The sequence below is a fragment of the Lissotriton vulgaris genome, chromosome 4_1, assembly GCF_964263255.1.
Source record: "Lissotriton vulgaris chromosome 4_1, aLisVul1.2, whole genome shotgun sequence".
NCBI classification, from domain to species: Eukaryota; Metazoa; Chordata; class Amphibia; order Caudata; family Salamandridae; genus Lissotriton; species Lissotriton vulgaris.
The window spans coordinates 113263876-113552233 of record NC_141691.1 but is presented as its reverse complement, the minus strand read 5'-3'; the positions used below and the strand labels follow the sequence as shown (position 1 = coordinate 113552233).

At 46.4% G+C, this 288358-nt stretch overlaps 1 protein-coding gene across 2 annotated transcripts; it reads right to left on the bottom strand.

The window, feature by feature from the left end:
• Positions 1-53589: 53589 nt before the first annotated feature.
• On the bottom strand, positions 53590-210036 carry LOC147718438 (V-set and immunoglobulin domain-containing protein 4-like). 2 transcript variants are annotated; one of them, XM_086918352.1, is made up of 8 exons: positions 209862-210036; positions 176782-177129; positions 122221-122505; positions 119284-119415; positions 117020-117145; positions 94219-94341; positions 57881-57902; positions 53590-55432 (listed from the first exon to the last, which is right to left on the bottom strand). In XM_086918352.1, the coding sequence occupies exons 1-8, from the start codon at positions 209914-209916 to the stop codon at positions 55189-55191; spliced, it is 1335 nt and encodes a 444-aa protein (XP_086774478.1). In that variant the 5' UTR covers positions 209917-210036; the 3' UTR covers positions 53590-55188. The 2 variants fall into 2 exon arrangements, with proteins under 2 accessions (XP_086774478.1, XP_086774479.1); XM_086918353.1 differs by lacking the exon at positions 117020-117145.
• Between the last annotated feature and the right edge of the window lie 78322 nt (positions 210037-288358).

The following is a 288358-nucleotide window of genomic DNA, read 5'->3' as shown; positions in this document are numbered from 1 at the left end:
TGATATCAGTAGAGACACGAACTGACCATCTGGAAAAAGATGTTACGTATCTGCAAAAACAAGAAAAAAGACAAGAAGGCATTATACAGGACCTGATGATAAAAGCGGAGGAACAGGAAAATAGAGCCAGGCGGAATAATCTGCGATTCCTGGGGCTCCCAGAAGGTGTTGAAAACAACGACCCAAGGGGGTACATAATTAAACTTCTTAAATCATCTATGCCCGAATTGCAAACCTGGGAACTAGAGAGAGAAGTTCAAAGAGCCCATCGTTTTCCTCTTACTCAATCTAAATTTCCAAGGGCAATGCTGGTGTTTTTTGGAATTTTTTTACTTCGGGACTCCATATATGATTTAGCTCGCCCCACAAGTAAGAAAGAGTACAATGGTAGTACATATTTTGTTAGACCAGATTTTGCCCACGCGCCCGTGGAAAGGAGATGGAGGCGGAGACAGCTATTTAACCCTTTTGAACAGATTGGTGCTAAAGTGTATTTACAAAACCCGGCAAGACTGAAAATAATATTCAGAAGATCAACTCGGGTCTTCACTAGTGAAATACAGGCTGAAAACTATCTCAAAGAAATTTCTGAGACTGTGAAAAAATAGACCGGAGATACGTGCAAGAACTCATTTCTTTTCTATGTGAAACAAAAAATAAGTGTCATATTAAGAATCTCTCGCTGGTGAAAAATAACGGGAGAACAATATTAAGTGCTATTCACATATGAAATAATATACAAAAAACTTTACTAGAGGAGCAAAATAAAAGAACCCTTGATTGTAAAAACCTTTTGTTTTTTGTATGGAAATGATACAGTCACGCAAGGTTGGGGGGGGCACTGAGGTGCACTGACCAACGAGCGCCCACACCTGGATCCGGCTGGACCCAGGATGCCTCAAGGGGAGGAAAGGGGAGGAGGGGGGTGGCGGGCCTTTGGGGGAGTAAAGGGAGGGGGAATCATCATCAGATAAGTAAAGGTGTCATAATAAAGGGGGAGAATGGAAGGGGGGAAAGGAAAAGAAGAAAAAAGAAAAATGATACGCATAGTCACAATTAATGTATGTGGATTAAATGATGCAAGAAAAAGAAGGGAATTGAAAGAATATTTTAAAACACTGCAAGCTGATTTAATTTGTGTTCAGGAGACACATATAGAGATTTCTCAGAAAACTTTACTTGAACAATTGGGGTATAAAGTACTGACATGTACGACTCAGGGTACGAGAACACGGGGGGTTGCAATATTAGCTCGGGGAAATAGAACTGCAGTAAAAAAACAACAGGTAGATAGACACGGGCGGTGGGTCTTAACGGAGTGCCAAATTTAAAGTTTTAATTTTACTTTATGTTCTATTTATGCATCAACAGATGACGACCCAGAAACTCTAATCCATATAAATTCTCAACTATCCAACTGGCCTCTCCCCCTTATACTATGTGGCGATTTAAATATAAATGGCCTTAATGGGTTGTGGAAAGATGATCCTGCAAGGTTTACTGGTAAAAAGAAAAAAACTCATAGAGCTCTGATTCAACTCATGCAGGACAATGGGTTGATCGATATTTGGGAACATACAAATGGAGGGGGAGGCAGCACATACTATTCTGCCCCCCATAAAACTTTAGCTCGGTTAGATTACTTCTTGATCTCCCCCTTGTTGATACCGATGGTGAAAGTTAAAAAAATGCCCAGATTGATGTCGCATCATAATCCGCTCTCTATGGAGATCTCTATACCATATTTTCAGAAAAATATAACTAGCTGGACTTTTGAGAGAGAATTGTTACAGGATACAAATTATATTACCTACATGGAAACTTGGTTAAAAGAATTCCTGGAAAACAATAGAGGTACAGCGTCACCCCAAATAGTATGGGATGCTATGAAGGCAGGTATTAAGGGGGAAAAAGGCTAAGCTACTCTCTTAGACGGAATAAGCAGGAAAAAGAAGTTCTTTAGAAGAAGATAAGCTTTGTAGCAGAGTTAGAGGAAGAATTGATAAGAAATGTAAGAGAGAAAGAGGAGGTGACAAAAGTAATGCAAAAATTGGCAATGACTAAAGCTAGAGTGGGGGAAGCATATGCCGCAAAATCAGCTGGTAAATATCTAGCGAGGAGGGAAGAGCAACATGAATACAGCGAACAGGTAGGACGAATCCTAGCGATCAGAACTCGGCAGGCGGCTACTCAGGGGCAGATAACAGAAATGGCTACGGAGGCAGGGGTGATAGTAAAAACACCAAAAGAAATTTGCTCTGTATTCCAGAAGTTTTATAAAAAATTATATAGTCAGGATAATGGGGAAGCAGATACAGCAGAAATTGAGCAATATTTAGAGTCTGCCTCACTAGATAAGCTAACAAAAGAGGACAACGAATCCCTTGAGAATAACTTTACCTTAGAAGAAGTACAAAGAGCCTTTAAAGATCTTCCATCAGGGAAAGCAGTTGGACCTGATTTAATACCGCTAGAGTTTTACAAGAAGTTCTTTCTGATCTTAGAAGCAGACATTAATAGACTTATGGTTCTTATACAAAACGGTGCTGCCCTTCCGGGGTCTTGGGGAGAAGCTTCAATGGTGGTGTTTCTGAAAAAGAATAAAAGCTCTACGGATCCCGGGTCATACAGACCAATCAGCTTAATGAATAGTGATTGTAAAGCCTATTCTAAAATTTTGTCAAATAGGCTGAGCTTGATAATTGGGAAGATAGTTTCACCCTGGCAACACGGGTTTATACCGGGGAGGAGTACCGCTGATCATATTAGAAGGGTGTTTGCGCTGCTGGATGGTACAACTGCCTCACGAGACCCTATGTCTTTAATATTGCTGGACGCCGAAAAGGCTTTTGATAGGGTCTCGTGGGGTTTCCTGTGGGCAACAATGATTAAGTGCAATTTCGGGAAAAAATGCATAGGAGCATTACAGGCCCTTTATAAAAATCCGAGTATCAGACTGAGAGTAGGGGGAGAACTGAGCGAGGTAATAAAAATCGAACGTGGGACCAGGCAAGGATGCCCTTGCTCCCCTCTATTCTTCGCCTGTTATATTGATTCATTTATTAGATATATAGAAAAAAATAAAAATATCAGCCCAATTATGCTGAATGGATACGAGACCAAAATATTGGGATACGCGGACGATTTAGCAATCACATCATCAACACCAATAATAGCAATTAGAGAGATCGAGGATGAAGCTAAAAAATATCGTCTTCTATCAGGGTATAAATTGAACCAAGGGAAAACGCAAATAGTTGTAAATTAATTTGTTAATATTCAGGATGAAAAAGTTATAGAGTCTGCGGTTTATTTGGGCGTTAATATAACATCCGACTTATCAAAGGTTGTGGAGAAAAATCTGACCCCAGTAATTGAAAAGGCAAAATTAGACCTAGGCAGGATGGACAATTTACATTTAACGATTATAGGTCGCTGTAATGTTATAAAAATGCTGTTCCTGCCCAAAATTTTATATTTATTCCGCACGATTCCTTTATTATTTACGAACAAGTGGTTTAAAGAAATAGAGGGGATTTGTAATCGCTTTATATGGGCAAAGGGTATAACCCGAAGATCCATTAAGATGCTGGCACTATCTAAAGAACGGGGGGGCCTTGCAGTACCGGACTTTAAGACATATTATTTTGCTTCAGTACTTCAGTATTGTAAAGGACTTCTCTGTGGAAATACGAAAGATATTTGGAGGGGTAATGGTGGCATTCCGGATATATATGAACTGCTGGTTTTGGATTCTAATAGGGGACTTCTTACTTTCAGGGAGCTAAACTATTATAAAAGAACGAAGTTCAAGGTGTTGGGTGCGGCTATCTCAGATTGGTCAATTATCCGGAAGAAAATTAAATTAGGGAGAATGACTTTTCATACTCCTTTATATATGAATGAACTTCTCCCAGATGTATTCCATGATCAAGTGATGAGGCGGTGGGATAATCTTGGGGTTAGCATAATTGGAGACATCACAGATCAACAGCTATACAATTTGGTTAGGAGAGACTTTTTCAAATACTTACAGATAAGGTCAGTCCTGCAGAGAAAACAAGCAGGCAATTGTAAATTTATTAGGGTAGACTTGGTGGAATTTGTTCGAGATGAGGATGGATGCACAATCTCTCAACTATATGGTGAATTATGCCAGTATAATGAGGATGACAGAGGAAAGGTATTTGATAAATGGAGAAATAAATTAAATCTATCGGAAAATGAGGCTGAAAAATCGCTCAGGTAAGGAAACACTACTTTAAAGGTTGCAAATCCGCAGGTTCAATATTTTAAGACTCTATACGAATTATATTATACACCGCATAGAATAGCCAGTTGGGGGGGCACGAGTGGGATCTTCTGCCCAAGATGTCAGAGTATGGAGGCTGACACAATACATATGTTTGCAGCTTGTCCTAAACTAGATCCCTTTAAAGAAGCTATGGAGGAATTCTTTAAAGAGGAATTGGAAATCTCAATTAAATTAACTAATGAGATTATGGTTCTTGGGGTGGCAAAGGAGGGGCAGGAGGTACCCCATCAAGAATTTTTATTTATTGCAATGACGCTGAGCCGGCTTTGTATTGCAACGGTATGGAAAGACTCTAATCCTCCTTCTTTTCAACAATGGCTTTCAAAATTATTAGCTATCTATACTCTAGAGAAAGCTTTATATGAAAAAAAAGGCGTGAAGGCAAAGCAGCTTGGGAAGAAGATGTGGGCCCCAGTTGAAAAATTGAAAATTAAATTAGACGGTTAACTAAAAGAGGGATAGACTCATGCTTATTCTTACAAGATTATAGTCGGTGGGGTCAAAAACTGCTTAGCCCTCTTTGTAATTTTTCTTTTTTTTTTTTCATTTTTTTTTTTGCTTTCATTTAAACTTTGCCTTTTAAGAATATGTTGTGCATTTCGTTTAGTTCTTTAGGTGACTAAGCACTAATTGAGTGATTTCTGTCATAACTGATATATATGTCAAAATAATCAATTGTTTACACTTTGTTTTTCTGATGATGAAATAAAAAAATAAAATAAAAAAAAAGAAGTGCAATATTAATACACAAAACAAAGTTGATTACAACATTAGTGATTATTTGAGGTTCATGAGTCCAGCAAGTCGCATAACGTGCGAATCCTTGCTCTATCAATTTGATGTTCTCTCCAGTTGGAACTTGGGATGATATCAGACAATTGCAGGAAGAAGCTAATGGGAAGAGAAAGAACTTTGGATCAAATCAGGTCACACAAAGAGGCCTGAAGATGAAATATGGGTGTATACAGATGACAGAGTAGTGATACTAGATTGTTTACTCTCACAGATGGCTAGGGCTTACCACGAATTACACATGTAGGGAGAGATGCTATGATTAGACTCTTCAAACAGTCTTGGTATAACCCCAAGTTTAGGGTCATTTTAGAGAGTCTGTGCCAGAGATGCATAACATGCCAGGAGCAGAATCCAGGGAGGAAAACAGTTGTTGGTTGGGGCAGAAATGGAAAGGCGGCTGAACCTTTTACAAGGTTGCAAGTCAACTTCACTGGGCTCCCTCCTTGTAATGGACTAAAATATGTGTGTTGGTTGTTGTCTGTCTGTTTTCTTGTTGTTATTATTATTATTATTATTATTAATAATGCGTTTTTATATAGCGCAGACTTTACCTGTAGGTGTCAGAGCGCTTCACAAAAGGAACAGTAATGATACATGAGGAGAAAATTACAAGTGGAAGTCTACCAAAATATGTCTCCTGACTGTCCTATGAAGTCCTACCAAAGAAGAAAGTGAAAATCACGAAAACGTGAAGGATACCCTCATTTCAATGTGATTTGGAAAGAATACCCATCAGTCTCCACACGGAACCGCCCTTCATCATTTGGGATTCCTTAGAAATCAACCTCTTGGGGAACTATCAGTGACTGAGGAAGCCTTGGTCAAATCACTTTCAAACACCAGGTATTTGCCAAAATGGTCTAAGTATAGATGGTAAAAACTTACAAGTGGATATGGGACTGATTGGCAGTGCATGTGACAGAAAGTGTGAGTAGTGGTGAAAATAAAATTGGGTGAGGGAGCAATGTGAAGTTTTATTCTGGTTCAGCTCACTCCTCTGATGTTAAAAAAGCAGCAAAAGCAGTTTTAACAAATAAATGCCTGGGTGAATAAAATGGTCGACATGTTTCAGCAAATATGTTGGACACCTGTGTCCATTGCCTTCATCAGGACCTAGATATAACTTATGCTACTGCAGGGTGAAAGTGCAAAAATGAATAAACAAGATAAAGTGACTGAAAATATATCTCTTACCATGACAAGGAAAAAGATCACCTGAGATCCTAGGTGTCTTCTTGGCCTATTACGGTTGAGTCTGCATGTCACCAAGTCATAGGAGTTGAGGACCTCACCCCGCCTGGCAGCGGCTCAGGCAATGAGGGAAGCACCACTCTTTCCGTCGGTACTTCTCTGTCGGCTCGGTGCCCGCGGTTTCAACAGGATGCGGTGTGCCCTTTGGATTTCCGCTGGCCACTTCCATTCTGATAATACTGGGAAGGCCCCTTTGAAGAGGTCGATTACATATCGTCTGGGGTTGGCCCCTTTAAGACCTTCTTGTACTCCGAGTACACGAAGGTTATTACGTCTCTGCCTCTTTTCTGAATCTTCGAGATTCCACTGGATGTCCCTGATTTGTGCCGAATGTTCCTCTGCCATGGATGTAGCCTTGGATGCGTCTGCCTCAGTCCCGACAATCCTCTCCTCCAAGTTTGTAATCCTCTAATTCCTCAGGATTGGGTAACTACGAACACCCCCTTGACGCACAGGACAGTACCACAACAGAGAGCAGACTTGTATGGTTATGATAACCGGCTTTAATATTGCATTGTGCTGCCAGATGGAAAACAGCACACAGAACGATACAGTGAATGGTCACCACGTGTAGGATCAGGGATGTTAGGTCCAACCGTCCTCTGCACGAATGCCGGTCCCGGCATTCACCAACAGAGGACACTGTGATAAGCAGTGGCCGAAAATGCCACTCGAATAATGAGCAAGGTATGGTTGTACTCCTCAGTTCGTCCTCCGCATTGGTGTTGGTCCCGACACTCTCCAACGGAGGGCAACACACAGGATGAATGGCTGTTCCTGATTAGCCCTTGTTCTGTGGTTCTACGAACCCGCGTTCATATTTCTTAGTCCCTCTCACTCGATAACCCTTGAGCGGGGACTGGCAAAGTACAACGAGGATCTGTGTCCCTCTTGATTGATAACCCTCGAGCGGGGACAGGCAATTGTACAATGAGGGTTTGTGTCCCTCTCGGTCGATAACCCTCGAGCGGGGACAGGCAAATGTACAAGGAGGGTCTGTGTCCCTCTCGCTTGATAACCCTCGAGCGGGGACAGGCAAAGGTACAAAGAGGGTCGGTGTCCCTCTCGCTCGATAACCCTCGAGCAGGGACAGGCAAATGTACAAAGAGGGTCGGTGTCCCTCACGCTCGATAACCCTCGAGCGGGGACAGGCAAATGCACGAAGAGGGTTTGTGTCCCTCTCGCTCGATAACCCTCGAGCGGGGACAGGCAAATGAACACCAAGGGTCAGCTTCCCTCACGCTCGATAACCCTCGAGCGGGGACTGCGGCTCTTATCAGCAGAGACACAACAAACCGATAGCGGAACCATTCTTGCGGGCTCTGACGCTGTCTCAGTAACGCAGCCCTCGGCTGCAAAATCCCAGACCGGAATCAAAGGCTCACCTTCCTTGAAGCCTCAACGGAGTGTTCAGGGCGGGGTTTGTTCTGGGTGTTGTAGTTCCATGAGCGGAACGATCCTGTTAGCTTGTTGCGGATGCTCTGGTTGTGTCCTAACAGTACATTCCCCCTCCATCAGGGGCCCACAGCAGGACCGGGCTTATCCGGATGCCTCTTGTGGAATGCGACACCAACAGCGGCGCACAGATCCCGGAGACAGGCTCCCACGACTGTTCCTCCGGCCCATAGCCTTTCAATGCAACAAGGTACCACAGCCTGCCCCTTCTCCACTTAGAATCCCTAATGCCCTCAACCTCGTAGTCGCAGTCATTGTTCACCAACACAGGCATAGGGACAGAAGGTTTGGTCACACACGAGGGTTTGAGTAGAGAGACGTGGAACACCGGGTGGATGCGCATGCTGCCCGGCAACTCCAGCCGCATGTTCACAGGGCTGACGCATTCCTTGATGCGATAAGGTCCGATGAACCGAGGGTGGAAAACACTGTGTTTACGAAACCTCAGGTTCTTTGAGGACACCCACACATAATCCCCTGCCTTGTACAGCGGGCCCGGCCTCCGTCGTCTGTCTGCATAATCCTTGTAGACCTTCTTGGCCTCCTCCAAACACCTCCTAGTACTCACAACCGTTTCCCTGATGTGAGCCACTCGTCTGGTGGTTTCAGGAATGCTCTTCGTTGTTGTGGGGTGCAACATAGGGAGGAACCTGGTATGATGCCCGTAGTTACTGTAGAACGGAGACACCTTTGTGGAGGTATGCGTGGCGTTGTTGTACGCGATCTCGGCAAGCCACAACTTATCCACCCATTCCTCCTTGGCCTGGTCAATGAAACAGCGGAGGTATTGCCTCAGCGTCTGGCTGAGATGCTCTGTTTGGCCGTCCGTTTGGGGGTGATAGCTGGTGAACAACGCGGAGGTAACATGCAGCGCCAAACACCAGGTTTTCCAGAAACGCGCCGTGAACTGTGATCCCCGGTTCGATACGATCACACTGGGTAGGCCATGGACCCTCACCACCTCCTTCAGGAGTGTGATAGCCAGTTGTCCGGCCATTGGCACTCCTTTGCAGGCGATGAAATGACCCATCTTGGTCAAGTAGTCGATTACCACGAGGATGGCGGTACACCCCTGGTCCATGGGCAATCCCACTACGAATGCCAGGGAGATGTTGTCCCACGGTCTCGCAGGAGTTGGAAGCGGTTGCAGGAGTCCCTGAGGGCGGCTATGATCCAAATTCATGGCGGAGCAGATTGTGCATGAGGCTATCCATCTCCGAATGTCAGCCCTCACGGATGGCCACCAGAATTGGCGCAAGACATAGTCGACCGTCTTCTCCAGACCAAAATGTCCAGCACATAGCGACTCGTGACACCACCTGAAGGCCTGTTTCCTCAGTCGTACTGTAGGCACTAAGACACAACGCCCCTTCACCGGGATACCATCCCAAACCTGCCATTCCTCATGCCTACGAAGCCAAGTCTTCCATCCAAAGATGTTGATGCCTCTCTATATCCCTTGGAGGAAGGCCCCGGGCTGTATCGCTCCCACAACTGCACCCGGGCGTATTATGGACTTGATGGTCGGTAAGGGACGCTCCGACTGCGTGGACTGCCTCGAAAGAGCGTCAGCCTTCCTGTTTTCTGTGCCCGGCCTATATGTGATGGTGAAGTGGAAACCGGAGAAGAACAGCATCCATCTCAGCTGACGGGGAGACAGCTGTCTGGCTGCCGTCATGAACTGGAGGTTCCTATGATCGGTAAACACCAATACCACGTGTTTGGCCCCCATCAGTAGATGTCTCCATTCGGTAAAGGCGTCCTTGATGGCCAGGAGCTCCTTTTCGGTGACGTGATAGTTACGTTCCGCCACATTCAGCTTCCTGGACATGTAGGCAACGGGATGTAGCAAACCCGTCGAAAAGTTCCTCTGTGATAGGATAGCCCCCACCGCCATATCCGAGGCGTCTGCTTCCACGATATACTGTTGTTCCGGGTCAGGATGGGCAAGAACAGGAGCTGACACAAAGGCATGCTTCAAAGCACGGAACGCTCCTTCAGCCTCGGTAGACCACAGAAACGCAGCTGATTTTCTCAGAAGATGTATGATGGGAGCCACTAGTCCCGAAAACCCCTCGATGAATCTTCGATAAAAGTTGGCAAAACCGAGAAAGCTCTGCACCTCCTTTATGTTCTTAGGGGCCGGCCATTCTACCACGGCTTTCACCTTCCTCTCCGCCATCGTTCGTCCTTCGGGACTCAGCATGACCCCCAGGAATTCCACTGTTGTTACGTGGAAGTCGCATTTACTGAGCTTGCAGTAGAGCGAGTTCTCCCGCAGGATCCGTAAAACAGATGATACGTGCTTCACATGGTCCTCCGTGTTGTCCGAGTAGATCAAGATGTCGTCGATGTAGACGACGACGTACATATCCAGGATGTCTCGCAGAACGTCGTTCAGGAAGAACTGAAACGCTGCAGGGGCGTTGCAAAGCCCGAATGGCATCACTCTGTATTCGAATAGTCCGAACCGCGTCTTGAAGGCCGTTTTCCATTCGTCCCCGCAGCGCATGCGGACTAGGTGGTACGCCCCCTTTAGATCAAGTTTGGTGTACACACGGGCCTTCTTGACTTGTTCCAGGAGCACGTTGATGAGTGGTAGGGGGTACCGATTCTTTACCGTGATGGCGTTGAGCACCCTAAAGTCCACACAGGCGCGGAGTTCCCCATTGGCCTTAGGGATAAAAAACAGAGGTGATGCCGCCGGCGATCTTGATGGCCTTATGAACCCTAGGCTTAACGTCTTGTCCAAATAGGAACAGAGGTGGGTGTTTTCTGGCTCTGACAAAGCGTACAGCCTCCCTCCAGGTATGATAGCACCAGGGACCAGATCAATCTGACAGTCAAAGACCCTATGGGGTGGGAGTGTTTCCGCTTGCTTGTCATCGAACACGTCCCCGTATGCTAGGTATGCCACAGGGAGGACCACCTCCTTCTCCGCTGCTGTGGCCACTTCCCACCCCGTAATCGCTGTGGTTGTGGGAGACCCCGAAGACCACCCGCAGGACCGGGAACAAAAATGGGAGTCCATCGGCAGAACTTGGGTTTCCCAGTTGATCGAAGGGTTGTGTTTTTTCAGCCATGGTAACCCAAGTATGATACCGTACTGTGGAGCACAGATGATGTTAAAGTCGAGGACCTCCTTGTGTTGTTTTCCGTACCCCACCTCGATGTCACCGGTATGGTGGCTGATGGGCCCTGAAACCAGCCTGCGCCCGTCTACAGCAAAGACTTCTTCTGGGACTGCACACGGTATTAATGCAACCCCAATGCGGTGTGCCTCTTTCTCATCCATAAACAGCCCAGTGGCCCCTGAGTCGACCATTGCTGAGACCGAAACCCAATCGTTCCGCACCTTTAACTGTAGTGGAATAAACATGTGTCTGTTACTAGTCGATGCTTGCAGCTGCGCTGAAGGGATAAATCCATGACTCCGGGAATCCCCTTCGTTGTTCCGGGAGCCCGTTAGTTTTCCGCCCCCTTGTCCGCCGTCGCAGTCGACACGTGGCTGGGGCGAGAACATCCTATTCTTGGTTTTGCCGGACATTTGCGGACGTAGTGTCCCTTCTTGCCGCAGTACAAACAAAGGCCTTGTTTTCCACGGGACTCCTTCTCGGTTGCCGTAAGGCTGGCTCTGACTGCTCCTATGTCCATGGATTGGGTACGATGTGCGGGAGTGGCCTCTGTGGTAACCGGATGGCCCGAAGCGAGAGGTGCCTTGTCCTTCTTATGACCACCCCCCACGATGTTCGCTTAAACGGTGCTCTAGGCGAAGGGTCAGACTGATCAAGTCCTCGCAATGCACTGGCTGTGGGTTGATTTGTGCAATCACGTCCTTCAGCTCCTCACTCAATCCTTGGTGGAAGAGCGCGGTTTGTTTTGCGGGTGGCCATTTGGTTTCTGCGACGAGGCACCTGAACACGTTCAGATACTGGACAAGCCCTGAGGTACCCTGTTTCAGCTCAAGCAATTCTCTATCAGCGGTGTAGGAGTCTGCTCTCCGGTCAAACACCTTCACAAATTCTTCCTGAAACAGTTCCCAGTCGTACAAAAGCGGGTCGTCCCTGCTCACCAAAGGCACAGCCCATTGCGACGCGTTCCCTGCCAAATAAGAGATCATAAAGGCGACTCTCGCCTGGTTTGTGGGAAAGGACTTCGGCTTGCAGGAGAAGTGGAGGGCCACTTGCGTTATGAAGACCTGGACTGTGGTGGGGTCCCCGCTGTATTTCTCCGGGGTGGAAAGCGGTACCGCCACTGGCATTTCTACCACCACCGCAGCAGGCGTTCCTGTATTAGGAGCCCCTGCGTTGAACGGATTCCTCTGCTGGTTGTCCATCCTAGCTTGTAGGTCCGCCGTTTCTTGGCGAGATGCAGCTAGTTCGTTCTGGACATCTAGTAATGCTGCCAGCACGTCTTCCATCGAGGCCATGGTACCATACCCAACCGGGAGGATGATTAGTGTTAGTTTGTAAGGTCAGATATTATGTAATCCTCTATTTCCTCAGGATTGGGTAACTACTAACACCCCCTTGACGCATCGGACGGTACCACAACAGAGAACAGACTTGTATGGTTATGATAACCGGCTTTAATATTGCACTGTGCTGCCAGATGGAAAACAACACACAGATCGATACAGTGAATAGTCACCACATGTAGGATCAAGGATGTTAGGTCCAACCGTCCTCTGCACGAATGCCGGTCCCGGCATTCACCAACAGAGGACACCGTGCTAAGCAGTGGCCGACAATGCCCCTCGAATAATGAGCAAGGTATGGTTGTACTCCTCAGTTCGTCCTCCACATTGGTGTCAGTCCCGACACTCTCCAACGGAGGACAACACACGGGATGAATGGCTGTTCCTGATTAGCCCTTGTTCTGTGGTTCTACGAACCCGCGTTGATGTTTCTTAGTCCCTCTCGCTCGATAACCCACGAGCGGGGACTGGCAAAGTACAATGAGGGTCTGTGTCCCTCTTGCTCGATAACCCTCGAGCGGGGACAGGCAATTGTACAATGAGGGTTTGTGTCCCTCTCGCTCGATAACCCTCGAGCGGGGACAGGCAAATGTACAAGGAGGGTCTGTGTCCCTCTCGCTCGATAACCCTCGAGCGGGGACAGGCAAAGGTACCAAGAGGGTCGGTGTCCCTCTTGCTCGATAACCCTCGAGCGGGGACAGGCAAATGCACAAAGAGGGTTTGTGTCCCTCTCGCTCGATAACCCTCGAGCGGGGACAGGGAAATGTACACCAAGGGTCAGCTTCCCTCACGCTCGATAACCCTCGAGCGGGGACTGCGGCTCCTATCAGCAGAGACACAACAAACCGATAGCGGAACCCTTCCTGCGGGTTCTGACGCTGTCTCGGTAACGTGGCCCTCAGCTGCAAAATCCCAGACCGGAATCAAAGGCTCACCTTCCTTGAAGCCTCAACGGAGTGTTCACACGACTGGAACACGGAATATCCGACGCCGTCCACTGCCTCCGGGGTCCGTTTTAAGTCGGCGCGATATGCGCATGCTCCTTGCGTTGCCCTCTGGGAAACGTAGTTCTGAGCGGGGTTTGTTCTGGGTGTTGAAGTTCCATGAGCGGAACGATCCTGTTAGCTTGTTGCGGATGCTCCGGTTTGTGTCCCAACAAAGTTAGAAACCTTTGATTTCGGCACGGGGTGATGGAGCAGTTGTCCGGAGCTGAGTCCATTTTTCCCCTAGACCGTCCTCTTCTATTCTGTGTGCTTTTAAATACGGATTTAATGGCTGTTTGGGGCATTTCATCTTCGTCTCCTGAGTCTTCGCCATTTGCATCTGGACTGCTCGCCCCTAGTGAAGTGCTTTCTCTATTGTCTGACCACTCTGCACCTTCAGAGAGTGACTAAAAACAGTCACTGGGCTCCTTCTCCGCTTTTTCCCAATCCTGCCCCTTCTGCTCCGATTCCGCCCACCCCTTTCTTTTCTTCTTTTGTACAACTCTTTGATAGCCTAATTTAGATGGCTGGGCCTGAGAGGGTTTGGGAGAAGAGTTTATCACTGTATCTGGTACTTCCTCATGAGGGGTAGCCTGTGGAGGTGTATCTGATTTGCCACTGCCCCCTCACCAATCTCCAGACTGTCTGTAACTGGCCCCTCTCTTAAGGCCGAGATAATGTCAGAGTGCGCAGGACTTCCAGCCTCCTCATTTGCCTTTGCATTTATCATAGACCAAAATCCGGACCCTGTTGTGGTTGTTGTTAGGGTTGCTGGAAGTACTGGAAGTACTGGAGTGGGGGGGATGGGTGTGGTGGTGGGAGCGGTGAGTGGAGCACCCTCTTCGTCCTCGACTCCCTTTGTATCAGCCAAGCTTGCCTCATCGCCTAGGGGGGTGCCCTCCTTGCTTTCTGCACCAGTGTCCTTGCCCGAATCCGTCTCATTGACGGTCTCCTTAGGTGTCCTCATCCTCTGCAGAAGATCAACTACAGAAGGCCCTGCCACACGATCCTTGGGAGGAGGGGCGCCCTTCCCTCTTCTTGGAGGTAGTGGAGTCAGGCGGTCTTGATCAGGATTAGGGGAAAGCAGCTTGCTCTAACCCGGTGATCGGGGTGGGGGGGTTCCAAACATCGCTACCCCAGCTGCTATCTCCACCGCCTCAGCAGCCTCTGTGGCCCCCTCCACACGGGCCTTACGGGCTGCTGCAGCTGCCCTTGCAGCGGCAGCTGCAGCCGCCGTTGCTGCAGCCGCTGAGAGTGCTTTTGGAGGCATTGTCACATTCAGGATACCCCCGCTGCCCCCGATGGTCCTGTGATTAGATGATGCGATAGAGTAATTAATCAGCCTCTGTAGATGTTTCCAAACTTGCTCACGCAGTGTCCGTGCCACTACCGCAGCAATGCAGGCTTTCCAGAGCCTTTGCTTCCTTTGCTGCCTTTGCCTCTGGTGATGCACCTGACTCACTCCTAAGAACATCGGCAGAGGGAGTGTAGAACACAGAGCAAGATAGCAAGACAGGTAAGGCAGCAATGAGGAATGAAGACGGGAAGAGCGAGGATGCACAAGGATTTGCTTCTCCTGATGACTCGCTAACGTGACGGCCAGGTGAGCAGGGCGGGATGCAGGATTTCAAACAGAGAGACCTGGGGGAATGGAGCGAGAGCGAGAGGCGCTGTATGTGGAGCGAAGTGAAGTGATGTAGAGCGATGCGCTGTGTGCGAAGCGACGTGCAGTTTGGGGAAGCGGCTGAATGCTAAACACTAATGCAGTTAGATGCACAGTACAGTAGAGCAAAGTGTGTCGGCAGTAAGGGATCGGTTATGTTATGTCGATAATGCCCGCGCTTGAGCTCCGTCTTTACCTTGCTCCGGGAGGTATCAGGAAATAACGGGAGGTGCAGTGATGCTGAGCAGAGCAGATCAGAGCAGAGGTCGTCAGTTACCGGCTCTCAGGTCTCAGCTCTCAGCTCACAGCTTCGTAGTTCGTAGTTCATATTCCGTCATAGGCTGCTGGGCTGCTTGTAGTTGGGTGCTAGCTGGCTGCGATATCGATTTCATATGGAATCATAGAAATCCTTTCTTTCCCGTGGCCCCCAGTATGAGCATCTGGTTTCCAACAGTGCACAGCTACAGCAGACACTGAAGCACACAGGAACACAGGTCACATAGCGCTACTGAACCTGGACGCCACTGCTACTATCCCGACAGTCGGCTGACTAAGCAGCGGCCGCCATCTTGCCCCCTACTATGTTATTCAAGATGTATGGACGAAAAGGAGCCTAATAATCCTGGATATACATATTTTTCCTGTCCTGCTAAAAAGTTTTCTAAACTAGATTATTTTCTTGTTTCTGCTCTGGTTCCAAATAGGGTGGAAATTAAGGAAGCACCCAAGGTAATCTCTGACCATAACCCATTGAATTTCCAATACCACATCGATACCCTGACTAGACCATCATCGAGGTGGACTTTTGAAAGAAAGTTACTAGCTGATAGTAAATTTGTCGTCCACCTAAAGAACTGGGCCCAAAGCTACTTCGATATCAATCGCTATAGCACATCTCGTAATACGGTTTGGGACTCATTTAAAGCGGCTTTAAGAGGGGAGGTAATTAGCTTTTCTGCCAGGCTTAGGACGGAAATCAAGGCCCATAATGAGAACATTCTGACTCAGCTAGCAGATGTAGAAGAACTATTGGTAAGAGCGATAGCCAGGGGCACGATATCATAGAAACACAACAGAAAGTTATGTTTAATAAGGCAGAAATAAATCAGTTAATATCCCAAAGAGCGGCTGATCAATATCAAATAGATAGGGGCTCATAGTACGAAACCGGTGAGCAGGCGGGTAAACTATTATCTCTTAGAATTAAACAAAAGAGTAGCCAAAATATCATTAAAAACATTTGTGCGGGAACCCAGAATTATTCCGAGCCGGAAGAGATCAGAGAAATCTTTAAAATTGACTATCAGGCACTGTATAAGGAAGAGATAAGGTCGGACTTCTCTAATACAAGCTGGGATGATCTGGGCCCAAAATTGACAGAACAACATAAACTCGGCTGGAAGAAGAGATATCAAGTAAGGAAGTAATCAAGGCTATAAGGGACCGAGCAATAGGGAAAGCTGTAGGATCAAACGGCATCCCGCTGGAAGTGTATAAATGTCTACAAGATACTATAGTTCCTTTACTAATGGATCTATTTAATGGTCAGTCAGTCAGTCAAAAAACTTTATTCGGTTAATTAAAACCATAAAAGCAGTGCATGATACATAGAAACAGATTTAAAAAATATAATTAAACAGATGAAGAGAATTGATTGCTACTCCTTCTAAGTACATAATAAACACATTCATTTAAAGGGGTTGATAGATAAGGGGAACACCTATGTCAGCATGTTGAAAACATTCTCGCCAAAGTTTATACAGGAAGTCAGATTTGATGATTAAGTGGTGCGGCAGCTCTTAATTTATTCTGTCTGGCGGCTGCTACTAAAAAACAAGCTACACCATATGCAACCGGCACCGAGTTCAACATCTGGAGATATAATAGTGCTGGCCGAACCTGGACGAAATTCAAAGGTTTCAAGATCGGAACAAGAAATCTTTTCCGCGGCGCCATATAATGCTCACAGAACATGACCAGGTGCAGAGTGTCCTGTGTTGAAAAACAGTCACATGTACAGGGGGGAAGGTTTTCTGGAGTACCCCATTCTGTGTACGAGCCAAGGATAAGGTGGATCAAATTAAATCTGAACCTTATGAGCAGAAAGCGATGGTAAGGCTTTGTGACATATTTTAAATAGGGTTCCATAGCTGTAGTTGTGGAAAGTTGGAAGAGTGATCTCACCGTAGGTTTACTGAGTTCAACCGATTCTCTTTCGCATTCCAACAAAGTCCGAAAGTGCTGCTTCACCCATTTTACATCCTCTTTTTTAAGATTTTGCGGTAGCGAGTACATTTCCGGTCGCCCTAGCCTCGCACATGCCGCTCTAACATATGCCAGCCATGGTATAGTGTGAGCTTTGTCCAGAGATATACAATCTTTAAGGATGCAATGATTTAAGCTGATTTCCTCATTTGTCCAGGTTTTAATCCAGCAAAGTACTGGGGACATTTTTAGAAGATCAGAGACATATCCCATGCCTATTTCATTATGGGTTGAATGTGTGGGAGAAGATTTCGGGAGTGTCAGCAGGGCCCGTATAAAGTTGTTTTCAGCGATTTGTATGCCTGGAGTTGGGACGTAGCCCCAAATGTCTGCCCCATAGGATGCGATTGCCACACATTTGGCTCTATAGATCCTGGTCATGGCTTCCATAGGTTTCGAGCCCAATTTTTTGGAGAAGCTCAGAAGTGCCGTGATGGATCTAATGACTCCGTTTTCCTTAAGTTTCATTTGTGGTTTCCAAGTTCCTCTCTCGTCAAAAGTGACGCCCAGGTAGCAGAAGGAGGGCACCCTCAAAATTGGTGAGTTGTTAGAGCTAAAGGATCTAATCTTCATATTTTTCTTTCGAGAACCTACGACCATAACATGGGATTTGGCAGTGTTAATTTTTAGGTCGAGGGCTTCCATGAAGAGGCCAAAATGGTCCAAAAGTCTTTGCAGACCTATACCAGTCCGCGCTATAAGAACAGCGTCATCCGCGTATAGGAGGACCGGGATAGGTAGCCCCCCCATACGCGGAATGTCCAGGGTGGCTGGGTTCAAAAATTTCCCCAAGGCATTGATGTACAGTGTGAAGAGGAGAGGGGCCAGGATGCACCCTTGTCTGACCCCTCTCCCTGATCTAAACTTTGCTGTGCACCTTCCATCCCTCGATGCTCTAACAGACGCAAACAAATTCAAATGAAGGTCGTGCAGAAAACTAACCAAGGTAGTGTCCAAACCCATATTTCGTAAGATGGACCATAGTTTTGAGCGATTGACCAAATCAAAAGCGGAAGATAAATCCATAAACCCCAAATAAAGAAGCCCCCCCTTCACCACAGTGTATTTGCTAATAATTAGATGAAGGTTCAAGCATTGGTCGATTGTCCCTCTATGTGCCCTGAAGCCGTACTGCAGGTCTGAAAGGATCCCGCTCTCCTCCAGCCAATCCCCCATTCTGTGCAAGATGACTCTGCCTAAGATCTTGACGGCAGAGTCCAACAGGGAGATTGGTCTATAACAGGCCGGGTCCGCCCTATTCCCTTTCTTAAATATAGGCACAATTATAGAGGTGGACCAAGAGGGTGGGAAGCCAGCTGTGGGAATCGCGTTAAAAACGTTGGTCAAAATCTTTGACCAGAATTGTGGGTACTGTATATAGAGATCAGCGGGTACCCCATCGGGTCCTGGGGCCTTGTGTTTACTAGTATCTCTGATCGCCCTTTCGACTTCCATAGTGTTGAAATCCATAACCAAGTTGGCGTGGTCATGGGTATTGACAGGTGAGGCAGGGACTGTAGATTCATAGATTTTGCCAAAATGGGCTAGCCATCTGTTGTCCTCTATGACACAGTCTAAGTCCGATGACCCATTATCTGAAAAAAAGGGCTGATTTAAAATGGCCCAAAACTTCTTGCTATCTCTTAGCACATCCACAGATAAAAGGCTATTCCAAGCTTCCTCCTTGATTTGGGTTTTACGCTTATCGATTACGTTTTTATATTCCTTCCTTAACTTGGCCACTATTGACCTGTCTCTCGGTTTTTGTTTAATGGCTTTCAAAAGAGCACTATGTATCCTCGAACATTCCTTGTTGAACCATTTATGAGTCTTTATTTTCGCTTGCCCAACTGACCTTCTTTCCAAGTTTTTACTGATCCTTGAACAGATCTCCTCATATGCGACCAAAACCTTGGGGCCCTCGGCAGATGGGTCCAAGCACACTGCCATATTGGCCTCGGACTCTTGGGCGAGTGAATGAAAGAATTCTTCTGGGACAATCATCTCCCATTTTAAGCGCCTTCCCTGATCTTTAGACTTCAAATCCTTTGGAGCTGCCACGTTCAGCGGACTGCCGGTACGGAAGCAGTCTAGGTCCAAGGTCAGGAGGACAGGATAATGATCGCGTGAGATAAGATCAATCACACTATACTCACGTGCCTTTGCCAGGGCCCCATTTGAGACAAAAATATAGTCTATGACAGTATTGGCATCTCTCCCGACAAAAGTTGGGGCTCTAGGCTCGCTAATGCCTTGGTCCAATTCGTAGAGGTTTAGATTAGCTAGAAGGAACTCTAGGAACTCGCCTTCGGATGTATGCTCGAAATGAGGAATGGCTTCAGCTGATATACCCCCATATCTATCGTTAAAACAACTTCCCTCACAGGGGTGAATGTTAAAATCCCCCAGAATAACCAGTTCTGGGAGGGTAGTGCAATCACGCCTATAGGCTGACAAAAAGTTTAACAAAGAAATCAAATGTTCGTTTGCAGTAACTGACTCCATTGAGTTATAAAAATTAATCAAGAGAAAAGTCTTTGAATTAGGGAGGGTCCACTCCACCGCAAGCATATTTGTTGATGCAGTATCTAATTTTTTGAAAACCCCTACTAGATCTAGGGAGCACAATATGAGTAAACCACTCTTTGCTCTCCCTCTTACACCTGGAACTGCCGGAGTGGAAAAGCTACAGAAACCGTCCAGGGAGAAACTATGTGTTGTATCCCACGTTTCTTGAAGTCCTAAAATGTGATGTTGTTTAATAAATCTTTGCCATGTTGGATCTAAAGCCTTTGCGTTTAATCCTGCCACATTCCAGGTAAGGACTTTACAGAGTACTAAGTCTGTGTTAGGGGCAGTCGATGTACCCACGCCCCGAATCTCTCTCATCCTCGGGGTAGTTCCGAGTGTGGGGGATGAATTAACTGTAGTCAGGTCCGCTATGGCGGCATCCTTGCGGGGACGGGTTGGATTAGCACAGGCGCTCCTTTCCCCTGGCGAGCCCTGAGTATGTCAGTCCACCCAATCTGTTGTTGATAGACAATCAAAGCGATTTGCTATGGGGAAATGCAAGGGGTTAGAAGGACCATTTAGTGGCTGCTGGTAGTAAAAGGGATGGGTGAGATGGGGACCATGAAAGGGGCCACCTTGGCGTGGTCTACCTCCTCTCGTCCCCACCAAATTCCATCCCCCATCCCATCCATCCTCACTGACAGGGGGTTGTATGTCCCAAGGGAAGTTAAGCCTCTGTCTAGGGATGCGCTCGTGTGAACCTTTAAGCCAGCTCCAGCGGTTATCCGCTTGATTGTGTGGAAGATAGAAATACGAAAGAGGTCTGGCAGTCACCTTGCTCGCCTGGTATCTTGGGGCCCTGCTATTACAGATAAAATCTACTACCTCCGGATTCTCAAAAGTAACCACCACGCAGTCCCCTTTCAAATTTTTTCTATTGCCTCCTACCCAGGGAGCCCTCTCTATCATTAAAATGTTGGTAGGTATGTTTGGTGGGAGGGGATAATTGTTCGCTAGCCAGTGGCAGACTTTGTTTTTAAGAGCCTGATATGATTCTTCTTCTGGCGCGCGAATTTCAGTGACTCCAGTAAGGATGACCACATAGGGCGCGGCATCCGGTGGGAGGTGAATATTTCTACGCGCCATATCCTTAGCCTTATCCTGTATGTCAGGTTTAGGGGCCTGAGATAGACCATCACTGGGTGTGAGCTGGGAGGTTACATTGTTTTTGGAAGAGGTCAGTGTAGTATCAGTTTTCTTAGTTTGCTCTACAACAGGGGGTTTAGGTTTGGAGCCTGCCTGATTTAAGGTGTTACTGGATTTCTTAACCGTCATTTTATTAGTCTCCAACACTTTGTTAGGAACCACTGGGGTCTTTGCGGGTTTGGGTAGATTAGTAACCTGGGTGGGTTTATTATTTAAAGTGAAACTGGGGGCACTTATGTCCTTATGTATATTTCTTAGTACCGTTTCCAAGCAGCGTAATCTTACCTCTATGGGTTCTAATAATGCTTTTAGCATATTAAGGATTACTGTGTTATTCATGCTTGAGCCGGTCTCCTCCTGTGGTGGTGTTATTATTGGGTTATCTGTAGGTCCACTAAGTTGCAGAATTTCTTCCAGACTTTGGTCAATTATAGTATCGTCTGGGAGACTCAACAGTAAACCTGGGTTATTAAGAAGTGAGCCCTCTCTGGGGGTAGGTAGACTGACTGAGGGTTTTTCAATGTTAGGAAGTTTGGGTAAAGTAATGGCCTTCTTCCCTTTCGCAACAGTTGCGGTATTATTTTTACGTTTTTGCTTAGGGATTGCCCCTTCTGTCCGGGCCCTTTCTTTTATGTTGGCTGTAGAGATACTAATGTTTGTCTCACTACATTGCGTTCCACTCTCAGACAAAATATTGAGATTGGGTGAAGCCTCCAGGTCCTGGACAATATTTGAGGCATCCAAGTCCCCGTTAGTTCCAGGTTGATGTACTAAGACCTGTACTTCTGGTCGGGAGTCAGTTTTTGGTGTCTCAGCCTGGGCAATGAGGCCAAGGGAAGACCGCTTGGCCATGGCCCGGTCTTGGGAGACTCTTCTGTCCATAAGTATGATCCCTTCATCAATAAGTGCGTGTGTGCGAGTAATGAAGTCGTCCAGAGTCCCTGTAAGCTTTTTAGCTCCTGCAGCGGCCATACTTCTCGTTTCACGACAGGACATAACCCGTATATTCAAGAAGAATAAGAGAAGGATTGAGTGCTATATATGGCCAACCAAGATTTCTGGCCCAGTCCAGTCTCCTCGGGCCTCTGAGGGCCACAGAGGGCCCGCCCTTTGCCCGGGCTTAGCCCCGGGCGCTCCCGCGCAGCGGGGTGCACCGCTTCTTATAGACGTCAGTAAAAGGGCGGGGCGGTCAGGGAGAGCGGGCCAGGTGACTTGGCCTCGGGGTAGCCGGGACTCCTGGGAAAGCGAGTCTCGGTCCCAGCGCTCGCAGCCCTGTCACTCACACACTCACCCAGCAGGGGCCAACAATTGGATGGGCAGCCTCGGCGAAGCGGGACCCGCGGAGCGGGTTCCGCAAGCTGCTGGTAAGTCCTTCCCTTCGACGGTGGCAAATCCTTCCTTTCACAACAGGGCAGAAGTCAGTGTGGCGTCCCGGTTTGCTAATCAGACAGAGTCCTTTTCAGCTGTTCTGCTGGGCGGGGCGGTCAGGGAGAGCGGGCCAGGTGACTTGGCCTCGGGGTAGCCGGGACTCCTGGGAAAGCGAGTCCCGGTCCCAGCGCTCGCACCCCTGTCACTCACACACTCACCCAGCAGGGGCCAACAATTGGATGGGCAGCCTCGGCGAAGCGGGACCCGCGGAGCGGGTTCCGCAAGCTGCTGGTAAGTCCTTCCCTTCGACGGTGGCAAATCCTTCCTTTCACAACAGGGCAGAAGTCAGTGTGGCGTCCCGGTTTGCTAATCAGGCAGAGTCCTTTTCAGCTGTTCTGCTGGGCGGGGCGGTCAGGGAGAGCGGGCCAGGTGACTTGGCCTTGGGGTAGCCGGGACTCCTGGGAAAGCGAGTCCCGGTCCCAGCGCTCGCAGCCCTGTCACTCACACACTCACCCAGCAGGGGCCAACAATTGGATGGGCAGCCTCGGCGAAGCGGGACCCGCGGAGCGGGTTCCGCAAGCTGCTGGTAAGTCCTTCCCTTCGACGGTGGCAAATCCTTCCTTTCACAACAGGGCAGAAGTCAACCATGGATATCCCTAGTTCATGGAAGGGAACCAACATCGTGGTATTCCATAAAAAGGGTAAACCTAAGGATGAACCCGGAGCTTATCGACCGATATCCCTCAGAAATTCAGACACAAAGATCTACACCAAAGTCCTGGCTAATAGACTAGGAAGGGTCATCGCCGTTCTGGTGTCCCCTTGGCAGCATGGGTTTATTCCTTGTCGGGGAACAATGGACCATGTGAGACAGGTAATTACTCTATTCGATATACATGCTGCTCGGGGGGATCGGATCGCGATATTCCTCCTCGATGCTGAGAAAGCGTTTGATCGTGTCACCTGGCGGTTTTTATGGGGGATATTGGTGCAAAGGGGTTTTGGTCCCAAAATAATCAGTGCAATCAAAGCGCTGTATCGTGACCCCAGGGCCCGGATCCAGATGATGGGGGGAAGTTTGGAAGAGATTTTAATATCTCGCGGGACACGACAGGGGTGCCCATGCTCCCCAATACTGTTTGCCATATATTTAGACCCCAATCCAGTAGTCTGTAGGGGCTATGAGACAAACAATTTGGAATACGCCGATGATTTGGCTGTCATAACTCCTACAGCTCTTACAGACATGGCTAGGGATTTTGGTAATTACTCTGGATATCGTTTTAACGAAAACAAGACTCAAGTAATATGCACTAACCAGACCCTCCAGCATTTCGCGATTTCGCGATTCACGAAAAAATCGCGAAATCGGCAGATTAGCGCGATGGCCGCGATATTTGCTGATTTGGCCGCTAAAAAGGGGTGTCTCCCTGAAGAAAGGAAATAATTAAGGCTTCTTATTGGGTGCACGCGGCACACACGTCACTAGGTGTCGCCGTGCAGTCATAAAAGAGTTGCTTCCTGGCTGCCAAACTCTGCAAAACTCGGTGTAAAGCGATTCTTGTGGAATATGGTGTGAATTAATTTCACTACTGGGGGTCTCATTACAGCGACTGATTACCTCTCTTTTGGAATCTCCATTTTTATCGAACGCTTCATTTCCGCAGCGGCCGTCATTCAGGTCTCGGCGGCATCCACCCTTGCAACCTTCCGCTCCTCCTTGAAATGTTATCTTTGGTCTGCTGCTCAGGTTGACAGTTCGATCCACACCGTGGTGCTGAACACAAATCTCGCAACCCCTCAAAATAATCTAACTAAAAGTTAAGTGTAACAGCGAAGAAGGGAAAACAGAAATCTGATAGGATGTCACCATGAGTGCAGAGTGCTGACCTGACAAACCCTGCTCAGAGGCCACTGCGGTTTAAATCCAGGCTAAGTGAGGGAAACAATGAGCTTTGCTATATTTCAGCAATCAGCAGACGCTATTTATAATTCTTCTTCGTGTTCTTCTGCATTCGAAGGTGCAAAGCTAATAACTATCTGTTGCCACGGCTAACATACAGGGAAGTGACATGGCTGCATTTCTGAGCTGTTGATACTAGGCTCCGGTCAACTGTGATTCCAACAATAAGTAAGTGAAGGGCTTATAAAACGCACGAATGCCGAGGCGTTTAACAGTAAAGGGCATCATCAGGTAAGCTAAAGTAAGGCCCTCGATTGTGAAATAAAAATATCTGCAAACTAAGATCAGACAAAAGTTCAACTTCACAGCTTCCAGTGGGTCCTGAAGATAACAATGTCAATTTGAATGCAGATTTTTTAAAGCAGTGAGGAATACTCAAATTGGAAAAAACAAACAAAAAACTAATTTACAGGCCAACTGGCAGTTTCTTTTTCTGGAAATTAGCTTCTGGTGTACAACCCTTGTAAAAGTCTATTCCTCCGCGCTAGATGCATGCCCCCATTCTAAGTTATAAGTGTCTGCAGGAGTGTGTTTTGTTATGATTGTCTAGGAAATTTTTGGTTGGCCACTCAATACTTACAAAACTTGAGTCACCTAAGGTTCCTTAGCTCATTTTAAGCAGACTGTAAACAAGACTGTTTTATATCTTCATGCCCACCTAAGAACCTTCAGTCAGATCTGTAAATAAGTCACCATCACGGTGGGATTTTCTGTTTTGCTCTACCGTTTTAAGTATGGGTGTACGTGTTCTAGCGCGCAGAGGGATGTAGGTTAATGACGAAAAACACAGGGCTTGCTAACCCAGCACATGGGAAAAGCAAACTGAGGTGCACCAATATCTACATATTTCAATAATTCTCTGCATATTTCTGTTGATTTTGGAGAAAATAAATTCATGTATTGTGGGCTCAAAGCCTTGCTTTCTGTTCTAAGTTTTGTTTATGTAGGCCAACATGGGCATGGCTAGCTTTGGTGTAAAAGGTGCTGTGGCACTGGGCCCCAAAGCTCTGAGGACCCACTGAGTCTCGACAATGCTGCACGTTACTACTCAAACAGCAGTCAAAGGAGCCATTGCCTTTGCTTGCATCAGGACCCATGGCCCCCTTGCAACACAATTGTATGCAAGCAAGGATGGATATGTGCGTTCTACCAAATATTTTTTATTAAAAGAGTTCCTTGACCTATACAACCACACAACGACCCTGCGCCCTAGGGTGCCTGGGGAAGAGGTGTCCTGCCTCACAAATCCGGGAGGCAGCGATGCCCCGGCAGGGGTGCACACATGGGCACTAGAACATCCCAGAGAGAAATCTAGCTCCCTCCCATGAGGTTAGGACTGGAGCTGTACTTCCGTAGAGCTGCAGAAACTTTAAACATGCCTATTGCAAAGTGGAATATTCTGCTGAAACAGTTTCCATTGATTTCAGACTGAAAATGAATGACTATGAGTCAAATAAATTGCCGCAAAAATGCCGCTAAATTTCCATATTTATGCCGCTAAATTTCCATATTTTTGCCGCTAAATTTGCTAATCCATGCCGCTATATCCTGGGGGGTCTGACTAACAATATGGTAAGACAGGATACTAGGTGGGTCGACTCGGAGGTCTATCTAGGGATCAGGATAACCCCGGCAGTTAATTCCATAATTGAAGATAATTTCGCTCCATTGGTTGCCTCCATTACGCAGGAATTAAAAAGAATAGATACTATTCATCTTTCCTTAATTGGGCGAGTAAATGTTCTAAAGATGACTATGCTACCAAAAATTCTTTATCTCTTCTGCTCAATTCCACTTCTGGTTGGTGAGGGATGGATTTAAAGTATAGAAGCAGTATTCTCCAATTTTTTGTTGGTCCTATAGCAAAATCAGAAGGTCCCTAACATATCTATAACTTCTGCAAGAGAGGGGTGGCTTGGCAGCACCTAATATCAGATTCTACCAATGGGCATGCCTTATGAGTCACATGACTATATTATTGGATACCTCTCCTAACAACACTCAACCATTAGAGCCTCCCTCTATTTTCGAACTACTAGTGGGTGATGATGCTCAAGCGTTACTGTTACGTCGAACAGAAAGAGGGTATTATAATAGAACAAAATACAAAATTATGGATGGTATATGGAAAATGTGGAAAGCTATCCAGAAAACATTACTAATTCCTAAAAAAATTATTATACCCCACTATGGGATTCTAAAATCTTCCCTCAATTAAGCAATGATAGGATGGGGCTATTTGGGAACAACAAAGAATCAGAAGAATGGGGGACATTTTTGATAAGGGCACAGGGAAACTACTCGCTCTTACTGATATTCAAACTAAATTTGGCATCCCCTCTACCCACACTTTTAAGTATCTTCAGATTCACCAAATAATGCATGGGACGAGGCCCCGTATTCATCCAGGAGGGGAAATTAAAATAATTGAGCATATGCTCGGAGGCGTAGCTCGGATTAAAATTATATACAAATCCCTAACCGACTCAATACTAGACGATATGGATAAAGTAGAAACATCGTGGATGACGAAATTAGGGGACCCGAATTTTGACCTAGATAACGCTCTCCAGCTCGCGAATAAAGGGTTTCGCTCTATTAACCTAAGGGAACAACAATATAAAGTACTCTTTAATCTATATTTTACCCCGGCCAAGCTTTTTAAATGAGGTAAAAGGGAGGACAATAAGTGTCCAAGATGCCAGGAGGGTCCTGCCGACCTAATCCACATGTTCTCGCAATGTAAAGAAATGTGGGGAATCTGTGCAGAGATTGAGAAGTTTCTGGGGCTAACTCATCTTTTATCTTTTATCCTTTATCTCTTATCTTCTAACCCTATCTTTTATCCTCATGCTAATTCTAACTACTTGAGAACTGTATATTTTGTTTTCTACGATTTGTAAGCTATCTCACTGTTTGTTTTCCTTTGATAAATTTACGGATTTAATGTATTGTACCAGGTAAAATGAAATTAATTGTTTTTTAAAAAAAGGAATTGATGTGGGAGATTAAATTGAGTTTTTTGTCGAGTATGACACCAAGGGATTTTGCGCTGTCCACAATGATGGGTTTATTGTTAAGTAGATTCATCTGATCCATCCATGATTGAACCGGGGGAGAAGAGAGCGAGGAGGAGAGGAGGAAGAATTCAGTTTTGGAGGGCTTCAGAATCAGTTGATGAGTTGACATCTAGTTTTGAATGGAGTCGAGAGTAGAGCTTAGGATGGAGAGATCATGAGTGGAGGCAACCTTGAGGTAGATTTGAGTGTCATCTGCATAGAGATGATAGTGGATCCCGGATTTACTAAGGAGATTTTCCAGAGGTTCCAAATAGAGATTGAACAATGTGGGTGCAAGTATAGAGCCTTGAGGAACACCTTGACGTACCACCAAAGAAGGTGAAAGACTGTTTGCTATTTTGATCATTTGGGATCTATTGGAGAGGAAAGAAGCATACCATTTAAGCACAGTGCCCTCCATGCCTATTTTCTGTTGGAGAGTGTTGAGGAGGGTGTTGTGATTGACAGTGTCAAAGGCTGCAGAAAGGTCAAGGAGAATTAGAAGACAAACCGCCCCCCCGAATCGAGTATTCGCAGCGCGTCATCAATCACTTGCAGCAGAGCTGTTTCAGTGCTGCAGTTTTGGATGAAGCCAGACTGAAAATTATCAAGAAGATCATTGTCCTTGATATGACGAGAAAATTGTTTCCCTACGCATCTTTCGGTGATCTTCGCAAGAAAGGGTAGGTTAGTGATGGGGCGGAAGTTGTTGAGGTTATTCACATCCGCAGTGGGTTTCTTAAGCAGAGGGGTGACCTGCCCAGTTTGGAAGGAGACAGGAAGGGAGCCTTGACTGAGGGAGAGGTTGACCAGAGTGGTCCAATAGGAAAGAGAACGGGTATAGAAGTCAAAGGCAATGGCACTAGGGATGGGGTCCAAGGAATGGTTGGAGGGCTTTGTTTCGCAGATGCAATGGAGGGGGGCATCTTCAGAGATGGGGTCAAAGTTCTGCCAAATTCTTAAGGATTTGCGCTCCTCTGGAGGGGTAGGATGAGCGACCTGATCCACCAGTGATTTCACTTTTTCGTCAAAGAATATAGAAAAATCTCCTGCTTTCTTTGTAGAATCGTCCAGCTTGTAGGTAGGGGGAGAGCAGTTAGGATTCTTAATGAGATCGAATAGTTTTTAGGGTCTATTTTTAGCTGAGTCAAGGAAGGTTCTGAAGTGCAACGCTTTCCCAAGGAAGATGTGCGTGTGGTACTTGGATCTTGCTGAACGAAGCGTGGCCAAGTTATCGATGGAGGGTGCATGCATCCATTGTTTTTCCAGGAATCTAAGGTGCTTCCTTTCTTCATAGAGGGATTTGTTGAACCAAGGTGCTGAGGGAGTGGGTCTTTTCTTTTTGCTTTGGAAAGGAGCAACGTTATTGATTTCGACTGTGAGGCATTGGGAGGTGAGTTCGTCCACATCTAGGTTCGGGTCTAGCCTTGGAAGTGATAGCAAAGCTGATTCCCGGAAGGAACCAATGTCAATTTTTTGGGTGAGACTGAACCAGGAGGTAGCGCTCTTAGGTTGGCCAAGAGTTATAGAGTGTGATAGGTGAAGAGAGAATGGGATGAGGAGGTGGTCAGACCAGTCTACATGAATAGGGGTAGCGGTAGAGAGCATGCCTGCTTTAGAAATCACAAGGTCCAGGATTGATCCCTTGGAGTGTGTTGATTCTGTGCAGTGTTGGATAAGGTCAATTGTAGAGAGGAAGGTGGCCAGCAAAGTTGCAGAAGAGTCTTGCGGTAAGCCCCAGTGGAGATTGAAGTCACCAACGAAGGTCTGATTGTCTCTTTGCGAATATTGGTCGCTGATGAAGTCAGTGAGTACCTCCATAAACAATGGGCCACTGCACGGCGGGCGGTAAATGGCATGGAATCTGAAGGGTGAGCGGTGGTTTAATTGAAGCTCAAGAGATGGGCATTCAAAAGTGCGGAAGGAGCTGATAGGAAAAGCCTTAAGTTGAAGGGAGTTTCTAAAGATGACTGCAACACCTCCCCCAACTTTTTTAATTCTGTCATTCCTAAGTAGAGAATAGCCTGTGGGTAGTAGGAGATCAAACATAGAGTGAGAGGTATTTTTGAACCAGGTCTCTGTGAGGAAGAGCATGTCTATGTTGTGAAGGGTGATGGTGTCGGAGATTTCAAGTTTGTGTTTGATTGCAGATCTGCAGTTGTGGAGCAGACAGTGCAGCTCTGTCAAGACTGTTTTGGTGACGGGGGCACTTGGGCTATAAGGGGTGATAGGGATAATGTTCTTATATGTGGATGCTCGAGGGGGTTTAGGTGGATGCTTGGTTCTGACAGAGGAGATGGTCGGAATATTATAGATTATAGGGTTATGTAGCGGCTTGAGTAGAAAAGGGCAAGATACTAGTTTTCATGATCACTGGGTTTATTTTTGAATACAGGAAGTAAGTATAGGTCTTTCGAAAGGAGGCCCTCTGGGGTGACCGGCTCCGCTCTCTTCGTCTCCTCCTCCTGCCGCTTTCTTCCTCCCTCTGGGTACGTCCGGGACTTCTCCGGGGGTTAGGCTTGTCCTGTTCTGCGGTGCTGTCGGGTAGCCTCGAGCCATATGGGAGAAAGGCAAGAGAGGATACGTATAAGTCCTTGTGGGTGTATTATACAAGCGTGCAAGGGAAGGGAGTGAGGGTTTTTCACTCGTGCAAAGGCTACCACGTCGTGTGAGGGGGGAGTGTACAGGAAAAAGAGAGTACCAGGGACACATAGGGGTATGAGGTCACATCACGGACCCACCCTTTCTCACAACCCAGCCCGCTGTACGGCTCCGTACCTCAGTGAGCCACACACCTCCTGGCATGCGGCTGGGCAGCTCGTGTTGCCGATGGCCTCCTGGCTCCCGCACCGCCAACGGGTCTTCCCTTGTCCTTTTCTCCTCCATAGATGGTGTTCTGGGTCTTCCACGCTCTTCTGCCACTCCGTCCTCTGCTTCCTCCGCCAACTCCTCACTCGACTCTGCTCCACTCTCTCCTCCCAAGCCTCCGGTGAACAAGCACACCTGTTTGTCTTCTCCTGCGGCTCTTGAGGACGGTGTAGGCTCCGCCCATTCTCCTAGAGCCTGCCAGTTAAAGGGACCACTGTCGTCTTCTTCCTCATCTCGTTGATACCGCTGTTCCTCGGAGTACATCCAGCTGTCATGCTGTGAAGACAAGAGGGGGGGTCATGGCATGAATCCCCAGAAGGGGCTGCGGAGTCACTGCTTCGTTGGGGCGGCAGTCTCCCCACGTTACAGGTTACTAGGAGATGCAGGTTGGAGGGGGGTGGCGTTCACGGGGTTGTGTGAGTTGACGATGTTTGTAGATGACAGGTTATGCTTGGTAGAAGCATATCCAACAAGAAGGAATGATAGCTTAATTGTTGCTAAACTACTTCTGAGAGAGATAGATTATTCCTATATTTGGTTTTCCAGTCTCTTTAGAAGCAGATAGAGGTACTCATTTTAATAATGAAATAATTTGGATGATTTCTGCAGCAGTACAAATTGAACAAAATCTGCATTGTGCCTATCGACTAGAAGCATCAGGTGTGGGCGAGGAAATTAATGGCACTATTAAATCTAGACTGTCCAAAGTATGTGCTTCCACAACACAGAAATGGCCAGATGCTTTACCCTTTGGTGTTGATGTGTTTAAGAAGCATTCCTGATAAAAAAGACTGCATTATCCCCACACGAAATAATCATGGGAAGAGCAATGAGACAGCCGATTGTACCAGCAACTCAACTAATGAATATTACTGATGATCTAGTGTTTGATTATTGCAAAGCATTAGCTGATGTGGTGCGTTCTGTGTCTCATCAGGTTGGAAAAATCCCAACCACAACACAACAGGAGCAGGCACATGATTTAGGTCCAGGTGAGTGGATCCTGGTGAAGAAACATGTGAGAAAGTCGTGTTTGGAACCTAGATGGCAAGGGCCTTACCAGATCATACTGGTAACAACGACAGCAGTGAAGTGTTATGGCTTTCCGAATTGGATACACGCTAATCATACAAGATGAGTCCCAAGTCCACTTGAAAGACCAGAAGAAGAACGGCGACTGGTGGCGTGACAAGAAGAGCTAAAAGCTGTAGAATGTGAAACAACAGAGTCTGAACCTGCAGATTCCGAAAATGTGGAACACATGCTTGAATAGGAAAAAAGTCGGATAAAGTGGGCACCAGCTACTGGGCCTTGTAAGACTGCTATTAAAAGTGACAATGGAGAAGTGTTGAATGAAAATCAAGAGCAAGTACAACAGTAAGAAAAAGAACTGAATAAGAGAACTTGAGATCTTGACAACGGAGCAGAGAAGTAGTACAGGCTAAAAGAGCGAGAAAAGGTGATGTGTGGCCAAAAGGAGTGAAGAGACTGAAATACACTCTGAAACAGAAATCACTAGAGACAAAGGCAGAAGTCTCAGATAAGGTTGAACAAAGAAGAAGTTGGCACAAAGCAAAGTGAAGGAGACAGTTTTGAACCACCTTAAAAGAACTGTGTAAAATTAAGGTGCAAAGGAAAGCTGAAAATGAAAACTTCTTTAAAAAGATTGAAAAGAAATCTAAAAAACAAAAAGACCAAAGAAAAAAAGAAAAGAAAAAAGAGGGGGTGAAGAAGAAAGTCATAAAGTGTAAAGATACACTGGATACACTACTTCGGAAAGATCTTACAAAAGTTCTGAATTCGATTTTTATAGATTGGATGTTTAAATTTTTTCCTGACTTCTATATTTTATTTTTATATTAGAAATTGCAGAAAAAGTAGAGACTGGACATCAAAATTGTAGTTTTAAATGTAGATGTAATAATGCTTGCTTATTTAGTATTCTATTATTAATGGTGTTATGGTTAATACTAATTGTTATTGTACCTGTCTTACTGGTAAGTAACCATCAGAATTACACTAATATTAATGGTGTGATGAGTGAAAAAGTAGCTTTTAAATTCTTAAAGAAATTCCAAAGACTAATATAGTGATGGAAGATGACAGTATCTATCATCATGATAAATCAATTAATGATTTTTCATTGAATGTATTCACAAAATTGTTGTATGAGTATCTGGATACAATGGATACGAGAGATTCTTATGTGTGCATGCAATTACAGACGTCTGTATCAGAGGTGGTCACTTACCATCACCTACCTTTAAAGTATGGTGTGTCCTGTGGTGTACTAACATGTCTCTTCTACGAGACAGTGAGATTGCAATATTTTTATTCAAATGTTGACTTAGTGTTATCAGAAGTTCCTATTAGAAAGAACATGAATAAAATAAATAGTGCTAGAAATGCAGAATACATTGGATAATTTTTTCATACTACACAGACACTGGACACATTATATGCACATAGATACAATCTCACATGTAGCTTACGGTTCGAAGAGATAGAATTTATTTACTTGGTAGAAGATAGAAGACAGGAATTTCAGAGAAAAGCTGCTGAGCAAAAGTCTCATGTACCTCCATGAGCTTTTAGAGAAGGAAATTGCAAGTAAGGCAAGACTTCCGCTGCACTGTCTCTAGATTGGTATCATAGAAGGAAGCTTTGCTTGCTTAGACAAAAAACTGATTGTAATAATTATTTCATTGGTTCCTATGAATGTGATCATACTTTCCTAATCAGGGGAGGATGGGGAATAAAAGGAGGAACTGATCTTTTTTTTCGAGGAATTTATTATGTGTGTGGTAAGAATGCCTATTATAGGCTGCCTGCACATTGGCATGGATGTTGTTATCGTGGTATAGTGTTTCTGAAGATATACCATGTGGATAATAATAATTGAATCAATGGAGTAAAGAATGGACTAATTAGCAATATGAGAGTGAGTTTTTTAGAAATAGTAGGAGATATTTTTGGAGCACTGATACCTTCAGTTGGAGTTATTCTGCATTCACACAGGATTCAAAATTTGTCCACAGTTGATGATCGGTTATCAACAGACACTGCTGGAGGATTCTTAATGGTTGATACTTAAATGGTTGCAATTAGGTCTATGGTTTTGCAAAATCGACTTGCCCTTGATGTAATATCGGCTAAAGAGGGTGGGGTCTCCAATATGTTGAAAATACAACAATGTTGCACTTATATCCCTGATAAGAGTAGAAGTCTTGAGGGGTTTATTAAGAATATTACAAATCTTCATCAAGCTTTGTCTGAATTGAAGGTTGATGGTGCTTGGGAAAAACTTGGTAAGAGTTTTGCTCAGTGGATAATTGGCTTTCTACTTTTGGTAATAGTGTTCTAGGGAAAATAATAGAGCAAAAAAAATATTGTTGCAGCGGCTGTAGCAATACTAATGATTTTCTTGATTTATAAATATTGTAGATGCAAAAGAGATACTTCAGATAATAAACGTAGAACAAGAAAAAGCAGGAGAGAAGAAATAGAATTGGAAGATATGAGAGGGAATTATTATGAAGTCATGAAGGATTTAGATTGGATAAGGATTAAACACGAGAGAACATCTGACTTTTAAAGAAATAATAATCTTTATTGGGGCGTATTTTGGTGATGGCTTAAAACACCATCAAAGAGGGGATTGATGGAGCAGGGTTTTGAAATGGAAATGTGAGCAAGAGGGAAAGATGAACTTGACTTGTCCTTCGAACCCTGAGTGCCTGCCAAGTTACGAATGAAAAGAACAATGTTATGAACGTGAAAGGAAGCCTCCTTTGCAGAGACGATTCAGAAAAGGGGGTGGTGATGAACAGAGTGTCTGAATTAAGCAGACCACTCTTGCAAAGTCCAAAGATCAGGGCTTGATCCATCACCGTTATTTATCTCACTGCACCATCCCAGCTCAGAACCTGGCTATATGCAAATCAGTCTGTCCCTGGCCCAGTGCATCATGGGAACAGGGCAGACTAAACTACCAAGCCAATTCTTCACCAGAAAGGAGACAAGCTACCGGGGACCGGTTTCTGGCATTTCAGCCGTCTTCGGCGCGGCTTGCTTGAATCCTGACGGTGCAGTGAGAAAGGGACTCATGTCTGAGTATACCCTGCCACACCTATAGTGGCCAAAAACAATTCAGAAAAGGGGGTGGTGATGAACAGAGTGTCTGAATTAAGCAGACCACTCTTACACAGTCCAAAGATCAGGGCTTGATCCATCACCGTTATTTATCTCACTGCACCATCCCAGCTCAGAACCTGGCTATATGCAAATCAGTCTGTCCCTGGCCCAGTGCATCATGGGAACAGGGCAGACTAAACTACCAAGCCAATTCTTCACCAGAAAGGAGACAAGCTACCGGGGACCGGTTTCTGGCATTTCAGCCGTCTTCGGCCCGGCTTGCTTGAATCCTGATGGTGCAGTGAGAAAGGGACTCATGTCTGAGTATACCCTGCCACACCTATAGTGGCCAAAAACGATTCAGAAAAGGGGGTGGTGATGAACAGAGTGTCTGAATTAAGCAGACCACTCTTACACAGTCCAAAGATCAGGGCTTGATCCATCACCGTTATTTATCTCACTGCACCATCCCAGCTCAGAACCTGGCTATATGCAAATCAGTCTGTCCCTGGCCCAGTGCATCATGGGAACAGGGCAGACTAAACTACCAAGCCAATTCTTCACCAGAAAGGAGACAAGCTACCGGGGACCGGTTTCTGGCATTTCAGCCGTCTTCGGCCCGGCTTGCTTGAATCCTGATGGTGCAGTGAGAAAGGGACTCAGGTCTGAGTATACCCTGCCACACCTATAGTGGCCAAAAACGATTCAGAAAAGGGGGTGGTGATGAACAGAGTGCCTGAATTAAGCAGACCACTCTTACACAGTCCAAAGTTCAGGGCTTGATCCATCACTGTTATTAATCTCACTGCACCATCCCAGCTCAGAACCTGGCTATATGCAAATCAGTCTGTCCCTGGCCCAGTGCATCATGGGAACAGGGCAGACTAAACTACCAAGCCAATTCTTCACCCGAAAGGAGACAAGCTACCGGGGACCGGTTTCTGGCATTTCAGCCGTCTTCGGCCCGGCTTGCTTGAATCCTGATGGTGCAGTGAGAAAGGGACTCATGTCTGAGTATACCCTGCCACACCTATAGTGGCCAAAAACGATTCAGAAAAGGGGGTGGTGATGAACAGAGTGTCTGAATTAAGCAGACCACTCTTACACAGTCCAAAGATCAGGGCTTGATCCATCACCGTTATTTATCTCACTGCACCATCCCAGCTCAGAACCTGGCTATATGCAAATCAGTCTGTCCCTGGCCCAGTGCATCATGGGAACAGGGCAGACTAAACTACCAAGCCAATTCTTCACCAGAAAGGAGACAAGCTACCGGGGACCGGTTTCTGGCATTTCAGCCGTCTTCGGCCCGGCTTGCTTGAATCCTGATGGTGCAGTGGGAAAGGGACTCATGTCTGAGTATACCCTGCCACACCTATAGTGGCCAAAAACGATTCAGAAAAGGGGGTGGTGATGAACAGAGTGTCTGAATTAAGCAGACCACTCTTACACAGTCCAAAGATCAGGGCTTGATCCATCACCGTTATTTATCTCACTGCACCATCCCAGCTCAGAACCTGGCTATATGCAAATCAGTCTGTCCCTGGCCCAGTGCATCATGGGAACAGGGCAGACTAAACTACCAAGCCAATTCTTCACCAGAAAGGAGACAAGCTACCGGGGACCGGTTTCTGGCATTTCAGCCGTCTTCGGCCCGGCTTGCTTGCTAATTTGCATATAGCCAGGTTCTGAGCTGGGATGGTGCAGTGAGCTAAAAAACGGTGTTGGATCTAGCCCTGATCACTTGACTGGGTGAGAGTATTCTGCTTAATTCAGAAACTCTGTCCATCACCACCCCTTGTTGTTAAATATTTTGTCTACCATAAGCGTGGAAGGGTATACTCAGATGTGAGTCCCTTGCTCATTGCACCATCAGGATTCAAGCAAGCCGGGCCGAAGACGGCTGTAATGCCAGAAACCGGTCCCCGGAAGCTTGTTTCCTTCCCAGTGTAAGAATTGGCTTGGTAGTTTGGTTTGCCCTGTTCCCATCATGCACTGGGACAGGAACAGACTAATTTGCATATAGCCAGGTTCTGAGCTGGGATGGTGCAGTGAGCTAAAAAACGGTGTTGGATCTAGCCCTGATCTCTTGACTGGGTGAGAGTATTCTGCTTAATTCAGAAACTCTGTCCATCACCACCCCTTGTTGTTAAATCCTTTGCAGAGAGGCGCTCAGCGAGAAAAATAATACAATGTAAGCGATGACTGCCAGAGAAGAGGAACCAAGCCATAGAGACGTGAACTTTATTTCCTGAGGAGAAAGTTGATGTGATTATGGATGACTAAAACAAAGAAGTCTTTAAAACCTATGTTTGCGTAGAGAGTGGTGTGACAGTACACCCCCTTCCTAATCCAATCAAATGTGAGGCATGACCTAAGTTAGATACTTCTGTTAGTTGGGTTTTAGGGTATAATTTAAGTATGGGCGAAATTTGCGAATTCGCGGTCCGCGAATTCGTGCAAAATGGCAAAAAAAGTCTGCAAGTTTGTGAATTTTCCCACGAACTCGAGGATTTTTGAGTCATTTGCACAAATATGTGACCACGTGTGCCTGTACCTTTGCCAGCGCACCAAAAGGCGCCGAGGTCCCTTGAGTGAGCTGGTCATTATAGTGGGGATTGGCGGGAAGACGTTTCATACCGCTAGTGTGTGGTGGACGGGGCCAAACGGGCGGGGCTTCTTTGCGAGTTCACATGCATCTTGTTTATAAAGGGTCAGAGACTGAGCAGAGCAGCAGATGAGGAGAAAGCAGCCTCCTGGTCACAGGAGCTACACGGGGATGGCGCTCGGAAAACTCATGGATGCAAAAATATGTTTGGCACAGGACCCCAGAATCCTTCAGATGTCCAAGATAGCTCTGCTGCGCGTGTTGGTACAAAGCCATTCTGATCCTGCTCAGTGGGTTCAGGCGCCTGCAGCTGCTGCTGCTGGACAATGTCCCATCTCATACTAAACTGCCCCGTACAGGCATATGCTGGCGCTGGGCAGTAGGGTGCAGTGGCATGCGGGTGCTCCACGCCTGGTACATGCGCATACCGGTGCCAGGGGGGGACACGTGTTTATTGGTGCTGTGAAGCAAGTTATGACTTTACATTTTGACTGCACCAGACGGTGGTACCACCTACACGGATCAGAAGCATCCAGGCACCAGACTTCATGGTGCAAGAGCATAATGGTGCTGTGCGGTACGGGTATATATGTACTGGGGGCAGGGGGGCACTTAGCACAATGTGTGCTCACACCCAGAGGGCTCCCAGGCAATTGAGCACAAATGATTTTCACACTGACAGGGCTCCGGGGCAGTTCAGCAGCACGGGGGTTCACACCCACTGGTGTAAAAGGTGAGCACATACTAGTATCGATGCCCAGGCTGCTGGCGCAAGACGCCTCTTAGTTTCCATTCTGAATAATTACCAAATAAAGAGACGGGCGCTGGAAGCAGGAATCAAGAACAGAGTTTATTTCTCATGAGGAGAGCCTGTCATTTCGGACACGAAACACAGTGTCTTTCAGGAGGTGCTCTAACAAGTGAGCTGAGACGTCTTCTTTTATACCTTACAAAACACTTGGCATTACAATCAGGACATTGTGACGCAAAAGAAAGGACATCCCTATAATCCTCGTGTCAATCCTACCCCACATATGTTCACAATAGGGACCCTTGACCTGCTGATAAGAGGGGAGGCAATGACGCAGCTGAGTGTTCCGCTGATTATTAGGAGATGTGCGCCTGATCGTAGCCCAGGGGGTGGGGAAGCTAGGATCAATAGTGGGTTCTTTGAAGAGGAGTGACTTCATATAATAAGGGGCAGTAAATGGTATCTCCTGGCTTAGGCGATGGCCTCAGACATGCGTGGTCAGTCGGACTCGGGGGAAGGGGTCATCAAAGGAGTGGTATTCATGCCGCGTGGACAATCGAGCGCGGAGGGAAGGCTTGTCAACAGAGGGGCATTCATGGAAGGAAAGGAGGTGTTGGTCAGGCGCAGCCGTGACTCCCAAGGACAGGGTCTTGCAGAAGAGGAAGGTTTATGACTTGTCCATGTGAGGGAGGAGGGGGGAGCCAGGGTGCGCACAGGGACAGAGTCGCACAGAGAGAAAGGTCTTGTGATCTGTACATGAGAGAACAGGGGCAGTCAGATACAGCTGGGGGGGGTTGGCGTGGGTCAAGCAGGAGGGTTGCCTTTCATAGCAGGGTCATAGCAGGGTCATGCAGAGGGAGAGGGTGTCATGGCCTGTGCATGTGAGAGGGGGTTTAAGATACACGCAGGAGGGAAGCCGGGGATTCCAATGGGTAAAAGGCCATGGTGCCTAGAATGGCTGTCATGTACATGTGGGTACGGGTTTTCACTGGCAGAGCGATGCGGTCAATAATGTACGGTATTTATGGCGCTTACAGGGAGAGGAGTGGAAAACGGGAAATAAACGCTGTTTATGTACATCAATTTCTTCAATTTCCACAGTCGCCCCTTTTTACATTACAGCGTTCATTTTTGTAATTGAGGCGTTACAGATAGACAGGCATCATTGAAGAATCAGCATTTGTCGATACTAACATTCGGCATATAATCATGGACAGTTGATGTGATGGGCAGAATGTAGCACATAGGAAATTGTATTCGTCGAGTTCCTATCATTTCAAAGGCACTACATAGCATAAATGTTTCTGACTTAAAAAATGTGACCAATGAACAGTTTGACCAAGTAGTTGAGGGCAGAATTCAGTTCAATACACAAGATCTCTTCGTCACAGTGTCTTTTTGGCAGTGAGCCATCACTGGTAGGCTCTAGTCCGAGTCCTTTCGTTGGCGCTGTTGAGCACCGGCGGTGGAGCTATAGGTCCGGCTCGGGTCCATCCTTACGCGTTGCAGGGTGCGGTCAGTCCTCTGCTGTTAGACCACAGTCTTGTTCCCTAAACAATCCTTTTAGTGGCGCCTTTATGCTCGGCACCCATATTCCTGCGGCGCACCCCAATTCCACCTGGATGCTGTTCTTCCTTTCGGCAAGAAGTCACGTGGAAAAGAGGGTGTGTTGTCTCGATAGTCGATGGGAGTGAGAGGGCGGAGTGGGGGCAGATTTTCCTGGGACACACCAAAGGGACCAAGGGAGCAAATGATAACAAGCAAGCAAGCCCATCAACCGGGCTTGAAGAGGGGGACGGAAGCTCCAGGCACGTGTGGGTAGGCAGACAAAAGGCTTCAGGACAGCCCTTCATCCTTTCGTTTTACCACATTGGAGAGTGCTGTCTCGTCCCGTATTCCTGTCGTGCTGGGGCTCCACCTTTGGTCGATGTCGCATGTGTCCCATGATCTGCGGCCAGGCTGTGTGTCACGTCCGACCCTTCTCCTCCGGTGATCGTATATCTTTGAAATAGGTACAAAACAAGTTTTTAGAGAACTGGTCAGGGGAAGACATTTTATGCACGTGAATTCCTCTCTCAATCCTTCGCACTTGGGAGGTACGCCCATTGGTCACTGTCAGAAGTTCATTTACCAAGCAGTGCATATGTCAGTATTCCTACTGAATTCATGCCAAGTTTTATTCATCATCTATATATGCCACATATAAAGAAAAGTCAGACTCTTATCAACTGTGCATTTCATCAAACTCAACACTTCGGGACCTCCAGGGAGACTTGTCTTTCTAACCTTAGCCTTAACAGTCTAACATTTCTCTTCAAGGCTGGCTCATCTTTTCAAAACAGGGCGGGGGCGCTATCATCGAGAGTCAGGGTAAAACAGGTTTCTCTCGAGGGACGACAGTTACTCATGGTCATCATGTTTATATCCGGGACAGCAGCTGGGGTCAATCAAGTGGGGCGGGGATACTTCGGGCATTCGCGTTTGGGTGCAAAGGGGATGGGGCAATCGGGACGTCGGGGGTCAATCTAGGCGTTGGCGTTTGTCTCTAGTGCACCGACAAATAAGGTGCCATTGACATTCAGTTCCCCCATAAAAGGCCAGATTGGGGGACTTTAGTCGTCTTACCTGTCCTTTCTTTTTTTAGCCAATTCGAGTTCATTCATTTTGCAGAAAGGAGAGGTAGTAATATGGCGAGATACAATCATTTTAGTTTCGGACAATTTCGCTGAACACCTTCGTATTCAATAAGTATCCAATCAGACTGGTGTCAGCAAGGCACCATTTTACCATAAAAAGGAAGAGGAAATAGGGAGACTCTCATAGAGAGTGAGAGTCGTGCGCAATCTAAACGAGCTATTCAGTACACATATGACATGTAGAGAGAGAGAGAGAGAGAGAGATAGAGGGAGAGAGAGAGAAAGACGTGTACGGTAATAGGTCATTTAGTGCGCTCACAACGCGGAACGACAGGGGTCAGGTAACACGCAAACACAGACAGAGGGAAGACATAAATCTGTACATTACATACACACAAACTCAGACAAGGGAAGACAGTACATGTGTTACATACAAAAGCGTTCACGACAAAACACAAAACAGTTGTTGGCCAAACAAAAATCTTCATGCGCATTCTGCGCATTTTTTAACATCCTATTTATTCATGGGCTGAGTTCTTTTTACCTTTCCTCCTTCTCTTCTCGTTGGCTATTTTTGCGAACGCTTCCAATGGCCAATACTTACACCTCGGTCAGCCGGTCAGAAATTAACCTGGTCGGGCTATTGCCCATAGGTGGATCTTAAGCCATTTTTGATTTTCTTCCTTTGGTTGGACGTTCTCCAGGCTGAGGCAACAGAGGGTATTGGTCAGGAGAACAGTCAGGCAGCTTGGTTATATCTATAGGAGGGTGAGAAGGAGGTGGTACATTTCGAACATCAACAAAATTTTCTAACTTCCCAGACGGGTGGTGCCTGGGTACCCTTACCTCAGGACTTTTCCTAATCTTTTCCCTTATCTAATTAAACGTCATAACCGCGTTATCTAGCGTGCTAATGTCGAGTCAATGTGCTAATGTCGAGTCAATTTCCGTCATTACAGTACCCGTCAAGTTTCTATGTCAGTCCATCCTCCCAGTCGTTACGTTCTAAGGAGGAACAGTCATGTTTAAGTCTATGTTTTTAGAAAAACTTATCGTCATAAGGACTATGCACTTATTCCCTCCTTCCTTTGTCGTCGGTGATTCGATCATCGTTCTCCCATACTTCAGCCGACGTTCTGACGTGACCTACAGAAGGGAGGAGATAGAAGGGATGGGGGGCAGCATTCAAAGCACATCAGCATGCAGTAGTCCGAAAATGTTTTTACCTACCACATACTCGACCTATCTCCACGTACTGCATTTCTTTATCATCTCGGCGTTTAAGCCCAGAGGGACCAGTAATGTCGGATAGATAATCATTGACGATCTGCGTATCTACATGAGTTACTTGGTCGCAACCCCTTTTGTTGGGTGCAAGGGTGGCGGTCAGGTGGCATTTCTGTGGTGTCGTTTTAAGGGCGTCTAAAACACTTTTCCGGCTGCCTGTGACACATAATGTAGCTGCTAAATATCTGGTCCTTTTTAACCTTCAGCTTTCATCATACTTATTCTTCGCTCACAGTAGCAAAACATCCAAAACTCATTAATGCAACCGCTACAACTATGCTTTCTTTTTCAAAATACTTTTAATAAAAAGTGTCGATGTAGAAATACAGGCCTACAACCCAGTGGACCGGCCATGGAGCAGATTGGAACTGTACATAAGAAGAACGAAGTTGGTGGCAGTTCATTGCATAAAGTGCAGCAGTGCAATAAAATCGTATCAAAGTTTCCTACAGAGCAAGCATGATGCATGTCAAGAATTCAGTTTTTCAATTAATTCATTAATTCATTATCCAAATGCTCATTCACTGTCTAAATTACACCAATTCATTTTCCAAATCATAATTAGTACCCACCCTAAGTCAGTTCATTGTCCAAACATATGATCAATATCTGTATTGCTTTCTTCTCTAAGCACATAATCACTATCCATCTTATCAATTTTCATTGTCCAAAAATGCACACGTATCTCAGAGCATCAAGATTCGAGCAATCCGGGTGAACAGGGAGTTTGAAAGTTTTGTTTCATGTATCGGCGCCATTTTGGGCCGGGTCAGGCAGGTTCCAGCATAGTCAGAATGTCTCCAATGACTCGTGGTTGGAGCAGAACCTTCCGTTGGTAGTTCAAAAAGTCTTGCGCAATGTGGTAACAGTCTAACAATATGGATCATCAGTCAAAAAGTGGGGAGGGCGGCAACAATTTTTCCTACCGGGTCATTCTGGTGTTCCACCGGAACTGAACAAGTCTGTACCTTGGCTGTATTTTAGCCATTTCCAAACTGAGGCTGGCGCCGGCAGGAGTGCGTCGATGTCGCAGATCCCAGTGAGGGGGACGGGGGCGCCCATGCGGAGGGGTCGGGGGGCCCCCCGGCTCTCATAGAATCTTCAAAGTTGAGGAGAGAAGGCATGGGGCGTGCACTCGTCCCAGGGCAAAAGACTGCTTTTCGATGTGGACCCTCTTTAAGCAAGAGTATTGGGGTGTCGCTGGAAGCCTCCACCTGGAGGGAGGTGGGGGAGGGTCGTTCGCGCCGCCTTCCCCTTCCAGCGACCCCGCGCCGTTCTTCGGCTCCAGTGCTTCGGTATTGGCCGTGCCAGCCATTGAAGATGGGGGGGGGGTCGGTGGCTGAGGCAAGACATCCCCCCCCTTTTTGACATGTGGCGGGACTACCTGTAATTGTCCAGGCGCTGACATGTGGCGGGACTACCTACAATTGTCCAGGCGTCGACATGTGGCGGGACTACCTACAATTGTCCAGGCGTCGACATGTGGCGGGACTTCCTGTAAGCGCCGCCGTCCTTGCTTCAGCTTCGGCCTTCTTTGCGGGCCGAATCAGGCGAGAGTGAGAGGGAGGGGGTGGTCGGTGGCTGAGGCAAGACAGCCCCCTCCCCGTGGCCTGCAGGGCAGCAGAAGAGGAGAGAAGGAGAGGCCATCACGGTTTTCTGGGCCGTCCGCTCCACAGCCTCTCCTTCCAACTGCGGCCAGGCGAGCCCCGCATGCCTCGAGGTCTCGCCTTCCGGATGGGCGTAACCGCGGACCTGTTGCACTTCGGGAGCTTCCGGAATGGGGGTAGGTACCTATTGAATTGTTTCTATTTCATGTGACCGTTATTTGGGCGTGGTGGGCAATGAGGCAGACATGTCGGGAGCAGGAATAGGCAGTGGAGCCTAGCTACCTGTGGCTATTTTTTGCTGTCAAACTTTTTGCCATTTTATATTTCTTATTACGAACTGTTTCTAATGTTTCTTATTTTTAGTGAAGTCGAAAGCTCATCAGGGAGTTACTGACTTAGCCCGATTACTTTTTATTTTTCCTTCTTTTCCTTAGCGTGTTTCGAGCTAAAGTTTTCTGTTAGTAGGGTACGGTGATCACTTCATTTTTATATGTCCTTTCACTGGGGGGTACTCCTGGACGGACCAGGTGAGTTACCTCCAATAAATGGTCCGGGTGGAACTAGATTATCGATCAAAAGGGGAACATATATTCCTTCATTAGGGTATCATCCTGGACAGACCAAAGGATGTACTTCCACTTACTAGGGTAGCCTCCTGGACGGACCAGATGATCTACTTCTACTAAATGGCCCGTGAGTGGGGAGCATATGTCCTCCATAAGGGTAGTCTCCTGGACGGACCATGCGAGCTACCCCCCAAATAAACAATCAGTGGGGAGTGGGTAGGACTGACGAATTCACAAAGGGACATAACCTACCCTTTACTACTTGCAAAGACTAGATAGAATATTTCTACTCCACGTTGTTTGCAGGTAGAAAATACCTCAAACGAAACAAGTCCTGGAACAACAATGTCCAGGCAACCAATCAATCAGTGGGGAGAAAAACAGGCATGACGGATTACAACGGGGACAAATGTCTGCATTACCTGCCCTTCGCTATCTGCAAAGGGAAACAGAATATTCCTATTCGTCTCTGTTTGCGGACAGGGAAGATCTCAAAGAGCAACAATCGATTATTAATCGATTCCAAACAATCAGTGGGGAGAAAGGTAGGCATGACGGATTACAACGGGGACAAAAGTCTGCATTACCTACCCTTCTCTATCTGCAAAGAGGGACGAACGTTCCTACTCACCGCCGTTTGCAAACAGAGAATGTCTCGTTCTCAAGAAGAGAACCAATATTTCAAGTAGCATCCAAAGCTAAATGAACCAATACCAACAATATCAGTATACAAATACCGATTCCAATACAATCAATCAATCAATCAGGTGGATAGAACCACCCTACCAATCAGGCGTAAAAACACCCTACTTAATCTTACCCGGACCGGACCATACGGATAGTTCTTCGTGTTCCTCCTCCAGCGCCCGATCGTTCTCTTACTCCGTGTAGCATTCCTGTGGGATTCCAGTCAGGACAATAGGTCACTCGAGAGAGGTCCGTTCAGAATTGGTGAAGTTCTTTCGATCAGCAGCCGGGCGAGGGCCCTCTCAAGGCAGGTATACTCCGATCATTTTAGATGTTCACTTCTTCGTCTGGATCTCTCTTACCGGACCTTTTTTCACTGATGGACCCCGCGTTGGGACGCCAATTGTAAAAGGTGAGCACATACTAGTATCGATGCCCAGGCTGCTGGCGCAAGACGCCTCTTAGTTTCCATTCTGAATAATTACCAAATAAAGAGACGGGCGCTGGAAGCAGGAATCAAGAACAGAGTTTATTTCTCATGAGGAGAGCCTGTCATTTCGGACACGAAACACAGTGTCTTTCAGGAGGTGCTCTAACAAGTGAGCTGAGACGTCTTCTTTTATACCTTACAAAACACTTGGCATTACAATCAGGACATTGTGACGCAAAAGAAAGGACATCCCTATAATCCTTGTGTCAATCCTACCCCACATATGTTCACAATAGGGACCCTTGACCTGCTGATAAGAGGGGAGGCAATGACGCAGCTGAGTGTTCCGCTGATTATTAGGAGATGTGCGCCTGATCGTAGCCCAGGGGGTGGGGAAGCTAGGATCAATAGTGGGTTCTTTGAAGAGGAGTGACTTCATATAATAAGGGGCAGTAAATGGTATCTCCTGGCTTAGGCGATGGCCTCAGACATGCGTGGTCAGTCGGACTCGGGGGAAGGGGTCATCAAAGGAGTGGTATTCATGCCGCGTGGACAATCGAGCGCGGAGGGAAGGCTTGTCAACAGAGGGGCATTCATGGAAGGAAAGGAGGTGTTGGTCAGGCGCAGCCGTGACTCCCAAGGACAGGGTCTTGCAGAAGAGGAAGGTTTATGACTTGTCCATGTGAGGGAGGAGGGGGGAGCCAGGGTGCGCACAGGGACAGAGTCGCACAGAGAGAAAGGTCTTGTGATCTGTACATGAGAGAACAGGGGCAGTCAGATACAGCTGGGGGGGGTTGGCGTGGGTCAAGCAGGAGGGTTGCCTTTCATAGCAGGGTCATGCAGAGGGAGAGGGTGTCATGGCCTGTGCATGTGAGAGGGGGTTTAAGATACGCGCAGGAGGGAAGCCGGGGATTCCAATGGGTAAAAGGCCATGGTGCCTAGAATGGCTGTCATGTACATGTGGGTACGGGTTTTCACTGGCAGAGCGATGCGGTCAATAATGTACGGTATTTATGGCGCTTACAGGGAGAGGAGTGGAAAACGGGAAATAAACGCTGTTTATGTACATCAATTTCTTCAATTTCCACACTGGGCCCCGAGGCAGTTCAGTAGCGCATGGGTTCAAAACCCCTGGGCAGCTCAGCAGCACGATGGCTCATACCCACAGGGCTCCCGGGCAGTTTAGCAGCGTCACCCTCTGGTTCATCACTGCCACCCCCTGGTTCACCGCTGCCACCCTCTGGTTCATCACTGCCACCCTATGGTTCACCACTGCCACCCTCTGGTTCATCACTGCCACCCTATGGTTCATCACTGCCACCCTCTGGTTCATCCCTGCCACCCTCTGGTTCGCCACTGGCACACTCTGGATCATCACTGCTACCCTCTTGTCCATCACTGCCACCCTCTGAATCGCCACTGCCACCCTCTGGATCATCACTGTCACCCTCTGGTTCATCACTGCCACCCTCTGGTTCATCACAGCACCCTCTAGTTCACCAGTGTCACCCTCTGGTTCATCACTGTCACCCTCTGGTTCACCACTGCCACCCTCTGGATCATCACTGTCACCCTCTGGTTCATCACTGCCACTCTCTTGTTCACCACTGCCACCCTCTGGTTCATCACTGCCAACCTCTGGTTCATAACAGCACCCTCTGGTTCACCCCTGCCACCCTCTGGTTCATCACTGCCACCCTCTAGTTCATCACTGCCACCCTCTGATTCACCACTGCCACCCTCTGATTCATCACAGCACCCTCTGGGTCACCACTGCCACCCTCTGGTTCACCACTGCCACCCTTCAGTTCACACCTGCCACCATCTGGCTTCATCACAGCACCCTCTGGTTCACCACTGTCACCCTCTGGTTCATCACTGCCACCCTCTGGTTCATCACTGCCACCCTCTTGTTCATCACTGCCACTCTCTGGTTCACCACTGCCACCCTCTGGTTCATCACTGCCACCCTATGGTTCACCATTGCCACTCTCTGGTTCATCACTGCCACCCTCTGGTTCATCACTGCCACCCTCTGGTTCACCACTGTCACCCTCTGGTTCACCACTGCCACCCTCTGGTTCATCACAGCACCCTCTGGTTCACCACTGCCACCCTCCGGTTCACCCCTGCCACCAACTGGTTCATCACTGCCACCCTCTGGTTCATCACTGCCAACCTCTGGTTCACCACTGCCACCCTCTGTTTCATCACTGTCACCCTCTGGTTCACCACTGCCACCCTCTGGTTCATCACTGCAACCCTCTGGTTCACCCCTGCCACCCTCTGGTTCATCCATGTCAACCTCTGGTTCATCAATGCCACCCTCTGGTTCATCAGTGCCACCCTCTGGTTCACCACTGCCACCCTCTGGATCATCACTGCCACCCACTGGTTCATCACTGCCACCCTCTGGTTCGCCACTGCCACCCTCTGGATCATCACTGTCACCCTCTGGTTCATCACTGCCACCATCTGATTCATCACAGCACCCTCTAGTTCACCAGTGCAACCCCATGGCTCATCACTGCCACTCTCTGGTTCATCACTACCACCCTCTGGTTCACCACTGCCACCCTCTGGTTCACCAGAGCCACCATCTGGTTCATCACAGCACCCTCTGGTTCACCAATGTCACCCTCTGGTTCACGACTGTCACCCTCTGGTTCATCACTGACACCCTCTGGTTCATTACTGCCACCCTCTGGTTCACCACTGCCACCATCTGGTTCACCACTGACACCCTCTGGTTCACCCCTGCCACCCTCTGGTTCATCACTGCCACCCTCTGGCTCATCACTGCCACCCTCTGGTTCATCACTGCCACCTCAGGTTCATCACTGCCACCCTCTGGTTTATCACTGCCACCCTCTAGTTCATCACTGCCACCCTCTGATTCACCACTGCCACCCTCTGATTCATCACAGCACCCTCTGGGTCACCACTGCCACCCTCTGGTTCACCACTGCCACCCTTCAGTTCACACCTGCCACCATCTGGCTTCATCACAGCACCCTCTGGTTCACCACTGTCACCCTCTGGTTCATCACTGCCACCCTCTGGTTCATCACTGCCACCCTCTTGTTCATCACTGCCACTCTCTGGTTCACCACTGCCACCCTCTGGTTCATCACTGCCACCCTATGGTTCACCATTGCCACTCTCTGGTTCATCACTGCCACCCTCTGGTTCATCACTGCCACCCTCTGGTTCACCACTGTCACCCTCTGGTTCACCACTGCCACCCTCTGGTTCATCACAGCACCCTCTGGTTCACCACTGCCACCCTCCGGTTCACCCCTGCCACCAACTGGTTCATCACTGCCACCCTCTGGTTCATCACTGCCAACCTCTGGTTCACCACTGCCACCCTCTGTTTCATCACTGTCACCCTCTGGTTCACCACTGCCACCCTCTGGTTCATCACTGCAACCCTCTGGTTCACCACTGCCACCCTCTGGTTCATCCATGTCAACCTCTGGTTCATCAATGCCACCCTCTGGTTCATCAGTGCCACCCTCTGGTTCACCACTGCCACCCTCTGGATCATCACTGCCACCCACTGGTTCATCACTGCCACCCTCTGGTTCGCCACTGCCACCCTCTGGATCATCACTGTCACCCTCTGGTTCATCACTGCCACCATCTGATTCATCACAGCACCCTCTAGTTCACCAGTGCAACCCCCTGGCTCATCACTGCCACTCTCTGGTTCATCACTACCACCCTCTGGTTCATCACTACCACCCTCTGGTTCACCACTGCCACCCTCTGGTTCACCAGAGCCACCATCTGGTTCATCACAGCACCCTCTGGTTCACCAATGTCACCCTCTGGTTCACGACTGTCACCCTCTGGTTCATCACTGACACCCTCTGGTTCATTACTGCCACCCTCTGGTTCACCACTGCCACCATCTGGTTCACCACTGACACCCTCTGGTTCACCCCTGCCACCCTCTGGTTCATCACTGCCACCCTCTGGCTCATCACTGCCACCCTCTGGTTCATCACTGCCACCTCAGGTTCATCACTGCCACCCTCTGGTTTATCACTGCCACCCTCTGGTCCATCACTGCCACCCTCTGGTTCACCACTGCCACCCTCTGGTTCATCACTGCACCCTCTGGTTCACCACTGCCACCCTCTGGTTCACCACTGCCACCATCTGGTTCATCACTGCCACCCTCTGGTTCATCACTGCCACCCTCTGGTTCTCCACTGCCACCCTCTGGTTCACCACTGCCACCCTCTGGTTCATCACAGCCACCCTCTGGTTCACCACTGTAGATTATGGGGAGAAAGCACACCTGCCCAGCCTCAACTGGGGGCTAGTTAATGTGTTACTGAATTTGAGCTTCAAGCCCGGCACCTGCTTCCTTATCTGTAAGTGCTTCCTGCTGTGGTTTAATTTTTGTGACAGCCTGGAGCATTGTGCCATACTTGTAACTATTCTCTGACCCTGATTCGAGAGTCAGAGCAGGGTCAGAGAATAGTTGCAAGTAGGCAACAACTCTGGAGGCGCCACTCAGGAAGCACTTACAGGGTTACAGCAGGCGCCCAAGTTGAAGTTAATTTCTTTGTAACCGTTTTGTAAATGGTTACACTGAAATTTGCTTCAACTTGGGCACCTGCTGTAACCCTGTAAGTGCTTCATGTACTTCAGTTTTTGAAAATCTGCCCCGCACGCGATTTCGCAGATTTTTCTGCAATTTCACAAGATTCGCAGACCGCGAAATTGTAGAAAATCTGCAAATTCCGAGAACGGAACGGATTTTACGCCCATGCTTAGTATAATTGAGTTGATCGGAGGGAGGGGTTTTGGACAGTTTGCTATTTCTTCTGTGTTTCCTGACTTAGTCTTTGCCTCTTCAAATCTTCTTGAAAGGCCTTTGCTGTTACCTTGGCCAGATGATGGTATTTTCCTATTTGGGTAAGTATAGTCTGATATATGAATTTGCATATCTTTTGCAAATGTATTTTATTTCTGAAACTTTTGTCTCTTCTGCTATCCACTCCTCAATGTATTATCATTGATTGTGAATTTGTCATTTTCTCTTCTGATGTTGTTTGCTTTGTGACGGTCCATGATTGGTGCTGAATTTATGTACTTTAGGAGCATTGTTTTACATTTATTTAGATAAATATTATAGATATACAAATAAGTCTGTTTTTATTAGAATATTTTTATTACGAGTACTAATTTGTCTACATGATTAACAACACAAAGATTACATCGCCATATTTAGTAAATCCGGAAGAGCATAATAATGGAGATTGTTCAGTTTGTATAGTCTTTAGAAACACACTGATTCATTCACCAGTGCAAAGGAGCTTTGTTGGGTAATGGAAATTGGGGCTTGTCTTTAGAAAAATTATAAGGTCCTGAGCGCTGGATCAATGCCTTTGACATCTACCAACAGAAATCTTAACATAAATACTGAATACATTTTGCTTCCATTTGTCAAGGGACGCCAACGTTATTAGCAAATGAACCCTGTGTACCTCTTTCCCCTTTAAACATGCCCCTTAATGCGTCTGCATGAAAGTCAGTATATCAAAAGTATTTTAAACATGCACTCTGTCTGGCAAATTTCATACAGATTTATAAAACTGCACTACAGCTATTCAGTGGCGTAGCAAGGAGAGGATGAGCGGGAGAGTGGTCCGCCCTGGGCTACATGAGTTTTGGGGGCGGGAGGTAACACCTCTTCCTGAAGCAGGCTTCCATTGCTCCTGAGCCTCGAAGTATTCACCCCCCAACCGCACGTTGTTACCATCGGCGTTGCGGGAATTGCTAGTACCCCCCCCCCCGCATTCTTTCATACATCCGCCGCGAGGCGGTGAACCCAGGGGCCGCCACGGCTACTGCAGGTATTAGCAAGTCTAAGTTCTTTTGCCACCTTTTTACCTTTGTCTCCCCTTAACAAATATCTCTATACTTGGCTTAACCTGGTAACAGCCTTCGAAATGCACTTAGAGGCATTAAACAGAGCCTTGTTACCAGCAATTGTTTTTTTTTACTCCTCTAAAACTGTGCGTACCCTTTGACAGATCTGCAAGAAACTCAAAATACTAGCAACAAATGCATGATAAATATCGGTCATCTGTCATGCATATCTGTAAAACTGTATCAATGTGATTTGCAAATAAAAATGTTCACAACCCCTCACTTTAACTCTGGACTCTTTCCCCTGTTGCTGAATCTGCATGAAATGTGGATTTCAGCACAGACCTTAACTTGCTAATAGCCTGTCAAATTTTCTGCAGATTAGTTAAACAAAACCAAAATTCTTAGCACATGGAAATGAATTACCCGACTTTAACTTTGCTGTCCCCTTGCTTGATCTGTATGCGATTTGTTGGACCCACAGAAGCATTATCTTGCTAATTACTGCTCAAATTCAATGCAAATTTGACAAACAAATGTCGGCGTTATTAGAGTTATTAGCAAAAAAAGGGGCATATTTACAAGCCACTGGAATGTCACTTTTTTCTACGTTCCTGTGGTAATAGGGATCTTGCCTTAATTATTTACAAGGCAGCATTACCTTTACTTAACGCTGCCTTGTTAATAAGGCCCCCTTTCACGCTATGCTTAGCGTGAAAGGGTGGGGCAATGGGTGTAGTGGTGGGCGTTCCACCGCAACACCCATTGATTCTGACGCTGCCCCCTATCTACAAGGGAGGCATGTCATAACTAAGACCAGGGAAAACCTGGTCTTAACCCTGGCGCAACGAAGAGAAATGTGTAGTTTCTCCTCATTTTTGCTGTTTTCATGTATACTGCGTTTTGCAGCACACATGAAAACAGCAAATGGCCAATGATTGTTTATGTTCAGGAATGTCCCCCTTCCTGCACAGAAAAAATAAATTTTTTTTAAATGCCATTTTGGAACTTCTATGTGAGCTGCGTTAAGCAGCACACATAGAAGTTACAAAACTAAGCGTGAGCGCAAAATCTGTTACGCTCGCGGATTTTCGGTAAATCCGCGAACTCCCGCAAATTTACCGAAAATCCGCGAATCCGCGAGCGGCGGATAAAGGGGGCAAAAGTTCAAGCCTTCAAGCTTGAAGTTGTTGTAACTATTTTCGGATGGCGCCGGTAAGCTGCCAGTGCCATCCTAAAATAGTTACTAAATTAGCTTCAACAGGAAGCACTAATAGATAAAATAAAGCAGGTGCTCGAGCACCTGCTTTATTTTATCTATTAGTGCTTCCTGATGAAGCTAATTTAGTAACTATTTTCGAATGGCGCTGGCAGCTTGCCGGCGCCATCCGAAAATAGTTACAGGATGATGGATGGACAGCTCACTCCAGGGACCCCTGCGCGCATCGGTGTGCATAGTAACACACACATGGCCGCTGGAACTAGTTGAAGCTCAAATTCAGTGACTCATTCATCAGCCCAAAAACAATTGTGAGCGTCGTCGAGGCTGGGCAGGTGTGCCTTCTTCCCAAATCTACCGTTGAAAATCAGCTGTGATGCTGGATAGAGGCCTTTGTATCCTTGACTTTCACGAGCGCAATCCTCGTGCTGTTCCTGTGACCAGGAGCTTCTTTCTCTTCATCTGCTGCTCTGATCGGTCTCTGACCATTCATACGCACAAGAGGCACTTGAACTTGCACAGAAGACCCCCCATTTAAAAAGCCCGCAAAATCCGCGAATCCGCAAATTTGCGGATCCGCAAATCCGCGGATCCTGGATCCGCGAAATCCGCCCATGCTTGGCATTTAAAGATTGTTTATGTGCAGGAAGGGACACCTTCCTGTACATAAACAATCTTCCCCTGTATGCAGGCACCCTTACATTATAGTGCAAGGGTGCCTGCGTTGACGCTAGGCTTCTAAGTGTAGTGTCAGCACGGGGGGACATGCAGGGCTGCACCATATTATTGTCAAATGGTGCAGCCCTGCGTTTCTGAGATGGTGGAGTGAGGTGTTAAGTCAGGAAGGCTAACACTTCACCCCACCACTTCCCTTGTTGATCTGCCCTGATCTTCTTTGACTCCCCATTTAACTGTGCTCCCATGTCAGATCTCCACAAATTTTAGAGAGTGAGGACTGCTGATGATGAAGCGTGACACCTGGTGGTGTGTGAGGACAGTCTAAACATTGGGCTCGATTCACAGAACTAACTTAAGGCAAAATCCTAAACTTACTACTTTTGGTATTCACAGAAGTTAGGATTTTGTCTTAAGACAGACTTAAGACAGACTTGTTTTGAGATGCCCAACACCACACAGAAAATGGCGTAGTGCGCCTTTGTTTTCGTTAAGAATCAGACACTCCTTCAGGGTAGCTTCTTGTTGTGTGTACCTATGCTACTCGAAGGCCAGCCTACCCTGACTACCCTGTAGCCCCTTATTCCCTCCCCTAGTGAACATTAGCGATACTGTGTGTATATATCGACATGAAGCTTGCCATGCCAAACCTAAACTAGATACATTTTTGGGAAAAGAATGGTACCAAAGAAATTACCAAAACAAAAAGCAGCTTTTCGTTGGAAATGCTGACCAAACCATAACTAGAGTCACTATCAGATATATTGAGCTTACCAAAAACTACAATCAGAAAGTGTGAATGTTTGCCAGACTCCTCATGCAACCGATGTAATATTCTAATTTGTTCTGACACTTTTCTGTAAACTGCTCTTACATCAATTGGATATGGAAAAAGTAATAAATAAACAAAATACACATGGCCTGCTTTAATTCTTTTATAGAAAATATTAGTTGTTTACAGTCGAGATGCTTTACTTTTAATGGGACATTGCCAGATACAATTTTGATCAATATCTGTTTTATAATCAGAACAGTATGCCAACACTTCTTAGAATTCAGCAGTGCATTTAATGAAAGAGTCATTTCCAACAGGAAGTAGATATATTTATACTAAGTGCAACATTTAAGACTTAGAGCTGGGGCACCTATGAGATTTCCAACAGCGGGGACTCAGCTAGTTATACTTTCAGAAACCTAAGGCCCATCTGCCACATGGCCACCACATTATGATTGGTCACCCCATGGATATTATTCCTGCCAAGGCACATCTTGCAAGGCATGGTGGCAATAAAAGGATAATATCTTCGTTATTATCATTTTATTTTTCTTTGCTATGGTGCTGGGATAGGGCGGGGCGAAGCTGTTGTCGGAGCCTGGGAGGAGTGGTTTATGCACACTCTAAGTGTGCATGACGGTTTGGTCGGCTGTCTAGACCCAGCCAGACAGTCATGCGCAGTTTGCAAGTTCCCCACCAGGCTGCAACACTCAGCCTGGCGGGGAACATGCACAGGCTTCCTGTCCCCGTCTGAGCACTGAACCACAGTGGCCAGATCAGTCACAACGCTGCATTGCAGTGGTGTGATTGGCTTAGGGGAGCCTGTGTGCTTCTGGGACTCATTAGCAATGACAGAGGAGAGGCGGAGACAGCGGCAAGAAGCGAAGTACTTTTTATAAAATGTTTATTTCCCCCATCACTCCCATGCTTCCCGACCCCCGTTCCCTGCCAGCCGCCACTGCAAGGTGGACAAACCTGAAACAAATTATAGATAAGCCTACCTGCAAGGAGAACACTCCCTGCTTAGGAAGACCATTGATTGTTCTGTGTCACAGAAACCGCTTTTGGGGGCTGTTTCTAACAGACTAAAGCACCCAGCTGCAAGGACCTGGTGGTGCACGTGGCAATGAATTTTTGTCAAAAGTGATGCAGTTGCAAGAGCACACCTGTGGATAGGCAAGGTTGGTCGGCACTCTTCTGCCCAACCAGGCTCCTGGACCTTGCGCTGTGGTATAAGTATCATGATCACTAGTGCTTGTTCTTCAACCCTGTAGAGACAAAGCACCCCCTCTCTACCAGAGGCCTTTCGAAACATGCATGGATCAGATGTTCTAAAACAATTATGTGCGCCCTCTTTTTTGTTTGTTCGGAATTGTTGAAAAGTACATTCGAGGGTCCATGGCTGTGTTTATACAGAGAAGGAAAGCTGAAGAAGTTTCTGGCCACAGGGAAAGAGGATTTCTTACATCTCTCCACCTCAGCCAAGCATGGCTGGAACACTTTGCTTAGACTTTCCTGAGTGCTGGATGCAGACGACATTCAATATTAAATCCCATTAACCCGAAGTCTTGGCTGCAAAGGACCTATGAAAACCCTGATGCGTTTCACCTGAACTGCAGAGTCATTTGAGTGAATTGCATCAGCTCTTTGAAAAGGCAAAACGTCTTTCTAGCTGGGCCCAAAAGGTGATTTGCACATTGGAGGATTAAGGTGGGCTTTTCATCGGCCTTCTTTGCCTGCAGTCTTCATCTTTCACTCAGCAGCTTCTCGTATTCATTTTCCCAGTGAGCCTGGGCTCCCTGACAGTCACTTGTGGGCATCTGGTCATCTCTGGTCACCACCGGTTGGTAATCGTTCTGCTTCCTGGGTGTGGGCATGTCACTGCTCGGGCAGCTGCTGTTCCCAAAGTCATTGATCGGGTTGATGTTCATCTGGCAGACGTTCACTATTGGGGCATTTTGGTTGGCGCGGGCATTTAGCTCGCTCATGCTGGAATGAAATGGAGAGAGGGTCAGTAGGGTTTGGCATGGATTGTTTTATATCTACATTTTAAATTTAGCACATTTAGAAAACATGATGTCGCAAACAAAACTGCTATCACAACATTCTGCCCAAGGAAGAGCTTCTAAAATATATGAGACAAAAAGTACACTTTTATTTATGTGGAGGCTTGATATGCACCAAAGTGAAATCGGTTATATCAACTTCATGTGCTTCTCAGAATCAGTGCTCAAGAAAAGAGGCTGCAGAAACATTAGGAAAGGATAGGTCATGCCTGAGTTAACAACTCACACAACTGGATGACTCTGGATTATATATATTCCTCAGAGGATATTGAGGATCTGCCTTCCGTACAATGCACTGTTTTGCAGGAGGTGCTCGTTGCGTGCCTGCCTTTGGACAGCCCGTGTTACCCAAGTGGATGCCCAAATTGTATCTTTCGATGGAAGAAAGGATGGGGTAGGCATCCGTGTCAAATCTGAGTCCAGGGTGAGTGACAGTGCCTGCAGTCAGATAACCGGTGTGCTTCTGCAGGGGAGGGCCTGTGGTATGTAAGGAAGAAGGGCTCTGGAAAGGTCTGGGGACGGTATTTAGACTGCCCTCTGAACCTTGACCCTGTCACTATGATATAGGGTACCAGAGAGAAAGAAGACCTCACACATGGAGGACCAGAGGCCAAGGGTCCCTTCTGGAGATCCGACAAGACCACTGGGGACTCGAGGTATGGATGATCCGGTGCTGTGTCACATATGAAAGAGGGGGAGCAGATTAGCCCCAAACCACCCATCAGTAGACATCTCCTTTCATGGTTCAGTGATGTGAGCTGGTGAAAGAGCACTTCCCTGCTTGTGACTCAGGCCATTGTTCAGGGGGATTTCAAATGGGAAATGAGGATGAGACATTCTTGCTGATTCAATATTTTATCCTACATGGGGTAGTAAACACCCACATGGTTAGACAGCTGTAAACACCCGCACTTTGCTGGAAGGAGTGCAGTTACAAGAAATGGCAGCTTCCAACAGTGATATGTGATTTATAGATGCAGACATGGTGTAGGAAATATGCCACGCTGGCCTAAATGTAATGTGCTCTTTAATTTTAAGTGTTGATTGGCAAATGTGCTCCAAATGTGGAGACCGGCATGTGGCCCCAGGGTTTGCTGAAGGCCCACCTCCACACCTCACCTCACAATATCTCCCATTTAGCAATTCTTGCCAATTTATTAAAAATTCATCTGCCAGTATGGCAGATGTAGTTTCCTCAAAAGTAAGAGCTGAGCATGTCGCCATGTGGTCGTGACCCGCTTGGCGTTCTTTTGCATTTTCGGAAACGAACTCTTGTGAGCTTGTTTCTGAACAGCAACATAACAATGGGCTTGATGTGCAAATGCGCAGGGTGCTTTCTCTTTGTACTTGGGGAGCATTGCCTGTTTTCCCTGCTCAGGCTCACGTTCACCGTGGTCCACCATTCTTGTAAAATATGCCTGACCTAATGGACCAGATTATCCAATGATTTTAAAGGGGATAGCCCCCTGACCTTGTTTGCAGTGGCAGGCGATAATTAGAGCAAAGAGGCCACACACACCCATTCATATCATGCCATCACAAATACAGATACATTCATACACATATGCATGCACCAAATATGAAATACAAACATTACATTCTGAAGTGTCTTGTCTCTGGTGGGAAGCCTCTGAGGTTCCAGGAAGGTTGGGACTGCTGCCTCCTAAGGTCAGCCAATGAGAGGAGGCGTCAGATCCTAACTCGTCACAAAGCGGGATGGGCCACGTCAGAGTCGCGGACCCCACCCCACTCTGAAACAACGTGTCAGTGAAAAACACTCGGTCACTGGCCACTTCAGGGCTTAAACTTGAAGCCCCCATGTCTAAGGCCATCAATGAAGCTACCTTTTGTCACAGGGGTGAGGGCCTTGAGTTGCTTTTCCAGGATGAAGAGGTCATGGCCACAGGAGCTGTGAAATCTTCAGCTCAGGCAGATAGGCGTCTGTACATTTAGCGCATGTCTAGCACCCAATGGACTGACCTGAATATAAAGAGTGTATGTCAGGCTGACTTTTCCTCTCAGCCTGATGGACACTCTTTATGCCAAGAAAAAGGGGGTTGGTATGACCCTTCACCCTTAAGTACAGGACACTGCTGCTTGTGTGACCGCCTGAATCTATGGCTGGGGCTCAACTAGCACGCCGTCAGTAACTGGCTAACTTCGTAATGGGGCAGGGAACCTCGATTTTGAAAAAAGTAAGGTGGGGTATTTGTATTCGTATTCGGACTGCAATTCCTCCAACCAAATGAGTGTAAAAGTGTCTTTTTATGAAATGCCTCATTCAGTACTGTTGATAACGCATAATATAATTTATATTCGAGAAGAAAATATCCTTAATAGCCATAGGTGAAATCATCTGTGTATCACTTACGTTGGAATTTCATAGATGCCAACTGCAAAAAAAGCAAAAGAGTAAAATTGTTAAGAAGTAAACTGCAAAATAAAGTGAATAGTATACAGAGACTGAACATTACAGCATTTAGAGAATCCTTCAATTAGGAGCAGGTGCTCAAAGGTCTACTGAGGTGCTGCTCTATGCATCTGTACTGTTAACACCTGCTATGCTTTTTGACTTTCAAACTCACTGTGGTCCCTTCCGCACACCAAGCCCTTTTCAAATTTGATACTACTCTTTAGGTATTCCTTAATTTGAGGTGGTTGGTGTTGAAATCCGAATTTTTGCAGATCTCAGGCTCACCAAATACCATTATTTAAGAGTACTTGTGGAGCAGCAAATTTGTTGGAAGGGTTGGTGGACGTTTGTGTGAACCAAATATACAACCCTTAAGGTTATTCAGGAGAAAAGATTGATATGCTAGAGTACAGATGGTTTACATTTAAATTCAGAGGTAGAAGTGTATGTGCAAAATTGTATGTAGCCAAGAAAGATCCACCAGTTGGGCTGACCAAGGTAAATTGTGTATCATTTTGGATCCCAACAGGAGCAACCAAGTTAAAGTTGAGGATGAGGGAGTGAATGTAGACAAATCTTTGTTGCAACAACTTCCAAATGTGTTCAGTGCCACTTTAGGAAACCTGAAAATGTTTCAAACAATTAATTGTTCACAAAGACAATGCTGAACATGAAGTAAATAAAGTTAGGTACATCCCTATCATGCTAAGAGAGGAGGTATCAGCTGCATTGAATAAGATAGTTTCTATTGGGGTTATCAAGCCTATCAAATGTCTGAATGGATTTCTCCATTAGCTGTGGCACATTGCGACAACAGTAAGATCAACCTGTGTGTGGATTTATGCCATCTCAACAATAATATCGTTATTGACCGCTTTCCATTACCAAAGAAGAATGAGATGGTGTGTAGTTTAAAGGTTGCTAAATTATTTTCCACTATTTATTTGTCGGCTGCCTACCACGTGATATCCCTAAAACCTGATTCAATTAAATATATTGCTTTCATCACACCAATTGAGTGTTTCCAATTTAGAAGGATGTCTTTCGGTTTGGCATTTGTGGCCGCTGTCTTTTAGAGCCTAATGTTCAATGGGCCTTATTTATGAAGGCCTTGCGCCTCCGGTGTGTCACTTTTAACATGGGAAAAAGTGACGCACCGGTGGCGCAAGGTTTTCATAAATGAGGCCCAATGTCTTTAGCAAAGAACCTGGAATTTGATTTTTCTAGTATGATAGTCTTGTATTTAGAGAAGACAACTGTTCACAGTGCCAGGTTAAGGAAAATCATGGACATTCTAAGTAACTATTGTCTCATTGTAGAACTTACAAAATGTAAATTTGCTGAACAGAAGGTGTCCTATTTGAGCCATGAGAACACGGTGTAAGATGTTAAACCTAAGGCTTCTTTAGTCAGTGTTATCAAAGATGCTCCAGCTCTGAGTTGTAAGAATGAGTTAAGTTCCTTTTTCGTTTAAAGTTTATTCCACATTTCGCAGCAAGGAGTTTTCACATGAGGCAATTATTAGAAAATAGAAATAAACTGAAATTTGAGTAGTCTTACCATTTGCAAAGAGGACTTCCAGCTGATCAATTCGACCATCGACAAGGTGCAAGCTTTGGAGTGTTTTGAACATAATTTAGACAGCTGTTTCACTAATGATGCCAGTGGGAAGGGCATTGGAGCTGTTTTTATCTCAGAGAGACAGGATGGAAAGGAGTTGGTTATTTCTTTCGCCTCCCAGGCATTGACCCCAATAGAGGAAAAATACCCAGCAAATGAGAGGGAAGCATTTGCATTTGTGTGGGCTTTAGACCATGTTAGAGCTTTTGTATGGGGCAAACCTGTCACGATAATGTACGATCATAAACCTTTATTTAAACCTCTTACTACAGAATGAACTGTTGGTGCATCTGCAAGAATTGCCAGGTTGTCCATGCGCATGCAAGATTACATCCATAAAGTAGTGTACTTACCTGGCAAGGACAATGTTTTAACTGATTGTCTATCCAGGTTGCCTACAAAACTGGAGGAGTGTGAAGATGATGCATGGAAAAATGTTCAAGTTGCATTTGTGCATGGTAAGGGTGATTATGCTGTGAGCATCGAGGAATGGTTAGCGGAGTGTGGAAGGGATGAAGTACTTAAACAAGTCAAGGAGTGCATTCAGTTTAATTCGACTAACAAAATAAATAATTGATTTTGCACTCACTTTTTTGGGAGGTCAGGTCGCAGCTGACCGTGGACAATGATACTATCTTAAGAGGGGAAATGGTTGTATCTCCTTTTGGTTTATGTAAATATATCATCCAATTATATCACGAGGGGCATTTTGGAATTGTAAGGACAAAGACTATGGTGAGAGATTTGTTTTGGTGGCCAGGGGTGGATGCTGAGATTGAGGGGTTCGTGAGAAATTGTAAGGGTTGTGCTGTTGCTGATAAAACCCTACAAACATTGCCACCACCAAATTCGGAGGGTTGCCTCCTTAAATATCCATGGGATTCTGTCACCATTGACCTGTTTGGTCCAGTTGCTCTGGCTCAAAGGCACGTTATAGTGCTTCTGGATCTGTTTTCAAGGTGGCTGTAGTAAAAAGCTAGTTGAGAAAATTGACACATCCTAGATGTTGGAATTTATGGATGAGGTTTTTTTTCAGAAGGTTTGCCTAATTATGTGTTTAGTGACAACAGGGTACAATTCCAATCAAATGCAGCCAAGAATTATTTCAAGAAGACGGGAGTAGTACGTAGAACCACTTCCTTGTAGAATACCAGTATAAATGGTGCTGTTGAGAGCTTCAACCGAGTTGTCAAAGGAGTCATCCAATCTGCTTGTGTCAGGACTGGGGGCCTGGGTATGCCCCTCACCAGGCTGTGCATTGCAGCCTGGTTAAGAACATGCACAGTGCAAATGACAGTTTGCCCGCCCCAGACAGCTGGTAAAGCAGTTATGTGCACTTGATGAGTGCCTACCACTCCTCCCCTGCTCTTTAGGGAACGCATCCCAGTCCCGCCTGCCCCTGGAGATCTGCTAGAGAAAAATAAAATGATAATAACCTGGCGTTATTATAATTTTGCCTTTCTTGTGGGATGATGCTCCTCCGCCTTAGCGGAGGAGCTGGCACGGTTAATAGAATGGATTTAGATGTGCAATTGCATAAGGCTGTTTGGGCATACAGAGTACCAAAATATTATGCTACCCGATTATCTCCTTTTTTGATCATGAGAGGGCGCAATCCCAGGTCAAAATATAATCCAGGTTGGTTTCATGATACTGAAGTCCAATTTTGGAGTCAGTTCGATGTTGGTGGAAAAGCAGTCTAAAATAAAAGAGTGTTATGATGAGAAACACGGAGTGAAGCTGGTCAGCATTGCTGTAGGTGACTGGATCAATGTAAAGAAGCTGTACAAGGTCAAGAAGGGAGATAGTCAATATTATGAGCCATGGGTGGTAGTGGAGGTTCTCCGTAATGTTGTTAGGGTAAGGAGTGAAAAAGTTTGGAATTAAAGACAAGTTGCACTAGGTTCCAGTGAGTCATTGAAAGAGTTTCCTACGTCTAGTTTTGTGGAGGATTTTCAGTGGTTGGAATCAGATTTTAGTCTGGATGGAAAGGGGAGATGATAGCACTATTGTGGATAGTACTGAGCTGGAAGTTGTGATGGAAGTGAGGAAGCTGTGGATGATCAGAGCAATTAGGAGGTTTCTGTGGACGGAAGTGAGGAAGTATTGGATGGTCAAAATAGTCAGGAAGTTTCTATGGATGAATGTGGAGACGATGTGAGGAGTGAAATACTGAGAACAAGGTGGCCTCCTAAATGGCTGGAAGATTATGTGTGTAAAGGTGTAGATGCTCATGGTTCTAAATGATTATTTACAATTATATATTGTTTCTGGTAGTTTTTTGTTATCAGAAACCCTTGTGTATATCTTTTGTTTTCTTAAGTTTCCTTTTACCTTGTTATTCTAATGAAAAGAGGGGGATGTGTTATGTTTCTTCTGTGTTGTGGGGCTGCTAGGCAATGGTATAAGCGTGATGTTCTAGCTCTAGAATGTGGTTATTAAGGGTCGGAAGATTACAGCCGGACATCGTGTTGTGTAGACGTGATTACTGGTGGGTCCAGAAAATAAACCTGTGTACTTGGATCGGTCTCCTGTTGTATGTATACAATACACCCATTCATAGCAAATATTTGTGATTTAGGCCCACTGTTTTTCAGTGCAGAACCCTTAGGGCCTAATTTACAACAATTTGATGCAGAGGGTGTTGAAGCAACTGGCGGTGATGGTGTTGAGTTTGGTGGTTTTCAAACTGCCAATTCAACTTGGCAAAATAAACCTTTTGCCATGCCTAAACCTTCCTTTAATACATATAGGTCACCTCTAGGGAAAGCACTAAACAGCACATTAGTATATCTGTATGTATGTATGTATGTATAAAATATTTTATTACGCGCTCTGCTACTACAGAGTATCCTGGCGCGATATGTGAGCTTAAACAGGGCCAAACCAGAAGGAGAAAGAAAAAGAAGCAACTAGATACTGAGATTAAAAAGATGGGTTTTTAACCCCTTCTTAAATTCTGTCAGTGTGGCTGAAGCTCGCAGAGAGAGCGGCAGGGCATTCCACGACCGAGCTGCTTGGACAGAAATAGACTGACCACCCAATCTCGCATATCTGACTTTAGGCGTAGACATCAGAAGGAGATTAGCTGATCGGAGTGCACGGCGAGGAATATAGAAAGTGAACCTCTTGTGCAAGTATTGTGGTCCTTGTTGGTGCAAGGCACGAAAGGCCAGGACCAGTGATTTAAACACAATACGATGGGCCACTGGAAGCCAGTGGAGCTTTCGAAGATGGGCAGATGCGCTAGTTCTTCTCGGGAGGTGAAATAAAAGTCGAACCGCAGCGTTCTGAATGATCTGCATTCGATTGATAAGATATTTAGGGAGACCGCTAAAGAGGGCGTTGGCGTAATCTAGCCTTGATAAGATCAGAGCACGCAGAACCGTCTCTTTTGCTTCCCTATGAAGCAGTGGGAGGAACCTTTTTAGTGACTTAAGGGTCAGGAAACAGGTCGCCGTAAGTTTTTTTAGATGCACTTCAAACCTAAGATCCTGTCCAAACCAGACCCCCAAGTTTTTGGCCAGGCCTCTGAGAGAGCTGGGACAGGCAAAATCAGGCGGCCAAATAAGATCCTTAAAATTGGCCGGGAAGTTGCCATAAAACAGCAGCTCTGTCTTGTCCTCGTTACATTTGAGTTGGGCTGAAAGGAGCCACCGAAAGACATTGGATAGACAAGAGCAGACGACACTGGCATCTAAACAATTCTTAGGCCAGGTAAACAGCAGCTGTGTGTCGTCGGCATACGCCATTATTTTGGCTCCCCACTGCTCAGCCAGATGGATCAACGGAGTCATATAAACGTTGAATAACAGAGGGCTCAACGTCGACCCCTGAGGGACCCCTGTGCTGAGCTTCTTGGGAGACGAGGCGTAAGGAGGTATCCATACTTGCTGCGTCCGCTCCGACAGAAATGAGGACAGCCAGGCCAGAACCGCGCCTGACAGTCCCACCTCTGCTAGCCGATTCAGCAGCAGAGCATGGGGTACCGTATCAAAGGCGGCAGATAGGTCCAGCAAAACCAGGACCGCTCTGCCGCCTCCGTCAAGGCACTCCCTAATAGCCTCTGAGACTTCCACCAGGGCCGTCTCAGTGCTAAAAGCCGCCCTGAAACCCGATTGAGCCGGGTGAAGGGCTTTAGAGGACTCAATAAAATTATTCAGTTGTCTGAAGACAACCTTTTCACAGACCTTCGCCAATGCCGGGAGCAGTGATATCGGACGATAACTGGATGTGGCTAGAGGGTCCAAGCCAGGTTTCTTTAGCAGGGGAAGTAATTTCGCCTGTTTCCAACAGATGGGCACAGAGGCAGAGGCCAGAGACAGATTAACAACCTGAGTGGCCTCCTGATATACCAAGCTCGCCGCTCCTCCCAGAACCCTGGCGGGGCACGGATCAGAGGGTGAACCCGACTTTAAAGACTCCAGGATGGCCAACACGTCCGCTTGCAGAGCTGGCTCGAAGATGGAAAATTGACTGATGGGTTGCTTCCCACCAAAGCTGGCAAAGGGTGACAAGGGCTGAAGAAGACCACAGGAATTTTGGAGCTCTTCTTGGATTTTAGCGATTTTATTGTCGAAAAAACAAGACAGTTCCTCGCACCAGAGATCAGAAGCCGGAAGAACTGGGGAGGCAGCACTGGGAGAGAGGAAACTCTGAACAATGGCAAAGACTTCTTTGCCATTGTTGTCCGCCTTCTCTATCCTTTCTGAGAAGTACCTACTTTTAGCAGCCTTAATTTCGGCATAGTAAACCTTCTGCGCCCTCCGCAGATCGCTCTTCAGGTCAGGGCGGAATTCAAGGCGCCAGGCTCGCTCCAGTTTTTTACAGCCGGATTTGAGTTCCCTGAGAGTGTGGGAGAACCAGGGTTTAGAGGGCGAAGACCTGACCCGTTTACTACCACCTCTATTGGTGGGCACGACGGCGCTTTGTTTAACCCAGGCATTGAATAAATCCACAGCAGACTCTAGGTTAGACGGCAAAATTGGCCGATTAGCCAAAAGAGACTCTGAAAAAGTGGTTACATTTATTCGCTGGGCGTGAGCTTGTGGGGCAGGCAGATCACTCGGCCCTTTAGAACTTAAGGGCCATGTGAACAGAAGCAAGGCATGGTCCGACCAGGTAACCCTCATAGGGGGTAACATAGTGATCTCGAAGTTAGAGCAAACCAGATCCAACCAGTGACCAGCCTTATGGGTGGGGAAGTTCACCCATTGTGTCAGGTATCTAAAATGTTGGTCATGTACTTTTAAGTTTTACCTTTCTGGGAAGTAAAAAACTCTTAAATTAATTTTCACAAATGCAATTCCTATCTCTTACAGGATAATATTGGGTTACCTTATTACATTTAATAAGTGATAACTTTTGATTAGGAGCAGATGGGAATATCAAGTTTGGTCTCTTAGGAATTGCAATTTGAAACCCTATGTAAAGGTAAAGTAAGATTTTAAGTCACAATTCTGAAAATTGCACTTTCAGAAAGGTGATTCACTAATAGAAAATCTCACTTTTCTTGACACTCATTGACCGACTCATACCATTCAGTCAATATAGCTTCTAATATGAAGGTTAGACATTTCTTGCCAATTGGTATGCATATGTTATCAATAAACAACAATGGTTTAATAGTAATATATACATGCCAATTGGCAAGAAAGGTCTATGCTTCATATTGGAATCTATATTAAATGGATGGTATGAGTCAGTAAATGAGTGTCAAGAAAAGGGAGGTTTTCTATTAGTGAATCCACTCCGGAATCTTCTCCCACTTCAAAAAGGGGCACGGGTATAAAAATAGAACCTTCAGACCGACTCTTCAGTTCACTTCTGGACCTGTGCAAGGGCTCTCAGAAGACTGCCCTGCTGTCTGTGGTCTGCTTTGCCAAGAGGACTGCACTGTGCTGCTTCCTGAAACCTACCTTGTGCCCTCACAAGACTGCCCTGATGCTTGAGACCTGCTATTCTACTGGCACCTAGGACTACCAGAGTTACTCCAAGAGCTAGTTGGCTGGCCTTTTGATCAAAGCCTCAGAAACATAAAAGGCTCCAGCCATCTTGAACCTGCACATGGACCCAGTCTGAGTGAGTCCTGGTCCTCCAAGTGGTGCCCCTCCTGTCTTGGACTCTTGGAAGTGGAGTTAAAGGTGCTGTCACAATCTAACTGAAGGTTCCACCAAATCTCACACAAAGCATCACAAAACAATGCTGCGTAGCTGCAAATAAAGGGCACAAGGTAAAATATTCAGCATGCCAAACTTGGTCATGTGCCTGGTCTGTGATCCATCACGTTCGGTCAAAACTTGTGACCTTGTCCCAGTTTAACATGTTATGTTATGTTATGATATATAGTATTTGTAAAGTGCAACTTTCACTCCGAGGAGCATCATGGTGCTGAGCAAGTTGCAAGCAGACAGGATGGCTGAGACTAGGAAAAGACATTTTAGATAAGTGCTTTACATAGCGCACCAGGTGTGGTAAAAATCCACATTTTCAGAGCTTTCTTAAAGAGGGTTTCTGTTTGGATGAAACATAGGTGGTTAAGCAGGTGGTTCCAGGCTTCTGTACCTAGAACTGCAATTGATTTCCCCCTTTTGAGATGTATCTGAAAACAGGGGGTTTTAGTAGATTAGCATACGAAGATCTGAGGGTTCGGCATGGCAGATAGCATGTAAACCTAGGCGGTAGATAGTGTGGGCCTGAGGAATGAAAGATTCGGAAGGTAATTATGAGGATCTTGAACAGGATTCTTTTATGAATAGGTAGCCAATGCAAAGCCTTTAGTGCAGCGGGTGCTGATGAGTGTTTGGGCCATTATAAGACTAGTCGGGCTGCAGCGTGCTGTAGCTTGTGAAGGACCAACTTATTGGCTCCTGCATGAAGGCCGCTGCAATAGTCCAATCTGGAAGCAAGTAAGGCAACTGCCACTGCCTCTCTTGCCATACAAGGAAGTAAGTCAAAGAACTTTTTAAGTGACTTTATTAGATGGATCCAGCTACTGCTAGGGATTGATGGTGAAAGGATAGTGCTGAGTCAAATTTGTTCTGGCTACTGTTACTGTATTAGGGGGAGGTGGCCTATCATTAGGCAGAGGTGGCCTATCAGAAGCTAGGGGAAAAGATGTTCTCTTTCCCTAGTGGCATAATGTCTGTTTTTTCGGAGTTGAATTTTAAGTGGTTAGTTTTCATCCAGAGGAAGACAGCTGTAAGACATTGTCAGAGATTTTCTTCCGCCAGAGTGATATTTTTATCTAAAACTAAGATTAGCTGTGTTTCGTCCATATAGGAGATAGTCACGATGTTAAAAGATGATATCAAACTAATCAGAGGGGATATATAGACATTAACGAGTGCAGAACTGAGGATAGACCCTTGTGGTACCCTGGAAAGCAGAAAAGAGGTTTTTCTGCTGACTGATAGTTTCCAAGAGTGATAACTTGTCTTCTGTTTTGTAGAAGTGATTTAAACGAGGTCAGGGCAAGATGAGAAATACCACATGACACGAGACGGTCCAGGAGGATGACATGAGAAACTGTGTCAATAGTGGCTGATCGATCTAATAAGACCAGCACTGCATTTTCCCCTGGTCTAAGGCGGCTTGCAGGAATTAAGTGGTGTTCAAGAGGGCAGATTCTATGAAGTGTTGAGGCCTGAAACCCACTTGATTTGGGTGTAGGATGTTGGCTCCTTCCAGATAGGTCATTGGCCACCGCACACTACGAACATGCCTCCACGACGCCGGGATCCAAGAGAAGGCCCTGGACTGGACCACCTCCTTCCTCTCCGGCAGAACAGAAAGCGGCCACCACCCCCCCTTCCGCCCTGAAGCGACCAGATCATCTGAGGCGTACCCCAGGGCTCCTCCCTCAGCCCAACGCTGTTCAACATCTACATGGAACCGCTCGCCCATGTTGCCCAACTGCACAACTGCACAACCTCAACATCATCTCCTACGCCAATGACACCCAGCTGATCCTCTCACGCACCAAAGATCCCCTGACTGCCAAAACCAACCTCCATGAAGAAATGAAGGCCATCGCCGAATGGATGAGAAACAGCCGACTGAAGCTGAACTCAGACAAGACGGAGGTCCTCATCATCGGATCCACACCCTCGGCCTAGGACGACTCCTGGTGGCCGACCGCACTAGGAACTGCTCCAACGCCCACCGACCACGCATGCAACCTAGGGGTCATCCTCGACTCGACCCTCTCCATGACGAAGCAGGTCAACCCGGTCTCTTCCTCCTGCTTCAACACCCTCCACATGCTCCGCTGGATCTACAAGTGGATCCCCACCAAAACGAGACGGATGGTCACCAAGGACCTCTTCAGCAGCAGACTGGACTACGTAAACGCCCTCTACGCAGGAGCCTCGACCCAACTCCTGAAACGGGTCAAACGTATCCAGAACGCCTCTACACGCCTGATCCTGGACGTCCTTCACCACAGCCACATCACATGCCACCTGAGAGACCTGCACTGGCTCCCCGTCAACAAGAGGATAACCTTCAAGCTCCTCACCCACGCACACAAGGCACTCCACAATACCAGTCCAGCATACCTCAACAGCCGACTCAGCTTCTACACCCCCACCCGCCAGCTCTGCTCCGCTGACCACGCCCTTGCCACTGTCACCCGTATCCGAAAAGTGACCGCCGGCGGCAGATCATTCTTCCACCTCACCGCCAAGACATGGAACACCCTCCCCATCCACCTACGGCAGACCCAAGACCTACTGAACTTCAGAAGACTCCTCAAGACCTGGCTTTTTGAACAGTAGCAGCATTCCCCCTCCCCTCAGCGCCTTGAGATCCTCACGGGTAAGTAGTGCGCTTTACAAATGATTGATTGATTGATTGATTAGTTGAGAGTTTACTAGTTTTTCGGTAATCTTATGGAAGTAGAGAGATGGGTCTGAGATTGGTAAGGGCGGAGGGATCTGCAAGAAGTTTCTTTTGGAGGGGCTTGATGGCGGCAAGTTTCCATTCGTTGGGAACTTCAGCTCATAGTAGAGAGGCATTTATTATATTATTAATAACTGGGTTGACAGTAGCCATAATGGCGTGTAAAATTAAAGGGGGACAGGGGTCAACAGGAGAGCCTGATTTCACTGAGAGAATAGCCTGACGGGATTGTTAAACACCAATAACTTGGAAAGCTCTAAGTGATGGTCTATTAATATCTATATCTGGTTCAGTGGGTGGAGTAACATGCGGAACAGAGGGAGCACGAAAATCTTGTTGTAGTGACTGAACCTATTGATCAAAGTAGTCAGCTATGTGATCGCAAAGGGATTGTGATGGGGACATTTCTTGTTTCAGGGATGTGGGATTGGTAAAAGAGTTAACTATCTTAAAGATAGTTTTTTGATATGCCTTGGCCAGTTTAAGCATTTCAGTGAAATAAGATTTCTTAGCAACATTAATTTGTTGATGGTTGGGTTTAAGGGCAGTTTTAAATCTGATTAGGTCTTCCTGTTTATATTTTAGTCGCCATCTGTGTTCCAAGGTCCTGCAGTGACTGTGTAATTCTTGCAGGTTATGGGTGTACCATCGGGCGGAAGGTTTTTAGACAATCGGTTGTTTGTTGGGGCAGGAGGGGCTTAATGGTCCCTCAAGGTGGTCATCCATTGAGTGAAGCGTTGGTTGTCTACAGCTGGCTCTCCTGACAGCACAGGCTTACAAATTGTGGCTTCAAGTTACCGTAAATAATTGCTAGCTCTCTTCCTCTTTCTTCCGGCCTTTCCTGTGTCTGAATGAGCTAGACAGGGGGTTGTGCACAGACGATGTCTGGGTTGCACCAAGCTTTAATCTAGGTTTCTGCTATAAAGAGGCATCTAGGCTATAATCTAGAATGAATGAATGAATTCTCAGATGCTTTGGACATTTTTACATAATGAGCAGGCATTTATGAGGCCTCCTCGTAAGTGGGTGGCATTAGGGTTATTTCCCAAACGTGTATTTTGTGGAGTACTAAAAACTATTTCGTAATTTTTACAACAGATGGGGCCCTTCCATTTGGTAACATCAAGGAGGTTTTTATAAGTGTGGGGATTGCTGTTAAAAGCCAGAAGAGCATCTTTAGAGAAACATCTGCCTAAAGAAAATTGGCAAGTATTTCTCTAGATCGCATTCCAGACGAGGACGGGTGCAGACAGGCTTGCCTTTGGCGTGCCAGTGGCGCGCCCGCTGCTTGCATCTACTACGCGTTGGTGCATCCTCCCCTTAAGTTGGTGGAGGCAGAGGGACTCGGGGGAAGACTATAGCGTGTCCCATTTAAAAATGGCCACTGTGAAAAGGCAAACCAGAAGTGGGAAAGGTCAAAGGACATTCCTCCCTCTATTCAATCAGCCTGGTAGCTGAGGTGGACCGGGGAGAGAAGCAGGAGGAAGACAGAGAAAACCGGGACTGGGCGAGTGAAAAAGAAGGCAGCAAGTGGTAGGTGTATAAAATCCTACAGATAAAAACAATTTATGCAAAAGAGACGATAGTTAAAATTGTTAAAATAACAGGATAAATAGCAGCCTAAACTGAAATTAACACTGAGTGCTGGCAGAGATTCCCTCCAAAGCAGTCTGGCGCTGAGTACCTGTATGCAACAATTAGCCTAACCACATACTCTCAGTTGACACTTAGCGCCTTTTGGTGCTAATTTATCTAAATATTTAAAATTACATATATCCATTTCTACTGATTGGACTTTTGTTGTTTTGGTGTCAAATTATTAATTACATTTTATACATTTTTCTTAAATAGTATTGTATTTTCCTTGTGTTGTGTTGTATAGTATTGTCTCATACGTTACTCAAGTCACTCAACACTTAGGAGGAAAAAGTATGTCAAAATGCACTCACCTACAAAAGGATCAGGCTCGTGTGAAACCATGTCATGCTGGTAATTCATTAATGCTTTGTACATAAGAGCATATCCTGCATAGCATTCTCCCCTGAGTGACTTAACATGTGCCAAATAATGGCACTTCCAATTAGACTTGCGTACAAAAGCATTGTGTAAGTACCAATGACCAAGCAAAAGCTTGACAGAATATTTTTCATAGCTTTCGTGAGACATATGGGAACGGGGTAGAGGGAAGACCCCTGGGCAGATTTGTACATGACGTGTCATGATCTGGATAAAAAAGAAGGAAGAAGCACAGACTGGTTTCGCTCAGTAAAAAATAAACAAACCAGACCAGGGTCAGACCCATAGGCCGACTAATGATGTATTAAGTCAGTATGATAGACTGTGTTGAAGGCCGCGAAAAGATCTAGCAAGATTAGGACCACAGGGTGCCCTACACCTAGACACATTCTGGGGATTATCTAAAACTGAGACCAATGCAGCCTCAGCATCCATCCCAGGCTGAAAGATGCACTGTCCAGCAAGTTTTGTCCCACGAGATGATCAGTAAGTCAAAAGAACAAGCACCTTTTTCCAATCTCAGTACAAGCAGAAAGGAAGGAAGTTGGTCTATAATTAGTCTCTATGTTGATATCCAGGGAGGGGTTCCTTAATATCTTAATAACCCCTTCCTTCCACCTTTGGGGCACAGTCACAGCATTTGATTTGATTTGATTTGATTTGTAGTTTTGTAAAGCGCTCGTATGCCCTTGGGCGTCTTAGCGCTGGGGAAAGAGACCTTGTCCTGATGACGCGGGAGCTGGATTTAGCGGAGGTTGAAGAGCCATGTCTTTACTGATTTTCTAAATGACATCAGGGAGGTACTATTTTTGATAGCAAGGGGAAGACGATTCCAGTCTTTAGCAGCATGCAGTATAAAACTTCTGCCTCCCCATCTTGCCTGTTTGAACCTGGGATCTTGTATCAGCTTAGCCTAGCTTGATCTTAGTTCTCTTGAGGGGTTATATGGCTTTAGGTGGATTCTGAGGAACAAGGGTCCCTTGTCCTGGAGTGCCTTATATGTTAAATGTAGAAAGGGGGTCCCCGCAAGGAGAACGTGTTTTAAAAGAAAACACAGTAACACAATTATAAGATAATTAAGGATAAGTACAGACAAAAATTCAGAATTATTCTTGTATGATTGTTGTCATTTATTTAACAACACTACTTATGACTCAGTGAAGCATTTTACAATCACTTTCGAAAAATTAAGAAGCCCCAAGGGGGGGAGAGGGAAAGGGAAGGAAGTCGTGCTCAAAAGCGGTGAAAAAGTTAAGAAAAATACACAGAATCAAACAAACAGTAAATATTTACAAACTTCCAGACAGGAATAGGAATTATTCCGAAAACCAAAAGCCTACACAAATTGTGGCAAATATTGAAAATAAAGTTCAAGTGGGGACATTCTACGGTCACGTCTATGGTTTAGTATAATCCAGGGGATGTGCCGGAAGTCCAATTGGGAAATTCGTCGACGTTTCGACCCCTATATGTAGGCTAAGTTAAGTCCTTTGCCGGGGTCTTCATCAGGACAATTGCAGTAAGGGAGGGGCGAGGTGGGGCCGTTCTATCTGTAAGATTAAAAAACCAGTATCACAAAGTTGAAAATAACTGGATGAGCAGTCAAAGTCCTGCAAACCATAATGGTAGATTACTCAAGGCTAAGTCAACCATGGAAACCGGGCCGCTAGGGCCTCAGGTCTTGCGGAAAAAGAAGTGGAGTACGCAATTAATCATACTCTAGCTCGATGGAGTGGATCATGATAAGCGAGGACAAACAATAACCAACAAGGAGTTTAAAAACACATGAGGTGGTATATACTCTATAAGGTGGAAACTCACATTAGGGTAGAGAAGAATCACCGCAGGGGGGAGTCCAAATGTGGTCCTGGTGGAACTAAATTCTCCAAGAGACTGTCAACTATGAATTGAACCACAATTGTTCATTACTGCAAGATTATAGAAGCACGTAAGATTAAGTTTAGTGATGAAACGTTAGCCCAAAAGTCATACCATTAATCATGCAATCCTTGTGTCATAGGGATATATCAACGAGGTCTATCACGTATGTGGGCACTGTAGTGATCTACTTCCCGGTCTGGCTGGCTATTGCGAGGTATCGCCAACTCTAAATGAAAAGAGTACATCAGAGTTCGAGATCCGCTATCAGGACATAGAGACAATCAGAGTTCAGATGTCAAATATCATAGCATTTCTAATAAGCCCATGCGTCATACCTCAAATGGTGCCGACCTGGTGTATATGTCCGCTGGGTTTAGGTGAAGTTAGTTTAGAACAGGTCACGTGTGTGGACGCTGTAACATAATGAACGATATTTTAGAGGTGACCAAATCAAGAGAGGGAGACCGTTCTCTGACGCATGCAACTCGTGCACATACCTCATTAAATGCGTCCACGCAAGAATGGTGGAGGGGAGACAAATCACGGCGGCTCAAAATGATACTGCCTGGCTGTCACAAGTGAATCCTGGCGGGGGAAACAGATCGTGTTAAGAAATCGTGTTCCCGTTCTAACAAGGACCAATTAAATGCTGAATGGTGAAAAAGGTTCTAAGAAGCATGCAACTCGCACAAATACCTTATTAAATACATCCACGCAGGTATGGTGGAAGGGAGACAAATCCCGGCGGCTTAAAGCGATACTGACCAGCCGTCATGAGTGAATCCTGGCAGGGGAAACAGATCGTAATAAGAAGTCGTGTTCCCGTTTTAACAAAGGCCAATTGAGTGGGGAATTGCACAAGGAAAATGCACTTACGTGCAGCGTGTAGAGCGAGGCTTGTTATATGTTAGACATAGAGATTTGAACCTTATTCGTTTTGCCAGGGGGAGCCAATGTAATGTATCTAGATGGTGTGATATGTGTTCTGTTCTAGGGATGTCTAGGATTAGGCGTGCTGCCGAGTTCTGCAGGCGTTGTAGTTTGTTTAAGTACTGTGCCTGCATCCCAGCGTATAATGCGTTCCCGTAGTCGAGTCTTGACAAGGCTAAGGTGGTCATTACGGTTTTGCGGGAATCCAGAGGAATGTACGGCATTAGTTTCCTAATCATTTTTAGGATGAACCACATTGTAGATCCAGTTTGTTGGTTTGAGCATCAAAGGTAAGCCTGTTATCTAGCATGATGCCTAAGTTTTTGACTTTCGTTACGGGTGACGGACAGTTTCCCAAATCCGCCGGCCACCAATCTGGTGACCAAATTTCTGCATTTGTTCCTAGCAGCATGACCTCACTCTTGTCCCCATTCAGTTTCAAGCAATTCTGCTCCATCCACTGGCTGACCTGTGTCATGCAGCTTTGAAACTTGTCTGCGGTATTAGAGCTGTCATTTTTGATTGACACAACAATTTGTGTGTCGTCCGCGTATGACACTGGTAGGAATCCTGCTGCCCTAATAATTCCAGCCAATGGTGCTACATATAGATTAAAAAGCGTAGGGCTTAATGATGATCCCTGTGGAACCCCACAGGGTGAATTGAAGGGTTTAGATCTTATACCTCCAAGTTCTACCGTGATGGTTCTACTGTCTAGGAAAGATGCCAGTAAATTTAGTGCATCCTTGTGTGCTCCTGCTGATGCTAGTCGGTACAGGAGCGTGCTGTGGTTAAGCGTGTCGAAGGCCGCCGAGAGATCTAATAAAATCAAGGCAGCCTTCCCCCCGGCGTCCAGCACGCCCCTGAGTTCTTCCACCGCCATCAGCAGGGCTGTCTCAGTACCATGCCCCTCACGGAAACCGTACTGGGACGGGTCTAGGATGTCTGCCTCGGTGATAAACTGGGCAAGTTGTTTGTTCAAGAGTTTTTCGACTACCTTGGCACAAAAGGGAATCCTGACTATTGGCCTGTAGTTTCCCGGTTCTTCTGGGTCTAGGTTAGTTTTTTTTAACAGCGGTAAGACTGATGTTAATTTCCAGAGGTCGGGGTAGGTACCTGAGTTCACTATGTGTCCCAGAAGTTCTATCAATTTCTCGCTGAGCAGTTCAGGGAAGAGGTGGAAAATTTTTGGTGGACAAGAATCTGAACATGCCCCGGAATTAGTACTCAATTACTTGATGGACCTGTTCTCTCTCAGGAATGTAGAACTTGAATGGTGGAGGTTTAGGTGTTTTTGTGGGGATCGAGTTTTCGTTTTGGTTTATTTTGTCTAGGGCGGGGGTCTGCGGATTAGTTGCATTAAAGGATTCATAGACCCTAGTCACTTTGTCGACAAAGAACTGGCCCAGCGTATTGCAGAACTCCATACTGGCTGGCAGGTTCTTCTTTACGTTTATTTTGGATAATTTTTTTACCGTGGAGAATAGTTCTCGGATAGAGTATTTTGCCTCCTCTATTTTTACGGTGAAATACTGACTTTTAGCTGTAAATATCATTTTTTTATAGATGTTCAGGGCGATTTTATATTCAGTTTTACTATCTGGATCATAGCTTAATCTCCATGTCCTTTCTAGTTTTCTGCAAACTCGTTTCTGGGTCCTTAGAGTTTCTGAGAACCAGGGTTGGGACGGTTGTTTTTTTCTGAATGTAGCTTTTTTCAGTGGTGCAGCTATTTTTACTGCTGCTGATATCCATTCTGATATTTGATCAGTTGCTTTGTTACTATCTAGGTCCAAAGTAGGAACGTGAGTTACAAGATGTCCTCGTAGTTTGGAAGTATCTAATTTTGACCAATCCAAGTAAGAGGTAGGTTTATGATTTTGGGAGGTCTTTGTTTCCTCTATATGATCCAAAATTATAGAGAAAATTATGACTTTGTGGTCTAACCATGGGACGGGGAGACAGTCTATGACTTTAATGTCTTTGTTAGATGAGAATATGCCGTCTAGGGTATGACCTGCTTTGTGCGTGTCTTGATGCACTAGTTGTACGAGGGCCATATTGTTCATTGCTTCGGTCAGCTTTGCTGTCCCTGGATCGTCATTCTTTTCCAGGTGGAAATTAAAATCCCCCAAAACCGTGAAGTCAGGATATTGTACACTGGTTTCTAAAAAGGGGTTTAGTGTGGCCGGCAAATTGGTTTTAGCTTTTGGTTGTCTATAAATTAATAGGCCGTTGTAGTTATGCGTTAATTTGATATTGAAGAACAATGTTTCGCAGTCAGGTGTGCTACCTAATTCGCAGCCCTTCATCTGAAGTTCATTTCTAGCAATGATCGCTAGTCCCCCCCTCGTTTCTTTTTTCTCTCTGCTCTGGTTATTGTATACCCTTCCGGGATTTCTAATAGCAGGTCTATGTCCGAAGCTTTGTCAGCCCAGGTCTCAGTAATAAAAATTACACCCAGCATTTTATCCTCAATGAGGTCTGCTGTTTCTGAGTTGTGTTTCACAAGTGATCGGGCGTTGATAAGTCCTGCCCTGAAGGATTTTATTTCAGGAGTGTTAATATGGATACTTGGCGTCATGCTTCTACAGCATGTGAATTCAAACTTAAGTTGACAGTTTGCGCATTCTTTAGTTTCTGCTAGCGGAGATATAGGGCTACAGCAGAATTTAGGTCTTAGAAGGAGTAGCTCATCCGCAGAGTAGATTGTTCTCCTTCTATGGGGGTTAATTTTGCCAGGGGTTGTGGCCTTGGCCCGGAACCGGCGTGGACGGGCGCAGACGGGCTTGCCTTTGGCGCCCCGCCGGTGCGCTCGCTGCGCGGTCTTGCTATGCACATAATATATAGTGAGACACGATGTCAGGGGGTGTGTCTCGCTCAGCCCGGTCCGCCCTCCACTCAAACAGCCTCAGCTGCGGTGGACCGGGGTCGGAGGGGAGGCGTGCGGCGCAGGTAAGGGTAGTGTGGCTATTAATCAGCTCACCAGTAAAGTGCAGCAGTCTAAAAACAATTTATTACACAAGCGTTTTAAAATCCAGTTAAAACACGAACACCACAGGGTACAGCTCGCACCAGCGCGGACTTCCGTCTATTTCTCTCGCGCCTGGGGGAGTTACTGGCCTTAAGTAGTGGTTTTCGAGGCTTGTCAGGGGGTGTGTCTCGCTCAGCCCGGTCCTCCCTCCACTCAAACAGCCTCAGCTGCGGTGGACCGGGGTCGGAGGGGAGGCGTGCGGCGTGCGGCGCAGGTAAGGGTAGTGTGGCTATTAATCAGCTCACCAGTAAAGTGCAGCAGTCTAAAAACAATTTATTACACAGGCGTTTTAAAATCCAGTTAAAACACGAACACCACAGGGTACAGCTCGCACCAGCGCGGACTTCCGTCTATTTCAGCTGGCACCTTGAATTCAGGTTCCATAACAAAGGCTGAGCCCTTTGATTCCAGATGAGAGGGAAATACCCTTCTCAAACTTCATGTTTAGTTACCAGAATAATCTCACTATCTGATTCAATGTGACAAGATTAGATTCTAATACTATTTGTTGGAAAGTGGTTTAGTAGTAGTGATAAGTAGGGACCTACCACTAGTAATAAGGCCACACACACAGTAAAAGTTCCAGTTAAGGTCGCTATAAATATATTCATTTCTCAACCTTTGGTAGCTGGCAATGAGCAGGCAGGCTTAACATAGGAGACAGGAGTGAAAAGCACAATAACACACAATAAAGTTCCAACACCAATTTATCAAAATAGGAAATATTTGTATCTTTAAAATGATGCCAAAAATATCCAATGTAGGGAACAGGAGATATGAATTTTTAAAGAATAAACACTTTCCAGTGTTTCAAAACTAAAAGCACCAACTTGAGACATCTGTCTTGCTTGACCGGGACAAAGTCAAAGTTTAAGGCTGACCAAAAGAGAGCAAAGGTTGGATACACTAAGCGAGAGGCCTCAGTCAAATTTTAATCTTTGTACTTAGACATTTTTCTGGAATATTTTCCCACAACATTTAGCAAGGCTCCTCATCAGACTGTCAGTCAGTCAGTGAGGCTTTATTTTGATAAGACATATCTTTAAAAGCATTACATAGTACATCAACTTAAAAACCACAACATATAAAATGCTTCAGCAGATCAGTTTAAAAAAATATATGTATCATTAAAAATACATTAGGAAGGTCTAAATAAAATGACCATAATTAAACAATTTCATTAAGCCTTTTGGATCTGATTGACCATGCCCATCTTAAAAATTTTGATAAGCCACACACGTACAAGGGCCGAGGGTCGGACATCAAAATTCGCAATGCGACAATATGATGTCTGGTGCATACGTCCCTACATACTGGTTTTAACCACCTAGTTCTCGGGGATTTATATTCCGGGCATTCAAATAAAAGGTGGGCAACGGACTCTACCCTAGGCGTACAAAATAAACAGAAGGGTGAGGTTTGAGACGGAATTTTCCAGCGTGCAGTCAATTCACCCACTGGAAGCATGCCTACCTTAAACTTAAAATACAGAGCCCGATCTGTGGGTTTTGAAATCATATCAAGATAGGGTTCCCGCAAAGGCACGTCCTTGACCCTAAAAAACTCAGTGGTTGCTCTACTTTGTTTGGGGTCTGAACTTTTTATACTGGATACCCAACTCCAATAGATGTTCTTAAGGACAGCTTTAGGGGGAGCAGATCTAGATGCCCAAGCATCCCCGAGCCCCAATTCGCCAAGTAAGAATTTAACGTCTTTAAGCCACCTAATTTTGGACCATCCAGGCGTTGACAATACTTCCAACAACCCATCCGCATAGTTGGCTAGTTCGGGGACTCTCCATAGGCGGGACCAAAGTAGTAAAGGGCGGAGTTGTGCCTGATCTTTGATTGAACAGCACCCCGTATCAAGTAGCAAAGGTAGCGTCGGGGTACTCTGAGGGAGGGCCATCAAATCCTTCAAAAATGTATTCGCGGATCTGGATAGCTGATCAATATTAAGGGTTCCCCAGAGTTCTGCCCCATAGAGGGCTGCGCTAACTCCTCTTGCATAATATATATCTAACACAGGGGCAATAGGTTTGAATGAGGAAGAGCGCTGCTCCTTAAGTAATACCCCACTACCCTTTTGTGGCTTAACAGCATCTTCTGGAGGTGAGGGTTCCACTGCATGGTGTCAGATAAGCGGATACCTAGGTAATCATATTCCGCAACTCTTTCCAGAGGCACAAGATTCAGGACAGGTGGGCGTCCAGGTTTTTTGGGGGGGTTCATCACCAGATATTTTGTTTTGTCAGTATTAATTATAAGCCCCCTACAGGTGCAGAATGACTGGAAACTATCCAGAAGAAAGATACATATCACCAGTAAACCCACAGGGGACTTAGAGATGAGGAGGGTATCATCCGCCAATAGGAGAGTTGGTATTCGCATGCCCGCCAGGGAGGGTGCGTCAGCTGGATTTTTCAAAAGATGCTCCACCACTCCGTTCAGATAAAGTGAAAACAGAGTGGGGGCAAGGACGCATCCCTGGCGGACGCTCCTATTCACTGGAATTCTAGCTGTCTTCTGTCCCTGGGTACCCCACCTCACCTGAGCAAAGTTTCCAGTATGGAGCCTCACCAATAAAGACAAGATATATGCGGGCATCCCCATTTCGGATAAAAACCCCCCACAGATGATCCCGGGGCACCAGGTCAAAGGCAGTCTTTAGGTCAATAAAAGTGAGATAAAGACTGCCTTTGCCACATACAACCACCTTCCAATATATGAGCAGTAATCTGAAAGCCTGCTCGATGGTCCCTGTACCCTTCCTAAATCCTGCTTGGTAATCCAAAAGGATTTATTATCATCAACCCACTGCAGCACTCTCCCAAGAACCACCTTTCCTGCAACCTTCTGTGTAGAATCAATTAGGCTTATAGGACGGTAGTTGGCGGGGTCGTCCCGACACCCCTTTTTGAAGATCGGGACAACCTCTACCCCCTTCCATGAGTCTGGAATTGCTGCACCGTTATGGATAGCATTGAGTAAGGATGAAATAAGCCTCCCCCATTCACTGCAATTGAGGCAGAGTAGATCCCCCGGTATCCCATCAGGGCCTGCTGCTTTGTTCGGCACTAATGATTTTATCACGTTTTCCATTTCCTTGACTGTAAAGGGATGAACATCGCTCTCCCCAGTGGGGCCCATTGGAGATGCTATAGACTGCCCCTGCCTGTCATATAGATGGAAGGTATAAAGAAGAGAAAAATTATCAAACCACGTTTGACCAATAATATTACACGTTATGAGGGTGCTGTCAGGCCTATTCCTAGCCCTTACTAGGTTCCAGAAACCACTAGAATCCCCCCCGCACTAGCTACCTTTAGGTCGCACCAGAACTGGTCCTCCCAATCTTTCCTGGCTTCGCTAATGGAGAGCTTATAATCCTTCCTAGCAACCCGGATCAGCTCAGGGCCCTTGAGTTTAACTGCTTTCAAGAGTGCAGATTTCGTCTGCCGGCATTTTTTGGAATACCAACCCGGATTACCCTTGGGTCTCTGGCGCTCCCTTGCAGTGGGACCCCTACTATGTGTTATAAATAGGTTGCCCAGGGCATTAATAGTATCACAAAAAAGTATGGATACTTCTGGGGGGTCCAAGATGGTACTGTCCATTTTGGACAGGGCCGCACCCATAAGTGCCCCAATATTCTGGACCTTCCCCTCCTCCAGGACAACCTTACACCATTTAAGGTGCCTCCCACAGTTGGATGGACAAACTTCTAAGGTTGACCGTAATACAGATGGTTCCTGCAGACCATTTGTAAGCGACCACAGAGAGTGCAAAATCAGGGATAGCGGATTATGGTCGCTGTCTGCAGTGGGCAAAACTTCCATGTCACGCATTAAGCTCCAGAGCTTAAGGTCAAGTAGGATGTAATCGATCCTTGAGGAATGGTCTACTCTGTTGAACGTATGGGCTCCAGAAGGGTCCGATGGTGATCTACCGTCCACTGCCCTTAGACCAAATTCCAAGGTTAAGGTGTTAAGCTGGATGGCCTGTTGGGACTACCTCTTTATGGGCGAGATTGTTAAAGATGGAATACCCCTCCTGTCATCCTCATCGGAGATACCCAAAATATCCTCTGCCGCAAGTGGTTCAAAAGTACAATTGAAGTCCCCTGCGATCAGGACATACATGCTATCACTACACTGACTGAGTTCATTTTCAATCTCAGTAACGGTCGGAGATGGGAAACCACCTGTAGTGCCCCTAGCATAAATATTAAATATCTCCAGAGTGCTCTCTGGGGCCCCCTAACTGAGATTCTTAAAATGTCTGGAGAATTAGATTCTCTGCGCCTGATTTGACAACCCAGAGAAATGCTAACCCATATAAGAAGTCCTCCTGAGGGGCGACCTCTCCCTGTAGGGGATGGATTGGCTGGTACAAAATACGTGGTGTAACCAACCTTATAGCGAGGCTCCACACTCCAGGTCTCTTGAAAGATACATATCACAAAAGACTCTATAAAGGAATTCCAATCCGGGAGTTCTAATTTTCTGTAAATACCCGCTATATTCCAGCTGAGGATCCTCAAGTCACTATTCACTACAACTTGCTCAAATGGAGACTGTGTAGCTGGCATACTGGACTTCGAATCTCCAGCTGTGTGCCCTCCAGCTCGACAGGCCTGCAACTGTTCTCTGATTGGAGAAAATCAGAAGCAGGCTTATTCGTGGGGGTAAAAGTATTAAGAGACGAAAAGCGCTCAGGAGAGTGTGGGGGCCCATATGGAGCACCGTGCTTGGTCGCCTCTCTACACCCAAACGTAGCAGCTATAACTGTTAGCCTCTTGTTGAGAGAATGAGCGCCATGTCAGCAGCCACAACCCATCCTATAGACTCCTAGGCATTTTGTAGGCTTATTGTTTCAGTTTCAGTTCTTTTTCTTTTTCTTATTTTTCTACTGTGTTGTGTTATTTTTATTCTGAGCTGCAGGTGGAAAGCGCCGGGACACTCTTTTTGAGTAGCTGTGCGCTATACAAGAGCGCTATAACATAACATAACAACATAGGCAAGCGGTTGACACATTGGTCATATTGGTGTAATAGTCATAGGGGTGGAACCCTCTTTCCATCCCACCCCAGGACTGATAGCTAGGATTCAGAGGAAGTGCAGGTTGATGTTGGAAATAGCCAAGATCGTGAGTGCCAATTCCTGAACTTCCTTGACCAGAATGTTGGTTGCAGATATACCTTGCAACCCTAACATCCCTAAAGTTAACCAAAATGCAATCTCCTGCTGTGTCCTTTGTTCTGCTTCCGACCCAACTGACCCTTCTAACATGAAGAACCTGACCGTCAAATGAACTGGGAAGAGGTCTGTTCTCATTTAACCAAAACATAGTTTTGTTTTTAAGTTCATCATACGATTCTTGTTTGCCAGCCCTACGCTGCGGGACACCGGTAAGCACAACTACGTAGGGCTGGCATTCTGGCGGTAGGTTAATATGGGGAGGGTTAGTGTCTCCCTTCTCAACCGGGAAGGGCATATGTATTGGAGCAGGTGAGTTACGGTTTTGGTTCCCTCTTCTTCCCAAGGTGATGTTAATGCCCTTGCTCTGCGTAGAGAAACTTTGGCGGGGACCTTTATGCCCTTTGTCTGTATTCAAATTGCAGATGGAACTAGTTTGATCGTTAGTATGAATAGGCCCATCTTGTACAACAATGTTCGCATCCACTTTAGACCCAAGAGCTTCCTCTGGCACTGTTGAAACCCTCGTCTCTGTAGATGTAAGATCCACCCTCCCTGTTTTTCGAATGTAACTTACTTAGAGCCTTAAGTGAGAAAAAATTGTCGAGAGTGGCTTGTTCAAATCTATCCAGCCTCTCCGTCACAACTTTCACCCTCTCAAGTACAGGGAGTATCAGGGATTTCATCATTTTCTCTATCTGGGCGATGGGGGGTATCTGAGGTAAACTGTCTGAAGTGGAGATGGGCCTAGAGCTTACATTCTCCAACTCTCTTGGGGTGCATAACGGCTGACCACAAGTCAAGGGGCTTCCTCGTACACTAGCACTCATCTGATTCTCAACCCCCCTAGCCCCATGGGTTTCGCACTACCCTTTGAGCAAGTTCCCCTGGGCTTCTTTGAGGGTTTAAAGGGTCCACCCCTTTGGTAGCTTATGGCTCTTTTCCTTTTAATGGGTGCTGCTCTAGCTCCTTTAACAGCCACTGCCTCTAGTTGCACAGGGGGTCCCTCAGAAGTTATGGAATTGCTGATGGGGGCATGGTTCTCTATAGGTGAGGCAGGCCCCAATGCTGACAGAGTAACCGATTGCCTGTGGGATTCTAATGCATTAAGCCTCTCCAGGCTGGCCCTTATAGCGCCTGATCTTGGCAGATCTATACCAGATGCAACTTCATCAATGACCTCAACTGTCTGTATAGGAGAGATCGCCAGAGCCAGGGGCCCTAGGGAAGAGCGCTTATGATTAAGGGACTCTCGTGAGAGGCGACGCACTGTGATGGCAATTTCTTTCTCGAGAACCGAGAAAGCCCGGGTGATGAACTGGTCCATTGTGCCGCTAACACTGCCTCCCCCCACCCGCTTACCCCTTCCAGATCGAGTAGACATTGGCATGGGCAAACACACTTTCTTTTAACATTCGCAAAACAACAAGTCTGTGGAATAGTGCCAGATACAATAATAGTGACTAAATACCTATTAAAGTCCAGGAGTTAGAGGGATGGCCCAGCCCAGCCTTAGCCAGCCCTGGACGGCCACAGACGGCCCGCCCTTTGCCCGAGCTTGGCCCGGCGCCCCCCGCGCGCGTCCCGCATAGCAGTCAGAAAGATTATCTAAATAAAAGCAGGGGGAGGAGTTGGGAAGCCTCAGGTGTTCCAGGCACAGAGGTGAGCGCTGGGCTGATGGGACACGTAGTCCCGAAGATCCTTGAAGCAGGGGCGGAGGCGGGGAGGCGGGGAGCAAGCTGGTGTTCTCCCTCACAGCAACCCCCAAACAAAGTTCACCTCACTCGCCCAGATGTCCGTTCCTCTTAGCAACACCAGCGTCCCTCACAGAGATCCTCCTGCGATACAGCACCCGCGGCAGCGGGTGCTGCGAGCTGTTAAATGCGGCAAAATCAACAAGCCCCAGGTGTTCCAGGCGCAGAGGTGAGCACTGGGCTGATGGGACACATAGTCCCAAAGATACTTGAAGCAGGGGGGGAGGCGGGGAGCAAGCTGGCGGTCTCCCTCACAGCAACCCCCAAACAAATTTCACCTCACTCGCCCAGATATCCGTTCCTCTTAGCAATACCAGTGTCCCTCACAGAGATCCTCCTGCGATGCAGCACCCGCGGCAGCGGGTGCTGCCAGCTGTTAAATGCAGCAGAATCAACAAGGCCCAGGTGTTACAGGCGCAGAGGTGAGCGCTGGGCTGATGGGACACGTAGTCCCGAAGATCCTTGAAGCAGGGGGGGGAGGCGGGGAGGCGGGGAGCAAGCTGGCGTTCTCCCTCACAGCAACCCCCAAACAAAGTTCACCTCACTCGCCCAGATGTCCGTTCCTCTTAGCAACACCAGCGTCCTTCACAGAGAGACTCCTGCGATGCAGCACCCGTGGCAGCGGGTGCTGCGAGCTGTTAAATGCGGCAGAATCAACAAGCCCCAGGAGTTCCAGGCGCAGAGGTGAGCGCTGGGCTGATGGGACACGTAGTCCCGAAGATCCTTGAAGCAGGGGGGGAGGCGGGGAGGCGGGGAGCAAGCTGGCGTTCTCCCTCACAGCAACCCCCAAACAAAGTTCACCTCACTCGCCCAGATGTCCGTTCCTCTTAGCAACACCAGCGTCCCTCACAGAGATCCTCCTGCGATGCAGCACTCATCAGACTGGGTTTTAAGTCAACCACAGTGGTTGGCTCAGCGGGAGGCCTCAGTGAAATCCCGAGAACCTTGAGTTCCAGAGCTGTCAGCGGGACAAACTTAAAATCCAGGCTGTTTCATGGTTCAACGTCGGCGGCTTGACTTTCACCAACAGATCATCGACATTTTGACAAAAATGTTCCAATTCCAAAATGTTCCAAACTTCTGGATCTCCTTCCAGAAGGTCCTTTTGGGATTCCAACGTGTTCACAACAAAAATCCGAGGGTCTAGAAGCTCTGAGAAGGTCCTTGCAATCCTTCTTCTCCTTGCAGTTTCAGGCAGGGATCGGAGGTGCTGCACAATAGTCAAGAAGGGGGGCACCCCTGACCAATGGGATGCAGGGTGCCAGCCATGTGTATGACCCCTTCCTCCAAAGTGTAGCATTTTCTAGACCCAGAACGCACTATTCTTCCTATTGGAAATGGCCCTTTTTGCAGGGATATCCCCAAACTTTTTGCTTCTTCCTCCTTTGTTTTTCCTGACATGTGGATGTTAGCTATCGGACTCTGGGCATATGCTCTCTGTGTAAAATGTTATTGTGATTGGTTATCCATGATTGGCTTATTTGTTTTAGCAGTAGGCCCCTAATAAAGTGCACTGAGTGTGCCAGGGCTGGTAATTCAAATGCTACTTGTGGGCTTGCAGCGCTGATTGTGCCACTCACATGAGCAGCGCTGAAAAGAGGGCTCAGGCCTGCCACTGCAGTGCCTGTGTATAGTTTGCTAACTGCCATGTAGACCTGGCCAGTGCACCCACTTGCCAGGCCTTACCCTTCCCTCTTTTTTACACCTAGGATACCCCTATGGTAGGCCCAAGGTACCCTCTGGGCAGGGTGCAGTGTATGTAAAAGGTAGAACTTGTACTAGTGTGGGTAACATGTCCTGATAGCGAAATACTTCCAATTTAGTTTTTCACTATTGAAAGGCTATCTTGCCTATAGGACAGAATAGGGAATGCTGTGTAACATATTTACCTGCATATCTTCCCATAGAACCAAGATAAATAATTGAAATCGGGTACCCCTGAACTCAGAATTTAATAACACATCTTTTAGGAAGGATGATTTTTAAAATCAGTGTTTGAAAGTAACACTTTTAGAAAGTGGCTATTTTCTTGTTCAACCTTTCTGTGGGCCTCTGCCTGTTTGTGGATCAACTGTCTGGTTTGAAAGTGACAGGGGCTGGGGTGGCTCTAGGAGTCTGGGTGAGTCAGCACTAGGCTGAAAAGCCCTATTTGCTTGTAGAGTGGTGGGAGGAGTAGCACCTGGGCCTGAATAGGGCTGTGCCTGCCTTCCGCAATGCTGGCTCCATCTCCTGTGGTGTGTCTGATGACCCTGGCCACAATAACAAAGGAAGAAGTTGTGCACTGGCAGAGTGCACCCAGAAGTGGTTTTGACTGGGTCCAGGACCCCTCACACACAGAGAACAAAGACCTTTGGTGTATAAATATGAGAGCTGAAACCCCTGAGAGTTAGACTACTTTTGGAATCAAGGAGGAACCTTTGCTGAGGTTAAACACTGAATAGCTGTAGGAGAAGTACTGCCCTTGCTGTGTGTCTGGGGTTGGCCTGCAGTTGTTATTTCTGCCAAAGGAAGGAGTAGGACTTTGCTGTGTGCTGTGTCCCCTGCTTGAAGAAAGGACCGTGTTGTGTGCTTTGACCTGAAAGGAACGTCTCCAAGGGCCTGAGAAGAGCAGGCCTCCTGTGATGGAAACACAGGGATAAAAAAGTTTCCAAGACTACTTCTACAATCAAGAGGAATCTCTGCCAAACAATATCAGCTGAAGAGAATGAGAAGGTAGATTGCCCTTACTGTGTGTTCTTAGGCTGACCTGCAGTTTGCTGTTTTTACTGAGTAAGAGAACAAAGGGACTTTGCTGTGTGCTGTGTCCCCCCACCTGCTTGAAGAAGGGACTTTGCTTTGTGCTGTGTCCAAAAGTCTCCAAGGGCCTGAGGAGAGCTGGCGTCCTGTTGCGGAAACACAGGGAGATAGAAGTTTCCAGGACCATCTACTGAAGATGTGCGTGTGTCTGCACGTCGCTAAGAAATCTTCATGAAATCTGCAGTATTCGAGAAGTGCTTTGTCCCACGACAACGCTGTGTGTGCGGGTTGGGAGTGAACAGTTGTACGGTGGGGGGGATTGTGCAATAATTCTTTAAAGACCTCTATGGCCCGATCCGGTGCACAGGAGAGCCGCGGTATCGGAGCCCGTCCTTTTTAGTCATATTTGCAAACCTCGCACTGATAAGGAACTATCTTGACCGAGTGAACTGTGAGAATTAAGGGATAATGTAAAGCTAAGCTTACTTTTTAACCATTAACAAGAAACATTATTAAAAGATATTTCGAAGAGGAACGTTAACCGTGTATGTGCATTTCTGTCATTTTGGTTTTGCCTAATCGGATAAAGATGTTTATATTTTTAAAAATAACTTGTGTGGTGTCCATTTCTGGTGTTTCACTGTGTTACTGTGAGTATTGGAACAAATACTTTACACATTGCCTTGGGGATAAGCCTGTCTGCTTGTGCCAAGCTACCAAGTGAATGAGATGGGTTTTCTAAAGTGTCTATCCCCCTTACCCTGACTAGAAGCAAGGGTCTCTTTCTGGACAAAGGTACCTACCTCTGCCATCTAGAGACCCTCATTTCTATCATTGGTGGTCAACGGTGAGGATTTAAACTTGTATTTTTACTTGACCCACAGTGATTGGTGTACATCCCTAGTTTAGAGCAGACCACTACACAGCCATATACTGTGTTTTGTTTTGATCTGACCCTTGAGTCATTCAAGCATCATGTCTCAGAATGGTAAAGCAGCAAGTGAGAAAGCAGAATTGGAGTTTTGCATTGAGGATTTGTATTCCTACAAAGTAGATCAACTCAAGCAATTTTGCAAGGATTTGGGATGTCCCATGAGGAGTAGCACTAAGAAGGATGAGCTACAGAAGGCCTTAAAAACCTGGCGGGAGGCCAAAGAAGCTGAGGAGATAGCTGATGCAGAAGTGGATGAGGATGCACAAGGGGATGAGTTCAGGTCACAGGATTTTCCTGTGTCAAGAGCAGCCTCAAGGACTGGCAGCATCCATTCTGACAGAAGTCTTTACCCAGAGGAGCGGGAAGAGAACTAAAGAGTCAGAGGGCATAAGCTGGAGGTCATGAGGCTCCAGGCCATGGCAGAGGATAGCCAGAGTGCTTGTGCCCTGGAAGAAAAGAGATTGCGTTTAGAGAGCGAAAGGAGGGCAGAGGAGCACAGGAGATTGTTTGCCTTGGAAGAAAAGAAATTGATCTTGGCATGTTAGCTGAGAAAGAGAGAGCTCGATAAGGAGCTTGAGAGGCTGGAGGCGATGAGTGTCTCAGCCCAGCAAAAAGAGATGGTTGTAGCTCAGGAAGTGAGCTTTGCTGAGTTGGAGGTGGAGTCCAGTTTAGATGGTGGCAGCAAGATTGTGTTATCTAGTGCTGAGGGAGAAGTGCAAACACCCAGGGATGTGGCGTATGACTTGATGGAGGGGGTTGACATACACCAGTGGAATCAAGTTTCTGAGGTAACTCCAGTCGTGTGCAGTGTCCCTGAAGTAGATTGAGGAACTGACACAGGGGATCACATTCCTAGTGGTCGGAGGGACACACTACTGACTCTAGATGAGAGGGTCATGGAGAGGGGTTCCCCCATGGTAGAAGTCCTGGTGTGTGTGTGTGGAGACCGCCCAGAAGAGTGTGGGTTTAGTGACAGACACAATCAGACACTGTCTTGCCAATCTAAGGAGAGTGGTGTGGGGTGCTTGTGTGAGGCACTGGAAGGTTGGGCAAAGGGTAGCTTGGTTAACATCTGTGAGGGACTGCGTGATTCATTTGTTGGAGAGCATATTTTAAGTCCCTGTTTTCCAGAGCTATGCCGACACTCAGTGGAGTGTGAGTTCTCTGATTCCAGGGAGCTTGCGTTGGAGGCAGACCTTTTGGTGGATTCCAAAAGGTCTGAAGAGGCATTGGGTAGTGATCCTAAAAGGAGTGCCTCAGGTATCTTTCACTCCTGTGTGGTGGAAGAGGATCAGGGTAGCCTATCTAGGTCCCAGTGTAGTGGGATGGGTGTAGGGGCTCACGTCCTGTCTCAGTGGAGAAGGAGTGAGTGTTGGCTGTGTCCCAAGATGCCCAAAACCCAGTTTCAGGGCCTGGAGGGTTCCCTACCGGAACACCAGGTTGGGGGCCTAGGCTGTCCTAGTAGGCCATTTGAGGGGGATCTCCTAGTGGCAGGAAAACCTGGAGCGTCTGTAAATTGAGCTCCAGTGGTTCTGGTGTCTGGCGGTGCCGCTCCAGTTGGGAGGATGCAGCAGTCCTGATTGAGGGGTGAGAGGGGGATGTGTTCACCAGTGGTTGAACCAGTGGGTCAGGGACCAGCCAGAAGGCCTGAGTCTCCTAGGAGTGACCATGGTGACACCACTACTGTCCTGGGGGATATTAGCGCACTGTCAGATGGACAGAGGTCGGGAGATCTGCGCCAGGCAGACGTCACACGACACATGAGTCCTGTGTTACCCTCAGGGATACGGTGTGAGTCCCCAGAAGTCCTGGCGTGCGAAGAAAGTGCACAGGTGCGGGGTTCAACCCCAAGGTTGGGAGGCGAGGTTCAGGATCTGCCTGACCTGGAGGGAAGGACATCTGTAACCAGTGCCCTGACCGGTTTGGCTTCCAGGGGTACCACTCCAGTTGGGAGGGTGCAGTACTCTGGAAGGGGGTGCAGAGGGAGGGAGTCCTCGCCTCTGACCCCTGCTCAACCTGAGGGTTTAGATCCTAGGTTGGGAGACCAGTCGCAGGGGAGAGATCCTGAACAGGTGGGAAAATTGTGTTCTGATGGTGCCTCTCCTGGAAGGAGAGTGTGGGACCCCAGAAGGAGAGGTAGTGGGAGAATAGCCTCGCCTGTGACGTCTGGTCAGCCTGAGGGTACAGACCCTGGGCTGGAGGGCCAGTGTCAGGATGCCACACCTGACTTGGCAGGAGGGAGCATGGAGAAAAGGTGCCAGGCACCAGGGGCTACCGCCCCCCACTTTCTGACACCACGGAGGTTAAAGAGGCCTGAAAGGCCTGAGGCCTGTCTCTCTTCACTGACAGCTGTCAGTGGCCACTGTGGCTGGTTGTCTTAGTGGGCAGAGTTGCCCCTAGGAGGTGGGCAGGAATCACCCCCTGGGGTAGACTGGGCCACACCACTGTGTTGGCCAGGTGGGTACTGTCTACCAGTCCGGGGACATCTGTGAGCAAAGTAAGATTAGGCGCTGCACAGATGGGGTCCCCAGGTGAGGAGGAGGGTCCCCGATGATCTACCCTAGTGGGCCCTGAGAGTATATATAGAGGAATCCAACTGGGTTCATAAAGACAGAACAAGAATAGTCCCCTGCTGTTCGGCCAGGTTCCATGTTCTGTTGCTCCAAGCAGGGAAGCCCATCAAGGTATTGATTGGTCTACCCTGGCTTTAGGCTGGAAGGGGGTTATGATGGAAATGGCCCTTTTTGCAGGCTTATCCCCAAACTTTTCTGACCTGTGGTTGTTGGCAATAGGACTCTGGGCACTTTACCATTGCTGATCAGTGCTAAAGTGGATATGCTCTCTGTGTAAATTGTTATTGTGATTGGTTATCCATGATTGGCTTATTTGTTTTACCAGTAGGCCTCTAGTAAAGTGCACAGGGTGTTCCAGGGCTGGTCTGGTAATTCAAATGCTACTAGTGGGCTGCAACACTTATCGTGCCACCCACATGATTAGCACTGAAAAGAGGTGTCAGGCCTGCCACTGCAGTGCCTGTGCGCAGTTTGCTAACTGCCATGTCGACCTGGCCAGTGCACCCACTTGTAGGCCTTACCCTTCCCTTTCTTTTCTTACACCTAGGACACCCCTATGGTAGACCCAAGGTACCCCTGGGCAGTGTGCAGTGTATAGTGTATGTAAAAAGAAGGACATGCACTAGTGTGGGTAACATGTCCTGATAGTGAAATACTGCCAATATCATTTTTCACTATTGAAAGGCTATCTTGCCCATAGGACAGAATGGGGAATGCTGTGTAATATGTTTACCTGCATATCTTCCCATAAAAGCAAGATAGGAAATTTAAATCTGGTACCCCTGAACTCAGAATTTAATAACACATCGTTTAGGAAGGATGGTTTTTAAATTCAGTGTTTGAAAATAGCACTTTTAGAAAGTGGCTATTTTCTTGCTCAACCTTTCTGTGTGCCTCTGCCCGTTTGTGGACTGACTGTCTGGTTTGAGAGTGACAGGAGCTGGGGTGGCTCCAGGAGTCTGGTTGAGTCAGCACTAGGCTGAATAGACCTATCTGCTTGTAGAGTGGTGGGAGGAGTAGCGACTGTGCCTGAATAGGGCTGTGCCTGCCTTCCACAATGCTGGCTCCACCTCCTGTGGTTCATCTGATGACCCTGGCCCACACTGACAAAGGAAGAAGTTGTGCACTGGCAGAGTGCACCCAGAACTGGTTTGGACTGGGTCCAGGACCCTTCACACATAGAGAACAAAGACTTTTGGGGTATAAATATGAGAGCTTAAACCCCTGAAAGTTAGACTACTTTTCGAATCAAGGAGGAACATTTGCTGAGGACAAAACGCTGAATAGCTGAAGAAGTACTGCCCTTGCTGGGGGTCAGGGGTTGGCCTGCAGTTTCTATTTCTGCCAAAGGGAGGAGAAGGACTTTGCTGTGTGCTGTGTCCCCTGCTTGAAGAACGGACTGTGCTGTGTGCTTTGTCCTGAAAAGAAAGCCTCCAAGGGCCTGAGAAGAGCTGGCCTCCTGTTGTGGAATCACAGGGATATAAAGGTTTCCAAGACTACTTCTACAATCAAGAGGAATATCTGTCAAAGAAGGTCAGCTGAAGAGACTGAGAAGGAAGATTGCCCTTGCTGTGTGTTCTGGTGCTGACCTGCAGTTTGCTGTTTCCACTGAGGAATAGGACAAAGGGACTTTGCTGTGTGCTATGTCCCCCCACCTGCTTGAAGAAGGGACTTTGCTGTGTGCTGTGTCCAAATGTCTCCAAGGGTGTGAGGAGAGCTGGCGTCCTGTTGCGGAAACACAGGGAGATACAAGTTTCTAGGACCATCTACTGAGGCTGTGTGCGTGTGTCTGCGTGCCGCTAATGTAAATGTATGTAAATGTATAGGCATTTATATAGCGCACTACTTACCCGGAGGGTCCCAAGGCGCTTCGACCGCTGCGAAACCCTTCCTGGCTTCCCTGAGAGATGGTCCCTTAATGGGTATCTCCAGGGTGAGACCAGGCATCCCCGGCGGTCTGGTGGGGCCGTTAGTGAAGATGAGGCAAGCTAATGCCCAGAGTTGCCGAGTGTGATCGCTGATCAGAGTGGGCACCGAGGCGAGAGAATTATCGAGTCCGCTGACCCTGGTCCAGAAACCTGCCGCGCCGGGAATCGAACCCTGGTCCCGGGCCGTCCTCTGCTCTCGAGAAGTGCTTCATCCCACGACAGCACTGTTGTGTAGTCTCACTTGGCTTTGATTTAATACTTCCTCACCACTGTTGTGTCCCACAGTGACAGATACACATTAATGTATAAGCACCTGGTGCAGCCAAACCTTGCTCATGTGTTCCACCTACTTAAGGCAATAATTGGTGGCAGAATTATAAGATTGCATTTTATGTTTTCCACAGGTTTTTATTAAGTGTCCGTAAGTATACCGACACCTAGGCACAGCACCAAACATCTTAGCGCGTGTGTTGGATATCATATTCACGTGGCGTGATTTTTTGCCACTCACATGGTCCTGAAGAAAACCCCGACAACCCTGTTTTTGATGGGCTGAAACATGTAGACCAGAACTTGACAACATGGAGCCAATCCCTCCACTTGTTGCCACGCTTGTTTTCAACAATATCCTGAGCCGTCATTAATAAAATTCGTAGATAAGGATACCCAGAGATATTTTTTAACTGGCACCTATCACAGAATACACGACACCCGCTCCGCTGTAATCAGGCGTCGTAGCACAACCGGGCGGCATTCAGCCACCCGGTTGGGACCCAAAGGATGAGGCATGAAACCAAGTAGGTTGGTGTGTGAGTGGTCTTTTAAAAACCAAATGGGTCTCAGAGACAGCTAACCACAACAGTGAGGTTGTGTAAAGTCTCTTCTAGTGGGTTCGTCCACATTGTTTAGTAAATTAAACCAAATCACCATAAACCTTTTAATCAGAGCACAGACCCTGGGTCTGGTTAGCAGAACCCAGGGCACAGTCAAAGTCAGAAAAACAACATGTATTAGTCCAAATGGGAGAAAAAAGTAGGGGGACACTAAAAACAGATTCCGGTTTTTCACACTAATCAACATCAGTTGAATCTTACAGGAAAGAAAGAGGCAAACCTCTTGAAAAGCTCTGCAGAAGGATGAGTCAAAATTGTGATACAACTAGGGTTGGCAGGTTCTCTGAGGGATGCAAACATACCCCAGAGCAACTAGATACAAAGGTCAATAAAAACCCTAGCATGGTACCCCAGGAGACCGCTCTTTCTCATCGTGGACAGGCGCAGATGAGCGTATCTGCTGCGTGACACTCAATTCTTATATTTAAATAGATGGAGAGAGGAGCAGTTGCTCTGCTTGAAGAAGCAGACAGAAGGAAGTGGGTATTCATGGTATACTTATAGAGCATGAAACACTATTGGGGAAGATACCTTTAAGGAGAAGGTTGATGAGTATTATGATCAAGGGACTTTCCACTCAGATATAATTTCTCTTTTTGAATCAGTGTGAAAGACGTAGAAGGTGGTCACATGATTCATTCTGCGGACGTAGCTGCATAGGCTTTCATGTGGTTTTTATGATGTGTTGTTGGTGGTAAACAACATTTACAATGAAACTTTTATAATGCACTACCATTACGACGCAACTTTTACAACGCAAACCATTACAACGCATTGCGCTGGGGGGCGCTCTAGGATAGGGAATAGGTTTAATGTACTATCCAACACCTTCCCTACTATCCACGGGGACTGGAGTTGGAATAGTAAATTAAACTATTCACTATACAGTGCCCCAAAGCACTATGCGTTGTAAAGGCATGCGTTGTAAAAACCGCGTTGTAAAGGCATGCGTTGTAAAAGCATGCGTTGTAATGTTATACATCCGTTGTTGGTTTGAGCTGGAAGAACATTCGGACTGAATAGCTGTTAAGTTACATTTTCGGAGCCTGGAGTCAATGATCCTTAAATTCCTTGGGGTATTGTTGGAAAAATCAAGCAGCATCAGAAGTATGGACTGAAAGGGTAGTTTACAGACTCTCTGAGGAAATATAAAACAGCAATTCTCATTGAACAGATTTTACGATGCTCAAAAATAATACATGTTATCACATGAACTGTATTGGACTCGTGAAAATGAGGCTGATAGATTTTAGGACTTCAAGTACCACAATCCTTCTGGGACTTACATAAAAGGCACCCATGCAAGAGATTGTTTCTCATGGACTAGGATGTTTGAGACTTCCCATTACAATGAGTGGGCTGTTAAATGTTCAGAAGAGCTATGACAACACACTTCTGTGAGGTATTTTAAATTGTTGAAATATTAAGCGACTTGATCTGAAAGAGTAATTTAAAAATTACCTGGAGAGCTCTGGAACAGTAGAACCTATGCTTACGTGATACTTGAAAGTTAAAATGTTACTATTCTTCACATCTGTTTGACACCTGGAAAATGAATTGGACTCCAAATACCAGAATGAAGCTGAGCTATCCATATGGTGCTCACCTTCCAGAAATTGTGGGAGACACATAAGATATTTGAGATGATGCCTCCTACCCCCTTAGATGTTATCATGTACAAGAACATTCTTTCCTTCATATAAAGTACTTGACCTTGACAAGTCCACCCACCAAAACCATCACTTTATATTTGTTTTTACTGTTGCAGACATCAAGTCACTTTGAAAGCCAAATCGAAAGTACATAGAACATGTATGACTTCCCCAACCATTATAAAAACAAAGGGGTGTCCCTCTTGTCTTTTGACAGCATAGATTTTGATTAGCCAGATCCACTCACCAGCTCCCTTTCGCCTTTTACACCTTGTTACAAAAAGAGCAACCAGGATGACAAGCAGTGCGAGGCTGACGACAATGACCATGATGATCAGGAGCAGCGTGGAGCCAGAGGACGCACCTGGAGCTACAGCAAGAGAAGACAGAGTTTCCAATTAATAGGATGAGGGACATGAATTGGACACTGCTTTGCACACAGGTCTGCTAGTGGAGTTCAGTCAGTGAGTGGCTGAGCAAGTGAGGGAGTGACAAGGTAGATGACTAAGTGAGTGAATGCCAGAATGAGTATTTGAGTGGAAGATTGAGGGTTCTCTGGTGGACTACAAAAGTGTTCTATATATCTTGCAAATATTAAGATACATGAAGTACATAGATGTAAATCATAAAATGTGTATCTGACAGACCCATCCATTAGCCTTCAAAAATGGATAACAACTGCAATTGAAAGGCCAATAACAGCCAGGTCCCAATCCGATTAATTAGCTGTGAACATCTGCCATTAACAGGAAAGTACAAGGATAACAGAAAAATAAATTTTATGTACGCAATATATATGGCAATCTTCTTCCTTGTAATATGACATGACCATCCTCTTTGTGTCTTACTTCATCTCACGATTTACTCAAATCAGGGTGTACCAGAGCTAACACTTGAATTAAAATAGATACATTATTTTTGAATGAAATAAAATAGAGAAACCAGCCAAAGAGCAAGCAAACTCCAGCATAAAATATTTACATTTCATTGCAGGTGATCTTAGATTTACTCTGGGATAAGGACATTTCACACAATGAACTAACCCATTATTTGCAGATGTGGTAGGTTGCTCATATGCCCCCCTTTAAAAGAATCTTAGGCACACTCAACATGTTTACCTCTATTGTTTACATTTACTAAGTTCTAGGACTCACAGGATGTTACAGACCATAGCCGCAGTGCGTCCATTGGGGCGTAGGGGCGTAGCCCGACTAAGCCTGCCCTGGACGCACCGAGGCAAGTGAAGTTGCAATAAACATTCTCAATTCTCAATTATAGCGCCGCAGTGGCAGTGCGGGATTACGGTGCAGTCTGGAGTGCGCAGGGGGTGGGGGCGGGGCTACTGGTCTGCTGCTGTTAGTGACAGACAGTCTCTGCAGCAGTCCAGGACTGTGCGCATGAGAAATACTGGGCGGTGACTTGCCCGAGCATGCGCATATGTGCTGACAAACAGTGAGGCATGGGAGAGGGTCAAAAGGGGCTGGGGTGCTGTTTGAGCGAGGCCCCGGGTTTTACAAGGGCCGCCAGGGCGAGTACACAATGTGCCCCCCTAGCCAATCCTAGTGCTGCATGCAGCGCCAGGATTGGCTGGTCCACCACGCAACATCCATTATTGGATGACGCGCGTGGGTGGGGGCAGAGTGGCATACACTGCTCAGCACTGTGGATCATCTGGCCAATCACTGTGTGACTTCAGCATGAAGCTAGCAGTGACTGGCCATTCATTCGGGAAGCGGGCGACGTTGTAGGTACTGTTTCTGTTTCTATTCTAACAGAACAGAACTACTGCGTCGCCGCCACGTGCAGAGTGACTGACTGTGACTATTAGTAGTAGAGCCACTGAGCCAGCAGCCGCCTGAGCCCAGCAGCAGACATTCGACCAGCGGTTCACACCCCCGGTCACCACACAGCAGAGAGTCACATCATCGAGCGACTCGTCAGACTCCTCAGTTGAATGAATCAATCACACAGGTGGGTGCGTGCTGCTCCGCTTGACACCATATTTCATCATCCGCCCGTCTTTTGTCGTCTGCATTCCAATTCCACACTGTAAATTATCAGGCTCCTGCCCCCCCACAATGCTGCACTTTGTAGTTGAAGTTCCACAATAGCTCTTCGAAGCCGAAGGGGAACAGGCAGTTCCCCTAGCGGGAGTCGAGGCGCTGCGCCGGGGAGTTGGCCCCCATCTCCCGCAGGTCTAGCAACGCTGGGGGGAGTTGCCGCCGCCGGTGGCGGATGGTGCACCCCCAGTAGTGCTGCGTGACCTCCCCCAAGCGCCTGTTTGCTCTTGAAGCTCTCCACCTCTGGGTGCGGGATGTGCAGTGTGGGGACCAGCAGGAGACGCTCAGGCTTACGGGGCTCCCCTTCAGGATGAAGGTCCGGTCGTAGCAGCGGATAGCGCCTTCATTCACAATACTACGGAAATTGTCCAGTGTGGTGACATGTCTCAGCGAGGTGACGGGGAAGCGGGGGGCTTCCAAGTCCGAGCACAGCTTCTTCAAGCTGAGGAAGCCGCGATGCGAGCCTTGGCTTCCTGCGGACACGGTCTCTCCCAAGGCCTCTCGCACTTCATCATTTTGTAAAAACTCTCCTTCACAGAAATCTGAGATCGTACTCCACTTCCCGGGGTACAGTGCTGAGGCCCAGGCATTAAAGACTTCATCCCAGTAATAATCTGAACGTGCCCTGACCTTATCTGGGAGTGCAGGGTTCACAGCCCCCCACTGCCCACCCCCCCCAGCACAAACGCTGCCCCCTAGGTTGCCTGAGAGCCCGGGCTCCCTTTCTACAGCGCTGTGAACTAGCAGAGGCTGGTAGGGGGGAGGCAGTGGGCAGGGACCTAGCTTAGCCAGCACTAACATCGAGGGGGGGGGGGTCACCTCCGACGAGAACGTGGGAGATGTGGCAAGAGCCCAGAAGAAAGGAGCCATCCTGCAAAGTGCACACTAGCCCCGCACTCCTTCACCTACCTTTTAATGTGCATGGTCTAGGGGCATAAAGCACACATGGGGAAGTCAGGAGGAGTATTCAGGATAACTGAAAAACTTTTAGGAATTTTGCTGTCAAGCCCTCCAGCATGCCATCCTTTCTTACAAGGACTAGCCTCTTTGCCGTCGCCTTGTACAAATGTAGCGCTGTGTTAACCAGTCATCATGCAAGTATTCAGTACATTGTGTTTGTGGACACTGCACGAGTAGACTATTTCTATTTTTTTGTACATAATGTCTCCATGAAATAGTCGAAGACATGGCATATGATGACATGATGTTGTGCAAGAAATGTATCTTGTACCTGATGCAGATCACAACATGTGCATGATGTAAATCGGTCAGTGAGTCACTGCTTTTGTCAGAGAGATCCTTTTGTTACTTGCCGTTTCTATTTTTATGTACATATGTCTCCATGAAATAGTCGAAGACATGGCTTATGATGACATGATGTTGTGCAAGAAATTTACACATTATGCTAGACAGGCTGCAGAAAGATAGAGAAAATGACATTATTCAGCATGGTAGAGGTGATGTCTGTGTAAAATGCAACACTTATTGTCCCTCACAGATAAAAGGTTCTTGTTCCTCTGAACATCTCTTAAACCTTTAAATCTTTAATCTCACCTTTAAATCTTATCTTGTACCTGATGCAGATCACAACATGTGCATGATGTAACTTCTTCAACTCTTAGAGCTGAGATTTTCATGAAAGTCTTATAGTCTGAATTCAGCACCTGAGCGTAATAGGACGGAATGTATGAAGCTCTGTGGTTATACTGAATAAGCAGCTACCTATATTATGCCATCTATTAATGTAATAACTGCACTTTCACAATTGCTTCATTAACCTTCCCGCTTTCTCAAATTTGCTTGAAAATGCACGATTTTTCTTCTCTTTTTTAAAAATAGAACCCGCTATCTACACCAGGAATGAACCCCTCAGGTGTCTCTTTCAGTACCCCTGACTGAATAATAAACACACATACAAAAACACCTGGATTGGAACGATTTAAGTGTCACCTTAAAAGAGTGTGTTACACTGTTGAATTTAAAAATATTTCCAACCACAGTTTAATTGAAGCATTGGGCACATGAAGTTGAATGTAAACAAATACAGAGCTTGCTCAGAAATAACGTTTTCCATTTGTAAAAATCACAACTTTGTGTGTTTTTGCTTGGTAGAGAACCTGCTAACAAGCAACTACACTTTGGATCATTGTGTCTTTCCAATGGATAAAGAACAGACAGAACTGCAACAAGACAAGAACGATGATGGTAACAATATATCTAAACTTACACTAAATTAGATGGCCAAGTAAGGAAAGCTATTTAGGCCTTCATTAAGTAAAGGACCGGCGGAACCTGCAGATGTTGAGCATGGCCACCACCAGGCTGAAACCACCACCCAATTCCTCAAAGTGCACTATTGATATGCAGAGGTTCTCAATGGTCCTCCTCCCCTTCACCTCTGGCTACAAATGCTACATAGCTAAGGTGAAAAGGAAAACTGCACCTTGGGTTAGTCCACCATTTTGGTGATCTAATTCTGATCACTGATCCCAGTGGGTGTCTCAGGTGGCATGTGGGTTGGGTGCAGGAAAGAACAGCTACTGCCAAGGGAAATGGTATAGAGTTCTGCTCATCAGGAGGAATAGATAGCAGTATTCCAACAACAAGTCCTGGTTGCAAAAACTAAGGCTCACAATTTGCCTAATAAGGATGCTATGGGCCGCAATGAACTTATACTGTGCTATGACGCCAACTTTGGCAAGCCTTGTGAGATTCATGCCCACTTCTGGGCATGTTGTTCTTCTTGTCTTTATTTAGGACTTTCAGGAAACGTGCCCTTCAAAGATGCAAGGATTCAATCCAATCAATGCCCAGTACTTCCACATCCTTCCTTTGTCCCACACTCGTGGAACGTGTGGAACCAGTGCTCAATTGGAAGTAAATCCAACGCTGCATCCTGAGGGACGGATTGCCAATATGCATCCTTAGTGCATAACTTTTCCAAAAAGAATCCTTTCAGTAAGTTCTCCAATTAGTCAAAATATAACACAAGCAAAGTTATTAGTCTGCAATGTCCTCAGGAACAGTTGGAACCAGGACTTAAATTTACAGTTTATGCTGTAAAATGCTTCCTATATCTTGTGGAAACTGAGAAATAATAAGTCGTTCTCACAGTGCAGTACTTCGAAATAAAAAAAATAATATCAAATGTGAATGTTCCCTTCCCCTCCCCTACTTGTAAATATTTAATTTTCCTCTGCCCAGATTTGAAGGCAGTTAAGCAGCATTTATTCAAACAGTTTCAAGTGCTCTTTGAATGAGATGTAAGTGATCGTTTTCGAGGTGGTGTAACTCCCTTCTTTTGAAAGGGGATAATATCAACCTCCCCTGCTCATGACTTTTTGCTTACTTTTAAATTAGAATAAGACTTTCTAGTAAAAACAAATATCCACATCATATCTAAAAAGATCTATTGGTACTCTGCAGTAGTCGAAGTGTGTTAAAAAAGTGTAGGAACTATGATGCTGCGCACAATGAGGGCAGGGTAAGTGAGTTAAGGGACGTGGTCAAAGGTGTGGCTAAAAAATTGAAGGGCCTCATTTATGAAAAGTGACGCATTGCTGCGTGAAAACAGCAATGCGTCACTTTTCAATGCACCCTCCTTGCAATACCAATGATGCGTCATATTTACAGTATGATGTATCATTGCGCATGGAGTTACCGGTACGTCAGTATTTCTGACGTACTTGTATGGCGCAAAAGTGATGCATTGCTGGAGTGTTAGAAAATTTAATAGGGGTTCTGCCCAAATCACCCTCCCATACCTGAGCAAGGGACATCAAACGATGAAAAAGTAGAAGAAAATGGTACTGAGGGATCAATCAATCATTTAATTGCGAACAAGACCTAATTAATTATCCTGTTGATTATCAATATTTAAAGACATTCATATTCAAAAGTTCATATAAACATATACGCGAGTCAACAAAAAGAGTGGCGCCAAAAACAAACATATAAGAGAAGAGATTATATAACATTACAACATACACAATATATACAAATCCCAATTACAAACTGTACATAACAAATACTACAATCTATCTATACATAAGTGTACCCTAGGAGAATATACAAAGCTAAACACGGTATCCACTCCTAACTTCGAGTGAAATACATCCTAACAAGGAAGTCCCACAATGAGCGCCGGAGTTATCACTTCTCTATACAAATTATATTTATCAGGGCGCAAAAAAACGAAACTTAGACTAAGTTGTACATTTGTGGGGACTCTTTTAGAACAAGGTGTTGACGCAGTCGCGGTCGCGTTTCAGCCAGATGTCTTTAAGGCTTCATCAGGACATGGGTACTTTCGCACGCCAAAAGGACCAGCAGAAGAATAGGGGGAATCCGAACTCACAAGGGGTTGAGTGGCTACTTCGTCCACTAAGGGCTAAACGTATCTCTAAAGGGGGAATGAAAACGCCCAAAAGTGACGTCCAGTCATGTGGTCTCATACAATAATCCACTGGAAAAATTCTAAACAATCTCCTGCCCGCTCCGGACAACAACTCAGTGTGGGGTCAGGACACGCCAAACTCTGTATTGGGACATTCAAAGCGGCCACCGGCAACAATCCGTTTAGTCGAGCCAAATATCCACATCATATCTAAAAAGATCTTTTGGTACTCTGCAGTACCAAAAGTCGAAGTGTGTTAAAAAAGTGTAGGAACTATGATGCTGCGCACAATGAGGGCAGGGTAAGTGAGTTAAGGGACGTGGTCAAAGGTGTGGCTAAAAAACGAAGGGCCTCATTTATGAAAAGTGACGCATCGCTGCGTGAAAACAGCAATGCGTCACTTTTCAATGCACCCTCCTTGCGATACCAATGATGCATCATATTTACAGTATGATGCTTCATTGCGCAAGGAGTTACCGGTACGTCAGTATTTATGACGTATCTGTATGGCGCAAACGTGACGCATTGCTGGAGTGTGTCACAAAAGTGACGCAACTCCAGCAATGCATCCTTTCACATGGGGCAAGCCTCATGTGAAAGGCCCTGCGTCAGTCTTAGGCCTGATGAGAGGCAGGCATAAGATATTGACGCATTTGCATCCTAGAAGTGGCGCAGTGAAATCTTATAGATTTCACTGTGTCACTTCTACTACCCTTTCTGGCGTTAATACGCCCCCACCCTGCATACATTATACCTGGCACAGGTATAATGTGGCCCAGGGGTTTACAAAGTGATGCATCTACCTAGATGTGCCACTTTGTAAATATGGCGCAACAAGGCACATTTTTATGCCACTGGTGCGTCACAAAAAGTGATGCACCGGCGGCGTAAAAGTGGCACACAGCCTCATAAATGAGGCCCGAAGTACTTTGTAACTTTTATCTGTCTTTAACCTTCACGTAACTACATATAACATAACACAGCTTAAATTAAAATTACATGCAAGTTATGTCATTTAGTGAACAATACACTCTCATACATTATAAAACCTCTATTAGTTAATGCACTGCACCAGAGAGCCACAGAAGTGAATCCTGGTTGGTGCAGTGGAGAAGAGTGACTTCTTTATGTTTGGTGCTATGAGGTCCCTGTCTGTGACAGAAAGCCCTGTGAACATGTACGTCATTATTTTAAACTTGCAGTACACATAGTGTTAGAAATGGGGGTCTCTAGTTATCAGAGGTAGGTACCTTTGTCCAAATATGGACCTTTGCTTCTAGTCAGGGTAAGGGGGATACACACATTAAATAACCCCCTGCTCACCCGAGCAGACCAGCTTATCCCAAAGGCAATGTGTAAAGTATTTGTACCAACACTCACAGAAACACAGTGAAAACACCACAAAAGGACACCACACCAGTTTAGAAAAATAAAATATCTTTATCTAAACAAAACAAGACCAAAACAGGTAAAAATATGACTTTCAAAAGGTTTCAAGAACTTGTACCATAGAAAACTATGGATGTGTGATTTTTCACCAAAGTACCTGTAGATGTATAAAAATTCCAAAGCCAAACAGCCGCAGAGTTGGAAAACAAAGGGGTGCAACACTCCTGAGACCTTGGGGAGGCAATGCAACAGTTCTATGACACACCGAGGACGAGTTGCGTCGAGTCCGGTCTGTATGGGGTGTGATGCGTCGCTTCTTCGTGACGGTTCCAGTCTGCAGATGATGTGTTGGGAAAGTGTGGCGCACAGGTAAGATGCGTGGAAATCCAGGATTCAGCGGCTAACAATGCGGCGGCATCGAGTGGTCCTGCGCCGGTCCTCTTTCGCAGCGATCCCTTGATGCGTCGATTCTTGCAGCAACGATAGGCGCTGCAACGGTTTTCGCAGCGGTGCGGCGTTGCATGGAAATTCTTCTCACGCTGCAAAGATGCGTTGGAAAAACAGCCGAAAGAAGAGCGATGTGTCAATTTCTGTAGTTCATTGGGTTTCTTCTCTCTTCCAGCTTCCAAACAGCAGCAACAACCTCCAGAACCCAAAACTGGCCCAAGCACCTCTTTGCAGGCTAGAACTCACAGCAGCAGAGTTCAGGGGACCTGGGGGTGAAGTCTTTGTGTCCCTGAGACTTCTGAACAAGAGGCCAGCTCACTTCAGGCCCTTGGAGATCCTCCTTCAATCAGGGGACATAACACACAGCAAGGTCCTTCCCATTTCCTTGGCAGAAACACCAACTGTAAGCCAACCTCAGACACACAGCAAGGGCAGTACTTATCCAAAGTCTCTCCAGCTTTTCTCCTTGGCAAAGGTACCTCTTGAATTCCAGGGATAATCTAAAGTCTGGGATTTTGGGTCTGATACTTATACCCCATAATGTCTTTGTTTTCTGTGTGCAAGGGGCTCTGAGCCCAGTTCTGAGGGGCACTCTGCAAGTGCACAACAACATCCATTGTCAGTGTGAGCTTTGGCTACAGACACACCACAGGTGGGCAGAGCCAGCATTGTGGAAGGCAGACACAGCCCTATTCAGGTACAAGTGCCACCACTCCAAATGTAGATCAGGCCTATTCAGCAGTAGTGCTGACTCATCAAGACTCCTGGAGCCACTGCACCTCCCCAGCGCCTGTTGCTCCAAAGCCAGATAGTCAATCCCCAAACTGGCAGAAGCACACAGGATGGTTGAACAAGAAAATAGCCACATTCAAAAAGTGGTAGTTTCAAACACACAATTTAAAAACCATCTTTACTAAAAGATGTGTTATTAAATCCTGAGTTAAGGGATACCAAACTCATTTTTTCCATCTTATCCCTATGGGAAGGTATGCTTGAAAATTTTACAAAGCATTCCTCATTCTGTCCTTTGGGGCAAGATAGCCTTTCAATAGTGAAAAACGAAATTAGCAGTATTTCACTACCAGTAAATGTTACGCACACCTGTACATGTCCTACATTTCACATACACTGCACATTTGCCCAGGGGGGTACCTTGGGGCTACCATAGGGGTGTCCAATATGTAAGAGAATTGAAGGGTGGGCCTGGCAAGTGCCAAGTCGACATGGCAATTAACAAACTGTGCACAGGCACCGCAGTGGCAGGCCTGAGACATCTTTTCAGGGCTACACATGTGGATGGCACAATCATTTGATTTACCTGCCCTGGCACACTCAGTGCACTGTACTAGGGACCTACTGGTAAAACAAATATGCCAATCAGGGAGAACCAATCACAATAACAATTTACACAGGGAGCACTTGCACTTTGACACTGATCAGCAGTGGCAAAGTGCCCAAAGCATTTAAGCCAGCAAAACTGAAATCCAGCACAGCATCAAAAACACAGGAGGTAGAGGCAAAAAGTAAGGGAAAACCACACCAAGGATGCCAGGTCTAAAAAACAGTATAAGATAGTCTGCAACAAAATCCGCAAAAAGGTTCAAGATAAAAAAGTGCTTTCAATATATAGACTTTAGTAATACCCAGACGGTCCATAGTGCAATGTTTTTTATAACTGACTTTTAAAAGCACACATTTCACAGATTAGCTGGTAGCTCCCTTACAATACCTCTCAAAAAGAATAAATATGTGCCATTGTGAAGCTTCAAGTGATTCCGCCAATTAAAACCAATACTGGTTTCCAAGAAACCTTTACATCTGCAAATTGGTCAGTTGCGCAATTTACATTTCTTTCAGAGATGCAGGCACCCTGGCAAGAAGGCTTGTTTAGCTGATTGTGCCACCCTTGGTTTCATATCACAGGAGACTCCCTGCCTTACACTTCTGCTGAAGCATTTCTGCGCTCAGAATTAACCATCTGTGGTGGAAAGAGTAAAATGTAAAGCCCTTGCCCTGGCTCACTCAGCCCTGTACGACTTGGCCTTATGTACCTTAGGAAATGCTTCAAGTTCTATGTCCCTGCGAGACAGCTGCTCTCAGCTTTGCAGCTTCTGGCTGTCATTCCTCGCTTTCGCCTCAAGAGAATTGATGGTAGTTCCCTGGCATACAAGGCAGCATTGGCCTGGAATTTGCTATCTCTGGACCTTCGCAGTATCCAGGACCCTAAGCTCTTTAGGAGAAAGCTGAAAACTCTGCTGTTCATGTAATGATCCGCTCACATCCGCCCCTATTTGGCTCGCGCCGGGACACTCATCGAGTACCTGTGCGCGTTATAAGTGTTAATAACATAACATCCCATGATAGTCATTTTTTCATAAAAATTAGGGAAACTGTTTTTTAAAACTAAAAATGTATGGGTACGTCATGTCCCTCAGATCCCCCCAATTTAACTACTGGTACCTGATCTCCAAGGGCATTCACAAGGTTTTTTTTCCTTTCTTTCATTATTCTTTCTAGTTATTTATCGATTTATTCATTCACATAATTCATACTTGTGTATTTATTTTTATATATTATTCAATAGCGCCAAAGTGCAATTAGTATTAGGGCGCTTTATAAAGAACATTTGAAAATGTACCAGTATGCACAGAGTAAATCATTATGGAGGGGAAAGAAGAGAGGTCATATAGCTTATGAGATACAGGGGATGCAAATACCACTAAATCAGGTAGGGACAATGTAGAAGGCCCTCTGTATTAATGTCAGCACTGTCTTAGACGACATTAAATACACAAATGGCTGGATATCAAATCAATGTATTTGCTGAAGATACAAATTGTCTCTATGTAGAAAACTATGGAAATGTACTGCATTTGAGAACCATACTGCAGACCTTGAGGTATGGTCATCCTAGAGATTACTTTTTTTATGGTGGGTCTTGACATGATCTCAAGAGATGCAGTCAGCTGAAACGGAATGGCATCCTAGATCGTTGCTTCAGATCCTGGGAAAGGTTGCCTTAAAGCTAGTGTCATTCAGAATTGTTATGCTTCTAGTGGGAGGGTGTTTCTGCTCTTGGATTCCCTTGAACCTCCTGCAGTCTTCACCATATATGTTAGGTAACTCGAGGGGCATATTACCAAGCAATAGCGATAATTATCGCTATTGCTTGGTTAGAGACAAAAATTTAGTGCTGAGCTGCAGCGATTTTTATCGCAAATAAACCTTGGTATTACCAAGGTTTCTCGCAAATGCGATAAAAATCGGCCGCAATGCATGAATATCGCTGAAAAGTCAGCGATATTCATGCATTACCGAGCTAATGCTCTTAGCCATGTGTAGCGACCTCTTCATCAATAATATGACATCCAGGAATTGGTATAACGTATTTATTAGACTCGTAGTTCAGGAGGTAAAAGTGCATGCAGCAGATCATACAGGTAACAGTAAATTGAATCATGACATTCTACAATCCCAGAACACCCTTCAACAAAGTTCTATTACATAGTATAATTCCATTGCTCATTAAAGAAACATGCAACCACTACACATCCCCCTTCTTTATAAAACTAAACATAAGCAAATAAATAAATATTCACAAACGCTGAACTGCCTGGGTATGTCACTCCAGAATAGCGTATCTCATCTGCAGAAGGAACCTGGATAATTTGATCTGCAAGGATTTCTAAAACATGCGTGGAAGTAAAAGAAGAGATAGATGGGCAAGACTAATTGCTACACCCTGCACATCCCCTTCCTTAAAATTTGCAAACAAAAAAAAACAGTTAAATATTATACTCTCTACCACTATCTACCACGTCTTCTGAATCAAAATTAGCCTCTGGTTATACAACTAAGCTAAGAAAAGTGTTCACTATAACTTTTGCGATGCCTAGGCTTTAGTACTGCTATGAATATATACATTTTTTTTATACTTCTTCCAGGGGTGGTGTAAAGCAATGAATTCTACCTGAACTAGTTGCAAGATTCTACAACACATCTGCTTCAAAATGGAACACCACTGTTAAGGCAGCCTAATACGAAAGTAACAGTGGATTCCATTTTTTTTTTAACATACTTACTTGTCAAACTATGCTCATATCAATATGTTTTAATACCTCTATCGGTCCAAAAGATTTCTGGAACATTTTAATTTTGGAACTTAGTTCAACATTTTAACCCCAGAAGATAATCTCTATGTCATCTTCTTTTAATACCACCCCAGGAAATTTGCTAGAAACTGTACACAACATATAATATTTGCAAAAAAAGAAGGTTAAACAGGCATAATATCTTAAAATACCGCATCAATACACTACATATGCTTTGGGTCCTGGGTAAATCCCTAAAGCAGCATAGAATGCCTACTGATAAGCAAGGAACACACTGTATATTATGAACGAAAACTTGTAGACTTGTAGACATCTTATTTATTCTAGCTGAAGATCAGGATAAAACTTCCCCTATTTAGTATTATAATTAGGTGAGCTACTTCCAGCAACCAAAACAACGAGAAAAGGACGAAACTTCCCGCAAAGGGATTATAATGCTGAATGTATCCATACTCATAACCAGAATACCCATAACCAGGATATATGAAGAAAAGGAGAAAAGTGGCCACAAAGGTTTGACCCTAATCTCTGAGAACTTTCAGCAGCTGATGTTCAATAACTTTAGGTCCCTCCACCCTAATACCGGTGGACCATTTCTTGTAACATACAGTTTTCCCATAGCATGCCTTCCTTTAAAACGAAACACAAGGGTCCTAAACCCTAGAATATCAACTCTTCCTCCTGTAAAACTTTCGGCAATAACATCATCAGTTTCTAACCACCCTCCTATTTTATCCACAAGGTGACTTTTCCACATCTCTTGCGGCACCACAGTGAATGGTGAACTCGAATCTACCACCAATCGTAATATAATTCCACTCACAGAAATATCGCAAAAAGGATTAAATGATGAGACATTAGAAGCTCCTGAATCCACTTTGTCCCACCTTGATGCAGAACAATCACCCTTATGTCGAGCATGCACCTTTTTTTTGTTCTTTCTGTTACATCTTCGCGAAAAATGTCCACTCATTCCACACTCCCAGCACAAGGTAGAACTAGCAGGAAATTTTTCAACGTGAGCCACATGTGAATAACCACCACCTCCAACACAATTTACGTTGGTACACTTCTCTATCCCACTACTCCTAAATCTTCTTCTAACATGGAAACCCGTTTTCCCTTCCTCAAACATATCGGTTTCAAGATTCTTATACCTTGTTCCCTCTTCTACCACTTTTCCTACCGTTTCTACTGACGTCTTGTTACCTTGCGATAACATCGCTTTAGAACGAGGATTAGACCATCCTGCCTTTCCAACAAAGGCAATAGTATCTGTAAGACAGTTAACCCCTAACTTGTCCTGTAAAGACCTGTTCCTGGTATGCCCAACTACCCGGTCAGAAGTTAATTCCTTGTAACATAGAGCAAATTCACAATCCTTCACTAACGCCAAAGGAGGATTTAAAGTCTTCTGGGTTTTGTTTGCACTTTCACAATTGAAACATTCACGAACTTTTCTCTCTATATCAACCTCAAACTTAGGCCTCCAATACAAGACCTTTATGTTTCTCTTGGTGCGAGAGATTTCTGGGAGCCCTGCATGGCCTATATCCATAATCTTGTCTTTAATACCTGAATGAGGAACAATCCTTCCTCCCCTGCAAACAAAATCCATTTCCATACTCAATTCATCACGCACCTTCCAAAATGGCCTCAATTTTGGATCACCCTTAGCTTTGGTTGACCAACCATTAACGATTTTGTCCTTGACTGCATGCAAAATTGTGTCATCCTGGTATTCCTTCAGCCACACTTGTTCAGAAAGGCTAGGAACACTATCAAACACACCAGCTACATTATAACCTTTCCATGGAACCCTGTCTAACTCTGAATTTTTGTTCCTGGTGGTAACCGTTTTTGATCCATTTGCTGTCAGAGACATTATTGATCGTTTTACAGAAAACGAAAACCTGAAAGAAAAGTGGTTAGTTATTAGAAATGACTTTTTCGCAACTGATGTCTAACACAATATCTAGACAATTATTTGAAATACCATTTCATGCGCGATATCTTCGTGAAACAACAATTGAAATTCGAAAAAACACTTAGTTAATAATGTGTTCATATAAATTTGAATAAACCACTTCGTGAATAATATTGTCAAATAACTTTGAATAAATCACTACGTGAATAATGGTTCCAATTAAATTCGAACAAACCACTTCGTGAATAATATTTTCATATAAAGGAAAGCAGCAGATACCAAACAATTCTTGTATTCGTTGAAAAATGAAAGCAACCACTAACTGAAAAATGTCTTCATGTAAAAAGGGATACTAATTATATCTTCATGAAAAAAAAAAAAACTTCTTTCAGACACGAGTTACAAAGTGGCCTAATATCAGACTGATGCTTCAAGAAATTACTGTTACAAGTAAAAATGACTTGTTCCCGTCAGTGCTTCTGCCTTTCCTGAAATTTCCACAACGCAAGTAGTGGAACATATAACTCTTTTAAGTACAACCTGCAAAACAAATTGGGTTAGTAATACATACATACACGGTGGTCCAATATTAAACTGATGCTTCACGAAATTTCTGTTACACGTAAAAATGACTTGTTTCCATCAGTGCTTCTGCCTTTCTTGATATTTCCACAACGTGAGTAGTGGAACATATAACCCTTCAAAGTAAGACCTGCAGAATTTATTCTTTTTTTTTTTTTTAAGATGGTCAACAACTGTAGATTTAATCGTGATGATGCTATCGCGTTGGATAGCGAGATGTGAGATGATGTTGTCCGGCTAGCTGACGTGTATTCTACGTGTTGTAATTCCAAACTTGAAATCGAGACAAGTAGTTCATTGGTGTAATCATGAGAATTGTCAGATTAAGAAGTAAAAGCTGTGTGCATCAGCGTGCACAATATTACTCCAAGAAAATTGTATGAATATTCTTGTAGATAGTTGTCAGCGTCGAGTTCATTAAACTGTAAGTTCAGTAACTTGAAGATTGTCAAGATTAATGTTACTGAAAGCGTAAAAAGTATGTCAAGAAATATTTGCTGACAAGCTGAAAATACACACAATTGTCCTCAAGAATGCAAAAATAAAATAAAAGAATGGAGTATTTGTGGAAGTACTGGAAATATAATTGTTCTCTTTTAATCTGAAAAGCGAACGAAAAGAATGGACTTCAAGAATAAATTTCACGCTGCATGCACTTTTTAAACTTAATGATATGCTTCATGAAAAATGTGCTATCCAATTTGATTGCTGTGGAAAGCGCTTGAAAATTGAATAAAAGATAGTCATGAATACCCACTTGAAGACTGGAGAAAGCGCTCTTCGTTTCCGTGGTTGTGTTGTCCTAGTAACCACAAGATGGCGGTGGAGAGCGTGATGACGCTTGCGACGTTGAAGAAACACACGTAGGCGCGCTTTGATGCGATGGATGTATGCGCGAGTAGGATTCAATTGTCCAAAATGACGTTGCTGCGCGCATGAAGTTGTGAAGAGCGAGGGTGAGAACGCGGCACTCGGTAAGCGTTAAATGTTTTTTTTAAAAAACGCACAACGCTAATAAACCGAATCGCACGCTGGAAAGTAAAGCCAGGAAATATTTCCCCAAAATGATGAGGCTTTCATCAAAGTATGCTGTAGTTCTTCCACCTCTCCTCTTTCAAAACAGTTAATTGTAGAAATACACGCGAGGGCTTCAAATTGAGTTCAGAAGATCAAAACGATAACGTTGGAGCTACAACATTGTAATTATCCACAAACGAATTAGGAAAATAAAGTCTCAAAGGTCAAGGGTGCTTCAAAATTCACAATTCCTTGAATTACTCACGATTAGAGTTGAGAGTCAAAACGTAGATGAAACGGTGAATTTTCAAAATAGAAGAAATCGTAGTGGAGGTTGATTACAAGTTGTGCCCATCTCGTTGCCAATCTGTAGCGACCTCTTCATCAATAATATGACATCCAGGAATTGGTATAACGTATTTATTAGACTCGTAGTTCAGGAGGTAAAAGTGCATGCAGCAGATCATACAGGTAACAGTAAATTGAATCATGACATTCTACAATCCCAGAACACCCTTCAACAAAGTTCTATTACATAGTATAATTCCATTGCTCATTAAAGAAACATGCAACCACTACACCATGTTATCCACCTCCCATTGGATAACATGGCTAAGAACTGCTCAGGGCAGGTGTTAGCTTTTGGAGATATTTGCGCTTAGCACAAATATCTCCAAAAGTTGGTAATAGGAGATAGCGATGTTAGCGACTGTTTCCAGTCGCTAACATCTTGGCACGCCCACTTTGCATGTCATTAGTGATAAATATCACTGACATGCAAAGTGGGGCCCAAGATGGTCGCTATCTCCTACTAGCTATCGCTAACTGGTGTTAGCGACAGCTAGGTAATAGGGAGATAATTTTATCTCCGCTTTCTTGGCTTTTAAAGCCAAAAAAGCGGAGATAAACCCCCTTGATAATATGCCCCTCAGTTTAGCTATATCTAGTGCTTTGAAGGTGAAGCAAATGAGTTGAAATGTAATCCTAGGCTACAACCGAAGCCTAAGGGGGTAGCTCTGAACTGGGATGATGACATCAAATTTACATTTTTTCTGAAACCCATGAGCAGTAGAATGGAGATTAATTTTAATAGATGTCAGCACATTTGCTCGAAGACTAATCGAAATGCCAATGCCAAAATACATCTTGGGAATAATTAATGCATAAACCAGTTTGCTCTTTGCCAAGAGGATATTTTATTCTTTCTAGTTGGTGTAAGTGTGCTGATTGAGCCAATTTGCTGATATGTGGTAGCATCAACAATGTGGCATGTATGAATTATCCAAGTTATTTCACTGTTGTAGACAGTGTCAGTGAGAAGCCTTTCACTGTTAGCTCTGAGAACAGGTTTACATAAATGTTTTGTATTGTATTTATTAAAATATTAACATGTATTCTGATTTGAGGATTTCATTTCAGATAGTTGGATGTCATCCAGTTGTGCAATTCCTTCAGTCCACTTTACAAGGTGACAATGCCTTTTATTGATGATAGTTTTAGGAAACGTTTTGTATCATCTGCATATTGGTGTAATTGAATGCCAGCCTTTCAGTCTTACAGGTTCTTAGTACAGGTTGAATAGTGCAGGTGGCAGAGTAGATCCCTGTAGAACAGTGCACGTTACCTGTACTGTCGACAGTACATTTCCTATTTTAATTGCCTAAGAGTGACCATATAGGAATGATCTAAACCACACAGTACAGTATCCCTTAAGTTAATTCAGCAGTTTAGGTTTTTCAGTAGAATGTTTCTCAACTTTTTTGTTTGTTGCTGAGACGTCTATTGGCAGCAGTAGGCATGCCTTACCTTCATCCAGGATTCACTTACTATCTTTTTTTATATTTTGTATTTTTATTATTTTTTCTCAAATAAGCAGTACATACAATAATCCAGAGAACAGAAGATATCTAACAAATATTCATATACATACTACATAACGGGCCACATATCTATTGTTCCATAAGGGGATTCCAAACTTGGATGCCCCTTTCCTTCGCCATCCGGCCCCTGCATTGATACAGACCCATCTCAAAGTTAAATACATAAAACAATCTGGCATACCAGGCTTTACATGTTGGGGAATCCACATCCTTCCATTTTGATGCAATCAGTATACGAATTATTGAAGTTACCATGAAACAAAAATCGATTTGTGTTGATTCCAACTGTAGAGTCTCATCACCACCAGATAGCATCATGGTCGGAGAAAGCGATATCACCCATGATAAAGTTTTATAAAGAAATGTTTCAATCCCCTGTTTTAATTCATTACGTTTAATACATTCAGAGAACGCATGAACCATGTCCGCGGACCCCTGTGCACACCCTGGGCAGTGATCATTTTCCCTTTTCCCCCAGGCAAATAATTTGGCCGGTGTAAAATATAGACTAAAAACTGTTTTAAAGTGTTGGGCTTTTAAGTTGGCAGATGAGAACGCCTTCTTAGACAATAATAATGATCTACTTAAATCAACATCTGGGTTCCCTAGTTTATCTGCCCGGACAGTTTAGATTCTAGGAATATGATCCATGCTGGCCCCAGTCAAAATGGAATATAAATCTTTGATACACAGCTGTTTATACACCATACACCAGAGGTCTTCAAACTTCTGTAGGATGAGCCCCCCCAGCTCAATTTTTTTGAGCTCTTGGGCCCCCCACCACCTGACAGAAATTTCTGGAATCTGGTACACTACATAATTGACCGCCGCCCACATATCCAGCAAATAATGTTCAACACAATAAAAGCGTTTAGTAAAGTGCAGGTTTGTGAGTGGGTGTGCTGAAATGATAGGTTATTATACAGCTCAAACAACCATTTTCCTAGATAAAATGTGCACAAATTGTTTTTACTAGGATGCTTTGTTTTACGGATCTATGACAGAATATCGACTACAAAAATATCGACCTACAAGAATATCGAGTCAACAATATCGAGGGCAAAAATATCGACATCCTATCTACAACATGGTAAGTACAAAAATATCGAAGAAATAATATCGTTGTAAAAAATATCGATGTTAAAAATATCGATTTTTTTTTTAATATATATAAATGTAAAAGTAAGTATATAACACTAATAAATAAAATATACATATTTAAAAGTATCTAATAATGTTTAAAATTAATAAATAAAACATATATATTAATAATACATTAATTAAATATATACAGTAAAGATATAATATATATGTACTGAACAATAAGTATTAATAATTAATTTACTAATTTCTAAATTAATGAAATATATTCTAATTTACTAATACATGTACAAACATAAAACAATAACATACATAAAATGTAAGTAATATAAAAAATAAAATAAACATGTGATATTTTAACAATTAATTATATAAAGTGTTTGATAGCATAGGGATAAAATTACTATTCCCACTCCAGAGAGTGCAACAGTCGAGAAAACTGACCCTGAACCCAAAAACCACCCCTTTACCCACGAACTGAAAACTGACCCTGAACCCTAAAAATACCCCTTTACCCAAAAACTGAAAACTGACCCTGAACCCTAAATATACCCCTTTACCCAAGAACTGAAAACTGACCCTGAACCCTAAAAATACCCCTTTACCCAAAAACTGAAAAGTGACCCTGAACCCTAAAAATACCCCTTTACCCAAAAACTGAAAACTGACCCTGAACCCTAAAAATACCCCTTTACCCAAGAACTGAAAACTGACCCTGAACCCTAAAAATACCCCTTTACCCAAAAACTGAAAACTGACCCTGAACCCTAAAAATACCCCTTTACCCAAGAACTGAAAACTGACCCTGAACCCTAAAAATACCCCTTTCCCCATGAACTGAAAACTGACCCTGAACCCTAAAAATACCCCTTTACCCATGAACTGAAAACTGACCCTGAACCCTAAAAATACCCCTTTCCCCATGAACTGAAAACTGACCCTGAACCCTAAAAATACCCCTTTACCCATGAACTGAAAACTGACCCTGAACCCTAAAAATACCCCTTAACCCAAAAACTGAAAACTGCCCCTAAACACTCAAAATACCCCTTTACCCAAAAACCCAAAAATGACCCTGAACCCTAAAAATACTCCTTAACCCAAAGTTAAATAATATAATTTAATTAGCAATTAATAATTAATTACCAATAAGAATAAAGTAAATATATTAGCACATAAGCTGTAACTAATATAATTTAATAATTAATATCATTTTTCCCCAATTAATTAATTAACATTAACTAAAATTTTTATATATAAATAAATTACTCTAATAATGTAATTAACTAACTAATATTATTTAATTACCAATTAATTACTAATTTAAAATATGTACCAAATTATATTAATTAATTAACTAATTAACTAATTAATATTAATTATTTGCCAATTAATTAGTTATAAATATTTAAAAACATATATTAATTAATTAATTATTATTAAATTACTCCCCACCCTATTCCCCTATAAACCCACATCCCGCTACAGAAAATATATATCAATTAATCAATTAATTATTTCCCAATTAATCAATATTAATTAGCAAATAATTATAATTAATTAATTAATCCTACTAATTATTAATCAACTTACCATAATTAAATTACTTCCCACCCTATTCCCCTATAAACCCACAACCCGCTCCGGTACTAAAACATCAAATTTCCTTATAAATTTCTATATTATTATAGAAAATGTAAACACATATAATAGTAATTATTTTAAATACTTAAATTAAACATATAACACATACACAATAAAAAACTATAAAATAATACAAATATCGATATTAGTGTCATCGAAATTATTAACATCGATATATATGCTATCGATATTACTAACTTCGATATTACTTACATCGATATTAAGTATTTCGATATTACTTACCTTGGGTCGATATTCTGTCCTACGATATTCTTGCCTTCGATATTATGCTCCTTCGATATTTCAGACTCGATATTATGGTAGGTCGATATTTCCAACTCGATATTTTGACTGTCTACCTTGTTTTACACATGACATTGATTGATAACACCACCAACATAAATGTGACGGGTGTGACTGTTTTTCGCCACAGATGGTCAATCTGTGGATGGATTTTTGCTACTGCCTTCCTCAGGTTGTGCTCCACATCCAGGGGCAGATCTACAAGGATGTGCCGCAGCGTGGCACCGCAAGCCCTTTGGCTGCAGCACTTCCGAAGCACAGGGATGCAACCCTTTTACAAGAATATGACGCATATCTGTGCTTCCCCCTGCGCTGGCGCACAAACTACAGCCATGCGCTTGTGTAGATATCTTTGCACCATGTTGCAAGGATGTCTGCATCATGGGGAGATTGTTTTTGTGCAGGATCGGGCACCTTCCTGCACATAAACAATCACTACAATCAATCAATCAGTGACACTTATAAAGCGCGCTACATACCCGTAGGGTCTCAAGGCGCTGGGGGGGGGGAGCCGCTACTGCTCGAACAGCCAGGTCTTCAGCTTCTTCCTGAAGGAGAGGTGGTCTTGGGTCAGGCGCAGGTCGGTCGGGAGGGAGTTCCAGGTCTTGGCGGCCAGGTAGGAGAAGGACCTTCCTCCTGTAGTCGCTCTTCGGATGCGGGGGACGGCGGCGAGGGCGTGGTTGGCTGATCGGAGGGGGCGTTTGGGAGCGTAGAAGTTGACTCGGCTGTTGAGGTAGCTCGGGCCTTGGTCGTGTAGGGCTTTGTGTGCGTGGGTGAGGAGGCGGAAGGTGATTCTTTTGTTGACGGGGAGCCAGTGAAGGTCTCTCAGATGTCCGGAGATGTGGCTGGTTCGTGGGATGTCGAGGATGAGTCTGGCTGAGGCGTTCTGGATCCGCTGGAGTCTCTTCTGGAGCTTGGCGGTGGTACCGGCGTAGAGGGTGTTGCCGTAGTCCAGTCGGCTGGTGACTAGGGCCTGGGTGACGGTCTTCCTGGTCTCGGTGGGGATCCACCAGAAGATCTTCCGTAGCATGCGTAGGATGTTGAAGCATGCCGAGGAGACGTTGTTGACTAGCCTGGTCATGGAGAGGGAGGAGTCCAGGATGAAGCCCAGGTTGCGTGCATGGTCTGTCGGTTTGGGTGCGGTGCCCAGGGCGGGAGGCCACCAGGAGTCGTCCCAGGCGGAGGGAGAGGAGCCCAGGATGAGGACCTCCGTCTTGTCCGAGTTCAGTTTCAGGCGGCTGGTCGTCATCCACTCGGCTACCTCTTTCATCCCTTCGTGCAGGTTGGCTCTGGCGGCGGCGGGGTCGTTGGTCAGGGAGAGGATCAGCTGGGTGTCGTCGGCGTAGGAGATTATGCTGAGGTTGTGTTTGCGTACGATGGCCGCGAGGGGGCTCATGTAGACGTTGAAGAGGGTGGGGCTCAGAGATGATCCTTGGGGGACGCCGCAGATGACTTCGGTGGCCTCTGACTTGTACGGTGGTAGGCGGACTCTCTGTGTTCTCCCGTCGAGGAAGGAGATGATCCATTCCAGCGCCTTGTCCTGGATTCCGACTACAGGCATTTCCCTCTTTTGCTGTAGAATGCAGCACGCATTAAAAGAGGGAAAAACGAGGAGAAATGAAATCACTTATCCTCGTTGCCCCTCGCTAAGCCACCTCTAGGGTGGCGTAGCATTCAGACGCATTTCCAGATCTACGATTCCTCATAATTGTACTCTGCATACAAATCTGCACAGGGGGAGTAGGCAGCCGTAAAGAAATGTAATTACAGATGCAACATCACTCCTGGAAATCTGTGCCTGGAATGACTTTCCAGACACATCATTACACATATTTTGTGAATTGCAAAATATGCAATAGTACCTTCAGATGGAGTCATATGACTACGCCCCGACTTTTCCAGTTTGTCATGGAAAGTGAGACCAATGTGTATAATCTGTAAGTTGGAACCTAGCAGACTTAGCTGGATGAGTTGGAAATTAGGCAACTTACCCCTTTCCCACCTGCCTGGAGAATGAAGAATATTTTTTCTGTTTTTTCTCTCTTCCCGGGAATTAGCTCCTGGCCACACATTGAGGTCCTGCCTGGGTGAGTGGTAAACTAAGTGATACTGCCAGAGTTATACCTCCCAAATGTTTCTGACAAAGTGATTTCACTCCATATTTACCTTCATGAGAAGTTATTCTCTTACCAGCAGATGTGTGCCTTTCTGTAGTGTCTGTAGTCTGTGCCCATTCTGTTTTGCCAGCTGTTTTGGTGGTAGTGATCATTATTTTTGGAACCTCAGTACTATGGCTTGTTTGTCTGCCACTTTTATCTGATGAAAGAATATAAACGTTTGGTGTGTGTTAAATCTTTCAACAATGATTGAAGTTTTGCGACATGTGAAACATCTGTGTTAGAAATGCCTGTCCATTGTGACAAACCAGATACATCTCACAAAGCTGATGTTTATCTCTCAGTGTCACAATATAATGCACCTCACAAAATGTTGGAAACCCCCCCCCATTAAGTTCAGTGATTAAAATGCATTAAAGCCACTAGTATCCTCTGGCTCTAGTACCCTCTATTGATACAAAGTAAAATTGTAAAACACTATTAAAAGAAATTAGGGCTGATCTTCGAGTTTCTAAAAAGCAGATATTAGTTCTGAAGTTGCATAAGCTGATGTACATGCAAAGACATAAGCTAATCTATATGCCTTACAAAATGGCCTTAAAAGTACTTAGGAGCTCATTCATGGGCAAGTTATGCAGTGCAACGCAGCAAGTCACCTTGGGAAGGGCAGGAATGCACTGTTTTTAAAAGAATATGGTTCATTCCTGTCCTTTCCCGTGTGCTGGCGCCTTATTGGCAGCCTATCACGAATGCAGGCACCCTTGCATCATGGTGCCAGGGTGCCTGTGTTGCATGCAGGATTGTTTTTGTGCAGGAAGGCATATTCTGGCATATCCTGGGAGGCATATTCCTCCCTCTATGTGTGCTGCAGAAAGCAGCGCACATAGAAGGGGAAGAAACAAGGAGAAATTGAGATATTTCTCCTTGTTGAACCAGCCCAGGGAAGGTGGTAGATTTTGGCACGTTCCCAGGTGTACAAGATCTTGTAAATCTGGGGTTATGTCAAAATCTACTGGAGTTGTGTGGGAACACCCATACAAAACCCATGAAACACCTATCCAGGGCAGAGTAACTCAAAGCAGTGATTTGCTCTGCGTTGTGTAACTCCAGATTTTTAAAGCCACTCGGAGCCACGCAAAGTGCTTTAAAAAACTCTGACTTAGAAGTTTACCTCCTGCTGCATTGTCCTTCTGGTGGAAGTCCTTGGAAATTAGGGCTCAGTGAAATTTAAATTTTGCTAGCATAATTCACATACATTTTTAGAAATTGACATTACACTTGTGACATAAAATCCCCAAAAAGGATGCCCTTATGCGAGTGGTACCATTCAGGGTCAACATTTACTATGGAAGCACAAGAGAAACAGAAGGGAGAAGATGTTGTTTGCTGTGCTTTTGAATAAATGTGTCCTGACTTCAAAATTTCAGCGGTTCATACTAAGATATTCTGTGAAATGAGGGAGTTGCATTTTGCACAATTACACATGATTTTGCATAATTTTATGTAATTGTGCAAAAGCAAATTACGCATATTTTGTAAACCCCTATTACTAATCCAAACCTCCGAAATGAACTTGTTCTCTTAGAGAGCCTTATGGTCTAAGGATTTGACCATGTCCTTTGTCCTTTTGTTAAGGAGAGCATTTTAGAACTTTCTTAAAGGAGACTTTTGCAGGGCATTTTATTGTACGTGGGGGAGAAGCTTATGGGCAATGGGTGACCTTGTTTGTATCAACATCCTGTGAGATTGGATTCGCATTCCTGAGTTGGTGCAATAGCAAAGTTTCATTTTACCATGTTTGCACAATTTGCTAAAAGTATGCAATAGATTAGTGGGTCAATGAAAGGGTAATACTATTTGAGAGATAGCGGTTTGAGTCCTGTTTAGCTCCCTTAAGAATGGTAAATTCATCTTCAACCAAAACCTGCCCATTACTATCACCATTAAGAGAACTACCTTATTCGACACTATAAACGTTTTCAAAGCAAATTTTCACACCGACCTATGCCTTTTTTGACCCTGACAGAAGAGTGATAAGTGGGTGTGAAAACCTCTGGGGATGTTGACGAATGCTGAAGGTCTCCCAAATGTTATAAGTGGCTTTGTGTGGGGTAAATATCTCCACTCCCTGAGACTGTGATTTAGGATCTAAAATTAGACAAATCAATGCTACTTTTTGAACCCCCTTATGTGAACATAGGTTTGTGAATCTGGTCCTCAAAACAGACAAACAAAGCAATGCCTGGCTATGCCTGGCTCGGCCATTGCTAAACATGTATCTGCAAAAAAATATCAAATCCTTAAAGCGCTAAGGTAGTACATGAATAAAAATTGTACCTTTTGTTGCTGAAGGAGCATTGGTGGAGCGAGGTTCACGCTCTCTTGTACTTTGAGAATTCTCTGTAGTGGTCATTCGTTCTGTGCTGCCTATTCCTATCTGTGGATTGGTTGTTGTTGAAACAGCAGCATCTGGATATAAAAGAGGGCGCAATCATGAATCACAATATTTTTTAATGAAAGCCGTGAATATTATGATGGATTGTCATTGGGTGATGTTGTCAAATTGAAAAAAGGTCAGAACGGTATAGCATGTCTTGTAGGCAGTCTTGGTAAATATGACTACACTTCTGACACCAGTCAGTAACAGCATGACTTACTTCCTTCCTTCTGAAGGACGAGGCCATGAAGTCAATGGATGGTGGACCATTAAAAAATGATTGACCTCATCAGCATTTGCGGCTCACTCAAATGGAGGATTCCAGATCGCCATTCTTCCTGCTACCTGTGTGGTTGCCCAGTATTCCACACATGTACCCATACTGTAAAATCTTTACATAATTTGGAAATCACTCAGGACACCAGGTTCCATGAACACATTGGTGACATGAAGTTCGACCTCATAGAGCCATTGGGATATGACATAGCTTACCTATGATACTGACTGAGAGAGACATGATCTAATTTTGGATGCCTGGTGTCCACTTCAAAGTACAACCATTAGAGCTACAACCTCAATAAGAAAAATAACATTCAATCTTGGCTGACTGTCATGAATCCTGGGGGCTTTTCATCCATCCTCAGCCAGTGCATCCAATTGAGTAACCTTCTTGTTTTCTCTGGCATCTAATTTAAGGACCCTGTTATCACAAGCCTGATACCAGCTGAGACACCTCTGGGAGCTAAATCTACTGCCTTCCAGAAACATTTGCTACTATGAACAAACGCTTTGCATTTCCACATTGATAGAGAGAATGAGATGCTGAGTCGTTTACCAGAATCAAAATTCGCCCCTTTAAAGCAGCCTTCAAGGACGTAGCCCCACCCTAACAGATCTGGAGTGGCTATCAGACAAGCAAGCATTGAGCTGTGTAGTTCACAAGGACTTTCATGCTATTAAACCTGACTTCCTTGCCAACAACTAAGACTCATTGGTGACCAGAGATTAACTCTTACTCATAAGAGCCAATACGAAAACTATAAGAGAAAGCAAATATTCTGATACTACAATGTGTGCATAAGGTTTGAAATTATCTGCCTTTACAAACAAGAATGTGAACATACATCTTCCTATTAAAAAAGGTATTACTGTTCCTGAAAACTCTGCAGCCCTGCAAATGCTAAGGAGTTCTGGTGACACACCTTGATAATTTGTTGTAATCTCCAATCAATAGAGCATGCCATCACGAATGACATCAAAATACACACACATATCTGTATCCCTCCTTGTTGTGCATCTTATGATACATTGTAAGACTTCAGAAGGGTGTGCAATCCTCTTTAACATGGTATTAAATGCAGAGGAGAGCCAGAGCGTTATGTTTTTGGACCCAGATTATGGAATCGTGTCCAATTTGCCCATCACTCAATTTTCCTCCCCACTGTATTTGAAATGCTCTACTCAAGCATATGTTTATGCAGCGTCTAATCCTCCTTCTGGCTTGGCTATATTATCTACAAAAATAGCACTGTCTACAGATTATTTAGCTTCAGCAACACTCTGTATAAATGTAGACATACACTGATTCTCTATTTTGTTTTAGAAGTCAATGTGTAGTCCTCACATGTACTCATATATCCTGAATTAGGCTGTAGGTGGCAACTGCCCATTTGATAGAGCTTTTTATCTCTACCAAGGCATGAGCGAGGAATCTGCCATACACAGGGCATCATTAGGATGGTGGGCGGATCCTGACGGAAAACGGGACCGCCCGCCATATGTGCGGCGGTCCCATGGAGGAGATTAGGATGCGCCTGCCACACTGGCGGGCGCATCACGCATTCTTAAATTTGCGGCGGGCGTTGCTTTCAGCAGCACCCGCCGCAATGGTAAAAATGCATGTTGTGCATTTACATCACAAAGTGGCAGGCCCCGCGTGGTGCCTGACGCATTGTGCATGCAAATGCAGCGGGGTACCATAGGTACCCCCCATGTGCACCCCCCACCTTCCTGGAGGACCGCAATGGGCCCCAATTGTGAACTCCACATGGTCGTTGCCTGCATACTAAATGGATGGTGGTGTCTAGCAGACACCGCCATCCATATTAAACCCTTTTTTCTCGTCTGCTGCAGTACCCCCACCATACTGCTATGGCGGGGTTTAATTGGCATGCGGGCAGTGTAGTATGGCGGGAGGATCGCCACCGCTGTTTGAGCGGTGGCGATCCGCCCGCTATACTAATAGACCCCTTAGTGTTTTCTGATAGAAGGGTGTGCTTTCTCCAATGGGAATAGCTACTTTTCGGAGGCATATATCTAGTGGGAAGTCTAACACTAACCATTACTGCAAGTGGAATTTACACCATGAAATGTTACCACTTCAAAAATAACCTCCAAATTGGTGGTACATTTTTAGCCTCCATCTGTGGTACTTCTCAGAATGTAAAGGACAGAAGGTGTACCCTTTTGTGTAAGCCTACTACCAATTTTAGGCACACCTTTACCGAAGTAACTTCAAAAGACATCCGGATACAGTGGTGGGGCAGTAACCCTTGATTGGCAGAAGATCCACCACCATGTCATACAGAGCTACATCGAACCGAAGTGGAGTAAAAGAATTAGCCGGAGGAATCTCTACCAAGGCAGGTGTGCCAACATGGGTACACTAAATATGGCGGTTATACAGTCAAATATGCGGGCAAAGAATCTGTTATTCTTTGCAAATTTTCTGACACCACTGTTCTCTTAATCAGTCTAGAAATTGCATACAATGTTCAGTGTTCTTAAACTTGTCCCTTTGCTCGAGGGCTCTGGTGCTGTGTAATTGCACTTCTAACCTGTGATACTGAGCTGGAACACTTGACTTTGCTGGGTTGTCTTTGCCGGGATCCTGTTCTCCACTTCGCAGTAGTAGTCCCCAGAATGAGAAGTCTGAGCGCTTTCAATAATGAAGGAAGATCCACCTGTCATGAGGAGGTCACTGGTTCCTTCCGCCCCACGCGTATACCATCTGTATGTAATCGGAGGTGATCCTTCTGCGGAACATGTAAACCTCAACGTACTTCCTTGAGAAACTTCAAATGAGGATCCTGCCGGCTGGACAACAGGTTTAGTCACAGCAACTGCAATGTCAAAACAGAAGAAAAGGTTAATTAAGATATCAAGACAACTGAAAACAAGACTTTTTTTATGATTGTAACCTGTATCCACTCCCTCCAAATTAGTCATTACAAATATGGTATTTTTCTTACTTTAAATAATTGCATGAAAAACTGTAATATTGAGAAGTCTCCAGATATTTTAATAGTAGCTCTAGAGTCAGTGTCTCGGTTATAGCACCACGCTGGCTTTGCACAGTGCCCACACGCTATTGGGCATTGTCGTGTCTCTGTGCATTGCGCAGCGCCACGGACGCTGCGCATAAATTAAGGACCCGGGACACGCTCTTGCTCTCCGCGTGGTCCGGACTAGTTCCGTTACCACGCCTTCTTTTATTTATATCTTGCGCGGCCGTGACGTATCACGGTCGCGCTAGCGCACTGCTACGTGCGCAACAACTAGACCGCACGTATGCGGCCTTCAAACATTACAGGCATAATTTGTGTAATTTGCTGTAGCGTAATGACATGAAATCACAGTAAAAATAACTAAGATTACATAGAGTTAATTGTGGAGCATTTAGCTCTATTTTCTTGGGGCAAAATGGACCTTTGAGTCCATAATGGACCCGAGGATGCGTTTTGAGCTACGAAAATTAGGTCTGTGCTCTTGCAGTAGGCGTATTTTCCCCAAATTACTTTGAATAACATAAGAGGACACAATTGTGTAATTTTTCATCATTTTGCGTCACAGGAGTACCACAAAATTCTCAAAATGACTTTAATTACTCCAGTATAATTAGAATTTCGTCCAGGGCCAGTCTACATAATAACAGCCTGATTTTTAAGGATACGATGAATGTACTGTTACAGCACCAGGGAGTCATTCACACAATTTCCCAGAACTCAGTAGCAGGACCGGAAGGGGAAACCAAAAGCAGCCCTGGCAAAAATGGCAAAACCAGCCCTGCTCCTTTTGCCTGCTCGTGCTCTCATTAATATTCATAAGCCACACTGTAGGTGGGGGAGCGAAGGCCTTTAGCCACTCCCACTCACCTTGCAACTCTCAATTTGCAGATTGCAGGTCACAATGATCATGGTGAACCGTAGTGCATTTTTGCATATCGTTACGTCACGATGCATTTGCAGAGGCATTGTGCAGCAACGCCTATACAAGTGCAAAACGACACCAGCGCATGCGACTCTTAGTTGCTCAGACAAGTGTAGGTGGTCCAGTTGATCACGCATTACTCTTGCATGGTTTTATGCATCACATTTCCTGCATGTTCCATCTGCATCCAGCAAATGTTTAATTCACGGAGCTTTGGCGACTGGATGATTGGATTTTCTGAATAATGGGTCAACGAGTTGCAGTTGTTTCTGACTGAAGTCATACGGGAGGAGACAAGGTGTAACTTCTGCACAGTAGCACATGCACCTGATAGTTCTTAGAGCCTTTTACTTTCTGCTGAGAATGAAACACCAGAAGGAGCATGTACAATGTGGTGATGAAGAATCCAGACATGTTGCTGCTCCAAGCATTTACAAATTAGCGGGTAATCGCTGGGACCTATTATGGTAAGGTACACCTTGCTGCACCTGCCGCTAAATACCATCAACATTTTAAACAGCTAAAGACTGCAGGAGTAATACTTGCTAGCAGACAGGCAATAACAATGTCACTGCCAGTTTTACAGGCATTTTATTAATACTAATAATTATTATTTGAGTATATAAAATAATTAGTAGTAGTAATTATGGTAATTATCATATCATATTTATTAAAGCAGATTGATATTAAATATACTACTACTAATAATAATGATAATAATTCATTATTATTAATAATAATTGTTAGTTCTGGCACCCTTGGTGTGGTGTTACCCCTACATTTTTCCCTTCACCATCCTGTTTTGCTGACTTCGTTTTTGCAGACTCTAGGACTCTGCTCACTTTACCACTGCTAACTAGTGTTAAAGTTCTTGTGCTCTTTCCTTAAAACATGGGAAAATCGGCTTATAACCAATAGGAATTTTTAATTTACTTTTAAGTCCCTAGTAAAGTGGCAATACCTGTGCCCAGGGCCAGTAATTAAATGCTGCTAGTGGGCCTGCACCACTGATTGTGCCACCCACTTAAGTTGCACTTTAAACATGTCTCAAGTCCAGCATTGTAGACTGTGTGTTCTGTTTAAACACTGCCATTTCAACCTGGGAAAACAAACCTCTTGCCCTCCCCAAACTCTCCTTTTTAATACATATAAGTCATCTGTCAAGGATAGCCCAGAGTGCTGGGTTCAGTGGGCCCGATTCAAAGAATGAACATAAGACTAAATCCTAAACTTACTACTATTTGGTATTCACAGAATGCACTTACTACTTTCGGGATTCACAGAGTGAACTTACTACTTTCGGGATTCACAGAATGAACTTACTACTTTCGGTATTCACAGAATAGATTTAAGACTACTAACTTTACGTCCGCACTCGGGCCGGAAATGCTGGCCCGGAGGCGGAGTTTCCGTCCCAGGGGCGGAGTTTCCGGCCCGGGGTGGAGCTTCTGGCTTGGGGGCGGAGCTTCTGGCCCGGAGGTGGAGCTTCTGGCCCAGAGGCGGAGCTTGCGGCTCAGAGGTGGAGATTTCAGCCATGGCTAAATCCCCACCTCCAAGACTGAAGCTCCACCTCCAAGCCGCAAGCTCCGCCTCCGGGCCGGAAGCTCTGATTCCAGGCCGGAATCTCCACCTCCAGGCCGGAATTTCCAGCCCGAGTGCGGACGTAAAGTTAGTAGTCTTAAATCTATTCTGTGAATACCAAAAGTAGTAAGTTTATTCTGTGAATCCGGAAAGTAGTAAATTCACTCTGTGAATCCCGAAAGTAGTAAGTGCATTCTGTGAATACCAAATAGTAGTAAGATAAGTTTAGGATTTAGTCTTAAATTCATTCTGTGAATCGGGCCCAGTGTATTTAAAATGTTGGACATAAATTTTTTTGTTTTACATATACTGGTAGAGAAAAACTCTTACATTCGTTTTTAACTACTGCAAGACTATCCTATATGATTACATTGGAGTTACCTTATTACATTTAATAAGGGATAATTTCATAATAGGAGCAGGTAACCAGTTCATGTTGGTGTTATTCAAATTGTAATGAAAAATCCTCTCCCATGGTGAAGTCGGATTTCAAATTACAATTTTGTAAATTATATTTTTAGAAAATTGGCTTTTTCCTGCTTTTGACTTTTAGTGCCTGCAGCCTGTGATCCCTAAGGTAGACCCTGGATAGCCGCATGGGCAAGGTGCAGTGTAGTTAGAAAGTTGGACATATACTTTTGAGTTTTACATATCCTGGTGGTGAAAAACTCTTAAATTTGTTTTTCACTACCGCCAGGCCTACCTCTCCCATAGGATAACAGTGGAGTTACCTTATTACATTTTATATGTGTCATTTTCAAATGGGAACAGGCGACCATTTCATATTTGGTGTCTCTAGAATTGGAATTTAAAATCCTAACCTTTGGTGAAGGCGGAATTTAAATTACAGTTTTGAAAAATTCCACTTTTAGAAAGTTGTCATTTTCTTGCCTTAGCAATATGGTGCCTGTAATCTTTCTCTGGGTCACATGACTGGGTCTAGCTGACAATTGGGCTTTGTGCATTCCTCCTAGAAAGCTCCACACAATAGGGAGCTTAGGTGTGCCTGGATGGGCCATCACTGGCCGGGTGGGAGAGCGGAGGTGTGCACTGCCCTACTCACACCCGAATAGGCTGTGTGCTGCCTTCACACAAAGGGCTGCATACTCCCTGTAGTTAGTTTGGAACCAGGACAGGGAACACAAGAAGCCTGTGGACTTCAAAGGGAAACCTCTAGAGGCTTCTCTCATTTCAAACGAAAGCCCAAGTATAAATATTGGACCTCAAACACCAACTCTTCAGTACACTGCTGGAACTATGGAAATTCTGCCAGAAAGAAGGAATGCTGTGCTGCTCAAAGGACTGCCACTCTGCTGGACAGTTGCCCTGCTGGACTACTGACTTGCTAGACTTCTGCCTTGCTGGATTGCTGCCTTACTGCCCTCCTCAGTCAGAGGGATTTGGACCTGTACCTGAACCCAGAACTCCAAGAGTCAATTCAAGGGCTAGTTTCCTGCCACAAGTGGATAACTACTCACAGCCACTTGAACCAGCACCCAGATGCAGCTGAAGCCACCTCCAACCCCCAAGTGGTGCCCCTCAGGTCATTGGCCCTTGGTGGGACCTCAGATATGCTGAATTGAAGTTATTGGGCTCTTTCTGACCGTGAATGAGCCTGTTGGTACCAAACCCCTGTCACTTGCAGAGTCCACCAACGTAAAGTTATGTCTACCCAACTCTTCATGCTACAGCATCAAACATTTGCAGAGAGTGCCACCCAAAGCTCCGACACGCCTGGTTGTGATGAGAACAGGATCTTTGCGCTACAGTAAGAACTCTCGGTAACAACAGGCCTTCTCTTCGCTCTACATCGACAACTGTCTGTGGCGCTTCTCTGCTCCTCATGGCCTCCTCCACTGCGAAAGGACTCTTTGCACTGGACTGAGAAGGTAACATTTCAGCGGGACTACCCTGGTCTCTGTACCAGACCCATGGTCCATAGCATTCAGCTTGAACTTGTGACTTTCTCCCAGTATTGCATAACAAGTTAGCGGATATTGGCAGTGTTGGCTTTTTGATAGTATTTTCACTTACATTTTCAAAACTGCATATTTACGGCTCTACTGATTTAATTTTTGTCATTTTGGTCTTGAATTATTTATAACATTCTAGTCTATTTTTCTTAATAGGTGTAGGATTTTTCTTTTGTGATATTTTTACTTTATCACTGTTTGAAGTGCTGCATAAATACTTTATGAAATTAACAAAGGAGTGTATTTGCAAAAAAGGAAACAGAAGAGTAAGCATGTATCAACATTCCCAGTATAAGTTTCCTGTCAGAGAAACCTACTTAAGGTTATTCAGAAGGCCCTCACTCACCAACCTAGCTGGTGACATGCTCCATCATCGGGCCCCACCAGGAGTGGCCGAATGCCACCCTAGTGTGCTACAATGCCAGTTCACTGCGGAGCTGGTTAAGTGATTAGTGAAGGGTGAGTTTAGTGAGTTAAAAATGTCCAGATTGTGTCAAAAAAATGTATTTTATTAGTTTTGCCTATTGGACACGAATAAGAACAAAAGTGTAGGATAAAGAACTAGATTAAAAATCCAACTTTATCCCAGAGGTGTGGTCAACATGTTTCTGCCTATGTGTGAGCATTTAGTCAGGCTTTCATCAGGACCAATGGAGTGTAGTGACCAATGGAGTGTAGTGTTGAACCCCATTGGTATGGGCGTGCTAAGGCCCACCCTGGCCAAGGGTTACTAATGTTAAAAAAGGTATTAAAAACACTATGGGCCTCATTGGGATGGAGGATTATCCGCATCCTCCGGGCCGGCGGAAGCCACCGCCGGCCTGGAGGATGCGGAAAATCCTCTGCGGACCCACCATGACCCACCGCCACATTAGGATGGCTGGTGGGTCCTGGTTTCCGTCCTCAGCTTTTCCTCTGCGGTTGGCTTACAACCACGGCGGAAAAGCACTAATATGGTGACGGTGTCTCTCAGACACCGTCAGCCAGATTAGGATGTGCATGGAAAGATGCTTTTCAGCGGCAGCTTTTCCGCTGTGGAAAAGCATGTGTAACTTCACTGCGGGGGCCCGTTGTGGGCCCCCTAGGTGAAGGGGGGGTTGGGGGTGCACATGGGGGGTACCTATGGTACCCCCCTGCATTTGTATGCAGTAAGCAGCAGGCACCACGCGGTGCCTGCCACTTTCTACATACAAATGCAATGCGTGTGTTTTTGACATTGCTGCGGGTGCAGCTTGAAGCTCCACCCGCCGCAATGTTAAAAATAGAGGATGTGACCGCAAACCTTGCGGTCACATCCTAATTGCACAGGAGGGAGCTCCGTATGCCATGCGGAGGTTCCCTCCTGCTCTGGGGTCGCGGACGGACTTGCGTCCGTCCGCGATCCTAATGACCCCCTATGTGTAGATTCCTTCAAATGTTGAGAGGAACCGAGTTTATTAGGAGGTACAAACAATCAGTGCACCATGGGTCACGGGAGGGGGGTGGTAGCGATTCGGCAGACCGCCCTTTACGCTAGGCACCCCTTTGGAACCTGCGTGATCCCTCTCTTTTCCAGACCCGGATGATCATCGCAAGCATGTATCAACATTCATAGTATAAATTTCCTGTGAGAGAAACCAACTTAAGGTTATTCCAGACTTTTAATCTAGTCCTTTATCCTACACTTTTGTTTTTATTCATGTCCAATTGGCAAAACTAATAAAATACTTTTTGACACAATCTGGACATTTTAACTCACTGAACTCACCCTTAACTAATCACTTAACCAGCTCTGCAGTGAACTGGCGTTGTAGCACACTAGGGTGGCATTCGGCCACTCCTGTGGGGCCCGATGATGAAGCATGTCACCAACTAGGTTGGTGAGTGAGGGCCTTCTGAATAACCTTAAGTTGGTTTCTCTCACAGGAAACTTATACTGTGAATGTTGATACATGCTTGCTCTTCTGTTTCGTTTTTTTTCAAATACACTCCTTAGTAGATTTCATGATTTCTCTCGAGGGGAGTAGGAGTGTTTATTTCGTTCCTTTCCTCTCTTGTTGATACAAGCATAAATACGTTAGCCTGACTGCTCTGTGCCAAGCTACCAGGGGGTTAAACAGAGGTTAATTTGGGGTTTTTCTTGTGCCTCACCCTGACAAGGATTGTAGTTGCTGCTTGAGTAGGGTTTCACCCCATCAACCTGCTATATCCAATTTCTCACAATAATATCATTATTATTAGTAGAAATAGTAGTAGTAGCAGTAGTATATTTTTTATATTGGGATTAACACTGTTGTTTTTCTCTCTCCAAATGCTGCCATTAACAGGTGGCATTATCCCAGTGGTAATTGTTGCTGGTGATGCTAACACCACTGCAGCCATTACCACCAGGGCCCGCTTCGAAGCTCAAGCCTCAGGAGGCTATGCATCCATTGATGAATTCACTGTGTTGTCTGAGGATCACCTGATTAAACCTTGGCAGAAGATTTAAATATTAATAGTCCTTTTACTGCAGTTGAACCATTTATAAGAGCTGTAAATGGCAGGATGTACTATTACCTAAGCTAATGGTATATACATTTTCAAACTTAGAAGGCTTAGAATTGGAGTTTGCCCTACTTGATCTGAATTCAAGGCAGGAGGGTCCTACACAGGTGCCAAATATGAGCAATGATGTATTTGAGACACCTTTCTACATAATTTTGTGCTTTTCATAACAGAGTTTTTGTCACCCACCTCATTACTATATGTTTTATTAACTTAAGAAGGATGAAAGAACAAGCCATCCATGACTAGACTCAAATCTATTATATGCATGCATGATTGTGAAATGTGTGTAGCAGAAACCTAGCCAAAAGGTAAAGGAGTACTCTACAGGCTCAAAGGCAACGAAGAAGTCAACAAGTGATTGAGGGGTAACTGGGTTCTGGTGGCAGAAAGAGACCGCTTCTGTGTCAAGATGTAGTGTTCTTAAAGAGTTCTACAGTCACAAGGATGGCTATTTTTGATATTTGATCATTGCGTGACATCCCTACTGTCAGGCGCTCCCTGTCATGTCTGGTATGTTGGCACCCTCATGGGTCCCTGCTGGCTCACGTTTATGTCCACTAAGTTGTTTTGTTTTTTTCCTTTTCTTGCCACTGTCAATGTTTGTTTCTTTTTTTATGTTTGTTGGTGCCAGTGCTTGTTTTTCCAATACTTGTTTGGATGCTACCAACAGTGTCACAATATTGGACATGTGCACCTGCCATGCTTATGGGTGTGGCTGAGGCACCTGGCATGCTTATGGGAGTGGCTAGCCATGTATGGTTAACTGCCACTAAACTGCCAGTAAAAGCCCAAGCCTTGCACCTGTCAGTGCTTGGCTTAATCTCCTGGTTCCCGCTTCAGCTGGAGACTGCTTCTGTCACCTCTTCAGGATTTCCTCCTTCACCATTGTACAGAAGCACGTGCCGGTCCAGGACTGCAGCAAGTATCGGACAGCTAAGTGCAGCGCGCTTTAAGGCTGCGTGTGAAGTGAAAGGCTGTGTGACTTTGACATTTTCTGTTGGTATCGGAAGGCTCGTCCTTGCATATTTGCCATGTGAATTGGCCATCTGGTGTTTGGCACAAGTGACTTTTGATTCAAGACTATGGCATTTATCTATTTGTTTCGCGATTAGCACTTCGAGTCATTTTATGTTTGAACTCATTTCATATTTGTATTACGCTAAACGCTTGGAGTCATTTTTTGTTTGAACTCATTTCATATTTGTATTCAGCCAAGCGCTTGGGGTCATTTTATGTTTGAACTCATTTCCAAATTCTGAGAGTTTCGTTTCTACACTATTTGCATGGAACTTTGATATTAAGACGAATATTGTAAACTTGATGTCACGCCTTGAGCCTGGAAGCATCCTGTTCCCCCTCTGATCATCACATTGTATGGACACAGGCTTATGTAGACCTTTGGGCCTGTTCCTAGTTGGGAATATTTGTTTACGGGTATTTTATGCAAACAAAACGATGTGTCTAGGTGCCATTTGTTACCTGGCTGCAGATGACACATAATCATAGCCTGTGACTCCTTTTTGGCAGCATTGTTCTTAGAGAACTACTATTTGGATTGTATTCTCCTGCAACCTACAGGTAAATTCTAAGAGAGTATCTCAGCTCCTCTTGAGAACCAGGTGATTAACAAAACTCGCTTATAATGAATGTTCTGTGTTGAGTGCGCCTTGGTGCCCCAGAAGTGTCTCTCTACTCATCTGTTGCATTTCTTATTATATAGAGAGACGCAAGTCCTCAAAAAGGGTGACCTTACTCTTAAAACGGATCCTCTCAAGGATGCTGGGCTGGATTAGGCTGTGTGGAGCAGCAGTGTTCTCTCTTTTTCTCGTCCTATTCCCCTTCCCTTTTGGGGCACCTGCTGGGACTCCTGTAGCGAGTTCAGTAGTGCCGAGAGGTGCTCTAGGCGGAGAGATCATCGCTCCTGCAGACAACCTGAACTTCAGTCTTACACCTACTTAAGGTGCTCATTTTTCCTGTCCTGTGGAAGATCTGGTGATATATTTAGATTTAGGGGTCCAAAGGTTGACAATCATAATGGTTTTGGACAGTTACAAACTCTATAATTATGTGGAACCGCAATAATTGATGAAGCTTTTGCTCGACTAGATGGATAATTTAAATTTAGCTTATCTTTCTTTTGCTGTGCAATTTTCCACTGTGGTAAATTATCACCTGTTTGTGCTAGTTTCTTCACGTGGAGTACTTTAGCTGCATCTTTTTGTTTAAAATGAAGCTTATGGACTATGCTTTCAATGGGTATGTATTGATGGTATATAAATGGATATGCACCATATACTCTCTTTTCCACATGCACTTGCATTGTCCCTTATTTACAAACAAGTTTCCTAAGTTATTCAGAAGGAACAATTGTTTTGGTCAATATTACATATCGAGATTCTTGAGGAATACTGGGTGTGCCCCTTTTTACCTTAATGATTAAGGAATTGGCTAGATTTTAGACAATATGTTTTATCTTCTACGGAAGGAAGATTTCAAAGCATTATCAAACGGAATAAAGTTAAAGTAGTTAGTACTGTCAAAATGTGTACAGCATCTTTCTACGTTATGAAGTTAGGGGCAGATTTATTAGTTTTGCATTGCTCTTGCGCCATGCAAGACGACGTAGGGCGACACCAAACCTAAAATCAGATTTACCAAGCCGCGCAAAGCCAACCGTCGTGGCCCTGCGTGGGTTGGTAAATCTGGTGTAACAGAAAGCAGCACAAGTCGCTGCCTGTGTTACACTGTGTGGTGGAGGTGTTACATGGGTAGAGTATGGGTGTTGCCATGCATCTGCCTATGCATTCTGGGGCATTCCCAGATTTGACAACACCGGTAGAACTGGGAATGCATCAGAATTGTATGCCTTCCTACCAGAGGTGCAATGAGGAGAACTACCTTTATTTCTCCTCATCGTTTCCTCTTTCTAAGGGCCTATTTGTGAGTGGCTTGTTAAATTCCATCCTGTGCCCATAACCCTGTTTACGCAAGGCGGGGAATTACAAGTGTGGTTTTATTTAACGTATCCAATAATTATCAAATGCCTTAAAGAACCCAACACTCATAAAATTTTGGCACGTCAAACCTGACAAAATTTAACAGGTGAAATCATATGGTATTTACTGTTTCATGTGGATATTGGTCCGTTAAACACCACAATCAGCATGTTATTCCCCATAAACTCATAATAGGTGTTATTTATCAGGAGCTATAAATAACACCTCAACTCGTAATCAGACCCTAAGTGTACTGCAGCACACTTAGAAAGAGTGAAATGCCTTTAAGGATTGTTTTTGTGCAGGAAAGTGTAACTTTCTGCAACAAACAGTACCGCCTGCAAAACAGGCACCCTTGCAGTATGACACAAGGTTGCCTGCATTGGAGCTAAGCTGCACTGAGAGGTATTATTGGTTGGAATTAACGAAACAGTTAATTTTGGATAAATTCCCAACACATAATAATTTTTATCTGTGTCCTAGTGATCTACAAATAAAGTATATTTTTTGATACACTTAAGACACTTATATTATTATACTTTCACTGCACGCCTTTACACAAAAACCCGCTCCGCAGTAGATCTGGCGTTGCAGCACACTAAAGAGGCACTCAGCCTCTTTAGTGGGGCCCAATGATGAAGCATGTCACCGACCAGGTCGGTGAGTGAGGGCTTTCTTAACTGACCTAAGTCAGGCCAGTTTTCATGCTTCCTCCATATTGTGGTTATTTGCATACCACTGACCTCTCTTTTTTTGTTTGACTACCTTAATCGGGGATTAAGAGGGTGTCTTGAATCTCCCTACCTCTCTTCTTGTTGTCATATATGTTGTTTAAGTTGCTGCATCAGGAGATACGGGCAAAAGAAGGATCAAAGGAGGAGGAGTACGAGCTATCATGTAGGCCCAGGGTGCCTGTTAACAACGAAAATTGTACAGCGGATTTTCTCATATGTGCAAGCTATATTGTGAGAAACATCAAGAATGGTGCATTGTCCTGTTCATATATTTGGACGTAGTGCGGAAGGCGCAGATGACTTTTGGAGGGTGGGTGTGGGTGTGTTATGATGAAGAATTTCGGGCATAACTAGCAGACAAGGAGGATGGGTGTGGGGGCAAATGGATTACGAGTTGTTCTTGCAAACTATGACAATGGAGAGGCCAGCGCCATCAACTTATATGGCAAGTGGTTGGCCGGTTATCTACAGGTCCTTACAAGGGCATCCCACCCAGGCATGGGTGGGTATGGTGAGTCGGGGACAGTCAGGATTGGCTGGAGCATGCTAGGCATATAATAGGAGACAGTGTTTGCAGGAATATTGTAAATACCACCACAAGTGTTCAAAATCTGGTTCAAGCACATACTTACCTAGTGTGGCATCCAGGGAGGGTTTGTGGGGTCGCAAGGGGGCGTTGGGAGACAGTGGACTGGTTACAGTGACCGGGGACCGGGCAGGGGTGGTCAGGGTTCCATGGGAAAAGGCATGTAGACCAGTTAAGTTGGACTGCTTGGACAGATGGCTGGTCATCCTGGAGTCTGAACGGGAGAGGGAATTGTTGTTTACAGCTTTCCAGTTTGGTTTTCGTTTGTGTTATGAGGGTCCCAGTGGGCGGAGAATTTGAGATCAGTCAGGGGCCACGAGGTGCTGGTTTGGAGAAAGTTAGTGAGGGAGTTGTCGGAGGGCAGAATGGAAGGGCCGTTTTCAAACTGGCGCCTGGTCAATTTGAGGATTTCACCTATTGGGGTGGTGACCAAGAAGGAGGCAGGTGAGTATCACCTCATTCATCACCTTTCTTGGCCTGCGGGATTTTCGGTTAATGATTTCATTCCTGAATGGTGTAGTAAGAAGCAATACTCCTTAGTTGACACAGCGGTTCAGTTGGTCTACAAGGTTGGGAGGGGTGCCCTTATGGCAAAATGTGACATCAAATCAGCCTTTCGCTTGTTCCTGGTTCACCCCACGGACCATGGGTTGTTGGTCATTCAGTTTGGTGGGCTGTTTTTTGTGGACAAGGCTTTGCAGATGGGATATTCAGTTTCTCGTTCTCTGTTCGGGGCTTTTAGCTCATTTTTGCAAAAAACATTTTGTCCACATGTCTGGAAAAGAAGTGATGACTCATTATTTGGATGATTTTTTCATGGTTGGGGCTCCACATTCTGCGGATTGTCAGGAGAGTTTGTGGTTGTCTAATGCAGGGCTTTTGTCTAATGCAGGACTTGGGGGTCCATTTAGCTCCCGAAAAGACGGTGAGGCCTGTTCAGGTGATTACCTTCTTGGGCGTGGGGCTGGATTCGTGGGACGAGAGGGAGAATTTTCAGCCTGAGGAGAAGAAGAGGCATTGTTGGGAGCTTTTGGATGCAGTGTTTGCTAAGTCAAAAGTCCTGGTCAAGGATGTGCAGATCGTGTTAGGGCACCTGAATTTTGATTGTCATGCGGTCAGGTCTGGAAGGACATTTTGTATGAGATTGGGCTGGGCACTGTCTGGGACCTCAATGCTGCATCACAGGCTGACCATCATGGCCGGGGTCAGGGAGGATTTGAGGATTTGACGTATTTTTCTGAAAGAGTGCAATGACATTCCTATGCCTGGGCTTGGGGAGCAGATGGAGTGGTTGGTGGAGATGTTTTCAGACACAGCTGGAGGACACGATTTTGGCCTTTCTGGCAGGTGAAGTGGTGTGCCGAGGAGTGGGCGGAGGCATGGAAGCGGGGATGGCGTAGCATTGCGTTATTGGCATTTTTTCCCCCCTGTAGTGGCTGTGTGCCTGTGGGGGCGCTACTTGGCAAACAAGACAGTCCTTTTTAATGTGGATAACATGGCTGTTGTGGATATGGTTAATTGGCAGTCTGCGAAGGAGCCAAAAGTGTGGCAGTTGTTGAGAGTGTTTTGTTACAATGTTTGTGGCACAACAGGACTTTCAAGGTGAGACAAATTTCTGGTACACAAAATGAAATTGCTGATGCTCTCTCTCGATTTGAGTGGATGAGGTTCTGTGGGTTGGCTCCAGGGGAGGACGACAGGAAGACTGTGATGCTGGACCACTTGTGGGACGTAGGCGAACGTGCGTGAATCAAATGATCCTGGGTTTGCTATCGGGCTCGATGCAGAAGGCTTCTGGGCTAGTGTGGGAGGAGTTTCTGCAGTCTGGGGTGGTCCCCCAAGGAATTTCGGATGGAGGTTAAGACCAACGGATGATGTAGTAAATTTTAACATGTCCTTGATTGACAAGGGTTTGTCGGCAGTCACAATAGTGGGTAAGTTGGCGGGCATAGCCTTTTTGGAAAACTGCGGTGGGGATACGAGCCCTCAGCGGGTGACATGGGGAAGCCCATCATGGACGCGAGGTCCATATGCGTGGTGGGGGCAGTGTAGGTTTGTATTCCCAAGTCCAGGACGGATCAGTCAGGGAGTACCCTGATACCTGTCAATTTGCCCATGTGCTTGGTGGAAAAGGTTGAGGGAGCAGGGGGGGTAGGCAGCAAGAGAATGGAGAGTATTTTTCGTCTTCGCAGGTGTTGGGAGCCCTGAGGAAAACTTTGGGATTGTTGGGCTATGTAGCAAAGGATTTCGGGACGCATTCCTTCCAGATTGGGATGATGACGGAAGCCGAGGGCAAAGGTTGGTCAGCGGGGGAGATTCAGCAAGTGGGGCCTTAGCAATCTAGCTGATAACTACACTATGTGCGTTTGCGGTGGCGGTAGCACGATGACCAATAACATGAGTTAATTTTCTCCTAGGTTGCATTGTGGTCTCACTTCGGGCCTTGTATAAGTTTAGATCTGCGGGCATTCTTTTGTGAAGTGGGCAGCGAGGCTTGCTGAGCGGCGAGGAGGAAGTCAGCTGAGTCTGCCTGATATGGTAGTACAGTTGAAATGGTTAGGGAAAGAGGCATGTGGTTACAGGAGCTTTTGTCCAAATTGAGGGACTTGGTAAAAGGATCCCATTGCCTGGACATTTTATTGGCGCACCTAGGAGAGAATGACCTTGTCAAAATGAAGGTCTGGCTTTAGTAAAAACTGTAAAGCAGGACTTGCTAGAAATTAAAGCAGCATGGGCGGGAACAACAGTGATTTTCACTGAGCTGGTGCCAAGATGAATATGGAGGGGGGCAAACAGGCCAGGGGCCATTGATAAAGTGAGGTGCGGACGTTTTGCAAGGCGCATGTCGTAATTTGACGGTGATCGAGTTAGCGTTAAGCTTTGCTACACGTATTTTCCCCTTATCTTGACTATAGTTGTTAGACGCCATTTTGTATGTATCGGCGGCCATTTTAGTTGAATGCGTTGCCTCGTGGTCAGCATGTCCTTTGTCCTTCCTCTGTACCACTGACCATTCGAGTTTGCCCAGCAACAGGCTATTTTTGGTAGTGGTCAAGCTCACACATGCGCAGTTTAGATTGACCAGTCATCACTTAGGAATGTTCCGCCAAACTGACCAGTGGTGTTATAGCTCCTCCCATGAGTTGGCTGTGTTCCAAAAATGACCATATATGTACCTAAAACTCTGTAACTGTGTACCGCCTACCCTTTTATTACTGTAAAACTGTATAAAAGAAGGACGTGCACCGATGTTCGGTGTGATACTTCTTGCATTACCGAAGGGTGCTGTAGGAATGTACAACCACCCCATAGGGTCTTAATAAACTTGTCTTTTGCATTTTCTAGTTTCCGTGCCAACAGTTCTTATGGTGTAGAGGGTATTCTGCGGAGTATGTAGGCCTGGAGAACCCAATACCACAAATTGGCGACCACGAAGGGACTCATCGGCGACTCGGATGCCCGAAGGAGAGGTCGTGACGAAGGATTGGAAACTCGCCATGGACGCGTACGCTGCCACTGAGTGACCCGAGTCTTGGCACCCACGGTGTTTTCTTCCTTTCCTTCTGATCTGACCTTCCAGGTGGCGCCGGTCCTCGACTGAGATCCTGCTCGTTCGAGTTGTCGTACAGTGCCGATTTGGCTGATTTGATTACAGACCTTGGCAGTTGGAACCTGGATATCTGAGATTTTGGTAAGCTTGTGATTGGTAAGGTAGTCTACGGACGCTTACTATGGTTCTATGAATATGTTTTGAGTTAGCTAACGTTTGATCCTATGATTTGAACTATATGTGCAGTGCACTTCACATAGGCAGGCATGTAGAGATATTTCTCTAAAATTGTTTGTGTTTGAACGGCACCTTTGTGTGAGGTATAGTAAGTGCCATTTTTGTGGTATCACGTTTCCGTGATACTTTTTGAACATACCTGTTTTAAGCACACTTCGAGGAATGTGCTGTCTTGGAAATGGAACCACTTATCGATTAAATGAATCTCAGCCGGCTCCCCCAGAGGGGACTCCCAATCGAGAGATGTACATAAAATTCGGCCTTCCCCCTATATTATACAGTAAATTATGGAATAAGTACACCAGATCTGATCCCGAGTTGCAATAGCCACTACATGGGTCGTTTGATTTACGAAAGGTTCAGTTTGTGGAGCAATGTTTGTTTCAGCGCAGGTCTAGACAAGATATGTTTGATTGTGTACGAATGTGGGAGAAAGCAGTGCGTGAACGAATGAAGCGTGAAATAGCCTTGGCGGAAAAAAAACAGCGTAAGGCTGCTCGAGATCAGGCTTTACAGCTGGAGGAGAAGGAGTTGCAGGAAAAGAAAGAGAGGGAGGCACGGGAACGTAATTTGCAAACGAGTGGTCAATTTCCTATTCAGCGTCCGCTTTATCCTGTCCTTACTAATGAAGTTGATGATTTTTCATTACTAGATCGGTGCCCGCCTCCGTACGTTTCGCCTACGGCCCCGGACGAGGACTCGGACAATCAGGAGTATGGGAGTAAGAGTATGAGGTTAAGTGCTGGTGAAGCTGCAGAATTGCGCAGTTTTGTTCGCAAACTTAATTTGAATAAAATAACTATGTCAGAGATTAAAAATGAAATGAGTCAGTGGTCAGAGCGAGAACAGTTGTATTTTCTAAGCGCTCTCGGAGATGAAGTTGTAGAACGATTTAGGAAATATTCGACTGATTTAGAGCCTAAGGATATATCAGTTCATCGTGAGAATATGAGTAAAGGTTTATTTGTTATTACAGATACGGATTAATTTTTTCCGAAGGTTGGTCTACCTACGGGATGGGGCGTCCAGATTGCGAGAAGCACGAAAAGCAGCAGACGTGCCTTCGCCGGGGTCGACGGAGTTATCCAAAGAGTGTTCTATCTTTGGAGCAGATAAGCGTTCTACAGTTCATGTTATGCCTATGCGTGAAGCCGCACCTTTGAATGTTCCCCCCCAAAGGGCAAGGTACAAGTGATGATAAATCGTCCGGGGATGCAAAAGGGTATTTTATATATAATTGGGTGTACACGCTTTGGAACAGGGCAGATGTCATGGCATTGAAAAATACTTTACCCGATCCCCATAAAAATCCGGCAGCTTTCTATGAAGGAGTGGAGGGGGCTATTTCTTCATGTGTTATGACGTTAGTTGATATCGACCTTTTCTTTGGGTTAATACTGCCCCCTGATATGTGGAGAGCGATTCGTAAGTTTGATGACCAAGCGATTTTAGGAGCAGATTGGAAAGCTATAGCCCAAGCTGATTTGGATAGAGAGCCTGCATGTAAGCCTTGCCAATTAATTCTAGACCTCCCGACAGCTATTTTGAATAAATTAAAAACGCTTGTTCCCCCTAAAAAGATTGATTGGACTATGTTAGCCTCTTGCAAACAGAAACAGGACGAGTCAGTATCTGACTTCTTTTCACGTTTCGAAGAAGCGTTTCATGATTACAGCGGGCAATTATTAATGGATGATACGGGTAGGCATTTGTTTGTTGATAAGTATGTGGCTAATCTCCTGCCGGAGATTGCAAAACGATTGAAGACTAGTGAAAGTTCCTGGACCACGGTGACCCCTGCGTCCTTGTTAACAATGGCTCAATATTACGAGCGCAGGAATTAGAGGCTAAAGAAAGTACTGATAAGAAGGAGAAGGAGTTAAAGATGAAGGTGATGTTGGCTCAGGTTCGTGCTACGCAGCCAAGAGGGAACGATAGAGGCAGGCGAGGAGGGTATGGTGCGTCTTATGGTCGTACTGACATTGCTGAGGATCAATGTGCATACTGTAAAGAGTTTGGGCATTGGGCCCAAGATTGTCCGGTGCTTCGTGAGCAACGTAATCAGCGTGGTCGAGGAGGTGGAAGGACACGGAATAGTTATTCGGGAGCGAGAGGTGGAGCAAGTGATCGTGGTAGGGGCGAGGCGAGGGGTCGTGGTCAGGATGATCGTAATACTTTTGATCGACGGAATCAGTACCAGATATCTGAGGGTGAGAATGTGGAGTCTCAGGATTATGTGCACGCATAGGATTGCGTAGGATGGGGTGTGGAATCGGTTGAAGTGCCAGTAGATCAAAGAGGTCCATATGTATCAGTGGGCGTTTTGGGTTCTACTGATCAGTTTCTGGTTGATACAGGAGCTACTCGTAGTGCTCTGTCTAAAAACTTCCAAGGGCTCCCCTGTCTGGCGAAACGATTACATGCATAGGGTTCGATGGAACACCCTCTCCAAGCCCACTGTCACAACCTCTTACATTTTACATTGACAGATTCTTTGGCCCGTGCCCATTCTTATTGTCGCCAAATACCCCAGACAATATTATGGGCATAGATTTGCTTAAATATTTTCGAGCAACAATACGCTGCGCTCCTGAAGGAGTGCGGGTTATCTTGAATGATAACTATCCGAATGTAGGAAGACTATGTACTATGCAAGAAATTGAAGCATTAGCCTCTCTCCCACACACGTTATGGGCTACATCAGACACGGATGTGGGACAGATGCTCATTCCGCCTATTCAAATAACTGTTAAGGAGGGAGTGTCTTTGCCACGTGTACCCCAGTATAAAATATCTAGGGAAGGTGAAATTGCCCTGACGAACATTGTTCAGGATTTGATTATTGCAGGAGTAGTGGAGGAATTTCCCTACAATGTTTGTAACAGCCCGATTCTTCCGATCCTCAAGAAAGACACTGATGACAAAATCTATCGATTTATTATTGATTTGAGGGAAATAAACAAAATTGTAGTGCCCCAGTACCCGGTGGTGTCTGATATCACCACCCTACTTACTTTGGTCCCCCCCACTGCTACCACGTTTTCTGTAATTGACCTTAAAAATGCTTTCTTTTCCATTCCCATCCATCCCGATAGCAGATATCTATTTGGCTTCACGTTAAATAATAAATCATATAGATTTTGTCGAGTTCCTCAAGGCTATACAGAAAGTCCTAGCATCTATAGCCAGGCTTTAAAAAGACAGCTTGATTCTTTTGATTTGCAGTCTGGAGTAGCTCTTATCCAGTACGTTGATGATCTTTTACTGGCTGCAGACACATATGCGCAGTGTGAGGAGAGTACTCTTGCTTTGCTCTCCTTTCTTGCTCAGAACAATCACAAGGTGTCTAGGAAAAAATTACAATATTGTAGACCAAAGGTGACCTACCTCGGTCATCTTTTGTCTAAGGAGGGACGTGCATTAACATCTGATCGAATTCAAGCAATATTAGATACACCAGTCCCCCGCACTCAGAGAGATGTGCGTGCCTTTATAGGTTTGACGTCCTTTTGTAGACAGTGGATAATGGAAAGGGGCGACCACTCGGTCCCCCTGAACGTATGCTTGGGTGCCCCGATACCCCCGGGAAGCCATTTTGGGTGGGGGCGTGGCTCGGCTGGTATGCCCGAAGCGGCGCAGCCGGGGCGCGCCTTTTCCCGCCCAAGAGGGGTTGTCCTAGACACCTACACCGAAGACCACGCCCAGTAGGCGTACCGGAGGAGGGTACCCGCCCTCCCGCAGAAGAATAAATAGAGCGGGAATCCGAAGAAGCGTCCTCTTGTTCCTGTGCTCTGAAGGCTGCACCCACTCGTTGCTCGTGAGCCCTCGACGGAACAAGCAGCAATTTTGAGAACTTGTAATCTTGTTGTTTCTCTTTCAGTTACTTGGAGTTCGAATAGTCAGGAACCTCGTCGATCGGCCAGGAGCAGAATACTCAACATCATGGCTGGCAAGAAAGCGGGAAAGGGTTCCGAGACGGACAAGGTGTTACGCCTATTGTCGAACCGGATGGCTTGCATGGACCGAAAACTCGGACAAGTCCAATCGATCGGTAGAGGTTTGACGGAGGTCAAAAAACAGCTGGCTGCACTGAGCAACCCGGGTCTCCCTAAGAAGGTAATAGGCCCGGCCTTGCCGGGAGTCGTCCCTGAGGGTAGAGGGAAACGGGTCAAGAAGAGGGCGGTTTCGGGGGAGGTCCCGGTTCCAGAGGTACCCTCAGTCGCCCCCCTCATGCCGGTAGACAACCCGGTACCAAATCCAGATATGGGGCAGCCGATCCCGGTTGTGATTACTCCCGATAATGATGAGGAGATGCCTCCCGAATTGGCCATCCAGTTGGCCGCATGGCTCAAGAAAAAAGCAGGGGGATCAGTGGCCCCTGGAGACCCGGCCGAGGAGGCCAGACTACTAATCGAGCAATTGCGGCAGTCGAGAGATGTCGCAAAGGCGAATGTTCCTCTTGTTTCCCCACAGGTGGCACCGGTAGGACCTGCAGTTGGTCACGAGAAGACGGCGGGAACAACGGCCGAACCGGGTAAGCTCGCATTGCCAATGGCGGGGGAGGGTTCATTACCCTCGAGGCGGGAGAAGGTGGCACAGCACATCCCTTTGGCCACGAAAGAGTTAATATGGGGAGACAAATATGTTAACATGTTTTCATTATTAACTGACCATCGCGAGATGGGATATGCTAAAACCCAGAAGGATTTGTGGCACCAGAGCGTCTGGCGCGCCAAGATGGCGGAATTCAGGGTGGATGAGACAGTAACAAACTGAGTTAAGGCCTTTTCTATAATTACTGCAGTTATGGGGGAACGCAAACCCGAGCTGATGACTGAGTTAACTTGTTATCAAAATCGTATTATGGATTTTTATTCAATGTATTAGGGGGAGGAATGGAAAGGTTATGACATGAAATTCCGGAAAGCAAAAGAATACGATGCTACTTTGACTTGGGATTGCCTGGACTCGGTGTCATGGCACAAACAGCTCCTGACAGGGGCGGCAGGTACGTCCTCGCCAGGTGGGAGTGGGTCAGGGGTCGTCCGACAAAAGCCCGCGGTGCCCTTTCGAGCGGGCGCCGGTGGGGATTACCAGTCTAAGACCCGCGGGAATGGCGGCAAGCGTGGGGTTTGTTGGAGCTTCAATCGAGGCAACTGTAACAGACCACAGGGAACATGTAGGTTCAAGCATGTGTGTGCGGGCTGTGGGAATTCCTCACACCCGGAGAGTACATGTAGATCTAAAAATAGCGGGACGGGAGGAAAAGGAGGGTCTAAGCAGGAGTGAGGTGGAACGTTGTGACCGATTGCCTACACCCGTTGATATCATGGCTATGACTCCTTGGTTGAACAAATACCCTGATCATGTATCCGCCGGGGTGTTGAGGAAGGGATTCTTACATGGCTTCCACATCCCGGCGGGGGATTTTCGGGGGGACTCCTTTTGTAAAAACCAGTTATCGATACAGCACAACCCAAGCGTGGCAGAGAAGAAAATTGCAAAAGAAGTCAGCTTAGGGCGAGTGGCAGGGCCTTTTCATCGCCCGCCGGTGGCGGAGTTCATCTGTTCCCCGTTGGGGGTTGTCCCGAAGAAGGACCCAGGGGAGTTTAGACTTATTCATAACCTGTCTGCTCCAAGGGGTTCCTCGGTGAACAAAGCCATTGACCCAGAAGTTTGTTCAGTGCGGTACGCATCGTTCGATGATGCCATGACCATGTTAAATCGCCTGGGCCCCGGGGCGCTGATGGCGAAATCAGATATCGAATTGGCGTTCCGGTTGCTCCCGGTACACCCACAGGATCAGCGCTTGCTAGGCTTCGCATTTCAGGGGAGTTATTACATGGATAAATGCATGCCTATGGGTTGCTCCATTTCTTGTGCCTATTTTGAAATGTTCAGTTGTTTTTTAGAGTGGGCATTCACCGAGGCCACAGGGCATAGGCATGTTATGCACTATCTTGATGACTTCCTTTTCTTGGGCGCAGCCGGCGATACGAAATGTGCGCAGGCGCTGCACGACTTCTGCATCCTCATGAGGGAGTTTGGGGTCCCATTGGCACCAGGTAAGACGGTTGGACCATCTACTTCACTAGAGTTTCTGGGAATTGAGCTTGATTCTGTGGAGGGATGTTTCCGTTTACCGATAGAAAAGGTGGCCAAGTTCAGGGCTTCCTTGACGCAATGCCTGGGAAGGGAGAAAGTGACCCTGTACCAGTTACAACAAACAGTGGGTCAGCTTAACTTTGCTTTGAGGGTGATACCAATGGCGCTCTATTGCGCAAGCTATGGTTGGTCTGAAAGAGGGGCACCACCGAACGAGACTGTCAGCAGAGGTTCGCCAGGATATGCGCATTTGGTTGGCATTTCTGGCGGACTTCAACGGTCGAGTAGTGTGGAACAAGCCGCCAGCGTCTTCAGGCGAACTAGGTCTGTGGACTGACTCAGCGGGGAGCGTGGGTTTTGGCGCCATCTTAGGTAATCGATGGTCGGCGCAAACATGGCCGGTGTGGTGGCACTCCAGCGGTCTCACAGGTAACATTGGGTTCTTGGAGTTGTTCCCCATTTGGGTTGCTCTGATGGCATGGCCTGACGACTTCAGGGACCGCTCAGTGGTGTTTTGGTCTGATATTATGACTGATGTCGAATGCATTAACCAACAGGCAGCACGCTGCAAATGGATCTTGAGATTGTTGAAAGAAGTTGTGCTGCTTTGCATGAGACTGAATGTACAGTTCAGGGCGAAACATGTGCCAGGCGTACTGAATCATGCAGCTGATGCACTCTCTCGTTCACATATGCAGGCGTTCAGAGGTTATCTGCCTACAGCGGACCTAGTGGCGGCACCATTCCCCAAAGCACTATGGCTGATCGGTGCCCCGGATTACAAGACCTCGTGGCAGCAAGCTTAGCCCCCAGGACAAGGAAGGCATACGAAGGAGCGTTTCGTTCCTATTGCACATTTTTGGGTCCAACAGGGAGTCAGAGCTGGGGTCAGGAGGAATCCTTCCTGGGGTTCCTGGTAGCGCTGCACAGAGAAGGCCGATCAGCGGCGACGGCCAATAGGCATAGGGCGGCCATTTCATTCATGGCGCAGGTGCATGGCATAAAAGACCCAACGGGTTCCTTTTTTGGTTAAGAAGGCCCTTCGCGGCTGGCAGCGCCTCGAGGGTCGCAAGCAAGATGCGAGGCGCCCGATTGGCTTGGACAGGTTGTCTCTACTGGTAGCGAAGCTAGACAAGACATGCGCCTCCCATTTCGAAGCAGTTCTGTTCTGGGCAGCTTTCGCATTAGCATTCCATGGGGCTATGCGGGTGGGCGAACTGGTCGCAAGGAATAAGAAAGACGTGGAGGGAGGCTTGTGCAGGGATCACGTCCAAATTAGGGGTGATTCGATGGTGGTCTCGATAGCCAGGTCCAAGACTGACCAGGGGGCTATGGGAACTAGTGTTGTTGTGCAGCGCGCGCGAGGGTCCCCCACGTGCCCGATAAAGTGTATAGAGGAATACTTGGCACTAAGGGCGGCTACATGGGGGGGGAGTTTGCTAAGGCACAAGGATGGCACCCCACTGACGAAGTTTCAGTTCCAGAGGGTGCTAGCACTGACAATCGCTGCTGCGGGCATGGACCCGTGCGATTTTGGGACCCACTCCTTTAGGATAGGGGCTGCTACTGAGGCTACAGCCAGGGGTCAGAGTGCGGAGGAAGTGAAACAGTTGGGACGATAGTCCTCGAATTGCTTCAAAAGGTATGTGCGATTGCACATGTTGTAAAGATCATTTGACATGCGCTCACGCTTCTTGTCTTTTGTTTGAATTACAGTTTCGCGAGCCTGTCACGCGGGGCGGAATTTGCAGTCGACCCAGCACCAGGAGACCAGCGGTCAAGGACCACCATCTGGAGAGAGAGTGGTATGGGTCGTGGGCCACTCATATGTGAGGCGCGCCGGGGACGTATTCAAAGCAGGTGACACGACTCACACAGCTGGGTAATACGGGTACAGAGTGGCCTTCCATGGGAAGGGCGGGCTCTGTTTTGACCAATTCGAGTCATTTTGTGAGGGTCTCTTAGGGCGGCAAAGGTCACCGCCATCTGTAGTCATAGTACACCTGGGGGGCAATGACTTGGTGACACTGGGTAGACCAGTGTTGTTTGAACAAATTTTGTCTGCTGTTAGCTGGTTGGCTAAAAGAATCCCGGGGTGCACGATTGCCTGGTCCCACATGATTCCCAGGAAGGTATGGCGGGGGGGCCTTTTGGTGTCAGCACTGAACCATTCGGTGAAAAGGGTTAATAATAAAATTGGTAAATTGTTTCGCTCTTCGCAGTTGCATAGCATTCCTCACGGGTGTATTCGGGGTGATCACATGTATCTGAATGACGGGGTTCACCTGTCCAGGGAGGGGAATGATTTACTCATAGGAGACTTCATAGCATGGCTAAGGAGTTTGAGGAAGCATGACCTTTAGGAGGAGTAGGGGGGCCGGATAGTCGGTCAACTATCCGGCCTGTGGCGGTAAGGTCATGATCGGTGAGCAGTAATTTCAAGGTCCCTAGAGGGGGGCGCCACTCAGAATGGATGGGAGCGCCCGGGGGGAGGCGGCCATTGGCCCCTCCCACGGGGAGGTGGCACCCACTAAGGATGGGTCGCCTAGGGGGAGACGGCCATAGGCCCCTCCCAGGGGGGGAGGCGGCTAGATGCCCCTCCTACTAATTTCCCGGGGGCCGGATATCCGCGACGGCGGATAGAGAGTGTGGGGATGGGGGGGGAGTCCACGCTGTCCTTCCTACAGATACCTCACACGGGAACTCGGACGACCTTTAAGATGGCGTCGAGTGGAAAGGGGGCCCCCACCACGACAAGGGAAGTTACAGTTGGCAACGAGGGTAGAGTCCTCTGCGCATGCGCCACTCACACCGTGACGGCAAGAGTTTTGGTAGTAGGGATCTGACACCGGTTAAGACCTTACCGTTGGCCCTTAATGCTAGGATGTACAATTTTAATTTAGAATGTATGCATTTGCAGGATGTTAGACTCGGCTAGGAAACCTTTGTATTAGAGATTTGTTAATGTTAGCCAAAGAACATGTCTTCATCGAAATGTAATAAATGTAAAATTGTACATGATTATGAAACTTTTATTTATTGTTTTAAATTTTGTTTCATATTTTAATAAATACGGCCGGGAGGGTGACTCCCTCCCGCCTTCCAAAAGTTCAAACCTGTGTCCGACTTCTCCCATCCTTGGGGATTGTGTTGAGAGGGGGTGGCGGGCATCCCGGCCATATGGAAAGGGGCGACCACTCGGTCCCCCCGAACGTATGGTTGGGTGCCCCGATCCCCCCGGGAAGCCATTTTGGGCGGGGGGCGTGGCTCGGCTGGTATGCCCGAAGCGGCGCAGCCAGGGCACGCCTTTTCCCACCCAAGAGGGGTTGTCCTAGACACCTACACCGAAGACCACGCCCAGTAGGCGTATCGGAGGAGGGTACACGCCCTCCCACAGAAGAATAAATAGAGCGGGAATCCGAAGAAGCGTCCTCTTGTTCCTGTGCTCTGAAGGCTGCACCCACTCGTTGCTCGTGAGCCCTCGACGGAACAAGCAGCAATTTTGACCCACCCACCAGCCCCTTATGACAATGTTTGTTTTAAATAAAGTTTTGCTGAGATAGGCCTTTTTTCCTTTGTAGAAAAGTAAAGGAATGTTTAAAATAAGGATGTGACTTCTGCCTGTAGGATAATGTTTTTTCTTGGTAGGAGTGAGCAGTCGATGACACATCGAGGAAATGTCAGAATTTTTTCCTACTTTAGTAGGTAAACAACTGTCGTATTTATTTTGGTCGGGCGGTAAGGTCATGATCGGTGAGCAGTAATTTCAAGGTCCCTAGAGGGGGGCGCCACCCAGAATGGATGGGAGCGCCCGGGGGGAGGCGGCCATTGGCCCCTCCCATGAGGAGACGGCACCCACTAAGGATGGGTCGCCTAGGGGGAGACGGCCATAGGCCCCTCCCAGAGGGGGAGGCGGCTAGATGCCCCTCCTACTAATTTCCCGGGGGCCGTATATCCGCGACGGCGGATAGAGAGTATGGGGATGGGGGGGAGTCCACGCTGTCCTTCCTACAGATACCTCACACTGGAACTCGGACGACCTTTAAGATGGCGTTGAGTGGAAAGGGGGCCCCCACCACGACAAGGGAAGTTACAGTTGGCAACGAGGGTAGAGTCCTCTGCGCATGCGCCACTCACACCGTGACGGCGAGAGTTTTGGTAGTAGGGATCTGACACCGGTTAAGACCTTGCCGTTGGCCCTTAATGCTAGGATGTACAATTTTAATTTAGAATGTATGCATTTGCAGGATGTTAGACTCGGCTAGGAAACCTTTGTATTAGAGATTTGTTAAGGTTAGCCAAAGAACATGTCTTCATCGAAATGTAATAAATGTAAAATTGTACATGATTATGAAACTTTTATTTAATGTTTTAAATTTTGTTTCATATTTTAATAAATACGGCCGGGAGGGTGACTCCCTCCCGCCTTCCAAAAGTTCAAGCCTGTGTCCGACTTCTCCCATCCTTGGGGATTGTGTTGAGAGGGGGTGGCGGGCATCCCGGCCATATGGGGTTTTCACACATCATAAAACCTTTGTTAGCATTATTGTCCAAAACTACACCAATGCCTCTTGAATGGACAGATGAATGTCAGACTGCTTTTGAACAATTGAGACAAGCTCTTTGTTCTGCACCAGTGTTAGGTACACCAGATTACACAAAGATTTTCACGTTGTACGTACACGAGAAAGATGGGTGTGCATTGTCGGTGTTAGTGCAGACACACGGGGATAAGCAGAGGCCCTGTGCATACTTTTCGGCAATACTTGATCCTGTGGCACGAGGATTACCTGGGTGTTTCCGAGCAGTTGCAGCAACAGCAGTGGCTATACGGCAGAGTGAGGGAATAGTTTTGTCACACAAATTGTTGGTGTTAGTTCCCCATGCGGTAGATGCTCTGTTAAATCAAATGAAGACCCAGTATCTCACGAGTGCACGTTTAACAGGATATGAGCTCACACTGTTGGCGCCACATATAACACTAAAGAGATGTGCTACCCTGAACCCTGCCACTTTATTGCCGTATCCGGTTGCTGAGGGCCAGGAGGAAGAACACCATGATTGTGTTTTCCTGACCGAAGAACAAACAAAGGGTCGTGTCGACTTACAGGATACGCCACTTCCAGATGTGGATGGGGATCTGTGGGTTGATGAATCGTGTTTAAGGCTGCCAGATGGCACAACTTCTGCAGCATATGCGATCATGACACTTAAGACAGTGGTAGAAACAGCACGAATACCATAGAAATCGGCCCAAGCAGCGGAGCTAATAGCCTTGACAAGAGCCTGCGAATTGAGTGCTGGCCTATGTGTGAACATCTACACAGACAGCAGGTACGCCTTCGGAGTAGCGCATGATTTTGGCCTACTCTGGAGAGAGCGTGGGTTTTTGACTTCGCATGGAGTACACATTATGCACGGAGAACTAGTGCGTGATCTTTTGAATGCGTTACTTTGTCCAAAGAAAGTGGCGATAATCAAATGCAGTGCACATAAAAAGGTCACTGACAAAGTGGGACAAGGTAACGCTTTTGCAGACAGTATAGCAAGACAAACGGCTATGTTACGAAATGACTCACCAATGTATGTGGTGAAATCACAGGCTGAGCAATGGTATGATGCTAGAGAGGAGATACTAGACATTCAGAAATCAGCGTCTGAAGCAGAACTTGCAACCTGGGCAGCAGAGGGAGTGCTGGATGATGAGGGTTGTTGGCGAAGTAAAGATATGGAAAGATGGAAATTGCCTGCAGCTTACTTGCAAGCGATGGTCCAAATGGCACATGGATTGGCACATGTTGGAGCTCTTGCAATTACTCGATTGCTAACGCGAGTTTGGGAGCATCCTGAGATTGCCAATACGGCCAAGAGAGTAGTGCAGACCTGTCTGATATGCTTACAGCACAATTCTGCAAAAGGGACGCATACTCCGAAAGGAGGGTTTGTTCCACCTACTGCACCGTTTGAAGTACTGCAAATGGATTACATCCAGCTTGAGTGTTGTAATAACCTTAAGTATGTCTTAGTGGTGGTGTGTGCTTTCAGTAAATGGATTGAGGCCTTCCCCACGAAGGATAATACAGCGTTGACAACAGCTAAGGTTTTGCTCAAAGAGTACTTCCCTCGATAAGGCGTTTGTAAATTTTTGTGGAGCGACAATGGTCCTCTTTTTGTTGGGAACATTGTGGAATACGTGATGAAGGGATTGGGAATTCAGCAGAAATTTCATGCTGTGTTTCATCCTCAGTCAGCAGGTCTCGTTGAACGGTATAACGCTACTCTGAAATTGCAGCTAGCAAAGATTGTGGCATCCACGTCTTTGAAATGGCCGGATGCCCTGCCATTGGCATTACTATCTATCAGATCAGTGCCCCATTCCCGAACTGGCCTCACACCTTATGAAGTGGTGTTCGGAAGGCCTATGAATAGATGGGGAGTTCCTAAACCTCGATTGTTACATGATGTGCCTTGTATAATGATGAACGATTATTTGGCACGATTAACAAATGATTTACTTTCCATTCATCAACAGGTTCGAGAAGCGCTCCCCGACAATTCCATTGGAGAGGCTCACAATCTTCGTCCTGGGGATCATGTTATGATCCGCTCCTTCGAGAGGACAAGCAGCTTGGAACCGAGGTGGCGTGGCCCCGAGCAGGTATTGCTCGCAACTCGAACGGCTGTGCGAGTTACCAACAGGAAGCGGTGGGTGCACTCTACTCACTGCCGCCGTGTTTCTCCGGATCTGGTGAGCCCAACTGTGCTGTCTGATTATCGAGACATCTTGGACGAGGAGAAGAGCCCAGCTGTGAGGTCTGCTGAATCGGAGAGAGCCTTCCCGGACCACACTGTTTCTGGAAGAGAGAGATACAACTTACGACCACGATAAGCAGTTTTTTTTTTGTGCGAGACTGGTTGAGTTAAAGCTCCAGGTTTGTGAAACGGAAGCCGGGAATATCAAGGGGGGGGATCTGTTCTGCCAAGTGTAGCAACACCCGTCTTGAATCTCGGAGAAGAAACCAACGGCTACCTCGGAGCTCAGCACTCATATTTTTATTTTTTAGTTGGTTTTTTGAGACATTTTGAACTTTGAACTATGGCATCTTCTACAGTGCGAGACAAGAGAATTCTTGGTGCAGTATTATTTGTACTGACAAATGTTGTGATATCTGTGATAGCCTGGGTAGTAGAACTTGTGGTACCGGTACGAGAACATTTGTTGCCAACTACCCCGATTCCATCTGAACATTTCCATTTTACTCTGCCTTATCATGAAGATCCATCAGGATTCAAGCAAGCCGGGCCGAAGACGGCTGAAATGCCAGAAACCGGTCCCCGGTAGCTTGTCTCCTTTCTGGTGAAGAATTGGCTTGGTAGTTTAGTCTGCCCTGTTCCCATGATGCACTGGGCCAGGGACAGACTGATTTGCATATAGCCAGGTTCTGAGCTGGGATGGGGCAGTGAGATAAATAACGGTGATGGATCAAGCCCTGATCTTTGGACTGGGTAAGAGTGGTCTGCTCAATTCAGACACTCTGTTCATCACCACCCCTTTTTCTGAATCGTTTTTGGCCACTATAGGTGTGGCAGGGTATACTCAGACATGAGTCCCTTTCTCACTGCTCCATCAGGATTCAAGCAAGCCGGGCCGAAGACGGCTGAAATGCCAGAAACCGGTCCCCGGTAGCTTGTCTCCTTTCTGGTGAAGAATTGGCTTGGTAGTTTAGTCTGCCCTGTTCCCATGATGCACTGGGCCAGGGACAGACTGATTTGCATATAGCCATGTTCTGAGCTGGGATGGGGCAGTGAGATAAATAACGGTGATGGATCAAGCCCTGATCTTTGGACTGGGTAAGAGTGGTCTGCTCAATTCAGACACTCTGTTCATCACCACCCCTTTTTCTGAATCGTTTTTGGCCACTATAGGTGTGGCAGGGTATACTCAGACATGAGTCCCTTTCTCACTGCTCCATCAGGATTCAAGCAAGCCGGGCCGAAGACGGCTGAAATGCCAGAAACCGGTCCCCGGTAGCTTGTCTCCTTTCTGGTGAAGAATTGGCTTGGTAGTTTAGTCTGCCCTGTTCCCATGATGCACTGGGCCAGGGACAGACTGATTTGCATATAGCCAGGTTCTGAGCTGGGATGGGGCAGTGAGATAAATAACGGTGATGGATCAAGCCCTGATCTTTGGACTGGGTAAGAGTGGTCTGCTCAATTCAGACACTCTGTTCATCACCACCCCTTTTTCTGAATCGTTTTTGGCCACTATAGGTGTGGCAGGGTATACTCAGACATGAGTCCCTTTCTCACTGCTCCATCAGGATTCAAGCAAGCCGGGCCGAAGACGGCTGAAATGCCAGAAACCGGTCCCCGGTAGCTTGTCTCCTTTCTGGTGAAGAATTGGCTTGGTAGTTTAGTCTGCCCTGTTCCCATGATGCACTGGGCCAGGGACAGACTGATTTGCATATAGCCAGGTTCTGAGCTGGGATGGGGCAGTGAGATAAATAACGGTGATGGATCAAGCCCTGATCTTTGGACTGGGTAAGAGTGGTCTGCTCAATTCAGACACTCTGTTCATCACCACCCCTTTTTCTGAATCGTTTTTGGCCACTATAGGTGTGGCAGGGTATACTCAGACATGAGTCCCTTTCTCACTGCTCCATCAGGATTCAAGCAAGCCGGGCCGAAGACGGCTGAAATGCCAGAAACCGGTCCCCGGTAGCTTGTCTCCTTTCTGGTGAAGAATTGGCTTGGTAGTTTAGTCTGCCCTGTTCCCATGATGCACTGGGCCAGGGACAGACTGATTTGCATATAGCCAGGTTCTGAGCTGGGATGGGGCAGTGAGATAAATAACGGTGATGGATCAAGCCCTGATCTTTGGACTGGGTAAGAGTGGTCTGCTCAATTCAGACACTCTGTTCATCACCACCCCTTTTTCTGAATCGTTTTTGGCCACTATAGGTGTGGCAGGGTATACTCAGACATGAGTCCCTTTCTCACTGCTCCATCAGGATTCAAGCAAGCCGGGCCGAAGACGGCTGAAATGCCAGAAACCGGTCCCCGGTAGCTTGTCTCCTTTCTGGTGAAGAATTGGCTTGGTAGTTTAGTCTGCCCTGTTCCCATGATGCACTGGGCCAGGGACAGACTGATTTGCATATAGCCAGGTTCTGAGCTGGGATGGGGCAGTGAGATAAATAACGGTGATGGATCAAGCCCTGATCTTTGGACTGGGTAAGAGTGGTCTGCTCAATTCAGACACTCTGTTCATCACCACCCCTTTTTCTGAATCGTTTTTGGCCACTATAGGTGTGGCAGGGTATACTCAGACATGAGTCCCTTTCTCACTGCTCCATCAGGATTCAAGCAAGCCGGGCCGAAGACGGCTGAAATGCCAGAAACCGGTCCCCGGTAGCTTGTCTCCTTTCTGGTGAAGAATTGGCTTGGTAGTTTAGTCTGCCCTGTTCCCATGATGCACTGGGCCAGGAACAGACTGATTTGCATATAGCCAGGTTCTGAGCTGGGATGGGGCAGTGAGATAAATAACGGTGATGGATCAAGCCCTGATCTTTGGACTGGGTAAGAGTGGTCTGCTCAATTCAGACACTCTGTTCATCACCACCCCTTTTTCTGAATCGTTTTTGGCCACTATAGGTGTGGCAGGGTATACTCAGACATGAGTCCCTTTCTCACTGCTCCATCAGGATTCAAGCAAGCCGGGCCGAAGACGGCTGAAATGCCAGAAACCGGTCCCCGGTAGCTTGTCTCCTTTCTGGTGAAGAATTGGCTTGGTAGTTTAGTCTGCCCTGTTCCCATGATGCACTGGGCCAGGGACAGACTGATTTGCATATAGCCAGGTTCTGAGCTGGGATGGGGCAGTGAGATAAATAACGGTGATGGATCAAGCCCTGATCTTTGGACTGGGTAAGAGTGGTCTGCTCAATTCAGACACTCTGTTCATCACCACCCCTTTTTCTGAATCGTTTTTGGCCACTATAGGTGTGGCAGGGTATACTCAGACATGAGTCCCTTTCTCACTGCTCCATCAGGATTCAAGCAAGCCGGGCCGAAGACGGCTGAAATGCCAGAAACCGGTCCCCGGTAGCTTGTCTCCTTTCTGGTGAAGAATTGGCTTGGTAGTTTAGTCTGCCCTGTTCCCATGATGCACTGGGCCAGGGACAGACTGATTTGCATATAGCCAGGTTCTGAGCTGGGATGGGGCAGTGAGATAAATAACGGTGATGGATCAAGCCCTGATCTTCGGACTGGGTAAGAGTGGTCTGCTCAATTCAGACACTCTGTTCATCACCACCCCTTTTTCTGAATCGTTTTTGGCCACTATAGGTGTGGCAGGGTATACTCAGACATGAGTCCCTTTCTCACTGCTCCATCAGGATTCAAGCAAGCCGGGCCGAAGACGGCTGAAATGCCAGAAACCGGTCCCCGGTAGCTTGTCTCCTTTCTGGTGAAGAATTGGCTTGGTAGTTTAGTCTGCCCTGTTCCCATGATGCACTGGGCCAGGGACAGACTGATTTGCATATAGCCAGGTTCTGAGCTGGGATGGGGCAGTGAGATAAATAACGGTGATGGATCAAGCCCTGATCTTTGGACTGGGTAAGAGTGGTCTGCTCAATTCAGACACTCTGTTCATCACCACCCCTTTTTCTGAATCGTTTTTGGCCACTATAGGTGTGGCAGGGTATACTCAGACATGAGTCCCTTTCTCACTGCTCCATCAGGATTCAAGCAAGCCGGGCCGAAGACGGCTGAAATGCCGGAAACCGGTCCCCGGTAGCTTGTCTCCTTTCTGGTGAAGAATTGGCTTGGTAGTTTAGTCTGCCCTGTTCCCATGATGCACTGGGCCAGGGACAGACTGATTTGCATATAGCCAGGTTCTGAGCTGGGATGGGGCAGTGAGATAAATAACGGTGATGGATCAAGCCCTGATCTTTGGACTGGGTAAGAGTGGTCTGCTCAATTCAGACACTCTGTTCATCACCACCCCTTTTTCTGAATCGTTTTTGGCCACTATAGGTGTGGCAGGGTATACTCAGACATGAGTCCCTTTCTCACTGCTCCATCAGGATTCAAGCAAGCCGGGCCGAAGACGGCTGAAATGCCAGAAACCGGTCCCCGGTAGCTTGTCTCCTTTCTGGTGAAGAATTGGCTTGGTAGTTTAGTCTGCCCTGTTCCCATGATGCACTGGGCCAGGGACAGACTGATTTGCATATAGCCAGGTTCTGAGCTGGGATGGGGCAGTGAGATAAATAACGGTGATGGATCAAGCCCTGATCTTTGGACTGGGTAAGAGTGGTCTGCTCATTTCAGACACTCTGTTCATCACCACCCCTTTTTCTGAATCGTTTTTGGCCACTATAGGTGTGGCAGGGTATACTCAGACATGAGTCCCTTTCTCACTGCTCCATCAGGATTCAAGCAAGCCGGGCCGAAGACGGCTGAAATGCCAGAAACCGGTCCCCGGTAGCTTGTCTCCTTTCTGGTGAAGAATTGGCTTGGTAGTTTAGTCTGCCCTGTTCCCATGATGCACTGGGCCAGGGACAGACTGATTTGCATATAGCCAGGTTCTGAGCTGGGATGGGGCAGTGAGAGAAATAACGGTGATGGATCAAGCCCTGATCTTTGGACTGGGTAAGAGTGGTCTGCTCAATTCAGACACTCTGTTCATCACCACCCCTTTTTCTGAATCGTTTTTGGCCACTATAGGTGTGGCAGGGTATACTCAGACATGAGTCCCTTTCTCACTGCTCCATCAGGATTCAAGCAAGCCGGGCCGAAGACGGCTGAAATGCCAGAAACCGGTCCCCGGTAGCTTGTCTCCTTTCTGGTGAAGAATTGGCTTGGTAGTTTAGTCTGCCCTGTTCCCATGATGCACTGGGCCAGGGACAGACTGATTTGCATATAGCCAGGTTCTGAGCTGGGATGGGGCAGTGAGATAAATAACGGTGATGGATCAAGCCCTGATCTTTGGACTGGGTAAGAGTGGTCTGCTCAATTCAGACACTCTGTTCATCACCACCCCTTTTTCTGAATTATCATGAAGAGCGGCACCGACAAACTTATTTGAACAACAGTTTTATTCAGATTCTGCATCACACCCATAATATGACTAACACTTCGAACTGCTGGGTATGTGGGATGTTGCCTGGACATCAAAAGAAAGGGGGTACACCACTTATCCCACTCCCGTTTTCCCATAATGGCTCTTGCAATGCCTGGTACACACTCCTATTCACTTTGCGCTGGCCAACGAAAGGGGGGCTGCTTTTTCGACTCAACAAAATATGCTACAATGATCGAGATGGTTATCCGCAAGCTGAAGGAACTAAGTTTGAATGGGAGGAGTACCGCCCTGACAATGTGTCAGCACCACGAGTTTATAATAACCAAAGACTTGTAAATATGTCCAGTTTGCATGTAATTATTGTTATCGATACCAAAGCTGATCTTTGTGTTCGTAATAAAGGTACAATCCCAGTTGGCAGAAGTGAATGTAACACCACTCTTACCTTTGATACTCCAGATGGCATTACATTTGTGGCCTCCCGAAACACGTACTTTATATGTGGAAATAAAGGCTATCATCGTCTCACTATAGGATGGTTAGGAACATGTTATATATCTTTTGTATTACCCCCTGTGTTTATTGCCCCACCTATGTATCATAACAATTACATCCTTTATCATGACTTCATATTGAATAGGGCAAAGAGAGCGTTAGTCCTTGAAGATATCGACCAAACTGATACTGCGTTGCAACAATATGTCGATTTTAATTTGGGTCTTTTTTCATTTGTTGGAGCCGCTCTGAATAGTCGAAAAATAAGACGGTTAACTCGTGTTGTAGAAGCTGTTGCTAATGACACCGCTTTTGCCTTAGGAAACTTAACGGAGGAACTTCAGATTACCAGAATTGTAACACTTCAGAACAGGATGGTATTAGATGTAGTATTAGCTGATCGTGGAGGAGCATGCCGCATTATCGGAAGTAGTTGTTGTGTATATGTGCCAGATAATTCACCTTCTGTGTATGACGCAATATCCAAATTACATAAAATTGCTGCTGAGATACATCCTGATAATGGTACATGGACATTTTCGGGGTGGTTTTGGTCAATACTTAGTACCTGGGGTTGGAAGTTGCTGACGATCCTATGTGTAATAATTGGGACATTATTCTTTTTATGCCTTTGTATCCAGTGTGGCCCTGTATTATGCTCCATGTGCCTTTCCGCTTGTATTCCATCCAAACGAGCCTTCGCTAAACATGAACAAATGATTCATAAAGAAGTAGCACAAATCATGTCTATTGATATTGAAGATGAGTACCCCGATTATGTCCACTATGAGGTAGCTTCAGCTGAACGCTAAAAGGGTCGTCTGTCGTAATTTGACGGTGATCGAGTTAGCGTTAAGCTTTGCTACACGTATTTTCTCCTTATCTTGACTATAGTTGTTAGACGCCATTTTGTATGTATCGGTGGCCATTTTAGTTGAATGTGTTGCCTCGTGGTCAGCATGTCCTTCGTCCTTCCTCTGTACCACTGACCATTCGAGTTTGCCCAGCAACAGGCTATTTTTAGTAGTGGTCAAGCTCACACATGCGCAGTTTAGATTGACCAGTCATCACTTAGGAGTGTTCCGCCAAACTGACCAATGGTGTTATAGCTCCTCCCATGAGTTGGCTGTGTTCCAAAAATGACCATATATGTACCTAAAACTCTGTAACTGTGTACCGCCTACCTTTTTATTACTGTAAAACTGTATAAAAGAAGGACTTGCACCGATGTTCGGTGTGATACTTCTTGCATTACCGAAGGGTGCTGTAGGAATGTACCACCACCCCATGGGGTCTTAATAAACCTGTCTTTTGCATTTTCTAGTTTCCGTGGCAACAGTTCTTATGGTGTAGAGGGTATTTTGCGGAGTATGTAGGCCTGGAGAACCCAATACCACAGCGCATGGATTTGTCTTTTTGGAGCACAACGATATCCCATATGAGGCATCTGAGTTTTTTTTCGATATGACGGGGTGCATCTGTCTGTTTATGGGGTGGAAGTGTATTTGATGGGGTATGTTGGCTGGGATGCTTCATTTGCCAACAGGAATATAAGTTTGTTTCTACGCGAGGGACAAAAAAACTCTGGGGGGGTTTCCTGGTGGCAGGTTTTTTCCATCAGTTTAAAAGGTTTGGAAAAGAAAGCATGGGTCAATGTTCAGACCCAGTTCAATTTGGGGGTGAGGGGAAGGGGATTTGTGGAATAAGATGACAGCAGTGGTGGATGCAAGACGGATGGATGTGGGGAGTTATGAGTGATTGGTGTGAGTTGACTTTGTTTGGTTTTGTTTTAAAAGGGGATTTTGATTAGGGGAGGGGTTTTGGTTAGTTAATGAACTGTACAGTGAGGCCAAGGCAATGAGTAGTCTGGATGGCGTAGAGCCAGGTTAATGGGGTTTTGCTGTCGTTTGGTGCACCTGTTTCATTAAAGTGGCCTTTTTCACACCATGAAAATAGTCTGTAGTTATTGGAGACGCCATTCTACCGGTGAGCATGTGCGAAGGGCCCTCACTGTATTCACATTGTGTGCACAGCAACTGCACAGTAAGCTCACCAGCAACATGCCTAAGGCAAACAAGCCCTTCTGTGCTCGTCTTTTCCCAGCCACCGCTCTAAATTATTGTTGTCGGTGGCCAGTTTTTTTTTTTTTTTTTTTTTTTTTGCGTAAGACCTTTATGAACATAAAGCAAATTACACAGCATGAGCCTACAACCCTGAGGCCGGCTCGCCACGTGACGATGTTTATCCAATAAGCAATAAGTTAACCATGAAAAGCAGTGTAAAAACTTCAGGCTGAGCCGCCTTGCATACCCTCCGTAGGACTCTTAGCAAACAATCGATATGAGTCTTACATTTTGTCATTTTTAGAAAAAGGAAAGTTCAACATACCCCAACTTAAGACCTTACATTGCCCTCATACACGACCTATACAGTGAGTGGAACAGGATTCCGGCATTTCCCTAGTGCAACCTCCATCCGACTCCAACTCGCACACCAAACATCACACACGACAGTATAGCCAGAGGACGAGCTAGTCCTCCTCATCTTCCTGCAATGAGTTTAGGTAGTCTGATAAGAAACACCATACGTCCTTCGGTCTCGATTTCGCTGGTAAGTTCTCCTCATATGTTTGCAGTTTATCCCGGCAGATGGACATGTCATGCAGCCACACTTTTGTAGTCGGTACCCTACGGCTGTGCCAACATTGCGCCACCTGTCTCTTTGCTAATAACAGGGCGATTGCACAGAATTTGCGTTTCAGTGCTCTGAATTGGGGTATAATACCTAGCAAACAGACCTGTGGCGTGCACTGCACCTCATCCTCTAACATGACCGTGAGTGTGGCAGTAACCTCTTCCCAGTAACCCGCCACCCTCGCGCAAGTCCAGGCCAGATGCACAAAGTCCGCACCTTCCCTGCCACAGCGCTTGCATTTGTCTTCCTCTTGCAACCCAAATTTACGCAGTTTCGTCGGTGTGTAGTAGGCCTGGTGAATGAACTTGAAATGAATAATTCTCAGATTTCCGTTTGGTGTCAGTATTTGCGTTAGCGCGCAGGAGCTGTGCCATTCCTCATCTGTTAGTGGAGTATCTAGTAGCGCATCCCACCGCCCCTTAGCCTTAAGTGTGTGGCCCGCTATTTCTGATTGTGCAGCAGTGTACAGTCTGGACACTAAGTGTGATAGATCCTTTGTAGTGATCAGCATTTGCAGAGGTGCTAGGCTTTCCGGTTCCGCAGGGAAGGACGGGTAATGTTCCCTCAATGCCCTTGTTAACCTATAGTATGTGAATCGAAACATAGGAGTCTGGTTTTGGATATAACTCAGTTGGTCGATCTCCCTAAATGTGCCTCCCTGAAACACGTCACCCATCTTGTCGATCCCAGCTCTAGTCAGCAAAGACATCCCCACTTTTTCGTTAGTGACTGACAGCGCCTGATGATACTGCAATGGCATGTCCGGTGCATATAACGGGGTTTTGCGAGCTAACTGTCCTAGCTTGTTCCATGCTTTAATCGTGGTGTCTACAGTGTTGATATCCTTTGCATGTAGTTGTGGTCTGGTGTGCGACAATATCGCAGACAGGGGGACAGGATGGGCATCTCCCTCCTCAATGGCCGTGTGAGTGAGATAGGGGACCTCATGGTACCAGTATGCTGCATACTGTGCCTGGGCACAGAGGTAATATAGGAGAAAATCAGGCACCCCGAAGCCGCCCTGCGCAATCGGGAGTGTCAGTGTCTGCAGATCAATACGAGCTTGTTTACCCGCCCATATCAGGGTTAGTACCAGGGACTTTATACGGCGGAAGACCTCTTGTGTTGGCGTGATGGGTATGTTATTAAAGAGATATAGTAACTTGGGCAAAATTTTCATTTTGACGATCGCTATTCGATCAGCCAGTGATAGAGGTAAGTAGATCCAACGACGGATCTTTTCGTCCAGTTTGGAGAGTACCACCCCATAGTTTGCTCGCATGACTTCGTCCGGATCTCTGTGAAACATGACCCCTAGGTAGCGAATCGGATCTTGCTGCCACTCTAGCGGGTAATCAACCTCAAAGGGATTTGTGGCGTCGGTGAGAGGTATGAGTGAGGATTTGGACCAATTAATTGCTAACCCCGAGTGTCCCCCAAATCGGATGTACTCCCTAAGTAGCGGGTTTATATGAACCTCTGGATCGCGAACGTATAGCAGCATATCGTCTGCGTAGAGCGATATGTGCAGTGGCCTAGCCACAAATTGTAACGCCGATTCCTTGTAATTTTGTCGCACTATGCATGCTAGTGGCTCCAACGCCAGCGCAAAGAGCAGGGGTGACAGGGGGCAGCCCTGCCTCGTGCCCCGCCCAATGTCAAACGGAGCTGAAACATAGCCATTGATCCGGACCCTTGCACATGGTTGAGTATATAGCAAGGAAATCCACTGGACAAACCTTTTAGGGAAACCCATCCTATTGTGGACTGTTAGCATATAACGCCATTCAATAGAATCGAATGCTTTCGCGGCGTCTAGCATGACAGCCACCGCTTTAACCGAGGGCTTCAGGTAGTGTGCTAGTGCAAACAGGGATCTGGTATTATGCGAGGTGGATCTGGTGGGAACAAACCCCGCTTGGTCCGGAAGGACCAGGCGAGTCATCAAAGGGGACAGCCTAACAGCTAGCAATTTAGCGAGTATCTTCGAGTCTACGTTTAACAGGGACAGGGGTCTGTAGGAATCGCAGTGCTCCGGATCCTTGGATGGTTTTAGGAGTGCAATGACCATTGCTTCTCGCAGTGTGGGGGGGAGCAACGATTTCTCAAAGGAGGTCCCATACATGTCCACCAGATAGGGGGCGATGATATCTACAAACTTCTTATAAAATTCGGATGTGTACCCGTCAGGGCCCGGCGCCTTTCCATTTGGGAGTGAAGCGATCACCTCAGTGACCTCCTCCACCGTGATTGGCCGAGCCAAATATTCCCTATGGGCGTCCGATAGCCAGCCAATCGCCACATCATGTAAGTAATCATATGTTTCTTCCGCTGTCGCTGTTGGTTGAGATTGATATAGTGTGCTGTAGGAGTCCACAAAGCATTTCAATATGTCAGTGGAATGTGTTTGTAATACCCCCTCCCCAGATTTGACTCGGAGTATCGCTGATTGTCCCCGTCCCTCACATATTTTCCGCGCCAGTACTCTCCCTGGTCTACCCCCCTCTCCAAAGGCCCTGGCCACATGTTTGCGATCTAAGTATTTAATTTCTGATGTTAAAAAATCAGCATGTTCGGTGTGTAAGTCGCGCAACTTGGGTAACAACAATACGTCCTGCGTCGTTTCATACTGCAGTTCCAAGTTCCTCATTTGACTTTCGCAGCGGCGAATCTGGCCCCTGATGTCCTTGAGTACTCCTATGGTAGTGCCAATGCAGACACCTCTGATCGTGGCCTTAAAGGCTTCCCAGAGGAGACATGGGTCCTCAGTAGTCTGAGAATTATAAGCGAAGTAGTCTTTGATCGCCTTCGTCAAGGTGTCAACATATATTGGGTCTGTGAGGGCCTGGGAGTTAAATCGCCATTGGAATGGGGGGGGGTGCGTAATGTGGAATGTCCATCTGCAACAGGACCGGGTTTTGGTCCGATAATGTGCGTGGCAATACTTGTAGCTTACGAACCCACAGAGCCACGTCTTTGGAACCCAACCAGTAGTCCAGTCTGGACCAACTGTTGTGAGATGCGGTGATGTGAGTGGCGCCTGGCGCGTCAGTGTGTTGTAGTCTCCAGAGATCTGCTAAGGCCAGATCCCCCATCATGTGACCCACCATCAGTCTTGACTGCTTGTGTTGTTCTACTGACTGTGAGGAGCGATCCAGACCATCCTGTAATGTCACGTTCCAGTCCCCCCCACATAACATGTGTGTGTTAGCATGTTTCTGCATGTGTCCCCAAATTTCCCGATAAAATTCCGGCGCGTCAGTATTCGGGCCATATACATTAAGGAGTGTCATATGTTGGCCTCTTAGTGTACCTGTCACCAGCACATATCTGCCAGCAGGGTCCTGTGTCACATGCTTCGCCTCAAAGTTGATCCCTTTCTTAATCAATATAAGCACCCCCGGGAGTAAGATGAGTATGATGCCCTGTATGACGCCCCCGCCCATCTCGACCCCAATGTAGCGTGATTGTGCGGTGCGAGGTGTGATTCCTGCAGCAATGCTATATCAATGTTCCACCTGGTAAGGCTAGCAAATACCTGTCTAATTTTCTGAGGGCGTGAGAACCCCCGTATGTTCCAAGTAAGAACGTTCAGGCCAATTCTGCTTTCACTTCTAGAACCTGGTGTCCGTAAATAATGCAATACAACTCATCCCCGCACACTCAGGTGTCATGCCTGGAGCCCGTCCACACACAGAACACTGTTCATAAGTTGCAATGACAATCTCTCTCCGTGGAGAATCTAATAATGTGTACATTTGCAATGCCTTCGGTCTTTGTAAACAGTCAAACATCCCCCCTCCCCAAGTCCCACCCACTCCAGCATCCCCAACCTGCCGAAGCCATATCCCTTCAGAGCACAAATCCCTCAACCACATAACCATCAACTCAGTGCTCATATTAAGAACTTGTGTTGGGTATTACCCTCATGGAGGACTGCCAGGAGCACAACCCTTCACCCGGTGGACGGGTGCAGGCGATACTAGAAAACTTGAACATATTTGCAAAATACGTGTCCATTAATTCACAGTCCCCACTTCCCCAATACCACCCCTCATATGGGTGCAAGTAGTGGCGCAGTCATAGAGGAAATGTGGCTTCACCCCACTTCGAAGACGCATATGGTAGGAACTAGGCCCAGATTAGCCAGTCCTCAGCCTGTCCCGCACACAGCCACTACCTGATCACACGCAGTTAGGTAAACAGCGGCGGGCAGGGACGATCTCACCTCTGTTAGTCTATACAGCGCAACGTGATATGTATCGCAGTGGTCTGCCGCCTCCTTCTCTACCCCACTCCAGACCAGAGGGTCTACGAGCATATTTACGTAAAAGGTCCTGACCCACCGCCCACAGTAGCAGCAATAGGTACAGTCTAACGTGGCTGCGCGACTAGTTATCCAGTGGGGAGAGCTCGGCAGCAAGGGCTAGTCATGGGTATCGGTTGCAGTTCAGGACAGGAGTGTGTTACAGCCCTTGTCATCCCAACGGTTCCCCACCTTTTCAATGTCCAGCGTCGAATTAAAGCGCCAACATCTCACCTCTAGGAGTCTCGTAGCGGTCGGCGCTGCTCAGTACAGCTGAGGATGGCCATGCAGCAGTCCATTGTAGCCATCTGCGCAGCAACACTCACCGTTGTTCAATGATGAATATCACCAGTTGCATCATTCCGAATCTCTGTTCTGATCGTTCTGGGACTCTGACCTCGCCTCCCGCTGTATTTTCTTAACAAAGTCAAGGGCCGCTTTGGGTGTCGCCAGCACGGTCGTCTGCTCCTTCCACACCACTCGAAGTCGGGCAGGATATAACATAGAATAGCCAATGTTCAACTCTCGTAACTTAGCCTTCACTGTGGTGTATTCCTTACGTGCCTGTTGAACAGCGACCGTGTGATCAGGGTAAAACTCCAGAGAGTTGCCTTGATGGGTGATTTTGCCCTTCTCCCTTGCGAGCCTGAGGATCGTGTCCCTGTCCTGGTAATTGAGGATCCGCGCCACAATCGGCCTAGGCGTAGCACCGGGCGGTGGTTTGGGGCCTAATGACCTTTGGGCTCTTTCCACAATGAAGATCTGCGACAGGGCCTCCACACCAAAGATATCCTTACATAGACCCTCGACGTAATGCTCCATTCGTCCTGTTTTGGTCGATTCTGGCAGGCCCGCGATTCGCACGTTATTGCGCCTCGAGCGCGCTTCCAAATCCTCCTCCTTCGCTTTTATCACCTCCAGAATTCGTTCCATTCCTGCGCATTTAGTGGTGGACGTTCGCGCTTCATCTTCAACGGCCGCGATTCTCGTTTCCGCTTCATCCAAACGTTCGCCATGCTTTTCTTGACGAGCAGCCATGCCATCCATCCTGCACGTCAGATTGTCCAGCTTACCATTTATATCTTGCAGATTCGATTAAATTGCCGTCAGGATCTTCTCTATGTTGTTAGTTGGCGGTGATTCTGAAGATCCGCCAGCCTCCGCCATATCTTCTGCAGGCTTCGTCGCCTTCCTGTTGTCAAAGGAGAGTTTTGGTTGCTGCTTATCTGGCTTCCCCATTGTGGTGGCCGGTGAACGCACTTTCCGCAATGTGGGTCCAGATGCCCTCGTTACTCTGACCGTCGTCGCCGTTTTTCCTCGGCAATGGTAGCCAGCAGCTGCACGTGGTGGTAACTCCGCATCTGATAAGGCCACCGCCAGTAGTCTCTCGCCAGGGTGTGTGGGTTATGGGTGGGATGTGGTCAGATTATGCCAGCAGCATCTTGATGTAAGGCGGAGGGACACGCCCGTGTCTGCAGGGGGGCCCCACCGCAACAAGCCAGGCAAATGGAATGCTATCTCTTTCGTGTGATTTCCGGCTTCTGATGTCTCTCGGCAGTGCAGGAATTCTCTCCCCGGTTAGCCAGTTCAGGTGGCACCAAGTCGCCGGCGGCAGGCCGTCCCCAGACACACATGCCACACAATGGTATTTCTAGCCGCCTCTCACGTCGATCCGCCGGCCAGTGGGCACAGCACAGCCGATTTCGAGTTCACCGGCGCAAGTCTGAAGTGCCCGCCACCCCAGCCATAGGCGCCGCCATATTGTCAGGCACTCGGACGGGACGTTGACGGACTCAGTCGGTACTGCACGGGGGCGAGAACAGCGCAATTCAGTCACTCTGGGCCTGGCAGCAGGAGCTTACCCCCGGGCTGTGTGTGCTGGGTTATCCGGGCAGTCCTCCGCCGAATCCGCTGTGCTCGCGCAAGGTCCACTATCTGCCGCCGGCCATCTTGTCAGGCAGTCCGATTCTCGCCGCGATTATCACGGCATTTCTCTGCAAGGCGGGGGTAGAGACCGCATCTGACCAGGTCCGCTTATGCCCCTCATCTTCCCCCACCTGTAGATGGTCGCGAAATGTGGGTTGGTGGGGTTTCAGCGACAATGGATCACATCGTGTGTGATCGCCCGGCGGAGCTGCAGTTCAGGCAGCCATTCCGCTGTGCGCCCCCTAGCGCCTCCGTCGGTGGCCAGTTCCTTTGAGCAATTAACTTCTTGTTATAATGCTGACATTTAACTTTCTGAAAAATGACTTTTCTAAAAACTGCAAGTCTTTACCAACTTCATTTCCCCATTTTGCCTCGCATTTGGCTGATTTCCAGTGTTCTCCAATTTTAGGGTCAAGCAGCTAAGAGTGTTTTTCAATAAATACACGTTCTGTGATTAAACAAACAGCAGAAATTTGGACAATATGTTGGGTTATATGTTTAATCATGTTTTCCTTACAGGAATCTGGCACTCTGCCGAAACCAGTTTCAGGTTTGTCCCCCTTCATGTGTAAATTGCAAACAAATCGGTGCAGACAGAAGTGGGCGCTGTGCCTATGGGGTTGCCTTTATTAACAGGTTCAATGTTAACACTAATCTGTCTCCCTGTCCAGATAATTTGCACCAAATCTTTTTTCCTTCCATCCTTTAGTACAGCTGTCTTCGAAATGGAGCATGTGCGGCTGCTCATCACACTGGCAACTTTATGAACCTTATATCGGCCTCAGGAAAATGTCACGATTCCTCTGTTATGGTCTCATTGATTCCCAGTTACTCTTGTAGCTCCTTTCAATCAATCGATCAATCAATCAGGGGTTCGTTAAGCGCACTACTCACCCGTTAGGGTCTCAAGGTGCTGGGGTTTGTGGGGTGTGCTGCTCCATTGGGATCAATCGAAGAGCGAGGTCTTGAGGTCTTTCCTGAATTGGTGCAGTGTCGGGCTTCACCGGAGGTGAAGGGGGAGCTTGTTCCAGGTCTCAGCTGCAAGGTAGAAGGACTTTCCACCCACTCTGTTTCTGTAGAAGAGTGAGACGGTGGACGGTGGCTAGGGAGAGGTCAGCTGAGTGGAGGTTCTCTTTGTGGCGTGGAAGGAGAGGCGGTTGTTGAGGTATTGTGGTCCGATGCTGTGAAGGGCCTTGTAGACGTGTGTGAGCAGCTTGAAAGTTATTCTTCTTTCGACGGGGAGCCAGTGGACATCGCAGAGCTGTCGGTTGATGTGGATGTGCTTTGGGATATTGAGGATTAGTCTGGCTGCTGTGTTTTTGACGGTCTGGAGTTTGCAGAGGAATTTTTGTTGATTCCGGCTTAGGGGGCGTTGCCATAGTCCAGTCTGCTGGTGATGAGGCTGTGAGTAACCATTTTCCTGGAGTCAGAAGGTATCCATTTTAATGTTTTATGTAGTATGCAGAGGGTGTTGAAGCATGCCGAGGAGACGGCGTTCATCTGGCGATTCAAATTGAGTGATGAGTCCAGTATGAGGCCGAGGTTACGTGCATGGTCTATGGGGGTGGGATTCCAAAGGCGGGGAGCCACCAGGTGTTGTCCCATTTGTAGTGGGTGAAGCCGAGGATGAGGACTTCATTTTTCTCTGAGTTGAGTTTCAGGCAGCTGTTTTTCATCCAGGTTGCAACGGCTTTCATCCCTTCTTGGAAGTTGTGCCCGGTGATATCAGCTTCCTAGGTGAGAGAGAGGATGAGTTGGGTATCATCGGCATAGGAGACGATGTTGAGTCCATGGTTTCTGACAATGGTTTATGAGGAGGGGCCATGTAGACGTTGAAGAGTAAGGGGCTGAGGGAGGATCCTTGGGGTACTCCACTTCTGGTTTCTGTCAGTTCTGAGAGGAAGGGTGGGAGTCTTATTCTCTGTGTTCTGCCACAGAGGAATGAGCGTATCCAATTTAGGGCCTTTCCTTGGATGCTGGTGTCATGGAGTCTGGCGGCTAGTATGCGGTGAGAGACGTGTCAAAGGCTGCTAATAGGCCCAAGAGGATGAGAACTGCCATTTGAATTTGGTCGAAGAGGGTGCAGATGTCGCCTGTGGTGGTGAGGTGGGCGGTCTCGGTGCTGAGGAATCCGGATTGGTTATCATTTATCATTAGATCATCATAGTCCCGCTTGATCTACGTCACACACTGCAGTTACTACATCTAAGGTCAATCAGGTGCCATCCCAAATCTTTGATCACTTCTTTCAGTGCAAACTGACATGCTCAGTCTACATTGTAAACTAATTTTCAAGCATATTTGGTTAGAATCGAGATGGCATTTAACTGTGGCTACTTACTTGCCTCCCATGCAGCTAATGCTCTGCTGTTGTACTCAACACCTTTCCAGCTTCTTAAAGGAAGCATATGGCACCTGGCCAAAGTGAGCAGAGCCCGGAGATGTTGTGCTTTTTTTTGCCTTCTGAACAGTCCTGTTCCCATTTTCTCCACATTGGCACACATTACAAAGGGACACCAACCTACTCCCCAGTCTCTGGCCATCCAGGCAGATTTATCAAACTTTATTCATGATTCATTTTTAGAGTCCCTGACTCCACAGTCCCATTAATCTGATTTTTATCCCTTTGTATCCTGGATGTACTTCTCACCTTTTGGATACTTCACCCTGACTCTGCAGACGAGGATTCTTTGTCCCTAGTGAGACAGAATAGCACAGTTTTCTCCGATCCGATTCTGGGGTGATTCCCTCTGCCCACGCATATGATTCAATGGAATTTTTGGGATCTCTTGCAAGCAGCCAAAGTCCTCTGCTATCATAAGTGCAAAAGAAATGTCTATTACCAGATGATCTACATGTCACTATGAAGTAAAGGCACAGGTTAGTTTGGAGTCTGTTTATTATTTGTGGATTTTGTACTTGAAAATCACACGACAAATACATTAGAATCCACGTGCCGCACTAATAAGTGCCTAGTTAAGACTCAGGGGCATAATTACAAGGGGTTGCGCCAGCAGAATATCACTCGATGCCCTGCATCGTATTTACAAAGTGCCGTTAACCCACTTTGCATGGCCGACCGCTATTTTGTAAATATGGTACCCTTTCACTTTTCTGCGTGACTGGGGTGTGCAATGGGTGTTGCTGTGGACATTCCACCACAACACCCATTACTTTTTGACTATGCCCTGGATTTACAAGTGTCTGTAAATCTGAGGCAATGCCAAAAACTAAGGCCATACAAAAGCAGGTGTTAGATTGGCCAACAAGGAGAAAGACTTTTATTTATATTCGTTTTTGCTTTTTCTGCGTTGTGCATTATGCAGCACGCATAGAAAGAGCAAAATGTCTTTAATGATTATTTATGTGCAAGAAAGTACACCTTCCTGCACAAAAATCAATAATTCCCTGCAATGCGGGCACCCTTGCACTATGGTGCGAGAATGTCTGTGTTGGTGCTAGGCAGCTATTTTAAGCGCCAGTGCGAGGGAAAACACAGGGTGCGCCGTATAGTTGTAATTATGGTGCATCCCTATGTTTTTTAAATGGCGCAGTGCTGCACAATTTGCTGCAGTGCTGCGCTGTTTCCTTGTAGATATGCCCCTCAGGGACCATGTTACACCAATAGATCTTGAGAATTTGTCTCGTTCCAAAAAAGATGAATGTTCAGGGAGCAGCTGTGAGCCTCCACAAGGGGGCTGGGAAGATTGATTCATTTTCTGTTAACTCAATAATGCACCATTTGGAAAGGGAAAGAGATGACACGTGCCAGCCGGGTTAGGAGTTGTGAAAATGCTCTTGGTCAGGAAGGTTGGATAACGTCTAGAGGAAGAAGAAGGTTGGAGATGTGGAAAACATGAGTTCAGACTTTTCTCTTTCTCCTCTGCCTCTCCTTTGCAGGTTGAATGTGTGGAGAATTGCTGCATGTCCTGTTGCTCATGGATTCCATGTATATGGATTTTTTTGGGAAGTGGTTAAGAGTGCTAGGGCTTGGCTTAAAAATCTTTTGCTTCCCAAAATGGCGGTTAGGTTTAGAGTGTTTTTCCTTGTGGTAATTGTAATTTTTTTTTGCATTCTGACCCTTCTTATAATTGTATTTAAACACTCTGACCCTCAACCTGACATGCAGACTTGCTGCAGTTGTCTAGTGTCATCTTGGTATTCTTCTTTAGTGCATTTTTTGTGTATCTTGCATGCTTTCATTTTAAATGTAGTAAAAATGTTTTAGAGCCATAGGTGTTCTGTCAATCCATTTCAAATGTCTATTATATTACGATGACCGCCAATGGGTCCCGGGGGGACTTGGCATGAGCCAATGTCCGCCTGGGTTTATTCGTACAATGCGACCTCCCACGGGAGGTGATTGGTCGGTTGGGTTGTGGGAGGGGCTTAGCCGCGCTCGGGGTTGAAGCAGGAATACGTCGTCACTCGCTGCGAGTGAGGAGGGCGGCGTTGTCGTTTTGCGTCAGCTGGCGGACTCCTGTCAGAATATGACTGGAATCAGCTGTGGCGTAGTAAACGTATGGCGGAAGTTTGTAGGTCGGCTGAAGTGAACTTTCTGTAAGCGTGTATTTACATTCTGACGCCTTTGACGAACGAAGAGTTTTGTGTGGAGCAGTTGGAGGATGTCGGCGGACGACATTGCCAAGGAGGCAATACGAGATTTGGTGGCGGTTGGGCGCACCGATTTGTTACACCCAGGAGCTCTCGCTGAAGGCATTTTTCCTGAGAAGGGACCGCGATGGTTGGCGGCTGAAGGTGTGAGTCGTGCGGTGGCGGCATGCATGATAGGGGTGAGTCACCCCTCAGACACTGATTTTGAGGCTGGTGTGTTCCCATTTAGACCCCGCCATGCGCGCTCTGCAGGCAGGAATTCTAGGGGGAAGAGGGCGACCCTTCGCTCTTCCTCAGCCCCGGTTTTTGTGAGGCAAAATCAGTTGGTTTCTGAGCCACAGGGCAGGAAGAGAGCAGGAAAGCGAGGTGGAAGGGCCAGCATTCCATTGCCAAATAGGCAGCAGCATGTGGCATTGTTGGAGGATACCATGAGTGGCGAATTTTGCTCAGAAGACAGTGTTGCTGCACAGGAGTCAGGCGTTACTTTAATGCATGAAGCGGTTTGCCCTGAAAGAATGACCACAGCGACATACTCTGTGGGCACTATTGACAGTCAAGTGGATATTGAGCCTGAGGTCTGGGTGGGGGAGCCGGCCACTGCGCTGGTGGACTACTCCAGTGACAGTGATGAGGAAAGTTGTCATGAGGTTCCGTTGGGGGCTGCAGATGCTGGGGTGGGTGAGACAACGCCACCTGCACGCAGCTTTCAGACACAGGAGAGTTCAGGATTTCAAAGGGCGTTGCTGCCTCAGGCTAGAGGGCCTCCAAAGGCAATCAGGGGCATGGAGCCCTGGCAGGAGGAGGATATTGTGGACTCACAACAATATGATGATCAGCATGTTGGATGGGGCCTGAAGGGTAGTAGGGTTGGGGACGGTTCTCATTGGGGGGAGGGGCTGAGTGAGAAGGTTGCTGTGCTCAAGGACAGTGATGTGGTGGTGGTGTATCCGGAGTCCAGGTCACCCCCGCGTCGCCCTCAGGTTCAGTTTGATTCCGATAGGGGTCCTCATCAAGGGCAATGGGTGTGGGTCAAACACGTTGTCTTGCACTGGAAGGTTTTATCCAGAGACCATGGGTCCCAGGTACATGGTAAGTTAAGGGCTGTTCCTCGCTGGAGCGGCGGGAACTTGTCAGCGGACTCTGATCAGAGGTCTGCTGGTCAGGGTTCGGTTACTTTGTTTGCGAAGCACAGTGCGGCTTTGGATACTGTACAGCAGATCCGTGGCAAATCTGGTGCGGATTTTGGGGCATCATCGGCCGGGCGCTCACGACAGAGGCCTGTGTCCAATTGGGTAAGTTATGACGGCGGCATTGGCGATGGCGCAATGCCCAGCACAAGTGGTGATTTCAATATGGTTCAGGATGATTACATTGGTGAATATGAGGAAATTGACAAGGAAAATGTGGATAATTCCAGGGAATGGAGGTCGGGGCGGCTCCTGACTGGGGCGGGCATGAATTGGGAGTCAGGGGGGGGGGGGTCATCTCACATCTTCTAGTGTGTTTCAGAGAACTGGTGCGGTTTTCTCTGCTGATCGGGTCGACGTGGCGGTCATCATTAGCGTGATGGTCTGAAGGAGTTTCAGCAAAGGGCTTCACAGCTGCCGGTAGGTAAGGAAGACTGGTGGTCTGCGTGGACGCGGCCTTTGGTGGGCGGCTCAAGTGTGGAGCCAAGGGAGGGTGGGCCTGAAAGGAGGGCAAAGGTACAAGGCGCTGTGGGCACAGCCTCACAGGAAACATCACAGTGCAATACAGGGGGTTCTGGGGGTCAGTTGGAACGGGTTGGTGGTGCAAGTCCTGCTTCGTCCATAGGTACCTCTGTGTCACGTGAGGTTCAAGGGTGTGGTCGCACCAAGCTACCTTATATGGGGGTGGCCATGCCTTTGGGCATGCACTTGTTGCAGAGGACAAGACGGAGAATTTGGAGTCACGATTACATAGACGTTTTCCGTCTATTACATAGGGACTTGCAGGCTAGGGAGGGATCGAAGGAGGAGGAAATAGAGTTGTCTCGCTGCCCCAAAGTGCCGAAGACCATTGAAAATTGGACGGCCGCTTTTATCATCTATGCAAGTGTTTATTGTGAGCGGTATCCAGAGCGGGCGGTGGCACTATTTAAGTACATTGATATCATCAGGAGGGCACATTTGCAGGCAGGAGGCTATGCCTGGTTGAACTACGATGAAGAGTTCAGGGCCAGAGTGAGTTTATTCAACGATAAACCATGGGGTGAGGTGGACCAGGAGCTCTGGCTCCAATGGTTGTTGGGCATCAGGTCTCGGCTACAATGCATAAAGCTAGTGGTCTGCCCATTCAATATCGGCCCTTTCTCCAGCATCCCGCTCCATTGGGTGCGGGTGGGTCGGGACGGGGACAGTTGCCTGCCACAGGAACGTGTTAAGGATTTAACAGGGGTACCTGTGTCCGTCAGTATTGCAAATTCAAACACGAGTGCGCCCAGTGTGGGGGTCGTCATGCCATATTCCAGTGTTTTCCAAACCACCACCAGGGGGATCAAGAGAGAGGGCAGAGAGGCAGGGGGGCCCTTCCACCTCTTATACCAAAAGGCGCGCACTTCAGTTAAGCTTCAGGCTATGAGGGATTGCTTGGAGGAATACCCGATAGGCCAGCAGCAGTTAAATTACTTTGGGGCTTTCGGGTGGGTTTCCGGATTGGATACCAAGGTCCTCGGGTGCAGTGTTGAGCCGATAATCTAAAATTTGCAAAAGAATTACCTCAGGTAGTTAGAACTAAGTTGGTTAAGGAGTTGGAGCTGGGTAGAATAGCAGGTCCCTTTAGTAGCTGTCCATTGTCCAATCTGATGGTCTCCCCTTTGGGAGTCATCCCAAAGAAAGCCCAGGGTGAGTTCCGTCTCATTCACCATCTCTCCTGGCCTGAAGGACATTCAGTAAATGATTTCATCTCCACGGATGACACAGCGGTGTCATATGCTTCAGTAGATGAGGCCTTGCGTCTGGTATGTTTGGCTGGTGTGGGTGCCCAACTTGCCAAGTGTGACATTCAGGCGGCTTTTAGGTTGTTGCCCATCCACCCGTTGGACTTCGAGATGCTTGGCATGTATTTTGAGGAGAAGTTTTATGTGGATCGCGTATTGCCCATGGGATGTTCCATCTCTTGTTCTCTTTTTGAGACGTTTAGCACCTTTCTGGAATGGTGTGTGAGACACAAGTCTGGGCATGAAGCTATTTGCCACTACCAGGATGATTTTTTGTTTATTGGTCAAGCTGGGAGTGGGCAATGCGCTAGAGAGTTGGCATGTTTTCAGGAAATGACAGGTGATTTTGGTGTGCCGTTGGTCCCAGACAAAACGGAAGGCCCCGTGTCACAGTTAGTCTTTTTAGGCATTGAGATTGATACGGAGGCGATGGTGGCTCGGCTGCCTTTGGCTAAGGTGCAGGAGATCAGGTTGTTTTAGAGAGAAGTTCTGGGTGAAAAGAAGTTGCAGCTCATACAGGTTCAGCGGCTTTTGGGGTACCTCAATTTTGCCTGTAGAGTGGTGAGAGCGACAAGAACCTTTTGCAAACGTCTTGGTCTTGCTATGTCGGGGGCTTCCTTGCCACATCACCACGTAAGATTGTCCAACAAGGTGAAAGAGGATTTGATGATTTGGCTGAGGTTCTTAGACGAATTCAATGGTGTGTCGATTAATTGTGTGGAAGACGACACTGTGTGGCAGGTCCCGATTTTTTCGGACGCGGCAGGGGCTCAAGGCTTTGGGCTATTTTGGGAAGGGCGCTGGTAAGCTGAGAGTTGGCCACAACATTGGTTGGAACAAGGACGCAGTATCGCCTTCCTGGAATTCTTTCCGTTACTAGTGGCGTTGCAGGTGTGGGGAGAGGAATTCAAGGACCGTTGCGTGTTGTTTCACATCGACAACATGGCAGTGGTAAGTTTGGTCAATGGGCAGAAAGCAAGAGATGTGAGAGTGCTTCAATTACTGAGAGCTTTTATGTTGCAAATCCTCAAGCTGAATATTGTTTTTAAGCCAGGCATATCCCTGGGGTGAACAACTCAATCGCTGATGCTCTGTCTCGTTGCAATTGGCAGAAGTTCCGGTCTTTGGCGCCAAAAGCAGACAGAAGCAAGACGGTGATTCCACCGACCATCTGGGACCTGGGGGAGTGAGGATTTTGGCACTGGTGGAGCAGTCTATTGCTAAGTCCACGCGCAGGAGTGACCAGCAAGCGTGGTCGGAATTTTTCAATTATGCTTTGGCACACGATCAGGATGGCTCAGCAGTGTAAAATGAACAGTTTCTGTTAAAATTTGCATTGCATTTGTTCGATAAAGGTTTGTCGCCTACCACGATTTTCGGCAAGTTGGCTGGAATTTCTTTTTATAGTCAATTATTGCTGGGTAAGGAAGTTCAGGTTGGGTTTTTGTTGAGGAGGATGCTGAAGGGGTTTGGGCGTACCAGGGTTGCTGTTAATTCTTTGCGAGAACCCATTACTATTGATTTGTTATGAAGGATCTTAAGTGTTTTGACTAGCTGCTGCTATAATGAATGGGAACTAGCTAGGTTCAAGTTGTAGATGATCTGGATGTTCTTCGGGGCTTTCCGGATTTCGGAAATGTTGGGTTTACGGAATCAACTTGGGATTCAGACATCGGACATTCGGGTAGGGAATGGGGAAGTTTTTACAGATCAGGTTGAGACAGTCAAAGACAGACCAAAGAGGTGTGGGAACCTGGATTAATTTGAAAGCAAGTGGGGTGGCGGGTTGTTGCCCTTTGGGGGAGTGGGATTCCTTTTCTAAGTCTGGAGTTTTCCGTGCTGGGGTAATCTTTTGCCATGAACAAGAGGGACAGTTGTCTGGTTTTCAGTTTTTATCAGTACTAAGAAAAGGGGTTTCATTGGTGGGGGTAAATCCTCAACTTTTTGGGACACATTCTTTCAGGATAGGTGCGGCTACGGAGGCGGCCAGATTGGGCTGGGGGAGAGAGGAGATACAGCGCATTGGGAGGTGGAAGTCCAATTGTTGTTACAGATATGTTCATTTATGACATGCAGTTATGTCTCATATTTTAGTTAATTGTGGGTTTTTTCATCATAGGTCAAGTTTTGGAATTCCCGAGGAAAAAACGGACATGGATTGTGGGCCATTCATTGATTAAATGGGCATCAGTTTTTGCAGAACAGCAAATCTGTGGAAGGGGTTTGGGTTTGTATGGAAAAGAGCACGAAGATTTGTGGAAGGGTGTGGGTGGTATGAGGTGGAAAGGCCTTTTCCCTTTTTCTGTCAAAACTGGCTGCTGAGTGGGGAATTCCAGATCTTCTCATTATACACCTGGGAGAGAACGATTTGGTGGAATTGTCAGGCCTCACCTTGATAAAACAAATGAAGTTGGATCTGGCAGTGCTGAAACAAAATTGGGTTGGAACAAGGGTTGCGTGGACTAGTTTTGTTTACAGGCACCAATGGAGAGGGGCGAGGCTACACTCAGCGGTGGAAAAAGCCTGCTGAAAATTGAACAGAGCAATGTCAGTTTTTTGCAAGGCAATGGGTATCACGGTATTGGTGCACGAGCATTTTTCGAGCAAGATGCTCCCTTTATTCAGGTGCGATGGGGTACACCTGTTGCAGATGGGACAAAGTTATTACCTAATGGAACTGCGGGATGTGCTGGCAAAACTGTGAGGGGTTGATCTGTGGTGTTCTCACAAAGAAGTTTAAAAAAAAAATGTTGTTGTTTATAATTGCGGGTTTTGGTTGGGGCAGGAAAACACTGGAGGTTTTCCTGGGTGGCGTGTTTTGGGGGATAGGATAGTCTAGAGCAGACATATCCTTTCTCTCTGGGGGGGTGGAGGGAGGGTAGGTGGATAAGGGAAAAGAAAAGTTGGAAGAAAAACTTTGTTTGGGATATAAACAGTTTTGGAGTTTTTGGAAAAATTATGAAATCATTGGGGAATGGTGATGAAAAACAGTTGGGGAAAAGGTTTTGGAAAAAGGTACAAATGTTGGTGTTTTAATAAATAAATGTAAGGTGCGGAGTCTGTCTTTGGCTGTCCTAGTAATAAAGTGACCTTTTATGCTATGAACAGAAATGTGTGGAGTGTCTTTATTGTGCGATGGGTCCCGGGGGGACTTGGCATGAGCCAATGTCCCCCTGGGTTTATTCGCACAATGCGACCTCCCACGGGAGGTGATTGGTCGGTTGGGTTGTGGGAGGGGCTTAGCTGCGCTCGGGGTGGGAGCGGGAATACGTCGTCACTCGCTGCGAGTGAGGAGGGCGGCGTTGTCGTTTTGCCCACCCACCCGCCCTATGTTGGTAGGTTGGTCGGGTATGTTTCTTTGTATATCTGTCAGTTTTTGTGTTTTTCTCTAAAAAAAAATTATAATACAAGGATATGTCACTTTAGGGCAGCAAGGATAGCGCTCCTGTTATCTTATGTGTTTGTTAGGCAGGTTTTGGGGGATAGGATAGTCTAGAGCAGACATATCCTTTCTCTCTGGGGGTGGGGGGAGGGTAGGTGGATAAGGGAAAAGAAAAGTTGGAAGAAAAACTTTGGTTGGGATATAAACAGTTTTGGAGTTTTTGGAAAAATGATGAAATCATTGGGGAATGGTGATGAAAAACAGTTGGGGAAAAGGTCTTGAAAAAAGGTACAAAGGTTGGTGTTTTAATAAATAAATGTAAGGTGCGGAGTCTTTCTTTGGCTGTCCTAGTAATAAAGTGACCTTTTATGCTATGAACAGAAATGTGTGGAGTGTCTTTATTGTGCGAATAACATTAGAAGGTGGAGCACATGGCGTTTGCTTACCTTTTATCACCTGTAATTGTGTGCGGGCTTCCTTGGTGATTAGGCTGCTGGTGCCTGATGACCTCAAGGACACTTGGCAGGTGTACACTCCCCCGTCATCAATCTCGAGTTTCACGATGGTGAGGGATACATTGCTCCCTTGGCTGTCCTGGGGGAGGCTCACCCGGTCTCTGTACCTAGTCACGAAGACATGGTCGCCCTCGTCATCTCTTGCAAAAAGTCTCCGACCTTCGAAAAGCCAAATCACCCTCTGCGGCGTGCGATCCTCTGCTGAATAGGCACATGGAAGAGTGACGGAATGCCTCCACGTCCCAGTGACGTCATGCGGGGCAATCACGGCAAAATCAGCTGGAAATGAAGATAGAAAAAACATAATAGGCATAGTGGTTTACAGGAATTGTAATGTAAATACAAATTATTGGTTCCCAATCTAGTAGGTATAAGCGGTAAACTTAGGCCTGCCACGCAGAGACAATGGGTAGGGTGCCATCTTTCTTCGGGAATACACAGCCACCTCGCCTCATTGCACAGGGGGGGGTTTTCAAAGAGGCAACACCACTCCAGCCTTAAACCTGTCCCTCCCTACTTCTAGCCGTTGTCCTCCTACCATTCAACTACCTCTGCCCTAAAAATGACACCTGTCTCCTCCTTGACTCCTCCTCTTTGCCTCACATGCTTGCCTGGTGACATTGTGTGTTTTCCACACAGGGGGCCCGATTCACAGAATTAACTTAAGACAAAATCCTAAACTTACTACTTTTGATTTTCACAGAATGCACTTACTACTTTTGGTATTCACAGAATGGATTTACGACTACTAGCTTTATGTCCGCACTCGGGCCGGAGATTCCGTCCCGGAGGCGGAGCTTCCGGCCCGGATGCGGAGCTTCCGGCTTGGAGGCAGAGCTTCCGGCTTGGAGGCGGCGTCCCGGCCCGGAGGCAGAGCTTCCGGCCTGGAGGTGAAGATTTCAGCCATGGCTGAATCTCCACCACCGGCAGGAATCCCCACCTCTGGGCCGGAAGCTTCGCCTCCAAGCCAGAAGCTCCGCCTCCGGGACGGAATCTCCGACCCGAGTGCGGCCGTAAAGTTAGTAGTCGTAAATCCGTCCTGTGAATACCAAAAGTAGTAAGTGCATTCTGTGAATATCAAAAGTAGTAAGTTTAGGATTTTGTCGTAAGTTAATTCTGTGAATCGGGCCCTGCGAGTTCCTGGGAAGACGTACACTGCTACAGAGGGGCAGCCTGGCCTGGCCTTCATTGTGTGTTGGTACCCTTTCATTGAGTGCTAGGAGGTGGAATTTGGAAGGGGGGTCGGGGTGAGGAAGGAAGGGTGGAATTGTAGAAGGACATCAAGTCTCTCACAGACATGGTAAACAAGCATTTGCAATGCAATAGGTCTTGCATTTACGGGAGTTTAAGCTATTGGTATTGTAAACGACAATGCCTTTTATTTATGTTTTAAAAACAAAAAAACTAAATAAAAGGCATTGTTATTTGCAATGTCAATAGTTTAAACCCTCATAAATGCTAGACCTATTGCATTGTAAATGCTTGTTTTAAATGAGCACTGGTCACCACGTGTCACAGTAAGTTAGAAACATTGTCCGGTGAGGTAAAGGCTCAGTGCTGACATCTGCGAAGAGCTGCATGTCATTAGTTCGTATCCTAGCTACGTCCACCCATCCCTTCCTCTCATAAATTAGTGTAAATTATGTACAGTTAAATATAGTAAACAAAACCTGGTATTTACAGTGCTAAGAAACAGCAGAGGTGGTATAACATAAATTACAAATATAGTTATAATTTATGTGGAACTGCATTCATACTACATTTACTTCAGAAATCCATGTGTCTGCGATTCCTGGCAGCTAAGCCCGGCATGGCTCTCGATGACAGTTGTGCAATCCATCGCACCTTCCATAAACACATATTTATTCCCTAGTAGTTTGGTTTTCTCATAAGAGACATTACAGTGGCATTATTTGTCTAAATGCATAAGGCATTTCACTTCTCCCGGGTCATGGGTCGTGTGAATGTAGCGGACGGCCTAGTAAATAACTCCGAAACACTCCGATGCGCAAATAGTCTACAAAGATATCCAAAAAACTGAAAACGTAAAGGAAACAAGAATTGGTGCTACTGGCGTTGTAAATGGAAACGAGGAAAACAAAGTAACGCCGTTTGTGCCCAGTGTGCTGCAGATGGGTCTTCTTTAAATACTGTTCTGCAGGTGACCATTTGGTGGCAGAGGAGTGCTATTCATCAGCAGATACAAGCCCTTAGGCATGTCTCCCTTGTCCCCGCTACTACACCCCTAACCAGATGCTGCCGGATGCTGTCTCTGTCTTTCTGAACACATGTTCACCGCACAGTATTTTCTTTTTAAACCGAAACTAACAGGAAGGATTGCTCTTTTGCTTTTTAAGTACACATGAAAATGATTCGTAGAAATGCATTCCAATGCGATACATGGAATGCACTTTTAGAAGCTTTTTCAATTGTACGTAAAAGGCGAAACCACGATCCTTCTCCGATAGTTTATTGTAAAAATACTCCTGTTGGGTGACCGAGTTGTGTTCTAAAAGCTCGTTGAATGCTGTTTTAACAAGAATATTTATAAAGTGCCTGCCCTCCTATGTCCACAGAGACAGCACGTTTTGGACACAGTGTGTGTTTAATGCATTGTTAAGCTGTCTCTGCGGGCTATTAACAAAATAAACAAATGAAATAAAAAGAATTCCAAAAGACACTGCCTGGTGCCAATAAAATGTATAGACGGAATGTGTGCGGAGCCTAATGCCCCTATCCTGAATACAGCATGTCTCGAAGAGACAGCGCAAGCGCTGCCTAGGCGAACCTAAAAACAATGGTAAGCAGCCACACGCTTTAATACCTCTCGATAAGTAGTTGGTAAGTCCACAATAGGTCATTTGCAAACAGACAGCTTGAGCTGACTGATAGTCGAAACTAATAAATAGCACAATAGTCAACTACCAAGAGTTACTCGGTTGTTAATGTCCTTCGTCCCAAGTTTTGAGCCTGAGAAATAGGCAAGGGCTTATCTAGAAGGAGACAGCCTCTACCAACTGTTATTGTCACAGGCAGAAAGTCTATAATGCCCCCAATGAGGGTAGAACAGTTTAAATTAAACAAGGGGCAACAAGAAGGAAATCTTTGGAGTGTTGCAGCAGAATGTCAATGCCTCCATTATTGTCCCTGAGCCACGTCATTGGCTGTATTGGAAGGTTAGTGGATCATACAGTCTTGGTGGGTGTGTAGCGCATTGGTAGGGTGTTAGAGTGGCCTTGAGAAATACAGTGAGCCAATTTGAATACAGTTAATAACTTGTAGATGGCTCTAATGGGGTTGAAGTATTGGTTACACTCACTGTGTCAGTGGTGTTGAAAATACTAAATAAACTTATGTAACAACAATCATATTTTTAAATAGGATGCGCTACATATTTATTATGACACAAATGCAAAAACGCAATAAGTAAAAAAGTAAAACCTTTACTACTTAAACTTGACTTCCCAGCAAAGTACAGCGATGATGGTACTGTACACCTTTGACGTCATGTCTGACTTCACAGCAAAAAGTCCCAGAGGGGATTTTTCTGATGCATCGTTCTACCAAAAGCAGAATCTGTTACTCTCTAAAGAACCGTCAGAAGCCACTTCTGCAAACAAGTGCCGGAAGTGGATATGAATGTGTGTGTGTGTGTGTGTTTGAGACAGAATTTAGAGAATCCTTCTGCAATATCTTGAACCCTGACTTTCACCCTCTGAAATCTGCTGTACGTTAGGGTAACTAGTTGTGCGCTGAGGTTTCCATGCCCTGGGAGCAGCATGTTTAGGCTGAATAAGTTTACTTAAAGGATGCAGTAAGGAGTCCTCAGTTTCTTTGGCTGTTTGCAGCATCCAGTCAGTGGTAAATCTTGTCCAATGCCTCCACCGTGAGCCCATGTCATGTTATATCCACTTCCACTGTCCGTCTCATCCTCTGTCTTAGGCGTGTCTACCTGTCCCTTGGTGTGTCTTGGCCTTTGTCTCTAGCTAACCACTGTGTTAATGTTGTATAGTGCTTAGCCTTTCTTCTATGTTAATCTTCTGGATTGTCTGTGGGTTCTGCCTATGATGCCTCTGTGTGTTCTATGGAGTGGCAGTTAGAGCTTTGGCCAGATGGGTGACAGACCTGCTTATTTCTGTGCTGCAATAAATCTACTATATGCCAACTAACAACGTGTCAGATCATATATTCTACTTACATCATTTGGCGACTTGGTTTGTGCATGTTTCTGGCCATCGTTTGAGATTTGGGAACTGCAGCGGCGTCAAATTTAACAGAAGAACAGTGTTCTATTCCCCCCGCGAATCCAGCGTGACAGGCATTTACAGTGAGAGACTTCCTGCTGCTTTTGCTGTCGAGCGGCACCCAAGGAAAGAAGGCGGAGCTGAATTTTGACCATTTGTTTCCTTCTCGGTGTTGCCGTTGGCTCAGGGAGGTGACGTCAGCCACGGAGCGGCTCTGTAGCGGTGAGTTTGTTGACTCTTTCATCTCCTGGGCAATGGAGGAGGTCTTACAGATGACGCACTATTCCTAACGGAGGAGGTCTTACAGATGACGCACTATTCCTGGAATCCTTCGAGTTGCCTAGCTACCAGACAAGCAGATTTCTAGTGCGTGTGGAGGCGTCGCAGGCGTGAGGTCAGACGTGTGACCTGAGTGACGTCTGACGCTGACGGCCATTTTGCGGAAAGCATATCGGCTTTCAGTGGTCACGTTCAAAACGACCATCAGTCTGAGCTCTGTCAAACTCGAATTTTAAACGTGACAACAAGTAAGCGTGTGTTTTATTTTGCGCTATTTATAGAAAATTGACCTGTTAATGCAAGGCGAAAAGTTACTACTTTGGCATTAGCGCTTTGGTGAAACTTGCTACCCTGACATTAGCTCTTTATTGAAACCAGCTTGTACTTTACTACTAGCGCATATCTTGGGTTTTCTACTTAGTTGTTGAAGAGCTGTTCAGGCGTGATAAACGTGTCATTCAGTTTTAGACTACACAATTGTGTTTCTTCACTTGGACATTGGTTCTTAGTTGAATTATAACCATGGCACAGCCGGTCAATGTGGCTCTTCCTCCACAATTTCTAAGTGAACCTGGGAATCCATCCACTGCCTGGGAGGATTGGATTGTGATGTTCAAAAACTATATAGAAGCTTTAGATGGAGAAGATTTTTCGCCAAAAAGGAAAAAGGCTCTTCTAATGACAACTTTGGGGAAGGAAGGACAACGTTTATTTAAATTTTTAGCGCAAGTTTTACCCTCTGGTTCACAGTCTCCTCTGGATGAGTTTAAGGAGGCGGTTACAAGACTTGAGACTAGATTTGGGAAAGAAGAAAAGCTGGTTCTGCAAAGATTCAAATTCTATAATAACAAACAACTTGAGGATGAGAGTATTGACGATTTTGTTGCGCGTTTGCGTGAGTTATCTGTGAAGTGTAACTTTGGGCAAATGACAGATGAACTCATTAGAGATCAACTTATTGTACAGGCTAACAATCGCAAAATACAAGAACGTTTGTGGGCGGCTAAAAACCCCACTTTAAAGGTGGTGATTGAATTAGCCAAAGTACTTGAGGAGAGAGAGAAGTGTATGAAAGAACTACAAAAGAGTGGTTTAGATCCAAAAGTTGCAGAGGTCTCACACAAAGTTTTTAATAGTGATAATAGTGATACTGAAGCGGCTGCTATTGTTATTGTGAGAAAAAAAGGTTATGTTCTTCAAAAGAAAAATATCTCTCAACAGCCCTTTAGCAAGTCACAATCAAAAATGTGTTCCAGATGTGGCAGCTATTCGCATGCGTCTGACGCAAAGTTTTGTTTTGCGAATAACAAAGAGTGCTTATGCCAGAGGTCTTCAATCTGTGGGGCGCGACCCCCAGGGGGGTCGTGGAGTCCTGGTAAGGGGGTCGCAGGTCCTGCCAGAGTGCAGTTCCTGGCGTCAGGCTGATCGAGGGTGCTCAAGGCGGAGGCCGCCTAATTCACACCGAGGTGTGAAAAACATCAAAGCCTCGTTAACAAGTAAAGGTCTTTTAAAGACCTTTGATAGTACTCTGGTGTGCCTTTGTGTGCGTCCAAGCTGTTTAAGCCAGGCTGACATACAGGAGCTGGGGGGGGGGGGGGGGGGGGGGAAGGCTGTAGCCCTTTGAGTTCAATAGACTTAGCTGTGGGTTTATTTTTACTTTTAACGTTTTATACAGCGCTAGTTTAACCCGTAGGTATCGGAGCGCCTAAAAAAAAAAAAAAAAAAAAAATGAAGCTTACCTTAGCGCCCATCTGGGGAAGAATCATAAACAGCTCCTTACAAAGCGGTGTGGTCCCCGATTGTCTAAAAATTGGACAAGTCACTCCTCTTCTGAAAAAACCCGGTCTCGACTCAACTGACTTGAACAATTTCAGACCGATATCCAACCTCCCTCTACTCGCGAAGACACTTGAACGTTGTGTACTCCTGCAACTGACGCAACATCTGGACAACATCAACCTCCTGGACTCCCTCCAATCTGGCTTCAGACAAGGCCGCAGCACTGAAACCGCGATGCTGAATATCATAGACGACATCCATGGATCTCTTGACGCTGACAAGTGCTGCCTCCTCATACTCCTTGATCTCTCAGCAGCGTTCGACACGGTGGACCACAAGCTCCTCATCAGGACTCTTCAAGAAAGAGCCGGCCTTGGCGAAGTAGTTCTCAAGTGGTTTTCCTCCTTTTTACATAACCGTTCGCAATTAATAAAAATCAAGAACTTCACCTCCGATACCCAGCAAGTCAACAAGAGTGTCCCTCAAGGATCAGTGCTCTCCCCCCAGCTCTTTAACATCTACATGGAACCGCTCGCCAAGCTACTCAGGAACGCCAACATCCACTTCCACCTCTACGCGGATGACACGCAGATTTACCTGGAAACCTCCTCTCTCAAAGACATCCACAGACTCAATGATGTCCTAAATGAAGTTCAAGACTGGCTGACAAAGAATCACCTGAAACTCAACCCCGACAAGACAGAAACACTCCTCATCTCAAACAAAGAAGATAACCCTCAAATCACCGAGTGGCTAAAGTCGATCGATGCTCTCAAAGGTAACCTCACGCTAGCCGACTCTGTTAAATCCCTGGGCTTCACCCTAGACCCCAAACCAACCCTGACAAACCACATCAAGAACTCAGCAAAAAGCGCATTCTTCAACCTCAGACTTTTGAACAAAATTAAACCTTACATTCCCAACAAGGACCTCAAACTAGCCACGCAATCTCTAGTTTTATCAAGACTGGACTATGGGAACTCAATCCTGACAGGCATCCCCAAATCGCACCTGGCACCACTAAAAACAACACTACACGCGGCAGCAAGAATGATCACAGGCTGCAAAAAATATGACCACATCTCCCCGGCACTCAAAGAACTCGAATGGCTCCCTGCGGAAATGCGAAGTACCTTCAGAACGGCCTGCCTAACCCACAAGGCCCTCCACACCGGCAAACCGGAATACCTGGCTAACAAGCTCAAAAAAGCAGGCCAAGCCAGAAATCTGGGAAGCTCTAACTCCCTGCTGCTCATCCTACCAAAAACCAGAAGAAAGAGAACTGCGGACTGCTCTTTCTCAGGAAATGCCCCCAAAATATGGAACGCCATCCCCCCGCACATCACAACTCTACCGTCCTATGCAGAATTCAAGAGCCAACTTAAATCCTTGTGCCTTATCCGCTCCCTTGGTTGTGGATAACTTGGAGCTGCAAACACCCCAGAATCCTTGTGGTACTGTTGAATCCAGCACCAAGAAGCCCTGCTGTCCGAACTTTTCTTCTTCCCAAATTGTCTCTCGCCGATTGCTATTATTGGGTTTGTCTCATGCTGTTCTCTTTTTCTTGTCCTCTACTGTGAAGCGCTCTGATACCTTCGGGTCTTGTTAGCGCTATAGAAAACTTCTAAATAAATAAATAATAAATAAATAAATACAAATACACAGTAAATAGCAGAAGGACAGCAGAAGGACATTACAATTATATCATTGGTTCAAGTCCCACGAGCCCTCATACCTGGCGCCTGTGCAGGAGAAATGTGGCTGAGAGTCGGTTCTTCATGGTGAGATGTTTTCACAGCCAGCTGCCACCTCCCCCACCCCCCCTCCAAGCAGGGAGGCACAGAGATGCCCTCCCATGAGATAGGAAGACGAAGCAGAGAGATACTGACCCCCCATGAGAGAGGCACAGACAAGGTGGGTGAATGAATGATGGGTGGATGGATGTGTGAAAAGGTGGGTGAATGAATGATGAGTGGATGGATGTAAAGATGAAAGGGTGGATGGATGGATGAAGGATGGATGTGTGAAAAGGTGGGTGGATGGAGGATGGATGGATGAAAGGGTGGATGGAAGGATGAAAGGGTAGATGGATGAGGGATGGATGTATGGATGGATAAAAGGTTGCATGGATGAATGATGGATGGATTTGTGAAAAGGTGGGTGGATGAGTGATGGGTGAATGGATGGATGTAAGGGTGGATGGATGAAGGAAGGATGGATGGAAGGATGGAAGTATGAAATTGTGGATGGATGGATGAAGGATGGATGTATGGATGGATAAAAGGTTGCATGGATGAATGATGAATGATGGATGCATGGGTGGATGTGTGAAAAGGTGGGGGATGATTGATGGATGGGTGGGTGGATGGATGGATGAAAGGGTGGGTGGATGAAGGATGGATGTATAGATGAAAGGGTGGATGGATATATGGATGGAATAATGAAAGGGTGGATGGATTAATGAAAGGTTGGATGGATGAATGATGGATGTATGGATGGAAGGATGAAAGGGTGGATGGATGAAGGATGGATGTATGGAAGGATGGATGGATAAAAGGTTGCATGGATGAATGATGGATGGGTGTGTGAAAAGGTGGGTGGAAGAATGATGGGTGGATGGATGGACCGGTGGATAGGTAAAGGATGGATGTATGGATGGAAGGATGGAAAGGTGGATGGATGAAGGATGTATGGATGGATAAAAGGTTGCATGGATGAATGATGGATGGATGGATGTGTGAAAAGGTGGGGGATGAATGATGGATGGGTGGATGGATGGATGAAAGGGTGGGTGGATAAAGGATGGATGAAAGGGTGGGTGGATAAAGGATGGATGTATGGATGAGAGGGTGGATGGATATATGGATGGAATAATGAAAGGGTGGATGGATGAAGGATGGATGTATGGATGAAAGGGTGGATGGATGAAGGATGGATATATGGATGGATGGATGGATAAAAGGTTGCATGGATGAATGATGGATGGATGTGTGAAAAGGTGGGTGGAAGAATGATGGGTGGATGGATGGACGGGTGGATAGGTAAAGGATGGATGTATGGATGGAAGGATGAAAGGGTGGATGGATAATGGATGTATGGATGGATACAAGGTTGCATGGATGAATGATGGATGAATGGATGTGTGAAAAGGTGGGGGATGAATGATGGATGGGTGGGTGGATGGATGGATGAAAGGGTGGGTGGATGAAGGATGGATGTATGGATGAAAGGGTGGATGGATATATGGATGGAATAATGAAAGGGAGGATGGATGTATGGATGGAAGGATGAAAGGGTGGATGGATGAAGGATGGATGTATGGGTGGATGGATAAAAGGTTGCATGGATGAATGATGGATGGATGTGTGAAAAGGTGGGTGGAAGAATGATGGATGGATGGACGGGTGGATAGGTAAAGGATGGATGTGTGGATGGAAGGATGAAAGGGTGGATGGATGGTGGATGTATGGATGGATAAAAGGTTGCATGGATGAATGATGGATGGATGGATGGATGTGTGAAAAGGTGGGTGTGTGGATGGACGGGTGGATAGGTAAAGGATGGATGTATGGATGGAAGGATGAAAGGGTGGATGGATGAAGGATGGATGGATGTGTGGAAGTGTGGGTGGATGAATTATGGATGGATGGATGTGATGAGGTCTAACAGGCGCATTTATGGTTGTCGATAGTTGTTTATGATGAGGAGTACCAGTTTCTAGAATCTTTTGTCAGAAGGGGGTCCTTACGCCTGAAAAGGTTTCACAAGGGGGTCTCGGCATCAAAAAGTTTGAAGTCCTCTGGCTTACGCTGTGGCAAATTAGGTCATTTTGCAAAGATGTGCAAAAACAAGTCTAACCCAAGAGTAACTGTTGTGAATGAGTTTGGTGAGCTAAAACGAGATGTGAATAAAATTCTTGTTTTGTGGGATTCAGTATGTTCTTGTCTTGAGAAAAGAGAGCGGATTCCTAAAGCTGAGTTTGTGATTGATGACAAGTGTATCAATTTGATGGTTGACACTGGGTCAAAATGGACCATCATTCCTGCATCTTTGTTGAAGGATGTGTGGGGTGATAGGTGTCACGAGGTCTGTGACATTTTTCCCTCTGGTTACCAGGGTGAAAAAATGTACCTTCTTGGATACTTTGAAGGGAAAATTGTCTTTAAGAACAGATCCACTTGGGGTAAAGTATATGTGTCCTCCACACATCCGTACCCAAACCAATCTGATCGCTTTCCGAAAACAACTCAAAACCCATCTCTTCTCTGTCATCTAATTCCCTGTTGGTCCCCCCCCTCCCCTCAGGTACTGGTTAGGTTAGCGCCGGGACGCTCCGTTGCTGGGGCAGCTGTTTGCGCTTAACAAATAAATAACATAACATAACATAGATGGCCCTGCCATTTTGGGACGTTCGCATCAATATGATCTGCACATTGTCGTAAATCCAAGAGCGGAGGAACCTGTTTTGGTTATGGACAATTTCACTGTGGATGATATACTTGCTAGCTATAATCATGATTTTAGAGAACAGTTAGGTGAATTGCAGGGGTATTCACATAGAATTGTGTTGAAAGAGGGCAGTATTCCCATTCAGCACAAGGCTAGGAGGGTGCCTTTTGCTTTGCGTAAAGAAGTAAAATCTGTTCTGGAAGAAATGCTGCAAGGGGGTAATATAGAGCCTGTGGAAGCTTCTCCATGGATTTCCCCTGTGGTAATTTCGCAGAAGCCTGATAATAAAATTGGGTTCTGTGTGGATCTGCGTTCTTTGAACAAGTGTGTAGTGGCTGATGTGTTTCCGTTACCAAATATTGGTGAATTAGTTTCCACTCTCAAGGGGGCAAAATTTTTCAGTAAGTTAGATTTGAAACATGCATATCACCAGATTCGACTGGAAGAAAGTTCAAAACATCTGACAGCCTTCATTACTGGTGAAGGGACCTTTCAATTCACAAGATTACCGTTTGGGCTGATTTCAGCTGTAAGCGTGTTCCAGAGAATGGTTACGGAAGTGTTAAGGGTTTAGACAAAGTAATTTACTTTCAGGATGATATCCTGATTTTTGGCGATTCACTGGAGGAGCACAACAGTGTCCTACAAAGTGTTTTACGCAGGGTGGTTGATGCTGGACTCACTTTTCGTCGAGAGAAGTGTGCGTTTTTAGTTAAAGAAGTCGAATACTTAGGTTTTTGTCTCTCTGCTGAGGGCGTTAAGCCGAAGAAAAACTTGTTGGAGGCTATTGAGTGAGCTCCTCCTACAGCTGACAAGGAGCAGCTCAGGTCCTTTATGGGACTAATTGAGTTCTATGCTAAGTTTGTGAGGGATTTCTCATCGAAAACTGCTCCTTTGAGGTGTTTATTAAAAGAGGGGGGTCAAGTTTCTGTGGTCTGGTGAGCAAGATTCTTGTTTTAATGAGATTAAGGCTGAACTCAAATCTGCGAGTGTACTTACTCCGTTTGATACTAAGCACTCCTCTATTCTGATGGTAGATGCGAGTGGAATTGGTCTTGGTGCAGTTCTTCTCCAAAAGCATGCTGGTGTGGAGAAAACCATTGCCTTTGCGTCTAGACCGTTGACTGTATCTGAGTCAAACTATTCTGTGATTGAACGGGAGGCTCTTGCGGCTGCGTGGGGGGCAAATTATTTTAGAGCTTATTTGTGGGGATCGCGATTTATCCTTCGTACTGACCACAAGCCCCTACTCAATGTCTTGGCACCTGGGGGAACAGGGAAGGGGTCACCCAGGTTGGCCAGATTAGCATCTCGTTTGCAGGACTATCAATTTGAAGTGGAGTTTGAACATGGTTGGAGGAATATTCAGGCGGATTGTTTATCTCGTCTTCCTGTGCGGTCTATTAAAGGGCAAGATTCTTTGGATGATGTGCGGGATGATGCTGCGGTTGCTTCCTTACAAGATGTTTTATTCTTGGGTGAGGGTTCCTTTTCAGCTGAGGAGTGGTCAAAAGGCATGGAGGAGGATACTGTCCTAAAAGCTGTTGTCGATCTTGTTGTTAAAGGGGTGAGAAGGGAGAGTACTGTTGAGCCTCCGGTTAGGCCCTTTCTTAGGGTCTTGAGTGAGTTGTCTCTGTATGGTAAGAATGTGTTGATGAGAGGTGATCGTTTTGTTCCCCCTAGTTCTTTGAGGGGTAGGATCCTTAATCTGGCTCACGGGGGTCATTTGGGGTAGACCCTCACCCAACGACGTGTGAAGGAGAATTTCTGGTGGCCTTTGATTGACTCTGATGCTGTGGATTGTGTGGTTAAGTGTAGTTTTTGTAAGGAGGGAGAGAAACGTCTGAAGGTTGTGGGTTCTCATTCGATTGGAAGTATTTCTTTTAAGGATTTGCCTTGGCACAGTATCTGCTTAGACTTCATTGGTCCAAAGAATGAATTACCCTCTAATCAGCGTTTTGCCGTTGTTGTTATTGATTGTTTTACTAAGTGGTTAACTGTTCGCTTTATGAGAAAAATCACTACCGATTCCAGTTTTTTAAAGGCTGTCTTTGTAGATGAAGGTTTCCCGTCTGTGCTGATTACTGACAATGGCACTCAAATAACTTCTGCGAAAATGGCTTCCTTTGTGCGTGAGTGTGGTATTGAACATCATCACACGTGTCTTTACAATCCAGAGAGCAATGGTTTGTGTGAGAGAGTGAATCGTTTAGTGAAAGATGTGATCCAGATGTTTGTTGCGAGTGGGTGTTTTTCGAATGAGAGTGTTCAGGAGCTTGTGTGGGCCTATCGCTCAACTCCTCACAAACAGGGGGAAAAGTCTCCTTTCGAGTTGATGCGAGGTCGTCCTCCTGTTTCGAGGTTGACTCCTGCGTGGTTAAGAGGTTTGGATAATCAATCTTCTTCACCTAACTTGGCTTCTTTACCAATCTCAGTGGGTGACCTTGTCAAGGTTAAGCCTGGTCTGTGTGCTAAAGGTCTTACCAAATTTAGGGGTCCTTTTGGTGTTAAGAAAGCTTTTGCCCATTTTGTGCTTCTTGATAATGGGGAAAAGTGGAATTACAGGAGGGTGGCGCTTTATCAAAAGCGTGGAGTTATTTCTCGGGGGAATTTTTCAAGTGTCTGTGACAAGAACTGTAATGGATACATGTTATCTTCTCAGTGTGACTCTAATGTTTCTTCTCCGTCTGCTGTACGGGGGGAGGTGGTTAGTGGTGATGCTTCCACTTCTTTTTGTGAAGATGGTGGTTCTACCCTTGATTCTGTTCCTGTTCATTCTGCTCCTTCAGGTATCAGTCTGAGGAGTCCTCGTTCCCGTCGCCCTCCACTTTATTTGGATGATAATATTCATTGAGGGTCTTTTTGTTCTTTTGTTTCTTGTGTTTTTGTTTTATTTTATTTTGTTGTCTAAGGGGGGGAGATATGTTGTATAGTGCTTAGCCTTTCTTCTATGTTAATCTTCTGGATTGTCTGTGGGTTCTGCCTATGATGCCTCTGTGTGTTCTATGGAGTGGCAGTTAGAGCTTTGGCCAGATGGGTGACAGACCTGCTTATTTCTGTGCTGCAATAAATCTACTATATGCCAACTAACAACGTGTCAGATCATATATTCTACTTACATCAGTTAACAAGCTGTCGCTGTGCCCGCTTCGAGAAATGACTGCTGTGTGCCACCAACGTGAAAACAACAGACCGCAAAAGTGAAAGCGTGCCATGCGCGTGCTGTGTTCAAACGCCAGCGTATGGGGACAGGAGATGTGCACGCGTATGGAGTGCACATCTCCTGTCTGTACGCGTGCCATCTCCTGTCCCCCTTCGGCACAGAAACCGATGTCTATAGGTTTCGCCAAGGCGTGCAGCGCATCTGTGTGTCGCTAGGCGAGACCTAAAAAGAACAAGCGGGGAATAGCAATTGCTTCCTCTGATGACCCCAAAATGATGCCTATGCCATTCGTAGGCTCAATCAAAAACTACTAATGGGGAAACAGTGTGGAATGGGGGTTTGAAGGGATTTCTACCAGAGGGCATCAGACCCTCTCTTATGCGTACAAATAAAAAATCCTTAAATCTGATATAGCTCTCACCAACCACCAGTCTCTCCATAGCCTGGTGACCAATGAACCGACAATAATCAAGCACTGCTATACGCAAAGTAAACCTTGTGTGACCCCAAAACACCTGTTCTTATGCCCTGTAGATGCATATGAAACATGTGGAGCACCTCCAGTGGGTTCCAATTTTGAATCCGTGGGGGAAGAACTCATGGTCGGCTTGAAAAAGGACAGGGTGGGGCACTCTGGATGGGTCTAACCACTTTAAAACTCAACCATTTTAATTGAAATGGAAGAGTTGACTTGCTAGCAGTGTGCCAACAGTGAACACAAGCAAAGAAAGCAATATCATATATTCTTCAGAAGAAGCTATCCTCATGACAAAGATTTGAAAACATTACTTTTATAGCATTCTGTCTCTTCTATCCAAGATTGTAATTTATTTAAAATAACCCTCCCAGGGACTTTCATAAGTGAGCCCAATAATGAAATTGGACGATAGCAGTTAGGTTCATTCCTATCTCCCTTTTTGAAGATGGGAATAACAGTAGCTTCTAACCAAGTGGGGATAAACCTATGTCTGTTACAGCTAATCAAAACATTTGTTAATAGCGGGGCTCATAGCTCAGGATTAAACATGTATACGTCCACTCGCACACCATCAGGTCCTGGGGCTTTCCCTGAGGCACTCACGTTAATGGCTGTTAAAACTTCTTCATAGGAGATTTCAATGTTAAAGGGGAAAGATGAAATGTGAGCGTTATCATCTCCCTCTACAGCAATAATTCTCTCAGTCTGGGTTAAGACATCAGCCTTATAAAAGGTCCTTAAAATAGTTAACCCATTTATCTTCTGTGATTGCCACGTCGATAATATTGGTTTCCCTATCTATGAAAAAGGGGGCATTAACAGCCTTCCAGAAGTCTGTGTTATCCTTTGTTATACAGGCCTGATGTACGCCTGCCATGCTTCCATTTTCACTGGATCTTACGCTTTTTAATTGGTTGTTGGTAATACATTCTGGCCAGTCTCATTTCTTCCTTACTTCTGGTCTCTTGTTTTAGAACCTTCATTAAATGAGCATGTGCCTTACTACAATCCCTATTGAATCTGCCTTTTGCCTTATACATGCCCTGTTTCTGCATCCCTGTGAGAAGATTTTGTGTTTCCTCTAAGATTCTAAGGAAGGCCTCGAAAACTAGTACATTATCACCTGTCTGCGAGAGGCATGTTTCAAAGTCCCTATATTTGTTTTTTACTAGGGTTTAAAAAAAACATGGGGTCCACTTTGGTCCAGTTTATGGTGTATCCATTTATCCTTGCGAGATTTATTTTGTAATTATAAGTTGTTTCTATTGCTTTGGAGGTTTTTTTACCCCCTGCAAGGACGAAAAATGTAGCCTAATCGGGTGGTGGTTACTCATCGCTATATCGCATGTTTTACAAGTATAAACATTACAAGAATACCTTTTCGACATCAGGGCAAAGTCAATTACTGAGTTGCACCCCCTCCCAATAAAGTTTGGCTCAAAGGTTACAGGAGGTGTACATAGTACGTTAGCATAGCCAAAATCAAACTGGAAAATTATTTCATTCAGCAAGTCCCCCACAATAGTATGGGAAACATGTGTTAGAGGGTCTTCTTTATCTTTGCCCGTGCCACCGATACCCAAGTGGCTATATGGGCATAGAGAAGAGTTAAATCGCCAGCCCATATTAAGCACATATCCCCCGGCAAATGTTCTTCTATGTGTTTCAGGGTTTCACCTAATTTTTCTAGTACCTTATTGGTTTCAGTTTTCGGGATGTTATTATAAAAACTTATTAGAACTGTTCCCCAATACTTACTGACAGTATCTGGTAGAATTCTGACACAATCTCAAGTTTCACTACCAATTCACCCACCAGGTTAGACACATAGGTACATAAACCCCCTTTATTACGTCCCATTGTACTACGATTGGCAGGGGCATGGAATGTACGATAGCCATTTATATGTGATGCCTCAATTGCCCATGATTCTTGCAGGCAGATGATAGAATAATCCTTTATAAATGTTGGCCAAGAGGGGTCTCTCACCTTGGATGCAAGCCCTGCAATATTCCACAATAGCATCTTAAAAATATTACTCGTTTCTGGGGTCTTAGGTGTTGACCTTGAATCTGTTGAAATAGTAATATCTTCATGTGTGCTCCCTGTGTCACTCTGGGTTTCTCCTCTATTAGGTCTGTGTTCACTTGCATGTTGATTACTCTCAATGGTCACCTCCAAATCTTGTCTATCTATAACTGCAAGAGACCCAAAGTTATTTTCAATGGTCCTAGATGTTTCAGGTATAAAATCCCCCTTACTAGATATAAAATTATTATATTTAGCAACAGTTAAAAGATACCCCACCTCCTCACAGGCCCCAGCTATAGTATCTCTGGATCTATCCATAGGCCCCGACACATCACTTCGCTCTAACTGTTGTCTTGTGACCTCAGCCCCCATATCCGGAGTAATATCGCTCTGATGGTTAGACTTGAAAAGCTCTGTATCCCTGTACCTTTACGGTAGAGAAGTTGTGGGGCTGTGAATTTGCACGTTTTAAACTAGATATACACCCGCATTTTACTTTTTTGGGGCTTTATATCTATTGCCCTCCTGGTCATGCTTCTAAATTCTGTGAAGCCTTATTAGAGTTAGTGGGCTCATTGGTGTTACAATCTGTCAACTTCTCTATTTTAGATGACCTAAACCTCCATTTTGACCAAATACTGGACCAGGCTATCTGTAACCTGATAGCTGACCTAGCTGCTTTCCAACTGGACTTATTGGTACGGGATGCCACTCATGTTGCAGGCCATATATTGGATCCTGTTTTCTCCAACATTCCAGCTGTTCAGGTTGATCAACCTCTACCTATGGGCTGGACAGATCACTATCTGATCAAAGCTAGTTGGAAGATAACACAATTCCCAAAGTCCAATAGGACAGCTCTGACGTTTAAAAGGCCTTGGCATAAACTCAATATAAACGATTTCCACGCCTACCTGAGAGAGACCTTTGTTGAAGATTTGGCTGACCCTGAGGTCGCATATACTGCCTTTTGTGACTGGATTGTGGGGGGTTTGACGCTCTGATTCCAGCTAGATGGGTCAGGGGGCGTAATTCGATCTCCAATCCGTGGTTCTCTGATGCTCTTAGAACACTCTGAAAGGAATGTAAAAGAGCCAAGCGAATTTGGAGAAGGGACTATGACAAAGATCTCAAGTCTGTGTACTTGGCTAAACTAAAACACTACCATAAAACGATTTGCTCCACACGCGCTAATTTTTATGCTGAAAAAATTAGGGATAGCTCTAATCCTACAAAATACATTTTCAAGATTGTTCAGGAGCTAAGGAACACTAAAACTTCAGTTTCACAAGTAAATTCAGCGCAGCAATGCGAGGAGCTTGCTCATTTTTTTCTGAACAAAGTGCAGAAAATCTATGCTACTTTTCCCCAGCATTCCTCTACTCCAGGTCCTATCACGGTCAGAGAGGGGATTTCTACTTTGACCACGATACCTGAGATCTCGTGCGATGAACTTTTGAGACTCTGTAGAAAGGTCAAATCAGGGTCTCCATCTGATCCTATGAGGCCGGCACAGTTTCTGGATTCTATGGATCTTGTTCAGAAACCTCTAGCGCAGATAATTAATCTATCTTTTACCACAGCCATAGTACCATCGGCCTGGAAACAGGCTCAGGTCTCTCCTATCATTAAAAAGCCCACACTTGATCCCTCTCTCCCTGAGAATTTTAGGCCGATCTCTTTGCTTCCATGGGTTGCTAAATTAGCAGAGGCTCATGTGAACGAGATGCTGTCTCGACATATGACCCTTAACAACATTCTGGACCCGTCTCAAAACGCTTCAGATCGGTTCATAGCACCGAGTCTGCCTTGTTGGCCTCCACTGAGTACTTAAGAACCACTCTCGACGCCGGTCAGAGTGCAGCGCTTATACTATTAGATCTCAGCGCTGCCTTTGATACGGTGTCTCATGACATCTTGTTGTACCGTCTGGAGGCAATTGGAATCATGGACCAGGCCCTGGAATGGTTCCGTGCATTTTTGACGGACAGATCCTTCCGGGTCTCGGCACCGCCTTTTTTCTCTCAAGCCCATTCCATCTGCCAAGGGGTTCCGCAGGGCTCTGCGTTGAGTTCAATCTTTATGTCCAACCTCTCACGGCTGTGGCAAGAGAGTGAGGCCTAACGTTAGTTTCGTATGCTGACGACACCCAGCTAATTGTCACCTTGGCTGAAGGTCCCTCTGCCGCTGCCACTAGGTTCAGAGATGGGATGTCTGCAGTCGCCCAATGGATGGCTGAAAACTGCCTTCAATTGAATGCCACTAAAACCGAGGTGATGCTGGAAGGGAAAAACACCTCCCTTTGGAACTAACATTGGTGGCCAGCTTCCTTAGGCATTATGCCTGCAGCCAAGCCAGTGGTCAAGAACTTAGGAGTGTGGCTTGACGCAGATCTCAACTTTCAGTGCCACACAAAGAAGGTGGCTGCGACATGTGTGGGCCTGCTGAGAGGCCTTCGCCCTATTCTGAAGTTCTTTAGTGCGCCTGTCCGGCAGCTTATCATCCAGGCTGCAATTCTATCGCGCTTGGATTACGCTAGCGCACTACTTTTGGGCACAAATAAAGCTGAGATTTTACGTCTCCAGCGAGTTCAGAACTCGGCAGCCCGGGCTCTTGTGGGACTTCCACGCAGATGTTTTGCTAGAGCCACTATCAGAGCTTTACACTGGCTGCCGATTCAAGCTAGAATCTAGTTTAAGACACTTTGTTTGGCATTCAAAATTTTGAATGGTACCAGCCCTGAGCTACTCCGCCCTCTTTTAACTCCGTATACTCCTCAGCGTAACTTGCGCTCCTCGGATCAACATCTGGTAAATACACCCAAGTTCAGACTTTGCTGTGTAGGAGGTTGTTCCTTTCGACTGCTGGCGGCCAAATTGTGGAACTCCTTGCCTGTATGTATTCGTAGTATTGATGAACTATTCCCATTTCGGAAAGCCATTAAGACATATCTTTTCCCTCTGATCTAAGGTTTCTTTTCTCTCTGTCTCACCACTTCCGGTACAATTATACGGTCAGCGCCGGGACGCCCCTTAGCTGGGGCAGCTGCGCGCTCTAACAAAACCTTAACATAACATAACATAACCTGAGTGGAGTTAGTCAGTCCACCATGTCAAACACACTGAATCTATTGCTAAGAGGGATACTGGACACAAAACCAGAACCATCTAGCCCGGTTCTGTTACTGACATTGCCGTGCAAAAATCCCCTTTCGCATGTCTTTCCCTGTAAACCACGGGTACTCATAGTATAGCCCGCGGGCCGCCAGCAGCCCGCCAAGCCTTCCCTGGCGGCCCGCGGACCTTGCAGACAATATACCCTTGTTTAAAAAAAATTAAGGAGTGTCAGCAAACACTGCTTTCAGACTCTGAGAGACTCTGCTGCTCTGTGGGGGCCCAGGGCATTCCAGTGACTGTCAGAGTGCAGCAGCAGGGGTGCTAAGAGGTGAAACAAAAGCTGTGTGTGTGTTGTGTGTGTGTGTGTGTGTGGGTGTGTGTGTGCGTGTGTGTGTGTGTGTGTGTGTGTGTGTGCCAGGAAGCTGTCTCAGCCCGGGCACACACAGGCAGGGTGAGATGAAGAGGGTGACAGAGTGAGATAGAGGGAGGGAGACAGAGGAGGGAGGGAAAGGGAGGGAGAGCGAGGGAGGGAGAGGGAGGCAGACACTGACAGAGGGAGGGAGAGGGAGGGAGAGTGAGGGAGAGCGAGGAAGGGAGGGAAAGGGAGGCAGACAGAGGGAGAGCGAGGGAGGTGGAGGGAGGAGACAGGGAGGGAGGGAAAGGGAGTGGGAGGGAGAGCAAGGGAGGGAAGGGAGGGAGAGCGAGGGAGGGAAAGGGAGGCAGACAGAGGGAGAGCAAAGGAGGGTGGGAAAGGGAGGGGGAGGGAGAGTGAGGGAGGAAGAGTGAGGGAGGGAGGGAAAGGTAGGCAGACAGAGGGAGAGCGAGGGAGGGAGGTAAAGGGAGGCAGACACAGACAGAGGGAGAGCGAGGGAGGGAGGGAAAGGGAGGTAGACATAGACAGGGAGAGCGAGGGAGGGAGGGAAAGGGAGGCAGACACAGACGGAGGGAGAGCAAGGGATGGAGGGAAAGGGAGGAAGAGGGAGGGAGAGGAAGGGAAAGGGAGGCAGACAGAGGGAGAGCAAGTGAGGGAGGGAAAGGGAGGCAGACAGGGAGAGGGAGGGAGGGAAAGGAGGGGGGGGAAAGTGAGGCAGACTGGGAGAGTGAGGGAGGTGGAGAGAGGGAGACAGGGAGGGAGGGAAAAGGAGGGGGAGGGAGACCGAGGGAGGGAAAGGGAGTCAGACAGAGGGAGGGAGAGCGAGGGTGGGTGGGAAAGGGAGGGGGAGGGAGAGCAAGGTAGGGAAAGGGAGGGAAGGAGGAAGAGCGAGGGAGGGAGGGCGAGGGAGGCAGACAGAGGGAGGGAGGGAAAGAGAGGCAGACAGAGGGAGAGCAAGGGAAAGAGGGAAAGGAGGGAGGGAAAGGGAGGCAGACAGAGGGAGAGCGATGTAGGGAAGGAAAGGAGGGAGGGAAAGGGAAGCAGACAGAGGGAGAGCGAGGGAGGGAAACAGAGGCAGACACAGACAGAGGGAGAGTGAGGGAGGGGGGAAAGGGAGGGAGACGGAGGGAGACAGACTGAGGGAGACAAAGAGAGGGAGAAGGAAGGAAACAGAGGGAGACAGATAGAGGGAGACAACAAGAGGGAGGGAGACAGAGAGAGGGAGACAAAGAGAGGGAGATGGAGGGAAACAGGGAGACAGACAGAGGGAGACAACAAGAGGGAGAGGGAGGGAGACGAAGAGAGGGAGAGGGAGGGAGACAGAGAAAGGGAGAGGGAGGGAGACAGAGGGTGACAGACAGAGGAAGGGAGGAGGGAGGGAGGAGGGTGACAGACAGAGGGAGGAGGGTGAAAGACAGAGGGAGGGGAGAGGGTGACAGACAGAGGGAAGGAGGAGGGTGACAGACAGAGGGAGGAGGGTGACAGACAGAGGGAGGGAGAAGGGAGCGAGGAGGGTGACAGACAGATGGAGGGAGGAGGGTGACAGACAGAGGGAGGGAGGAGGGAGGGCGACAGAGTGAGGAGGGCGACAGAGTGAGGAGGGCAACAGAGTGAGGAGGGTGACAGAGTGAGGAGGGTGACAGAGTGAAGAGGGCAACAGAGTGAGGGAGAGGGAAGGAGAGAGAGGGAGAGAGAGGGAGACAGAGAGAGAGAGAGAGAGAGAGAGAGAGAGAGAGAGAGACAGAGAGAGAGAGAGACAGAGAGAGAGGAGACAGAGAGAGAGAGAGGGAGTGAGATAGTCAGAGTGAGTGAGACAGAGGGAGTCAGGGAGGGAGAGAGAGGGAGTGAGAGGGGGTGAGACAGTCTGAGTGAGACAGAGTATGAAATAGGGAGAGATGGAGGAAGAGAGAGAGGGAGAGCGAGAGAGAGGGAGAGCGAGGTTGAGGGAGGGAGAGAGAGGGAGAGAGAGAGAGAGAAAGAGGGAGAGAGATGTGTGTATGACAGCTCTGGTGGCTCAGTGGACGAAGGCATCCGCTGCAGGGACCTGTGTTCAACCTCATGGTCATAGTTTTTTTTTGTTGCTCTAGCCCCGCCCCCTTCCCCACAGACGCTGCCCCCACGGGTGAGGCTCTTGGACACAAACCACACTGTAAATTTGGCCCCAAGAGAAAGTTTGTGAGTACCCATGCTGTAAACCAAAGTTCTCCATTTGCGTTGGAGGGGTATAAAAATAGCTGAGGTCAAATGTCTGAATACTAGTTCTCGTAGTGTGGAAGGGCCTCTCACACATGTGCCGCACTACCCGAATATCTCTAAAATTGATGACTATGCAGTTGCCCGCTATATCTTTCGTCCTCCGACCCACTCAGCTCACCCTGCGTGCAAACAAAATTTGACTGTGCATATAAGGGGGGAGGGGTCTGTTGGTATTCAGCCAGTGGATTTTTTTATTCTTTAATTCGGTGTACGTTTCAGCACTGCCCTTATCTAAATCTGGAACCCCTGTCAGAACAACAACATAGGGCGTGTTCTCAGGTGGTAAAGCAACATGTGGCAGCATATTCTTATGATCATTAATATTATGTGGTCCCTTCCTGCCTCCCTGCAGGGTTTTGGCGATACCCTCTCCAAGTGAGTGTTGTTCTATAGTCTTGCCCTTTGCTGAGTCCAAAATTCCCTGTGGATCTGCACCACCCTTGGCACTGAGTCCAGCTCCGGCATTCACCCGAGAAGTGCCTTCCATTGGATCGGAAACTGACACGTTGGAGATCAAGTTAGTGTCAGGAATGCTCCTAGGACCATTTATCAACAGTTCCTTATCTTGGACACTCTTTGACAGATTCTTCTAAATGCAGTCAAGATTGGTTGTGGTCAGTTGTTCATATTTCGCTAGTCTGTCCTTAATTGACAGAAGCCTAGCAAGAATAGGCTGTATGGAGGATGTAATGAGACCACCTACTTTTAACCAAAAACCCTCGTCCATCATGGACAGAGAACCGACAGAAAAAATCATGCTGCAGATGTAGTCACAAATGTCGGCCCAGGGGTAATAGGTACAACACATGCCAGTTCATCCGGGTGGCTACCCCGCCGGCTGTCATTGTTGGTATATTATGATTGAATTGTGCCGGCAAACTAGAGTCCCCATCACTCCAGATAATCACTGTTTCCTGTGGTAATTGGTTACTAGTCTGGCTTGAGGCCTCTAGAACGATGGCTGGATGTATATGCCGCTCCGGAGTGCGTGCCAGCATTAAGTTCCCGCAGTTGCGCACAAGATAGCAGTGGGTGAGCAGGATGGATGGCGGCAAGTTCCTCCCAGCACGGGGTCTCAGACAGGGCCGGCGCTAGGCATGGGCAGTGTGGGCAGCCGCCCAGGGCCTCGCGCTCAGGGGGCCCCCTGCTTCACCGTGAAAGGCCACGCTTTCCCAGTTAACCTCCAGGGCCCCCTGCCCCACGCAATCAAATTACAAATGCGAGGTGTCTTGACCTTGCTGTCAGGGTGTGATGGCATTCCTGGGTGCACAGGGGTGGGGGGGGAGGGATAAACAAAGAAGGGACTGCACCGCAACTGGGCGAGCAATTATGTGTGCTCACAGTGTCAGGGGGAGGCAACACCTCTGCTAAGTACCGGCCATTGCCTTTCTGCATTTTGTTGCTAGGTGACAGAAGGCCCCCTTTGTTAGCAGAACCAGCCAGACACAGGTAAGGAGAGGTGGGTGAGGGGAGGAGGGAGAAGCCAGATCAACTGGCTCGTGTTTACTTTTGTATCACCTATTTTTTTTATTGGAATGTGCATTTGAAATGGATGTAGAACTGTCACGTTAGTGTTTTACGAAATGCCTCTTTACTGCTTGGAGGCCCAGGACAGGGGGGCCCCCTTTCCCTGGGCCTCTAGGCACTAGAGCAAGATCCAGGTGTGGGGCCCCCCTCCTTGTGCCCTGTAGCCATTACTCCCTCTTTCCTTTCTTTGTCCCCCCACCAAAAAAAACATGCTTGCTGGAAAGGTTGTCTTTTTCTGACATTTTTCACTTTAAATGTGCTCCCTCGGGACGGACAGAAATAAAGGTTAACATTGAAAAATACCTAAAGCAAGGCAGTGTGGATCGAGAAAAGTGGCAACATTGATTTTATTCAAACCCAAAGCACATTAGCGCCACTTTAAAGAGTTTGCCAGTGAAGCGCTACTTTTGTTTTTATGAGATGGGGCAGAGGCAGGGTGACAGAGGCAGGGTGACAGAGGCAGGGTGACAGACGGAGGGAGACAGACGGAGGGAGACAGACGGAGGGAGACAGACGGAGAGAGACAGACGGAGAGAGACAGGGAGAGAGACAGAGGGAGAGAGACAGAGGGAAGGAGAGAGATAAGGAGGGAGAAAGACAGAGGGAGAGAGACAGAGGGAAGGAGAGAGATAAGGAGGGAGAAAGACAGAGGGAGAGAGACAGGGAGGGAGGGAGATAGAGGGAGGGAGACAGAAGGAGAGAGAGAAAGAGATGTGGGTATGCTGGTCTGGTGGCTCAGTGGACAAAGGCATCTGCTGCAGGGACCTGTGTGAAACCTCATGGTCACAATTTTTTTTTGCTTTCCCCCTCTGACCCAGCCCCCACCGGTGCGGCCCTCGGCCAAAAACCACACTGTAAATTTGCCCCCCTGCCCCCCCCCCCCCCCAGAGAAAGTTTATGAGTTCCCATGCCCTAGATGGTCAGTGACCCAGTCATTGAGGTCACAGGACCCTTGAGCAGGGAGGCTCTGGGGCGGTGGGACCGGTGACATCGCAGTGAGCGCTCACTTCAGGTGGGGGCGTAATCTTTGCAAGTATATTTTAAAAGCACTTGCTGCCTCCTTCCTGGCCTCCAGCAATTTTCGGCAACAATAAAAATGTCATGATCACTCCAGTGATTAATGTTCCTCCTTGAGAGAGATCGAAGTTTAGTCTAGTGGAAGTTTTGACTCGTGGAAAGGTAGAGCAGAGGATTAACACCATGCGCGCTAGCGGAATTCCGCTCGCACGCTGGGATTTGCGAAAACGCACTTTACGTGACGAGCTGGGCTCGTCATCAGCGTGAGAGGAGGCTACGCCATGACGAGCCCAGCTCGTCATCAGCGTGGAAGAGGTTATGCTGCAAAGAACATGTATCATGCAGATCCCAAAGTGCACATATTGTAAATATGTCAGTTAATAAGTCAAAATCCTAACATTGAACAGTGAGCTATTAACTGTCATCTAAGTACTGCATGCAAACTTCAAGGTATAAATTGGAGGATTATGTTTTTTCCCCAGTCTTTGGTTATCTTAATGTTGCAAAAGGGGTTCATTGGGATATAATTCAATTCTGGCTATTAAAGAGAACCTCCAACCATGGTATTACGTTCTAAATTCAGAGTTTGTGTTTATCCAGACCAATCACTAATAAACTATAATGCCTAGTAACATGATTGTCTGATGACTCCTACACCTTGTAGTCCTTTGTCTTATGTAACATTTCCTATACAGTGATTTAGACATTTATGAGAGATTGTCTCTGTATAATGTGTGTGATATACATTTCTCTGACATCCTTCACTGGTATCAGTAGCGCTGTAAATCAAATTAAATGCATCTCAGTGAGAATGTGGTTATGGAGACTCGAGGGGCACTGTTAAAGGGTGGGAGTGAGGGAATCCGTGGCAGAGGAAGTAATTAGGGGCACTAACAAACATTGTTGCATAGGGCTCCACCAGCGCTAAAGCCGGCCACTTGCATTTCTAACACCAAATCAAAAACGTTGATTTAAAAAAAAAAACTTACATCTGCAGCATACCTTCAAGTCAATGTATGATTTAGCAGTGGTCTCGGTTGTTCTAGGGCTTTTTTTATTTATGTTCAATCTTAATTTGTTCGCAATGGTGTCTTGTAATTTTGTATTATATGTGTTGTGTTTTTGCACTCAACATAATTCTGGCAAGTAAAGAGCCCACACACAAAAAAGATTGTCCTACGACTCTTAGCATGTGCGTGTGGTATACTGGTGAGAAGATTTACGTTAAAAGAAATTACTTCCTATTAATGTCATCCTAAGGTGGCAGCATAATGACACAAAATGGTAAGGGAGACTTTTGAAATGTGCGAGGTTTGCTTTTGTGTAATTTTATATTTTGAATGATCCCGCCCCTCATTACCTCAACAGGATCTCCCCCTTTATGAGACAGAACTGGAATTTCTAACAAGCACTCATCTGGAAACGATCAGTTAACATTGAGTGAAAAAACATCCATCTTTCTAAGACCTGGAACTAGCTTTTCCATCCAATGTGACAAATGTAATCCATTTAATACAGTTTGAAAATATATGGACGTATTTCATTTGTATATTTATCTTTTTGTCATTGTTACTGATATCCACGTTAGGTCTCTTCCGTGATGCCAAATAAGATCCATAGTCCCGCAATGTCACTTTCTGTGGTCACTTCTTCTGATCTTACATGCAAATTAGAGGGGCCTCACATCTTCCCTTTCGCCCGGGGCCCCAAAAGTTCTAGGACCGGCCCTGGTCTCAGAAACAGGGCGGTAAGTGGACAAAAGCAGCGTGGCAGTCCAAGGCGGCAGCTAAGGGCGTCCCCAGCCCAGCCACTACCGGGCTCCTTACGGGCGTGGACGGGCCTGCCAATGGAGAGAGAAATTGGAACTGCATCACTGCACAGGTCTCACAGGGGGGACGCGCCTGTTACCTGGACGTAAGGTAAAAAAACACCTCATTGGGTTCTCAAAGTATCTGGGGTTCACAGTCCAGCGAATACTACCTGAGCGCAAGAATGCCCCCTGCGCCTATTCAGTAGCTTGGAGGAAACCCTGCCAATATATCTAGTGGTCAGATGGGGGTGGGGCACCACTCTTGATCGAAATATGGAGCAAAATCAATCTCAGTTAAAATCCCCCAAATCCCCCAAGGATCTACCCTCGATGTCGACCATAACATGTAGATCAGGGCCCCCCTTCCCCCCACCGATCTCCACTCCCAGGGCCAAGGAAAAGACAGGATAATGGCACCAGGTATGCCAATTGTTGGGCGTGTACCGGAGTCCACCCGGTACGACGGCGCACCCCAATCAAGGTTCCTGGGGCCAAGAGAAAAACAAAACAAAACATTGCAAATGTAATGGCGTCCACACAGTTCACCTCAATAGGCGTCGTGAACCGGAGCCCACCCCATACAGCGCAGCACCAAGCCGTCTGCGCGATCCCTCAGACGTTCCGAAGAGCACCGCCAGCAACTCCACAGCCATCCGAAGATTGACAAGCCGAGGATGACGCAGTTCCCAGGCACAGATCACAGCTCCTCCGGGCTTCGCAGCTCCCCCACTGCACTTTTAGGGGACCCTGAGTGTCTCGCAGCTTCTCGGCAGCAAAGGCGAAGATCTCTGTTCCGCCTCTGCGCCGTCGGCAGCTCCGAGGTACCTCGGGGCCCCAGTGGCTCGGGTGGTGGTAGGGCGTGTGTTGGGGTGCCGCCCTGGGATTAGGGGGCAATTGGAGCAGGGCTAAGGTCCCAGACCTGGGTAACACTCCCTCCTACTCTTCCACAGTTAGTGACTGAATGCCTGAACTTGTGTCAGTATACAACCATGATCTTGACGATCTCTTCCATACACTAATATATCATCTTGGAAAGCCACAACGCTGTTTATGCCTGCTAAGACCTTATGCATGACCTGTAGAAAAAACGCTGAGGGAGGTGCCAAACCAAACAGCATTCGCTAATGTCTAAATTTGAAGATACCCCTCAGATAGTTCTAGTGTAGTAAAACATTTGCCCTTTTCCAGTGTGCTCAACATAATTTTAATACTAGGTACAGGATGTCGGCCTACCCATGTACAATCATTCAGATCGTGTAAAGCGACACACATCTGAATCTTTCCATTAGATTTTCATGCCAGCATGATAGCACTCAACCACTCCAATGCTTCTATAGGTTCAATGACCCCTTCAACACAAAATCTGCTCAATTCCACAGTCAACACCTCCTTCATTGCTAAAGGAACTCCCCTTACTTTATTAATTTTCGGCACAGAACCTTCTTTAGAATGATACGAAGAGGAAAACCTTTCAGTTTCCCAAACTATCTTGAAAAATGTCCGGGAATGCCCTTCTCCACTTCTCTATGTCTGAATCATTGATTGTCATTACCTGTTCACTTCTATTAAGATCCAATCTAATCCCCAATTTTCTTTGCTCTTTCCAACCTAGGAGCAATCTACTTTTTTCCACAACATACACACAGCCTGTGACTTCTTAAACTTTAAAATTTAGTATGGACTGAAAACACCCTAGAATAGGTAGTTTTGTTTCACAATAACCTAGTGAGTTACTCTAGTTTGCTTCAATTGCACTCCAAGTAAAAGCTCATATGTACTTTTGTCAATAATAGTATACGTTGAGCAGGAATCTGCCCACATACCCACACTCACACCTGTTATTGTTCATTAACACTTAGGTGGATTGTAGGCATCATTAATATTCCATACCTAGTACTGCATCATTATGCTTTGCGATTCTCCACCATGTTCATCAGGTTCACACACAACTAATACTAATCATCAAACGACGAACCTTCGTCCCTCATTTGGACGATATTACTTGTATTTCTCTTTTTATCCATCCTCCTTTTATTCGTACTGGCCTTGCACACCTTGATGAAATGTCCAAAATGTGTACAACAATAACATTTCGCCTTCACAGCTGGGCAGTTCTCATGTGTGGATACATGTTTGAAACTCCCACATCTGAAACACTGTGTTTTGCTTCTACCTGTTTGGTTGTCAGATGACAACCAAACAATGAAACAACATCACAACAATCTACCTGAGATGAAGAAGGTTTGTTTTCCAACTTAAAAACTGATAAGTACGAAGATGCATCTTTCATTTTTTTTAGCAATAGCAATACCTTTGTATAAAGTAGGTTCATTTACGCTCAATAATTTTTCAACATACTGCTCTATATTTTCGCCTGGTAATAGATGCCTAGAGTAACATTTATGTCTCTCTACCACAACATTGCATTTTTTACTGTGATGCTCACTCGAAGCACTAATGGGCCTTTCATACACTTCTTGATCTTCATCATTATCCTCTTCTTGCACATAAGGAGTGTTAGAAATGAGGGTCTCAAGTTGGCAGAGGTAGCCACCTTTGTCCAAATAGGGGGCCTTGCTTCTAGTCAAAGTAAGGGGGATACACTCCTAACATAATCCCTGAACACCCCATTGGTAGCTTGGCACGAGCAGACAGGTTTATCTCAGAGGAAGTGTGTAAAGCATTTGTGGACACATACAGTAATACAGTGAGAACACTACAAATGGACACCACACCAGTTTAGAAACATAAATAATCTTTATCTAAACCAAAACAAGACCAAATGACAACATTTCACAGTACAGGAATCAAGATATCCTCAAAAATAGGTTATTCACAAACATAAAGCTTGTAGCAACAAATAACTTCACGTGGAGTCATAACGACATCTTGACTGGTGGAAATTCCAAAGTACAGTGCTGACAGCGAGGTGCATGGCGTTGGACTCGGAGTCAAGCAGACCCACAAATAAAAGTACCTTGGAATTGATGACAAACAAAGGCAGTTCACTCATCGGGGAGGTGCGGCTTCGTAGGCTCTGCTTGGCGTTGGGTCCTTACAACCCCTGAGCAGGTGCAGCCTCTGTTCCTTACTGCAGCGTAGGGGAGGCAAGACAGGAGATCCTTACCGCATGGGGGAGGTGATGTCACGATGGTGCCGAAACCACTGTTCCATAGGATGCCGCAATGTCGATGGATTCGGGGTTCACCAACATCGAGGAACGGCTCCGCGATGATGAAGTCAGCTTCGGAGTCGATGCAGCATGGCAGCGGGTGTTGGGCCTACGTCGCAAGTCAGAGCAGCGCTCACGGCTTCCCTGCAAGTTGTGGCGTCGCTCACCAGTGGCGGTGTTGCAATTTCCTTCTGTAGCAGCAGAAACAGCAGTTCCGGATGCAGGGAGACAGAAGGGGTGAAGTATTTGTGTTCCTGAGACTTCAGAACAGGAGGCAATCTCAGTTTCAAGCCCTTGGAGATATTTCTTCAAGCAGGTGACAAAGCAAAACAGCAAAGTCCTTTTTCTCCATTCCTTTGCGGATACAGGAACACTGTGACCCAGGAAGTTTGGATGCCGCCGCGCACTTCGCGTCTAATCCTTTCAAGTCGTCTCGTCTTCCATACTACCATTGGAGACTTTCCCATTTCAAATACGAAATTGAATAAAAACGGCTCGCGACATTGGATAGTGGGTTCACTTTTTCTATATTTGGCATCCCGACCTTCACCACGTTGAATACTTTTCATCAATCCTGTCCGATGCAACAAAGTCGGAGGTGACCTTCCTCACAGTTTTGTTATTATTTACATTGGTCAAGGGCCCCACCGGGTCGGAAGTATCACCGGCAGAGCGACCTCCTTTGCGTATTCAGTAGCGTCCGAGCCCTGAAGATTCGCGTGAGCGATGAAACATGTGTCGGCTGGCTGCTGTTTCTCTGTGATGAAAATAGAGAATTGAAGATTTCAGCCTACAAAAGACTTCTTCGTCTCTCTGCCACCTTACCTTGTGTGACTTTGTACTTATCCAATGATATGACATCTACTTGTACTTTCTAGTGTGTGTGCATAGGGTTTCTGTTTTTATAGTTGGGTCTCACCAGCTTGCTGGTTAGACTACTGAGTGGTTTCATAGGTTTTCCATTCACCCAGTTGCACCACTAACTTATGGTTGCTATTTTGCACACTCATGCGCGTTTGATCCTTAGCAGTGCGCCCAATCTTCACTGACATTTAAACCTTTCCTTGCTTCAAACTTTGCAGCAAGCAGCCATTGCAGGCCAACCCCAGGCAGCAAACATCACAGGGGCAGTATTCCTCCTCAGCTTCTCCGGCTCTTCTCCTTGGCAAAGGTTTCCTCTTGATTCCCCAGAAGTGATTTAAAAGTCTGGGGTCTGGGCCCCTCTTTTTATACACAAAAATCATTTGTTCTCTGAAGGTAGAGAGTGTCTGTACCCAGCCAACCCCAGTTCTGTCCTCACTGGTGCAGCTTCCTGGCAGGAGGTGGAGACAGCATCATTGTTGAAGGCAGACAAGATACGGGAAAACTCTGGGGATGGACTCAACAGCTTCAGGCAGCCTGACATGTGAAGTTGAGGTGCGTCCTACCTCTGAGGGTCCAGAATTTGTTTGAAAGGTGACAAAGAGGCAGGGGAAGCAGCAGTGAGGGTGTCATTGTCTAGAAGGCTATGAGAAGGAAAGTGAACATGTATGGTCTTAAACATCAACTGAGCAGGTGCCAATACCAGAGGTTTTAACGCAGCCACCAATCCAGCGGTTGCCAGAATGAGGTAATAGCGTGTCCTCCCCTGCAGGGGAAACACTCACATCCAGAGACACAGATTCATGGAGGCACAGGGAAACTATGGGAAGACATGAACACTGAGAGGGACAGATAATGGGAGACACCGGGAAACCCACTGGCGACACCAATAGGAGGATATATGGAAAATTTGGGGCACCACAGAAATGGTGGAGCGCGGAGGCCAGTGAAGAGGGGGGGGGCGGGGGGGTCAGGGTGTTTGGAAGTGGAACAGAGCCGGAGGCCACCAAATCCCTGCCAGAGGCCACCAGGCAAATATGTATCTATCCTCAGAGGATAGATACATATTTACATTAAGGATACATATTGGCGTGGTGGCCCTGTGCAGGTGCACAGCTTGCACATGCCTAAGGCTGCCCCTGCGCTGTCCAACGGTGAGGTGACTCACCGTGAAGCCACGTCATTTCTCAGCTCTATGCAATGTTACCTTGTAATATCCAGTTATAAGCACCTCTTTATGTAGAAATCCAATGTTTTTCTTAGACCTCCCAGTGTTTGATGTCATTGGGGCTGAGGCACATCACTGGATCACAAAGTATCGCGAAGATGGAAAGTCGGTCCCACCTCCACATGTCCTAGATCTAAAGACCAAAGCTCCTCCCTAAAAACCAAACCCACAGGTGAATTCCGGAGTTCAGTTCTCTTTTTCGAACTCCCGCTGTCCATTACGGTCCAGAATCCTGGGCACTCCTGGCTGTCTCTACCAGTAGAGCCTCGTTAGAAGATGTTTACATCTCCCCTTACACATCATGAACTGAACGGCCAGGCAAACATTCGGAATAGGTTTACGTTTCTCGTCACATTCAAATAGCCATTGGAATAATTAACACACTACAACATTCTGTGATTTCTAGAAGCTGATTATACCAAGGCGCTTTATCTACCAAACTATTCATCCTAATTTTTTTAGGATTTATTGTAGCGCCAAGCGGCACCAACAGAGTTCAAAGAGAACATGTTTGTTGAAGCAGCAGCATCTCGAAACGGAGGTGGTTTCCATAAACAGGATGCGAGAACGTGACGTAGAGCAGGGCGCGTCAGGGAGTAGCTGGGACAGTATATTTTACAGCTGACATGTACATGTTACACGCGCTCCCTGAAAAGTATACGGAAAAGGTGTCACAGGATTTTGCTTAAATAAGGAGATTTTTATGGTTGCTGCTCGAGTCTGAGAACAGAAGCCAGGGGCTGCACCCCAAAACATTTTTAGGTTCTTGGAGGTAATTTAAGCTAGTGCTTGGTGCAAACATGTTTTGCCCCCCTATCAAGAAAGCAGGTTTCTGAAGGAGGCAATGCCTGACAAGAGGGCGATCAGGGCCCCAGCACTCCTGGGTTTTGATACAATTTAGCCTCTAGGCACAGAAGAATGGGAACCTGAAAACCGAACACTGTTCCCTTCAGATTACAGATGGATCTCTACATTGAGTGCATTGTTCACTGAGCTACCCTGCTATTGAGTGACTAAGCGATAAGAGACAAGCGAACTAGATGAGTTGTGTATACATTTCTGTTCCAGTATCCTCCTGCCTCACGGTTAGTTTAGGACCCTGGAGTTGCACAATTCCCAAACGGATTCAAGTTATTTGGCTCAAAAACCAGAGCCCACCCCCTTTCTATAGTGTTTTGGACTCGCTGAATAACTTTTACCAAAATGACCAAAGCGTGTGTTCACTCACCTTGACTCGAGGTCAGGCAGGACGCCAGCAGGGCAGCGCACAGGAGCACATCCATCCTCAGCAGCGGGCAGACCTCTCTCTCGGCTCTGCTGGGGTTAACTTTCCCTTGGTTTCAGAAGTGCTTTAGGACTTCAGGCTGCAGCGGCTGGCCTCGATCAATGCAGTCCTTTGGCCACCACGCGCACAGGCTGGGCTGGGGTTTTATGTTCCCCCTCCCTCCCGCGACCTTCCCACCCCTTCACGTCTTGCGCAATGTGCTTCCCTGCACACCACTGTCACACTTAGGGGAAGTGTCACTACAGTGCACCCATTCCAGCTCATGAATAGGGCCACTGTACTGTTAGCGCCTCCCCTATCGCTCCACGTCCAGCTTTTGCATGTCCTCTCTAGCGCTTAGTTCACTCAGTTACAGCAGTGCTTCAAGCGCTACAGACTCAGCAATCCTTACATAGTGCGTCACTCATATGTCCTTCTCTCTCTTCCTCGCCCTCTTCTCTCTCTCTCTCTTCCCCTTCCCGTCCTCTCACTCTCGTTACCCCTTCTTTATATGTTTCTTTCCCCCTCTCTCTTTCTTCTCCCCTCTGTTCTCTCTGTCTCACTCTCTTCCACTGGTTATCATCCCTCTTTAAATTTCTCTTTTTCGCTCTCCCTCTCACTTTCCCTCTTGGACTAAATCTTTGTTCTTCCTTCCTCTCCTTTACGGTCTTATCCCTCTCTTCCTCACTCCCTCTCATACTCTTTATCTCTCTCTTCCTCACACACTCTCACTTCATCTGTCCCTCTCGTTTATCTCTCCCCACTCTCTTTCTCGTCCTTTCTCTTTTCATGTCTAGTTAGCAGTATTACTGCAGGCCTTCTTGTGTTATAGAAAACAGCCGACACCCACCCAAACAGAGCCTGAATGTCAGAAATGTTAAAAGAAACTCAAAAATAAAATCCAATTCCATAAAAGACAGGGGAGGGGAGGGTTATGTTTAATTTTCTCTTGCCTTTAGTTGAACACCTGCTCAGTACCAAAGTAAACAAACTACATTAACCATGAGTCCAAGTGCCATGACAAACATGTGGCCAAAATCCACCAATCAGTCCCTTTGACATCAATAAAAATCCGACTAACCACCATATTATCCTCTTTTACTTCTTATTTGTTGCCAAAAACGTATTGCTTCATGTAGTTTCATACAAAACAAACCAATATTATAATCTTCTTCAAATATTTTCACCTTTTCAAAAGAACAAAGACAAGGTACGTATTCAATGATTCTACTTGAACTATCAGCAGCATTCAACACCGTCTCCTATCCCACACACGATGCCGGCATCCAAGGAAACGCCCTCGACTGGATTCGGTCATTCCTCACCGGCAGAAGCCAAAGGATCAGACTGCCCCATTCCTCTCTGAACCCATGAAAATCAACTGCGCTGAACCCACAGGGGTCATCACTCAGCCCAACCTTCTTCAACATCTACATGGCCCTCTTCGCCGCCATCACCTGACAACATGGCCTCAGCATTGTATCCTACGCCGATGACACCCAGCTCATCCTTTCCCTCATCAAGGACCCCGCCACCACCAGACTCAACTTCGAAGAAGGGATGCAGGACATCACAGCCTGGATGACAAACAGCTGCCTAAAGCTCAACACTGAAAAGACAGAATTCCCTGTCCTCTGAACCACTCCATCAGCATGGGATAACACCTGGTGGCCCACCGCCCTCGGCAGCCTACCGACCCCCACAGACCATGCCAGAAACCTCGGCATCGTAATCGACTTCTCCCTCTCCATTAACCAACAGGTCAACGCTGCCGCCTCCAACTGCTTCAACACCCTCTTATTTTATTTGCTGGTTTTTATAGCGCTCGAATCAACTCCAGATGGAGTATCTCTGCGCTTATGGTGCCGACTAAACAGAAGATGTAGATTGGAGCAGATGCTAGATCTCATTTTTAAATAGGACAGTTTTCAATTGCCTTCTGAATTTTAAGTGCTCAGTACACTGTCTTAGGGACAGAGGGAGTTTGTTCCATAATGTAGGTCCTGCAATTGACAACGCTTTATTCCCATGCCTCGCTTTCTTAGCGCGGGGCACCACTAGGAGCAGATTGTTGCTTGATCTTAGTGTTCGAGATGGAATGTAGGGAATAAATTTGTTTTCCATATATGCAGGCCCTTGTCCATGGAGACATTTGTGTATCAGGCAGGCTATTTTAAATTTTGTTCTTTGCCGGATCGAGAGCCAATGTAATTGCTCAAGAAGGGGTTTAGATGGAGTTCTTGGCGGAGCATTCAGAACCAAGCGGGCCGCTGTGTTTTGAATGACCTGGAGCTTAGCCAACACGCCTTCATTGGCAGAAAGCAGCAGGCCATTACAGTAATCGATCCGACTTAGCACGAGTGCCTGTACTAGCGTCCTCCTAAAGGAATCTGGCAGTAAAGGAAAGACTTTACGCAGCAGGCTGATGGTATGGAAACAAGAACCCGAAATGAAGTTGGCATGCTGTTTTAGTGATAGTTCTTGGTCCAGACGGACCCCCAGGTTTTTCACTATCTGCTTGGGTTCTGGGGCTGCTCCCAAGTCCTGTGGCCACCAATCCGGGGCCCATAGCATCCTGGCTTCTCCAAACAGCATGACTTCCGTCTTGCTGACGTTGCACTGAAGGCAGTTTGAGGACATCCAGTGCGCCACTGCTTTCATGCCTAATGAGAAGGAGTTTCTTACTTCAGCGGAGAGGGTTTTGAAGGGGAAGAGGAGCTGGGTGTCATCAGCGTAGGATACTGGAATAAACCCGTACCTACGCATCACTCTTGCCAGGGGTGCCACATAAATGTTGAAGAGGGTCGGGCTTAGACACGAACCCTGGGGCACCCCTTTTGATATCTCCATCTCCGCTGAACGATATGCACCCATGGTGACAGTCTGGGTGCGATCGGATAGAAAACTCCTTAGCCAGGCAAGGGCTTTGTTCTTAATGCCAGCGTTCGACAACCGCTCAGTCAAGATGGAATGTGACACGGTGTCGAACGCTGCAGACAGATCTAAAAGAACCAAGATTACTGAGATGCCCTTGTCCTGGTACATGTGCAAGTCATCAGTGACTGACAGAAGGGTGGATTCAGTGCTATGTTTCGGTCTGAAACCTGACTGAGAGTAGTCCAGAGCTCCAGCAAGTTCGATGTAGCTGGAGAGATGGTGGTTGACATGCTTCTCAGTCAGTTTCCCTAGGAAAGGTAGTAAGGAGATGGGCCTCAGATTGGCCAATTCAGTCCACGGAGTCGCAGTGTTTTTCCTGATTGGTCTAACAATGGCTCGTTTCCATTCTCTAGGGACATTGCCTGTGCTTAGCGAGAGGTTTACCAAATCTCCAATCATGGGGCGGAGTTGGTCAGCTAGAGCAGGCATTATCCTCGCTGGAATAGTATCGTCTGGGCTACCACTTTTGATCTGTGAGATCCTCTCTGCATCCTCCTTAAGACTTTCAAATGGATCCCCCCCAAGTCAAGGAAGACAGTCACCCACGCATTCATCACCAGCAGGCTGGACTACGGAAACGCCCTCCATGCCGGCATAAACAAGTCTCTATTCTGCAAACTCCAGGCGATACAGAACACCACCCTCAGACTCGTCCTCGGCATCCCTCGACCCAAGCTCATCAGCCAACACCTACAGAAGCTCCACTGGCTCCCCGTTGTGAGGAGAGTCACCTTCAAGATTCTCACCCATGCCACGCCGACAAATGCCTACACAACACCGGACCCCAATACCTCAACTACAGAATGACACTCCACGTACCCAACAGAAACCTCCAATTAGCTAATCTCGTCCTCGCTGAAACCCCACGCATCTGCAGAGATAAAGCAGGGGGAAGATCCTTCTCCTACATCATTGCCAAGACTTTTAACAAGCTCCCGATCGACATCAGACACAACCCTTACCTGAACACCATCAGGAAGACTCTCAAGACCTGGCTCTTTGGCTGAACTGAACTGCTGACCCCCCCAACTTCCCCAGCGCCTTGAGACCCCCACGGGTGAGTAGTGTGCTTACAATTCCCTGATTGACTGATTGATTGAATGAAAACACAGCTAAAATGTAAACTATATGCAGCAATACCATATAACTCAACAGCAATACATTCTAAGCCCGTTAATCGATTACCTGGTGATATAAATTACTGTGTGTGAATGTTCCTTGCCTCCTTGTCCTTGGCAGAATGAACAATTTCAGACTCCTGAGCTTGAACATTTTGCATCTATTACAGAACAGGAGGATAGGATCGTGCTGGTTCAAAGCTTAACTACCTTGTGTAATTGAAGGGATGGGCTTCAAATAGAACTAGTTAAAACTGTCCTTGAGAAGCTCACCTGCTGTCACTAACGTGGCGGACTGAGTGAACTAAACGCCTATTCACCTCTGCAGCTTGTGGCATTACCCATTTCACCCAGCATGCCCGAGTAGCTGTAGAGGCCGGTGCAAATGGTTTAACAAGAGGCATCAGGAATTGTTCGACTGCCTTATGCCTAAACTCCTGGATTCAGTCTTTGAGTTTGAGTTTGAGTTTAAAATATTTGTAAAGCGCAGCGTACACCTGGCGGTTTCATGGCGCTATGGTATGCTAAACCTCAGAGATCAGGAAAGTCAGGGAGGAAAGAGTGGTTTATCGTGGAAAAGCTTGAAGAAAGAGAAAGGTTTTTAGCGCCTTGCGGAAGTAAAAGTACTGGGTGGAAGATCTAAGGTGAGTCGGTAAAGTGTTCCAGAAGGTAGGGGAGAGTGTGGAGAATTTCGAGCCTCCCCATTTTTCGCGTCTGAAGCGGGGAACTGTCAGTAGATGTTGGGAGGATGAGCGCAGTTCCCTGGCGGGGGCATAGGTTTTTATTTCAGAGGAGATAAAGGCAGGGGCGGATCCGACCCGAGCCTGAAAAGGGATACATCCCATCTTGAACTGGGATCGTTCACGGATGGGGAGCCAGTGCAAAGACTTGAGGAGCGGGGTGACGTGATGGAATTTGGCCAGGTTATAGACTAGGGGGGCAGCCTGGTTTTGGACCAGCTGAAGTCGCTGCATACTGTATGCGGGCAGGCCACAGTAAAGGGCGTTGCCGTAGTCTAGGCGAGAAATAACCATAGCTAGGACAATAAGTTTGAGGGTAGAGAAAGAAAAGAAGCGGGAGACCCTACGGATTGTGCGAAGCGAAAGAAAAGAAGAGGACACCACTGAGCTATCCTGGGAATGTAGGGTGAGTTGATTATTGAGCTTGATCCCAAGGGTTTTTACAGAGGAAGATGGAGAAGGAGGGGGACCTAGGGAGGGGGGGGCAAAAAAGGGGGGTCCAGGGACTGGAGCAACCACCTGTCAAAACCAGCTCGGTTTTGTCAGGGTTTAGTTTCAGGTGGTTGTGGTTCATCCAGTCAATGGATGAAGATCATGATAGATTGGAAGTTGGCCATAGACTCAGGGGATGATGTCAACGAAAAAATAAGCTGGAGGTCATCCGCATAATTATTAACAGAGACCTCCATTTGCTAAAGGGCAAAAATAAGGGGGGCAATGTACAGATTAAAGAGGAGTGGGGAAAGAGAGGAGCCCTGAGGGACCCCGCATTGTACCTTCCGTGAATCCGCCGAGAAATCACCCAGGCGCACTGCTTGGGTGCCGTCCCTGAGGAAGGAGGACAGCCAGACCAAGGCTGAGCCTCCAACCCCGGCCGCCCTGACACGGGAGAGTAAGATGGAATGATCAACCGTGTCAAAGGCAGCGGAGAGGTCGAGGAGGACCAGGGCCTGGGGGAGGTTGGTGTCCATGCCCTCTCTCAAGTTGTCAAGGACCGATAACACCACCAACTCTGTGGAGTGTGCGGGGCGGAAACCGGCCTGACGGGTGGCTAACGCCACCGCTTTCCTCCACGAAGGTAGTAAGTGCTCTGGTCACATGTCGCTCCAATACCTTCCCCAGGAAGGGCAGTTGAGAGATGGAGCGGTAGTCGACAGAAGCGGATGGATCAGCGCCAGGTTTTTTGAGTATGGGGACAATAATGGCTGATTTTAAAGAGGGAGTAACAGTGCCCTGAGACAGAGAGTTGTTAAGAAAAGTAAGAGGCGGTTGCACACAGGTCGAAAAAATGTGCCTGAGAATGTGAGCAGGACAGGGGTCTAAAGGAGACCCTGATTTGACTAAGGGAAGGAGGGAGAGGAAAGCCTCTTCCGTCAGAGGGGGGAATGAGTTAAGGCATGCTTCGACTGGAGGACACCGGGGGTCAAGAAAAGAAGAAGATGGGTGGGGGGGAATATTTGCTTTGATCCTTGAAATTTTGTCCAAAAAGTAGATATTAAGGGAGTCGCAAAAATCTTGGGAAGGGGAGGGTTTGAGAGTAGCTCGATCGGAGTAGGCGAGATTGTGGACAATAGAGAACATTTCTCTGGGCTGGTTTTCAGCAGCCAGGATTTTAGAAGAGAAATAGGTCGTTTTAGTGATCAAAATAGCTTTTTTATATTGGGACAGAAGGGTGGTGAACTGAGCTTTGAGGTTGGGGCAGTAATCTCGTCTCCAGGCTCGCTCAGCATGACGGACTGTAAGTTTTAAAGCCTTCAGTTCATCGTTGAACCAGCGGTTGGCGTCGTTTGCCCGTCTGGAGGACACTCGCCTGAGGGGGGCGACCGAGTCGCAACCAGACAGAAGCCAAGAATTGATAGAATCGGCTTGTGCAGAGGTTGGCAGCCCGAGTAAATTCGGACTGGAGGAAGAGAGTGTGGCGGACAGAGAGGCCACATCCACCCTGCTCCAAGAGCGGGCCCAGGTGTTTTTGGGAAGAGAGGGCTTGATGGCTGGGGTAAGGTGTAAGGAAAAAGAAATCAAGAAGTGATAGGACCAGGGGTAGGGGGAAATGGACAAAGAAACTATAGGACAATTGAGGGACCAAATCTGATCGAGGATGTGGCCCTGAATATGAGTAGGGGAGTGAACGTGAGGATCAAAATTAAGAGAACGAAGGGTGTACGAAAATTCTTTGGAGGTAGAGCATTCTGCAGGGTCAGAGGGCCAAAAATTAAAATCACCTAATACCATGATAGAGGAGTTGTTGATCGCTAAGGTGGCCACAAGGTCTTGGAACCCGGCGAGGAAAAGTTGAGAGGATTGGGGGGGACGATACATGAGCAAGCAGGTGAGTGGGACTTTAAATGATAAGGAACGGACGACTAAGAAGTCAGATGTGCCAATAGAGGAAAAAGTTAGAGGCTGAAAGGGGAGTTCTCTGCGGGCAATCAGGGCGACACCACCGCCCGATTTGCCGGGGGGTCGGTCAGCGCGCAGCGCATAATAAGTGGCGGGGAGAGCAGCTAACAGGGAGGGGAGGGAGCTGTCGCAAAACCAGGTCTCTGTAAGAAATAAGAGATCTGGTTTATGCGAGTCCAGTAAGACTAAGAGTTCATGGCAGTGTTTAACTGCTGACCGGGTGTTGAGATAGTAGATGGATAAGGTGGTAGGTTCAAGGGGAGCCGGGGGGTTGGAAGAAGGGCTAGGGGGGAGGAGGACAGAGCAGGGCGTGACCGGGAAGGAAGGGGAAGGGGACGGGGCAGTCAAATCCAGTCTATCGATGTGCTCCTTCACAAGGTTGTCCAACGGCCATGGGCCTTGGAGTTTATAGAGTTGCGCACGGGTGTATTGTACAGTCTGGGCATGGTAGGGGGGCCCTGGGCCCGGCCGGTCGCGGACGGGCGCAGAGGGGCTTGCCTTAGGCGCGCCTTGTTATGGCAGAGTTTTTGGCTTTATTTAGCAGTGATATAGATCATTAATCTTGCTCGCATCTAGTATAGGTATTCTTAGCCTGTGTTGGTCTTTTTAAGCCCTTTTTTCCAGATCTAGAAGAGGATAGCTGCTTAATATGCCTTTATTCTTGACTTTCACCTGTCTATTGCCTATTGGCTTTGACATATTAGACACATTGGTATGGTTTATGTAGGTATTCTGACAGAGCTAAGGAGCATTTCACCCCTTTTCAGGCCTACAGGCCTAGAGCTAGAGGGACTCCATCTTGATGAAGCTGAGAGGCTTTTCAGGGCAAAGGCAAAGTTTATAGTTAAGGCTGTTGTTCGCTTGGAGAGAACCGGTTCAGGCTGGCCCTTATCGAAGGAATGTATTTTTCTCCACTCCGAAGACACAACTTCAGGCTGGCCAGCTGGGAACGTGTCCTTGGTACGGGGAGGTACAAGAATTTGGTGGGCGGCAGGTTACTGGCCGTAGCTTTCCATGAAAGGACAAGCTTCCATATTAGTGAGCTACAGGAGAGGAGGAGTGTTCAGTTCAGTTCAGTTCAGTTCAGGTTTGGAGGTCAGTCCAGCGTGGTGTGCAGTTCAGCGTGGTGCTCAGAACAGCTTGGAGCACAGAACTGCTGGGAGCTCAGAACAGCTTGGAGCTCAGAACAGCTTGCAGAGAGAGAGAGGATGTCCGCTGAAGCTGCAGAATAGAGTGCAGTTCTTGAATGGAGAAAGAAGGCAGACGATTGCTGAAGATGAGGAGAGAGAAAGCAGTGCAGAGAGCATCAAAGAAGGCTGTCAGCTGGAGCAACTGAACCAGAGGCGTGGTGATGTGGTGAAGGAGGGAGAGACAGAGAGAGCCCTAATCCCACCAGAGGCAGAGAGAGAGCCCTAATCCCACCAGAGGCAGAGAGAGAAATCTTCCTTCTAATAGGTGAGGTAGTCTGAATTAGTTACACTTACACTTTATGTCTAATCTTTTCCCTTTCAGCGGAGTGTTCCTGTTATGTGTAATCCTTCTCTTTCAAGCGGTGTGTTCTACCTATAGTCTTTGTCAGATCTGTGTAAATGTTTATATTGTTGTAATAAAATAACCCCCAGTTTATAACAAACTGGTGTGTATTTCCTATTCTTGTTCACTGAAGGTAAATATATCTCCTAGGTAGTTGCTACGTGAATGGATGAGTAATCCCAATCAGGTAAGTGGTGATCACATAAAGAGGGAGTGAGTGGACCTTTGATGCCAAGAGCAGGGAGTACACTATATAATCTGGAACTATATTCAAAGTTATTATTGTAGTTTCATCCCGAGTAGACAACTGAGATATTATCCCAATAATTGTTCATAGGAATGTGGTCGTCGTTGATATGCGGCGTTAGTGACAGCACTGGGTGGGAGACCAGTGTTAATACCCACTGGATTGTGGCTTGAATAAGTGAGAACACTAGGAGGTCGAACTAGTGTGTAGTTTCGCAGGATTGCGAACAGTTTGGAAAAGGGAGCATTGGGTTCTGCAGGCCCGTGTGTAGACGCACCGGATTGTGTGTCATATCTGCCCTAGGGTAGAACGGTCTGGGTCAGGGTGGCCGCGAGACCAACTGATGTGAATAAGTGTGGATATCCCTAGTAATCAGTGAGTATTCTTAGTATCCTTATAGATTTAGTGGTGTTTTTAATAATATGAGCTTGTATATTGCGAGTTCCCCATCCTCAGGTAGGTACCAGGTGCCTGGATAGGTGGTCCTGAGGAGGGAAGGTGAGTACGTTCTGGCTGGGTTGGAGGGGCCCCTGGGGGCTGATCCCACCTACTCAGAAAATCCAGCCATAACATCTGGCGTAGTCGAACAGTTTACGAAGCCTGTGTGCCTAGCCATGTGCTTAGATTGTTTCCCATGTGTTGTGTGGGAGTGCCCTGAGCGCCAGACATTACATCTGGCGTAGTCGTCATCTTACGAAGCCTGTGTGCCTGGCCATGTGCTTAGATTGTTTCCCATGTGTTGTGTGGGAGTGCCCTGAGCGCCAGACATTACATCTGGCGTCTACGAACAGTTTACGAAACCTGTGTGACCTTGCCATGTGCTTAGAGAGTTTCCCATGTGTTCGGAGGGAGTGCCCTGAACGCTGGTTCCATCTGGCGTAATGTTGCAGTTTATGTAGCCTGTTAGACCTATGGGCTTGAACAGTTGCAGCGTGAGGAGATTGCTTTACATCATGGCATTTGGTTTATTCAGGGTGGAAGGAATGGTTTTCATCTTGGTGTTTAAACTGTCAGAGTTGAAGGATGGCATTACATGAGGAAGCCAGTTACATCTATGTGATGGTCCAATTGTATGAATGTGTGTAAAAAATGCTTTTAAATTGCCCATTAAATTGCTTGCTGCATCTGCTTATGCTGTGCAATGTGAAATGTGTTCATTGTAATATGATTTGTGAAGTTCTTTGAATATAGCTCCTTGTAAATATGACTTGTGAATAGCGCCATATTATTGTGACTTGTGAGGTGCATGTTCTCATGTTGATCTATTGTGTTCCTTGTGCATTGCGCCTTGGATACATTGTTTGTGAAAAGCTTGTCTTGTAAATATGGCTTGTGAATAGCGCCATGTGGTCATGGCTTGGACAGGGCATGTTATCATTACGTTTGGCAGGAGAGAGCTGGATCTCTCTCGGGTGCTTGGGGATAACGTTTTTGAAAATATGTGTACGTGTCATCTGTAAACGTGAAGAAATGTGCTAATGATTTTCCCATGTATAAATGGACGTTGGGAAATGATTCTGCTTGAGCTGCCAAAGGGTTAATATCTTGAGTTGAGATGGCAGTCTTTATTTTTTACATGCTGTCAACATGCATGGTTATCTGACCTGACTATAAAAGTCAGTGGATTATTTGATGGTTTGATTTTGACTTTTTTTTTTTTTGATTCCTTGGTCTGCCTATGTGCTTTGTCAGTTTCTTGACGGAAAGGTAACATCTTGTGTTTTGCGAAGGGTTTTGTTCATTTCACATTCCTTTTGAAATGCGTCTACGAATTTTTGTGTGGGTTTGCCTTGGAACTGATGTGGTTATAAATCAACCTTACGGAGGAAGCTGTGTTCTTTTAAAATGAGTGAAATGTTAAAAAGATGGCCCGTTAGAGTGCACGCTACGGAGCTGTTTTCATTAATTATTTCTGTGAGGGGTTTCCATCTAGACAGGAATGTGCTGGTTTGAGAATAATAAATCTTGCCCGACTGTGCATGGTGACATGTGCTTTTAATTAGTGAAAGGCTACCATGTGCCTTTGAAAGAAAAAATGTTAAAATGTAACATTATTATTTTCCCAAATGTAAATTAAAATGTATGCTTTTATAAATGTGTCAGCAAAACATTAAATTAAATACAATGTTGAAATGTATCTGCATTTTATGTTGTTTTACAAATTATTTCTCTTTTACAATGGACCATGTTAATTCGTTTTTTCTCAAATGCAGAATGTATAATCTTGTGTGCAAAAGGTAGTTGCACCTTTCTAAATAAGTGCCCATATTTTAAGTGTCTTGCCTTTAGCTGAATTAGTTGGACAAAAGTCTTTTTAAAAACTGGAGCTTTTTTAATTGGCAGTACACTGTAACTGAATTGTTTTTTTTTTTTAAATTCTAGCTTCCGTTAGTTAGAAAATAAGGCATGAGAAATTTGTTTTTCGACCTTGGCAGACCAGCTGGTTTGTGCAGACGAGTTTTTTTTCCTTCATTCTGCAAGTTTCGATCACGTCCCAGTTCGTTATGATTGGCTACAATCCAATTTTCTTCCGCGGATGGCTTGTTTATGTAAGGGAGGGGCTGGTTTAGAGAGGCTCATCATATTGCAGTGTTTAAAGTAGCTTCCCACTGTAGCATGGCTCCTGCTCTGAAGGGAGGGGCTGGCTTGGGGAGGATTAGGGTATGTTAGGCCCTGCTAATTTTATTAAAAGTTAAATTTTGAATGTTTTTAATTAATTAGGATATTTTCTTTTCAATAATGAAAGGCACCCGGGGTGCTTTTTAAATGGAAAATTTTTATTTTGCAAGAATAATGATACTTGTTCTCTTGTTCCTAGGATTGCTGAAGTTGTGGTTGTGCGTGGGTCCCTCCCCCCTTCCACTTCTTTTTTTTTGTTTTAGCTTTTTACTTTCATGTTTTTATTTTAGTTTATTATTTTTGGATGATGGAACCAGACCAGACCAGACCAGACCGGAAGGGTGATGGATGGCCGCATTGGAGGAAGTGTCCGGATACCGAGGATGCAGGTTGGTGGCCTACACTGAAGACTTTTGGACTAAGTTATTTAATTCCTTGGCCTGCAATTTTTTCTTGACATCACTACGAGCAGGCCCCACTTTTAAAAAACAAAAAACTAACACATGTTTTATTTGTAACAGTATTATAAAAGAATTTGATGCATAATCCCTTGGACAAGCAGGCCCCACTTTTTAAAGCAAAAAAACATGTCACCTATTATAGTTTTTCTGTTTTCTTCAAAACAGTTTTTGCCAATGAAGGACTTTTTTGAATGGTGGTGCCCACATGTGTTCTTAATGTTACACCAGCTATCTTGTAGAAATGGGGTTGTCTAACTGTTCTTACATTTTCACCTTGATTGATCAAAGGGTGGTTACCTTAAAATTTGGATTGTTCTGGGTGGTGTGTCTTTTAGTATGATTATGTATTAATGTTTGCCCAGACCTTGAAACAGTACTTCTCTGATTTCACTTTAAATTGACAAATGTCAGCAGGTAGGCCTCATTTAGGCCTATTGTTCTTTTCACCCACAAACAAGCCCCTACACCAATAGTTTCATGAGTCATCATTAGCTTAAGTTGCCTATAGTAGGTAAGGATCATTTAGGCCCTTTCTTGTTTTCTCATTAGGAGTTGAAACACATTTAGTTCTTAAGTTGACAATAGTAGGTAGGCCTCATTTAGCCTTAAGTTGTCCGAAGTAGGCCCCATTTAGGCCCCCTGCTCTTTTCATTCAACACATAAGTCCCTACATCACTAGATTTCACCAGTTATCATTAGAAGTTGAGGCACATTTAGTTTGAGGATGCTTTGGTTAGTTTTTTTTTGTTATCAGATCCAATTTCAGCATTCAAGTCAAGGGTGCTTTGATTTGTTTTTAGGTTTCTATTCCCTACAATTGAGTTTCAGGTGGAATTTCCTTGAGTTGTCATTGTTTTTAGGGAGTTTTTTTTTAGGTTTTGATTTGTTGATAGTTTGTGTTGATGTTTGTTTATCTAGATGTTATTGTTTATAAGATGTTCGCAAGATGAGGATCTAAGGGTGGATGGCAGAGATATTTAGCAGTGATATAGATCTTAATCTTGCTCACATCTAGGATAGGTATTCTTAGCCTATGTTGGATAGATTATGTTGATGTTTGTTTAGATGGTTGTTGTTGTTTATTGATGCTCGCAAGATAAGGATCTAAGGGTGGAATGTTATGGCAGAGTTTTTGGCTTTATTTAGCAGTGATATAGATCATTAATCTTGCTCGCATCTAGTATAGGTATTCTTAGCCTGTGTTGGTCTTTTTAAGCCCTTTTTTCCAGATCTAGAAGAGGATAGCTGCTTAATATGCCTTTATTCTTGACTTTCACCTGTCTATTGCCTATTGGCTTTGACATATTAGACACATTGGTATGGTTTATGTAGGTATTCTGACAGAGCTAAGGAGCATTTCACCCCTTTTCAGGCCTACAGGCTTAGAGCTAGAGGGACTCCATCTTGATGAAGCTGAGAGGCTTTTCAGGGCAAAGGCAAAGTTTATAGTTAAGGCTGTTGTTCGCTTGGAGAGAACCGGTTCAGGCTGGCCCTTATCGAAGGAATGTATTTTTCTCCACTCCGAAGACACAACTTCAGGCTGGCCAGCTGGGAACGTGTCCTTGGTACGGGGAGGTACAAGAATTTGGTGGGCGGCAGGTTACTGGCCGTAGCTTTCCATGAAAGGACAAGCTTCCATATTAGTGAGCTACAGGAGAGGAGGAGTGTTCAGTTCAGTTCAGTTCAGTTCAGTTCAGGTTTGGAGGTCAGTCCAGCGTGGTGTGCAGTTCAGCGTGGTGCTCAGAACAGCTTGGAGCACAGAACTGCTGGGAGCTCAGAACAGCTTGGAGCTCAGAACAGCTTGCAGAGAGAGAGAGGATGTCTGCTGAAGCTGCAGAATAGAGTGCAGTTCTTGGATGGAGAAAGAAGGCAGACGATTGCTGAAGATGAGGAGAGAGAAAGCAGTGCAGAGAGCATCAAAGAAGGCTGTCAGCTGGAGCAACTGAACCAGAGGCGTGGTGATGTGGTGAAGGAGGGAGAGACAGAGAGAGCCCTAATCCCACCAGAGGCAGAGAGAGAGCCCTAATCCCACCAGAGGCAGAGAGAGAAATCTTCCTTCTAATAGGTGAGGTAGTCTGAATTAGTTACACTTACACTTTATGTCTAATCTTTTCCCTTTCAGCGGAGTGTTCCTGTTATGTGTAATCCTTCTCTTTCAAGCGGTGTGTTCTACCTATAGTCTTGGTCAGATCTGTGTAAATGTTTATATTGTTGTAATAAAATAACCCCCAGTTTATAACAAACTGGTGTGTATTTCCTATTCTTGTTCACTGAAGGTAAATATATCTCCTAGGTAGTTGCTACGTGAATGGATGAGTAATCCCAATCAGGTAAGTGGTGATCACATAAAGAGGGAGTGAGTGGACCTTTGATGCCAAGAGCAGGGAGTACACTATATAATCTGGAACTATATTCAAAGTTATTATTGTAGTTTCATCCCGAGTAGACAACTGAGATATTATCCCAATAATTGTTCATAGGAATGTGGTCGTCGTTGATATGCGGCGTTAGTGACAGCACTGGGTGGGAGACCAGTGTTAATACCCACTGGATTGTGGCTTGAATAAGTGAGAACACTAGGAGGTCGAACTAGTGTGTAGTTTCGCAGGATTGCGAACAGTTTGGAAAAGGGAGCATTGGGTTCTGCAGGCCCGTGTGTAGACGCACCGGATTGTGTGTCATATCTGCCCTAGGGTAGAACGGTCTGGGTCAGGGTGGCCGCGAGACCAACTGATGTGAATAAGTGTGGATATCCCTAGTAATCAGTGAGTATTCTTAGTATCCTTATAGATTTAGTGGTGTTTTTAATAATATGAGCTTGTATATTGCGAGTTCCCCATCCTCAGGTAGGTACCAGGTGCCTGGATAGGTGGTCCTGAGGAGGGAAGGTGAGTACGTTCTGGCTGGGTTGGAGGGGCCCCTGGGGGCTGATCCCACCTACTCAGAAAATCCAGCCATAACACGCCTTTGGCGCGCAATCGTCACGCCTGCTGCGCTCGTCCGTTGCGCTTCCGAAATGAGCACATAATTTATTGCGGGTGATGCGGCGGCGGGGGGCGTGGCCTCTGAGAAGGGGCGTGGCCTCGTGGCTCGCCGGAATGGTGTCAAGAGGTGATATCAGTGCTCAAGCCGCGGCAGCGTTAGATCAGCTGTGCGGAGAACTCGAGGCAGGTGGTGAGTTTAAAAACAACAAGTTATTCAAGTGACACACAATATTTTTTAAAAAGGTCAAGTCGCGCTCCCAGCTTCCGCCTCAGGAGGTTCGTGCAATCAGGTCAGTAGTCTTTGTATTCTTTCAAACACTGGACAATGCACTATCCAGGATTGTCCAATAAAATCAGATAGAAACTAGGGGCATCATTAGTCCGCCCCCCATCCTCACGGTAAAAGGGACCACCCGCCATAAGGGTGGGGGTCCAGTGGGGGCAATTAGGATGCGCCCACCACAGTGGCAGGCGCATCCCGTATTTTTAACATTGGCACCGCCCGCCGCAATCTAAAAATACATGTTGTGCTTTTCAAAGCACAACGTGACAGGCACCGCGTGGTGCCTGCCACATTGTTCTTTGAAAGGCAGGGGGGTACCATGGGTACCCCCATGTGCACTCCCCACCCCTCCCGAGTCCATGGGGGCCCGCAACGGGCCCCCAAAGCAGACTCCGCAGGCCTTTCCGTGGCGGCACGGAAAGGCATTGAAAAATTCACAATCTAATTTGGCTGGCGGTGTCTTTCAGACACCGGCCCCATATAGAACCCCTTTCCACCCGGTCGACATGTCGACTTTGCAGAAAAGCAGCGGACGGTCTTTCCGTCCGCCGGGGCCCCCCAGCCATAATAATATGATGGGGGGTCATTTCTGCACGGCTGGTCAGCGGTGGCTACTGCCGGCCTGGCGGGGGCGATCTGCCAGCCATCCTAATGGGGCCCTAGATGTTTGTGGCTGATTTGGCCCTTTTCGCAATGATTATTAATCTCCCCTCCAAATGGAGGTCTTTTACGTCTGACATTCTGCAAAAGGGCAAAATGCACAGTAAAAGTTTTGTTGACAACTGTTTGTGGAATAGATCTGCTTTTGTAGGCCAGTGTTCCAAAAATGTTAGCACTTTGTTAACATCCCAGGAGGAGGAGTACCTTGATTCTGGTGTGGGAGAGGGAACATACAAACCCTTTTAACCAATATCTAATGAAAGGATTTTCACCCTTAGGAAGATCCGTAATGGTAACATGACCCACTGATATGAAAGGACGATACGCTTTAATTGTCCACCACACACGTTCCTAACTCTGCCCAAAAATTGAGGAGGTTAACTATACCCGCTGCCAGGGATCGAAATTCTATTCACTTCACCAATTGGCTTTTTAAACTTTGCCCGACGTGTATCATCTCTTGGTGCCATTGGCCTAGGCCTGCAGATAATTTAAAAGGCCAGTAGCTCTGCATTATTTCCAGACTCTTTCTTGTCATCAGTGTAGCGGGCCTGAGACCAGGATTAGATGCTGAAGCCCCTGTGGATTCATCAGAAAAGAGGTACCTGAGGCAATCAACATTTTAGAAAGCACTGGAAACAATACCCAAGATCTCCAACAATAAGTGATCATCACCCGATCTGCTAGTTGATACCTGACTTGCGTGGGGAATCTTGGGATCATTACAAAGAGGTGAAAGGCATATTGGAGTGCTCTGGACCAGTCCTGGAGAAATGCATCTGTGGCTAGAGCCTTCGGACCTGGCTGCCAACTGAACAAATGAGGAAGCTGGTGAGTGAAGTGGGACACAAACACATCTGAAGGAAATGTAAATGTAAATGTAAATGTGTTGTACTTGCAAAGCGCACACGGCTGCCCCAGCGACGGGGTGTCCCGGCACTGCACTCATACCGCTGTGGAACCCTTCCTGGCTTTTCCCTGTGAAATGTCCACTCCTGGGCACCCCCAAGGTGAAGCCAGGCATCCAAGCGCTGCTGGGGCCGTTGTGGGGATTAAGCAAGCTATTGCCCAGAGTCACAGAGTGGGATCCATGATTAGACAAGGCACCGAAGTGAGAATTATCAGGTCCGTGGAGTCCAAGAGCCACCGAGGCGGGAATTGAACCCTGGTTCCGGGCCAGACCTCTGCATCAGGGTCTGCCGCTCTAACCATTGAACCACACTTCTCCACAGAACCCCAATGCCATGCAGACATCAGCCCAGTCACACAGCAGTCCTTTGAGTACTCTGGAGAACACTTCCTATAATTTTTCATTGCGCACTTTGAAACTGAAAAAAGTGGGGAGGTTTGGATCCCACTTTCACATACATTTCCAGACAGGAGTTGTGGTACCACGCTCTAAGGTTCAGAACCAGTTTTGGGTGGTTCTCATGTAAGTGTCATTTTCTGGCTGTTACTAAGACACAGCCTTCATACAACATAGTGCCTCGCAGCAGGTAGAAATGGAGGTAGCTCCAAGCCGCTGTATTCAAAGCAAAATGCACACTGGACTCTGAGATATTTGCACCTGGTGTGCATCAGACCTCTTGAAGCAGTAATCAGAGACAGGCAAAAGGGCCTAGAAATGTCATCACAATGGACCACAAAAACGGCAGTCTCACCCGTCACCCCTTCCATCCACTAAATGGTAGTCCTCTGTAAGAATCAGCAGCCTTTTGCTAACAAGGTCCTTATTGAATGTCTAAAGGAAGCCTTATCTCCATACTCGTCACTTCGATGTCTAAACTCCACCCTTCAGCTGTAGAAATGCAAGTTATACACTATTCCACTGTCTGTGGAAGCTTTGCCTATCCTCAGTCTTGTGCTATGCTAAACTAGGAGCACCCAAAATCGAGTACACTGTTCCTATTTCTCAGGCTCACACACCACACAGATGGGGACATTTACAAGAAAATGATGGAGGGTGGAGCTGCAGCAAATTTTGCAGCGCCCCGCTCCGCCATTTCCAAAACATAAGGATGTGTCATATTTACAACAATGCAGCACACTCCTGTGTCTTGCTGGTGCAAATAATAGCTGCTTTGCGACAAGGCAGACACCCTTGCACCCTAGTTCAAGGGTGCCTACGGTTCAGGGAATGATTGTTTATGTGTAGGAAGGTGTCCCTCCCTGCATATAAAACAATCATAAATAACATTTTGCTCTTTCTATGTGTGCTGCAGAATGTATGGTATTAGGTTTTTTTTGCTGCCTCAGAGTCAAAAAGCAATGGGGGTTGAGGTGGAACGCCCACAGTAACACCCATTGAATACACCTTTTACGCCCATACCTGAGTGAAAGGAGTCCATATTTACTAAGCGGTGTTAAGCCACAAAAAGTGGCTTAATGCCACTTTGTAAATATGGTGCAGGGCATTGCGCCACCTGAACGCAAAACAAGTGACACTCCGGTGGAGAAATCCACTTGTAAATATGCCCTGGAGTTTTTCTTCCATTCCTTTGCTACACACTCTCTGTACATACGCTGGGCATACCCCTCCAGGTCACAGAGTAGTTTGTGAATCCTGCATTACCAGGGATAGCCGTAGCCCTCTGCTCTCGCGTTAGATTAGCATGACATCAGGACCAAAACAAAAGTTGCACTTGGGCACTCATGGCAATGATACTTTTCTTTACCATGCAGAAGAGTTTTCTGGCATTACAAAGTATGACAACTGTATGCAAAACAGACTATCAACATAAGATTGAAGCAACTGGTCTGAGATGCTGAGTAGCAAAAGAAAGAGTAGAAAATAGAGGTGATTTGGAATTTTATTCCAGTTGACTGATTGGTGGATTTTGGTCATATGTTTGTAGCAGCACTTGGACTCATGGGTGATGTAGTTTGTATGCTGTGCTGCTGTGCTGCCATTCAAATAAAGGAAAAAGAAACTTCAACGTAGTTCACGCCTTCGCTTCTATCGCAGACTTTGAACATATAAGAAACAGGAATACAGACCCACTCTGGGGCATGCGTAAAAGTAAAGAACATCTTGCGTGAGGGCAATCATGCCTGTTTCATACACATAGTTGAGTACTTTGTGTGAGTGAACAGATTGAGAATCCACAAGTGTGTGTTGCATGTACAAAAGACATGTCTGAGGCTGTCACCTGAGGAGGGCTTTTGTGGAAAGTCACAATAAAATGCTAAGTAAAGTATTCCATTCCAAAATAGCACCCTCAATTCACAGCAGTATTTCTTCACATAGCACAAATCCTTTCAAATGTGAGTACAAATAGCCCATATGTCGGAAATGTGCCTTTCGTCATGTAAAAGGAATATGATAAAAGTTAGAAACCCATATTTTTCTTACAGGAGGATCACAAAAAGTATGGTTGTGTTCACACTATCAAACGTTTCAGGCCAAATTTTTCAACAAATCGTTTTTCTTTTCGATGCAGTTTTTATTTTGAAGCATCTTTTTATGCGTATCAAAAATTGCTTTCCTGTAAATAATATCTGACAAGTGTTATCTTGCATTTACAAACTTATCTAAACCTCAGTGAAAGCAACAATTGGTAAACATGCAGAAGCAGAACAAGCTGGGACTTTTCGAGATAGCTTCCACGTTGTTCAAACTGTTCCTCTTACATGCAGAAAGCACCCTCAAATAGTCAATGGAAGGACACAAATGATCCTATCAAAACTGTGAGACTGAAATTTTCCTGGGTGGGACCACCCCAAGAATAGAGTGGAAAGCCACCAGATCAAAAGCTGACACACAAGATAAAAAACAAACCATCGGATCAAAATCAAGCGTGTAACCCAAAGCGTTCTGTTTTGAATACAACAGGTCTGCCTGCAGATAGCCAACCTGCCTGTAGCTGAGTCCTAAAATAATTGTAGTCTTTCCAAAACCAGTCCTATTAATATTGCTTGTGTTTGCATATTAATGCTAGCTGATTTTCCAATGGATTAGATTATTTGTTGGCTGTCCCTGTTACCAACTCAGGGGCATATCATCGAGGGCAAAAAGTGCCGCTAAAGCGGCAATATTTTTATCGCCCTATTAGCAAGCTGTCGCTAACAGCTGTTAGCGACGGCTTACTGGCAATAGCGCCGGTGTCATTGCCGCTTTACATGTCATTAGCGATTATCACTGACATGCAAAGCGGCAATGACACGCAAAGTAGGCGTTCCCTAGGCATTCCCTCTGAAAATACCCCTGGAAAAGTCGCTAACCGCACATCGCGGTATCATCAAGCCAGACCCTGATACCCATAGCGATATAAAAAACTGCGCTAACCGGGGTTATCGCCATCAGCTAACGTCTGCAAAATGTCAGACGTAGCTATATATCTACAATGGGAGGTGGATTCTAAGCCTAAGTCCACATCTCCCTATTAACAAGGATTCCCTTAGCGCTGTAGTTGCATCCCTCATTACGCTGCTATTGGCAGAATTTTTATCGCTGTGGAGATGAGCGTTGATAATAACTCGTTATCTCGCCGATTAATTTAGGCGATAGCCGGCAGTATACAAATTTGTGCTATGTGCACTCTGTGATGTTTATCGCAGTTTGTTGGTGATATGCCCCTCAGCTTTTATTAAAGCTTTCAAGGCGGACCCTTTTAGATCTATTGGACTACCATTTGGCCATTAATCAGTCCCTGCAATGGGCCTTTTTGCTTCAATGAAGTTGAAACAAATAATTCTTCTGTCAATATTTCAAAATAAAAAGGGAGTGATGGGTAGTTTGGGGGGACAAAGTACTGATGTAATCAGTTAAAGGGTATACTTGAACACAGCGGCAACACCTTTTTACAGCAAAATATCATGAGCGCTGATGTGTATGCATTGGGTGTCATAGCCAATGGGGTCAGGCCAGGCAACAGAGTGGAGGCAATTTGAGGAATAGGTAAAGAATGTAATTTCAAAGGGCCCCACCTTGTGTAGCCCTTTATAGCAATGTAAACTCTCTTTCTCACCTCTGCCTCTATCTCTATATTTCAAACTCTCTCTGCTTACCTCTGCCTCTTCCTTCCTATTTACCTTCCCCTAGGCCTACTTGGTCTCACCCATCTTTACCTCTTTTTATACCTCTCTATCTACTTCCCTGTCAGAATACTGTGCAGGACATGCTCACCTCCACATATCAGCCCTGTGTGACGCGGGACATGCTTGCCTCTTCATGTCAGCCCTGTGTGACGTATTCTCCAAAGCTCTTGCATTTGCATGTTTTCAGGAGCAGGAGTGGTTGGAAAGGGTGAAAAGCAGTGGCACTGCCTGGATAGAGAGAAGTCTTGCCTCCCACCTGAATTCATGAGAAAATGGAAGAAGGACGACATGTCCATTGGAGCAACAGGACATTCACAAGACTTGTAAATAGTGGCTGCCATCTTGAATGCCTTGTGTATAGGTTTCCCAGGGTCCAGAGCGTCCATGCTAGGCAATCATGAGGTGTAGCTGCTGCAGATGGGACTTGCTGCTAAAATCCTTGCAACTTGACAAATAACATATTTGGAATTATAGACATTCGTGCGACACACTTGAAAAGGATATTGTTTTCACAAGGAGTCCTCCATTAGAATTCTAAACTCCATTCATGTGTATGTTTTAATTTCCACAAGAGGCTATCTGTTGGGATTAAGAATTCATAATTATTTGTCACTTTCATAGAGAAGTTAGTTGAATCATGTCACAGACTCCTTGTTAGACAAGTATAGTATGAAGATATTGTCTACATCAAGTATATGATTACCAAGAGCAAACCTTAGAATTCAATATCACAGTTATCAGCCTTTTACATTGAAGGTAAGCAGACCTATGGAAAGTTATTACATGATACATGATCGTGCAGAAGCGTGGCTCAATGGTTAGAGCGGCAGACCCTGATGCAGAGGTCTGGCCCAGGACCAGGGTTCAATTCCTGCCTCGGTGGCTCTTGGACTCAATCTCCACGGACCTGATAATTCTCGCCTCGGTGCCTAGTCTAATCATGGGTCCCACTCTGGGCAATAGCTTGCTTAATCTCCACAACGGCCCCAGCAGCGCTTGGATGCCTGGCTTCACCCTGGGGGTGCCCAGGAGTGGACATCTCACAGGAAAGCCAGGAAGGGTTTCACAGCGGTATGAATACAGCGCTACGTGACCTCAGGGTAGAAGTGCGCTATATAAATACAAACACATTTACATACTGAAAATAGCTTTCTTTTTTGCAAGCAATATGCAATAACTGAGTGTTGTTCGCAGTTACCATGTCAACTTTATTTTTGTTACAGCTCACGAGAAAGGTCAACGTTCATTTCAGTGTAGGTGGTGGGAAATACATAGAGTGACAGGAAGTATATGATATACAATATCAGAAGTTAACTGTCAAAGAGTGTTAAAAAGGGGTTTCAAAGACAACCAGTAACCAAAGACCCTTTTATGTTGCCCGGCGGTATCGCCTCTATGACCCACCAATGTTAATCAATGAAGAAGCAGGCGCTGGAGACTGGAAGGCAGGAAACGAGGATTTTATTCTCTCCGGAGGAGAACACATCAATTCAGACAGCAAGTATCGTCACGAGGTGCTCTAACCACATCTCTGAGGCCTGGCCTCTTATACTAGGGTTTATGACCTTTATTGCACATAACACATTCTCGCAATACGTTGATAGTTGAAAGAACATCCTCGGAATCTCCCCTTCAGGCCCGTTCCCACATACATTTACAGTTGGATTCCCCACCCCGGTCACAACAGGTGATGGTTGTCGCACAGCAGGGCATTCCGCCGATTCACGGAATGCATGGGGTTGATCGGATCTCATAGGGTGGGGGCTTTGATCGGCTCGAGGGTCTTTTGATGGGGAGGGGAAGCTTCCTACCGTACGGGGTAATAAACAGTATCCGCAGGGCCAGGTGGCGGCCTGGGAACAGGGAAGACAAACGGGGACACAGGAAAAAGGGGGTTTGCATCAAAAGGATCTGAGGCCATGAAAGGAATGAGGGGAGGTGTTGCGCTGGGAACAGGATGGGATTCCGTGGTGAAGCTGCGCTGAAGAGGGGTTTATGACCCAAGGCATGAGAGAGCGGGGGTTGTCAGTGTGCGGGGGGATGCTTGCGAGGTTAAGGGAGAGAGAGAGACGCGCTGGCTATCAGCGAGGGGCAGGGAGGCCATGGTGCTCAAAATGGCTGCCGCTTACGCGCACGAATGGGCTTGGAAAGGGGCAAGATGGCGCCGATAATGTTCACCAGGTTTGTATTAATTTTCCACAGTCCTCCCTTTAACATTTTCAAGACATCTTGCTGGCCTATTTCCTATCTATACCTATATGCAGCGATCATATGTAAGGGAGGGAGGACTTAGGCAAAGGAACTGTACATTTACATCATATTATAAACGTCACATTGAAAAATCTCATCATCTAGTAAGCAGGTTCATCGTTAAGTTGGTTGTAGAAAAAAATCATCGTAATGTAATATCAGACTAGAATTACGTAGTGAGGGCGTTGGGTACAGATCATAGGTACTTATAGTCATTCGAAATAGGAGCTGGTAAGTTATCATATAAGTAAGTCCTTTTTGTATTCGGCGGGAGCATAGTTAGTCCAATGGTGATTGGGAGAGAAAGGAGATACAGAAAAAAATATCAGAGTTCTCGTTGTCTTTTGTCGTCTTCTGTCGGCACTGTTGAGCACCTGGATTACCTATCAACGGAAATGTTCATGTGGATTGAGTCGTTGGGGGTCTGCGGGTAGGGGTGCATTTTGTTTGGTTTTCGTCAGACCTCGTAGGAGAAATGCGTTACGGTTTTGGAGCAGGTGCATCTTCTTCCGTAACGCAGAGCATAGATTTGCAATGAAAAATGCAATTGTTCCAGAATTGTGAGATCTGTTTGTTTCTTGAGTCTCTGTGGTGGGCATTTCCTGTTGCTTCCATCATCTTCGAGGCGTTCGGCAGCGGGTAGGACCACATATTTCGTTCATCTTCTCTTTAGAGGCGACCCTTGGTGGAGTTCTAGGTCACCGTTCTAAGATTAACATAGTTCGTGGTCTACTTAGTCGGAGCTCCCTCCCTTCTGACGCAGGGAGTACTCTTCTCTGGGTAGCTCAGTAGGATTTGGAGGAACTTGGAAGTTTAGGTGGAAAGGTGTGGGTGTGAACAGTCCTTATGGTAGGTCGGAGGAGGGGATGGAGCAGGGCCAAGTCGGGAACAGATCAGGGGGACGGAGAGTTTGCGACAGGCGGGTCCGTAACCACGTTCAAAGAGCGGGGACTTTTTGGCACACGTCGATCATAGAGCAGGGGCTTCAGGTCAGCCTTTTCCTTAGCTTTGTCTGAAACAGTGCCCCGTCCTGCGACTCCTTACTGCTGTGGTCTCGCCTCGGCCTCCGTCGCTGATGTTCCACAATCCGTAGTCAGGCCGCGTGCTCCCACATCCGGTCTCTTTCTCCTCCGACAGTGATACCCTTAAATGAGTTTTGAAAAGACAGTCTTTAGAGATTTTGCAGAAGAAGGTAATTACATAAATCTATTTCTCTCCCAACACCAAGCAACTGGGGTAAGCATTCGCTACATTTGAGATTTTTGCGGCTAACGTATAAACAATTGACGATGGGTTTGCTGGATTCCTTACAACTTCCTTTTGTTGGCTAATTCTTTGGCGCTTTGATGATTATTACGTTCATTTGTAATAGGTACGAGGTCTGGTACTCATTTATTGCATACGTCTATTATAGTAGATGTCAGTTCCTCTGGTAGAGACCCATTTCCCTAGTACGAGTCTTGCAAGGCTAGGCTGGTCTTCAGGGTCTTGTATTTTACGGGAAAAAAATGCAACGTGCTATTCACCACAGTCTGATAGGCACCCTTCTGAGGGGTGAACATAGGCTAAACAAGTCTTCATTACATCAAAACATCTTATTTTCAACAAGGCTTACTGCAACAAGTTCTTTCGATTTTCGATCTAATTTTTAACTTTGCATACATCTTTCTAACTTTCTATATAAATCCTCGCAACCTGGTTACTACAGAAACTCGGGGGGTGGTTTGCAATAATTATTAAACTTATCCTCGGGGAAGGTGGGATCTTATGGAAAACAATTAGGAACACAGTGAATTGGAGCAGGGGGCGTTTTTCAGGCTCTCGTTCAGGGCAGCTGATACCAAACTGGGGGCATTTTGGAAAGACGGGGGTGTCTCGATCACTTCTTACTGTTTGGGGTGTGGAGATAATTTGGAATGGGGATGGTCGCATTACCACAGACATATTTTATCATAGAAGCCACCGACAAATAGTTCCCTGGCTGTGGGTCAAATTTAGAGAACCTTAGTTGTCTTACCTGTCCTTTTCCTTTCGGTCAATTTAAATTTCATCCATATTTTAGTAGAAAAGGAGAGGTAGTAACGTGGTACCGATACAATTTTATTTAGGACGAATTTGTGCAAATACTTGTGGTATTTGGGGCCAATCAGGAGGTGCACCAGGTTCGCCAATTAGGTGCCAGTCACTAGGAAGAGGGAAAGTGTGGAGGGGTGAAAGAGAGAGAGAGAGAGAGAGAGAGTGAGAGAGAGAGAGAGAGAGAGAGAGAGAGAGAGAGAGAGAGAGTAAGTAACAATAGGCCAAATAATACACATGTGACATGGAGAATGACCGTGTATTGTTTGTGCTATTCAGTGCGTTACCCAACGTTAGACGTTTCGGGTCTGTGTTAGGATGTAGAAAGCATGCAGTTTTGGGACAGAAGAGCATTAGATCAGGTACAAAAAGGGCGTGCATTGGGTAGGGCGTCTTTTTGTGTCGTCTTGCAGCGTTAGTCCGTTTTCATGCATCGGGCGTGACGTGGCTCCAGATCCCTTACGATACTCTAATCGGGATTCTAATGTAACCTGCAGAGGGAAAAAGGAGGGAAAGGGGGAGGTGGGGGGACAACATTCGAACACATCAAATGTACGGGCACGAAAGTCCTTTACTTACCGCATACTCGGACTTATCTCTTCGGGATATAATCCCTTAGGGTCTTGGTTTCCGAAGTCAAGGGGGCGGGCAATGTGATAGGTGGTTCATGGGGAGGTTCGAGGATGGCATTAAGGATCGTGTGTAGGGAAACGCTAAAAAGAGGAATCAGAGGTGCCTAGCGCGAGGTACCCGGTTTTGTAGATGTATCTGGCCATCGGGATCCTTAAATCATTCCCAAAGCTGTGATGTTCTAAGGCATATCAGTTCTTCGGTCAACCCTGTACCTTAGTACCTTTGACCACCATATCTTAATAACATTTTATCAATCACCCCGCTTTACTTTACCCATCCTCAGAAGTCGAGGTCCTTCTTCATACGTTAGTTCCTGAGCTTAGTCGCATATTTTGGAGGCAACGTATCATACCTGTGATTCGATCATCAATCCGGGGCCGAACAACCATTTCTCGGATAACCTTAAAAAAAGAGCAGAACGGTTGCGCACAGAAAAACCCTCCCACCGATACCCGCATTTACAAAAGTATGCGATGCCTATTCATAGTTTTTAAGACCTTTATTTGTATAATCATTCAGTACGTAAAATGTGAGAGCGCAATCATATTTTGGTCTGACATGTCGTCGATGGAAGCACATACAGTAGGGGGTTATTTTGTAGCACAAGAACATGTAAAAAAGGGCCTAATTTATTATTTGCAAGTAACTAAAAACATTTCATTGCGTGACGAGGGAATCAGGGGCATTTCAGTTCATAAATGGAAACACAGTCAAGCTCATCGGAATCACATTTCCTAGATGTAAACCGTGAGTGTGCATCATAAGCGACGTTATGTACCAGTTACAATAAATATCAACAATAAATCGTTCATTGAAATCAACATTTTTACGGAACCCCTCTCAAATGTTCGCCAAGTGAACCCTCCTCCCTTTCTCATCGAGTGCACAGTGGTTCGTATATATATCTTAGTACATCAAGTTTCATTAGCTAAGGAACACCACGAGGCATCCGTTAGTTTCCATTGATACCGGCGCCATTTTGGGCGAGGTCGGTTTAGTCCGGAAGTAGCATCAGAGGAAAAAAATGTCCCCGACGATTGGCGGTTGGACCAGGGTCCCTTTCGGCAGTTCAAAAGAAAACTGTGCTAACAGAGGGGCTGGTGGTGTGGACCGTCAATCAAGAGAGGGAGGGAGGTAGAGTCTTTCTTACCGGGTCATGTTGATGTTCAGCCGGAACTTGCTCGAGTTCGTTAGCCCATAATGTTCCTGGGTGGTTCAGACGGAAGCTGATGCAGACACGAGAGCACCGCCATCTTGTTGCTGTGCCTCGGTTATTTCATTAGTGACCAATGCAGCTGTTCCCCTCCGGAAGCCTGAAGGGGCTGAGGGCTCTTGGGACTTTGGTAGAATCTTCAAAGTCGAAGGGATGTTTGTCGATGGTGGGGGCCTGCGCCCAGGTGGGCAAGTGCCCGAGTTGCAATTTCGGACAAAGTTACTCCAGCGGCCTAGACCCGCCTTTCGAGGGCCCAGACGCCATTTTGAGACCCTGCGGCAGCCACCCTTCGTCGTATCCATCAGGAGTGGAAGAAACTTCTTGTGATGGCGGAAGACAGAGCATCATGCTGTTGGAGCAGGACATTTTGGTTCGGGGCGCCAGGGTGCAGCAGTGGAGCCTTCGTCCGGGGAGGTGAGGGAGGCTCGTCCGTGCCGCCTTCCTCTCCCGGTGCATCCTACGCCGTCCCTTTGAATCAGGGGTGCACATGATGACCACCCTACACCCCTGATTCCGACTCTTGGGGGACCATCGTGCGTCCGGTGTTATTCAAGTAGGCCCATCAGACATTGTATGTCCTGTACTATGCAGATATACCAGTCGGGCATTGTATGTCCCGTGCTGCGTAAATATATGTGCGTTGGGCATTGTATGTCCTGTGCTGAGGAAATATACCAGTCGGGCATTATGTGTCCTGTGCAGCGTAGGTATATAGCCGTCGCCCGGCTGGAGGACATCGGCGCCGGACCAGGGCAGGGAAGCCTCCTACCTGTGGAGGTGGAAGAGGCTCGTCCGCGTCGCCTCTTCCTCCCTGCCCACCTTGCATCCGCTCGATGGAGGAATTCGTGATGGCCGGACCAGGAGATACGAGGGAGGGGGTCATTTGCATCCGCCCCCTCCCTACGCGCGGCCCGGGGGACGCCATCCCTGGAAGGGTAGTATGGGAAGACCATTTCATTGCCTGCTTTGTGGAGCCTCCAGGACCTTCTCGCCGGCGATCTCTTTTGGCTCATGGCTGCTGGCAGGCCCCGCCCCACACGTGCTATGTGTTTCGGATGGGCGGGACCATCGAACTGTTACATTTCGAGGACTTCCGGAGTGAGCATAATATGTTTTGTATTTTTCCTATTAGTCAAGTTTGTTTTTTAGAGAATTCTACTAGTTATTCTATTTACTGTTGGTTGTGTGTTTTCTTTACCGTAATTAAATCCTAAGTTATATAATAGACGCTTGGCTTCCTTGAGTCTTTTCTCTAACGGGGGGTTGTTTACACTGGCCTGCAGTTGTGTTTGTTTTTCAGAGTGGGGGAGCAACAGAGAGCAATCAGTCCCAGAACTCTAACATGTCGTTAAAATTGGTCTGACGAAATCTGTGCCATCGAGCATAATCAAACGGGGTGGTTCTGTCTGTCCTGTCTGCACTAGTCTGATTGGTTTTTATCTCGCGTCTTTTCCCTTTTTGTCGGCCTGTTCTTTCTGTAGACCCTCCGTTCTTACCCATGCTCTGCAGAGTCGGGCATTGGGCTTTCCAGTGCCCAAAACATTTACAGAAAGCACATTGGTTTTGTTTTAAATCTGTTCGTCCTGTGTATAGTGTCGGGGGATTACCTTCGGGTCGTTGTGTTCCGGGGTTGGCTTGTCGGCACATCCCTTTATACCGTTCTTTTTTCATGTCTACTCCTCGGAACTGCGCCATCGCTGGCCCTTCCCTTTGCCTACTAGACGTTTGGAGGGTTGTCCGTCGTGTCCCTTCACCTTTTCTGAATTCGACGCCTTCCCTTCGTCGCGTGGCTTCTTTGCGCCACATACCGAGACTATCGAGCATAATAGGTGTTGTTTCATTCCTACGAAGGGCTATTTCTACCGTTTCTATTTTGTCAAGATCGAAGGATCCTCTCAGTGGCCACTGACTTTCTCGATCCTTTTTTGTATATTTATGCCACAGCTCACTATAGGCTATAGCGATTAATCCATGCTTCATGAACATGTCCTTATTAGGGGTGCCTTCCAGCGGAGCCGGATGGTTCATCTCTAATAAGCGGTCCGGGCTAAACAGGCTACTAACTAGTGGGGAGAAGACAGGCATGACGGATCACAATGGGGATAATAGTCAGCACTACCTATCTTATCACTGCGCGCAAAGACTAGACAGAATATTTCTATTCTACGTTGTTTGTACGTAGTGAATACCTCATGAACCAATTTTGAGCAATCAATGTTAGGTCAAAAATAAAAAATCAATATGGTCAATGGGGAGAATAAGTAGGCTCGCAAAGGTTCGCGTCACCTACCCTTTCACTATCTGTAAAGAGGGGACCTATTCTTCCCTGTTTGCAGACAGAGAATCTCCAGAAAACAATCTATAACAGTTAATCAATGGCAATGTTAGGTCAAAAATAAAAAATCAATATGGTCAATGGGGAGAATAAGTAGGCTCGCAAAAGTTCGCGTCACCTACCCTTTCACTATCTGCAAAGAGGGGACCTATTCTTCCCTGTTTGCAGACAGAGAATCTCCAGAAAACAATCTATAACAGTTAATCAATGGGGGGAGGGGGCAATTGTTCAATGGGGGAGAAAGATAGGTCCGACGGGTGCGTACCTATCCTTCGCTGTTTATAAAGGGAGAGCCTGTTGTTTCTCCGTTTGCAGACAGCGAATCTCCAAATAAATTAACAAAAAGTAATACTAGTATTTTCTCATCAATTATCAATCACTTTCAATTATCAATCACTTTCGCAATTTGTCGTGTTTACACGACCTTACCCGGACCGCATGGACAGTTTCTTGTCTTCCGAATCCAGCGCCCGATCGTCCTCTTCTCTTCGTACTTCTTGTGGCACTCCTGATGGTTCCCAGTCAGGACCGCAGATCACTCGAGAGAGGTCTGTTCGGAACCAGTGAAGTTCGGATGATCGGCTGTCAGACGAGGGTCTATCGGACAGGGTACCTTCCGATCGTTGCAGTCATTCACTCTGTCGTCAGGACCTCTCCCACTGGATCCACGAGTCGCTGATGGGCCCCACGTTTGGGACGCCAATTGTTAAAAAGGGGTTTCAAAGACAACCAGTAACCAAAGACCCTTTTATGTTGCCCGGCGGTATCGCCTCTATGACCCACCAATGTTAATCAATGAAGAAGCAGGCGCTGGAGACTGGAAGGCAGGAAACGAGGATTTTATTCTCTCCGGAGGAGAACACATCAATTCAGACAGCAAGTATCGTCACGAGGTGCTCTAACCACATCTCTGAGGCCTGGCCTCTTATACTAGGGTTTATGACCTTTATTGCACATAACACATTCTCGCAATACGTTGATAGTTGAAAGAACATCCTCGGAATCTCCCCTTCAGGCCCGTTCCCACATACATTTACAGTTGGATTCCCCACCCCGGTCACAACAGGTGATGGTTGTCGCACAGCAGGGCATTCCGCCGATTCACGGAATGCATGGGGTTGATCGGATCTCATAGGGTGGGGGTTTTGATCGGCTCGAGGGTCTTTTGATGGGGAAGGGAAGCTTCCTACCGTACGGGGTAATAAACAGTATCCGCAGGGCCAGGTGGCGGCCTGGGAACAGGGAAGACAAACGGGGACACAGGAAAAAAGGGGTTTGCATCAAAAGGATCTGAGGCCATGAAAGGAATGAGGGGAGGTGTCGCGCTGGGAACAGGATGGGATTCCGTGGTGAAGCTGCGCTGAAGAGGGGTTTATGACCCAAGGCATGAGAGAGCGGGGGTTGTCAGTGTGCGGGGGGATGCTTGCGAGGTTAAGGGAGAGAGAGAGACGCGCTGGCTATCAGCGAGGGGCAGGGAGGCCATGGTGCTCAAAATGGCTGCCGCTTACGCGCACGAATGGGCTTGGAAAGGGGCAAGATGGCGCCGATAATGTTCACCAGGTTTGTATTAATTTTCCACAAGAGAACACTACAGCCACACTAAAACTCTTTCCTTTTTAGGTCTCGCATAACGTTGCAGCGCTACACGCTGTTTACTTTGAGAGGCATGCAGTATACAGTATTGTGGGGGGAAGCTCCGCCCACTTTCCCTCCATGTTTTTGATTGGCTTAAATCAGAAATGCTGCATTCTGATTTGTTTTCAGCTTGTTTTTCCCTCCTCCTGATGGCCATGTCGTCATTTTTCTCCTTTCAAGGCTATCAGCCCCTTTACTTTACAAACTCTTTTGTTCCTCTGCCCCCCTTCCCTCCCGCAGTCCATAACTTCTCTGCCCAATACCACCCACCACTCCCAATCATGCTTTCTTGGAATCACGCACTTTTGTTTATAATGCAATAGGTCTTTCGTAATTCGAGTCTTATTGCATTTTTAAATGCTTGTTTTCTCCTGGGATTGGCAGGCTGAGTCTCGCACTGTATTTTCGTCCAGCAGCCGCTATTCAGGCGCTCCTGCGCATGAAGAGGAAGGTGTTTACCAGGACCCAGGCAGAAGCCTAGCAGAGCAGGAAGAGAACCACGCTGCGCCCGAACACCGACAGCTGCAGCCTCTTCAGCAGCACCAGGGGACGGACTGAGGGCGGGAGGCAAGTATGAGCTTTCTTTTTGTTTCCTCAACACAGATCGGAGACCCTCTGTGTGAACTCAGAGGATGCCGAGGTGTGTCAGCGGAGCTGCACAGCCAGTGCTGCTGGCGTAGGGGTGCAACCCGGTCGCAGGTAATTGGAAGTGGACAATAGCTCCATCCAGAAAAATCTCTGTATGGAGGATAGAACATCACCGCAGAGTTGGCTCATGGAGCTGCTGATCTGGTATGTTTATTCCACTGAAAAATGGATTAAGACACTCCTATCAGAGAGAGGGGGGGGGGGCGTTTAGAACGAGTTCTTTGGACGAGGCAGTGCAAATGTTGGCATCGCAGATAGTAAGAAAGGAAGCCCAAAGGTAGCTGAAGGGCAAAGGTTACATGAACCTGACGGGATACTCAATATTATACACCACTTCCACTTCAGTGTCACTCGCTGGCCCAACGGCCGCTGACCCACAACATGAAACGTGACCCCCATCGGTAAAACACAATGCGTTTCAAACACAATTCACATCCGGTAGTGCCAAAGTTCCTACAGTATTCTGTGCAGTTTGCGGAGCATTACAATGATAAGATCACCGGGTTGTTTCGAAAGGGAAGGCTATGGCTATTTCTCCTTTTATGTTTCAATTTATGCCAGTTTAAAGAGTTACATCGCTACGGGGAAGGATTTTGCCAGTGATCAGGTTACTGCCTGTCCTTATAAGGTAAGGGGCCCGCATTTTTCTCCGCGGTTACATTTATCCTTTTGACCAGTACTAGCCTTGGTGTGTCCTAGACAAATTGGTTTGTTTCATCCACCGCTTGGAACAGATTTGTAAAATAATGGGTTTTGTATGTCTTCCTTCCCATTGTAACTACATTGACATTTGATAGCTATTCTGTACCATCCAATCATGGAAAACAGCTGTTAAGGTTGCAGTGTATTTAAAAGTCAGCCTCATGTTTAATTTTAACACACTTTAAAAACCGTTGTGTTCTTTACATGTGGTGTCATACCACGTTAGGCCTTCTTTTCACATGCTTAGCATTTTTGATTATTTTCCTTTATATGAAAACGATCACGTGGTTCAAAGATGTAAATAACAGTTTGGTCTTAAATTATATCTGTTCAACGCCCCAAGAGATCTGCTTCTTTTTAAGTTTGTCAGGGCCTTATTTCTTATGTGTGCTGACTTCTTCCTCAGTCTTGCTTGGTAATCCTTTCTTGTTCTGGCTATTTTTCGCATAGCTGCTTTCCTATAGTACATTGGGTCGGTTTTCATATATTCTGTGTGGACTGTTATAGGGAAATAGCTATTACTCTATAGAAGTAGCTGTCATTCAACATAACGTGCATAAAACGTGTGTGGGTTATTGAGTACATGAACCAGAGATCTTTGTTCACTGTAAATGTTTTATCGTCATTGATTTTCTTTCCCTGACATTCAAACGGCTTACTGTTCTGTGTGGTCTGGTTGTTTAAAAGTATGTCAAAAACTGAATCTCGTGTTTAGAAAATGCCTGTCTATTTTTATTTTATTTTTATTTTATTTATTTGTTTATATAGAGCTAGAATCGCCCCACCAAGAGGTATCCCTGCACTTAAACGGACTGGGAGACGAGGCAGTGGTTGTTATCAGGTTACCAAATACCAAACAAGAAGCTCTTGAGCAATTTTCAGATTCTCAAATATTCAAAACACTGTCTGAGAGAGAGAGGAAGCTCATTCCAGAGACGAGGGCCAAGATAGGAGAGACCTTTCCCTCCTAGTCTTGCCCTTCTTATACAAGGCACTTCCAGGAGATGTTTGCCACTGGAGCGGAGAGATCTTGAGGGGGCATAGGGCAGAAATTTCTCCCAGAGATAGGAAGGGCCCAGGTTCTGAAGTGCTTTGTGTGCAATGCAACAGGTTTTAAACTTGATCCGCTGGCGAATGGGGAGCCAATGAAGCTTTACAAGGAGAGGCTGGGAAGGAGTCCTGGACGGGAGCATTCAGCACCAGCCGTGCTGCAGTGTTTTGAACTACCTGTAGTCTGCTGGGTGAGCTTTCATTGACCGAGATCAGCAGACCGTTGCAGTAGTCCAAGCAGCTCAATACCAGAGCCTGGACTAGAGTTCTACGGGTAGAATCAGGGAGCAGTGGGAAGACATGACGAAGTACGCCTATTGCATGAAAGCATGAGCCAGCAGTGTGAGTAACATGCTCCTTTAGGCTAAGGGCCTGATCCAGACGAATGCCCAGATTTTTAACTATAAGCTTAGGAGCCGGGTAAGAACCCAATTCGGATGGCCACCAGTCTGGAGTCCATAATAGCGGAACTTCTCCAAAGAGCATTACCTTCGTCTTACCCACATTGCATTGTAAGAAGTTGTTTACCATCCATTGGGATATGGTCCTCATCCCATTTGAGAAGGCCAACTGAACTGCAGCCATTAGTTTGTTAAATGAAAAGAGGAGCTGCGCATCATCTGCATACAATATGGAAATAAACCCATATGTCCTTAGGAGATGGGCCAGAGGAGCAACATATATGTTAAATAATGTAGGGCTCAGACAAGAGCCCTGGGGTACTCCCTTGGTCAACTCTATAGGGGCCTAATGATACGTGCTGAGGTTAACACTCTGCGTCCGGTCCGACAGAAAACTCTTCATCCAAGCTAAAGCTGAGACTACCGGGGAGTAACCTCGCCACAGAGCTTTGTGACTGTAAACATGTTTTTTCTCTCTCTGTTGTACACTTTATTTTTTGTCATTTGTAATAAATTGATATTCAGTTTTGCCCGTGATTAGGGTTTGCTTGACAGCGCATTTGTCGCAGACCTTATGTAATCAATATAAAAAAACGCTTTAAGAAGCACTGCTGAGGAGGAGCTTTGGGCTTCTATATGTTGATTTCCTGAACTACAGAATTTGGTTGGACAGAGGCTGTATATTACGCTATTTTTCCTTGTTGGACAGCTTATCCTCATTACAGCAGACCTGATTTGACCATGATGAAAAGCCAAGGATGCCTTCTGTTAGATGCCACAAATCTGATCTGGTATTATAAAAAGTCACAAGGAAGGCTGTAGGCATGACATTTATTGTAAGAGCATATATTAGGCCTCAAAGGGTGCGTTATTACCACACTATGATCATGCCCACTAGAATTATGCAAGTCTGTGGCCATTGTTGGTTTTTTTTGCACAATTAAGGATTTGCTAAATTTTTCCCAATATCCATTATCTACTGCATAATCTGCAGATTTGAACCAAAACATTATTTCTAGCTCAAACGGATCAAAAGTTTTTAAAAATTATGGGACGTATGGTATCATGCTATGGAAGGTCCTTTGCAAAGGTTAACTAGCTGTCTTTCAGTTGCTTATTTCTGTATTTGGTTGGTAAAATTGTACTAATGAGGTGAAATCTTAGCCCAGACAATATTAGCATGTGTAAAAATGACAAAATTATGAATACTAGCAAAAATGTCTCATTGTCCCGCATAATTTGGCTTTTCTTGCTGCATGATTTAATCATACCGCCCACATAATTTGGTGCGTCCCTGCCACATAATTTTAAGGAGCCTGATTATGGTAAAACCAGCACAAAGGTATTTTAATACATGTAATATCACAGATTGCAATAGGAAGCAAGGATATTGGTGATGAATAACCTTTCTCACAAGCCCTTGGAAGTACAAGGTTTGCACTATAGAAACCCCTGCTAGGCCCACATAAGAGGAGAATGTCGTTTTGCTAACTGTACGTTATACATATTTTAAATGTTATGACTGTATGCAAATGTTTACCTTTTGGGAAAGCATGCAGTGAGTTGGTATGGCGACAAGCCAGTGATAAAGGCCCTGATTTTATATTAAAAATAGAGCTTTGGACGATGCCATTTCCCGGTGAAAGGCAATATTTCTCTCCATGTGATCCCATACCTGGTCTGTCACGCAGTTTGGTACTTACTTTCTCACCATGTTAAAGAACAGTAGATGTTTCAGCACCCAGGTTAATGTGCTGCATAGCTAAATACATATAAGGTCCCAAAGGCGAGACCGATTGCATTGCAAATGCTTGTTTTATATATTAATGTTCCTAGAGTGCTGATTAAGTCCATCTGTGCAACCAGCCAGTACAACAGCACCCTGTTTCCCTGTCAGTTTTGACCCACATCCCTCCCCCCGGTGTACTTCTAATGTGCACATAGTAGTAGTGTAAGTTTGGCTGTGGGTTCAGAGTGATGAAACTCTCACCTCTCCTCTTGGATCTGGATTGCAGGGTTAGTGCATTATGGCACCCCCTCACATCCTCTGTCTACTTTGCTTCTCTCTTTACCTGTCCCCTTTCTAACTCACTTTTGTGTTCTTCACCCCTCTGTCTCTCCCTCTGTATCATGTTGTTTCTCATATCTTTCTGCTCCACCAATCACTACGATGGACCCTTGAATGGACATTGCCTCTCGTTCTACTATCTCTCTTACTACCCCTGCTGCTTCTCCATGCTACCCACGACCTCTCTTTCTTTGCATCATCTATCTTTTTATTGTATGCCACGCTCCTTTCTTCACCACAGATTAGCTGACAGAGCACCTTTAGGCCCACTATAAAGGATCCACTACTGGAATTGCACCACTTGGCAGGGCGAGATTCACAGTTGGCAGGGTACAGGTGCTGGTTACAATAGACTAGCCCTTGGAGTCACTCTGGTATTACTGGGTACAAGTGGCAGGGCAGAACCCAGCAGGGCAGCAGTCCAGTAGATTGGCAGTCCTTCCAGCAGCACAGCAATCCTTCTTCCTGGTGGTCTTCCACAGGTCCAGAAGTGTACTGTAGAGTTGGGGTCTGAGTTCCAATATTTATAGCTGGTGCCCACTTTGAAGTAGGAGAAACCTCTAGAGATTTTCACCCCTCCATAGATGCTTGGATTTCCTGCCTCCCACCCGGCCCCAGATTGTCTGGGGTCACAATAGACTAGTGTCAAACTCCTTTGTGAGAGTGCTCATGGTGGGCCTTTGTAGTGTGCAAGTGTGGTAGGTGACAGTCCCCACCTTGTTAACTCAGAGGGGCCCATCCTGCCAACACCTAGCTTTCCTTTGTCTCACTGTCTGGGAGAAATACAAAGACATCAACTGCCAACTACTCCTAATCATTTGACCCAGGATACAGGCAGCAGACACCAAGTGGTTGGGGCAGGAAAATGGCAACTTTCTAAAAGTGTTGCAGCAACAAATGATGGGCAGAATGCTGAATGAATCAATCATTCAACCCCAGCCAAGAGATCTGGGTTAAATCCGTTGTCCTTTTGCTCACTACACCACCCCAGTTTGCATCCAGCCATATGCAAATTCGTCTTGAACCTGCTCCTCATGGGAACAGTCCAGCCCGAACTGCCAGATCAAGAAAAGTTTTTGAAATCTGAATCTGACTGTTCCATTGCACCCTTTTATCTTTGTCTGCATACTGTACAGTTAGCTGAAAAATATTACTTCATTGAAATATGAACTGTTGCCAAAAGGATGCAGGTTCCATATTCACATATACTGGGGCATAGAAGTAGAACATAAATATAAGGCATTAAATGAAAAACACAAACGGAAGTGATCGATTTCTTCCGCTTTAAGCCTTTAGTGAGGAAACATTTACCACAGTGTTGCCTGGGTCTTGCACATCCACCACAAAATTTGACTAAAATTAGCGGAATTTGCCCACAAATAGGCCAACTTCCACAATGACGTGTTAGGCTTGCACAAGACGTTAAACCAAGCTGTTCAGCACAAATGCCTCGATACATTTCTCATCATGATTTAGAATATGTGTGCCATACTGGGTAAAATATCGTACTGTGCACATCATAGATTTCTTGCAAAACAATAATGTTTTACACTTCCGCTCCATTTTGTTTCTTACTTCAGGGAAAGCCTGGCCATCTCATCAAAATCAAATATGCTGCCGCTGTGAGAGTGCCTTCAATTCTATGAGAGCCATTTATTCTTTTACATTGGGATGTTATGCCGGTACATGAGAGATAAGCCTTGGCATCTGACGGCAAGGAAGGAACAGAATGTATTCAGCCATTTGGGTGGTTGTATGCGTGATGCAACTACTATGTCATCAGATTTATCACTCCGTTCATCACTGCGTTGCATTACTCTGTCCCAGGGAAGAGACCCATGGGTGGAGGGTGGATGTTCCCATGCAGCAACCCATTGATTTTAGCGCATTCCCAGATTTTCCATTAGTGGTAGACCTGGGAAGGCGGCAAAATGCAACGCCTCCCCAGAGGAGTCGTAACAAGGAGAAATATATTTATTTCTCCTCTTTCTATGTGTGCTTCATTTTGCAGCACACATAGAGAAAAGAAAACACCTTAGGATTGTTTTTGTGCAGGAAGTTGTCCCTTCCTACACAAAAACAATCCTGCTTGCAATGTATGCATCCTTGCACCAAAGTTCAAGGGTGCCTGTGCTGGCAAAAGGCAGCACATTGTGCCCCAGAGCAAGGAAAATAAATGTAAATATGGGTGTACTTGTAAAGCGCACTGTGACTCCAAGGAGTATCCTGGTGCTGAAGACCGCTGGGGAACCCGTCCTGGTTTTCCCTGTGAGATGGCCCCTTTCTGGGTATCTCCAAGGTGAAACCAGGCATCCCCAGCGTCTGTGGGGGGCCGTTGTAGAGATGAGGCAAGCTTAATGCCCAGAGTTGCCAAGTGTGTTCCCTGGTTAGAGTAGGCACCGAGGCGAGAATTATCGAGTACGTTGACCCTGGTCCACGACCCTGCCGCGTCGGGAATTGAACCCTGGTCCCGGGCCGTTCTCTGCTTACGGGTCTGCCGCCTCTAACCAGTGAGCCACACCACTCCACTGGACTGCACCATATAGTTCTAATTACAGTGCATTACTACCCTTTCCGTTTCACACAGTGCAGCAAGGTGTCTTGCTGCATACATTCTTGATAAATGTGCTGCTAAATGCTTAAATAAACTTAGCCTGACTACAGGCTTCAGTTGAAATGCATGTGCTTTGCCCATATGATTCTCTTTTCCGGCAGCGTAATTATTTGCCAGTTATCGCTGTTATTGCATACTGCCCAAAAACTAAAAAGGCCTGTGACCTCACACTAAAGAGTTGCATCTGGTCCCTGCTAAACAACCCAAGAACCACCTGGAGTCAAGATATATGGGCCAGATCACCACCCACAGGGGTGGTCACAAAAGCACTGACCAAATAATCGAAGATCTTGTCAGTGGAACATGATGCACTTGCAGTGAAAAATCTCTCCCATGGTAGCTGGGCGTCAAAACTTCATGCTCATGAAACTCCAACACACTATTTGTCATCTACCATGAAGATAACGTTTTGGCCTTATCCGCCTGATGGCGTACAAGTATAGCCAGAGCTATAAGGAAGACACACCCTCTCAATGCCGTTTCTGCGGCAACGGGGAAGAAGCCTTAATTCATGTCTTATGCATTTGCAAGACCTTGTGGCCCTTGCAAACCTTTTGGCTGCATCCAATCTGGCGCATTCTCAATGTGCGGACATGTCAAGAGGCCCTAGAGGAGTGCATGGCCGCCCGTTTTGTAAAATATATGTCTGAGATCTAATCTATTTTACCTGTAGATAATTGCTTTGAATTTCAGTAGGGGTGTAACAAAGGCCCCCACAGCCACTGCGGTGCGGGGGGCCCACAGCTCTCGGGCCCCCTAAGCGCACTCACTGTACACTCACACTCATGTAATGTTGGGTCACGCAGCGCCGCCGGTGGCTTGAGCGTGCTGCTCCAGCAAGCTTAGTGCTTGCAGCAGTCTGCTGCCAGCCTCACCCATCTGTTTGCTGCCATGTATTATTATTGCGCTTTTAAACCCTCTGTCTATCAGCCTAACCGTGACGTCATTGCTGGGGATGTCATATCCTGCTTGGAGCTTGGCCCATGCGCGGAGTTTGTTTTGCGAGCCTTAGGCTGCCTCGGTGGTTGAGGCAGTGCTGCGGAGAAGCGTTGTGAATAATTACGGAGCAGGCTGAGGCGCTCTCAGCACTGCCTGTTGCAGCTCGCTCCGGCCCGGGTCGCTGGGGTGCTCCGTCCTGTGCTGATATTGTGGGCCAAAATAATATGAAAAATGCCTAAACCGATACACTTGTCAAACCAGTAATTTAGCTCAAACGGAAGAACAACTCATTTCCACCGGAGATTTGCTATTTAATAGCTATTTAATCATTTTAAATAGAAAAGATGCAATACAAAAATTCATGGCAATTTACATACATTGAATCAAAAAATGAATGAATTGGGCGCAACACAATGAAAAAAATAATAATACATACACATTTACACTAGTCAGACCTATCACAGTCATTCAAATCACATGCATACAATCATACAGGACCTGACACACCCTAAAGTCACGGATGTGCCAGTGTCAAGGAATGAGAACAAAGGTAAAATTGCTCTGTAAATCAAACAAATGTTAATAAACAAATATTTTTCAAGAAAACAGTACACTCAAAAAATTTGGTATCAGTAATAGTTTTCAACACTAATTTTTAGTAGTAATGTGTACAATACAACTCTAGTGAGGTGTCACTCGACACTTGAGTTTATATTAGAGCAATTCTTAGGACAGAGGCCTACGCGTTTCGAATCCCAACAGATCACAAAAAGGGATTCTCCTCAGGGCCAGCGAGTTTCCTTCTGGTATGTGAGGCGAATTAAAGGTGTTGCGTGTGAAGGACTGGGTTTTTCTAAGACCCAGCGGTGCCAGGGATAACACCTGAAACCTTCGTACCTGTTCCGGCGTACAAATGACAGAGACACGGGACACTTCCTTCGGCGTCAAAGATTCGAGGTTTATTTACTGCAGGGAACACAGAAGTCACGAGAAGTACATAGCATGTATGTTCACAGAGACTGCTTCGCATTGTATCTGTGGATCGCTCCTTTTATACAGTTTTTCGTCATAAGATAACATGGCAAACAAAAGGTTACAAACCGGTTCCCACAGTAAATTTCATAGAGGGTCGCTTTCATGTATTCAGGGCCCGGAACATAATCACAGTAGCATTTGCCGGTTCCCAACTGTAAAAGTACATCTTCCCACCATTAGTGCATTCCATTCGGCTATAAACGAATCAAGGGAGAGTCAGAAACAGGTGCAGAGGAAGACGAGGATAGCGAACAGATCGAAAAGAGTGTAAAGGGGGGTGGTATCAGGAAACACGATTGCAGGGATCAAAGGAGACGTGCCTAATGAATGCACAACTGAGACAATAGACCGGCATGGCAAGATGAGCCTCGAGCGGGGCCATCTGCCTTACAGTGTCACTCCCCTCGTCATAAAGACACCCTCATAGGAACATGTGTCTTCCGCAAGAGTTTGGGGATGCCAGGGTCACGAAGCAGACAGTGTCCGTTCGCTGGCTACTTGAGGGCAAGAAACAAAATGGATGCCGTATCTAAAATGGAACCCGTGGGTTCAAATGAAGAAACCCACGAAACAGACGAACGGTTTAGGCTAGCACAGCGAAAACGCGTACACCCACTAAACTCGTCATTTGCGGTTCATAGATACCAGACTCGACCATATTCGGGCGAGTCGAAAACACCACTTACAATTGTCACGGAACCTCAGACGCTCCTTTTGCCCTCATGTAGGCAAGCACTAGTCGGAATCAGAATCGATCTCGATATTCATCAGACCATCCAGATGTTGCTGCAACATTATTCTATCCATCAGTGCTTCCTTGGTAACAGGTGGCCGTCTTATACACGTCGTAGCACAGAGGCCACATAAGGCGGGACCACACTGCACACAAAGACAACACGTGAACAGAAATGCTACAACAACCCCAATGATCATCAGAATCTTCCAACCCCACGTTGACATCAGGCCCCAAAACCATCCTAGTAGCGTCCAATCCCCTACGTCCACGTGTATGGACTCGGAGATCTTATGCAACTTCGAGATGGCTTGATAAACAGTTGGAGCGTTGTCAGGAATGAAAATGCAACAACTCGAATGCATCACCTTACATACTCCACCTCTATCTGCAAGGACAACGTCTAAAACCATACGATTTTGTAACGTCATAAGCCTGTCCGCCTGAAGCTCTGCTGTAATGTTGCCAAGGGCGCTCGCAGTGATATTAGCGGTTGATTCCACCACTCGAGTCAACTGTCTCAGGTTCCTACTATTGATCATAGGTCCCCAAAATGGCAAGAAACCCTTAAAGAAGTCTCCTGCTTCTTGACCGGCAGTGTCCTCTTCACTAATCACGCCTCTCACAACTCTAGTCTTGTGATAGTCGGACCCAACAGTAAAGGTCGGCGGCAACAAATTCGCAATATAACATGTGCCTGAGAAGTCACGAGGCAACCATGTATATGCGCGGTCGTAACAAACAAAGTAAGTACCCTTGGCAGTCAGGAGAACAGGGGAAGAGGCCGACGGCAAAACATACGTTTCGGTACAGGCACTCCTCCCCAGCTGAGCTCGCGGGCTTCGGCCTAGGCCTTTCAGACAGAAATTACCGAGATGGGGTACGATCCAGATCGGAGACGAGCTTTTAAGCTGCCGATCACCCACTGACATACTATACTCAGCCTCGCTCAGATCTCTGTATGCTCGCACCTCTTCCTCTGGGATAAGCGATGCGTCGAAGATATCCCTATCTAAATCGGCAATCGCTCTTGCCAAAGGCTTGTGGCACGGGCCAGGACCATGATCTGCAGTGCGTGGCTCTCGATGGGGGTAAGAATCTAGTGCGCTATGAAACATTGTTTGGAATGCTCGAGCTGAACCCTGGGAACTGTAAGGAAGAACCAAGTACGGAATTCCCCTATCCGTGTTATGTGGCATTAACCCACACACCCAACAGTTGGTAGTGTTCATCACCAACTGATGCTGATGAAGGAGCTGAACGAAGGAATTGTTCATGAATTCCGCACGTCTAACCTGCTCGTGTTGGGGTAAGATATGGAAGGAATGAGGAGAAACAGTGGAAGTAGGTTTAGGTTCAGAAGAAGGGGTAGGTGAAGCAGAAGGCAATAGTGACTGTATCGCATAATACACTCCACCCACCAATAACGAGGAAACAGTTAGGAACAGTAGGAACACCTGAAACATAAAGCATTTAGTACGTACAATCCTATGCAACTCGAATCTTTGTGCTTGAGTCTTCTCCACTTCCGGCAACTTTGAGAAAGCCATCTACTAAAACCGTTCGCAACGTTCTTGACGCACTTCGTTCTGTGTAGCAATAGTCAATCCCCAGGAGTTCCTAGGAATCGACGGCCTCCAACCTAGTGTCAGGACCTACTAAACAGAAGGAAGTACCCGCACGGCCCTACGGTCCACCCGGATGTAAGGTTCTTTTAATTAAACAATATATACAAAATCTCCTAGCTGCGGAAAAAAAAACACACATATGCGGAAAAGAACTCAGAATTCAAACAAAACCCACAGTTGTTTAAAAATGTTCAGAGTGATAATAGGGGGTAATGTGGATTTCAAAAGGAAAAAGCAAAAATAATTTTATTAGTCTCTAGTATTGGAACGAAGAAAATATCTGCTTCTTCCAGGACGAGTCTGCTCTTCAAACAATTGGTCGGATGATGAAACAGAGTCCTGTCGGTCAGACGATAGTTCAGATCTTCAATTCTCCAATGACAAACGTTCAATAGTATTATCTAGCTGCACTGAAGTATCTCCCACAGGCTGAGCATCACTGAACGGCACAAAGTTCGGCAAAGCTTCGGTTTCAGATGCGGCGATGCCAGTCCTCACCCACGAGTCCGCTGGTAAAGGTATTGGTACCTTTTTGGTGTGGGTGGCATGCACCCAATGCTTGCGGCCCTCCAAACGAACAGCAGTTCTCGTGGCGAGGAGCACTTGGAAGGGTCCAATAAACCTTGGCTCAAGGTTTCGCTTTCGGCCAAAATTCCTGGTAACCACCCAGTCTCCGGGTTGGAGCTGGTGGCCTGGACCCTCCGTCTGCGCCGGCAGTACTTCAAAGACCTGTTGATGAATTAACCTCAGTTTAGCAGTCAGATCATGAAGGTAATCAATTAGCATTGGATATTCAAGGTTTGTGAATGCACTGGGTCTAGGAACCCCCCAAATATTTGCAGGACGGCCGAACACAATCTCATATGGGCTGAGCCCTACTTGAGAGTGTACGGTCGCCCTAGTTGACAAAAGAGCCAGGGGCAAAGCGTCGGGCCACGAGAGACCAGTCGTAGCCTGAATCTTTGCGAGTTTTAGTTTTAGAGTACCGTTGTACCCCTCAACCAAACCTGCTGACTGGGGATGGTTGGCGCTATGGAATTTTTGTGTAATTCCAAGGCCCTTACACACACTCTTCATCACACTCCCCACAAACTCACTTCCGTTATCAGACCATACAATCCGTGGCATTCCATACCGAGGAAAGTATTCCTTCAGTAGGACTTTCGCTGTGGACAAGGCAGTATTGGCTTTGAGAGGGTAAGCTTCGATCCATCGGGAGAATGCGCAAACCACAACTAAAACGTATTTTAGGTTATTGCATCGCTCCATATGGATGAAGTCCAACTGAATTACCTCAAAGGGACATGTAGGAGGAGCAAAGTGGCCAGGGGGTGTAGGAGTGCCCTTGCCAGGATTGTACATCATACATATCATGCAATTCTTGACCAATCTCTCCGCACACTTAGCGATACCATCATTCTTCCATACAGGGGACAACAACTTGCAGATACCTTTCGGGCTGATATGTGACAAACCGTGTGCCATGGTCACAACAGCTAGCACATATGCATCCGGCAACATCCACCTTTTATTCTCCGACAAATCAATCCAACAGCCATTCGCATCCAACTTTCCTGTGCTCTCCTTCCACTTAGTCTTTTCAATCTCGGTGGCCTCATTCTGAATCGCTTTCACACTTTCAATAGTGTCCTCACACATACCAGTTTCTGCAGGTCACCTTACCAAACTCGTCACATACATTCTAGTTGTAAGATTTCTCGCAGTCTCCTTAGCAATCTCATCAGCAAACGCATTGCCACGACCAACATCATCCGTCACCTTACGGTGTGCACTACATTTAATAATCGCCACCTGCTTGGGCAATGTAAGTGCATCTAAAAGATCATTCACAAGCTGTCCATGCTGGATCTTCGTACCATGCGACGTCATAAAACCTCTCTCTCTCCACAATCGTCCAAAACTATGGGCGACGCCAAAAGCATACTGGCTGTCGGTAAACACATTCACCCTCTTTCCTTTCGACAAAACACACGCTCTCGTTAACGCAATTAACTCTGCCGCCTGTGCAGAGTTCTGATTCAGTCTCGCAGTTTCCACAACCGTACTCAACGTTACCACAGCATACGCAGTCGTCACATCACCATTCGGCAACTTAAAACACGAACCATCCACATACAAAGTACCATCAGGTTCTTCCAATGGAGTGTTTCTTAGGTCAACACGACCCTTCGTTTCTTCCTCAGTTCGCAAATAACAATCGTGTGGTGGTACCTCGTCTGATTCCATATTGGTTGGCAACAAAGTCGCCGGGTTTAGGACATTGCAGCGCTTTATTTGAATGTGACTTGCCAAGAGCGTCAACTCATAACCAGACAACCTTGCGCTCGTCAAATGTTGGGTTTTCGTACGATTCAAAAGAGTGTCAACTGCATGCGGAACCATCACTGTAAGCATGTTATCCATGACCAATCCTGCAGATTGTCGGATGGACACCGCAGCTGCCGCTGTCACTCTTGGACAACTCGGCAATGCTCTAGCTACTGGGTCCAAGGTCGAGGAAAAATATGCACATGGACGCTGCTTACCGCCAAATTGTTGCGTCAAAACACTCAACGCACAACCTTCCCTCTCGTGAACGTATAGTGTAAACGGCTTACTGTAGTCAGGAGTACCTAACACAGGAGCCGAACACAACGCATCACGCAGTTCAGAAAAACTGTTGGAACATGCTTGCACGTGAGAGCTACCAATGGTTTCGCTAGCAACGAAAAATTTGGAATCCATTGCCTGCAGTATGACGTGATACCTAGAAAGGCACGCACATCTCTCTGAGCTGTTGGCACAGTCATTCGAGCGATCGCTGCAATTCTCTCTGGGTCAACCTTCTTCCCTCCTTTGACAATAAGTGACCTAGATAGGTTACTTCTTGGCAACAATATTGCAGTTTAGAAGGTGACACCTTGTGATGTAAGTCACAGAGATGTTGCAATAAAGACACCGTAGCAGTTTTGCAAATGTCTCGTGTGTCCGCAGCCACCAATAAGTCATCAACATATTGGATCAAGGCCGCACCAGCCGGTAACACAAACGCGTCAAGTTGACTCTTCAGGGCTTGGCTATATATCGATGGACTCTCACAATAGCCCTGAGGAGCGCGTTTAAACCTAAAGCTGCGGCCACCTAACGAGAAACCGAATAAGTCCCTGCTCTCCTCAGCAATCGGAATGCTAAAGAAAGCATTCTTCAAATCGATCACTGAGAACCAGGACGCAGATGCTGGAATCAGAGTCAGTAAAGCCGTAATGTCAGGCACCACAGGGAACTGAGGAACCACAATTTTGTTCACCTCCCGTAAATCAATGACAAAACGATAAACAGGAGGCTTAGATGGATCAGTGCGTTTCAAAATGGGTAGCACAGGGCTATTACACACGTTTCCCCGAGTCTCCTCGATAACATCTTTCTCGTTCAAATCATAGATGATCGCTAACAATGCTCACTCACCATCAAGGGAGATACGATACTGGGGAATACGTGGTAATCGCACATTCGATTTTAATTGAACAACATAAGGGGAGATGTTAAGCAGGCCCACGTCATTGGGACCTGTTGCCCACAAAGAGGCAGGAAGAGAACTCAATTCCGGTGGGAGCTTATCGATGGACAAGTACATAGGAGAGATTACTCTCTCACCCAATGTGAAGCTTTACTCCCGCAGGAGAACAATACAAAGTCGCATACAGACGTTTCAGCAAATCCAGGCCCAAAAGATTTTCACCACAACCAGTGGTCACAATCAAAGGAGCTTTCAGCTCACGAGGCCCAATTGTAAGGGGCAAAGGGCTAGAAACCGGATTGCTAACAGGGGCGCTGGAGAATCCAACGGAAACATTTGTTAAGCCAGACAAAGGTGCACCGGGGAGTTTCGAATGCATGATGGAACTTTTTGCTGCACCAGTGTCCAACAGAAAAGGCTCAACTACGCCCGAGGTAGCAACTGCGACGTAAGGCCCTCTCTGATCAACCGGAACTGATACTACTCCCTCTCCTTGTCTATGGCTGTCCGAGTAATTACCGTCGTCAGTACCCTGATCGTCGTAATAATCGTCCACATTGTACTGTGCGGATCTACCTGATGATGATCCACGCTGATCAAAACAATTATTGGAATCAGAAGAATTATTAGAACACTCATTTTGATTCTGAGTAACACCACGACCTCTACCTCGTGAAGCCTGTTGAGGACCACTGCGACCTCCTCTAGATGAATTGCCACTATTTCGATCGCGCAAAACCGGACAATCAAATTTCAAATGACCCTCACCTCTGCAATAGGCACACTGATTGTACCCAAGCATAGATCTCTGCGAAGGAGAGTCATTTCGCAACTGTGACCTAGCGGTCTGTGATTGCGATCTATTCCGCTGCTGAGAATCATTCTGATTCGAGTGCGGAGGATATGCTTGTTGCAACAAAACTTTCATTTTGAGCTCTTTCGTCTTTTTATCTGCACAATCTTTTTCTTCTTTCTCTATATTTTCATAATATTGAGCCGTAGCCAATATCTGGGCAGAAGTAGAAACAGCCCACGCACTCTCTGAATTTTTCAATTTATTGCATAGGTCAGGCAACAAATTTGACACAAATTTATCCACAAACAATCTCTGGCCTCCCTCTGTGCCCATATCTTGACCACTATGATCGATGAATGCCTCCTCAAATCTCGTAAAGAAATCGGAGACACTCTTGTCCTTCTTTTGCTTACAAGCAGACAATTTGTCCTAGTTAATTTTCATAGCTGGCATAAGCGTTTTCATAAGGGTAATTATTCTTTGGGGGAGATCAGTAATGAGCTGTTCGGGCTTAGCCCCACCAACTTGTAGTCCATCGGCGGCCACAAGAGCAGCCCAATCACCGTCTAACTCGGCTACATGATTTTCTTGACGAATTTTCGCCCAAATCGGTTGCGGTACAACATTGCCGAACAACATATTGATGTCGGCAAGATTCATTATAGTAGCATCCACTAGCTGGAATAATTCTTTATAGTACCCCGCAGGATTTTTGCGAGGGTCAGGCAAAGATTGCTTAACCTGCAAAACTTCCGATCGTTTCCATGGAAGGTGTATCCATACTCTCTGGAAGTGTGGCAAGATAGCAGGATTAGCAGTCGCATCACCTGGCCTCCACACTGGTGGAACTTCACGCATGGGATACTGACCAGGCATTGCCATCCATTCTTCATGTTCGTCCTTAAACAGTGCACGAGGCATTATAGCGGGACGGAAAGATAGTATCTGCTCGACAGCACGTCGAACATTGCTACCCACGATCATACCACTCGAAAACTGAAGCTGAAGTTCAGTCAGAGCAGCCAGTACATCATCTGCTGCGTCAACTGATATCTCATCGCGTAAGAGTTTGCACATTTCCTCAAACACGAATCTTTGTGTTGGCTCATTGAATTGAGAGAAAGTGTCGACAACTATACGTGGAGGATTCTTAAGGGGATATCTAATCCAATTTTTCGCCATTTTATATAGCGTGTCACGTTCCCTACCACCAGAAAGCTGACTTCGTCTTTGGGGAGCGTCAGAATCAGCAGACCCAAGAATCGGTCCGAGAGGAGAGTAGAAGTTGGCAACAATATTAGGAATACGTCGCCGAACAGACGGGGAAGAAGAGAGAAGTAAAAGGGTAACAATAGGAGGACCAAAGACGGGAGGAGCAGGAACAACAGGAGTAGCCACAAGAGTGGAAGTAGCGGGAACAGTAGCTTGAGAAGGTATAGACGGTGGAGCAGTAGGGACAGTAGCAGATAGAGGAATAGGGACAGAAGGATTCGCGAAGACAGGACCAGCGACAGGCTGATTAACAGCCGCCGGAACAGCAGGTTGAGGAACAGGCGGGACCACGGGAGCTGTGGTATCCTGTGCATATGGAGGTGGCGACTTCAGTAGATAGGACAACAAAGGGTCCTCTACTGCTTCCTCTGCCTTCTTATCCGTACCCGTCGGTAAAGCAGGATAACATTTATCCACTGTCATACGTTGTAATCTATTAAAAATTTCCTTTTCCTTCTCTTCTTTGTCTCGCTGAAACTGCTCTGCATTTCTCATCGTTGTAACGATGCCTTCTCTCTTATTACGTTTAAGCTGTTTGATTTCTTTTTGCTTGGCTTCTTTACGCCATAACCGAAAGGAATCAAACATGGCCGGCCTTGCTTTCCTTTGGAACAATTTAGCTTCAAGATTATCTAAAATCGGGGTCTCAAAACTACCATGAGGTGGCCAACTAAGGACACCGTCCTCTTTAGTGTAACGAACCCAATAATCATTGAATGTGATAGGACCCATACCATGTCAACTATATAATTCGTAAATTGGAGTTCCAACTGGAGGTATCGGACACGAGTCCTCCAATCGGGAATCCGCACCACAACCTCTAAAGCAACTGAACAAAGTACTACGGCCAGGCATCGTGCACACTAACCGAGTTTCACAAACGTCAAGGGTTATTGGATTACAATGTCCCGCAAAAGTGCAAAAACCCTCGGTTTTTGGCGACTGCAGACGTCAAATAGAACAACTAAGGGCAAAATACAGAGAACCACAAATACAATGGAACCATGCAACAACCAAGCACCCACAACAACTAAGGATTTTGGGAGCGACCCACAAATACTTAACTCAAAGAACAATGGCGTCACCAGGAAGGCCCGTCAATCGTCTCGCTGTACCAAGGTCTACGCCAGGCGCCAAAACAGGTCTACAGTCAGGGCAGCAGTCCGTCACAGCCGTCAGGAGGTGGGGATCTTCGCGGGAAAAGTCTTCGGGCCACTTGTTTCGACAACAGGATCGATGAAGCGGGGTGCACCTTCCCTCTGAGATTTCACACGAAGTTCCTCACGATCGTCGGGCTTTGGACCGGTACCGCTGATGCAGCCCCACGTTGGGCGCCAACTGAAGGACTGGGTTTTTCTAAGACCCAGCGGTGCCAGGGATAACACCTGAAACCTTCGTGGGTTACCTGTTCCGGCATACAAATGACAGAGACACGGGACACTTCCTTCGGCGTCAAAGATTCGAGGTTTATTTACTGCAGGGAACACAGAAGTCACGAGAAGTACATAGCATGTATGTTCACGGAGACTGCTTCGCATTGTATCTGTGGATCGCTCCTTTTATACAGTTTTTCGTCATAAGATAACATGGCAAACAAAAGGTTACAACCCTGTTCCCACAGTAAATTTCATAGAGGGTCGCTTTCATGTATTCAGGGCCCGGAACATAATCACAGTAGCATTTGCCGGTTCCCAACTGTAAAAGTACATCTTCCCACCATTAGTGCATTCCATTCGGCTGTAAACGAATCAAGGGAGAGTCAGAAACAGGTGCAGAGGAAGACGAGGATGGCGAACAGATCGAAAAGAGTGTAAAGGGGGGTGGTATCAGGAAACACGATTGCAGGGATCAAAGGAGACGTGCCTAATGAATGCACAACTGAGACAATAGACCGGCACGGCAAGATGAGCCTCGAGCGGGGCCATCTGCCTTACAGTGTCATTCCCCTCGTCATAAAGACACCCTCAAAGGAACATGTGTCTTCCGCAAGAGTTTGGGGATCCCAGGGTCACGAAGCGGACAGTGTCCGTTCGCTGGCTACTTGAGGACAAGAAACAAAATGGATGCCGTATCTAAAATGGAACCCGTGGGTTCAAATGAAGAAACCCACGAAACAGACGAACGGTTTAGGCTAGCACAGCGAAAACGCGTACACCCACTAAACTCGTCATTTGCGGTTCATAGATACCAGACTCGACCATATTCGGGCGAGTCGAAAACACCACTTACAATTGTCACGGAACCTCACGTGACAGAGTTCTCTCAGTGAAAATTGAAAATCCACGGCGAAGTCATCTATGTCTTTTTTAAATCAAGGGTGGGGACCGGGGGTTATCTTTTAATGGTAGCGAAGAAGGCGAGCAGCTTGTTTTATTGCGGAGGAACGTGGCAATTCAGTTCGGTCTTGTACTTGGAACCACGGAGCAACGTGTTTCTATTTTACATCGTATGTGGTGGAAGATTCCTGGTTAATGTGGTCCAACAGCGCTTATCCGATTGACATGCGCAAAAGCGAAGATTATTGAGGCTTGACAGATCACAGGTATCGTAGCAATGTCACATTCCTCAATGGCGCCTGCGCGGGTGATCAGTGCTCCACGGACGCTGTCAGAGAGTGCCAGTCGGCTTTTGCGGCTCGAGACGTCTTTTCCTCGACTCGCTCAATTTGCTACGACACCTGTGACCTGTCAAGCATCAATAATCTTCGCTTTTGCGCATGTCAATCGGATAAGCGCTGTTGGACCACACTAACCAGGAATCTTGCACCACATACGATGTAAAATAGAAACACGTTGCTCCGTGGTTCCAAGTACAAGACCGAACTGAATTGCCACGTTCCTCCGCAATAAAACAAGCTGCTCGCCTTCTTCGCTACCATTAAAAGATAACCCCCGGTCAAACCGTTAAACCGTCAAACCCGGCACCTTCCAGGTATAAAATACCAACAGTTGCCTTAAGCAAACACACAGTGGTTTGGACAGAGCGGCCATCTACTTGCCCGAGAGCCCAGCTCATGCAAGAGCAGACGGAAGCCACCCCTCCCGTTTGATGCACTGAGAGAGACGCTGTCTTTTTCTCCAGTCAAGAAAATCCAGCTCCGGTGTTTCCAGCCTACTCTTGCGGATGGCTGGGAGATCGAGTCCTGAGGAAAGAGATACCAGACCTCCCACATTCTATTACCAAGGTACGGAGCTGACTAAACTCTTAAGAGAATTCTTGATGCAGATTCTTGGCAAAACAATCTTAACCAACTTAACTTAAACTGCTACTTACTCATCCTTTCCCATGTATTAGGCTTAGGTCAGGTACACCGGGGTAGGCTTAGTTAGAAGCACCAGTTGAGTACATTTGTCAATGTATTTGTGTATGTATATATTTTATTCATTTTAAAGTATCATAGGGCTAAGAAACCATATCAAAGCTTTTACAGTATTATTTCATAATACTACTTTTACTGTACGCACTTTACTTTACTTTAAGTATTGCAATTGTGGCAATTCATTTCTCTTGCATGAGGAAGAAGACTGCTCAATAAATAACACCTTTTATTGAAAACGCCCATCTCTCTATTTCTCTGCATTCTGGTGAAACTAAGTATGCACTGCTGACTGAGTGAAATAGCTGTCTATTGTTTTCACACGACTCTAGAGATATACTCTTATTCTGAGGGAGCAAAGTTGTCATGTTTATGCGGTTGTCGGAAACTGAATCCCTTCTTGTCTGAGCCAGGGAATGTTCATCCCTCCCTATTCATTCAAGGAAGTTTCCAGTGACCTCTGAGCTAGCTGGCGCAAACCTGAATTAAGTTTAACATAGTCAGTAGAGACCTAGAAGACCTCAGTCCTACGTCTACACTGCTGTTTATGTTATTTCAATGAGCAGAGCCTATTGGGAAAATAGGAACTACACTACAGGATAAGGGAACAGAACACAAATAGGGTAGTCATGGATTGTGCCACGCGTCTTTGAGACCTCCTCCGCTGCAGAGGGTCTATCCGCTTAGGAAATTCTACAGCACACATACAAAGTAGGAAATACCTTAAAGCACCGTTTTTGTACTGGAAGAGACACCTTCCTATACAAAACCAATGCTTCCCACAACATAGACCCCCTTACATACTGTGCAAGGGGGGGCCTGCCTTTGCACATGTCAGTCAAAGAGTACCACTACAGTGACAGATCAGAACAGCACCACATCTTAGTAGATATAGCACTGTTCTGCTCTATCCATAAGCGCAGCACAGTGCATGCACTTTACTTGCTGCACTGTGCGACTTCTATGTAAATCTGTTCCTCAGTGTGCATTAAAGTATTACAATGCATCTGTAAAAGTCAGCATAAGCTGTCTGAAGCAAAACTGCAAGAAACTGTTGGTTTCACTCAAAAATTGACCCACTTGAACAACTAAATTTTTTGCAGTTTTATAGAGCCCGAACTTGCCCTGAATGTACCAGAGCACTTTACACGAGCACATTCATTTTTCAAGCATGGGCAGATTAAGTGATTTATCCAGATTCAAAGCTTTTTTTTTTTGGGACCGTTGTTCCTTAAAACATTTTGTACCCAAGGATCCGACCACTATTTGGCTTCCCCTGTCTTTGTAAAACTTGTCCAGATTCACAGGATGCTTGATCCTACCACCAAGACTCAAACCCGGTTCCCCAGCCTCAAGGTTGGCCGCTCTGGCCACTGCGCCACCTTTGTCTTTCTATGATGGTACTGTGCCATTCTAGTTCAGTACATGCAATGCAGCGGCTTCCTCTGTTATCTGGTAAAGGTTGGTTAAGTTAGCTTTTATGGAAATGAAACAGTTCAGCCCTTTAATCTTCGGTGGTTGGGATGTAGGACATTCAGTGGTGGCTGACACAGAGTAGCACAGGTGGGGCAGGGGTGATATTGAAAAATAAACAAAACTTGACTTACTTTGCTGCCGGACCGCTGCCTCGCCTTGCATCGTCCTCTGAAGCAGGAAGCACAGGCACCCTCCCATAAGCCAATCACAACACTCCAATGCAGCGTTCTGATTGGTAATGGAAGCCTGTGCATGTTCCCCACAAGGCTGCATAATGCAGCCTGGTGGGGCACATGCTAAGTGCGCAGGACTGTTTGGCCGGCTCAGGAGGGTGGCCATACCGTCATGCTCACTTACGTGCTTACCATTCCTTCCCTTGCTGACTTTGATGACAGCCAAGCCCCACCCCAACCCGCCCCGTAAAGCTGCGTGACTATGGGGAACAAATGATAATAACGTAGTATTATAATCATTTTATTTTTCCTCTTTCCACTGCAAAGAAATGTAGTGGGGCGGCGTTCCTCCGCCTTAGTGGATGAGCCACCACTGAATTTAGAAACTGTTAAATTCAGTAGCAGAAACAACTGTTATCACAGTTCTAAGAAAAGGCTAAGTATCATACCAGAGCTATGTAAACAAACCAAATACCATGAGAAGTGAATGCCCTTAAATCTTACAGTTTTGGAAGTTAATGACTTCCATTGCAAAATATTTGCAATTCAATAACTCCACCTTTTATTCTTAAAAAACTGAGAACAAAACTTAAAGCAAAGCAACCAAGCCAGGGACAGATGGCATGCTGTGGTTAGATGCCATCTATCTCGAAAATGTTTTCAAGATATCTTTCAGGCATGAAGATCAACAAGGTTTTCAGGCTTAATTCCATTAAATGCTGACAATTCGACATGGAAATTATGATTTTCAGGTCAAAGTGCAATGTTCTATAAATAGAACACTAAACACGTCGGATTTCTATTTAATATTAAAGCTTTTATGAAGCATTAAGTGCCTAGAATTTCCCAGGGCTCCTTAAAGCAGGCACATTTTGCACACAACCATGAAATGCAGACATAAAGGGAGCATGAGCTAAAATGTCTGTTTTTCGGGGAGGATTCATCTGTCAACCACTAAAGTAACATTTTGATGTGACATCTAAAACAATGTACAATATACGCAGGGGGGGAAAGCTGGTAGACTGCTGGCGACCCAGCTCCGCCAGCGAGAGGCGACCATGGCCATCCCTGCCATGCAATCTGTAGGAGGCGTGAACCTTACTTGCCCCTCATGATATAGGGAACAAATGTATTTCGTTCTATAAATCTCTTTTCATCCCGGGGGAACTAGCTGAGAAGGATAAATTGACTTCCTTTCTAAGGGATGGGGCCCTTCCTCATCTCTCAGACAAGGGCAGGGAGCTCCTGGACAGGGAAATCGCAGAAAGGAAACCACGCTAGCAATATCTAAAGTACCTTATCATAAAACTCCCAGGGATTTTGAGAAATGGTCTGTGCTGGGGCTTTCTATGTGGGGCTTACCTCGCTTCACCTCATTGATTCCAGGATAAGATCCTTTGTATGGGGCTTTTCAAGACTTCCTCTAGCTGCGTCGAAATTGAATGACCTTTGTAGCAGCGAAGGATTGAGCCTTCCGTCTATAGAGCACTACACCCTTGCCCTTAAACTCTCCCAGCTGGCTACCAGGGATTCAAGACCCGCCCCACTGGGTTTTACATTGAACGGCATCTACTATCTGCAGACATAGGCCTCTCTGCTCTATACGGAACAGGGAAGTGCCAGCAGGACCCAAACCACCCAGTACTATCACACAAGGCCTGTCAATGGGTGCATCGCTTACTAGAGTCGAACTCACGACTCCACTAGAAAGCCCCCTATGGACGAATGCTGACATATGCATCAATGGGCAGAGGCTATCCTGGCACCGATGGAAAGCAGTGGGTATACACACTCTCGGTCAGCTCCTCCATGATGGGGACTTCAAAACGTTTGCACAGATAAAGGAGGAGTTTGGCCTCCCCCCACCGCAATCATGATGATACATCCAACTGCAGCACTGTTTGAGGAAATGCCTAGGTCCGCGCCCATGGACCTTGTCAGCCTCACCAGTGGTGACAGATCTCTACATGTGGGGAAACACAAAGGGGTGATGTCCAGACTATATGCTGTACTATCATCTCACCTTTTCTCTCAACCCCTGTTGCAAGCTCCCTGCCCCAGATGGCAATCCTACTGTCAGTTTCTTATGAGGAGGACGAGTGGGCAGATACCTGAGAGGCCATGGACAGAGGCACCTGGGAGGCACAACTGAAGTTCTACCATGACTGGCACTGGCACCAAAGAAACTGAGTAGAGCGGGCCTACTTCCGGATGCAAACTGCTGGAGATGCGCGAACATGCGCTGCGATACAACACATATTATTATTATTATTATTAGGGTTTTGTAAAGCGCGTAGTAACCCGTAAGCATCCCAGCGCTAAGATCAGGACAGTCAAGAGGGTGACATAAGGGGGAGGGATGAGACATGGAGATCAGGGGAACAGGTGAGTTTTCAGAAGTTTTCTGAACCGGAGGTAATCTGGTTCCATCCTTAGATTACGGGGGAGGGCATTCCACAGGCGGGCCGCGTTGACAGAAAAACGTCGTCCGCCAGTACGTGCCCTCTTCACTCTGAAAATAGTGATAAGGTGTTCATGGTCAGAGCGAAGGGATCTTGTGGCTTTGTAGGGCCTGATGAATTTTTTGAGGATGGGGGGACCTTTATCCTGCAGGAGTTTATGGGACAGACAGAGGGCCTTAAATGTGACTCGCTCTCTCACTGGGAGCCAGTGAAGATACTTCAGGGCTGGTTTGGCCGAGGATCTAGCCGGAGTGTTGGTAAGAATCCGGGCCGCAGCGTTCTGGATCCTTTGCAGTTTGTTGAGGGTTGCTTCGGGGGCACCCAGATAGATGGCATTGCTATAGTCCAGCCTTGAAAGGATGAGGCCTTGGATGAGCAATTTCTGGAAGACAGTAGGGAGCAGGGGCAGAATTTTGCTGATAGATTTAAGGAGCCCGAAGCAAGTCCCAGCAATTTTTTTGGCTTGAAGGACAGGTCTTTTTCTAGCCAGATTCCCAGGCGCTTGATCTCGGTCTTGGGGACTGGAGGTTCACCCAAACAGGGGGGCCAGATGTTAGGGGGAAGGGAGAGCCCCTTTTGGCCAAGGAGTAGGATATCTGTCTTTGAACAGTTGAGTTTCAATGACGAACTATTCATCCAACCCTGAATTTCGGAAAGGCAGCTATGGAGGTTTGATGGTTTCTGGTTGGGATGAGATAGAGACACCACTAATCCGCGTAGCTGATGATTTTCACTCCAAACGGGATGACCACCTCCTCCAATGGGGACATGTAGACATTAAATAATGTTGGGCTTAATGATGAGCCCTGGGGCACTCCACATTGGAGAGGGGTTGCGGGGGAGCGGCTGTCGTTCTCCCAGACCTGGAAGGAGCGATGGTCTAGGAAGGATATGAACCAGGCCAGGGCAGTGCCCTCCACACCGATGTTTTTGAGTCGCTGGATTAAGACCCGGTGGTTGACAGTGTCGAAGGCCGCACTGAGGTCCAGGGAGATCACTACCACTGATCCTCCTGCGTCCAAAATGACTCTGGCCTCCTCCACTGCCGCAAGTAGGGCGATGTCCGTGCCTTGACCTGGGCGGAATCCGGTTTGCGAGCTTCTGAGCAAGTTGTTAGACTCCAGAAACTGGGAGAGTTTTTTGTTGACTAGCTTTTCAGTGATTTTACTGATTCCGGGGAGGAGGGAGATTGGCCTATAATTGGCCATGTCCAGTGGGTCCAGTGAAGGTTTTTTAAGGAGCGCCTTGACAACGGCCGCTTTCCAGCTGGGGGGGACTTTTCCCTGGAGCAGTGAGGAATTGATGAGGTCAGTTAGAGGAGGGGCGATCGTTGGGGCCACTTTTTTTAGAATGCGTAAGGGCACCGGGTCGCTAGGGGAGCCGCTTTTGATTGTAGCTAGCATAGTTAAAACCTCTTCAATAGTTACCGGGCCGAGAGAGTTTAGTTGGGTGGTGGTTGGGTTCGAAATAGTGTAGTCCTCCTCAATGAGACTGAGGTCAACAGGAGGTAGGGAGGCGAGAATTTTCTGGATTTTCTCGTCAAAGAATTTGGCCAATTTTAGGCATTTCTCTTCAGAGGTGTTGGAGTCTGGAAGTTTCTCTGGTCGCGGATATGAGACTTTGAGTAATTCTTTTAAAATGATGAAGGTTTCCCTGGCGGAGCAGGAGGAGTTTTTTATCCTTTCATCAAAGAATGTGCTTTTGGTATTGCGTAGGGCGAGTTTGTAGTTTTTTAAGGAGGTGCGGAAGGCGACTTTTTTACCTATGGATTTTTCCTTCCTCCAAGAGCGCTCTGTTCTTTTGCACTCCTTGCGTAAGAGGTTAAGATCAGGAGTGTACCAGGGAGCCGGGTTCACTCTTTTGACTTGTTTTAGGGTGGTAGTTTTAGGGAGGAGATCATCCAGTGAGTGGGTGAGCCAGGAGTTGAACTGGATGTCCGCGGTGACTGGGTCGGAGGCCCGGGGAGAAGGAGTGACCCTGAGTGTGGCGGTCCATTCTTCTGGCGAAAGTTTGCGCCAGCGTCGATCAGTGACCCGGGTTTTAGCCGGTAGGGTAGGTGGGACAAAGAGATGCCAGTAAATGGGTATCAGGAAATGGTCTGTCCATGGTAGGGGAAGAGGAGTGTGGGTTTTGAGGTCAGAGATGTTGGTTGAAAATGGGGTCCAGAAGGTGTCCTTTGTCATGGGTGGGCCCTGAGTTCGCTAGTCGGATGCCAAAAGATGTGAGGTCAAGGAGAAGTTCGGAAGCAGTTATGTCCTTGGGGTCTAGTAGATGGAGGTTCAGGTCTCCCAGGATTAGAAAGTTGGGAGTGGTAGTTGCCATCTGGGTGTCAACAAGAGCGCTTGAGAATTTGGCTGGGGCTCCCGGCGGGCGGTATATCAGTAGACCAGAAAGGGAGGATGCAGGAGATATCTGTAAGGCAAAGTGGCAGCTTTCGCAGTCGGCGATATTACCATCGTTGGTTCTGCAGGAGAATTGCTCTCTGTAGATTATTGCCGGGCCACCTCCTCTGCCAAGGGGTCTATTCTGAGAGTGGATTTGGTAGCCAGGTGGTAGAGCATTGACAATGTCAGAGTCAGAGCAGGGGGTGAGCCAAGTTTCCGTGAGGAACAGAATGTCGATGGCATGATCATGTACCAGGAGGTTGATTTCGTGAGAATGTTTAGGAAGGGAACTACAGTTAAGGAGGCCGAGCTGTAGGCTGTGGCATTCTACGACGGTAGGGGCCGGATTGCAGAGGTCAGAGTTAGTAATAAGGTTTTTCTCTTGAATAGATGTAGTTACACTTGGAGTTTTTCAAGGGATTAAGTGCAAGGAGCCTGTCTCTGGTGTAGGTAAGTCGACCAGCGGGAGAATCGGGCATAGTGACTGGGCCTGGGGCCGGCTGGGCCCGGACGGGCTCAGACGGGCTTGCCTTAGGCGCGCCTTCGGCGCGCAGACGGCGCGCCCGCTGCGCCCGTCCGCTGCACGTACGTGGGAAGCACATGTTATTATGGGGGTATTCGGGGCGTAGCCTCGTACAGGTGGGCGTGGCCTGAGGTCAGGCTCGCTAATGGCGGCAAGTGGGGAAAACCTGTCCCGCGGCAGCGTTTACCTCGGCTGCGCGGGGGTCAGGGATGCAAACAGAAGCCCCAGAATCGAGGTAGGAGTGGGCTGAATTAAAATATACACGTTACCACAGTTTTTTAAAAATCGGCTTTTGCGAGTTAAACTAAGCTCCCGGCTGTGCCTCAGGAGTGTCTGGATCTGGGGGCGAGCTCGTAGTCAGCTCTGTTATGTAGTCGGGGGGCGTGGCCTCGTACAGGTGGACGTGGCCTGAGGTCAGGCTCGCTGATGGCGGCAAGTGGGGAAAACCTGTCCCGCGGCAGCGTTTACCTCGGCTGCGTGGGGATCAGGGATGCAAACAGAAACCCCAGAATCGAGGTAGGAGTGGGCTGAATTAAAATATACACATTACCACAGTTTTTTCAAAATCGGCTTTTGCGCGTTAAACTAAGCTCCCGGATGTGCCTCAGGAGTGTCTGGATCTGGGGGCGAACTCGTAGTCAGCTCTGTTATGTAGTCGGGGGCGTGGCCTCGTACAGGTGGGCGTGGCCTGAGGTCAGGCTCGCTGATGGCGGCAAGTGGGAAAAACCTGTCCCGCGGCAGCGTTTACCTCGGCTGCGCGGGGGTCAGGAATGCAAACAGAAGCCCCAGAATCGAGGTAGGAGTGGGCTGAATTAAAATATACACGTTACCACAGTTTTTTAAAATTCGGCTTTTGCGCGTTAAACTAAGCTCCCGGCTGTGCCTCAGGAGTGTCTGGATCTGGGGGCGAGCTCGTAGTCAGCTCTGTTATGTAGTCGGGGGGGGCGTGGCCTCATACAGGTGGGCGTGGCCTGAGGTCAGGCTCGCTGATGGTGGCAAGTGGAGAAAACCTGTCCCGCGGCAGCGTTTACCTCGGCTGTGCGGGGGTCAGGGATGCAAACAGAATCCCCAGAATCGAGGTAAGAGTGGGCTGAATAAAAATATACACGTTACCACAGTTTTTTAAAAATCCGCTTTTGCGCGTTAAACTAAGCTCCTGGCTGTGCCTCAGGAGTGTCTGGATCTGGGGGCGAGCTCGTAGTCAGCTCTGTTATGTAGTCGGGGGGCGTGGCCTCGTACAGGTGGGCGTGGCTTGAGGTCAGGCTCGCTGATGGCGGCAAGTGGGGAAAACCTGTCCCGCGGCAGCGTTTACCTCGGCTGCGCGGGGGTCAGGGATGCAAACAGAAGCCCCAGAATCGAGGTAGGAGTGGGCTGAATTAAAATATACACGTTACCACAGTTTTTTAAAAAACGGCTTTTGCGCGTTAAACTAAGCTCCCAGCTGTGCCTCAGGAGTGTCTGGATCTGGGGGCGAGCTCGTAGTCAGCTCTGTTATCTAGGCGGGGGGCGTGGCCTTGTACAGGTGGGCGTGGCCTGAGGTCAGGCTCGCTGATGGCGGCAAGTGGGGAAAACCTGTCCCGCGGCAGCGTTTACCTCGGCTGCGCGGGGGTCAGGGATGCAAACAGAAGCCCCAGAATCGAGATAGGAGTGGGCTGAATTAAAATATACACGTTACCACCGTTTTTTCAAAATCGGCTTTTGCGCGTTAAACTAAGCTCCCGGCTGTGCCTCAGGAGTGTCTGGATCTTATGCGAATGCCCATCGACACAACCCTTCTAGTTCTTTGCGGGCCAGGTCCTGGGCACCTCCTGGCCCCTGCACCTGCCATTCACTCCCGCCGCTATTCTTCTGCAATACTTACGGCACTTACCAGAGCGATAAAACTGACAAGTCTCTTCCATACCGCATAGGCCACAGCTAAAATATGAATCCTATGACAATGGAGGTCAACAACACCACCATCACAGGAGGCCTGGCTAGTGGCTTTCATCTACACTGCCTCACACGAACGAATGATTTATAATCTACAACAGTGGTTCCCAAACTTTGGACTCCTGAGGACCCCCACTGAATCACTACTGGAAGCCGGGGACCCCCAAGCAATTTGTACAATTTCAATTTCAAAAAATTAAAACAGTACTTCGCAAAAAATACACAAACAAGTACACACCAAACAAATACGTGCATCAATAAAGCTTTTATTATTTTATATTGAAAAATATGCAAAAATCAAAACATTTTAATGGGAAGGATGGTGCTGCATCTCGGCTACTAACTTTTCAATGTTTGGTTTTATTTCAGAAAGTTGAATCCTTAGGTCAGATTCAACATTTTGCAAGCGATTTCTGCACTTATTTTTAAGGTACATAAGATTTGAGAAAGCCTTCTCACATAAATATGTGGTGGGGAAAGGAAGTAAAACCTTAAGTGCCTTGTACGATAATTCAGGGTAATCTGTACGTACATGCAGCCAAAAATTTGTCAGACTCAGAGCCTTTACCTTGAATTGAAGTTTAAGTGCACTATCTGTAGAGATTTCAATCAAACCGTTTTCTTCAGATGCGGTCAGCCCCATTACATTGTCAATATCTACATTAAAAGGATCTTTAATCCAGTTTTTGCTTTCATCTGGAAGTGGAAAGTACTGACGAAAACTACACCGCATATCTTGGATATGCTGGATAAACATTTCTAACACTTTGTTCGATAATTCATCATCAGCAGATTCCAAGAATGTCTTCAGGTTCTGAAAAGAATCAAAATTTCTTTGTGATAAGCGACGAGCCCATACTTCTAATTTTTTTATCATTGCCTCAATCTTGTCTTCGACATTAAAAATTGTGATACCTACTCCTTGCATACTCAAATTGAGTGCATTTAAATGGGTGAAGATGTCTGCCATATATGCCAGCATAGCTAGCCAAGTATAGTCATGTAAGCGCTCATGAAGTGGAAATGGAGATTCCAGTTCAGTGAAGAAAACTCTGATTTCATCTCTTAATTCAAAAAGCCGAGACAAAACTCTACCACGAGACAGCCATCGGACATCCGTATGCATTAAAAGCTGATGATGATCACTATCCATGGACTGACAAAGCTGTTCAAAAAGCCTTGAATTTAGAGACCTAGCTTTGATAAAATTTACAATTTTAACTGACTCATTCAAGACCTTTTTTAATTCCTCTGGTATCTTCTTATTGGCTAATGATTCTCGATGAATGCAACAATGATGCCATACAACTGAAGGGTTAATTTCCCTTATTCGTGCTACAAGTCCAGTTAGTCTCCCAGACATGGCACGTGCCCCATCTGTGCTGATTCCTATGCATTTGGACCACTGAATTCCATTTGATGTCAGAAAATCATCGAAACTGTTGAAGACCTCTTCAGCAGTGGTGTGTATCAAATAGCAACAGAACAGTAAATCTTCAATAATGTTCCCCTCAAAATCATATCTAACGTAGCACAGGAGATGAGATTTATTTGCTATGTCTGTGGTTTCATCTACTTGCAGGCTATAATGCAGACTCTTACAAATTCTTTCGATCAACTGTTCCTTTATATTGTCTGAAATGTTGTCAATTAGCTTTTTTACAGTGTTATTAGATAATGGCACCAAATGTAAATCTTTTGCTGCTTTTTCTCCAACCATTGCTGTCACCATGGCTTTAGCAGCAGGTACTATTAGTTCTTCAGCAATTGTATGAGGTTTTCCAGCTTTTGCTATGAGCATGGACACTTCATATGAAGCTTTCAGAGCATTTTCATTAACAGATCCTGTTGCAGTTTTCTTAATTATCTTTCTACTTTTTAGGAGCTCTTGCTCTTTATTCTTGAAGAATTCTATGGATTTAGTTGCATGTTCTTTATGCTTAGTTTCCAAGTGTCTTCGTAATTTAGAGGGTTTCATGGCCTCATTTGACAACATTTCATAACATAGCACGCATTGTGGTTGCAGTTCATGTTCTGAACCTGAACATGTGAAACCCATTAGTAAATATTCACCATCGTACCTCCGGCACTTCCTTTTCTTTTCACTTAAATCACTTTGTTTTGACCATGATGGCCCATCATTGATTTCTTCAGTGGCTTTCCGCTTAAGGTTAAGCCAGCGATCCATCTTCCTTATGTTTCGGATACAAATGACAAGTCTATTTCACAGCAGGTAATGGAATCAATTTCTATCCAAGCTTTTTGGTGAGGCACGTAGTAGACCTTCACTACTTTACCTACTACAGGTTGCCCTCATCCGATATTTCCGAACTACATATGCTTTGACGTTTAGAGATGAAGCAGCACCTGTAAGAAGATTTTAACACTGTATCAGCACTTGTTGAAAAGACAGAGGACACTAGCAAATCATATGCATAGATATGAGAATCTTATGTACACTGATTCAAGATATTTCCACTCGCTCAGTTTAATTAAACATAGCTCATTCATTGGCCTCCATTGTGGAAGCAGTCCATTGTTGATTGTTGTTAATATGGGAAAATATGATCAGGGTTTGAGTTAAGCGAGAACACTTCAGAAATTCCTTTTGTGCAAGAGATGTCAGTATGGTATCTGCACAGGAGGCATATTGTTTCAGGAAGATCATGGAGCAATGTTATTCCAATTACCATAAACACCTGTTAGGCATAATCTTTAGTCACAGACAGTAGAACAATATTTTACCACCAATGGGTGACCAGTGCATTTAAGGCATATTTTAGAGAGGCCTCACATGGCACCTGACAAGACCCTCTCCTGTTAAGGTGCCCACTGCCTCCATCCCCTGCCAACAACAAACCACAGAGGCTATTAAGTGGTCCTGCTAAGGGAGCATATTCCACAATCGTTCAGGCATACACAAATAGGATTTTTACACAGGAGCAACTCGTAGCGCCCCGAAGACCCTAGCAACTGGTTCCTCCATGTTCAGTCCTGTGAACCTTCATAATTTTTTATTTTTTTTTAAGAGTTCTATATAGCGCAACTAGACCCGAGGATATCAGGTATCAGAGAACTTTACATGACCCCCAGTTTTGTTACAGAAGGACTCATTTTTGTTAGGCACAGGGAGACAAAGTGATTTGCCCAGAATCACAGGATGTTGAGCGTCCCTGCTGAGACTCATACCCGGTTCACCAGCTTCGAGGTTGACCTCGCATAACAGGACGGCCCTGTTCAAAGTCAGAAGGGGAGTAGGTCTTTGTTAGTGTGCAAACAAATCCCCAAACAGAAATATATTACTTTGTCAACCTGGTGATCAGTGATATGTAATTGATTCTTTTGTCGAAGCAAAACACTTTTTGAATTCCAGCTCAGTCTCCCCCTGGAGGGTCAGTGGTACAGTCCTCACTTCCGTGAGTCTATCAGATGAGTATTTCCATTACAGTCCTCTTTAAATTTAGAAGCAGGGGCGAGGTGGGGCTGAAAGAACGAGCATTGGCATAGCCAATAGGTCTCGCCTTTGGGACCTTATAAGTGTTTAGCCAGAGATTTTGACTTTGCCTACGTCTTTAAGCTGTGTTGTACAGAAGTCTTGTCTCCTTTCTGGTGAAGAATTGGCTTGGTAGTTTAGTCTGCCCTGTTCCCATGATGCACTGGGCCAGGGACAGACTGATTTGCATATAGCCAGGTTCTGAGCTGGGATGGGGCAGTGAGATAAATAACGGTGATGGATCAAGCCCTGATCTTTGGACTGGGTAAGAGTGGTCTGTTTAACTCAGACACTCTGTTCATCACCACCCCCTTTTTGTAAATCGTACAGAAGTCTGCAGCATGCTGGAAAGTTATAATAAAGAGATGGCAGAAGCAAACTCCACCCAGACTTAATTGTGGGTTAGGCACAGGGCCCGGCTGGCCAAAGGCTGTGCACATTGGGAAGGGAACCCTTTCAGAAGTTGAGTTTACTTGTTAGTATAGTTTGACAGGGGGAATTTGTTATTCTAAAACGAAGTACTCTTTTAATTGAAAAAATATTTTATTGAATTGAGAAGAAAAGATCTAAAAGTGCAACAACTACAGTCCATTGATAACTATAATAAAATAATAAACGACCGCTTGTGAACCCAAAAATAAATTGAGAAGCACGAGGTTAACAGAGGCGAGATAGCGCTTACTGACAAATGAAAGACTGTGGTACAAATATGGGAAATTTCAAACTACACATTTGGCTAGATAGGCGAAATTATAGTAGGCAGTTTAAAATCTCTACCAAACTGCGGATTACGTCCAGTTCATGTGAGGCAGTTGTGTGAGTCAGGCACATGCACATCAAACACCATCAGCCTCGGTATCAGACTTCAAAGGAATCTGCTCCCAAGCCGCTCCCCCACCCCCTCGCCACAGCAATTCCGACAATGTATTACAGTAACCTTGCTCCTCAAATGCTGTTGCTGTGTTGCCATCTCTCTAGGGACACTCAGCTTGAAAACACTCGACTTGCTAGCTGCAATGATGTCTGCCCTGCCACCATTTACTTCAGATCCTCACCGCCTCACCCACCCTCACACAACCTCACTCACCGTCACTCACCCACCCTCACACCTTCACCCTCTCACCCTCTCACCCTCACACACCCTCTCACCCTCACACACCCTCACACCCCCTCACCTCACGCCACACATGCCTCACACTGCTGCACACTGCTGCATTACTCATACTACTGCATGCTGCACACTGCTGCCCGCTGCACACTGCTGCCCGCCTCACACTGCTGCCCGCCTCACACTGCTGCACACTGCTGCACACTACCGCACGACTCACTGTTGCACGCCACCCACTGCTGCACGCCACACACTGCTGCACGCCACACACTGCTGCACGCGACACACTGCTGCATTACTTACACTGCTGCATGCTGCACACTGCTGCACGCCTCACAACAGCACCGCATCACTCTAGAACACCACCACATCACTCTGGGACAGCACCACATCACTCTGGGACAGCACCACATCACTCTGGGACAGCACCACATCACTCTGGGACACCACCACATCACTCACAGACACCCCCACATCACTCTGCGATGCGACACCACCACATCACTCTGGGACACCACCACATCACTCTGGGACACCACCACATCACTCTGGGACACCACCACATCACTCTGGGACACCACCACATCACTCTGGATCACCACCACATCACTCTGGGACACCACCACATCACTCTGGGACACCACCACATCACTCCAATACACCACCACATCACTCCAATACACCACCACATCACTCAGCCCAACCACATCAGCACTCAGCACCACAAAAGCATCACTCAGCACAACAGAACTGTCCTTGCTTGCTACCAACAAGCATTGCCATAGCTAATAGGACTCGCATTAGGAAAGTGTAAGCTATTGGCTTTGTAAATAACAATGCTATTAATTTATATATTTTCAAAGCCAACACATATTAAAAAAATTGTCATTTACAATACCAATAGCTCACACTTTCCTAATGCGAGACCTATTGCATTGCAAATGCTTGTTTAAAAATACAAGCTTGCCTTTGTCTCCACTCATGGTGTATGGCAGGTACCACTAGTCAGAGTGTCCACTGCTGTGTTAGCACGCTGGATTGTCCAATTCATGATATCTCTCTTTTATTTAACATCCAGCAGATGCATACTGTGCGGGCATCTTGGTCCAAGCACTGCACTTCTGTAATGGGCTCACAGCCCATAATTAATGTTAGAAGGGTTATGCATGTAGCAAAGGGCACAACCTATGTTAGGGGATTTGTGGTGCGGGGGGCAACAGGAAGAAGTTGAGAGACTAAAGCATCACTCTGGGACAGCACCACATCACTCTGGGACACCACCACATCACTCTGGGACAGCACCACATCACTCGGCGATACGACACCACCGCATCACTCTGGGACACCACCACATCACTCTGGGACACCACCACATCACTCTGGGACACCACCACATCACTCTGGGACACCACCACATCACTCGGTGACACCACCACATCACTCGGGGACACCACCACATCACTCGGGGACACCACCACATCACTCGGGGACACCACCACATCACTCGAGGACACCACCACATCACTCGGGGACAACACCACATCACTCGGGGACACCACCACATCACTCTGGGACACCACCACATCACTCTGGGACACCACCACATCACTCCAATACACCACCACATCACTCCAATATACCACCACATCACTCCAACACACCACCACACCACCACATCACTCCAATACACCACCACATCAGCACTCAGCACCACAAAAGCATCACTCAGCACAACAGAACTGTCCTTGCTTGCTACCAACAAGCATTGCCATAGCTAATAGGACTCGCATTAGGAAAGTGTAAGCTATTGGCTTTGTAAATAACAATGCTATTAATTTATATATTTTCAAAGCCAACACATATTTAAAAAAATTGTCATTTACAATACCAATAGCTCACACTTTCCTAATGCGAGACCTATTGCATTGCAAATGCTTGTTTAAAAATACAAGCTTGCCTTTGTCTCCACTCATGGTGTATGGCAGGTACCACTAGTCAGAGTGTCCACTGCTGTGTTAGCACGCTGGATTGTCCAATTCATAATATCTCTCTTTTATTTAACATCCAGCGGATGCATACTGTGCGGGCATCTTGGTCCAAGCACTGCACTTCTGTAATGGGCTCACAGCCCATAATTAATGTTAGAAGGGTTATGCATGTAACAAAGGGCACAACCTATGTTAGGGGATTTGTGGTGCGGGGGGCCACAGGAAGAAGTTGAGAGACTAAAGCAAACCTTTCTGCTACAGTGGAAATGCTATTTCAAAGTGGTAGGTGATCATCGAAATGAAAACTGTGGCAATATTCACACAATCATACTATTTTTCAAAGTTGTAAGTCAGCAAAAACAAATCGCAACAGTGCCCTGTGTTAAAATGTTTCCTTCATAAACTTCAATGGTGGGGGCTAGCATGTAATGTTGGTGGGCCAGAGGCTGTGGTCAAAGCAACAGGCTTAAGTATTGCGCCTTCTGATAAGACTGGAAAAACCACTGCAAAGAACTCGAGTGGAACACTTTTTTTGTAAAGGTCAACTGGAAAATAAAGACTAGTCTCTATGTAACTGCTCCACCTCCTAGCAAACATCACTGGGAAGTAATTCCACAGGTGAAGTATTTTCAGACAAGATGGGCTCTGGTCAGTGATTTTTGTTTAGTATGTTAGCTACTTGCATAATGTGTTGTGGCGCCTGAAGACCGCAATAAAAAGCAAAGAGCGGTTTATTTAAAATGAACCTTGAGACTGAAAGTATACCCACAACTCTATTGTCCACCGGACAGAGCAACAGTGCATATAGGATAGCCATTCTTGAGCATTAGAAAGTACGTGACAGTGTGGATACGTTATTGTACACATGTAAATATAGAATACTGGGGCAAGCCAAAGAGGCCTGATGGGCACGTTTTGCAGGTTGTTGATACTGCTGCAACAATAAAAAAAGAAAGCCCTCCTTGCACTAGGGGGCGGCAAAACCACAGACATTAATCTTCATTTATTTATGACTGGTTGCCTGGAATTCTGTTATTTTCTCACATGGTCTTTAATCCGGGAATGCCAGCTCGTTTGGAAGCTGCACTTATGTTTGTTTTCAGTGAAAGGAAAGGAAAAGATTAAAACCCATGAATCATTTTAACTAAAGGGCAGTTGTGGCAAGCGCACTTATTTCCAAATATAATCACTCATCTGGTATGCTGTAGTCCTGAGTGAATGTGTGACAGATTTTAGACTACTTTCTTAAATGCAATTACAAAACAAAACAAACAACAAATCTACACACAAACACGCACACACAATTAAATACTTACATGCAGTTCCAGAAGAAGAGCCCTCCTGCCCGTTCGACGTGCTCCAGCGCTCTTCAAACTCGCCACGCAGCTGCTTCCAGGGCAAATGGGGACGGATAGCAAAATGCCCAGGGGCAGGCCTGGTCACAAGCAGAACAGGAACCACACGCACTGCTGTGCGAGCTCGAGGTCGGTGGTGGGCAGATTGATTAACACAATATAAGGGCAATCACCCTTCAGCTTGCACCTTTAGCTGAAGGGTGATTGGCCCGATTTAATCGCAGTCATGCCGCCCCTGGCGCCAAGGACATTCACACCTCTCCTGTGTGGGGAGCCTGAGGGGCAGATTGCATGGCAGTGTTGGCGCCCGGGCGCCAAGTATATTCACACCTCCTTATGTGCTGCGAGGGCTCGTGAGTGTTTAGTTTTTATTCCGACGTTAGGCAATCAAGTCCTGCGGACCCCCTGGGAATGTGTCACGGACCCCTGGGGGTCCGCGGACCACAGTTTGGGAAACGCTGATCTACAAGATCGATCCGACCTGTTTCTACAGACATGGGCACCCCTCCTATGCACAGAGTATGGTGGTGGGGGAACCACACAGCACGGGACTCAGACCCCAATCACGCCTGCCACACATTCCCATCTCCACAAGACATATAGACCACAACGAATAACACCACTCTACACAACAAGTCTACCCCCGTACTGTGGCCGGTTCACACACTTCTACGTCTGCCCCCCTCCCCTACACACTCTGCGCAGAATATATACCCAAAAATTCACCCCAATATCTCCACCCCTAATCTGTCATCCTATAGAAACCAGGACCACTTCTAGCGCCTACCCTGCCTGCCTATATTTGTCTCTCCCACCCTCCTCCCATCCCCTCATATGTGACCCCCCTTCTTCATCCCCCCATCCCCACCCCATTCCCCCTCCTCCAGCATTCCAGCCCCTCCTTTCCCATTCCCTCTTGCCAGCTACTCAGAATTGCAGACCCTTAGCAAAAGGACCATCTTTTCCATCCTGAGGTCCGCGGAGGAGACCACCGACGCCCCCAGAAAGGGTTGTACACCGGATCCCCTTGCAAAAATGTAAATGTAAAATGTAGTAGTATTTGTATAGCGCACCGAATCGACCCCCGAAAGGGTATCTCAGGCGCTTGTACGCATACCGCTTTGGAACCCTTCCTGGCTTTTTCCTGTGAAGTACCCACTCCGGGGCACCCCCAAGGTGAAGCCAGGCATCCTAGCGTTGTTGGGGCCGTTGTGGAGATTAAGCAAGCTATTGCCCAGAGTTGCAGAGTGGGACCCATGATTAGAATAGGCACTGAGGCGAGAATTATCAGGTTCGCGGAAATTGAGCCCAAGACCCGCCGAGGAGGGAATTGAACCCTGGTCCTGGGCTAGACATCTGCATCAGGGTCTGCCGCTGTAACCATTGAGCCACACCTCTCCACACTTCTCCACACTTCTCCATTGAGCCATTCAATCAATCAATCAAAGACATTTATAGAGCGCACTACCTACCCGTAGGGTCTCAAGGCGCTTAGGGGGGGGGTGCCGTTACTGCTCGAACAGCCAGGTCTTGAGCTTCTTTCTGAAGGAGAGGTGGTCTTGGGTCAGGCGCAGGTCGGCCGGGAGGGAGTTCCAGGTCTTGGCTGCCCGGTAGGAGAAGGACCTTCCTCCTGTTGTCGCTCTACAGATGCGTGGGACGGCGGCGAGGGCGTGGCTGGCTGATCGGAGGTGGCGTTTGGGAGCGTAGAAGTTGATTCGGTTGTTGAGGTAGCTCGGGCCTTGGTTGTGTAGGGCTTTGTGTGCGTGGGTGAGGAGCCGGAAGGTGATTCTTTTGTTAACGGGGAGCCAGTGCAGGTCTCTCAGGTGTCCGGAGATGTGGCTGTTTCGTGGGATGTCGAGGATGAGTCTGGCTGAGGCGTTCTGGATCCGCTGGAGTCTCTTCTGGAGCTTGGCGGCGGTTCCGGCGTAGAGGGCGTTGCCGTAGTCCAGTCGGCTGGTGACGAGGGCCTGGGTGACGGTCTTCCTGGTCTCCGTGGGGATCCACCAGAAGATCTTCCGAAGCATGCGCAGGATGTTGAAGCACGACGAGGAGACGGCGTTGACTTGCCTGGTCATGGAGAGGGAGGAGTCCAGGATGAAGCCCAGGTTGCGTGCGTGGTTCGTCGGTTTGGGTGCGGTGCCCAGGGCGGGGGGCCACCAGGAGTCGTCCCAGGCGGAGGGCGAGGAGCCCAGGATGAGGACCTCCGTCTTGTCTGAGTTCAGTTTCAGGCGGCTGGTCGTCATCCACTCGGCTACCTCTTTCATCCCTTTGTGCAGGTTGGCTCTGGCGGCGGCGGGGTCGTTGGTCAGGGAGAGGATCAGCTGGGTGTCGTCGGCGTAGGAGATTATGTTGAGGTTGTGTTGGCGTGCGATGGCCGCGAGGGGGCTCATGTAGACGTTGAAGAGGGTAGGGCTCAGCGAGGATCCTTGAGGGACGCCGCAGATGACTTCGGTGGCCTCTGACTTGTACGGTGGTAGCCACAATTCTCCACACTTCTCCTTTCTGCCCCTATTCCCCCTCCCTGCAGCACCACTTTCCTCCCACTTATACTCCCCACCACACACCCCGTCCAAACACTCCCACACCCATGCGAACATACACAGCCCCGAAAACCCCACGAGCACCGCCGCTCCCTTGCTCAGCTATACACAAGCATGTCCTCCCAGAACTACAATCTCCCCCCATCCTTCAGGACCGCCCCCAGGTGCACTTGTGGCGATCAAGGGGGAGTCGACTCGCCTTCAGAGGTACTAACGCCGGATACCCGATAATTTATCACCTATAGAGAGATGCTGACAGCCCCAGAATGCATGACCTCACACCCTTGAACATTTATACCCCCCGGGATAGAGTGCAGACGAGTACAATCCCAGAGGGCACCCAGCCCTACCACATCTCTTCCCGTTAATATGATACGTATATCATCCAAGGTATTATAATATATGGATATTGTATCTGATTGTAGGATGATGATTCTCCATGTTGTATATCCTCATTGTTTATCAATAAAGAAATACTACACACAAAAAAGATGGCGTCCTCAATCCCCTAAGGAGAGATGGCAACAAAAAGTCCCTCTGTGGGGCCAAAGTAGTCAATCCATATCTTTGGTGTGACTATCCTTCAGAAGTAGTTTTCTGGTTTTCTGTTAGTTTTGATGCATTAGACTGGATAGCGCCAGTCATGCTGTGGTACAAGATTTGGACATGCGAGGACACGACCTTCAATAGGGAAGTAATTTATGATTGCCTGCAGCAAGCCGAGGGCTCTAAGCAGCCATGGCTGGCCTATGTCAAGAAATTTTTGAATTCCATCGGCCAACCAGAATTCTTTTCAAACCCAACCTCATGTGCCCAAATGTCAAAAAAAGCATTAAAAGAGACATGCCTTGGTCTATTGGAGGAGAGGAGATATTATCTAGATGGGAATAAGTCTACCATCGTAGCCCATCGCCAGATCCTCCATGATCATGGCCTTCATCCTTATCTGGCGCCAAATTTTTCATGTTATCACAGAATGCTTTTAGCACGAATGAGGACGGAATCTTTTTTTAGGCTAATAACGTTTCCTGTTCCAAATGACTGGTCTGGGAAGTTGATAAAATGCCCGTGTGATGGAGTAGCCACCCAGTCTAATATACATTGTATCCTTTTTTGCCAGTATTATCAGTGGGGGAGGAAAAAACACCTGCTACCACTATTAAAGTTGTGGGGTTTGAGAAGTTGTAAACCTGCCCTCCATAGATTGCATTTGCTCCAAGATGAGCTTACTATTGTAGTGGTGATAAAATTTTTGTCGTTCATCATAAAATGTAGAGGAACCATGAGAAATGATTAGAAGGGTGAGGGTTTGTATGAGTATTATCTTGTGCCTAATAACACCATATAATACATAAATATGTTATATTTACCTCAACCGTTTTATTAACCTAATGAATTTATCTTCCTACCAAACGAATTTTATGAAAAGATTTTATGGTTTTTAAGATTAGATTAACTGATTGATAAGTGTAATGAAGTGTATTCGTTGCAGTGATTTTTTAATCATCAAGTTTTTAATGTTGCGTTTTTGACTGTATTTTGTATTGTTTGCTTTTATGGTGTTTGTTAAATACCGAATAAAGCTATCTTTGAATCTTGAATCTTTATTTTCTCCATGTCCTAGCTATGGCTTCTTCACCACCTTACAAATAATGTACCTCCTTTCATCAAGATCAGTTTGTTGGCAATCTCTATGGTGCTCTCTGTGTGAGTATTTCAGTCCATAGCATCACCTCAGCAGTGGCAGCTGGGTAAGTTTAAAGTGGGGGGAAGGAAGTTGGGGGGGTCTGAGGCGGGAATCGACCCTGGTCCCGGGCCAGAGCTCTGCATCAAGGTCTGCCGCTCTAAACATTGAGCCACACTTCTCAACTATTAGACCTAGCCATATGCAAATCAGTTTTGGACATGCTCCAATAAGAACCGTCTAGCGGCCCAACAACTAAGCCAGGTCCTCTCCAACATGGTGCACAAGCAGCGCAAGACCATACTTGCCTGATTGTGCCTCTTCAGTTGGGTGCAGCTTGGTCCCAGTGGCAGACAAGAATGCCAAAATCAATCAATATATGGACAATACCCAGATTTATTTGCAGGTATCATCAGGAAGCAACAACTAATGCCTGAAGAACTGCTGATCCATGCTCGAATATCAACAACAAATCAGCAGCTCAAGTCCCCAAAAATGGAACCTGAACATGGAAGCAAACATGGTAAACAAGGCACAGGCAGTGCAAATGTCTATCACTTTCATTCCCTTCAGCCAGGGTCCATGGCGTTAGAAGGCCTGTCTCTTTTTAATATTGGATTATAGATATTTGCATTGGACTCGAAGGCAGCTCTTTCTAAATGTGAAAAAAAAACGTGTCCCTAATGGCTAAGTTCCCTCCCTGTTTGGCCTCATCTTTAACACACATATCAGTGTCTGACTTTGACTGAGACTGTGTTGCCATGATGACCGTGTCTGTCCAATCAGTTCCACCAATGCTTGTGATTGCACAGACGTCAGACGTCAGACGTCAGACGTCAGATTCTCTCAAAGAATCTAAAATGCACTCATCATTCATCGGTAGGCTCTCGGAATACATGGCATCTGGGGTTGGGACATCCTACAGACACGCTTATGGGAAATTTCTTAATTCAATGGGTAATAATTAACACTTCAGGTCAAAGGTTATGTACTTTGGCGAAAGGGCATGCTTGCCTCAGGGGATGGTAAATAGGAAGATACGGGAAAGTACTTGAAACTACAAAGAGTTTGAATAGAGGCTGGAAAATAAATAAAGGAACTAAAGTCCCTGCGCCTGAGTGCCCCACAGGAGACAAGAAGCGCTCTACAAATCTACTGATTATTAGATTTTACATTTCGTGATGAAGCATATTGCCAACTAAGAACAGAGCTCTTTTCATGCACTTATTTTTGACTAATGGGAACAAGGTAAGTATATTTGAGAGAGTTTGTGAGAATGTGGTGCCTGAGGTCCCAGGTCAGTCAGAGACCCTCCCCCCAAAGAATGTATTCCGTAGTAAATAGTTGGGTTCGTGGGTTTTTTAGTCGGGTCTCGACGTTTGTCGGATTTCACCATGGATTTTTACGTATCCACAGACAAAAACGCACACACACCCTCTAACTCCCTAGTCCCTATTTTTAAGGTCTTAAACTATGTTGGCTAGTTTTGGAAAATATTGTATATTAAGCACCCCTAACATTCCACACTCCTCTCCCTTTCCACTTCCCTTTAATCCCCCTTATGCTCTGCTGCTCATTTAATGTATTTTGACACAATATGCTAGTGTGGGTGTTGTGAAATCTGAAGGCCACACACCCCCAGTTCTACTGACCAAGCTTCGCCCCTGGTTAATGGGCTATAATTGTAACAATTGGAGTTTTTTTTATCACAAGTGTCCTTGGGCCATAATACCACTCCAGCAGTACATGACCTAGAGCAGTCTGCAGCTTCCATTAGAAAATCATGTAGGTTTACGCCCCCGAGTGCAGTATGACACTTCAATTACACCTGCTATGCTATGCAGATTTCTAAAGCGCATGGCTACCCGAAGACTTCACAGCGTTGGCTGAGACATAGGGGTCCGATTTAAACTCGTTAGGCAGTACTGTACCTTACTATGCTCTTATCTGAAGTAACTTGTAACGCAACGATCCTAAATGTAAAGCGCTCTGATACCCTCTTGGGTCAAGTTTGTGTTATATAAAACTTTATAAATAAAATAAACTGTCCTGAACAAATCCGTTCCGGACTCGTTTCCAAGCAAATCGGATCTTGCAAGTTCGAACTACTGATTACGATGTTTCCTAACACCGTTCGGTTGGACTCCCATTGACTTCAATGGGAGCCTGTTTTCTGGCCAACAGCACAAGCTCCCATTGACAAAAGGGGTGGTTGGGGAAAACTTTGCACCCTGTGGCGGACACCCCATTGTGCCTGCCACATTGTGCATGGTTGGGAAGAGCCCTCCCCTGAGCACCCCCACGGGCTAAATTCGTAAACCTCCAGGTGAAAGAGGGGCCCGTAAAGAGACTCCAAAGACCAATTCTGACAGCCGTTACGTCTCGGGCAAACCAAATAAGAATGGCTGTCCGAAACGGTCATCACAATCGCTCATCCGGAAACCGTGTCCATAGAGCTGTATAATTCAGCTCCAAAAGACTTGGACTGTCTCAATGCCTTTCGGACCCGATTTGGACTGCCCGTACAGTTTCCGGGCATCGTAATCGGTCGTTGGGAAATCTGTACGATTATGTTAGAAACAAGGGTTCCGAATCGCATTCTGAAATACCGAATCCCACCCGGAACCTTTCCTAACAACATCGTAATCAGCCCCTTAGGGCTGGAAAGTGGAAGGGCTATTCGTGGGGGTGAAGCCAAGCCTTAAGCATTTTCCTTAACTGAGGCTCATTGTGTTGGCATCTTAATTCTAGGGGCTGATTGTTCCAGAGTTTGGGAATGAGATATTAAAAGGCCTTGCCACCTCATCTGGCCTTGTGAATTCGAGGCATCGTCAGGACTCACTCAGGATCTTAGTGCCCTGCTGCTAGGATAGGCGGTCAGGAGTGCTCTGATCATTGAGGGTCCTTTGGAGTTAAACACTCTATGTGCCAAACAGAGTGTTTTAAATGTTTATCCTATCCTCAATGGGAAACCAGTGCAGAGATGACAGGGCCTTGTTTGCTGAGGCACATTTTGAGACCTTGTGTAGGATACTTGCTGTCACATTTAGCACCTCGTAACTGGTTAGCCAGGCAGTATTTTTTGTATTTAAAAGATGATGTTTAGCCATTGATACAAATTCAAACATGGCTTACTCAATGAGAGATATATAAAGATTTAACATGAGAACATAGGTTCAAGGTAACCTACTGGACAATATTCCGAAAGCAAGAATTTGAATTATCCTGAGATCAACCCCCTTGTAGACCTGAAACAGAGCAGATATGTTTAAGTTAGGGCAATATGTAAAAAGTGTTTATGCAGGATCAAAACAGTAGTAAAGTCGAATTACCTCCTCGTTAGTCTTCCTCGCCACATGACTTACATAGTGAGCTTCAGCTCCACGACAGAACCCTCCAAAGTAAAAAAAGCCTCCCACCCCCTCCCAACATGGCCGACCAGTCACACCTGACCTCTATAAGAGGCGGGCCGGCTCAACCAATAGCCTGTTTTTTTTGTTCTGCGCGATTCTCTCCAGAGGCGCTGTACAGGTAAGATGGGCCGGCGTTAGCTGGCCCATGGGTTTTGGGGTTGAGGATCCTGCTTTAGCGGTCCCTGATGCCTTAAACTCAAAATCCCCCCCCCCTCTTCCTTCCCCCGGTCCTGTGGGGCCGGTTAGGTGCTGCTATAGCGTACCAGGGGTTTACGGGGGGGGGGGCGGCCGGGGATGTGGGGTGTTTGGACATTCCCGTGTCTCCCCAGGTCGTTACTGTAGGGCCCTTGCCACTATGTGGGCTTTTGGGTCCAGCACTGGGGGTTCTCCTGTATGGGGCTCCGTTTGCTTTTATGCGCCTATGCGTTTGCTTGCATGACTCTGATGTGAAGCAGGCATGTGATACACCCATCGTGTGGCTGGACTGCACAATGGGAATCTGGTTATCCTGGGCTCAATCTCTGCTCCCCTATTTTAGACTGCGTTTGGCTAGCATGCGGAAGTGAATGAGCCGCTGGTGGTTCGAGCCTCATGCCGGGCTTTGGCTCAGCTTTCATGAGGTTTCTGCCTGAATATGCGCTCTAACTTCGTGCACCGAGAGTTATAGATGCCTGCTCTCGCGTGCTGGAGCCTAGTCTGGGGCAGCGGATTACACATGGTTTTTTTCAGCGCTTCTGCTAAGGCTTGCGCTGTGCCTGGCCGGGTGGTGTGCCTCGGAATGAAGACGGCACTTACTGGGGGCGGCGAGGCGGCGGGGGCGGGCTCGGTCCTACCTCAATTGTCTGCGGGTCCTCGGGCTCTGCTGACCGGGTCCGGGTGCTCCCCTCCTGCCGGCCTGGGTCTCGGTGCCGCGGCGCCGGCATTCGTAAATTCTTTTACTTCCCAACGGCCCGCGGCTGGTTGCCGCGCTGGGGTTGGCTCCGGCTGACTCCCGCCTCTTGTGGGCGGGGTTTGGTTTCCGACAGGTGCGGCCTGTGAATGCCTTCGTCGGCCGTGCCCGGCATGGTTCCCCTGCTGGCACAGCTGTTTGGACTGCCTTCTTAGGGCAGTGGACAGCGCGTCTGGCTCGTGATCTGTGGGTCCTGTGTTCGATCCTCAGTGAGGGCATTTATTTTCGTGGCAACTCTCCTTACTTCTTAATTGTGTATTTAATCCTGGGATTTAGTCGCACTTCGCGTGATGACTGATGTCAAGGATATAAAATTTTTGGGAGACAGTTGGTGCGCGGAATGTCTGTTCCCGCTTCTGGCATTCCTTTCCGGCTTCCGTGTGGCCCAATGGTTAGAGCAGCGGTCCTTGATGCAGTGATCTAGCCCGAGTCCAGGCTTCGTATCCCCGCCTCGGCGGGTCTTGGGATCAAATTCCCTCGGAACTGATGCTTCGGTGCTGTGTAGTCGGTACTAGGCTCGCCCTGATCCGTCAGGATGGTGAGGTTCTATTGCGCCGGACTCGGGTGAGTTTTGCTCTTCTGTGCTGCTGAGCCTTCTGGTCTCCTCAGGGAGGCGTGGGTTCTGGCCCCTCTTCTGTCGCCGTCTACGGGGTCTCCTTTTTACTGCGCTGTCCCTACTGGACCTTGCGCGGCGGGTTGCCCTGCCCCCTCCTCGCCTCGACTCCCTCTCGATGGCCCAGCTCCGTCGGAGGTTGTGTGGGGGGGGGGGGGTGATGGTGTGTTTCTCGCTTGTCTGGGTTAGCTTGCACTTCCCTCCTCCGGCGGCGGTGGTTGTTCCCATGGTTCTCTTGGGGCTTTTTCTCCGCGGGGCTCCGGACTCCATTCCTCTGCTTGCGTCTGTCGTGATGGGCGTTGAGGGGATATGGTTCGTGTTGTGTACTCTCTGGTGGGGAGTCTGTCTTCACGAAGTACGTTCATGACGGTGGGCGCCTCCTCTCTGACCCTGGGGTCAAGCGCGTGGGGGCAGCTGCTATACGCTCTTGGAGTGCTTTCTGACGGCTACGGCCGCTGTGGTGCCGCGAGGCTGGCTCTGGCGTCTGGTCT

Bases quoted from the DNA above. Each gene is read 5' to 3' on its own strand.
- LOC147718438 (XM_086918352.1), bottom strand. From the start codon at position 209,916: ATGGATGTGCTCCTGTGCGCTGCCCTGCTGGCGTCCTGCCTGACCTCG. The intron at 94,342-117,019 runs GTAAGAGAATAA...CTCTTGCTGTAG, and splicing joins AGAAAGGCACACATCTGCTG to CTCCAGGTGCGTCCTCTGGC. The intron at 57,903-94,218 runs GTGAGTGGATCT...CTTTTTTTGCAG, and splicing joins TAAAAGGCGAAAGGGAGCTG to TTGGCATCTATGAAATTCCA.